The sequence below is a fragment of the Rhinolophus ferrumequinum genome, chromosome 8 (assembly GCF_004115265.2).
Source record: "Rhinolophus ferrumequinum isolate MPI-CBG mRhiFer1 chromosome 8, mRhiFer1_v1.p, whole genome shotgun sequence".
Taxonomy (NCBI): domain Eukaryota; kingdom Metazoa; phylum Chordata; class Mammalia; order Chiroptera; family Rhinolophidae; genus Rhinolophus; species Rhinolophus ferrumequinum.
The window spans coordinates 54,038,785-54,299,144 of record NC_046291.1 but is presented as its reverse complement, the minus strand read 5'-3'; the positions used below and the strand labels follow the sequence as shown (position 1 = coordinate 54,299,144).

Below are 260,360 nucleotides of genomic sequence, written 5' to 3'. Positions count from 1 at the left end.
ACCCCTGTTCTTGTCATATATGCTAGCACCTCACACACATACTATGCATTCAATAAATATTAGTTCACCAAGGTCGAACTTTACTGAGTCATTTCTACTTTTTTTTTTAAAGTTCTGGGTATGTCCTTTTTTATCTGTAGGATCTGCTTATCTATTTTTTCTGAGTACTTTATATATGGAGGATACTAATGTTGCCATATTTGTGAAAAATATTGTTTGCATTACATTGTGTTAATCTTTTCTAAATCTTACATTTGATAATTTCTAGATAATCTGGTCTTACTCTTCATTTTTAAATATAAACATCTAAATTGAATATGTGGCTTATTATGACTTTAGATTATATTTGATTTAATGAAACAAATATATTGATACATGCTAACTAGGCTTTTTAAAATGTCAGATTCTCATTCTCTAAAGTTTTCCCTTTGCAGACGAAAGAAGCCTAATGTTTCCCCAATGGTAAGCAAATTCTTTGTGGCTATTTTTCACTATGCTGAAATGTGAGCTTATAAAATTGAGACGTTAGTTAAATGTGAATTGGAAAAGACTATTAAAATCATAATAGGATTGGATAGGGAAGAAGGAACATCCTATTCTTCTCCCGAGACTCTATAGGACAGCTGTGGTAGGCAGAATTCCAAAATGGCCCCAGAGATTTTCCACCGCCTAGTGTACATGCCATGCATAATCCCCAGTACTGTGAACTTGATATATGTTACTACTGTAATTAGGTTATGTTTTATGGCACAGGGTGATTTTCTGGGTAGGCCTGACCTAAGCACATGAGTCCTATAAAAGTAGCGAGTTTTCCTGGCTGGTAGCAGTAGAGGAGCCAGTGATTTGAATCACAAGCAAAGACTCAACATGCCATTGCTGGTTTAAAGGAGGGAGGCATGCAGTAAGGAATGTGAACAGCATGTAGGAGCCAAGAGCAACCCCTAGCTGACAGCCAGCAAAGAAACAGGGATCTCAGTCCTACAGATAACTGCAAAGAAGTGAATTCTACCAACAACCACGTGAGTTTGGAAGAAGACCCTGAGCCCCAGATGCAAAAAGCACAGTGCAGGCTGACATCTTGATTTCAGCCCAGTGAGACCCCGAGCAGAGAACCCAGTCACACCACACCCAGATTTCTGAACTACAGAAACTGAGATAATATATTTGTGTTGTTTTGTGGTGCCAAATGTGTGGTAATTTGTTATGTACCAAGAGAAAACTAGTACAGTAGCTAATCCCATCTCTCAAGGAATAGGTAGTCTAATTTTCACATGCACACCTTTTTTGTAATTTTTACATGTTTGGCAATTTATATTTTAAAGTAACGAATTGTTTTTTATTCTTATGACTAGACACCAAACATGATGATGTATGAAGAGATGCTAGTTAAAATGTCTCTGCCTTTAAAAGATTTAAGGGTGATTTAATTTTTCTGCTAACTTTAAAGATATGACTGTACTTCTTTTAAAAAGGAAAAAATTTAAAGAAATAAAGCAAAACCTGCGAGATAGAGCACACCCCACTACCATCTACCAGTGAATGCTCCAGAGCTGAGCTGCCCAGGCAGGACTGACTACATAGTTTGCAAGGCCCAGAGAACAGTGAAAATACGGCATCTCTTGTTCAAAAATTACTAAGAATTTCAAACAGCAGAGTATTAAACCGAGAGTGGGGCCCTTCTGACTGCACAGGTCACACACTCATGAAACCAGCTCTGTGCCCAGACCTTCTCCAGCATCTTCCAGACAAAAGCTTTACCAAGGGCTACTTACTGTCCAAAGGCTCCACTGCTTCTTCACCGCTTGAGTGACATTTGCAAAATAATTGCCCATAATGCCACCATACAGAGCAACCAAATCCTCTCAGAATTTTCTCCAAGTGTGTATGTCTATGTGTGTATGTATGTATATGTATGTGTATATGTATCTGTTTGTGTGTATTTATACTCTTTGACACAGGTGGATTCTTATAATTGTTATATTGCTTTTGTCACTTAAAATTAGAGCGTACGTATTTACCTATATTAACAAATATATTCTCCAAGAATAAAATTTTAAATATTCACATATTTTTGCACTTTAAATGAAAGGAAGAGTTAAATAAAATTATGAAAGACTTGTAAGGAAAAAAAAAAGGAAGGCTGAGAGGGAGGGAGCACTGTCCTCCAAAGAACTCACAGTAAAATAAGAGGACAGTGCTGAGGTGTGACACGGTTACTATATTATAACTAGTATAAACATTACGACGTATACTGTGTGTAAACTCATTTTATCTTTAAAAAAAAAACGCTCAAAATAGGAATATTATTCCAACGTTTTTAAATAAGAAAACAATCTCAGTGAAGTCACAGAACTAAGTATAAAAGGATTCTTCAAAACTAGTTGAGTCAGCCTGAATTCTGGTCCCAGCTCTAACTGCTAACTTTGGTAAGTAGCTCTAACTGTGTGACTTTGGTAAATTTTTGTTTCGCTGGAGTTCATTTTGTTTTCTGTAAAGTGACTAGATTGAGTGAATTTACCATAACTGCCTTCCAGTTCTAAAATTTGGTAAATCTAATATTATGAATTTAAGTGCTTCAAGGAGCTTTTTAAATCTGTTCTTTGAATAAAACTACGTCATCCTATTTTTAAGGCCTTTTGAAGGAGGTTTTACTACAACTTAAAACCATTTTGGGGTCTGCTTTAACTGTCATTTTTAGCATATTAATAGATCACGTGTTTGAACTCTCCATGTTGGTTAGTTTTCTTTGAGCTAAACACTATAAGTTTATCTGAATCCTCAGAAATCAATTTTTATTTTCATAATTCTCTGACCTACTCATAAGTCCTCTCTGACCTTCAAGATTGTCCCTGAACTGAACACAGTGCTGTATTAAAGGATCAGGTCACTGATTCTCTCATTTTGGTCTTATAAGCATGTCTTTCTCCTCTTCCATTTCTCCTCACTGTATTGTAGAACACTGCTTGTCTGGGGACCATGTTAACATGCAAATTGTTTCAGTAGGTCTGGGGTGGGACTTGAGATTCTGCCTTTCTGACACACAGATGATGCTGATGCTGCTTCCTGAACCAGACTTTGATATATACGCCAATGAAATGTGCTTTGTTAAAGAAAAGTATGTAATGACCTCTTTCCCACAACCCTAAGTAGTAGCAATTCACAGAATTGTTGTGGTGTGCAGAAATGCTCCCAGGGCATGCCTGCATGGCCATGTTCTACATGACTACTACAAATACTTCAGAAACTAGATGCCTCTTGATTGCCAAACCTACTGGAGGTAGCACCATTTCCTATAAAAACCAGAAAGCAATCTTGACTGACTATAGGTCAAGTCTGGGTGCCATAGAAATCATCTGAAAGTGAATTCAACCTCAAAAAGTGAGTCCAAGCTGGTCCCTCTTAATAAATAGCCAAACGTGATGATGTGCAAGCTTATTTGCCACAAAATAGCCTGCCCAACTTCCTGTGCATTTAATCACCAAAGAATTACTAGACACAGAAATGAACTGCTAGAGTAGGACCTGGTATAGTAAGTGATTTAATGCAGACTTTCTCAACTTTGGCACTATAGACAGTTTGAGCTGGATAATTTGTTGTTGGGGTTCAGAGAGATGAGGGAGTGTTTCCTGTCCATCGCAGGATATTTAGCAGCATCCCTGACCTCCACTCACTAGATGCCAGTGGCACCGCCCACATTGTGACAACCAAAAATGTCTCCAGACACTGCCATATGTCTTCTGGGGAATAAAACAATTCCTGTTTGAGAAGTACTTATTAATGCTCAAAACTCCATGTCTTTTATTTGTGGATCAAGCGAAGATACAGCAATTATACATACTAAATACTACTACTCTTAAAGCCACAGAACCAGAATTATTTACCCATATAAAATTTTCCTTATCACCCAGTCCATAGCTTTGTCACAGCACAGCAATCACCATAACAAATATGTTTGATGCCTAACTCAGTCACTTCTTTCCTGTGTTAGATACATAGTAGGCTTCTTTTCCTACCCAGCTGTTATATGTATTGTGGCACACATCTTTTAGTTTAAATCTGCTTTTGTCGTGCAAGTGTAGTTTTTTGTAGTGCACGTTATAATTACATCTTTATTCTACTTTGAAAGATGTTATCTCTGATATGCCCTCACATTCATTTACTTTTAGAATACTTGAATTTTTTAGCTCTTGGTTTATACTAGCCCAGAGGGAGTGTTACAGAATCCTTTACAGTCTCATACGCTGCTTCAAGAGACCGCTGATATATCAATAGGGCAAATGCAGGCAGGCATTGGGCAGGGTAGAGTAGCTCTATTAATTCTGTGAGTGGGATTGGAATTTGTAGCTACTTCCCTGCCTGATACATTATCAGATATGCTTTTTTTCAGAGGATGAGAGGAAGCGTCTTACTGACCTAGTAACCCCACAGCACATCTTCAGATGAGACCATTTGTAGGGAATATATATTTGAATTGACTAAACTCTTACCTAATACCCTGTCATTTTGTGCATCCTGTTGGGTTTCTTTTTTAGGTGGACAGTGGATAGTTCTGTTGTAGACAGATTTTTTGATGTGCTGTATAAGAGCTTATGGAATAATATATTCTAGGAGAGAAGTATAATCCATCCTACTTATTTGTCATACAAACTGGTATCTGTGTGATGATGGCTCATGTGGAAACAAAATACTAACATAGATGTTTCCTAACACAGAAATTCTTAGAAACTACTGTTTATGGAAGATATTATTTAGTAAAAAATTACTTTGTCTTTTATATTTAATTAATAAATTTTCAGTTGTATACCTAAACAATTAGTAAAAATATTTACAATGAAACTAAATGCCATTTGCCGCATAGGATTTTTTATAATCAGTGCAAATTGGAAAACCTGCACATTCACAGTTAGTCTACCACTCTACAGTCATGTTCTGGATTTTGTTACATGTCAAAATCACAACTTTTTACAACCTGGTTCAGGCAATATTTTATTATCCTCTGTTCAATATAAAAGTATATTGTTCAGGGCTTAATTAACAACTTAGCTCTTTTCACATTTAAATCCAGAAAAATATCTGGATTTTTATTGCACAATTTTGAGGGCTAAAAGTACTTCATTCAAATTATTGCACAATTTTGAGGGCTAAAAGTACTTCATTCAACAAATGTTTTGGGGGTACTAACTATATGCAAACAAAACAGAAACCTGTGGGAGTATAAGAAGTGTAGGACTATGTCTTACAAAGAATGATGTCCTTCAAAGAACTTAACAATTTGATTGATGAGGTATTGGGACCTGTGTAATTTATAATACCAAAGTATGCTTCGTAAAGCATCTTAGTAATCAGCATAAACAAAAAGGACTTAGGTCAAGGAAGTACTAAATGACCATATAGCATTGTGTTTTCTACTCAGTCAATTGATTAATTGTGATATAAAAAGCTTTATGAAAGAGGTAGACTGATCCACATCTTAAATGATGGAAAGGATTTAGAGACATGAAAAGGACATGGGAAAGCTTTCCAGGAGAAGGGAATAGTGTGAATCAAGATGAGAGTGAGCACAGCATATTCGTGAGGTAGTGATGAGGTAGCTGGCCTGATGAAGTTAGGGTTGAAACTGGGGAGTAATAGAATAAAGCTTCATAAGTGGGATCTGGCTAATTTTTGGACAGGTTTGAAAACTAATCAATTGAGTTTGAATTTTTTCCAGGAAGGTCTTAGCAGCAAATAACGGGAAGTGCTGTGAAGAAAGTGGTGTTTAGGGAGTATATAGATGGTGTATAGTTTGGGAGGAAAGGGGAGAGACTGACATAGGAAAATCTTGCAGTAAGTCAAGTGAAAAGTGATGAAGACCTGATAAGAGTGAGGTCAGAGAGAATGAACAGGAAGGGATAGATACACCAGATGCTTTGAATTTGAAGTGAATAAAGCACTTTTAGACCATGTGCTTCAGGAGGGCAGTGTCTGCAAATTAACTAATTTATGTAATTTATTGGAGAACTGTGGGCCCTTGAACAAGTTTTTAAAGAAGATTCTGAAAGTCTTTCTTTTAACCTCTTCATGTTTTCATTTATACAGCAAATATTTATTGAGCACCTGTTATGTTGCAGACACTGTTCTGGGAATACAGGAATGAACTGGGGATATAATCATGAACAAAACAGACAAAAATTATTGCTTTCTTTCTAGTGGAAGATAACACAATAAACTGATAAATAAACAAAATATGGAATACAGATGGGAATAAGTACTATGGATTAAAATAAAGCAGGGAAGGGGGATAGTGACTAGCAGGAGGGGTAGGGAGATAATTTTAAATAGGTTAGTAAATGAAGGCCATACTGGGAAGTTAGTGTTTGAGCAAAAACCTGATGGAAGTGAGCAAACCAGTCATGTAGCAGTAGCTGGGAAAAGAGCAGTACAGGTAAAAGGAACCCTAATCGTAAGGCCCTGAGGACATTCCTGGTGAGGACAGAAGCAGGGTTGGGTGTGGGGGTCCTGGAGGCCATTTAAATACTTCAGCTTTTACTGAATGAGATAGGAAGTCGTTGGAGAGTTTTAATCTTTGACTTACGCGTATTTAAGAGTATTCTGTCTTGGTTTATTTGAGCAAAAGCTCTTTTATTCTTTTTCTAGTTGGAAGATTTGGGTTTCTATTGCTTGTAATTGAAAAATATCCTAGTTTATGATCCTCTGTCTTGTATTAATTATATCTGAAATTGAGCTTTAATCGTGGCACCCAAAAACATTCTCAATAACTGGTGTCTTTTAAATGACCCCCCTGCCCCCCGCAAAGAATAGTAGGCTAGTTCCTGTTTTGAGAATAGACCCATGGTCTTTCAATATTTTTTTGAACAAGTACCCCTAAAATAACTTTGAAAAACTATGTACTTACCTCCACATTTTCAGCTTGATATGGAAAACTTTTCATCATAAGTTTAAACATTCACCAATGTTGTAGTTTCTAGTATATTGTAAATAATGACTTTTTAATAGGTTTTTAAATAACTTTTAAATCTATTTAGTAAAAGCTAGCTATAGTAATTTGAAACCTACCATCATTCATTTAAAAATGCATAAATAAGTTGTTCTTTAACAGTGGTAAATTTTTATCTCATTCTTTTTTCTACTTGAGCTCATATTTCCATTCCACTCCTCCCAGAGAATGTTGTCCTATTGAAAATACAAGCAGTCCTCACTTTGCACAGTAGTGCAGGACCATAAAAATGACCATCCAAGATTATAATACAAAGTAATCTTGATAATCACTGGGAAAAACTATAATTATCCTGCGACCTTTAAAACTTTTTTGTCAGAACATTAAAACCTCTCTTACTGTCAGTTATAAATGTATAGGAAAATGAAAAACATAGTAAGAGCAATATTTACTTAGTATAATGTAGTTATAAACATTGGAAATCAAAGTATTTTATTTCTTTGTAAAAAGTAAGTAACAAGAGCAGTTTGAATAGTTCTTGCCTTTTTTTTGTCATCAATTACAATACGGAGTGACCATCTTTCTATACCTTGATGAATTGTCATAAGTTCTTTCTAAGTTTGGATCAGCTGCCAACATTTTATCCTTTGCACTTTCAATGTTGTGAGGTATCTCCACGAGTTCCTTTAATATGAAGTTTTTTCCCAGCATCACTTCTACTGGGACACCTTCATCCTTTTTATCAACCACAGCTTTCCTCACTTAAATCATAAATTCACCTGCACCAAGTTCCACTGCCTGCATATCCAGAGTCCGTCCAATGACAGCAGTGTCAGCATTTCCATGATCAGTTATTCCTTCTAGAACTTCATTGTGTTCCATTCAAATTTCACTTGCAGCATTATCACTTTTTAATTCTTTGCTGTCCTTTGATTTTTGTTGGCCAATGCCCTCTTCCACTGATCTATTTTTGTTAAATATTACACAGATTTATTACTAGCAGATGAGGTAAGACAACTAGAGGCTTTGCTGTCTGTATGTGAACTGAATAACAGATGCACAATGACCAGTTACCAGCAACTTTGAAAGCAGAGACATGATTGGTCATTGATCATGATGCTCATGTTATTTATGTAGTGATTTGTGGACTGAAGAGCTAGCAGATAAAATTTGTATTTTATGCAATTACTCAGTTAATATACCACAGTAATTGAAATTTGAAACCTGTTTAGGGATTGGTGTTATTTAACTAAACCATGATAAATGAAATTCATGCATACTGGCACCATTCAAAGAAAGGATTGTCTGTATATTGTATATTGTCTGTATATTTATACTTGAAAATCTTCTATTAATTGTCTCTTAAACTTCTCTACAACAAAAATGTACATAAATTAAAATTTTAACTTTTATGGCCTTGATTTTTTTCTCTTATTTTTAAAAAATATTTATTTTTCAATTACAGTTGACATACAATATTATATTAGTTTCAGGTGTATAACATAGTGATTAGATATTTATATAACTTACAAAGTAATCACTCTGATAAATCTGGTACCCAACTGACATCATATATTCTTATTACAATATTATTGTCTATATTCATCTTGCTATACTTTACATCCCCATGACTATTTTGTACTTCTTAATATCTTCCCCCAAACCCCCTCCCATCTGGCAACCATCCAAATGTTCTCTGTATCTATGAGTTTGTTTCTGTTTTGTTTCTTTGTTTTCTTTGTTCTTTAGAGTCCACATATAAATGAAATCATATGGCATTTTTCTTTCTCTGTCTGACTTACGCCACTCAGCAAATACTCTCTACTCCATCCATGTTGTTGAAGATGGCAAGATTTCATTCTTTTTCATGACTGAGTAATATGCCATTGTATATATGTATCCCGTCTTGTTTATCCATTCATCTATTGATGGACATCCAGGTTGCATCCATATCTTGGCCTATTGTAAATAATGCTGCAATGAACATATGGATGCATATGTGTTTTCGAATTAGCGTTTTGAGTTTCTTCAGATAAATATCCAGAAGTGGGATTACTGGGCCCTTCTTTTTCTCTTGTTATAGCCTTTGTTTTAAAGTCTATTTTGTCTGATATAAGTATTGGTACTCCAGCTTTTTTTTTCATGACATGTCTTTTTCCCATCCTTTTACTTTCAGCCTGTGTGTGTCTTTCAATCTGAAGTGAGTCTCTTGTAGGCAGCATATGTAACGGTTTTGTTTTCTTATCCATTCAGCCACCCTATCTTTTGATTGGAGCATTTAATCCATTTATGTTTAAAGTAATTGTTGATAGATGTGTAGTTATTGCAATTTAATTATTCATATTTTTGATATTTTATTCATTCATTTGTCTTAAAGAAGCCCCTATAACATTTCTTGTAATACTGGTTTGGTGGTGATAAACTCCTTTAGCTTTTCTTGTCTGGGAAGATCTTTTTCTGTCCTTTGATTCTAAATGATAGCTTTGCTAGGTAGAGTAATCTTGATTGTAGGTCCTTGCTTTCCATCACTGTGACTATTTTGTGCCCATCCCTTCGGCCTGAAAAGTTTCTGTTGAGAAATCAACTGACAGTCTTATGAGAGCTCCCTTGTAGGTAACTAACTGCTTTTCTCTTGCTGCTTTTAAGATTCTCTCTTTGTCTTTAACCTTTGACATTTTAATTATGATGTGTCTTAGTGTGGGCCCATTTGGGATCATCTTGTTTGGGACTCTCTGCACTTCCTGGGCTTGGATGTCTATTTCCTTCACTAGGTTAGGGAAGTTTTCTGTCATTATTTCGTCAAGTAGGTTTTCAATTCCTTTCTCCTCCATCTGGTACCCCAATGATGTGAATGTTGGTACCATTGATATTGTCTCAGAGGCCCCTTAAACTATCCTCTTTTTTTAAAAATTCTTTTTTCTTTTTGCTGTTTTAATTGGGAGTTTTCTGCTACCTCATTTGCTACCTTATCCAAATCACTGATTCAATCCTCTGCTTCATCTAATCTACTGTTGATTCCCTTTAATATATTTTTCATTTGAGTTATTGTATTCTTCATTTCTGACTGGTTCTTTATGTTTTCTATCTCCATTTTTATGTTTCCTATCTCTTTGTTGAAGTTGTCACTGAGATCATTGAGCATCCTTATAACCATTGTTCTGAACTCTGCATTTGGTGCATTGCCTGTCTCCATTTTGTTCATTTCTTTTCCTGGAGCTTTGTTCTGTTCCTTCATTAGGGACATATTTCTTTGTCTCCCCATTTTGGCTGCCTCACTGTATTTGTCTCTATGTATGTATTAGGTAAGGCTACTACCGTGTTTCCCTGAAAACATGACCTAGCTAGACAATCAGCTCTAATGTGTCTTTTGGAGCAAAAATTAATATAAAACTTGATCTTATTTTACTGTAAGACTGGGTCTATATAATATAGTATAATATAATATAATATAATATAATATAATATAATATAATATAATATAATATAATATACCACGTCTTATATTAACTTTTGCTCCAAAAGACACATTAGAACTGATTGTCTGGCTAGGTCTTATTTTGGGGGAAACACGGTATGTCTCCCAGTCTTAATAGAGTGGCCTTATGTAGTAGGTTTCCTGTGGAGCCCATTGGCGCAGTCTCCTTGGTCACTTGAGGTGGGTGCTGCAGATGTATCCTTTGTGTGGGTTGCGTGTACCCTCCTGTTGTACCTATTTCCCCGAAAATAAGACCTAGCCAGACAATCAGCTCTAATGCGTCTTTTGGAGCAAAAATTAATATAAAACCTAGTATTATATTATATTACATTATATTATGTTATATATTATATTAAGGACTGGCTCTTGGGGCCGGCCCGGTGGCTCCAGCAGTTAGAGCTCCGTGCTCCTAAAGCCGAAAGCTGCCGTTTGGATTCCCACATGGGCCAGTGGGCTCTCAACCACAAGGTTGCCGAGGTTCAACTCCTCGACTCCTGCAAGGAATGGTTGGCGCCGCCCCCAGCAACTAACAACGGCAACTGGACCTGGAGCTGAGCTGCGCCCTCCACAACTAAGATTGAAAGGACAACAACTTGACTTGGAAAAAGACCTGGAAGTACACACTGTTCCCCAATAAAGTCCTGTTCCCCTTCCCCAATAAAAATCTTTAAAAACAAAAAGACTGGGTCTTATAGTAAAATAAGAGCAGGTCTTATATTAAGTTTTGCTCTAAAAGACGAATTAGAACTGATGGTCCAGCTAGGTCTTCTTTGGGAAACATGGTAGTTGAGCCTTGGTTGCTATTTGCATGTCAGTGGGAGGCATTGACCCTTGGGCTGATTGCTTGTGAGGACTGGCTGGTGACTACAGTGGAGGAGCTGCTGTGCAGGGGCTGACCCTACAAAGCAGAATTCTCTTTAGCAGGGCTCTCGTGTCTGCTTAGTCTTTCCTTTGGGTGTGTCACCCTTGAAGGTGACCAAGTTGTGCTCCGGCTGGGTCCAAAGCTGGCCACCAGGAGTGCTGACCTTGGTATGCCCTTAATTCTTCAGTAGTAAAAAAATTCCAGGCTGATTAACGTTGCAATTATTATAATTTATCCAACAACATAAATGCGTTTAAATTAAAAGTAAATTTTATCAAAAATTATTTCAAGCTGATGAATGGGACTATTTTCTTTTCACTTAGACCATAGATCTTTGGCTGAGTATTACATACTGCTAGAACAAGAGTTTAGGATGATACTCTTGTTTTTAATTCCTATAGATATAGTCCCTAAGAAAAAGTGTTCATATAGGTAAGCAGATGGAAATGAGAGAAATTTATTACAGCAGTGCCACTCATTTTGTGGATTCTTTCCAAATTCCTTGTCAAAAATCCTCTTTAATTTTTATTGCAAACAAGAAATTGGAAACTTCGTGACTTGCAAAAGTACTTGTTATCCAGTCATTAGAATGTTCACTTTCTTATTTTCCAGGAAGCGTAACAAAAAGACTTTGACGAGAACATAGCAACTCCAAGGCAGCCACAGACATCCATGCTGGTTGTATACTGTACAACTCCTGAGGACTGTGTTCACATTGCACTCTACTTGAGTGGAATGAGCTGGAATTGTGTAGTGCATAACTTACACAGCTGTATGTGGTGGCCTTATAAATTATACCCACTATGTTTATAGTTAGTAACAACTTGTTTAATTCAGTATGTAAATGAAGTATACAAAATTTCCTGTTTATACCCACCATTTACATACCTCAATAATGATTTCACAATTAGCATATCAAACACTTAGTCGCACAGCAATACTTAGTGGAAAGATGTACTAATAAGGTAAAAACAATAAGTACGATTGTTATTTTTAGAAACCAAGAGTCTTTTGAAAAGCTTAAGTGTGATGCCAAATGGCATCCAATTCCATGCCAAGTTTAGTATGTGCCAAGAGTCAGTTATGTTTCATCTTTGTAGTAGCTCTTTATTTCCTTATGACTTGGATTCACAGATGGCACATTTGTTTTCTTGAACAGTGCCATTAATTTATTTAACTTATGAATGCTAATTATATGTTTTTGAGTACATCAAATCTATTAGCATTTGCAGTGGTCTCTTTGATAAAGCATGTGGTAAGGAGGAACTGCTGGCAATACCCTTCAGGGCATGTTCTTTTCTTGGCAAGTTGAAGCAGTCTAATATGTACTGATATACACCACTTTTTTTGGTGTTTTCTACTGACATGTAACTTAAGTTTATACACTTTTAAGCAGTAATTCACAACCAGGGAACATCAGGCAGTGGAAGCAAAAGTTTTAATTGTTCTATGCAGCAATGTGAAATAACTGTACCAATGACAGTAGTGAATTCTATTATTCAAGAATCGTTCATCTCATGCTATTATGATTCTAGAAGCCCCTACTCTGAGTTAGAGCCTATAATATTTTCTGTACATCAAACCTGTCATCATAGCCACAGCCATTTCCACACTTCAGTGACAAACATGGAAAGAATGCCCCATCTTCAGTCAGTCACAGTCATGTCCTTGAATGACAACACCAACAATATCACTACCCATTACAAAAGATGAACTGTCTGTAATTATATTAACTGAAAAATTAATAATTTGTAAAGAAATGTTAATAAGATGCTAATTTCCAAATTGAGGTTGTGATGGAAATTAAGTGTAAATATCCTTTCATTATAATAGCTGACATATGCCACATCCTAAGTGGCACAACCTTCTGCCACAACTTTGTTAGGTTTAGAAAGTATTGATATTTTTTGGTGTGTTTTACAGATCAGAAAACTAAGAATCAAAAAAGGTTAGTAACTTGTTTAAGGTTACATGTGAGATAAATGGCAGAAATGAACCTTAAGCCTGAAACTAAATTTCATTTACTTTCCTTCTTTACTAAACTGTAAACCACATGTTGGATATTAAACCTTTCTTTTTTCTTCCATCTTGGGTCCAACATACCTTCTTCTAACTGCAAAAAAATCACTTGATGCCTTTGATGAGAATGCAGATTCCCAGGTCTTCACCCCAAGAAGTCTGGGTGGGGTGGTGGTAGTGGTTGCGGGTGCTGCATAACCAGCATCCCACATAATTACATTGATGGTTTGACATGTGGAATTAAACTAAAACCACCCAAATGAGAACAGATGCTATTTATTCGGATCTTGCTATAACTGAGTCAGCCACCATTACTTGCCTTTGGTACAGGCTCAAAGGCAGGTAGGGGAGTAGAAAAGCTTTACAAAAAGTGAAAAAAAGAGGAAGGTCTTGGGACTGCTCTGACTGGCCTGGCAAAGCTGTAGACCAGCTACTAGAAGCAGGGGGTATTTTACGTGATTGGTTCAGGGAGCATATTTGGCTTTCTCTGGTTGGTCCTGAGTTGGAGGTAAGGGTAAAAATATGGAAGCTGGCAATCTTGACCAGTCCTGTTCTGGTCCAATTGCTGCAGAGGTTGTGGTTTGGCTTCCTGGGCTGCTTATGTGGTTCAGAGTTCTGTCATATACTGTCCAGCCATTGTCTATTTGTATATTCTGTCTTTCATACCACACTCTGAGAAACCCCCCTGGGCCTCTAGTGTGCCTTTCATCCTGGTCTCCTTCCTCTCTTAAAGTGGCTAGACTCTAAGCTTCATGAGAGCCATGGGCCATCTTTCACCACTCTTTTACCAGTGTCTAGCCCTATCAAGCAATAAGTAAAGTCTTGCAAATAAATGAATGAAAATATTTGATATTGGCTTTTGTTGGAACAAGAAACTGAACTTTCTGGTGTAGCACATGGACATCTTTATGTGATTGGACTAGCTGCTGTCAGGAGGAAAGACTGGAGGCTGCTCATTCCAGCTACTCTGCTCTAAATACGGTAACCTGAGTCCTTGACCCTGGCTGCTCCCAGTTTTTCTCAAAGCTTCCAGGTTAACCCATAGTGTGCAAATCAACCCCAGAGGCTCCCTCCTGAGTTTTCTGCTGTTGGCGGGATGGCGTTCGTGGGAAAGCGGCAGCTACTTCTGGCATTTTGAAGACAACCTCGACCCCCGACTTTTAGGTTTGCTGCATTTTCTCCACACTTTCCCGGGCCGGGCCTGGTTGAAGCTATTGAGGGAAGGGTAAAGGGCAGCCCCCTCTTAGCCCCCATTATGTGCTCTTAATTCAGGACTTACCGAGTTTGTCTAGAGAGAAAATGTTTGAGCTGTGCGTGTGCGTTAGACACAGACCCCAGGAGAGGGGAAAGCGAGCGGCAAGGGCAGTCTCCTCCTGCTGCGGAGTGAGAAAACCGTCCCACCTGCTGCGGGGTGAAGCGCCCCGGCGGCTCCAGCTGCCCGCCCCGCTCCTGCTCGCAGCGCGGCCCCGCCACCCCGGAATTCCCGCCAGTGGCCCCGTGTCCAGGCCGCGCGGGGGGCTGATCAGATGGAGGCGGGCTGCAGCCGAGGCACCAAAATAGGAGCCGCTTGTGGGCTGGAGCTGCACTAGGAGGCAGCCTCCGCCGCGCCTCTTCCAAAGATGGTCAGAGGGTCCGGAGGCGCTCCCGCTCCCGCTCGCCGCTAGCCCGCGGGCCAGCACCGCGTCCCGGAGCGGTCACTGGAGGTAGGTGCGGTGCGAACTTGCCGCCCAAGGCCAGCCGGCGGGAAGCGAGCAGGACCCGGCGCGGGAAAGCGAGGCCGCGCCGTCTCCCGAGCCCGCCCGCCCGCGGCAGAGGAGCAGACAATGGCCGCGCGGGCGCCGGGCTGGGCCGAGCGCGGGGCCGCCCGCGGCTCCCTCCCCACACCTGTGCGGCGTCCCGCGTCCGAGGACGCGGGCAGCTGGCCCGGCCGGCGGCGCGCGGCGCCCTCGAGTCGAGTCCCCGCGAGCGGCCCCGCAGCGGGGCGGTCTGCGGGCGGGAACGCGGGCCCCCGGCCCAGGCGCGGGGCGTGCGGAAACCCCTGCGGCACCGCGGGGGAGGGGGCGCACGGGGGAAGGGGCCGCGGCCGCGCCGCTTTCCTTTATCTCCTGCCTTCAGCAGAAAGGCACGAGATTTTCCTTTTCTGAGATTTCTGTTTGTCTCGTTGTATTTCGATCATTCCTCTCAGCATCTCGAACTGACTTGAATTGGGGCCGAACCGAGATGACCAAAGTCCGGCCTCGGGTGGGGTGACCCCCGGACACTTGGTTTGCCAAGTGTGGGATGCCTATCGGACTGTGAGCTCGGGGCCGACTGTGGAGACTGGGTAACTGGGGTAGCAAATCAGCATTTCTTCTAGAAAGGACTACTGAAAAATCCGGGGGCTTCGTTTCAGATTCCGAGCTACCCTGAGTTTAAGGTGACCATCATATAGTTCATCATATAGTCCATCCACATTTTGCATTTGTTACTTAGAATGTTGAATTTGGTCTAGTTTTGCAGTATATTTGATGCCAGTCAATCATGATAATATTGGAATATTTAGCACTGATTATTTGGGGTTACATGCAAAATTAAAAACATGTTTATTGTTTCATATTGTTTATTGCAGCTATGGCTTTAAAGGGACAAGAAGATTACATTACCTTTTCAAGGATTCAACGCATCCAGTGGATTTTCTGGATGCATTCAGAACATTTTACTTGGATGGATTATTTACTGATATTACCCTTCAGTGTTCTTCAGGCATAATCTTCCATTGTCACCGAGCTGTTCTAGCTGCTTGCAGCAATTATTTTAAGGCAATGTTCACAGCTGACATGAAAGAAAAATTTAAAAATAAAATAAAAATCTCTGGCATCCACCATGATATTTTGGAAGGCCTTGTAAATTATGCATACACTTCCCAAATTGAAATAACTAAAAGAAATGTTCAAAGCCTACTTGAAGCAGCAGATCTGCTGCAGTTCCTTTCAGTAAAGAAAGCTTGTGAGCAGTTTTTGGTAAGGCACCTGGATATTGATAATTGTATTGGAATGCACTCCTTTGCAGAATTTCACGTGTGTCCAGAATTAGAGAAGGAATCTCGAAGAATTCTGTGTTCAAGGTTTAAAGAAGTATGGCAACAAGAAGAATTTCTGGAAATCAGCCTGGAAAAGTTCCTCTTTATCTTGTCCAGAAAGAATCTCAGTGTTTGGAAAGAAGAAGCCATCATAGAGCCCAGTTATTAAGTGGACCTGCTCATGATGTAGAAAATCGAATTGAATGCCTATATAATCTACTAGCTATATCAACATAGATATAGATCCAGTATATTTAAAAACAGCGTTAGGACTTCAAAGAAGCTGCCTACTAACTGAAAATAAGATACGATCTCTAATATACAATGCTTTGAATCCCATGCACAAAGAGATTTCCCAGAGGTCCACAGCCACAATGTATATCATTGGAGGCTATTACTGGCATCCTTTATCAGAGGTTCACATATGGGATCCTTTGACAAATGTTTGGATTCAGGGAGCGGAAATACCAGATTATGCTAGGGAGAGCTATGGTGTTACATGTTTGGGACCCAACATTTATGTAACGGGGGGTTACAGGACGGATAACATAGAAGCTCTTGACACAGTGTGGATCTATAATAGTGAAAGTGATGAATGGACAGAAGGGTTGCCAATGCTCAATGCCAGGTATTACCACTGTGCAGTCACCTTGGGTGGCTGTGTCTATGCTTTAGGTGGTTACAGAAAAGGGGCTCCAGCAGAAGAGGCCGAGTTCTATGATCCATTAAAAGAGAAATGGATACCTATTGCCAACATGATTAAAGGTAAGTGCAGATTACGTTTATTCTGTATTTTTTAGGTGTTTGAGGTTGGGCCATTGGTCTTGCTTCTCTTGAAATAACTTTTAAAAGAATTTATCACTTTGGAATGCTATCTAGGAACTATAGTAGATTATACAAGTAATGCTCAGAATATTCCAAGTAAAAACATAATGTAGCAGTCCCTAACTTGTTTGAGTTATGTGCTTACAGTGCACTCTCAGGCTAGAAAAGATATATCATTTTATAGAAAGCAGTATAATTTCATTCTACTTACTCTACAGCTTGTTTTGAGCCTAGATCTTGCTTTGACTCTTAAGAATTTATGTCTAAGTCAAAGGCTAATTAGAGAAAGCTGGGTAGTTTTATTTGTGTTTATTTATTTATTTTGGCTTGCTTTTGAAACTGAACCCTTTTTTATTATGCTTTTAAATATTCTGCTTTTTCCTCTCATCATTTGATCACCTCTCTTTTAAAAGGTCTTTTATTAAATCCTTGAAAGTTCTGGTCCCTGCAGGGTGTAACAAATTACTTTCTCTCAAAAACTAAAGACAAATAGCTACTGCTTTTCTGATTCAAGTCTTGTCTCATAGAGTAAAAGAGAGGGGCAGATTCCGTATCCTCCCTTACGTGGCCCCCAGAGCCAGGCACGTTATTGTGTCTCAATATCTGTCTGATGAATACAATATTTTCTGCTGTTCGGCACTGGATTAGCCTTGCTCTCCTTCCCTCCCACTGGACAAAAAGTTAAACTGGAATCGTATTTAATTACATGTGTTCATTGGTGCCGGGGAGTTGCACAGAAACAACTGGTTGGTTGTTACCAAATTTGTGTCATTTTATCCCCAGTGTTTCTTCCCAGGCCTTTCTGTTTCTTTTTTAACACTAGTGAGGGTGTGGGAATCTGACCTGGTGTGGGAATCTGACCTGGTGTGATCCATGGATGACAAGCAGGAAGCCTGAGAAACAGAATGGTCTTGTGATCAGGCAAACTGCTTCTGAAGCCACACTGCCTGGGTCCAAATCCCGACTTCCACTTCCTTGCTTGTGAGCTCGGGCAAATTATTTAATCTCCGTGTGCCCCAGTTTTGCCATCTGAATAACGGAGGTGACAACATTATGTAACTTAGGATTTTGAGAGAATGAAATGAATTCATGCTCGGGAACCGCTTAGAACAGTGTCTAGCACAGAGTGAGCGCTCAGTAAGTGTTAGGCATTGTTGTCATGGGCATCATTATAGAACGTGTCAGCTCTGATAGGGCCGAAGTAACTCTCATATTCAATCGTGACTGCTGTCCTGCATGCCCAAAGATTCAGCAGTGGGTGGATGGGTGGGAGAAGGGGGCTTAAAGCCCACTGCTATTGTTGCTCTGGTTTTTGACTGCCGAAGCCTGACTGACCCCCCCACTTACGGATTCTAGGTCCCCTCTCCAAGGTGGTTCTAAATGTCCTGTCTGATGGCTCTTCCTCAGAAGAAACAAGGACATTGCAAATATTTTAGCAGCTGTTGCAAACCTGGATACATTTCTGCCTCTGTTTCTTAATGATAAGTTTCAATGGTTTTGTAGTTTACGGTACATTTCTTAGTGGATGGAAATGTATTACTTTACCAAAATTTTGTTAAATCATTTGAAACAATGCTTGCTGACGAGAAAATGTTGCAATGGTGTATCCACCATGAAAGAAAGCCATATGTGTACTTGACTCAGCCATGAGTGGACTGGGAGACCCTCATATGCCAAAGTCCTCCCCCTGCAGCTGGGTCTGACATTACGAATTTTTTTTGCTTTTATCTTGAAGGTTTGATTCTTAGTTATATCTAATCATCCCAAGGAAGGGTAACTGTGGGGACAGAATCCCAGAGAGCACTTTCCAGGCTCTCGACCTCACACGGAAAGGTGCTGGCTCGGGTAGTAGATGGTCATCAGCTGTGACTAGTTGGCCGTCAGCTGTTACTGGTTAGCCATTAGCCACTGATATAACTGCCGTGGCTACGTGGGTTGTTTGGTGGGTTGGCAGTGAAGGGAATAGCGGATTGCGGCTAGCACATGCGCTTAGCAAGTGGATTACATTGCGGCTCATGTTGCTCCTACTTCCTGTGTCTTGCACGGCTGTCAGGGAGACTAGGGTGCGGGAAGACCCCTCGTTGGGGTACTGACAGATGTTTGCTTGTGTGTCTCAACCAACCACCATCGAGAATATAGTGGTATGACGCCCCTATCTATGGCTCCGTTGTTGTTCCTTTTTGGCTTCACCATATCCTGTGTTTTTGTGCTGGGGGGTGGGGGGTAAGGGGGGGCGGAGCTGAGACCCAGCATTACAGTAACATTTTGTCAGTTATGTATTTTGGGCTAGTACTGGTTCTAGTGATCAGACTCATGCTGAACTTTTAGTTTCACATTTTTCTGTAGAAAGAATAACATTTTTCCTAATTTGTTTTATTTTGTATTCTTGAAGTGAACTAGCAGTTTTCTCTGGTAATGAGAATTTAAATTGGGTAGAATCAAATTTCAAATTCATTTCCTTTTTTGGTTCAGGAAGATACAGAGAAGAAATAGTTGGCTGTTTAGGAACTCCTAACACTTTTCCCCTCTCATAACTGCCTTGCTTATAAACTCACTTTTGTTTTAGAGTAGAAATGAACAAGGAGATTAAACTGCACCTCTGCATGTAGCAGTGCTAAGTAAAAGTTTATTGAAAGACTAAACCGACTTTTCAACTAAAATGAACCTCATCATTTTTCTTCCCTCTTCTTGTTCCCCTGCTGAAACTATTTTCTCCTCCTCTGTATTTTTCGATGGCATCAACACTTCCCAGTTTTACAAGCTCAGGATTTCATAATGCGTCTTGTTTGTGTCCAACTCAGTCAGTTATCAAGGCTTATCTGTTTTACCTGTGTCTCTTGTCGCCTTGCCCTTTGCTCTGTACCCAAAGCCCCTTCTAACGCAGACCCTTAACACATTGCACCTGGATCAGTTCTACCTTTCTACCTTTGTAATCCCTCCCTTGCTTTGTTTAAAAAGCTTAAAAATCCTGCTGAATTAAGTCCAGATTTCTTAGTTGGGCATCAGGATTCTTTGCCCGGTGGCTCTAACTTACCATGCCAATTTTAATTCCCACGAGACAACCCCAGGTATGCCAGAATCAAAACTGCTACTTAGATTGCCCAATAAGCATTTGCACTTGCCTTGCTCTCATTTAGAATGGCTTCCTCTAACCTCTACCTGCCAAATTCCTACCCACTAAGGCCCAGGTCAAAGTTTGCCACCTCCTACCATGATTTCCCTAGTCAAAAGCAATGTCTCCTTGCTCTAAACATCCACAGCTCTGTACCCTGTGTTCTAATTATTTTTGTAAATGTCTCACCTTTTAAGAGTGTGAGGAGCGTTTCTTTTTTATTCTTCAGTCCCTCAGAGTACATGCCTTATGTGAATAATAACAAAAACAATACGGTATTCATCATAAAACAGAATGAAAGATCAGCTGAAAATGTGATTTTAATGTGATTTTAATTACCACAGGTGTGGGAAATGCTACTGCCTGTGTCTTACATGAGGTTATCTACATCATTGGTGGACACTGTGGCTACAGAGGAAGCTACACCTATGACAAGGTCCAGAGCTACAATTCAGACATCAACGAATGGAGCCTCATCACCTCCAGTCCACATCCAGGTAACAAAATACTGTCAGTAGTACATGTTGTGATACAGCTTATCAGTATAAGAGATGGCTAAAAATGGGCTGGGAAAAAAAATGCTACATTTATAGTAGACTACACATGGTGTAATTAAAAGGCTCAAAATACTCATATTTACGTGTAACAATAATTACAATTTAGATTATTCAGATTAGATCATGTCTTTAAATACTTTCCCTCGTGTCTTTATACTACATGTATTTTAAGCCTATGTGGTTAAAAGTAGTAGTTTTTTAAAATTTTTTTTCACCTGAATTCTTTTTTGTGTGTTTCGTATTCCTTATGTGCTTTCATTTACATGTATTATATAAAACACAATTAAAAAAAAAATTTTATTGGGGAATATTGGGGGACAGTGTGTTTCTCCAGGGCCCATCAGCTCCAAGTCGTTGTCCTTCACTCTAGTTGTGGAGGGCGCAGCTCAGCTCCAAGTCCAGTCGCCGTTTTCAATCTTTAGTTGCAGGGGGCGCAGTCCACTATCCCATGCGGGAATCGAACCGGCAACCTTGTTGAGAGCTCACGCTCTAACCAACTGAGCCATCCGTCCACCCCTCTGGAAGCTCAGCGGCAGCTCCTTGTTTTCATTCTAGTTGCGGAGGGCGCAGCTCACTGTCCCAAGTGGGAATCAAACCGGCCACCCTGTTGTTCAGAGCTTGTGCTCTAACCAACTGAGCTATCCGGCCCAGATTTTTTAAGCAGTTACACACAATTTTTATAAGCCCCAAAACACAATTTTTATAAGCAGTTAAAAAGCACTAGTCTAACAAATAGTTGGGAAGGGTACCTGTAGATTCAGTTCAACAGAAGGTGGTTTCTTCGTTTAGAAGTGTGGTCTTTCTGGGTTTCAGTAGCTGTTAAGCACTCCTACGGTGTGCAGAGCCGCATGTTGGCCTCACTTTAACAATCATAAAGGGGACGTGTTGTCTGCCCACAAGGAGTGGCCTGCCTTCTGTGGTGTCTTTTGTGCTTTGTCTTGTCTCTTTGTGAAGAGCTCGGGGGAAGCATAAGCCTGTTACTTATGTTTAAGTTTTTTTCATTAGAAAAGATTCATATCAGTAAATCACTATACTACTTTGAGTCCTTTTTCTTATAGCATCACTTCTAAGTGGGTTGCTGGAGAGCATAATTGAAATTCACAAGCTTGAACTACCTGAGAATAACAGCTAAGCTTCTTGAGCACTTTTCATAAGTTAGGTATTGACTAAGCACTTTGCATGTAATATTACCTTAAATTCTAACTACAACCCTGTGAGTAGGTATTGTTTACCCCTGTTTTACATATTTGGAAATGGAGGCTTAGAAAGCAGAAGTAACTTTGCCAAGGTCACACAGTTTGGAAGTGGTGCACCAGTATTCAGTTCAGGCGGTCTGATTGCGTAAACGGTGCTATAACCACTAAGCAGCCTGCCTCTCCTTAAGGAAGCAGGCTGTCCTGCTTTTTGACCAGTGTAGCTAGCACCCGAATCTCCAAATGTCATCTCACAGTTTACGTAGAGCACAGCTGAATCTGGTGCTGTATCTCCATATGCCATGGGCTTTACACAACAAGAGACTTCAGCTGCAGGCTGTCCTGGCCCGGAAGACCCCATGGAATGGGTAGCTTCTGTGTCCTAGTAGCCCAGATGTATTATTCCAGACTCCCCACCACTTTCTGTTACGACCAATGAAGTTATAAGGAAAAGTATTAGGTTGGTGCAAAAGTAATTGCGCTTTTTGCAATTATTCTTAACCTTTTAAACCGCAATTACTTCTGCACCAACCTACTAATTAATAACAGCTCACACTGAGTAGTAGCTAACATTTATTCAGTGAGTATGTGTCAGGCACTAACTGGTCCAATAATTTTCCATGTCTTAATCTATTTAAATCTCACAGCAATCCTATGAGCGAGGTGCTACTGTTAATCGCATTTATCATTTCTATTATCTAAAGCACACAGAGAGTAAATACATTGCTCAAGGTCAGCCAGCTAGTGCTCCTTAGAGGTGAGGTTCAAATCCAGGCAGTCTGGCTGGGAGCGCCATGCCCTCAGTAACCACACTGTTACGTCATCTGCTCCTCATGTTCACCTTGCGTTAGATGTTACTCTGAGTTGTCTTTACAAAGAAAATCCAATATAGTATGAAGAGTCAAATTAACCAATTAGAGGGCAATTATTTACATTACAAATTTAATATATATTTCATAAAGGGGTTCTTTTAAAAGTAAATATATCCCACAGCATATTTAAGTTGATGTATAACTTATTCACTGCTTGCTTGAGAGTCTAAAAGACAGTGAGACTTCAAACACAGTATGAAAAGCCATGGCAAATTGAAAAATCAATCACACATAAATATTAAATTACAGTATAAATCAGTGGGAGCTTATTCTATTTGTAAAGTCTTGATTTACAGTGGACTTTTTCCTGAAGATAAAAAACAAAGGTATCAAATTAGCACCCTGCATGGTATATTCTCTTTGGCTCTGACAGTGTTTAAAATATGTTTTAACTGGCTTGTTACCACTAATATTTAAAATTCAGGAGATTTCAAATAAAAATCATGATTTCTGGATTTTAGAAAAATGAGAAGAACTGATAGCCTCAGACCATATTCCATCCTGACAGCGATCACTGGGGTCGAGTAGTGGCTGTTTCCTTTAGAAGAGGCTTGTGTGCATCTGTCACCACAGTCTGTCCCATTATCATCATGTCACAGACCTGGGGGGGCCCGTGCTGATGTTTTCTTACCCCTAGCAGCCTAATTCAGCCCTCTGTTACCTCCTGGGCCCTTAGAGGCATTTGGATCTACAGCCTCTGAATTAGCGCAAGATACGCTTCTTAGGTATTTTAGGAGCACCGCCTGAGGAACGAAAATGTCAGTCCTGAGTTTGTCAGCCTTACAGTATATATAACTTAGATTGCAAAGAAATCATTATTATTGTTAAAATGTAATATAAATGTTATCTTTTTTTTCTTAATGCCTTTAAAAGGCAGTAGCTTTGTAAAGTTGAAAAACAGGGGACTATAATTCCATTAAGTTCAAGATAACATTTATTGAGACCTTACCTTGGGAAAGATATCATTCTAGTTATTATATAAGATATAAAGATGATTAAGGGCTAGTCTCTTCTGCGACAGGAACTCAGAATCTAGTAGCAAATATACATTCATAAGTGGACTAAAAGACAATCTTATAAATAAGTGCTATTGAACTCGAGGATAGAGAGAGCTTGAGTCTGATTAAGGGGAATCTAGCAATGTTAGAAGCTTCCAGGAGCAGGTTGTTATGATTTGGGTCTTTTTAAAGAATGGCTGCAGTTAGGGAAGGTAGTTTTTGAGGGAGGGTTTTCTGGCAGAGAGTTAGCTGATGAAGGAAGGCAGAAGGGAACGTTTGAGGTTTATTCCAGTGCTGGGAGTAGGTGTGTACGAATGAGATGTAAGAGGGCAGAATGAAAGAGAGGATGCGGGCGTTCGGTTGAGTAGATCATGGAGGGTGTAGAATGGCAGGCAGGAGAATTTAGAAAATGAAGAACTGCCAAAGGTTTCAGAGCAAGAGAACGGTGCGATCAGTTCTAGTTTTAAAGAGAGCGCTCCTTTTAGAGTCGATTCGGAGAAAGACAGACAGCAGGGAGATCTGCTAAAACTATTGGTAATAAACCAGGTGAGAAATGCTGCAAGCCTGAAGTGGTAGGAGTGGAAAACGAGCAGATGTGAGGAATGTCAGAGATTCAACATGGATTGAATTGGTAGTGATTGTAACCTTGACTGGTTGGATATAGGAGATGAGGGAGAGAAAGAAGTTGACAGTTATTCCAGGCCTCCGTCTGGGTGACTGCGACAATGGGGAGCATTGAAGGAGCAGCCAGCAGGAAGGGAGAAGTGGAGAGAAGATGAGCTCAGTTTGTAGTTCAATGTGAAAAACTCGTTGGATAACCCAGAAGAGCTGTCCAGCAGTTGGTCTGCAGCTCAGGAGGACGAGTGCAGCTAAATATAGAGATGTGGGAGTTGTTTGCTTGGAGATGATGGCTGTGGGTGTGGGGATGAATGAGATGCCTTCAGAGGGTGGGACCAACAGTACAGCTATGGGCAGAATCTTGGAAAAGAGCAGGAGTGAAGGGATGAGCTGAGGAAAAAGAATGCATGAAGAACAGGGAAGAAGCAGTAAGTGATTAAGGAGAAAAACCTGTGGAGAGCTGGGTCAAGTCGGGAGAGAGCTGTCTCCTGGCTCTCCTGTTTATTTACTTACCTAATCTTGGGCAGTGGCTTACGCTCTTGGATCTTACTTTCCAGTAAAATAAAGAAGCTAGGGTAGATAAGCTGTACAGGTCTCTTCAGTGGCAAAAATCTTTAGGAAAAAAATGTAAATCATTTCAGTGGATATGGAATACCTGGTAATATTGTGGTTGTCTCTGAATTCCCTACATGGCTTTGTTCATATCACTCACGTAACACTGAATACAGACTGTCATGTATTTATCGTGAATGTTTCCTGGTAAACTCTGAGCCATGACAGATGGTGCCATTCCCATGCTTGGTTTAAAATTGTTCATTCATTCATTTGTCCAACAGTTATTTGCTCAGCGCTTCTTACGTGCTATGTACAACGTTAGGAGCTCACTGAACAAGACACAATCCCTTGACCTCAATAGCTTCGTAGCGTGACCAGCAAGAAAAAAGGCAGTTACAGCTGTGGAAGAAAAAGTTTCCATCAACAAGCAATAACATAACATTATGTTGTATTCGGGTAAGGGGAAAAACTGTCAGGAATCACTTTATTTTAAACATTTTTACTGTTATAGAAAGATTGAGATACCTCTCTTAACAAAAGAATTACAAATTGAGGATTTTTTGGTAAACTTTGAATAATTTAGGAAAAGCCTAGTAAGCTCATTGTCCATTCACATCAACTGATAAAATTTTTGAATCATTAATTTTCATAATAACCACTTGATGGAATGATTCGTATAATTTATATAAACAATGTTTCACAAGTACTGAAATCAACTAAATCCTAATAAAAATTCTACATATACATAACTGGAAAGTAGCAAATGGATTTTTCAGAGGTAGGAAGAATCTTATTTTCTTGGATATCAGAAACTTGAGAACAACAAGTGGACTCAAAGCGAAAGTGCCATCTTCTGAGACTTTTTTCAAAACCTAAATAGCAAGAGCTTTACTGATAAAAATTTGTCTTCCATTCTGAAAGGGGAAATCGCATTTCTAATTGTACATTCTCTCTTTCTAAAGAGGGGCTTACAAGCTTTTATTCCACAAAATAATGGGGGCACATATTTGGCCACAGAGGGTACATTCATTTATTGTTCCAACAAACATTTATTGAGTCCTTACAAGGTGCCAGACACTTGCCATTCTCCAGCTGGGAGTGCAGCAGTAGGCAGGGCACGGTCCTGCACTGTTGGAAGGGAGAGTGAGACGGTAAATAAGAAGCATACCAGACAATGAGAAGTGGAGAGAATTAACATCGTGTGATGTGGTAGAGATGCCTGACTGACCACGCAGGTTGGATTGTCAAGGAAGGCCCCTCAGAGGAGATAATAGTAAGATGAGACCTGAATGACACGAAGGAGGCAGCTGTACAAAGATCTGGACAAAGAAGAGATGTCCCGTCAAAGGGAACAGCTCAGTAATGGCAGAAAATGGCAAATAAAGAAAGAAATACATCTTCATTTATTTGCTATAATATTAGTGCCACTGACAAATCTTGCTCTTCCTTCAGGTCTGCAACTAGAAGTATTTACAAGATCGGATCAAAATACACGGTGAATGTTTAAATAAAAAAAATAATTTATTACAGCAAAAGACACATTGCCATTAATCCCCCTCACTTCAAACACACGTATCCCAATGTCCCTGCCACTTCCTGAAACCGTTCTGGAAGTCCTCTTTCATGAGTGTCATTAGTTGCGCTGTCGTTACTGCTTTCATGTCCTGAATTGATTCAAAACGTTTCCCTTTCATGGTCATTTTGACTTTGGGGGAGAGCCAGAGGTTGTACAGTGCCAGATGTGGTGAATAAGGTGGATGAGAACACACTAATGGTTTTACTTGACAGAAATTGTCGTACCAGACACGTACGTGTGACATGCAGCCTTTCTGTTTTGATCAAAAAATATGGTAAATGCTGCTGCCGAGTGCCATCCAACAGAAAGGCAGAGATCGTCAATACAGGAAGCAGCGCATTGAACCCTAGAACAGTGTGACGAGTTTCAGCTTGTCCCATGCAGTCAGTCAGGTGTGAGCTACGGTTGAGAGAAGATGTGTTTTAAAATGTGCTGTAAATCATCCTTCATCATGACAACGCTCCGTGTCACACATCACTTCTGGTATACGGCAATTTCTGTGAAATAAAAATATCACGGTGCATCCTCATCCATCTTATTGACCAGATCTGGCTCTATGCAACTTCTGGCTCTTCCCCAAAGTCAAAATGACCGTGAAAGGGAAACATTTTCAATCAATTCAGGACATGGAAGCAGCCATAACGGCGCAACTAATGACATAAAAGAGGTCTTCCAGAATTGCTTCAGAAAGTGGCAAGAACAATGGGATAAGTGTGTTTTGAGGGGGATTAATGGCAATGTGTCTTTTACTGTAATACTTTTTTTGTTTAATTTAAACATTCACCGTATTGTTTGATCACACCTTGTAAGTGTAATCCTATGGTTGATATTCCCAGAGAAGGAACTCACTGGCCAGTAGTGACCTTAGAAATGCAGGCGTGGAGGAAACACCGGGCTGGGACTAGGGTGAGGCACGTGAGTCGCTGGAGGCACAGAGTTAAAGGCGTCACTCAGAGTGAGAGCCTCCTTGCGTTTCGCAGTCTGTGCACCTCGCTTGCCTCACCTAGTCACAGCCCTGGCAAGAAGGAAGATGAAGTAAAGTTGCAAAAGATCTTGGTGCTTTGAAGAGCCAGCAGATTTGGATGTGCAGGGGAAGATCAATAAAACGGGAAAAATTAAAACAGCCTGCAAGGCAGACCCTGTGGAAGCAGACGCCCTTCCCCACCGCACACAGCAGTCAGTCCTCTGCCTTTGAGCACCTTTCACAGCTTCTGAAGACGATAGACTATAGTTCCCCACTAATACGGTTGTGTGTTTTTCTAACTTCCTGTGTCCTTAACTTGACCAGCAGTATAAGAGAGGCAAGCAAGGTAATGTGTGTGACACCTGTGACAACAGACAGGCCAGATTGCCTGCCACTGGTTACAGAGATAGCTGCTAAGACTTGAGGGAACCTACACCAGTTACCGGGAATGTCTTCATGTCGGAGGGACTTTACTGCTGCCATCTTTTACCCATAGCTGTAGAATAAAAGACGTCTATGCTGGGAAATCCCAGAAGGCTGGTCTGAGGATGAGTTCCTCCCTAACATCTTGCAAAGGCAGCTTAATGATGACCTGAGAGAATGGCAGGAGCAGGTCATCTGAATCAGGTGAGAGGGAATGGATCTTAAGGCGTGGTGTTTCAGGAGTGCGCTGAAATCAAAATGTCCTAACTACTCTATTTTTGTATGCTAAATTGTAAAGGATTATCACATCACCACCTTAGGGTATCTCTTTTGTTTGTTATCCTAATAAAATCTGCTTTTTTTTTTTTAATAGAATATGGATTGTGTTCAGTTCCATTTGAAAGTAAGCTCTACCTAGTTGGTGGACAAACTACAATCACGGAGTGTTATGACCCTGAACAAAATGAATGGAGAGAGATAGCTCCCATGATGGAAAGGAGGATGGAGTGTGGTGCCGTCATCATGAATGGATGTATTTATGTCACTGGGGGATATTCCTACTCAAAGGGAACTTATCTTCAGAGCATTGAAAAATATGATCCAGATCTTAATAAGTGGGAAATAGTGGGTAGTCTTCCAAGTGCCATGCGGTCCCACGGATGTGTTTGTGTGTATAATGTCTGATTGAATCCATAGAAATGACCAAGTAATCACTGCTTTTGGTGTCGTAAAAAAATGTAGGGTTTGGAACATCTTGCTTGTTCTTGTGGACTGGTACATAATGGGAAAATTCTCATTCCTAACCCCCACTCTACACCCTAACCCAATGATTAATGGTCAAGAAAACTCTTAGATATATTTACAGTTGAATCAGTGGGGTTAACACCTATAATCTCTGCTTTTGAAAGGTGATACGGAATGTTGAACACGCGGTAGGAGGTGAACTGCCTTTGTAGTGAATTTTTTCTGGTAGCATGAACACTGGGTATTTGAAATTTAAGGAGGGAATCTTCTCTACCTCTACAAAATCAACACTTTAAAAAAAAGGTTTTCTTTCCTTTGTTGTATGTATAATTTATTGTTGTTCTTTATTTACTGACTAGCAGAGATATACAAGATACTGTGCAAAAGTTCATTACTATTCAGAGTTTACAAACTAAATTTAAAAGAATGGCAAATCTGAAAAATTGCACAGAAATAGTCAAATATTTGTTGATGCTAAAAGCTATTTTTAATTTTCAGCTTTGATGTACATTACTAGGTTAGGTATCTTTAGTTTAAGCATGTTAGAAAATCCTCTTTATTCTTATGTATAGACATGTCTGCATATAAAATTGAATGTTAGAGTCAGAAAGCATGTAGAGCAAATTGTGATATAGTAGAAAATAACCTTGTTGAGAAGAAATTTGCATTGATTTCCCAGCTCTGCCACTAACTAGATTTTGTAACTTTGATTGAGTCACTTAACCTCTCCTCAATGAGTGCTTCCTAACCCACGCACACTGGCACTTTGGGTCACAGATGTGCCTCGATAAGGATCCTCATAACTCTTGGAGCAGCCAGAGGTGGCCAGAGTGGCTGGGCTTCTGGGCCAGAACACCTTTGTCCATTTTCTATAACTTTGCCCATGTGTGCAATAACTTCAGAAAAGTTGGAAAGCATTGCTTAACTCAATCTAAACGTTTAGTAATCTGTTAGATGATCTAGCCACACTCTTCAGTTTTTCTAAAGAGGCTATTTTTAACTTTAAATACAGAAGTTTAAAATTAGCTAACCCCTCTGATTGTATTTTTTTAATTTTAGAAAGAAACTGTTTTATTTCAGATGGCATTTTAAGTAGATACAACCCTTTGGGATTGTAACATGGTACTACATAAAAAGAGCCATAAAAATGACCATATCTTTCTCATAAGTTCTACTCCTAGATTTGTAACCTAAAGAATAATATAAAAACCAAAACAAAAAAGGTAAATGCACAAGGAGGTTTATGTCTGCCTTATTTATAATAGCATAAAATCGGAAATAATGTACATTGCAAAGAAGAAAGTGGGCTAATAAAAAGTGAAGTATCACGCTACCATTAAAGTAATTATTTGCAAGACTGTAGAACTATGGATGTGTCTGTGATATGTAGGTACAATAAGCACAATATAAAGTAGTATGCACACTATGGTTTTGTGACTTTGTAAAATCTTTATGCATGTGGAAGGTAATATGCAAAACTGAAATTCATTGTGTTAGTGTAGGGGAATATGGAATGATTTTTAATTTATTTGAATGGTTTTCTTTAATACTACTTTGTATTTTCAATAAAAATAAATCAATCACTGTGTATGTTGTTAAAACTGCTTGGTTTGGGCCAGTCGAGTTTTGAAGGACAGTCTGAATTAGTAAAACAATTGAATTATACACTATTTCAATCTATAATTGAATTACACACCATTTTATTGCTCTTAAGAACATTTAGCAATTAATGTCGCCCAGTAGTACTTTAGAGATCTGTTCTGTAGAATAGATTTGACCTGTTGCACTCATCTCCCCCTCCTTTTATCTTATGTAGCTCCTATAAAATTTTGACTCAAGTCCAACCTATGGGAATTCTTTCCTGACTGTTTCAGCCAATCGTAAACTCCCATCATCACGTTTAAAGAAGTAATTATTTATATGTCATAGTAAGTCTCTTGGCCAGTTTTGAGATCATGGATCACACCCTATTCTTCGTATTCTCAAGGTCTAGCATTTCGTTTGTATATCCAGTGTATTCGTATTTTTTCTGAAGGATGATAGATTATTTTTACAGACAAGCATTCTGGAGGTGCTTTAAGGATCTTGAAAATAGTATGTGATCTGAGGTGTTTAATATTTTCTGTAAAATTCTTTTTTGCTGTTTGTGCACACAAGAAAAGATTAAGGAAACTAAACATTTCTGTCAGAATTATCCCAGGTTCCAAACCACTGTAGTATAAATGAAAAATATTTTACTGTAATTGAATGCAAGCCGTTCCTTTGGAAAGAACAAACACTATTTTACGAAATAATGTAAATTGTGGAGATGATTTTAAGCATGACTTAATTAAGAGGACTCTTAAGTATCCAAATTTGATAAGCTGCTGTTTCTCACAAGTTTTATTTTTATTTTTTAGCTTCAACGGAAAAAGGATCAACATCTATGGTACTTGCTTTAAAGCACATTAGCCTTTGTTTTCACATTCTTGTAAATATATGTTGTGTTATGGACTGAATGCTTGTGTCCCCCAGAATTCATAGGTTGAAGCCTTTGCCCCCGTTGTGACTGTATTTGGAGTTAGGGCCCATATGGAAGTGATTAAGGTTAAATGAGTTCATAAGCATAAGGCCCTGAGCCTGATAGGATTAGTGTCCTCATAAGAGACTCTGGAGAGCTTCCTCTCTCTCTCCCCACCATGTGAGGACTCATCAACAAGGCAGCCATCTGCAATCCAGAAAGAGCTCTCACCAGAACCTGACCATGCTGGCGCCCTAATCTTAGACTTCCAGCCTCCAGAACTGGGAGAAAACTTTCTATAGTTTAAGCCACCCAGTCTATGGTATTTTTGTGATGGCAGCCTTAAACTAACACAGCCTGCAAAGGAGATAGCCTTTTATATGTTGCAGTTTTGGTGCCGGATCAGCTAAAAGTAGAAGTCTGTTCCCCAGGCAATCCTTTCCTCCCCCAGTTCGCTTCCCACACAAAGCAACCAAAACACCTTTTTATTAGTCTGAAAATGTCCAATTCTATAAATACAGCTTTATTTCTTAGGATTTAGTAGATGTAGCTAGGGGTTCTATCCTAGTTCTCCCAAAGACCGTGTCTGTGCAGAAGCTCTAACTCTCTATGGGACACTTACATACTTGGGCTGTTTATAGCATCTCATCTCCAGCCAGTGGTCAGTCCAGAGACACGGCTGGTCCAAGTTTCCTGCTATGGGGACTAAGCTGGTTTGAGTAAAGAGAACTGATACATAGAAGGCACAGCGACAGGGAGAGGGCATAACACTGATGTCTTGGGTCTGGGCCTTCTTGACACAGCCCCATTTCCTGCTTTTCCACAGTTTGCTTATGTGAACCAGTAGGTTTGTTTTTGTTTTGAGTTGGGTTTCTGTTTCAGTTTGGGCAATCTAAATTGCATCTGCAACCTTTGCCCTGTAACTTAACATATTCACAGATTCTGGACATTAGGACGTGGACATCTGTAGGGGCCATTATTCTACCTACCACAGATAGTAGTATATTAAGTCATACCCTAACTGTTGCACGTCCATGTGGTTGAATTTATCTTTTTTTGAGAAGAGATTCTGATAGAAGGAAAAAGAATAAAACATGATGGGTCGCTGGAACTCCTGAGAACTGAAAGGTAGACAGATAGTACAGAGAAAACGAGAGAAATTGGTGACAGTGTCATTGACCATTAGGTTATTCTGCAAAGCCTGAAAACAAATTCTACTGCAAGAAAAATCACTGTCATTATGTCAGCAATGTCGATTGCCTACCCTACAACCTTTTTTTGCTGGCAGGAAAGTGCTACAGATCTTTTTGTTTATTAGGAAGACATGTACCTTGAATCTTAATTAGTCTAAGGCAATTGTGGCTATTCCATCCTCCTTGTCAGTGTTTGGTTTAGGAATGTGGATGAAGCAATTCTAACCTTTAAGACATGAGAAGTCTGCCGGGGGTCTACCAGCAGGGGGGAAGTTTTTTTCTTTGCTCCTAGGAAAAGGACAGGAAGACTGAACATGGGAAATATTTCATCTTTCTTGAGGTTAACATACAGTCTTTTCTTACAATTTGTTGACTAGTTATTATTAAATGTCAATATACATAGGACAATCCCAAAGTACTTCCTCATATCAAGTATTTTCATAGATTCTTTTACCAATAGCAGTGACACTTGAATAGCTTAGAAATAGAGCAGTGTCAGACGAGAACATTATTTCTATAAAAATTACAAAACATCAATACTGATATTAAAGCTTAATTGATTATCACAATAATTACGAACATAACTTACCAATGTTTATTGAAAAGCTAAATATGAAATTTTGTTGTCAAGAAATTAAGAGGAATTTTAATTTTTATTGAAGGTAATAAATACAGTGTCACTGAACAACATACAGTAGCCTAGTAGAATCAGGGATACATAAATTATTAAAATTTAAGAAATGAGACAATTTATGACATGAATTTCATGTGGCAATGACGTAAAATTATTATCAGTGGAACTGTCTCCTCATAACGCAAGGGCGTTATTATCCTACAGTTCCAATGGTATTTTGCAATTGTGAGTCAAAACTGTTAACTCTTACTTTAGTCCTCCGAGTTGATAATATTCTCTTTGGGGTTTCACTGGGGTGGTATTGAGCATCTTGCTAAGATTTCAGTTTAGCTGCAATTTAGGGGTGTTCTGCAGTTTAGGGGGGTTCTGGGCTGGCTTAAGAAGAGTTACTGCAAATTGCATCTTGTACACATATACACAAGATTGCCAACATTTCAACTTTTACCTTTGAAATCTAAAGCAGACCACAAGATATTACCTCTGTATGACTGTAAGTGCTACAGAGGTTCTTGCTGGGGAGTGTGAAACACCAGCGCTGTGTACTTAATAGGGAGAGAAGAGCCAGGTGTTCTCTTTCCCCCCAGTTTTCACCGACATTTGTAAGGCTGCTGGGTGTGTGTAATCTGTGATCACTTAGGAAAGGCTGCCAAACAGTGATACTTGCTAAATATACCTTCCATGATACATCTAGAAACTTTCTGGTTCTTTCCTGTACAGATGGGTAAATAAAAGTGGCATTTGTCAATTCCCAAATGGGTATTTCTGCAGCCCTCTCCTATTCTTTAGCTTTTTCCTTCTCATACCTTCTTCATCGAGGAAATGTGACGTAATTTTCCCAGTGAAGAGATTATAGGATTTTGTGCATAGGCAGATGTTTGAGATAGGAGCTTCACTGGTACGATTTTTTTTTTTAAACTGTCAAGTACAAATACAGAAAGCCACATGAAACGAATGTATAGCGTAATGAGTTATTAAAAGGTAAGTCCTCTTATAACTGGCATCTATGTCAGGAGAGGACCTGCCAACCCCCCAAACACCCTTCACAAACAGCCTCCCACCCCTATGAATAACCTTTGTTCTCACCGTGGTGATTATTCTTTCTCCTGGGTAGTATCGCCTGTATTACTAGTTTCCTGTGGCTGCTATTAAAAACTTACCACAAATTGGGTGGCTTAAGACAACAGAAATGTATTCTCTCAAAGTTTTGGAGGTTGGAAATCCGAAATCATGGTGCCTGCAAGACTGCCTTCCCTCTGGAGTCTTTCAGGGAGGATTCGATCTTTTCCACTTTCTGATAGCTTTGGCATTCCTTAACTAGTAGCCACAACTGCTTAATCTCTGTCTCCGTGACCAGGTTGTCTCCTCATCTGTCTGTGTCAAATCTCCCTCTGCCTAACTCTTTATAAGGACACTTGTAATTTGATTTAAGGCTCAACTAACTGGATAATCAATGATGATTTCCTCATCTCAGAATCTTTCATGACATCTGCAAAGACCCTTTTTCAAATGAGGGCAACAAGACTGGTTCCCGAGAGGAGGATGTGGACATATTTTTACAGGGGCCAGCATTCCATGCACAAAATCATCCAAGTGTAAGTTCCGAAACACAGGGTTTAGCTTTCCCTTTATGTTGGCCTTTCGGTCTCTTAATCTATAAATTCTCCATCTATGTCTTTTTTTAACCCCTTGCATTTACTTGTTCTTCTACTGGATTATTGATCCTGCTTTCCCAAAGTTGGGATTGTACTGATTGTGTTCCTGTTGTATAGTTAAGTATGTTCCTCTGCCCTCTGTTTCTTATCAAGTAATGGTTACATCCAGGAGCTTAATCAGATTCAGGTTTGATTTCTTCCTTCTTTCCTTCCTTCTTTCCTTCCGTCCTTCCCTCCCTCCCTCCCTCCCTCCCTCCGTCCCTCCTTCCTTCCTTCCTTTCTTTCTGTCAAAACTGCTTCATAGGTGGTGGTATGTGGATCAAAAGACACATAATTGTCTCTTTGATATTAGCCACCATAGATGCTCAATACCATTATGAAATGCTCGTTTCCAATGTTATCATCTCGTCTTGGTGTATTTGTTGAAAACTTCTATAAAAGGAAACTTTCCTTAATTTACCAGTTGTTTACCCAGAGATATAGTTTGTATAGGAAGGGCAGGAAAAATGCTTGCTTCTTACCTCTGTGTACCAGTTTGCAAAATAAAACAGTTGTTAGCATCCTTCAAAGGTGATTTATTAGATTTTGTGATTTTTTAAATCATCATGAACTCATGGATTTAAACGTACTTGGCATTTTTCAGTCCATTGCAGCTATTCTTACTGCTGCTCAGTTTATTCTATCTTGAGCCAGTGGACACCTCTGCAGATTGCTTTTAATAGTTTCTTTGCTATCTGGTATAATAAGATGCTCCTGGATCATTCTGTAGATTTCCTGCCTCACACCTGAAATCAGCCATTTCTCCAAGCAGTTCAGGTGTCCTTTAGTGAGAAATGGTATTTCAAGACCATAGTCTGGACACGAGGGATGTTTATTGCTATTAGATTTCGAGGCCTGAAATTAAAATACATAATAATAACACAAAAGGCAGTAGAAAAGTAGTTAGAGTTAAAATTTTCTAAGGTCCTAGCATTGTCAGGGAAGTGGTAAAAACACAGGGTGTTTACCTAGCCTCTTCCATCCTAACACCTATAGTCCATTTCCCACAGAAAGTATTCTGGTTCTCAAAATCACCTGGAATAACAGAATTAAATTATCATTATAACTCATTTGCTTTATCCCACATCTCTCTCTCTCTCACACACACACATTCTCAGAATAACAATACCAACATGAAGTTTGGATACAAATTTTCAATAATTTTGGACGTCTTCAAATTCCAAACAGAAAGCAGAAGGGAAAGGAAGGTTGAAACTGGCGATCTACCGCCTGGGACTTGAGTTTTTAGTCAGATGGAAGGAAAGAATGGTAAGGAATTCCAACCAGAAACTCGAAGCTTACATAAAAAATAGGAAAGTTTTAGAGGATTTTATTCTCCATAATTTTTGAAGGTCTTTGAAACACAGTCATTGTTAGAGCTTTTTTCTGCTTTTCTATCCTATTTCTAGCATAAGGTATTTATTCTTGGAAGCTCAGCCAAGCTCTCATAGGATTCTTCTAGATAACATTTCCCCCTCGTGCACATGTTAGGAGGTGAACACAAAACACATAAAACTTTTCCAGTGTTTTAAAGTAAATAGAGAAACACAAAGTTATTGGTTTGAAAATGTATCTATTCTCTTTAAAAGAAGTTAGGAAGGCAAGATGATGGAGTCTATAACCTTTGTTCCTTTGAACAAGAAGAAACTTCTCTAAGAAGATTTGGGGCAAGAATAAGCACACTGTTAAAGAAAAAATAACCTGAAGCCATAAAACTCCTAGAAGAAAACATAAGTAGTAAACTATTTGACATCAGTCTTGGTAATATCTTTTTACATATGTCCCCTTGAGTAAGGGAAACAAAAGCAAAAGTAAACAAATGAGAGTTCATCAAACTAAAAAGCGTCTGCACAACAAAGGAACCCATCAACAAAATGAAAAGACAGACTACTGAATGGGAGAATATATTCACAAATGAATGTTATCTGATAAGGGGTTGATATACAAATATGTAACTCATACCATCAATAAATAAAAAAATAAACAATCCAGTTTATTCCAAACAACAATCCAAAAAATGGACAGAAGACATGAAGAGACATTTCTCCAAAGAAGACATATAGATGGCCAACAGACATATGAAAAGATGCTCAACATCACTAATCATCAGATAAATGAAAATCAAAACCACAATGAGATATCACTCCTGGCAGAATGGCTATTATCAAATAGTCAACAAATAAGTGTTGGCAAAATGTGGAGAAAAGGGAACCCTCAAGCACTGTTGGTGGGATTTCAAATTGGTAAAGTCACTATGGAAAACAGTATGGAGGTTCCTCAAAAAACTGAAAATACAACTACCATACAACTCAGCAATTCCATTTCTGGGTATTTATCTAAAGAAAATAAAAACACTAATTCGAAAAGATATATGTACCCCTATGCTCATTGCAGCATTACTGACAATAGCCAAGATATATATATATATATATATATATATATATATATATATATATATATATATATATAAATATTTGCAACAACATTTGCAACAACATGGATGGACCTAGAGGATATTGTACTAAGTGAAATAAATCAGAGGAAGATATATACTGCATGATTTCACTTATATGTGGAATTAAAAACAAACAAACAAAACAAAACAAAAACAGACTCATAGAAACAAAAAACAAACTGATGGTTGCCAGAAGGGAGTGAAGTGGAGCTATGCATTAAAAAGGTGAAGGGAAATCTAGTCAATAATAGTGCAATAATTTTGCACAGTGACAGATGGTTACTAGGCTTCGTGTAGTGATCACACCATAAGGTACATAAATGTTGACTCACTATGTTGTACACTTGAAACTAATATAATAGGGTATGCCAACTATACTTTAATAAAAAAATGTAAATTCAAAAATATTTTAAAAAGAACAAAAGAAACTCAAAAAAAAAAAAAAAAGAATTGCACACTGTTCAGAAGCCCTATGAGTCCAATCATTTACTCTGCCTCACCAAAATCACAGCACACATCTGGTTTATGAAATGATTGGTAAGTTTAAACCAAAATTGTGTCCAATATAAATTTTCATTATTCTCTTGGCTGGACACAACTTCATCTTCAAGTACATTTTGTGGCTTCGTATTTTCTATTTAAGTTTTTCATCTGCATACCTATAATATTTTGAAAAAGTAGTTCTAACTGGGCATCTTTCCATAGTGACATCTGTGAACCTCCATGTGTTTATTCCATAAGTTATAAATAAAGATGTTCTGGGCCATTGCAATGGATGAGCTGAAGCTTTGAAATCTTTTTTCAATGAGGAAGCTCAAAGTTTTATGAGAAAACATCTGCAAAAGTACCTCAAAACATCTGCGGAAGTAACACAGCATCCTGTTTCATAAATCCAGGATCAGAAACTTTCTCATCAGTCTCTTTCCCTTCTTTCCCATTCTTTGTCTGTAAAAACCAAACATATAGAAGAATGTAAGATGAGGAAAGGAGAACCAACCACCTAGTTCTCAGGTGTCCTAATCTCCTCAGCTTTAGTTCTGATCTTGGGGGAGAGCTCTTTGGAGAAACACCTCGCCTTGAAGCCTTGTACTTTTTTCATCAGGCTTTCCTGATGAGCAGATAAATTCCTGCTGACAATGGTAACAATCTGGTCCACAAGACACTGTGATCATATCACTCCTCTGCTCGAATCCCCGTGATAACATCCATTTCATTCAGAGTTAAAATCCCTACAATAGTGTGCATGTGTGCTATCACAGACCGACACAATGCTCAGGGAAAAGTTCAGTCTTGTTACAAGAAAGTGTTAATAGATACTAAGTCCATTGATAGTCTTTGCCAAATAGTAAAATGCTATAAAGCTTCTATAATTCAAATTCTGCTGTGTTATATTTCAAAATAAAGAGGGAATGTTAAAGAAAAACCTCTGAGGTACTGAGACATGAATAGACACACGGATAATTTATATATTACATTTTCAGATGTGTTTGGGTCTATGTTCATGCTCACCTGGAAGGAGTTTAAACTGGTATATTTCTGAGGCAACGGAGAAAACTATCAAAACTATAAATTAAAAATCCTTTGAACCAGAAGCTTCCCCTCTCCTGATTAGTCCTTCCAGAGGGAAGTAGCTCTACTAGTTTAACACCCGTGGCTTCTCTTGCTTCTCCCTAGGGAAGGAGGGATGACTTTTCTAATTTTGAACTTTTTGTTTTTTTAAGGAGGGCACAGCTCACAGTGGTCCATGTGGGGATCAAACCGGCAACCTCGGTGCTGCCAGCACCGCTCTGACCAACTGAGCTAACTGGCCAACCCTAATTTTGAAATTTGTAAAGAATAAACTGGGAAGGCTCTACTTAGCCCCTCCTCACCCTAAAACCTGAAGAGAAGGCCTATAGTTGGCTAACATTGCCCATGATTAAATGGAAAGAGATTCAGAATTAAGAAGGCCTTTTATATGCAAATATAAGTCACATTCTTCAACTTCAGCTTTTATTGGTACAAAAGTTCCTCTTTTGACATTCTATCTGCCTAATTCTTTTGTCTTATTTCCCATTTGGCTCAGAAGTTGGGTGAGGATGAGGAGTGCTATTTATTTCTCTGAGATCAAAACACGTCTGGGAATTTATCTTACAGATATATTTACATAAGTGTGAAATGACACGTGTACAAAAAGTCATTTCAGGATTGTTTGTAACAGATGAAAGACTGAAAACAATCTCAATGTCCAAGTAGAATTATTTAAATAAAGATACTGCTGCACAATGGAGTACTATACAGCCATAAAACAGGAAGCTCCAAGACAGATTACGTAAAAAAAAAAAAAACAACAAACCACAAAACAAGAACAACATACAAACTGTGAGGATAGAATACTATTAATTGTGTAAGAAAAGGGAAAGTACATAAATATTTGTTAGTATATTCATAGACTATTTCAGGAAGGATGTACAAGAAGCTGGTGACTTTATTTACTTATTTTATTTTGCCTTGGAGGAAAGAACTTGGTAATTAGGTGCATTTTATATTTGTTGCTCCCTAAAGTCACAGAAATAAGTGAATGCAAATTCAAATCAGAAATCATCCATCTTAACGTCGCATTAAATACCTGTGTCTCTTTCAAATATTAGTTAGTAATGGATTATAAAATAATCAATCATTCAATCAAAATGCATTTGTACTTATTTAGTCATGCAAATTGAGGTCACTGTTACAATTTGATTGTTAAAAACTTAATTTACACTTGAATAAATCACCATGTAATTGAGTATTTAAATGAGTTTTTCAAGTAAATGGAATAAAAATGTAACTACATGTAGAGTTTTACTATATGGCAGTTTCATCATGAAAAGTTATTTATCTGCCTATTTCCATTTGCTCAGAAACTGCTTATTGAGAGCCTGCTTTGTGCCGGGCCCTGCTCTAAACGCGGGGAAAGATGGAAGGAAGCAAGACATTAGTAGAGCCTCCCCTAATAGGGCACATAGACAGTAAACAAGGAAACCAGCAGATAATTTTAAAACATGATAGTGCTAAAACAAAAATAAAGCAGAGCTAAGAGGATAGAGTAACTAAAATGGGAGAGGAAGAGGGATTATTTTTCCCAAATTAGTTTGGGCGACGGGGATAAAATTTATTAAACACATACAGTATGCCTCTCTGTGGCAAGTGCTATGTGGGAGCACTGAGAATAAAGCAGTAAACATAGAAGACCCTGGCTGCTCTCAAAAACTTTGTGACATTCTGTTTATGCAGACTGACAATAAACAAATCAATACGTAAAATGCAGAGTCAGATTTACCAAGATGTCCTAGGGAGGGCTGGCGATTGCTGAGGGTTGCAGAATGTCCTAGGTGGCAAGTGGAAGCAAGATTGCAACCACTATACATTCTTACAGAAGCATTTCTGGTAAATTGCTTTACCAAAAAAAATCGTAGAAGAAAGAACTGCATTTCCAAGCCTCCAGCAATTTGTTGTAATTTCTTTCCATATTGTAAATAAATATTCAATTCACTTAATTTTTTAACTTTATATATTTTTAAAGGTAGTACTATATAAACTCAGGCCCCACAAAAACCTGGATGTACCTGTAGGGAGGCAAAATTTGTCATCCCAAAATATAAGTATTATCTTGGGCTGATTATTTTTAAGAAACTGCACGCATCGGAAAAGCTCTAAAAACGTATCCATTGGTAAGGGACATTTACATGTAGAAGAGAAATCCCCACTTGTAACAGTATCTCCCTTACTTTGCCAGGAAGAGGGGGTGACCTTATCTAGAGAACTTGAATCAACCAGAGAAGGCAATGACTTAAATCTGCATAACCACCTTACCTTGTTTCCTGTGCTTTTCCTGGTCGCCTCCCATAACTGACTCCCTCACCTCCAACGTCTTCTTTGTCTTTAGCTGGCAATGTTATTTTAAAGTTGTTTCTTCTGCCTTTTCAGAGAGTTACTCAGTTTTCCTGGGTCTCTCCCGCGTATACAGGAGGTATACTTGTTATGAACTTGAATATGTTTTTCTCCTGCTAATCTGTCTTATGTCAATTTGATTATTAAACCAGCCAGAAGAACCTAGAAGAGTAGAGGAAAATTTTTCCTCCTTGACATAGCCATAAAATGTCAGGTGGTCTGGCATAAAAACAGACACGTAGACAAATGGAACAGAATCAAATACCAAAAAATAAACCCAAGTGTATACGGTCAACTAATATTTGACAATGTAGCCAAGAATCCTCAATGGAGATAAGACAGTCTCCTTAATAAATGGTGCTGGGAAAATTGGCTAGTCACATGTGAAACAATGAAACTAGCCCCATACTTACTTAGACCACTCACAAAAATTCACTTGAAATGGATTGAAGACTTAAATGTAAAACCTGAAACCATAAAACTCCTAGAAGAAAACAAGAAAAAAGCTCCTTGACATGAGTCTTGGTAATAATTTTTTCAAATTAAAAAATAAACAAAGAGGGATTACATAAAACTAAAAAGCTTCTGCACAGCAAGAAAGAAAGAAGAAAAGAAAGAAGAAGAAAGAAGAAAGAAGAGAAAGAAAGAAAGAAAGAAAGAAAGAAAGAAAGAAAGAAATAACGAAAGAAAGAAATAAATAAATAAAATACAAACTACAGAATGGAAAAAAATATTTGCAACCATATGTCTGAGAAGGGGTTAATATCCAAAATATACAGGGAACTCATACAACTGAAGAGCAAAAAACTAATATCCAATTAAAAATGGCAAAGGATCTGATTAAAACATTTGTCCAAAGAAGAGTATGCATGACCAACAGGTACACAAAAAGATGCTCAGCATCACTAATCATCAGGGAAATGCAAATCAAAAACCACATGAGATATCCACTTTATACCTGTTAAAAAGGGCTAGCTTTCAAAAGGCAGCGATAACAAATGCTGGTGAGGATGTGGAAAAAATGGAACCCTCATGTACTGTTGGTGGAATAGCAATTGGAGCCACCACTATAAAAAACAGTATGGGGGTGCTTCAAAAAATAAGAAAGAAAGTTACCATATAATCCAGCAATCCCACTTCTGGGTATAAATTCAAAAGAAATGAAAGCACTATGTCAAAGAGATATCTGCACCCCCATGTTTGTAGCAGCATTATTTACAATAGTCAAGACAGAGAGACAACCTAAGTGTCCATCGAGGGATGAATGGATAAAGAAGTTATCACACACACACACACACACAGACACACACACACACACACACACACACACGGGAATATTACTCAGTGATAAAAATCAAGAAAGTCCTGCCATTTTCAACAACATGGATAGACTTTGAGGGCATTAAGCTAAGCGAAACAAGTCAGACAGAGAAAGACAAATACCATATGATCTCACTTATATGTGGAATCTAAAAAAACAAACACACAAAAAAGAGATCAAATTTGTGGTTACCAGTGGTGGGGTGGGGTGAAAATTTGAATGAAAGTGGGTCAAAAGGTACAAACTTCTAGTTATAAAATAAATATATACTAAGGGGTGTAATGTATAACATGATGACTATAGTTAACACTGCTGTGTGATATATATGTATATGTATATACAAAGGGGGACAAAAATGTATACACATTTTAAGAAAGGAAAAAACTGTTTTAAAATTGTAATACTCAATATATACCAATAACAAAAGACAAATATAAGTCACGTTTGACTTCTGCGATTACAAGAGGTGCCCAAAGTGGTTACCATCAGCGTTCAGACACTTCTGATTATGGCGAAACTACTGCTTGAGCAACGTTGACCAAAGTGCCCACTTGTATACATTTTTTTGGCACTCCCAGTATATATATACTAATATATATATGTGTATATATTATTAAGAGAGTGAATCCTGAGTTAGCACAAGGAAAAAAAATAAAGCCTGTGATAAATGTTATGAAAAATAAAACAGAATGAAGACGGAGTGGAATAATTGTGAGGGAGTCACTATTTATATAGGGTGGTCAGCAAAGGCCTCTCTGATGAAATTGTGCTGAGGCCAGAAAGAAGAAAGACTAGAATCTTGGAAACACCAAGTGCAAAGGCCATGAAGCATACATGCTGTGAGATCTTCTGTATACTTGTTGTCCAAAAGGAGTTATCCTAGGCTTAGTTCATTCTTTTAGAATACGCATACTTTAGATCTCCAAAAATCAAGGAACAATTATACTGATAAATGCATGCACTCATTAAAAAGTCAATTCGGAAGAAATGCAGGGGGTGAATTTTCATGAAAACAAGTTCCCTTTCTTCAGATGAATCCGGATTTACGAGCTGACTCACGTGTCCCTACTTGGTCTTCCAGGACAATACTCCTGTTATGGGGCAGTGGGACCTCCTCGGCGTGGTGTCCAGATTCTTGGCGTCTTGAGCAAAGTATTGAACGAGATACAGAGATAAAGTAGTGAAAAAGCAGTTATTAGAAGAGATAGTTCACGTCAAAGAAATAGGAGCGAAAGCGAGCAGTAGCGAATGGCTCAAGGGCCCAAGGTGGCATTATTAGAGAAGGGGCTCAAAGGCAAAAAGGTCCAGGGGCTCAAGGTGGAACAAAGGAAGAGGCTCAAAAGGTAAAAAGGCACAAAGGGCCAAGGGCCCAGGCTTAAAAAAAGGGCTGACTGGCAAAACCTGGAGTTTTTATCCTTTTTTCTCTAGAATGGGCTATTCTTTCTGAACGAGGGACCACTTTATTGACACCTGTGATTGACAAGAGGCTATTAGCTCATCTTTTTAAACTGAACAGGTGTGAGTGGGTCGTTCAATCTAGTTGGGTATCTTGTACCTATTTGTTTACAATGAAAAGGGAAATTTTGGACAGAGGGGAGGTTATTTGAGCGGTAATGCATAGAGCCAGTACCTATCTCTAACTGCCTGCCTTGTTTTCCCCTTGAGAGACGTGATCCCATAAAATGTCTATGGGAAGTTGAGAGGCAGGAGGTCTGTTTTCTGTATCTGCTTCCTGCTGGGCAGGGGCGTAGAGCTGTCCCTACCTACTGGGGGATTCACAGAAACTCTCGCCCTATCTGATCTTAGATGAGAGAAAGGGGTCCGGAGATCAGCCTGGAAGACCATGCTGGCTTCTTTGCTTGGGACTGGTGATCTTGCTGGTTATCCTCTACACCCCAAGGCCCCCAAATGAGGGAAAATAGATTTTAATTAATAAATCCATTAGCTCTATAGAGCCTGTGGCCATTCAACCAATCATTTAAGTGGTGTCAGTTTCCAGGAACTGGGCCCAGAATGGGTTGGAAAGAACATTAGGCTTCAGTGATTACAATCAACAAGTACACTGGCCTGGGAGGGGTCTGGAATGGCCTGGGGGATGCTGGGAAGTCACAGGCTTTTAAGTAGTTATCTGGGACACAGTCTGTGATTCAGGCTAGGAGCAATCTTTAGTCTAGGATTCAGGAACTGATTAGAATGTAATCAAAGCCAGGGGCTCAGAAACTAAGAAACTAGGAGAAAGGAGATTTGAAATTTCTATAGTGAGGGAGGCTGAAACTTTTATAGTGAGGGAGCTCTCCCCTATCACTCCGAAATCCTAAAACAATTAAGTTCTCTTTGTTTCTCTCAGTGACCCTTTCTAGTGCTCTAATTCTATGAACAAACCTCTTTGAATCTTCTGTGAGTCTCCCAAAGTTTGTTTTGTCCAGAGACAAAGGAGGAAGAATCCTTCAAGATGGTAATTCTTAGCTCTGTTTTTAGAGTAAACATATCCATTTAATGAAACAGACAGTGCGTGCACTGAGTGTTATTTAAGGGAAACAGCAGAGGAGGAAGGGATGGGGGGAAACCAAAAGATCAAAAGGTTATTAAACAACCTGGAATTAATAATGATAAGCTTTAAAAAAAAGTTTAAACAGGGTATCCTGTTTTTTTTTCCTGTCCATCTTCCATAAAGAAATGGTCACTGGAAAGAAGCATGACGAGTTTAACTAGACTCCAAGCTTTCCTGAGGCAAAAGACAGAGGCTGTTTTATTTGTTTTTGTATCTTCAGGGCCAACCACGTGGTAGACACACCACGTATATTTGTAGAATTAATAATTAATGTTAATCTGAGCAATAGCAACCATAATTCTTCTACAGTACCTGTTGATACTTGGGTTTAATTTTACATATAGGTTTCTCGTTGTTTTTCCAAAGCCTGCCCCTGAAATACCCAAGAGAATGAAATGGAGAACTCCTAGGCCCTGTCCACTAGTCACAGAGAGTGGTGGACTGTCTGACTCTGATCATCCCAGAATTTCCAGGCCCAGAACCTAGACGGTAGTTCTGAATTACATGGCTCACTGAGTTTCAGAATGATCACCTTACATGATAGTCTAAGTTGTTTCTGAGCTAATGTAGATGGGGATATAGAAAGCTGGGGGCCTGTCATTCTATGCTCCTTTGACTTGGGGGATGTCCCACTCTGCAAAATTGCCAAGAAATGGCAACTTTGGGTGCCGCTCTGAGAGACACAAGGGAGGCGATGGGAAACCATATTCACCCCTCCTGTATCTGTCTGTATCTTGTGTACAGCTTTTGCTCTGCTTGTTAGCTCATCTGGAACTAAAGTAATAGAATGGAAGCCAAGTCTTTTTTTCTCTCCATTCCCCAAACCCAGACCAAATTCCATGACAATTTGTGCGCAGTGACTATTATTTTGAGAGAAGCTAGAGGAATATGCGCCAGCTCTCAAAGAGCTGATTTTCTAGTGACAGATACAAGAAGTCGAAAAACCATTACCATCAAAAGCAGTGTTGAAGCTACAGAGTCTAAGACCTATAATGATCCACAGGATCTTCAGTCCATTTGATGTCACTGTGGAAACCTGCCTTTTCAAATAACTTACATTTTTTTTAAAATACAAATTTTAAATAAAAGATTATCTAGTAGGGAATTACTTAATCTAGCTAGACTTTCTGTATGAGGACACTACAATACACACACTTCTACCCCTGCCTCCTCCTGTTACTCATGGGCCAGAAGCCCGTTCTTTGGACCCCAAGTGGGGAATCTTTTCCTTTTGGTGTCGCAAAGCCAACACCAAGGCCAAAGTGAGCCTTAACAGCACACACTTTGATCAATGACCAGAGAATGGAGAAGCAAGCCAGTGCCTTGCTCTTAGATCAGCTCCTGGTCCCTTAGGGGTCCAGGAATTGTCTAAATAGAATAGTGGAAATAACAGCGAGATTTATGTAAATTGATGGGAGAAATATTCATGGGTTTTTCTGGGAAAGGGGTGGTGTATTCCTCAGAATCAGGGTTCCACCTTCTTTCTGTCTTTTTATGGTCTCTTCTGCCTGTTGTCATGATGATTGTCAACTGTCATGGCACCAATAGGTGTGTCATTTAGCATGGAGATTAGATTATAATAAGCCTTGAGGTCCTTTGGTGGTCACTTAGGCAACCATCTCGGTTTTGGCAAGTTCTTAACAGCTATCAGGGGGCCTTCCTGTCCTCAGAAACAAGTGGAGTTAGAGGGGTGGAAGGGTTCCACCAGGCTTTGCAGACCTGCTGCAAGGTAACACTTCTTTGGGGTCAAGTAGAAGGCCACAGCAAAAAAAACAAAAAAAAACAACAACAAAAAAAAACATAGCAACTAAACAGGGACTCTATTCTGCTAACCATCAACTCTTTTCAGTATCTTAATCAGTATTTTCTGCTTTCCCACTTGTTACAAGTGCCATCACTCTATCGAATGCCAGGCTCTTCATGCTCTGGATCCCATCTTCTCTTACTTTCTCAAGGACATCACTCTTGTAGTCATCCCTCTCATGGATCACCAATTTCTCCCTCTATTTTATGGAATTTACCATCCTTAGAATTAAACTATCATCTTAAAAAATCCCATTGTTAAAAAAAAAATCCTCACTTGATCCTAGATCTCCTTCCAGGAGCAGCCCTTTCTTTCTTCCCCTTCGTAGCAAAACTTCTAAAAGGTGTTATCAGTCCTTCTCTGTTCCACGTCCTCACCTCCCATTCCCTATTACAACCCACTGTAGGGCTTCCATCCTCATCACATCACTGAAACTACTATTATCAAGTCCCTATGATTTTCATGTTGCCAAATTCAATAGACACTTTTCTTTCCTCGTTTTACCTGAGGTATTGTGCAAACTGATCTAAGCCAGTTTGACCTTTCTCAATTATTAGGTTCTTTTGTAGAGATCAGTAACCTCCAATGAATGGAGGTAAACGGGACAATACTTTTCCTAATTCTGAACTCAGTACTTTATGGAGTGAATTCTAACAAACTTCCAATTAATCTCCCCTAGCACCATAAAATCTTGAACTTTTATTTCTTTCAATTTAAAAAATTTCCCCCAAATACATTGACTCCAATTATTCATTCTGAGATTCTGACTATTGCCACCCCAAATTACCTGATTGGCTCCCTGACTATTTCCAGTGTTGCTTTACTTCTCACTGCAAGTGTAGATTTATTACTTATACTTTGAATTTCTATTTTGGCCCCTCTAAACATTTTGGGTTTCCCAGGAGAGTTATCACTTGAAATCTGTTGTCTATTAATAATGATTCTTTTTGACTATTTTTCAAAAATCAATTAATTTTTAGGATAGTATATGAGAGATTGCTGCCCTCTCTAGTCCACTAGCTGAGAGGTCCACCTGTACTTAGTGGAATTTATCAGTTCAGTAGGTTCAGGGACCAGTTACCTTCTCAGCTGGTGTTATTTAGTGCCATTCTCAGCATTGGTGGGCTTGTTTTAGGGAACCAAATTTCAAGAGCTGCAGGCAAATTAATTGGTTACTCTTGAATATTAAGAAACCAACTCATAGTTCTGAAAATTGGTGAAGAAAAGAAAAATCAAGCAGATATCCTTCTTTTCCTTTATGCTGTACATCAAGGAAACAAATGTTGAATATGGTCAACATTTTTTTTAATAGAAGAATCCCAACTAATGAATGCAAAGAAATGATAGACTATCACCATTTTGCCACTTTAATGAAATAATGGATCTAGTCAATGGTCAACAGCTACTAAAATCTTTACATGAGAGGCCCATGGGGAACTGCATAAGGATGGATCAGACTGAGAACACCGGAACCCACTGAGTAATTTTAATATTCCAAAGAGAGAGACAAACAGACATTACATGCCTCCTGGTGTGATGCAGTAAGAACACAGCATTATCCATGAAGTGTTTTCCCTAAAATATATACCCTGAGTCTTCTCAAGCCTCTATATCTAATTTTCAGTTTATAGGAAGTACAGGGAGCAGATGAACATTTTACAATCAGCCAAATCTAGAATGTAACAAATGCTATAGGAAAAATGACTTGATTTCATTAACAAATAAATGGTAAGAAATACAAAAGAAAAGAAACTATCGATTAAAAGAAACTTAAGAGCAACATAAACAATGTAATATGTGAATGGAATTTGGCTCGTGATTTGAATAAAAAAATTGAAAAAATATTTATGAGATAATCAAGGGAATTTGAAGACTAGATATTGATGACATTAAATTGTTAAATTTTACTTTTTTAGTCTGATAATGGTAAAGACAGTTATATTTTTAAAAATAGTCCTTACTCTTAAAGATACAGACACAAAACTTTATGGATGAGATCATGATGTCTGCCATTTGCTCTAAAATAGTCTGGTGAGGGCTCTGGGGAAATGGGTGGCATGTAGACAAAACAAAACTGGTCACATGCTGATAAGAGTAGATACTGAGTGATGGACATTTGGGAAGTCATTATACTATTCTTTCTACTTTTGAAGTATGCTTGAAAATTTCCATAATAAAAATGAAAACAAACACACCCCTCTCCCCAAAAAAACTTGCAACCCTCTGACCTCTCTTCTTGAAAATTCTTTCCAAAGTCTATGAAAGGTTTATTAGTAATATCTTTACAATACCTCATCTGATTTCTTTCCTTTGGAACCCCTGATTGTCTCAAAATTCTCCATGGTTCTTTTGAGTTAATTTATTCTTTCGTTTCTGTTTCTGAATGAGTAGAATTATTTTCCCTGGCATTTTTCTATTAATAATTAGAGTTATGCTCCCCAGTGTGTGGATTAGAGCCGTCCTCCCAGTAGGAGGCGCTGCCCTCAAGTATCGTTTCAGCTTGTGTTGGAGAGAAGCTCCAGGTCTTCCTATGATGCTCTACTGTCCACAGAGCTTTTCTGGGAGACCTCTGAGTGACAGCAGATATCTTAAAGTAGCTTTGCTTCTGTAATGATTTTCCACCACTTCGCTGCTGGAGTTGTATGGGTCAGCATTTCCTCCAGAATGCAACTTACCTGTCTCAGCTGGTTTTGCCTTTTCCCCCAATCGATGCAGTCCCTAAGCTCTTTTAAACGTATGCCTGTCATCCATCTAAGGGAGTGCTTCTTGTTCTAATTTAGTTGCTGTTGCTGTTATTATTGAAGTTAGCCTAGTACCTACTTCTTTTGTGTATATTCTGAGCAGGGTCATATCAGGATGTGTGGGGCGTGGTGCTAAGTACAATTTGGGGGATTTCTTTAAAAAAAAATACCAAATTATGTCGGAAAATGAGTATCTCTTTGAATAGATACATAAATTGCAACACAGACAAATACCACAAAATTCAGAAAAAAAAACAATTTAAAATCATTTAATTGCCAGAAACATCTCTATAATACTTTTATTCCTATATTTTTTGGCTATACAGACTTTCATCACTCTTCATATAATAATTTTGTAATGTTTTCTACATGGAGGGTATTTTCTACAGAACGGGTATAAAGATAATTCAGTCTTTCCTCTAGAATAGTTAGAATTCCTCTAGAATGATTTTTATTATTGGATGCTTAGAAAACAGTCAGCTTATTTTATTGGTTATGCCTAGTACATATTTAAGAGTATTATCAAATTTGGGAAAGCATCTATCAGTCTTTATCACATGTGGGCTGTAAGATTCCAGGCTTTGTAAATGTATTTGACGGCACTTATTAAACAGTTGGTCATCAATATCATTATAATGGTGTATTTTCAAATCAGCAAAAAATTTAATTTTTTTCAATGTGTTCTTAAGATTCTCTCCTCTTCATTGATTGGATTAATAGGAGACTAAAGAATCCAAGAGGCTTCTTCATTTCTTTTTTGAAATTTATCTCTTCTTATTAATGAATCACTGCTATTGGTATGATCTAAAAACTTATTTTTTATAATTTGTTTCTTGAAGTCAGAATAATTCCCCCTGATTTTATGATTCCCTTTATTATTTTAGCTTCATACTCCATTAATTTTATCTGAATTTTTCTCAGTTCTTTAATAAATAAATCAAGAACCTATAATTTCCTCACATATTTATTGAAATGTTCTAAAATGTCTGCTCAAGTAATGAGTTATTCTCAATTCATCTTCTTTTTAAAACAGATACCAAAAATGCACGTATCACTTCAGCACCACCAGACACTAAGGCAAGCAACTAGAATGGAGGGAAATTTGAAATGGAAAGAACAGTAGTTTTAATGATTTGGGTTAAAATATCTTACTTTTGCAAATTTAACAAAAGCATATGATCTTGTGAACATTTGCTAGGGTTCCTCCCAGGGCCTTGGGAGAGGCCCATGCAATTGAGGGATCCTGAAGCTTAAACTTCATTAGCTTCACTGTAAATCCATCTCTGATCTTGAGTGATTGATAGAGATATCCTCTTCCTCCTCTTGGACAAAGTGTGTTCCTTTGTTTTGTATGTTGATCTTCTGTTTGTCCCTTCAGATCCACTCTTCACCAGCTCCTTCTCTACCTAGGAGGTTAATCTATATGAACAACATCATAGCTGCTGGTTGAGTTCAGCCAAAAGGCAGCAATGACAAGATAGTGGAGGGAGAGGGACGATAGGCTCCTATCTTTATTCCCTTGCCTCCATCCCTGCAGGGTTGGCATGAACTGGATTAGGGCCCTCTCTGTAACGTCCTCTGTCACCAGTGACCACTCCCTTCTTTCCCTGAGGCAGCCCTTCAGATGGTAATGGAGCCCTCAATATTACTAGCCCTGCACTATCCTTCAGAGTTTATTTATGCCCTGCCCAAATCCTTGTTCAAAGTGTTTAATTAAACTCTCTTCAAATTACTCAGTTTGAGTATATCACCTTTTCCTACTGGGACTCTGATATAGATTGTAACATCAGCTTTTGTGTAGGCAGCACATTCTTCACTTTACGTTTAACTTCCTCTCGTAAAAGTTAATAAACAGAAACCTCATTTAAAATGAAGTCGGGAGGCCAGAAAGGGGAACTGTCAGGCCCTACATTGATCACGGAGCCCAAGAGGAAGAACTCTTTGTTTATAATAGCGCTCCCAAGCTCCTCTTCTCCTGTACGACAGAGTTTTCTCTGGTTTGTTTCTTAGCACTTGCACGTGGTTTGCCTTTAGACCTCAGCGTCCTGGTTTGCAGTACTTTGTTGTTCCCAAATAAACCCATTTTGCTAGAGAAATATCTGGGGCCATCTATTTATTTCAGGTCAGCAATCTCTAAAATCACTCTTTATAAATGTCTTCATTTTCACGGGATCAGCATACACATATGCTCAAAGTGAGTGATCAAAGGAGAATTATCTTCCTTTTAGCTGCTTATTATCCGGGGATTTTTTTTCTTTATTTTTATTGCGGTAATACATACAACATAAAATTTACAATCTTATCCACTTTTATTTTTATTTTTCTAAATATTTTATTGGGGAAGGGGAACAGGACTTTATTGGGGAACAGTGTGTACTTCCAGGATTTTTTCCAAGTCAAGTTGTTGTCCTTTCAGTCTTAGTTGTGGAGGGTGCAGCTCAGCTCCAGGTCCAGTTGCCATTGCTAGTTGCAGGGGGCACAACCACCATCCCTTGCGGGAGTCGAACTGGCAGCCCTCGGAGTTAGGAGCATGGAGCTCCAACCGCTGAGCCACCAGGCCGGCCCAAAATCTTATCCACTTTTAAATGTACAGTTCAGTGGTATTAAATCCATACAAATTGTTGTGAAACCATCACCAACACCCATCCTTATAACTCTTTTAATCTTGTAAAACTGAAACTCTTTACCGATTAAACAGTAACTCACCATTCTCCCCTCTTCCCAGTCCCTGGCCACCACCATTACACCTCCTTTTTTTATGATTTTGATTATTCTAAGTGCCTCAGATAAATGGAATCATATAGTATTTGTATTTTTGTGACTGGCTTATTTCATTTAGCATAATGTCCTCAAGGTTCATCCAGGCTATAACATGTTGCAGAATTTCTTTTCAAGACTGAACTCTATTATACATGTTGAATTCCATTGTTTGCCTTGCATTGTATATATTGAATTCCATTCCATTGCATGTATACACATTTTGCTTATCCATTCATCAATGAACACTTCCTCATTGCTTCCTCTTTTTAGCTGTTGAGAATAATTCTGCTATGAATATGAATGTACTACTTGGGTTTTTTAAGTAACTAATTTCACTTCTTGTTTTTTTTTTAAAAGTTTTATTTATTTAAGTGTGTTTTCCAGGACCCGTCAGCTCCAAGTCAAGTAGCTGTTTCAATCTAGTTGTGGAGGGCGTAGCTCACAGTGTCCCATGTGGGGATAGAACTGCCACCCTTGTTATTAAGAGTTTGTGTTCTAACCAACTGAGCTAACTGGCAGCCCCACTTCTTGTCTTTTATAAAAACTCTTTCTAAATAAGGATAACCATTCTAGAACTAGCCATGGTAACAATCTTTTCAATAAATAGTGCTGGAACAATTAATTTTCTATCCCCATAGCAAAAAAGGAACTTTGTAGTCTACCTTATACTGTGTCCCAAAATTAATTTGAGATGAATTACAAAAGTAATTCAAATGTGAAAATGAAACAATAAAACTAAAAGAAATCAGGGAAGAATATCTTCTTGATTTGGGAGTGGGCAATTTTGTTAAACGTAATTTATAAAGCAATAATCATCTAAAGACTTCAAGAGGAGAGTGAAAAAGCAAGCCATAGACTGGGGGGAAGATATTCACAATACACGTATCTAACATAGGATTTGTGTCCAGGAAAAAAAAAAAACAGACAAAGCGCTTGGATAGCTGCTTTCCAAAGGAGGATGTCTACCACACCATCATTAAAATGACCAAACTTAAAAAGAATGAGAGTGCATTTTCCAGGATTTTTAGCAAATATGTTGCTGGTGCAAGTAAAAATGATATGATCCCTTTGGAAAGTACATATTTGAAAAGTGCATAATATTTGACCATGCATATTAAAGCTAAAAACAAGCCTGTCCTGTGACCTAGTAATTTTACTCTTAGCTATACACCTAACAGAAATGGGTGCGTACATCTACCCAAAGACATGCACAGAAATGTTGAGAGCATCTTTATTTATAATAGCCAAATGTCCATTAACGGAAGAATGGATAAATAAGTTGTGGTATATTCTCTCTCTCTCTCTCTCTCTCTCTCTCTCTCTCTCTCTCTCTCTCTCTCACACACACACACACACACACACACACACACACACTACATGAGTCCAGCTAATATATGAGAGTTACCTTTAAGGAGGATATTGACTAGAGGGGAACTTTCTGGAGTGCTGAAAATGTTCTATATTTCAATCTGGGTAGTGGTTACAAGGTAGTGTTCATTTGTGAAACTTTATTGAGCCATATATTCAAAATTCATATACTTTACTGTTTGTATAACTCAATTTTGAAAAACTTTATTCCCACCAAATAAAATTTTGAAACACTTTATTCCCTTCTTTTCCCTTTATGTGTTACAATATTTTATTTTAGACAAGGGCTTAGTAAAGAACCTGTGCTGTTTTATCAACTTCCATGTGTTTTCTCTATAGAAGAAGGTCTTATTATAATGTATGTATATACCAACTTGTTCAATGTGTCAAAAAATTTTTTTTAATATTTTATTTTTTTATTAGTTTCAGGTGTACAAAACAATGTACTAGTTAGACATTTATCATTGTGTCAAACTGACCCAACAAATTTTGGTTGTTCACAGTTATTAGATAATTGGGGGGGATATTAGAGGTCTCCAATCATCAGACGTAGAGGCAGGCTCTAGGTCTCCCCACAATAACCTCACTCTCAGGTGAACTGTTACAATGAAGGTAGGTCTCAGACAAGATTCTGCCACACATTTGAACAACAATTAGCAAGAACACAAAAAATCAATTCTACTTCCCATCCCCAAAGCTCAGGGAGGCACTAGATTGCTGCCTTTTAGGCACTCAGACATTCATTTCACACACACAAAGTGAAAAATCTAGTATAAGCCCAGCATAAGAGTGGTGTTCTTGCCCCGCAGCTTTGATTTGAGCATCTGCCACTTAGTGATATTATACACCTGTTGTCTTCCCTGACCAAAAGGCTAGAACACTGACACATCTGTGTTGAATAAGAATTTTATGCTTTTTTTTTCTCTCTCTCTCTCATTAAAGTCAAGCTGGACTGGTAAGTCCATTCCATGAGGTCATTTGGGCTGGTGTGATGCTCCAGGTTGAAAGAGACTCGGATTCCTTCTGGTGCTGCTTTGCCATGCCCATGGCGTTGCCTTTATTAGCTTGGTCCAATTTCGTTCATGACCACATCCAAACCTAGCTAGTGGGAAGAGAACAAACTCTTTCTCTTTAAGTGTGACCTGAAAGTTACATACATCACTTTCACATCTTATTGGCGAGACATGATCTTATTGAGCTGTAAGGGGAGGCTGGAAAATGTAGTGTTTTTTTTTTTTTTTCCTGGTTGGCCATGCACTTGTTTAAAAATCAGGGGCAATTTTATTATTATAGCAAAAGGGTAGAGCCAATATTGGGGGATAAGTAACAGTCTCCGCCATAATGACAAAATTGTTTAGGTCAGGCGGTAACCCTTCGCAGCTGAATTTACCCAGCTGATCATTCGTTCCTTGAAACATTCTCCTCTGTTAGCGTCTATGGCACCATATTTTCCTAGTACTTCTCAGGCTGTGCTTGTCCTGTCCAGTCCTGTCCTGTCCAGGCTTCTCTTCCTTTATCCAATATCCAAAGAGTTGGAATACTAGAGGGTTCGGTCTTGGGTCCTCTTATCTTCACTGTCTATAATCTCTCTAGAGAGCCCATCTAATGCCATGACTTTAAATGTCTTCTACATGCTAACAACTCCAAGATTTGTATCTCCAACCTTGACTTCTCCCCTTAGTTCCAAACTCATTTACCAACTTGCTTGACATTTCTACCTGGATGTCTAATACATATTTCAAACTAAATGTCCAAAATAGAATAATGCCATTATCCAAGACTAATTGTTCTCAATATTGAGGTAGGGGGAAAGGGAGGAGCAGTAGCTACCTCTTAGCATTTAGAAATGAGGGTAGGATTTTTCATTGCCACAATCACTGGGGGGAGGGGGTGCCACTTATATTTCTTCTAAACTTTTTTTTTCTGACTCAGCATTATGTTTATGAATTTAATCAATGTCAATGCAAGTAGATGTGGCTTATTTGTTTGCATCGCAATATAGTTTATTACTTCATTGTTTAATTACAACACAGTTTAGTTACCCATTCTTTTTGGGTGGATATTTAGTTGATTTCCAGTTTTTAAAATTTATACACCATGCTGCTATGAATAGTCTTAAACCTGTTTTCTTGTGCACAGATGTGAAAATTTTCCTGCAATATATTTTTAGGAGTGGACTTTGGGGACATCTGCTGCATACAACTTAAACTTTAGCACAAATTACCGAGTTGCTTTCTAAAAGTGTTGATCTTTTAGTATATCATCCTACAATGTTATGCTATGAGTGAAGTGGATATCAGTATGAAAATCTTCTTGGTGCTTTATAGGAAAAAATGAAGTTTCCTGGTCTGCAGCCAAGAATCCATTTTCCCCAAAGGTTGGTGGCTGCATGGAGCCTGGCCCCTGGAGGAGATGGATGGTGGTGGTGGTGGTGCTGAGAGAGGAGAGAGAGAGAGAGAAAGAGAGAGAGAGAGAGAGAGAGAGAGAGAGAGAGAGAGAGAGAGAGAGAGAGAGAACATATTAAGAGAGGGAAGATAAAGGACCAGGTTCTGCAGTAGACTGTATCTACAGTTTTACCCAGACATGGTGGGGCATAAATCAGCAGTTACATTTGTTTAGGTGCCACTGTCTCTAGGCAGTCTGGGTCTCCTTTTTATTCCCAGTGCCAAGCTCCATACCAGGACATTTGTAGGCATGTAATAAACACTTTGCTGAATGGATGAGTGGACGTATCCTGACATTCATATGATTTGTTCTATTAAATATCTACATTCTCACTGACTTGATCAAAAAGAGAATTAAGTTTTTAATTATGTCTGGCACAAAATAGAGACTAGACAAATATTAGTTGAGTAGATAAAAGGGAACCTGATTAGGGGTGACCAGTTAGCTCTGGTTAGAGCGTGATGCCGGTTCCATCCCCGCATGGGTCACTGTGAGCTGCACCCTCCTTAAAAAAAAAAAAAAAAGAAAGAGAACCTGATTAATTTGAATGTAAACTACCTGAGCGTAATTATATAATTTTTTTTCTCATTGGCTTGATGCAATGGTTAGACTGAATCTATACCTGCATTTTGTTTTCAAATAAATACATTTGCTGTGTTTTGGGACTGCCAAAAAGCCCTGAGATCACATAACAGGCTATTTCACCAAGTTACTTCAAATTTTCAAGAAAATTGAGGGAAAAATAAGATTGCCTCACCACAAGAAAAGACTCTTTTAAATTAAGTGACTAAAATTATTGTGTAAAACGTATATTAATGGGAAAGGCCTCTGACAGAGGCAATAGATTTCTGCACTAGATGGCATTTTGGTCATTGAAAATCATGTTTGTTGTAATTTGATATATGCTGCTCCTCTTACTATAAGCTAGGTGCAGGTCCCAACAAGGTGCATATTGTATCACGTTTAATGCTCACAACAACTGAATAAAGTAGGTGATATTTATCATTGGACCCACTTTATACATGGGAGATAAAGAAGTTTAGTAACTTGTCCAAGGTCAGTCTGTAAACCGGTGGGTGATCTGTTATATGAATGCAGGCAGTCTCATTCCAGAGTCCCAGCTCTTAAACACTAACTGTATTTTCTTAATTCTAAGATTCCATGAATCTGTGAATTAAAAAAATTTCACTTGTCATTTTTTTTGAGAACCATTACAACACGATGTAGTTTAGATACACATGAATAGTTTAAAAATATTTTTGAAATGCATAATCTGAAAAAAAGCCAAACACTTCATATGAATGGAGAGCCTAAGGAAGGGCTGGAAATACAAATGCCGTCCAAAGATACCTAAAAATAAATATTTATCTTAACATCCTCCAACACCCCGCGGATATTGTAACCCAATTTCTTCGGCGTGTGGGCGGGATTCCGTGAGCCGTGGGAGCCCGCGGCCGGAGCGCATGCTCATAGCGCGACACCAGCTTCTGCGCGCTCCAAACCCCGCCCATTCGAGCCGCAAGGACTGCCGGGACTGACCCCATCTTCTTTGCGCGCGTTAGGCCAGCCGGCTTCGCTGGGAAGTCCGTGTGTTGTTGTCGCTCTTAGTGATCCTGTGGCCCGGCTCTGCGGGTCCCGGACCTTAAAGGTGAGCAACTCGCCGGACCTGAGGAGGAGAATGTATAAAAGGGTCTGCTTTGCGTGGTGCGCGACGGCGCGTTCCCTTTCTTTGCTGCCTCATGCCGGGCGCGTTCGGTCCTCGCCTTCCTCTTGTTCGGATCGTGCGCCGCGTGGGCCGAGGCCCCAGGCACCGCGCTGAGCAGAGAGCGGAGAGGGGCCCCTGTCCCGAATGCAGGAGCCTGGGGTTCCGTGCACGTGGCTGGGACTCAGGCGAGCCAATGGTTGCTTTGGGACGGGGCTCTGGCGGCGTCTCTGGACAGAAGCTTCCCGCATCCCCACTGCGTCTTTAAAGTTCCTACCTCCACCGCCTTCCAGTGTCGCCGAAGGCGGACGTTTCGGGCCAGCTTGTAAGAAGATTCTGGGGAGATGGGTGCGGGCTAAACTCGGGAGGGTTCTTTGAATCATACCGGACAGAGTGGAGGCCCGAGAATCGGGGCTGTTTCCTAGGCATAATACCGTAACTATCTTGGATTTTTAGGGTTCTCATTCACTCATATTAAGGCTTCTGTGTGAAATGGATAAGTGTGGCTAATATTTCACATGTAGTTGTACATTGTGGGAAAGTATATGATGAAACGAAGTTGGGTAGGCCTAAGAAGTCTTGTAGGGGCTAAACAGTTCTTTTATTTCACCCTTTGCTTTATAAGGGGCCCTAGATCATGATAGTAACTTGGGAATGTAGATTGTGTTCGACAAACCAATGCATAAGATTGAGCAAACTTTGTAGTGGGATGTGCGCTATACAGATCCCTGTTGCGAGAGCTTCCAGTGTGCATCCAGCTTATTGCACAGTAATCACCATGTGTATGCTGATTACACCATGTGTAAGGGATGCTTCCAGTAAGTGCACCAATAATAATAGTTCATCACCAGGGTGAACTAATGGCAGAGATCCTTAATGAATTTTTATATACTTTTGTACAATATAGATGACTGGGTGGCTTAATAGAGCACTAGAGGCAAGTGATTTGAAGTGAGAAGATTGGGTTTTGTGATCCCTAGCAAACTAACCTCACAGCCTCATTTTTTTCTGCCCTGCTGATCAGGAAACTGGATGAAGATTAATCAATACGTTAGTGAATTAGTAGGCATATCTCCAGTTTCTCATCGTTTTAGTGTCCCCAGGCTGTATAATTGTCATTTTCATATGTTCCTTAATGTACAATTCAGCACTGACTGTAATATGTGAATTTTTTTCCACCCTAAAGTTATGATATTTAATGTTTGCTGATAACGTTTTTGGTAAGTCAGCTCTGATTAATTTTAAAAGATCCACACCAAACGAGTAGGACTGAGATGCATAATGAAGATAACCACTTGTTTTGTTATAGAAGATGGACCAGTGATTTACTGATAATCTTTCATTTTCCATCGGTTATTTCAAAGATTTCTGTTGTTTAAATTTGAGAATTGAGTAGAGAAATTGAACCTGTGAAATTAAAAATTCTTGATTTTTAAGAAAACAATGGGATATTGATAACTTTAAAACATTCTTTTTTTGGTCTTGAGTTTTATGTTAAAAAAAATAATAATGCCAATTTGGGAAAATTTACAGATAGCCACAATGGCCGAAAATGGTGATGAAAAAGTGGCTGCTCTGGAGGCCAAAATCTGTCATCAGATTGAGGTATGATCCTTGTGCTATTCAACTGCAAATCAAGCTCTTTGAAAGGAAATTTAGGGCCTCAAAACAAATAACAGCAAGAACATTTAACTTGAGTACATATGTTGATCTATTCAACATTTAGCTTGTCTTTGAGTCTTAGAATTAGATGTACATACAATAGTATAGAGTTTTATATTGTTCGAGCCAGTTTATGAAACTAAAGGACTACAAACACTTGAAAAGATAATACTGTAGACTTTTTTTCTTTAGTTTCCTAGTCTATGAAGTGAGAATAATAGAAGTACCTTCCTCATAAAGTGGTTGTGAGGATTATGTTATTTACCGTGTTTCCCTGAAAATAAGACCTAGCTGGACCATCAGCTCTAATGTGTCTTTTGGAGCAAAAATTAATATAAGACCCGGTATTATATTACATATATTATATTATATATTTATTATAAGACCCGGTCTTATAGTAAAATAAGACCGGGTCTTATATTAATTTTTGCTCCAAAAGACACATTTGAGCTGATGGTCTGGTTAGGTCTTATTTTCGTGGAAATACAGTAATAAAATATAAAACATTTAGTAGAGTAGCACTTAATAAGATAACATAAAAATCCTTTGTAAAGTATTTTCCCTATTAAATAACACTTAATATTTTTGAAGTTCCTATTTTTTCTGCCCAAAGAGTTTTTCTCAGCTATTGTAATATTTTTTTTTAATGGCTGAGGAAAGGCAGTAAGTGGTGGCCCCTCCAGACTAGCTTTCTTTTTTCTTTCTTTCTTTTTTTTTTTAATAAAGGGGGGTGCAGCTCACACTGGCCCCTGTGGGGATCGAACTGGCAACCTTGGTTTTATTAGCACCACGCTGTAACCAACTGAGCTAACCAGCCAGCGCTGTTTTAATTTTTAAGAGTATCTGTTTTCAAAGTCCTCAGCATTTTTTGAACTTAAGTATTTAAGTTGAAGATTTACAGTCACAATAATATGCTTTATATTCTTACTAAAGAACTTCAGAACTTTTAATTTGGTATGTTTTTTGGCAATTCTCAACTAGTTTTTAATTTCCACTTCTGTGCCATTTTAAATTTCCTATATTGCAACTCTTTGTAATGATTTCTTTAATTGTGAAGGAAAATTACAAATTATTCTGTGTTTAATATTTAGAACAATACAAATATGTATAAAGAAAAAGTTAGTGTCCCTTCTACAACCTGCTCCCTCTCTCAAATCCCACCCTCCTGAGGTAATCAAGGTTAAAAGCCTAATGAATATCCTTTTACACTAACATACATTTGGAGGAGTAAAGTTTTGTCATCAATAAAATACCCAATCCCCTATTTGATATGTAGGATATTTCCATTATTTTTAGTAGTACTAGTTTTATGATAAATATCTTTATCTATAAATCTTAGTAAATATGTTTACTGACATAAGATAAAATTCCTAAAAGGAGATGTACTGGGTCAAGGGTTATGCACATTTTTAGAAACTTGCAGTACTTATTGCCAGTTTATGTCTCTGGCATGACCATTTCTCTGTGTTCAGGCCTACATTAGGTATTCTTGTTTTTAGAATTTTGGCCAATTTGTTAGGTGAAAAATGCCATTTCATTGCTTTAATTTACATTTCTTTGAACTTTTTATGTTTATAGTCCATTTTCAGTTTTAGTAATTTTTAAAAATATTCTTTACTCATTCTTTTAAGGTTTTTGGTTTTTTATAAGAATTACTAACAAACTTCTGTGTTTGTCTTTTACTTTTTATGCTACTTTTGGCATTCCAAGAAGTCACACCTACGGCTTTTCATGTATAGTTTTTTCCCTTGCATTTATACTGAGAAAGGGTGATTGCTTAGATACATGCTCACCTGTTTTTTTAACTTTAAAAAATAGAGCTCTGAGCATCAGTCTGTTTACTATATGGGTTACTGATGAGTTCCTGAATAATTGAACTACAAAATCTGGAAGCTTCACAAAGGCTAATAAAAAAATAAAAAGGACAAAAAGAACAAAAAAAAATATAGTGATTAACCAGTTTATTCCAGTTTTTTTAAAACTTAACAATACATTCTTTCCACACTGATTTGAAACGAGGTTTTTCACATACTAAATCCTTAAGTAGGTATTTGTCGTAAGGCTTTCTAGTCTGTTGGCTTATCTGTTAATTACATTCTTTTAGTACTCAATTTTTAGTTTTATCTTTTTGTTAATTTGTATTATATTTCATTAGAGTGTATTTAGGAGAAAATATTTATTTTCTCTTAAGTTATGACATGTATTTTTAAAGAATAGAACTTGGTGACGTAATGGTAATAAAAATAAAATCCAGGATTGGAGTATTATACAATGCTCTGAAATATATTATAATTATTTTGCAGTATTATTTTGGTGACTTCAATTTGCCACGGGACAAATTTTTAAAGGAACAGATCAAACTGGATGAAGGTTGGGTACCTTTGGAAATAATGATAAAATTCAATAGGTAAAAAATCCTTTTAAAAGTCATCTCTAGATTTTTCTGTTCACAGGTGTTACTAACAAGTCTTATGGTACTTCTATGTATATTCTTCAGGTTAAACCGTCTAACAACAGACTTTAATGTCATAGTAGAAGCATTAAGCAAATCAAAGGCAGAACTCATGGAAATAAGTGAAGATAAAACTAAAATTAGAAGATCGCCAAACAAACCTCTCCCTGAAGTGACTGATGAGTATAAAAATGATGTAAAAAACAGATCTGTTTATATCGTAAGTGGCCCTTTAATGCATTTGATTATATCTTACATTTATTTAGAAAGAACATACTGTAGAGTGGGTAAGAAAAAGGTCTCAGGAATCATAACTTCACCACTTACTATATATATGTCTTTGGGCAGCGTTCTTAACCGCTCTGAGCCTTATCTTTATAAATGGGGATAATATTTTTCACCTTATAGAACTGTTGTGAGAATTAAACGAAAAACCCAAATACCACTGGACAAAATCTTTGGCATATTCTAAGCACCCAGTGCATATGAACTGTTCTTATTTATTAACAGCTAAACTAGTAATTTTCTTTAGCATACTAATTTTTTTATTCTTGAAAATTTCAGACATAAGAATAGATTGGATATATAATGTACATTATCGAATTTCAACAGTTATTAACATGATTAATCTTGTTCTGTCTCTGTCCTAATGATTATTTTGAAGCAAATCCCAGGTAAATGAGCCACTTTGATTGCATTGGAGAACAATGGCTCTTAACCAGAGCTGTTAAACATTTAAGAGACACAGAGCAAGAGTGAGATAGATAGAGAAGTATACCCTGCCTTCGTTTCAAGACAAAATGAATCAGAATTTGTGGCAAATTGTTGACCTGATATGTACATTTCTTCCTACTTTTTACAGAAAGGCTTCCCAACTGATGCAACCCTTGATGACATAAAAGAATGGTTAGAAGATAAAGGTCAAGTACTAAACATTCAGATGAGAAGAACATTGCACAAAGCATTTAAGGTATGGCTACTTGATGTTACAGACTTTTTCCAGTTACAGATTTTTTCTAGTTGAAAATACATGAGACATATTAAAAATATATGTATATTTTCTTCCCCTTTTAAAAGGGATCAATATTTGCTGTGTTTGATAGCATTGAATCTGCTAAGAAGTTTGTTGAGACCCCTGGCCAGAAGTACAAAGACACAGATCTACTAATACTTTTCAAGTAAGTCTTTTTGCTGATGTTTCTCTGGCCACTTAGTTATATGGAATTGACACACTGGGGTAAGGAGCATGGATTACATTTCCTGTAAGGACAGTATTTTTTGTATCCATAGGCATCCTTTGAGAAATGAAATTTGCTTAGTGGAAACTGTTAGTCCTTTGAGACTATAAGGAAGTGTTTATTAGTACCCTTTCTCTGTTAGCAATCAATAAAGAAGGTTAAATTTTAGTACTTATTTTGCATCTAAAATTTCTAATCAGGCTGGATACTAAAATTTGAGCTGTTAGTGTGGCTAGAGAGTAAATCACTACAATTTTTATCCTTGTTTCTCATAGTCTGTATATAGGCCTAAATTTTTATACAATACAAAGGATTATTTAATAAGGATTTTGGATCACATTCTTTAATACGTGTGTCTAAAATGAGGACAAACCAGAGCATTTTCATGATAAAGTTAGTTGTAGGGCCATAGTCCCCTGCTTTTGCATTCAGTCTTCTAAACGCTGTGTGTTAAATCTAGTGGACTGAGACGCACTGTGATGACGCTGTCAGTGTGAAACCCTGAAATGTATTTTTTAACGTGATTTTCACAACTGCTTATTCTTGGGTCTCGGGGATTTTTGAATTTTCTCCTTTTGTGAAATGAACACTATAGAAAACTAGGAAACATTCAAGTGTTTTACATAACTACTTTTTTTCTATACATGAATGATAAATAACCAATGAGATTATTAATGGATATGAGGTTTCTTTGGGAAAATATGAGTTGTTAAAAACATTGTACACTTTAAAATGGTGAATTTTATGGCAGGTAAATTCTTTCTTAGTAAAGCTGTTAATTTTTAAAAAGAGTAATTTCCTTGGCATCTTTTGAATTTTTAGGTAATAATTATGTTGATAGAATATGTTGTGACATTCCTTATACCATGCTTTAAATCATTGAATATAATTTAAAATCTTTGTTCTCATGAATTTAGTCTCTTTATTTTGTGTCCTTTAGGGAAGATTACTTTGCAAAAAAAAATGAAGAAAGAAAGCAAAATAAAGTAGAAGCTAAATTACGAGCTAAACAGTAAGTATACTGAGCTAATCATAACCTTTTTAATTCCTTAAAGCTTTGACAAGGGTCGATAGCGGTTCTGGGAAGTGGAGCTAATAATGAGCTCTGAAATGAATAGGAATAGGTCTTTTTTTATTAGTGAAACATGGAAATCTTAAGCTGCCTTGATAATCTGGGGGCCATATTGTATTCTAGCATTGAACAATCAGAAAACCTAAGGACTGGCTTTGGTTACTAAATATTAATAGTTTAGTGATCATGAGCAAGGTTAACTTTATCAGGATTTAATTTTCTTAACATAGTATATGGAAACATTCTAATTACATTTTCATTTGTAGAGAGCAAGAAGAAAAACAAAAGTTGGCAGAAAATGCTGAAATGGTAAGTATGTATTACTGGGATCTAAGAAATCTATGGCTCACAGTTATGAGAATAAAGCCTGAGGGCTTTTTACAGAAAATATGTAAGCAAGTCTGTAGTTGTCATTGCACTAAATAGCCAAATATTGCCTAAAATTATTCTTTATCCAGAGATAATTTAATAACTAGATTTATATAATTAATATGTACATAACTAATTAAATATTACTTGTTGGAGAAATAAGTTAAATCAGAAGCCACTGTAGAACAAAGGAAGACAAAGGAACCATTAAACTGCTTCCAAATAGCATTTTCGTTTCTAGCCTTTTAATTGTATAGGTATAGATGGTATAAGCCATTTCTGATTTGTGGTTGTTTTTGAGAAACTTGTCTTGTATATTTTCACAGAAATCTTTAGAAGAAAAGATTGGCTGCTTGCTGAAATTTTCGGGGGACTTAGATGATCAGACCTGTAGAGAAGATTTGCACATCCTTTTCTCTAATCATGGTGAAATAAAATGGATAGACTTTGTTAGAGGCGCAAAAGAGGTTTGGAAACATACACTTTCTAGCAATGTGTTAAAATCCATAGAAATTTATCTTTTAGTATAATTACTAAAATTTTATTAATGTGTTTATGAAAATGGTTTCTACTTGATCATTTGTCCATTTTATTACTGTCACTCGATGTGCGCTATCTGGTGTTTTTTCAGTTGTGCTGTGAATAATTGTTGGTATCAGTCAGTGACTGCAAGTTTTGTAGTAACTTCCTGATGTTTAGTAAAATTCATTGAAACTGGGAATGGCATGGAATATTTGCAGGGTAGGAAAAATTACTTTGAAGGAATTAACTGTGGGATTAAAAACTCAAAGGTGTGACTTTTATTTTGTCTTTGGTGTAGGGAATAATTCTATTTAAAGAAAAAGCTAAAGAAGCACTGGATAAAGCCAAAGATGCAAATAATGGTAACTTACAATTAAGGAACAAAGAAGTGACGTGGGAAGTACTAGATGGAGATACGGAAAAAGAAGCATTGAAAAAAATCATAGAAGATCAACAGGAATCTCTAAACAAATGGAAGTCAAAAGGTCAGTTCTGATTTTTCTCTGATAGTTTGGTTATTTTAATTCATTTGCTTGAGTAAAAATTGTGTTCAAAGATACTGACAAGAGATTTGAAATATTTCTTCACTGATTCCTCAAATTATGTCTCTGCAGGTCGCAGATTTAAAGGAAAAGGAAAGGGAAATAAAGCTGCCCAGCCTGGGTCTGCTAAAGGGAAAGTAGCATTTCAGGGCAAGAAAACTAAATTTGATAGTGATGATGAACGTGATGAAAATGGTGCATCTGGTAAGTTTTTCTAAGTTTTTGGTACTTTCATGACAAATTATTTGTGGGAGAGAACAGTGATGTGGTTTTTTAACTTCTGTATGAGTGACATTCTCGGATTGCTGTTTACCTTTGTTACACTGTTTTATAAGTGGAAAACAAGGATGCTTGGAAGATAAGTTTAGATAGCCGAAGGTCTGTACTAAAGGAAAACCTTTTATTCATAATTATGAATTATGCTCAATATTAGAGTAAGGCTTACAGTGAATTTAACAAAAATTCTGTTATTGTATAGGAGCAGTAAAAAGAGCAAGAGAAGAAACAGACAAAGAAGAACCTGCATCAAAACAGCAGAAAACAGAAAATGGTGCCGGAGACCAGTAGTGTAGCAAACACATTTTTTATTCATTTTAATTAGGTTTTCAGCTGCTTTTGTCTTTGGAAGCTTTTAAAAAGAAAACCGAATTAGGTCTACTTCGATGTCCACCTGTAAGAAAGGAAAATTTTTGTTGTTTACCTTGTCTTTTTTTGTTATCCAAATGAGCATTTTTTTAAAAAAATGTATAGTTCTGTATGTGTTATTTCAGATGATTCAAAATGAAAAGAAAGATTCTTGTACTAAATTGCCTTTGTAATATGAGAATGTATTAGTACAAACTAATAAAATATATACTATATAAAAAGAGCAAAAACTTAAGTTATTTTTTTTTCTGCCCAAAGTATTTGAGAAAGAATTTACCTTAAACCAGAGTATTGGCTGTTGGTTATAGGCCCGTCCCATAATCTGTCTCCTAGGCTGGCTTTCTGTATTTACTTAGGCAACTTAATAACATTAGAAATAATTACTTATTGTAAACTTCAAGAGACTTACTGATTTCTTTTTATGAAATTTGTATGATGCTGGCAGGTCATATCGCAGCTCTATAAAACAAAAGTCATCTAAGGATAACATTTCCAAGCATTTATCACCCTTAGCTAAAAAAAAAAACAAACTAAGAAAGCACTAAATGCTGGTAAACCGAACATTTTAGACCTGTCACTTTAACTTGGTATTATTCAAAGGCTGACGACATATTTCCAAGATTAGCCATGGCAAACAGATCCGCATTTCTGCTGTTTTGATCATTCATTCCAAAATTTGAGGTTATGAGGAAGAGTTTATTAGAAGGATAAAAAATAGATAAAAAAGTATATCCTATGAAAATGATAGTGATAGTACCTTCCTAGTTTTAATTTCTTAATCTACAACCAGCAATTTCATAACAACTATGCTTATTTAAAAATTACATTGTCTGGGTTTTAGTAATGGTAGTAAGTAGCTGATTACAAGCTCAAATGAAAACCCATTTTTCATATTCTAAATAATGTAGCTTCTCCAGACTTACTACTAGTCATTTTAAAGGGATGACAGACAATGAGTCTACCTACCCTTCATTTTGTACAACATAAATTCTAACTCTCTGGGTCACAGATCTCAAATTTTAATGTGCAGTCAAATCACTTCAAGGCAAATCTTGTTGAGGGGCAGATTATAATTCATTAGGCCTGGGGGGAGCCTGAAATTCTGCAAGTCTAACAAGCTCCCAAGAGATGTCAATGCTGATGACCTGAGGACCACATTTGAAGTAGCAAGGCCCTGGCTTGGTACACTACTAACCTATTCTAGGGTACGTCATGTTGCATAATATACTCCCTTAAGGAAGGAAGGACAATACTGAATATAACAGGAAGACCGATCTTTTACACATTTCTAATTATAATGAACAGTAACATCTAATTATATGGTTAACACCATAGTGCTAATCCATAATTTATTATGTAAAACACATTTCCCCCTCATTGTACTCTTATTTCAGGCTTTTCAGAATTAATTGGATTAGTTAGCTTCTAGCTGTACGCTTTCCCCATTTTGATGTGTGTGAATATCCACTTTACTAATAAAAATGTATCAAGCATGATTTACTCACAGTGTGGATGATTATATTTTATCTCCTACTAAAAAGGAAAGCTTCATGTTACTGACTTCAGGGGCAATTAGAAAATTGAAATAGGGAATCCAGGCATAATCTGGTGGTATTTTCCAGAAATGGATTTCAAACCGAGGTTTGACCAACTCCAAGCACAAGCTCTTCAGTCACTGGGAAGCGATACAGGATTCTCTTCGAGTCTGGAGTGATCAAATGCTTTGGTACTATTAGAAATTTTCAGTAAAATGCATAAATTGGGACAGTGTTAGGCAAACACTGATACCCTACCTTTACTCCATTTGCTACCCAGTACCAACCATGCCATTTTGCCACACTGAAAAACGATTTATGGTATTTTTCCTCAGTATCTGTATAAAAATGCTGGTTCGGCTAATGCATGTTAGCTTTCTTAGATAATTAGTATTTATTTTAGGAGAAAATGGTCTTACCTGCAATAATATCTATCTTGATTTTCCATTCTGCAGCTTTCTTTTGAATATGCTGAACATAAATAACATGTTAATGTGAGCTGATTTTTAAATTTTTAAAAATTGTTTTTTACTAATATTTGATACTAAGTTTTCAAGCTGTTAAAATTTCATTAGCATTTAGACCCTTACATTTTTTTCAATTGGATAGTTTTAGAAAATAAAGGAAGCCATTTCAATATACTGGTGGTTCCAAAAAAAATGTACACACATGACTTGTATTCATCTTTTGTTATTGGTATACATTGAGTATTACAATTTCAATACAGTTTTTTCCTTTCTTAAAATGTGTATACATATTTTTGGCACCCTGTATTTAACCATTTGAGCCAAATTACATAATTAAATCCAAGTAATAAAGTATGTACAACTAGTTGTATATCATCAGTATATACAACTGTCCTGGAAACCCACAGATCTGTTTCCGTGAGCAGGCAGTTCAGTGGCAGTACGGTATAGTAGTTAAGAACGTGGTCTCTGGAATCAGACAGCCTGCATTTGAACTGCAGCTCTGCTGTTTACTACCCATGTAACCATGTGCTAATTACTCATTCTGTGCTTTAGTTTCCTCATCTATTAGGATAATAATGCTATCTCATAAGATTGTTGTGGAATATGAAAAGTGCTTTGAACTGTCTCGGCACACAGTAAGTACTAAATGTTAGCTATATGTCTAAAATTCTTCAACCTCTTCATAAAGTTTTTGGTTGTTAATTTGTAAAAATCACTTTATGAATTAAAAAAAATATATATAATACTCCAACATTAACAGGAATGGAAAAACGTTACCCATACGGCCCTAAATAAGGTAGATGCATAATTTTTTTAAAAAAATTATAATAGACATTTATTTAAAGTAATACATTTGCAGCCCAGATAATTCTAAATTGTACATTTCGGAGTTATACAACATCATAAAAATACTTTGAGGATAGCTGCATCCAAACATTTCCATTACATGATTATTTCTTTGCCCATTCTCCTCTCTCTTTTCTTTCCCGAGTAACCTCTTTCAGATATGGTTCAAGGTAGAATTTATTCTCCTCATATTTTGTCAACTGCTCTTTAGGCAAGATCTGCTGCCTCATGGTCAGGTCCAAGGCTCTTAATTCGAAACACCCTGTCATTATACAAGCTCTCAGGAAGCCTTCTTATTGCTTCTTTTACATCTTCATCCACATGTATTGTGTTATTGCACATTAACCCCAGTTTATTGAACCCTGCGGCACTGTAATACCATTTTCGAATACCCTCTAGCCACCGGCTTGATGCTGCAACAGCAGGCCTGCTTGCCATTTTGGCCCTTGAACCCATGCATAATTTTTTACGAATACTGATACCAGTATTTCATATTACAAGCATTTTGTTCATGTTGGTAGCGTTCATAATACTTAAAGGCATCAACTTGATTGATAAACTACTTGCCCTAAATTTTAGGTTTAAATATTTTTGTTATAAACAATACTGACAATATGTTTATGCTTATAGTTTTTTCTTGAATTTAATAAATAATCCCAATTTGGGGCATATTATCCCCCTAGTTTGAGACCTATTTCTGTATGAGGATACAGACTTGAATGCAAATGACATTGTAATTTAATGGAATCTTAGGATCTCTGACAAATCTGTAAGAAATAAATTAATGACATTTCTTAGCTATTAAAGCCCTAAGGTTAGTGAAAGAGTTTTTAGACTTTATACAATGGAATGTGGTTCATTCTGGCAGAGATGTCAAAGAATGAATGGGGTAAGCTTGGGATAAACACTGAAAGAACAGTGGCTCACTTAACTACTTTGCTTTAACTATGAGCCAAGAACTAAATTTTCACAATGCCTAATGAAGAAAGATATGGCAACAGCGTTGAGAGTCACACAGCTAATTATTAGCGTATCTGCTAGAATACACTTACATTTTACCTAAATATTTATCAAAAAATTACTCTATACAAATGTACCTATAAGCATTTTTACTTATAGACAAGTAAGTAAAAGACCTTTTTACTAAAAGACAAGGGTCTACAGTTAAGGGGTCTGGGATAAACTTCAGTGACGATGTTACTAATTATATAGAATACTTAAGCAAAATTACCACAAACGTATAGCAGATATAGCTACAGCATAAAATAGGGACTGTATTAATGTTAGAAGGTCATCCCCCCTTCATGTATGCATGATATATACCAGATTAATTTCTTTAATTAGTCACTGTGCTAATGGAAATAATCACTGTCTAAAATGCATTTAGTGAAATAATTTGCTTAAAATCCAACTATTAAGCCAGCCAAGGCAATGCTGATAATGCTGCCTTCTAATGGTGGAATATGGTAATAAAATAACAAAGAAGGGAGTTCCTTGGTAAGTGGCTATAGGAGTTCATTCAATTAGACTTTGCTGCTTAATTGCATTTTTCATTGGCATATTTTACATGGTCTGCATGAACTGTATATGAGTAACAAAATGTATATTATGCAAGCTGTGCAGAAAAGAGTTCATAGCAGGCCTGACTGCTTATTCTTAGAAAGGCCTGCATATAAGGTTGACCAGTGGCTAGAGTATGGGAACTTAGATTTTGGGAGGGATTTTACTCCCCATCTCCTTAATTAATAACTGTGGCACACTGCTTAAACTGTTTATTCTGAATACCTGTTTTGCTCCTGGAACTCCAGAATTTGGGTGTGTGCTAGGCATGGGGTGGTGCATACATGATCAGTCCCCAATAAAAACGTTGGGCACCGAGTCTCTAACGAGCTTCCCTGATTGACAGCATTTCACATGCTTGTCACAGAAATTCGCTGCTGGGAAAATCAAGTGCATCATGTGTGACTGGAAGCTTGTACCTGGTTTCCCCTGGACTCTGACCTTTGCACCTTTCCCTTTGCTTTTGCTCTATATCCTTCAGCTGTAATAAATCATAGCCATGAGGATGAGTATATGCTGAGTCCTGTGCGAATTCCTTGAAAATCATCAAACCTGAGGATGGTCTTGGGGACCTCCTCAAGACAAGATTTTTAGATACCAATAATCACTCGTGTTTGCTTTCACATATCAAATGGAGATTTATTTACCAGTAAAGTTCTATTCTGTTCTGCTACTTATCTACATGTTAGCAGTATACATTTTTTAGCTATGTAATTTTATAGTTTTAAAGGGTTATTAGATTACCATATGTTCAGAATTGTTTCCAACTGGATTCCAGTACATTGTATTTACACAAAATGTTTTTTCCTATAAAACTTCCTTAAAATCTCTTAATACATGTATGATTTAAAGAAATAATAGTTAACAGAGCAATTACATATGCCAGATACTATTCCAAATGCTTTGTAAATACTAACTCATTTCATTCTCATAACAGTAGATGGTACTATTAGTTCCTCATACTCCCAGAGTATAGGTGAGTACAGTATAGGTGATGAACCTGAATTCAAGTACCTCAACCAAAATAACAACTGAGAAGCAGCAGATTTTGGTCTCATCCTGGCTCTATAGTTTCTGTTCTTGATCATCATGTTATACTGACACCCCAAAAATGTACCACCTCTGCCCCCAATTTTCTGGAATACATCTTATTCACACCCCCCCATGTGTTATATGTTGGCAAGAAGAATAATGGCAGAGGTGGGTTCTAAACTGAGGTCAGTTTAGGTCTAGGCTCAGTGTTCTTAAAAACCAAGACTTACTGCCCCCCCTTTGTGCACTAGGCCACACAGGGACACTGGGACTACAGGCATCAACCACGACTTACCGAGGCAAACAGGACGTATTGTAACCTTAGTTATACCATACTTCTCTACTCCTGAATTATAGTCTCTTTCCTAGTAACAATTCCTGCCTGAACAAATCTTTGATGAAAGAAATGATATGGGCTGGAAGAAAACTCATCACAAATGCTAGCTAGTTAAAGGAAACATTCAGTTTCTAGTGCCAGATGTTAAAAAAGGTCAGGAGAATCAGATATCCTGGTATTTAGTATTCACAGCAAATCCTTAAAACTGCCATGAATTTAAAAATAAATGACAGAATATCATAATTTGAACTTACCTCTCTAGTTGAGGATTTGTGTAGAGAATATACTGCTGTTCTTGCCATTTCCAAAGCAGTCTTCAGAAATGCCATATCTGTCCCTGTTAAGAGTAGAAAAAGTTCCTATGTATATAATATGCCTGTTTTCGATGAATACCAGGTATTAATAAATACCAAAATAGCCACTTTAAATTCTTTCTGCAAAAAGATGGTACACATAAGTAAAATATCCAAGTATTTCAAAGTTGACAGAATAAAACCAGAATTATACTGTTAAATAAGGCTGAAGTAAAATTTTAGTATATTCCAAATTAACGACTTTCAAAGGGGGGAGAATGGAATAGATAGAGTAGTAATCAGAATGGGGGTTTGTATGGAAGCAAGGACTTTTTAAACTGTCTTGTCTTTTCCTCCTCTTTCTGACTTCCAATCCTCCCTGTCCACAGCATACACACAAAATAAATAGCCACAGAGTCACTGTTTCTAATGGATACATGTTGAAAATCTAGGGTGTGTTAAGGCATTAAAAAGAGGTTCTAAAAGTATCAAATCCTTTATAGGATTCAATATCATTCATAAGGGTTAGGTAAGTCGTTGAAAATGGAGTATAAATAAAGGAATAAAAATACTATTCATTTAGTAAAAATTTATAAAAACAAAGACTGAAAAATTCCCTATCCACGCATTAAACAAGTTGAAATTGAAATTGTAATAACTATAAAGGTAAGAAATGGGTTTATTTACTATATAGTGATACAATTGCTTAACCTAAACAATGAGAAATTGGTTTTAAAAACTTGCTTTTCTTCTATAGCATACAGAATATAGTCAATGTTGCAACAACTATGTACAATGCCAGGTGCGTATTAGACTAATTGGGGGATCACTGCATAAGTTATATAAATGTCTAGCCACTATGCTGTACACCTGAAACTAATAACAAATAATACTGAATGTCAACTGTAACTGAAAAAGAAAATTAACAAAACTTGCTTTTCTACAAATACACCAGTACACCTTATTCTTGTTACTAACCTTTATTATTTTTGGTCCCAAAGGGAGGATTCATAATTACTGTATCAAAAGACTTGGATATTCTGTTAGATAATAAGCTCACATCACATTGAACCATGTCAACATTTGTTAACTCAAATTCTTCCACATTCCTATTAAATATTTCCAATGCATCTTCATCTATGTCAAATCCAACACATAACCTGTAAATATAAAACACACACAGTGTAACTACTTATAGCTCCCAAGTCAACACAATAAAATTAAAATCATATACCTTTTCAACCCAACAGGCAAAGAGTGAGTGCTACCTTTCAACAGCATGATTTCCCAACCTGGCAGGTGTTGGAAACTCAGGTTTGTATAAAAAGGGAGGTGGTATCTGACTGCGGCTCTTACCATTTTGTTTTTTAGTTTGTTTTGATGTTCTGCTCATTCAAAATGTACTCATTATCAGATTCTTGCTCCCCTTATCTTATACTTGTAGAATCCCATAAATATAATCAGTTGATCCTATTTACGCTTCTTATTAAAGCCAACCCATACCCAAGTAGTATATATTGGATCACTTACCCTGCTCCTAACATTGCAGTTCCGATGCTAAGCACTCCACAACCACAGCCTAGGTCTGCAACCACTTTATTTTCAATGTCATCATATGTATTATGAATTGTATAGAGCATACATGCTAAAAGATCAAAAAACAGAGAATAAGCAAGTTGATGACCAAAATCCAATTTGTGCAAATGACTCTAAAACAATTTCTTGTCTTGCATTATGTAATCCTTTTCCAAATGGTGTTCCAGATAATTAAAAAACATAAGGCATTATAACTTGGTATGTAGTAAGAGGCCCCACAAAATACAGTAACACATACCAGTGGTTCCCCAAAACTAGTCCACTGACAATGCCAAGAAAGACAAAACTTTTGAGGTAAAATGAGAACAATATGGTCAAAAGGTTTCTTTTCCTTATCCTGTTCAAAACATTGCCATACACACATATATCAATTCTTTGATACTGAAATATTACTCTTATGAAAGAATGATAAAGTAGGTTTTAAAAATATCTTTCCTTATCAATATATAAACTTGGCAACCCTACATTAGTCTCCAAAATTATTTTGAAATTTTACTGATCTGTGAATCTATAAGTCTGGGAACCACTAATATCAAACAAAGCATTAACATTAAAATGGCACTGTACTTTTTTGCAACACATTTGTCATCAGAACACAGGTACCATAAGTTTAAGCTAGAATGGGAAAAGAAAAGACCTACATCCACAATAGCCTTTAGACACATATATTTATGATCTATGAATACATATAACCTACTAATGAGGCCTGATTAGAGAACTTTTAAGGAGCAGAACAGAAGCTGCTGAGATTGGAAAGGGACCTTTCAAATGCACACTGGCCTGGGATATACTGAAGTGTTGCATGAGTAAGACCATTGATCTCTCCTTGTAGGGATATATGAACCCAGCAAGGATTACTGGCCATCACTGATGCCCCAGGATCCAGAGGTTTTTATCAAAAACACAATTACAGGGACTTCTCAGGCTGACAGCGCTGTCCTCATTGCTACAGGTGTTAGTGACTTTGAGGAGGGTATCTCAAAGAATTAGCACTCATGTGCTTGTTACACATTGGATGTGAAAGTGATTTTTTAAGAAATTGGATTCCACTAAGAGACCCTATAGCCAGAAGACATTAAAGAAGTCATTATCTAAATTGAGAAAACTTGTCTTAATCCACAGTTTTATGCCAGTTTTTGGTTGGAATTATGACAGTATTTTGGAATTAAGTGCAGGGATGCATGTATTTTCCTTGACTTTCATTGGCAGCTTAGAAACAGAACTATGTTGGAGCTGGACAGGATTCCTCCTTGCAGTTGTTGCCAACAAGTACATTTCCTAAGACTCTTCAATACTTTCATAATACGTTTATTAAACATGAATGTTTTTTCCTGTACTCTCTCCTAGTATTTCTCTCGCATAAAGCAACATTGCTGATTCTCAGGTCATTTGTTAAAATTGAAATGCATCCTTAATCTTTTATAGCACCTAATCTGGATTTGTTAAACTCAGTCCTTCAATGACCTAGTCTAGTACTCATCTCTAGGGCAGAGTACAGCATAGGACTCCTTGTGCTGACAATTCCTTGAATTGATTCTTAGTTAGCAAATATTTACTGAGCTCTTAACTAGGAATTCTTACAGGCACTTGGAATTATGTGAACACCACCAACAAATTCTTTGCCCTCAAGTTTATAGTGTTAACGATAGAAACAGATTAAGAAAACACGTCTGACAGTGTTCAGGGGTATGCAAAAACCAACAAACAGTGCAGTAAGTGCGTTGTCTGTGTGTGGGATGTCTTTAGCTGTGTAGTCAAGGAAGCCCTCCCTAACGTGATACGTAATCTTACAGCAGATTTCCTCTAGACGTTCTTCGTATCTAAATATTTTAATTTCATTATGGAGAGACAGGACTAACCCGAGGCAAAGGCATGGTCACCAGCCGACCTATCTGCAATGTGCGGCCCTACCTGCAATGTGCGGCCTGGTCGGATACTGTTCTAGAAGTAGCTTGGGCTTTTCAAATCCATCCACTTGTTGCAGGCGACTCTCTAGCTCCTTAAGCCTTAATTTCTTCATTTTTTAAAAAACTGTGGGTTCTCAGGATTTAACAGCACTGGATCTGCAGAGAAATCTATTTAATCTTCATTTCCATCCTCCCCAACCTTCCCCCCGCCCCTTTTTTAACGCCGCAAGCCAGAGGCAGGGCATCGGACGCAGGGCGCTCAGGACACACCGGCCCAGGCCGGTCCTACTCTCCTCCTTGCGCCAGGGGCGGGCGGAGCCTTCGATCAGCCCTCAACCCGCCCGTCTCCAGGGCATCCCGCGTGGATCTCGGGCTCCTCCTAGACCCGCAGAACTTCACACACCGCGTATGGGAACCACAAGAGACAGCTCGCGCCTCGGCCGGGGCCGGAAGCGCCGCTACGCACGCACGCACGCACGCACGCACGCACGCGTCAGAGTCTAGTGGTCCCGTGCCAAGCGGCAACTGTCTTCGGACTCTCGGTTTCCGCCGGCGCACAAAGAACGCCTCATCCGCTTTCGCCCCTGCCCAGTCTGCATCGTCGGTATAGCTCGCCCTTCTCGGAGCCGGGGCTTGTCCCAGCCGCCTGTTACTTGGCCATAACCCAAAAGGATGAGGGAGAAAAGGTGAAAGTGAGGGTGAAAGTTATGGTCACTTTGTTTTAATGGCCAGTGTGGCCCTTTCTGTGTTCTGCCTTCCAACTCCCCTCTCAAAGAATAGCAGTCTCCACTCACTTTCGCCTCCTTGGGCCATTAGCATGCCCTACTTTATCATAACTTTGTTTCCCTCTTTATAGGTTGTTTGTGTCACTCATATCTCACAGGTGGTGATGTGAGAGACGCCGGAAGAAGAGAATTTATATGAAAGAATAGGTAAGTAGTGGTGTCAAACGCTGGAAAGAGGTCAGGTTTTCATGGAGGAGGAGCCGAAATCAAGTAGTGGATATTGAACTGAATGGAAGCTTAGGAAATAGAGTAAATGAACAATTCTTAAGAAACGTGGCTATGAAAAGAGGAGTGAGAATAGTTGATGTAGTAAGATTGGAGGAAGCTTTTTTTTTTTTTTTTAATGATTGGAGATGTGAACATAGCTAAATTCAGACAGGTTAAAGATAATAGAAAAGTAGGGGTTCAAAATACAAGAAAGGATTTTGAATGGAGTTAGGATCCTGAGAAGTGGGATTCAGTGCCTAAGTGAAAGGATTGCCTATAATCTGGGGGAATAAACCCTTTTCATTATTAAAGGAAAAAAAAAGAGGAATGGATGAGGATGAAGTAGAGAGAGTGGTCTTTGAGGCTGCTACTTACTATGAAAAGTAGAATTCAAAGTTGTCTATTAGGAGGGTTAAATGAAATAGTACATAAAAAGTTCACAGCACATAAACTTACTACATAAAGTTATTTGTCACATAACAAATGTCCAATAAATGTTTGTTGTTGTGGTGGTTGTGGTGGTGGTGGTGGTTGTTGGTGGTGGTATCTGTTGAGACCGAAGTGGCTGTAGTAAGGAGTTTGAACCAAGTGGATGATTGAAACTAGCTGGATATATGGAAGGACAATTGACCCATCTGAGGTTGAAGGAATTTTTTTCTATTTTAAAAAATTAAATTACTCTTTCCGTGCCCAGCACAGTCATGGCTCGTGGTCCCAAGAAGCACCTGAAGCATGTAGCAGCTCCAAAGCATTGGATGTTGGATAAATTGACTGGTGTGTTTGCTCCTCATCCATCCACTGGTCCCTACAAGCTGAGGGAATGTCTCCCTCTCATCATCTTCCTAAGGAACAGACTGAAGTGTGCTCTAACAGGAGATGAAGTAAAGAAGATCTGCATGCAGCGGTTCATTAAGCTTGATGGCAAGGTCCGAACTGATGTAACCTACCCTGCTGGTTTGATGGATGTCATCAGCATCGACAAGACTGGAGAGAACTTCCGTCTGATCTACGACACCAAGGGTCGCTTTGCTGTTCATCGTATTACACCAGAGGAGGCCAAGTACAAGTTGTGCAAAGTGAGAAAGATCTTTGTGGGCACAAAAGGAATCCAACATCTGGTGACTCATGATGCTCGCACTATCCGCTACCCTGATACCCTTGTTAAGGTGAATGACACCATTCAGATTGATTTGGAGACTGGCAAAATTACTGATTTCATCAGGTTTGACACTGGTAATCTGTGCATGGTGACCGGAGGTTCTAACCTGGGAAGAATTGGTGAGATCACCAACAGAGAGAGGCATCCTGGTTCTTTTGATGTAGTTCATGTGAAAGATGCCAATGGCAACAGTTTTGCCACCCGGATTTCCAACATTTTCGTTATTGGCAGAGGCAACAAACCATGGATTTCTCTTCCCCGTGGAAAGGGTATCCGCCTCACCATTGCTGAAGAGAGAGATAAGAGCCTGGCGGCCAAAAAGAGCAATGGGTGAAATGATCTCTAGGTGACATAATTGGAAGAGTCTTTGTACTTAAGATAATATAGCATGAAAAAAATTAAAACTTTTATTTTGAGATAATTGTAGATTTATATGTAATCATAAAAAGTAGCACATAGAGACCCTGTGTATCTTTTACTTAGTTTTCCTCAATAACACTTTGCAAAACTGTAGTACAGTACCAGCCAGGATATTGATGGATACAGTAAGGACATAGCATTTCCATTACCACAAAGATCCTTTGTGTTGTATCATTTTACCATCCTACAAGCAATGTATGAGAGTTCCAGTTGCTTCATAGCCTCACCAACACTTATTTTCCATTTAAAAAATTATAGTTATCCTAGCAGGTATGAAGTAGCAATTCATTATGGTTTTGAATTGCATCTCCCTGATGGTTGGTGGTGAGCATCTATTAATATGCTTCTTGACTATTTCTATAGCTTTTTTGGATAAATGACAATCCAAATCCTCATTTGCTTATTTTAAATTTTGTTATTAATGTTTTTATTTTTGAGTTGTAAAAGTTCTTTATGTATTCTGGACACTCGATATTATCAGGTATATGATTTGCAAATAGTTTCTCCCATTCTGTTGTCTTTTTACATTCTTGATAGTGTCCTTTAACTTGCAAAAGCTTTAAATTTTTGATGGTGTCCAAATCTATTTTTTAGGTGTTTTATCTAAGAAACTGTTGCCTTGAAAATTTAAAAGTCTTGAAAATTTACACCTATGTTTTCTTCTAAGAGTTTTACAGTTCCAGCTCTTACACTTAGGTCTTTGATTGATCTTGAGTAAATTTTTGTATGTAGTATGAAGTAGAGGTACATATTTATTCTTTTTGCATGTGGATGTCCAGTAGTCTCAACATTACTAAAAAGACTATGTTTTCTAGCATTGAATGGTTCTGGCATCCTTGTAGAAATCAATTGAGCATAGATGTATGAGTTTATTTCTGGACTCCCAATTTTATTTCATGATCTATATGTCTCTCCTTATGCTAATACCACACTGTCTTGATTGTTATAGCTTTGTGGTGAGATTTGAAATGGGAAGTGTGAATCTTTCAACTTTGTTCATCCTTTTCAAGGTTGTTTTGACTCTTGGGGTCACTTGCATTTCCATGTGAATTTTAAGATCAACTGGTAAATTTTTGCAAAATAAGTATTTGGAATTTCCATCGGGGTTACAGTGAATCTATAGATCAATTTGGGAGTATTGCTATCTTAATAATATCAGGTTTTCCAGTCGATGAACATGGGATACCTTTAAATTTATTTAGATTTTCTTTAATTTTCAACAGTGTTTTATAGTTTTTAGTGTACAAGTTTCATACTTGTTCATTACATTTATTACTAAGTACTTTATTTTTGATGCTGCTATAAATTGAATTTTTTTTTATGTTTGGATTGTTCATTGCTAGTGTAAAGAAATACAATTGATTTTTGTTATTGATCTTGTATCCAGTCATTTTTCTAAACTTGATAGCTCTAATTGCATGCGTGAATTTTTTAGTATTTTCTGTATACGTATAATGTCATGTTATCTTCAAATAAAAGTAATTTACTTTTTCAGTCTGTTTGTCTTTTTTATCCCCTTGCCTAGTTGCTCTGGGTAGAACCTCCTAGTACAATATTGAATAACAGTGGTGAAAATAGGCGTTCTTGTCTTATTCTTGATCTTAGAGGGAAAGCTTTCTGTCTTTTACTGTTAAGCATGGTGTTATCTGTGGATTTTTCTTTTTTTTAATTAAATTTTATTGGGGTGACTATTGTTAATAAAGTTACATAGATTTCAGGTGTACAATTCTGTAACGTGGGTTTTTCATAGATGCCCTTTTAACAGGTTGAGGAAATTTCTTCAAAAGCAGTAATTCTAATGCACCATTCTGCAAAGTTGTATTTTTTTTTCCCTCCTGAAATATTGAGGCAGGAGCAAGGAAGGAATGACAGTTGAATAGATTCAGGATAGTAGTTTTAACAGATGGATACAATAGAAGCATGAGAGAAAAGACTACGTGTGGTATTGGCAAGAGAATGGTTATAGTGGTGGACCAGGAAGTCTGTGGGTAGGTGGAGAAAGAAGTGAAAAGAAAGGGGATGAGATTGAGGGGAACAACAGTTGAGGGGTGAGGACGTGATGATGTTAATAATAGGTTTAATGGATGAAATGGAGAGAGATCTAGAATGATACAGGTTGAATTCAAAGGAGGTTTAAAATTTGTATAAAGTACATAGGGCTGAAGGTGGGAGCAGTGACTGCAAGCAGCACAAAGAATCTATAAAGGTGATGGAAATGTTCTAAAACTGAATTTTGGTGATGTTTGCACTTCTTTTTAAATTTACTTAAAATCATTTGTATGCTTGAAAAGAGTGTCACTAAAATGTTGTAAAAATGGTTAACAAAATACATGTGTACATGGATTAGTTCTAAGATGGCAAGGCTGAGGGTGAGGCCGTGAGGATGGGTGGCTGCAGTGGAGCAGAGGGCGGAGGAGATCAATGTCTGTTGGACTACCACGTAGACACTGACGTCTCTAATGGTGAGGACTTAAGATGTAGAAGAAAGCTGCTTTCTATAGCCAACTCTTTAAAAAATGTAGGGGCAAAATTGATTTGTACAGAACATTGATAAAGAGGGTTAAAGGGTGATTTCAATGGAGACTACAAGACTTACAGACAGGTACTTTCCCCACATCACCAGGAGACATGTTTGCTTCAACTTCAGTTGATGGATTAGTAATATTTGCTATTCTATGTAACAGAATGCTAAGTGGGGACCACATAAGATATGTAATTCCTTCCAGTAGATAGTTAACAATTTACTTGGGGGAAGCCAATGATAAACACTTGAAAAGTTTAGTAAACCACTAGCATCTATTAGAGTGGCTAAAATAAAAGGGAGGGAAGGGAAATGGGGACTTAGTGTTTAATAGGTACAGCGTTTCTGTTTGGGATAATGAAAATGTTCTGGAGATGGACGATGGTGATAGTTGCACAATATTATAAATATACTTAGTACCACTGAACTGTGCACTTAAAAATGATTAAAACAGTAAATATTATGTATATTTTGCCACAGTTAAGAAAGAAAGCTGCTAGTGTAGCTTGCAACATGACACGTACTTTTTCCTGGAGACAATCAGGAGAATTTTAAGATGTGTCCTCATGGGTCAAAATGTAATAATACTTTTTGTAGTTTATTGAGGCCATTTTTATGGGAAACTGGCTTGTTTTTCTGCAGGTATTTAACAGAGAGAAATATTCATACAATGTCAACTAGATAGTGTAGTGCCATTGCCTTGATTCATATTAAGTTACAAGCAGGTTTATTCATCCTTGCTTCTGCAGCGTCAGTGCAAATGTCAATGCAGTTGTTCCAGGATATATCATGAATTCAAGAGAGGTACTCAATACTCTGGATGTTTCAACATGGAATGTGTTTATTGTCAAACTTTCACATAAAATATCATGTTTGATGATTATTTGGCACTGAATCTGGACAAATATGAGGAAAACACTTATGTTCCCCTCTAATTACTCCTCTGCCCCATTCTCCAAAAGTAATCACTATCCTGACTTTTAGCACCATAAATTTTTCTATTTGTTTTACTTTATACAAGTAGAATCATTCTCACTATGTCAGATTTATTTTGTTCCACATTATGTTTGTAAGATTCATCTAGGTTTGCTCATTTTCATTGTTGTATAGTAGTCCGTTATATGAATATAACAAAATTTCCCATTTTAACCATTTTAAGGGTACAAATCAGTGGCAATCATTATATTCATAATGTTTTTCAACCATCACCACTATCTATTTCTAAAACTTTTTCATCACCTTTAACAGAAACTCTGCAACTCTTAATAATAGTGTCTTTTAATAAATAGAAAATTTGAATTTTAAATTAACCCATTTTTGCCTGTCTTTTGTGGTTAGTATTCTGTTTTCTCACTCAGATCAGAAGTACTAATAATGGCAGCAACAGTAATAATGTATTCGTAGCTTAGGTATGACCTATAATATGCTTCCATCAGTCTGTAATCTCCACGTCAGGAACATTGTATTCTATGTGCATGGTGCCTCCTGGAGCTGTGCCACCCAGGCCAAGCCATGGGCCATATGTTTTGTTCACAGTGTTATCCTCAGTTCTTGCAGAGAGCAACTTGTAGGGACTCAAAAAACATTTGTTGAATTAATTTGCTGCATGAATAAGGCAGTGAATACAAATTTTCTGGTCTTTATGGTAGAGCTGCAGAAAAGCAAGCTTTCCTTAGGTTAAAAAAAAAAAGGAGGAAAAGAAAATTAGGACAACTTGTAAAGGTATTAAATGATAATAAAAAAGCCTCCAGAGGGTTGTTAACCTGGGAAAATTTGCTCCTGTAGAGGAGCTAATATAGGTCAAACACGTGACTCTATCATGCTTTACCCCCTCCTCCCAAATATTTCTAAAGCATGAGTTGGGAAAATTAATAAAAATGTCTTTGCTTCAATATTAAATAAATGAGAGACTGCCAGTAAGTACAGTTGCAAGGTAGTTAGTTACCAAGATAAGAAGGAAGGAAGGGAGGGAGGGAGAGAGGGGAAAAGGAAGAAGGGAGAAAGACAGGCTACGTGCAAGAACAGTGAATGATTTTTCTTCTAGGGATTGTTCTTATGTTTTGAAGGCTGTGAAATGAAGGGTATCACTGCTACTTGTGAAATGGGGATAATGATAATTACCTCTCAGGGTTCTTGGGAATCTTAAATGTGACCCCTTGGAATAATTCATTGTGCATAGTAAACACAGTACTTCTTTTGGTATGAATTTCAATAGTGGCCATGAGAACTGGTGAACTTGGGCGCAGAGAAGATGTGTATTTGGAGGCCAGGCAGAAATTAAGTTAATAATGTTGTCGGCATCTTGTATGTTTATATAGCAGGTATGGCCTCCTCTACCTTCTGGTAATAAGGGTGGTGTGGGCCACAAGTTGGGTCAGAGTTCTTCCCCAGGGTTTTAAATGACTGGCAGAAATGAGACCTTTTTTCTCTGTGATGAAGTTGTGGAGCTGTGGCTTGAGCTGGGTTGGGGGAGGCCCATGCTCAGAAGCTATTGGAGCCAGTAGAGCTGATGCTCATTGAAAACAAAACTGGAAACGCATTAAGGTTCATCTCCCCCTTCCCACCACTGTTTCTATAATTTAATACAGTCCTCTTTTTGGTTTAAGCTAGTCCAAGTCGGGGTTTTATTTCTTGGAACCAAGAAAGTCCTGATAAATACAAAAACAATTTTGAAGTTATTTACATTAATTTATAAGTTCTCTGTAAAGGGTGTCTACTTTAATTTTGGAAGCAATGATATTATCTATCAGTTATACATTTTACTTTACCTGTGTGGTTTATTTTAATTTGAAAAGCCGATTTAGAAATATCACAAGATTCTTCTTCACATTAATTAAGATGGAATATGTAAAAACACATAGCTTTTTAGATGCTATTTTGTAGTTTCCTGTAACCATAGTATGTGGCGTTATATTTATTCAATGTCTTCAGTAGAGTAACAGTACATTACATGCTTAAAATGTAACAGTACATTACATGCTTAAAATGTAATGTTATGCGGTATAACATTTAAGTGAGTGCAGAGTTTTCAGCTGAATTTCAACCTGGCTTTCCCAGGTTGTATTTCCCAGGAAATACCATTGTAGGAATTCCTATGATCCAGCACAGTGATTTGAGAAGTAATTTAGGAGAAGAGTTTTTATATTGCACTAACATATTGAAAGAAAAATGTCAGACTTCCTGGATCCAAATGATAGAAGCCCCAGACACTCTAGGAGAACCAAAGATTTGAGAGCCTGTCATATTGATTTTGAAAGCCAAAGCAGTAAAATAGTTGCCACCCAGACAGCAACTTGACTATTTCATTCATCTCAAACAAAAGTACTACTACTAATAATGATAAACTGTTTTATTGAAGTATAATTTTATATCATAAAATCCACCTGCTTTTTAGAATAGAATTAAATGATTTTCTAATAAAATTTACATAGTTGTTCAATCATCACCATTATCTATATTTAGAACATTCCTATTATCCTAAAAAGATTATTTGTGCCTAATTGCAGTCATTTCTGTTCTTACCCTCAGTAGATTAGTCAACTGCTAATGTACTTACTCTATAGATTTGCCTTTTCTGGACAGTTCATATAAATGGAATCACACAATATGCATTTTTTTGGTTTGCGACTTCTTTCATTGGTTTTTGAAGTTCATCTACATTGTAGTATGTATCCGTACCTCATTCCTTTTTATTGTTAAATAGTATACCACTATATGAATATGACACATTTTGTTTATCCATTTATGAATTGATACTTTTAGATCATTTCTAGTTTTTTTCAATATTATTTTTAACAAATAATATTGTTATGAATATTTACCTGTAAGTCTTTTGTGTAGATATATGTTACTATAAATTCTCTTGGATAGAGTCCTAGGAGTGGAATTGCAGGGCTGTATGGTAACTATGTTGAACTTTTTAAGTAACTGCCAAACTGTTTTCCCAATACGCGGTACTATATTACATTCCCATCAGTGAAGTATGAGGGTTCTTTTTCTCCATATCCTTGCCAACATTTGTTATTATCTGCCTTTTTGATTATTGCCATTCTAGTGGGTGTACATAGTGGTATATCATAGTTTTCATTTGCATTTCCTTAATGACTATGATGCTGAACATCTTTTGGCCATTTATGTATCTTTTTTGGTAAAATGTCTATTTACAATTTTTGCCCATCTTCAACTGGTTTTTTTGTATTCTTGTCATTACCAGTTATTTTAATGGTTCTCTGATTTTGAACAGGTCTGATAGATACCATCATGATCAGAATAGGTAGGAAATCTGGCAAATGTCTAGGTTTCTGTACATGTACTACAATATCTATGTAACTAAAATAGGGGGAAGTATTTAAACTATTTTGTTGTTACAGAACTAAAGAGGCACTTGTCAATGGAATTTTGTAGAAATTTGTAGAAATTTAGGAGTGTGTGGCGATGCTGAAAAAGCTGCATTTCCAGCTTTTTCATGCATCATCATGGTCAAGCAGAAGCAGGCACCCTTGTTATTGTTTGCAGGAAAGCAGCCCTGGAGAGATACTAGTACACGTCTCCAACTGCCTTAAGCCATTGACACTGATTATTGAATATACACTAATTTTACCTTAGTTTGAAATGTTCCTGGATTTTATTTGGTTTATAATTTGGTGATTTACTAAGAGAATTAATGAGCAACTTTTGAATTACTTATCACTGTTAAATGATGATTGTGAAATGCTTTATTATGGAGGATCAGGACATGTGAAATAGTATGTTTTAGTTATGTACAATTCATTTATAACACTGGGTTATGGATTAGAAATACTCTTCCTTGGATTGCTTTTCTTACATTCTTTTTCATTCTTGTTTGCCCTCTGTCTTGTGTTACTAAGTATTTGTATAATACATCCAGCTCTCTGGACGTGAACTATGGAAACTTAATAAAAGTGTAGATTTTTAATTCTGAAGATCATTATTGATAATCTCTTTCATGATTCAGGTTTTGGTAGATAGGGCAGCATAACCTCTGGTGATTGGGATTCCTTAGGTCTGAGATGGGACCTAGGGATCTGTTTTTGTGAGTAGAGCTTCAGGTGATTCTTAGGATCAGGCAAGTTCGCAAAGCATTGGTGTGGCAGAAAGAGCAGGGCTTTAGAATCAAATGCACCTGAGTTTTAGTCGCATCTCATTTAATTGCTAGCTGTGTATTTTGGGGCACATAAATCACCTCTAGTAATAGTACTTACTTTACAGGATTATTGAGACGATTAAAAGAAATATCATATATAAAGAGTAGGGTCCCCCCAAAATATGCAACGTTATTTATTGTAACTTTTCCATTTAACACAATAATCAGACAAATTTGAGCACTTCAGGGCAATGATGAAGAAGGCTCATTCTTGGAGAAATGTACCAATTAGCAGTGGGATGCAGATGAGATTTTTACAGCGAAGGCAAGTTATATCATCAAATAAATTCAGGGTCATTTTTTTTGAAGAAAGGCAATGATATGGGAAGACATTGCTAAAATAGGGTGTGCGGTGGATTAAGGTGGGAACTACGAACAGTAAGGGCCCAGAGGCAGGAAATAAAAAAGCGCCTTCAGAAAACAGTGGACATTCACTCCATTAGTCTCTTTCATACGACAAACTTGGAGCAGCGCCAGGAGATGAGGATAGAAAAGATAGGTTGAATTTTGAGAGATTTAAGTAGTTTGGCTTTTGTTTCAACTAAAGATTTTGAATGGAAGAATGATTAACCTGGTAACAGTGTGAGGGTAAGAATTGATTCAGGGGGGAAAATTAGGAGGTTGCTTCAATAATAATAGTAATTCAATAATAATTAAGGGTTTGGTAACAGTAGGAATTTATATCTTAAAACGAAATGCTGATGCCTAAAATTCATCTGAAAGGTGCTGTAATTCCTATAACCCAGGTAAATTAAAAAAACACAACACAAACCATTGTCTATATTAAATATTTTCCATACTAAAAATAATTTTTTTTAAGGTGAGTCCCTTATTTCTGTAGCTATTAACTTTGAGAGCCAAGAGGTGGGGGGAAGGACCAGAGCTGCGTCCCAGGCGAGAAGGGGCGTGTGCAGACGGAGCAGGCACAAGCAGCCGGAGGGGGCGTGTGCAGAAGCCGGGTCGCAGGCAGAGGTGCGCGGCAGTTCCGGGGCATCGCGAGAGTTGGGCGGGCCGAGCCATCGCAGCAGTCAATACCGCCACCCTCCCGGGAGGAGCCGCCAGCTCTGGGCTCTCCAAATTCTGAGCTCTCATCATGGCGGCGGCGGCCGCGGCGGCCGGCGGGGGGCCGCAGCCGCCCCAACCTGAACTGCCCGCGCCCGGGCTGGCCCTGGACAAGGCGGCCACCGCCGCGCACCTGAAGGCGGCCCTTAGCCGGCCGGACAACCGGGCAGGTGCTGAGGAGCTGCAGGCGTTGCTGGAGCGGGTGCTGAGCGCTGAGCGGCCGCTGGCTGCGGCTGCGGACAGCGAGGAGGCGGCGGCGGCCGGCGGCGGAGGCGGTCCGGGGGCGGCAGAGGAGGAGGCCCTGGAGTGGTGTAAGTGCCTTCTGGCAGGCGGCGGCGGCTACGATGAGTTCTGCGCGGCGGTGCGGGCCTACGACCCCGCGGCGCTCTGCGGCCTGGTCTGGACAGCCAACTTCGTGGCCTACCGCTGCCGGACGTGCGGCATCTCCCCCTGCATGTCGCTGTGCGCGGAGTGCTTCCACCAGGGTGATCACACTGGACACGACTTCAACATGTTCCGCAGTCAGGCCGGGGGCGCCTGTGACTGCGGGGACAGCAACGTGATGCGGGAGAGTGGGTGAGTGGAGCCTGCCCCCCGGGGCCGGGGGCATCGCGGGTGGCCCTGACCGGGGTCTGGGGAAAACAGGAATGGGGACCTGGGAGCCGATCTTGAGCTGTCAAGGGAGAGGAGTGGGGGAGGGTGCAGCCACGTGGGGTTGGAGGTGTCTGAGCTGTCAGCGGTGGAAAGGGGATGGGGAGGAGGGGAGAGCGGAGAGCATGTTTAGGGAACGCGGCTGTGAATTTGCGGGAAGCCAGGGCGAGTGAGTGATAGCGAAAAAAGAGACAAACGGAAAAGATACTTGGGGAATCTGTTGTTGAGCTGTCAAGTGTGTACTGGTTGGGAAAGGCTGTAAAGCAGCTTGGCTCTTGGGAAGAAATGGTGATATGATTTGGATTGGCTGGGAGGGGCATGGTATTCGGGACCAAATTGGGTTGCAGGATAATGAGAGTCGGGGAGGTGGTCTTGCAACTGCAGGGGAGGACAGTTTGGGGAAAAGGACTTGTGAACTGTCAGTGTGTCTCATTCAGTACGGGGGAAGGAGCTCTTGATCTTATGGAGGTTAAGGGAGGAGGGAAGGGGAGGGGCCTGCATGAAAAGTGACTGTTGAGCTGTCAGTGGAGTATTTGGTGTGCTGGAATGACATCGAGAATTGGGCTACCGACCAGTCAGTTATAGAGTACCCTCCATACAAGAACAAATAAAACACTGGGCGAATTAGGAATCAGGTGTTAGCTCCTTTCTAGTTAAAAGGGCACCTTATTCACTGACTAATATGTGACATCTTTCTAAAAGGAGACACTCAACAATTGCTTTTTCAATTGGAGCGATGTACCAGGGTATTGGGACTTGGGACAAAAGACATTTCAGAGGTTGCAGTGAGTTAAACAGTTGGTACATATAGTGTCTTGGCTTGGGACATGAAATCCAAGTTTAGGGAAATCCTGGGAAAAGAAAAAAACTTACTGCAAGAGATTTTAGCTGGGTAGTAGTTGAAAGAATGTTAGCAAATCCAGTTATTCAAGTTTTTCAAATTTTAGGTCTTACAATTATAGAATATAATCCCTTTAGAAATAGTCACTATTTCCTTCTTTGGAGTACTTGTAGGTTACTGTTACTCCAGAATGTTTGTAACTACTAGGTACAAGCAAGGTTTCTAGGATATTAAAAATGAACAAGACAATCACCTACTCCTTAAGCTGCTTACTAGAGTAGAAAATGATAAATTCCTTAAATAGTTCAGGAGTTAGAGGAGGCTTCTGAGCAGAGGGAATAAGAATAAGGCTTCAGAAAGGACGTATTTTGAGGTTGCTGTTAACTATTACTGCTACTATTACTACCACTGTGTTTCCACGAGAATAAGACTTAGCTAGACCATCAGCTCTAATGCATCTTTTGGAGCAAAAATTAATAGAAGACCCGGTCTTATTTTAATACAATATAAGACCTGGTCTTATATAATATAATATAATATAATACGCGGTCTTCTATTAATTTTTGCTCCAAAAGATGCATTAGAGCTGATGGTCTGGCTAGGTCTTATTTTTGGGGAAACATGGTACTTACTACTGGTATTATTCTCAACAACAGTAATAACAGCAGCCAATATTTGAGAGTGTAAAGTGACACTTAAAAATACTTTTCAAAATTAATATTTGAATAGGCAAAATATTTATATAGCTAAAAATAGGCAAAATATTTATATAGCTAAAAAACCAAAAAAAATAAATAAAGACATACACAGTTTGAAGTTTCCCTCCCATCTTGTCTCCCATCTTCCTAGTTCCTTTCCACCATTGTTAGTTTCTCTTAGTTTAAAAACCAACAATGATGAATATGTATTTTGATTTTTCAGTCTCTTTTATGCAAAAGGTAACATACCATATTCACTTTTCTACACACCTTGCATTTTTCACTCATCTAAGAGGTCTTTCCATGTCAGGAAATCAGTGTACTCTATTTAAGAAACCAAAACTGCTGCATAGTGTTCCATGTCATGAATTTGCCATTCTTTATGTAATCATCACTTTTGATGGACAGTTGGTTTCCAGTATGAAATAAAAAACCTGGTATACCTGTCTTTTCACACCTGTGCAAGAATATCAATGGGATAAGTTCTCAAAAGTGGGATTTCCAGATTGCCCTCCATAAGGAGAGGATGAAACTCCCTGTTTTCCAACAGCCTTGCCAACAGTGTTACTAAAACTTCGGATTTTTATCCATCTACTTGGTAAGCAGTGGTCAAATATTAACTGCTTTATGTGATTTAACTCACGTGATCTTCAACTCAGATTATGACTGTTATTATTCCCATTGTACGGAAGAGGAAAGTGGGGCACAGGGTTCTTAAAAACTTGTTCAGGATTACACATGTAGTAAGTTAGCCATGCTGGATCCAGAGCCTGACCACTCAGCACTTCTCTACTGCCACTATAAATAACATTCTTGTTGGTACTTTCGTTTAATATTGGTTTGTCTTTTTTTAAATATGCTGTTCTTATTTGGGCCTTTGTTTCTTTTTCTTTTAAAAACAAGATGTATTTCAAAACAGAGGAAGGAGTTGGAACAATCTTTTACTGATATTTAGACATTTTTACTTCTTAGAGTAGTTTAGCTTTTAGGAGATCCTCAAAAATCATGAAGGTAAATAATATTGATTCCAGAATTTTGGAACACAGTGGTCATTATCAGTTTGATGTGGATGAGAGGCAAATCTGATCTAATGGTGATGCTTCAGTGCAGGAGCGGAAAATGTCAGTGAGTTTCTTTGAAGGTACCCATACAGGTTTAGGACCTCTGGCCGGTAGAGAGTCCACATGCTAATCTCGTAGCACTTGTCTTTACTGACATCTTACAGATACTTAGTTTTTGTTTGTTTTTTTTCCCCAGCTGGCAACCCTCCATGAGTTGATAAAACGTATTTAAGTATTACTGTCTATCTGAAATGCAAAATTACTGCCTTGTATGTGCCAGCAGTTTCCATGTTCAATTTCATAAAGGGCAAGAATGAACAATAAACAGTTGTTCAATATGATTATTCTGAAATTTGTACAACCCTTTAGGTTGGATAGAATAATTCATCTGGACTACACAACTACTAATCTCCTGCCTGGAAACAGATAAGTGATATTAGCTTGCAGTGCAAGTAAAAAGGCTGCCTCTGGAACTTTTTAGAACTGGATATCATTAACAAATTACATCATGGTTTTTGGTGGGCAAAATTGGATTACCTTGGCATGGACAGAATATATTTAACTTTTCTCAGTTTTTAATATTTCTTAAAATCCCTTTAGATTGCTGAAGATTGAAGATGTATTGGTTTTGGGGTTGTTTATTATTCTAACTGCCAAAGAAGTTTGTAAATCCCATTGTTCAGTAAATTTTTAAGGAAAGATTCCACTTTTCTCTGTATCTGTGTTCTTAGTAAAAGAAGAAATTCTGCTGTGACTTAATCTTTTTCCCCAGTGACTGTTGTGGGTATGATTGGAGATGGGGAAGAATTTTGGATCCATCACAGCCTGTATTACCATTTAATTTTCAAATTTATAGGTAACAGAAATATGGGGGGGGATTCAGTTATTTTTGATTAGTAATATTGACATAATAAATGTGGTGATATTAACAGGTATAAAAAGCAAAGGAAGAAAACAACTGAGAATTCATTTGTGCGATGAGATCACAAAGGCTATGGAAACTATATATTAATAACTGTATGTATAACTTCATAGTTTTGCCACTAATGAATAAGTGCAGTCATTGTCACAAATGGTTCATAGATGGATGAGCTAAAAAAAAAGAAGTAATGGAAAATGTGAAGTAATGTCTGACTGGTTTAGGGATCTGATGGTACTAACTAGAAATTGGAATTTTAAGCATTTAGTTCTCAAGTTTTGATGCAGAAGATGACCATTTTCATGTTCTATACTGTATTAAAGATATTTTTGCCTCCTTGCTGGTTCTTCCTCACAGATTTTAAACTCCTTAAAGACTAGGAACCTCATCTTGCTATTAATCAGAGGCAAGCACAGTCTCTTACATTTAATAGGTGCTTAGTAAATGTGGAATTGGATAAAATAGTGGCTGTTATACCTGAAAATTTGCCCTAATACTACATTGCTTTAGTTATTTAAGCATGGATTATTAAATCCATAGCATGTTTTTCCAAAGTATTTCAGGGAAAATTTATTTCTTAGTTTCAAAAGTAATACATATTGGTTATAAAATAAAAATAAGTAGATAAAGTAGAAAGTAAAGGTTCCTCTTTCTTCCATCTTGCTCTTCAGTGAGAGATTTCCCTTACTTTCTTTTGAGCTTAGTTATACATTTAAGAGATGTTAGTAATAATTTACTCAACATTTGTATATATTTTGTTGTGGCAGGTTTTTAGGTTATGTGGCCTGTGGCAATGCCAGAAGTGGAAGCAGTAAGTGACTGGTTGAATAGTGTTCGGTGCCTTACTTTTTCTTCCTTAACAGATTTATCGGACACTGTGTCTTATTAATACACATAGAACAGTTTTTTCTTTTTTTAAAGTTAAATAGTATTTCATTGTATTTTCATGTTTTTGTATTTTACTGTGATTTATGAAATCCATTCCCTACTGGTAGACATTTAAATTATTTCCTGGCTTGGGCTATTATCTTGGGCTATTATAAACACTGTCATAGTCAGTATGCTTGTATACACATTTTTGTGTATATGTACCCTGTTTCCCCGAAAATAAGACTGGGTCTTTTATTAAGTTGTGCTCCAAAAGATACATTAGAGCTTATGTTCAGGGGATGTCATCCTGAAAAATCATGCTAGGGCTTATTTTCTAGTCTAATTTTTCGGGAAACATGGTATGAACATATGTGTGAAGATAAGTTCCCAGAAGTTATATCTTGGCTGCAGGAAATGTGCATTTTAAACTTTGATAGAGCCTTCGTAAGAAATTTATACTCCCACCAACAATGATTGAAAGAGCATGTTTCCCCACATTGTAGCCAGTATATGTTATTACCAGTTTTTCTGATTTTTGTTGATCTGATAAATGACAAATTATACCTTGTTTCATCTGTTATCCTTCTCCCTACTTCCCTTCTCTCCCAAATTGGAGTATTTTGAAGCAAATCTCAGATACTTATAATTTAATTTATAAATATTTGAGTATGTATCTCTGTAAAGAGATGTGAACTCTTGAAAGTAAAATGTAATTCAGATATCCATTGACAGATGAATAGATGAACAAAATGTGGTATTTGCATAAAATGGAGTATTATTCAGCCTTTAAAAGGAATGAAATTCAGTCCAGATTCAGGACTTTGGATCAAGATGGCAGAGTAGGTAAGTGCTGTACTCACCTCCTCCCATGACCACATCAGAATTACAACTAAATTACAGAACAACCACCATTAAGAACCACCTGAAGACAGAAGTCCTATAACTAAGGATATAAAGAAGCAGCCATGTCAAGACTGGTAGGGGCAGAGACACAGAACAGGCAGGCCCCAGACCTACAGTGTGGTGGTTAAAAAAAAGGAGGCAGATCTCAGCTGAGAAGGTCTCCCCTGAGGAGTGAGGGGTTGCAGCCACTCACCAGGCTGTGCCAGGAAGAGTAGTCTTCTTACTTCTAGTTGTGAAAACCAGTGAGGACTGTGGCTGAGTGAGACAAAGGGATACTGGAGTTTCAGGCATTCCTCTTAAAGGGCCCATGCATGAACTTGTGAATTTGCTCTGAGCTCCAGCACTGGCACAGCAACTTGAAAAGCACCAGAGACATATGAGGAAGAGCTGAATTGACTAGCTGCAGGGTGAGGACTAGAGGGGCAGGGGGCAGGACAGCTCACTTGGGGAGAGAGGGCTGGCAGACCCTATTGTTTCTTTGTTGAGGTATTTCCCCACCTGCTTGCAAGCACAAGTGGCACCAAATCTGAATCTCCATCAACCTGTCTAACACTGTTCCATTGTGGTGATTCCCTGAGACTCTTGCCTCACCCTATTTGAGTGCCTAGCCGGAACCTCTTCCAGAGGCTTTTCCACACAAATGGCCTTTCATCTCACGCTGTGGATGTCCCTAAAATCTCTCAAAGGTCCACAAATCCCAAACAAGTTGGCTGTGGCCTTGGTGTGCCCCATACATCTTGCTGTGTGGCCCCAAGCTGACTCTGTTGGCAACCAGCCTTGGTTGCCTCTCCCAGGTGCCTCCAAGCACAGTACAGGTGACAACCATCTGCAGATCACTTTGCAGCTCCTTCCAGGTGGCTCCAGGAAAGGCACAGGCAGTGGCTGATCTTGGTCTGCACCACAGCCCCTCCCAGGAGGCCCCAGAACCAAAACACCTGGTGGCTGGCTTCAGACCACACCAGAGCACCACCAAATGAGCTCTACAAATGACACACCCATAGGGCGGACCTGGCAGTTACCAGAGCCCCATTAAAGTGAATCCCATCCCTGCACAGCAGCTCTGTGTCATGGCCATTCCTCACATCCAGTCAGCCTGAGTATCAATCCCTCTCACTGATGTGCCAACAGCAATCAAGGCTAAACTACAACAGGAGGGCACACCAAACCCACATAAGGGACACCTCTGGAGCACTCAGCTCAGGTGAACAAGGAGATTGTGCCATGGAGCCCCACAGGACATCTATTACATAAGGCCACTCTGCCTAGAATGGGAAACATAGCAGCAGCTGTACCTAATACATAGAAATAAACAAAGGAAGGCAGCCAAAATGAGGAGACAAAGAAACATGACCCAAATGAAAGACCAGGACAAAACTCCAGAAAAAGAACTCAGTGAAATGGAGACAACAACTTACCAGATGCAGAGTTTAAAACACTGGTTATAAATATGCTCAGTGAACTTTGGAGAAGAGTCGATGAACTGAGAACTTTAATAAAGAGGTAGGAAACATAAAAATGGAGATAAAAAACAAAAAAGAACCAGGCAGAAATGAAAATTATAATAACTGAAATGAAGAATACATTAAAGGGGATCAACAGTAGGTTAGATGAAGCAGTGGATTGAACCAGCGATTTGGAGGACAAGGTAGTGGAAAACACCCAATAAGAACAGCAAAGAAAAAAAAAAAAAGAAAGAAAGTTGGGCCGGCCTGGTGGCTCAGGCGGTTGGAGCTCCATGTTCCTACTTCCGAAGGCTGCCGGTTCGATTCCCACAAGGGCCAGTGGGCTCTCAACCACAAGGTTGCCAGTTCAATTCCTCAACTTCCGCCAGGGATGGTGGGCTCCGCCCCCTGCAACTAAGATTGAACATAGCACCTTGAGCTGAGCTGCCGCTGAGCTCCCGGATGACTCGGTTGGAGCGCAGCCTCTCAACCACAGGTTGCCGGTTCAACTCCTGGACTCCCGCAAGGGATGGTGGGCTTTGCCCCCTGCATCTTACAACAGCAACTGGACCTGGAGCTGAGCTGCGCCTTCCACAACTACGATTGAAAAGACAACAACGTGACTTGGAAAAAACCCTGGAAGTACACACTGTTCCCCAGTAAAGTCCTGTTTCCCTTCCCCAATAAAATAAAAAATAAAAAACAGGATAGTTTAAGGAGCATCTGAGAGAAAACATCAAGCATACCAACATTGCATCATAGGGGTACCAGAAGGAGAAGCGAGAGTACAGGGATTAAAAACCTATTTGAAGAAATAATGATGGAAATCTTCCCTAACCTGTCAAAGGAAATAGACATACAAGTCCAGGAAGTGCAGAGTCTCAAACAAGATGAACTCAAAAAGGCTCATACCAAGACACATCATAATTAAAATGACAAAGTTAAAAACAAAGAGAGAATCTTAAAAGCAGCAAGAGAAAAGCAGTTAATTTCCTGCAAGGGAGCTCCCATAGACTGCCAGCTGATTTCTCAATAGAAACTTTGCAAGCCAGAAGGGATTGGCACAAAATATCCAAAGTGATGAAAAGTAAGGACTGACTACCAAGATTACTCTATCCGGCAGGGCTGCTATTTAGAATCAAAGGACAGATAAAGAGCTTCCCAGATAAGAAAAAGCTAAAGGAGTTCATCAGCACCAAATCAGTATTACAACAGATGTTAAGGGAACTTCTTTAAGAAAAAGAAGAAAAAAAAGATAAAAAATATGAATACTAAAATGGAAATAAATGCATACCTATCAATAATTACTTAAAATGTAAATGGAGTAAATGTTCCAATCAAAAGACATAAGGTGGCTGAATGGAGAAGAAAGCAAGACCTATACATACGCTGCCTATAAGAGACCCACTTCAGATTGAAAGACACACACACAGACTGAAAGTAAAGGGATGGGGGCGGATGGGTGGTTCAGTTGGTTAGAGCACGAGCTCTGGGCAACGGGGCTGCCAGTTCGATTCCCACATGGGCCAGCGAGCTGTGCCCTCCGCAGCTGGAATGAGGTCAGTGAGCTGCCGCTGAGCTCCCGGTGGCTGGATGGCTTAGTTGGTTGGAGCACGGGCTCTTAGCCACAAGGTTGCCGGGTGGACTCCTCAACTCCTGCAAGGGAGGGTGAGCTGCACCCCCAGCAACTAACAACGGCGACTGGACCTGGAGCTGAGCTGCACCCTACACAACTAAGAGCGAAAGGACAGCAACTTGGATTGGATGGAGCTGTTGAGTCCTGGGAAAAACACACTACTGTTCTCCAATAAAAAAAAGTCCTGGAAATACACACTGTTCCCCAATAAAGTCCTGTTTCCCTTCCCCAGTATAAAAAAAAAGATCTTAAGAAAAAAAGATGAAAAAAAAAGAAAATAAAGGGATGGAAAAAGATATTTCATGGAAATGGTAACAAAAAAAGCTGGTGTAGCAATATTTATATCAGACAAAGTAGACTTTAAAACAAAGGCTATATAATGAGACAAAGAAGGACATTTCATAATGATAAAGGGATCAGTCAAAGAAGAGGGTATGTTTATGTACCAAATGTAGGAACACCTAAGTATATAAAGCAAATATTGATGATATAAGGGAGAGATTGACAGTAATACAATCATAGTAGGGGACTTTAACACCTCATTGATATCAATGGATAGGTCATCCATTGACAGAAAATCAACACAGTATCAGTGGCATTAAATGACACATTGGAGCAGATGGAGTTAATTGATATTTTTTAGAGCATTTCACCCCAAAGCAGCAGAACATACATTCTTTTCAGGCGCACATGGAACATTTTCCAGGATGGACCATGTTAGGCCACAAAACAAGTCTCAACAAATTTAACAAGATTGAAATCATCTCAGCCATCATTTCTGATCACAATAGATGAAACTAGAAATCAATTGTAAGAAGAAAACTGAAAAATACAAATGGAGGCTAAATAACATGATACTAAACAGTAAATGGGTTAACAAAGACATCAAGGAAGAATTCAGAACATACCTTGAGAAAAATGAAAATGAAAATATAATGACCCCAAAACCTATGGGACACATCCAAAGCAGTTCTAAGAGGGAAATTCATAGCAATACAAGTCTACCTGAAGAAACAAGAACATTCTTAAATAAACAATTTATCATTACACCTAAAGGAACTAGAAAAAAGAAGAACGAATAAAGCCCAAAGGAGTAGAAGGAAGGAAATAATAAAGATCAGAGTGGAAATAAACGAAATAGAGGGTAAATAAACAATACAAAAATCAGTGAAAATAAGAGTTGGTTCTTTGAAAAGATAAACAAAATCTATAAATCTTTAACCAGACTCATTAAGAAAAAATGAGAGAGGACCCAAATAAGTATAATCAGAAAGAGAAGTGACAACTGACACCAAGAAATACAAATGATTGTAAGAAAATACTATGAACAATTATATGCCAACAAATTGGACAACCTGGAAGGAATGGATAAATTCTTGGAAGCATAAATTTTTACAAGACTGAATCAAAAAGAAACAGAAAATGTGAACAGACTGATACTAATGAAATAGAATCAGTAATCAAAAACTACCAACAAACAAAAGTCCCAGACAGATTGCTTCGCAGGTGAGCTTTACCAGACATTTGAAGAAGAATACCCTATTCTTCTCAAACTATTCCAAAACACTGAAGAGGAGGGAAGGCTCCTTAGCTCATTTTACGGGGCCAACATTACCCTGATTCCAAAACCAGGCAAAACATTAGAAAAAGAAAATTACAGGCCAGTATCCCTGATGAACATAGTTGCAAAAATTCTCAACAAAACATTAACAAATTGAATTCAGCAACACATTAAAAAAATCACACATCACGATCAAGTGGGGTCTATTCCTGGGGAACGAGGTTGGTTCAGTATTTGCAAATCACTTAATGTGATAAACCACATAAACAAAATGAAATATGAAAATCATATGATAATATCAATAGATACAGAAAAACCATTTGACAAAATCCACCATCCATATATGATAAGTATGAGCAAAGTGGAGATAGAGGGGACATACCTCTGCATAATAAAGGCCATATATGACAAACCAATCATTAATATACTCAATGGTGAAAAAGTAAAAGCATTTTCCTTAAGATCAGAAATAAAGCAAGGATGTCCACTTTCACTGAAAATGTTATTGGAAGTCCTAGCCGTAGCAATTAGAGAAGAAAAAGAAATGAAAGGCATCTAAATTGGAAAGGAAGAAAACTGTCATTATTTGCAGATGACATGATACTATATATAGAGATCCTGAAAGATTCCACCAAAAAACTATTAGGATTGATAAATGAATTCAGTAAAGTAGCAGGATATAAAACTAATATTCAGAAATCAGTTGCATTTTTATACAGTAATAACGAAGTATCAGGAGGAGAAATTAAGAAAACAGTCCCATTTACAATTGCATCAAAAAATAAAATACCCAGGAATAAATTTAACCATGGAGGTAAAAGATCTGTAGTTGGAAAACTATAAGACATTGAAGAAAGAAACTGAAGGAGATACAAATAAATGGAAGGACATACCATACTCATGGGTAGGAAGAACTAACATTGTTAAAATGTCCATGCTATTCAAAGCAATCTATAGATTCAATGTAATCCCTATCAAAATACCAATGACATTTTACATAGAACTAGAACAAATAATCCTAAAATTATATGGAATCACAAAAGATCCTGAATAGCCACCAAAGTCTTGAGAAAGAAGAACAAAATTGGAGGTATCATGCTACCTGATATCAAACTATACCACAAGGCTATAGCAATCAGAACAGCATGGTACTGGCATAAAAACAGACACATAAATCAATAGAACAGAATAGAGAACCCAGAAGTAAACCCATGCCTATCTGGTCAATTAACCTATGACAAAGCAGGCAAGAATATACATTGGGGTAAAGACAGTCACTTCAATATGTGGTGTTGGGAAAACTTGACAGATATATGCCAAAAAAAAAAAAAAAGAAGAAATGATACCACTTTCTTAACACGACGTATAAGAATAAACTCAAAATGGGTTAAAGACTTAAATGTAAGACCTGAAACTTCTATAGAAGAAAACATAGGCAGTAAGCTCTTTGACATTGCTCTTAGTAATATTTTTTTTGGATATGTCTCCTCGGGCAAGGGAAACAAAAGAAAAATAAACAAATGGGACTACATCACACTAAAGAGATTTTGTTCAGTCAAGGAAATCATCAACAGAACGAATAGACAACCTACTGAATGGGAGAAGATATTTGCCAATGATACATTAGATAAGGGGTTAATATCCAAAATGTATAAGGAACTCATACAACTTAACATGAAAAAAACCAAACAGTTCAATTAAAAAATGGGCAGAGGACCTGAAGAGACATTTCTCCAAAGAAGACAGAGGCCAAAAGATATATGAAAAATGTTCAGCATCACTAATCATTAAGCTAAATGCAAATTAAACTACAATAAGATATCACTCACACCTGTCAGAATGGTTATCATGAATAAATTAACAAACAAATATTGACAAGATAGTGGAGAAAATGGAACCCTGTGCACTGTGCACTGTGGTGGGATTGTAAATTGATGTAGCTACTATGGAAAACAGTATGGGGGTTCCTTGAAAAGTTAAAAATAGAACTACCATATGACCCAGCAATTCCACTTCTGGGTATTTATCCTAAGAAACCCCAAACACTAATTTGAAAAGACATATGCATCCCTATGTTCATTACAGCATTATTTATAATAGCTAAGATGTGGAAGCAACCTCAGTGTCCGTCGAAAGGTGAATGGATAAAGAAGTGGTACACATATACAATGGAATATTACTTAGCCATAAAAAAGAGTGAAATCTTGCCATTTGGTACAACATGGGTGGACATAGAGGGTATTATGCTCAGTGAAAAATGTCAGACAGAGAATGACAAATACCGCATAATTTTACGTATATGTGGAATCTAAAAACCAAAATAAACGAATAAAACAGAAACAAACTCAGATACAGAGAATGAATTGACATTTCCCAGATGGGAGGGAGTTGGGGGGATGAGTGATAAAGGGGAAATGATTAAGATGTACCAATTGACAGTTATAAAAATAGTCATGGGGATATAAAGTAAAGCATAAGGAATATAATTAATGTAATAACTATGGTGTTAGATGAGTACTAGACTTATCAGGGTGATCACTTTGTAAATTATATAAATGTCTAATCACTATGTTGTATACCTGAAGCGAATATAATATTGTATGTCGACTACAATTGAAAAATAAAAAAGTATTATATATGTATGTATATATATAACCAAAAGAAGTAAAAAGAACTCAAAGAACAAAGAATGAAATATTCAGGCACATGGTATATAATACAGATGAACCTTGAAGACATTATGCTAAGTGAGATAAGCCAGACATAAAAGGACAAATACTGTCAGATTCTAGTTATATGAGGAACCTACAATAGTTAATTCATAGAGACAGAAGGTAGAATGATGGTTGCTAGGGGCTGGGGAGAGGGGTGAATGGGGAGATATTGTTTAATAGGTACAGAGCAGGGTTTCCAGACAGGAATCCCGCCCATTCTCAGGAATTTTTTTCGTTTCCCGTTCCCGAATCCCGAGATATAAACAGTTTTCTGTTCTCCATGATGAATCGTTTCCACAAAGTGACGGCCGATACTACCTACCACCTGAGTTCAGGGAACCGATTTTCCGATTTCCTGACCAACTTTTCTCAGAATTCGGGAACGGGAAAGTGAAAAAAATTCCTGAGAACGGGCGGGAATTCCCGTGTGGAAACCCTAGTACAGAGTTTCAGATTGAGAGGATGAAAATATTCTTGAGACAGATGGTGGTGATGGTTGCACAAAAATGAGAATGTACTTAATGCCACTGAACTGTATACTTCAAAATGGTTAAAATGATAAATTTTATGTTATTTGTATTTTATCACAATTAAAAGAAGAACTTTTTATCACAATTAAAAGAACAACCATAGTATCATTACTACACCTAAATTATTCAGTTATTTCTTGTTATAAAACTTTTTATTGGGGAATAGTGTGTTTTTCCAGGACCCATGAACTCCATGTGGTTGTTTTCAATCTAGTTGTGAAGGGTGCAGCTCACTGGCCCATGTGGGAATCGAACCGGCAACCCTGTTGTTCAGAGTTCACGCTCTAACCAACTGAGCAATTCGGCTTTCTCCACAGTTATTTCTTAATGTCTTCAAATATTAAATGAATGTTCAGGTTTTCCCAGTTGTCTCATAAATAATTTCTCAGAGTTTACTTAGAATTAGGATCCAAACAAGGGCTTCATATTTTATTTGATTGTTATATTTCTTAGGTCTCTGAATTTATAGTCCCCCGCTTTTTTTTCTTCTCTGCAATTAGCTGAAGTAACCCACATTCTGGGTTTTAGTGATTGCATCTCTGTGATGTTTAACTTGTTCCTCTGTCTATTAGTTGCTGTAAAACAGTAGTGGATCTAGAGTAGTGATCAAATTTTAGGTCCTATTGTTTTTTTTTTTGGCAAGAAAACTTTATAATGGTGTTTTTTTAAGGAGGGCACAGCTCACAGTGGCCCATGTGGGGATTGAACTGGCAACGTTGATGGTACCAGCACCACAGTCTAACCAACTGAGCTAACTGGCTGGCCACCCCTATAATGGTGTTTTATACTTCCTGTTGTATCATAGCAGGAGCCACAGAACGAATGTCTTTTTTGTCAATCCTTTTGTTAATGTTAGGAGTTGGCCTGATCCATTTGGTATAAGGTTCCTTATCATGTTAAAGATTTTAGCAGCTATTGATTTTCATTGTCCAGATTCATTATTTTATTAGTGGTTGCAAAGTGTTGATATTCTAACTGAATTATCCTTTCAATTTTTAGTGAGAGTTCTTTCTAGAGAACTCAAAGTTTCAAGGATCAGCTATTCTCACATCTGTATCTTTAGATATGTTTTGCAGACTTTGTACTGAAGGGGTGTACTGTGGTCAGACTTGGGACACACTATACACTGTATCTTCTTGGCTATCTGCAATGCATAACATCTTAAAGAAATCCAATACTAAAGAAATCTGTAACTTTGAATAACCTGAGGTTCATTGGTTAAATCCAGGGAACTATTACTTTTGAGTCATACCAGTTTTGGAAATTTTGTCTACTTGGGTATCCTGCCATTACCTTAATATCAACATGTCTAATTGAATACATATGATCTAATTGAATCAATTATGTATTTTCCTCAAATAGTTGGATGTAGAGTTTCCTTTTCTTTCTTCCTTTTTTAAAAAAATATTTGGTGTCATTTTTACCCCCAATCAGAAATCCCAGCTAATAGTGCCTTAAACCTTGAATACATTTATTGTTTTGTGGCTTGGGACTAGTTCAACTTATTAATATCATTGGGCACCCAGGCTTCTGATGAACTTTTATTCCATCACTTAGTTTATGTACTTTTGGTATTTGTTGTCTCTTCAAAGGGATGGATTTGGGCTAGATGTCTAACAGTGTCTGCTAATGTCATTCTTAGTTTTTCCTTTTCCCTCTGCTTACATGTTTGGTACCAAGACCTGTTCTTTTTTGCCTCAGATTTGTCCTTTTCATTCGCTGCTATCACCTTAGTCCAAGTCTTCATCACATTATGACCTATTCCATGAGAATTTACTATTTTCCTGGCTATAATAATTTTACAGTCCAATCTAAGCTTCACTCATATTAAATTCTGCTTTACATATTCTGTACTATGCAATAGCTTCCCATTATTTATAGAGTAAATAGCTTCTCATTATTTATAGACTGAAGCCTAGGTTAGTGTCAAAGTTTTCCATACCATGGCTTCTACCTACATTGCCAAGCTTATCATCACATTGAAGTGAGATCCTATGTTTCATTTTTTAGCACACTGTGTGTATTCCTGTCCTCTAAGTCTCGGTATACCTTATCTACAGAGTACAGTGGCAAGTTTTACATTCACTGTTAAGCTCATCTGTAGGTACCACACTCCTATAGCATAAGTGTAGTGTAATACGATAGTGCAGGCTTTCCTGGATTTTCTGAATTAAAACAATTTTTTTCATCTCTAGTTTATATCCCTACAAGTAAATTTTCAATATAGATTGAGGATAAAGACGTGTGCCATGTCTGCCTCTTTTATTTATATCCTATTAACACACATTCAGATTTTTAGTAAATTGGATAATTGTATCATACTTTGTGTTTATTGATTTTGTATGGAGCGTGTTAGATCTAATCTCTTTAAACTATGTATGTATGTATGTATGCGTATTTCGTGAAAAGGCTGTGACTATTTTTGACCTAAAGTCTATTTTGTCTGATATAAGTATAGCCACTTCTGCTCTCTTTTGGTTACCATTTGCTTGGATTATTATTTTCCTATCCTTTTGCTTTCAGCTTACGTATATCCATAAGGCTAAAGTGAGACTCCTTTTTTTAAAATATTTGTGTTGCTATTTTTTTAAAAAATGTTTTTATTGGAGAATAGTGTGTTTCTTCAGGGCCCATCAGCTCCAAGTCATTGTCCTTCAATCTAGTTGTGCAGGGTGCAGCTCAGCTCCAAGTCCAGTTGCCATTTTCAATTTTAATTGCAGGGGGCGCAGCCCACCATCCCTTGTGGGAATTGAACCAGGCTCTAACCACCTGAGCCATCCAGCTGTCCCCTGTAGTTATTTTTAATATGTTCTTTTTTTTTTAACTTTTATATGAGCATTGAAAGTGACTTATGTACCATCTCTGCAATTTTAGAGAATGGTGTTGACTATCTATAAATTTACCTTTACTGGTGAGTTTTATACTCTTCTGTTTTTCATTGTTAATTAGCATCCTTTCATTTCAGCTTTAAGAATTTCCTGTAGTATTTCTTATAATTCATATCTAGTGGTGATGAATTCCCTTAGCTTTTTTTGTTTGAGAAAGTCTTTATGTCTCCTTTTCTGAAGGGCAGCTTTGCTGCACATAGTATTCTTGGTTGGCAGTTTTTTCTGTCAATATCTTGAGTAGATCATCCAACTCTCTCCTGGCTTGTGAGATTCCTGCTAAGAATCCACTTATAGATTTATGGGAGCTCTATTGTTTGACGATTTGCTTTTCTCGTGCTGTTTTTTTGATTTATCTCTTTGTCTTTGACTTTTGACATCTTAATTATAGTTTGTCTCAGTGTTGCCCTTTTTGGGTTTAGGGACTGTAGGGCCTCATGGATTGGATGTTAATTTCTATCCTCAAATTTGGGAAGTTTTCGGCCATTATTTTTTAAAATAAAATTTTGTTCCCTCTCTCTACTCCCTTTGTGATTCCCTCCCAGAATCTTATATTATGTTTTTGAATGATATCCCATAATTCCTGTAGGCTTTCTTCATTCTTTCTCATTCTTTTTCTTGTAGTGCAGGTTATGATGGCAGTGAATTCTTTCAGATATTGTCTGAAAAGTTTAATTCTCAGTTTTGAAAGGTATTTTTCTCTGTGAAGAATTCTGGATTCACAGATTATTTGTTTTCTTCCAATATTTTAAATATGTCTCTCCATTGTGTTTTGTCTTATACAGATGATGATAAAAAGTCTGGTATCATTTGTATCTTTGTTACTCTGTACATAATGGGTCATTTGGTTGATTTGAAGATTTTCTTGTTATCACTGATTTTCAAGAAATTGATTATGTTGTGTATTGGTATGTCTTCAAAATTTTTTTTCTGCTTGGAGGTTGATGAGTTCTTGAATCTGTGATTTTATGGTTTTCAACAAATTTGGAAAATTTTCAGCCATTCTTTACGTATTTGTTCTGTCTCCCCTCTTCTCCTTTTTGGGATTCCCATGCAATGCAAAACTGCTTGTTAATCTCACACCTCATTGAGGCTCTGTTCATTTTCTCAATCTCTGTGCTTTATTTTCAGTACCTTCTTACTGCTTTGTCAGTAAAAACTGATCTTTTCTTTCCAGTGTCTAATATGTTGATCCCTTCGGTGTATTTTTCATTCTGATAGTATTTTTCATCTGTAGAAGTTTGATGTGGGTTTTATTTATCTGTTATCATGGTGCAAGGTGTGAAGAGATTCCTCCTCCCCTAAATCTTGGCTGGTTACTCGATTATCTCAATACCATTTCTCTGACTGAGCCATGTTTTCCTTATGGATTTGAAATCTGCCTTTATCATAAATTCCACATCTATTTGATTCTATTTCTGGACCCACAATAACCAGTCTGTCCATTAATATGTCTTTTCATGCACCATTACCACATTGTTCTCTTTCTGCTTTCAGGCATTCAATTTATAATTTATTTACTAAATATTTAAATATATATACATCTCTAATTTTACTTTCAAGTCTTTTGATCTTTTATGCAGCCTGTAATTGAATTTAGAACTTTCAGTTTTCATAAATATTTTGCTTCTGCTTTCCTAGTACTTTAGGCCCGATAAATAATGTTAAACCTGTGTAGATGGGAATAAAATGTTTACTTTTATTTCTTAACTATTCATGTAATCTAGTAACAATTTTAGACATGAGATGCATCTGTACCTTAATCAAGCTATACATATTAGAGATGTATACCTGGATAAATGGCACAAGAACAGATACTGGTGAATCTGGAACTGAATTTCTGATCTTCTTCCTTTATTGTCCTGGCTTGAGAGATTTCTGCTGAGAAATCCACTAATTGAATTTTTAGGGGGTGTATTGTTTGCCAACTTTTCTCTAGCTGTGTGTTTGATTCCTCTCTTTGTCTTTCTCTTTTGATTTTTTGACATCTTAATTGTAGTGTGTCTCATTATACTCGATAGTTTATTTAATTGTATTTATCACTAGTGTCTATCTCTAACCTCTAGAATGTAAGCTTCCTAAAGGCTGGGTACACTGTTTTGATTATTTTAATTTTAAAGCAAGTTTTAATATCAGATGAAGCTATTCTCCTTTATTACTCTTATTTTTCAGAATTTTCTTAGCTATTCTTACTTTTCCATAGGAACTTCAGAACCACCTTGTTTATTCCTTATTGATATTTTTACTGAGGTCATATTAAATATGTAGATTAGTTTAGGTAGGTAACATCTGTCTTTTGTGATTTTCAGGAGTTTTTGAAAACAGTTTATCAGTTAGGTTTGTCATTTAGCGGTTCTGAGATTTCCCCATCTGTAAAATGAAGAGAACAGATTACTTAGGAAATTTTCATCTGGGATGACTCTCCAGGGAGCTCTGTGAATTAACCTTAAGTTATATGCAAAATAGTGTATATGTTTGTAATTTGTGCTAAGTTGGGAATGGGACGTGCATTTTTAGGGGAGCTTATCTCATATATTTTTCTAATTTTTGAAGCATGTGGGTGAATTATTTGAGTTGGCCTCTCCTTGCTCTCCTACTCCCTTCTAAATCTCATTAATGTACAAACGGACCTCCAGAATCCCCTGCCCCTTTTGTTTTCTTTCTTCGCCTTTATCCCGTTTCCCCCCATCCCTTTCTCTTAGAGTCAAGGAATTCTGCTTTTGGTTATTTAAGTTTTGTTTGTGATATTTTACTGAGCTGCATACTTTATCTGTTGGGCAATTTTCTGTCAGTGTACTTCACTAAAAAGTTTTAAAAACTAGAGGTAAAATAAAATTTGGAGAAGTTATTTTATCAACAGTTTATATAGTTCTATATGACCATTTTATTATTGCCATAACATCCTGCTCCACTAAGGAATGTTTAACCTTCTTAATTGTTAAAAACCATTGGGTTTCTTGAAGGAAGTATCTGTGACCTGTGAACTGCTAATGTGAACACATTACTTCCTACTTCATTTTTTCTTTGAAGCCATTCAAGTTGTCTAGAAAGCTCTCCTCCTGTTCACTTGGAGGAAGATCCTTAGTATCTGTTTCTATGCAGTTGCATTTGTCAGGCCTCTTGACAATAGTATGCTCTGTTACAGAATTTTGCCTGCCTAGTCCAGCTCTGTTTTGTCATTGGACCTGTAGCCTAAATATCACTTCTTCAGAAAGGCCTTCCCTGGCAAACCCAATTTAAAGGAGCCAAATGGATGCGTTCTATAAATCATGCTGTCAAATTATTTTTGTAGTGATTATTCAATTTATTGTTTCTCTCTCTCTCTCTCTCTCTCTCTCTCTCTCTCTCTCTCTCTCTCTCTCTCTCTCTCTCTCCTCTACCTCCTTCCTTCCCCACCCAATAGAAAGTGAGCTCCATGAGAGCAAGTCCCCTGTATTCCTAGGGTTTAACTGCCCGGCAGATAGTGGTTCTTCAAAGCATATTTGAAAAACTGGGATTATTAAATGGGATCCTGGTTATTCTTTAATTGTATACCCTTGAACCATTTTTGATATTTAGTTTTTGTTTCACGAAGCCTTTATTGAACACTTGCTATGTAAGATGCTTTAACTTAAACACTATGCTTAGCCTGAAATATAAAAACCAATATTGTTTGTCGATCTTATAGTATGTTACATTCATATTGGATAGTCCTGCATTATTTAAAATAGCTCACAGAGCGTGGTCCTTTAGTCTTTTGGCTATTAATTTGTTCAGTCCATAACCGTCTGACACACTCCTGCAAGCCCAGTCCTAGGTTGCTGAGACCATTCTTGCTGTCGTTTGGGCTTAGTTCCAGACTGAAATTTTACTCCTTGAAACCAGTTGACACTGTTCAAATTGTTCTTTACTCTCTGCCCAGTAGCTCTTTTGAATTAGTTTCTTTTCTGCACAGAGTGCCTAAGAGAGCTTTCTGTGCCTTCCTTTATCTAATCCTTTCTCTCTTCCTGCTTTTTAGCCATCAAGCCTTTCATTGTATCCTTCAGTGTTTGTGCCGAGTATGTTTTCTCATTCTTCTGTTCTGTTTCCTCTCGTTCACACTTATGTTTGTAGGCATTTTAATTAAACTATCTTAGATCATCAGTGGTTCTCTAACCTGTCACATAGGCCAGGGTCTTTTTTCGGTTTTTTATTTTTATTTTTAAAGTCTTTTAAAATAGAAATGGTAGTTTTTTGAAAGTTTCCTTGCTTTTACTTAGATTTTTGTGTGCCCCAACTGGAAGAGATTATTAAATTCATATTTTCCTTTAAATAGAAGTTTGGACCTTAAAGGGTAATAGTTACTAACCTTTTTCATAATAGGGTAGATGTAGAAATGATATTTGGATGGTACATTGAGGCAACAGAGGAGGCCATTCAGACCCTGCCCTCTGTCTGCCTTGAGGAGTGAAGAAATCCATATCTCTACTGTAACCTACTGGACCTAACAATTAGAAGTTCTGCCTTAAGGGTAAATAGTCTTCAGCCATGTGTGGATGCTCTGAATGTGTGTGTGTGTGTGTGTGTGTGTGTGTGTGTTTGTGTGTTTGTATATATTTTTCTTAGAAAGAGTTACAACTTTTATTAGATTCTCAAAGGAGTCCATGAAGCAAAAGAAGTTAAGAATTTATGCTTTAAATTATGGAACTAAAACCAAATGAATGACCTATTGCTTATTTATTTTTAGTAAAATATTTTTTCCTTTTGATCACGAAGTTATAGATATGTTTGTTATACAAAATTCAAACATTACAGGTAGAATTAATGTAAAAAGTAAAAATATGCCATATCCTACTCCCAGTTAATTTATACCAAATTTGATATACATTTCTCTAAATATTTTTCTTCTTACATATATCAACATTTTCTTGCCTATTCTTTTTCCAAAATTTTATTTATAAAAGAGATTATAATATATATACTGCTAATTCTTTTCTCACTTTTTAAATCTTAGATATGATTCTACTTCAATACTTGTTAATCTACCTCATTTTTTAAAACAAAGGCGAAGTATTTTGTGGACCTACCATAATTTGGTTAATCTTTATTCTATTACTGAAGACATGAGTTGTTTCTAACTTTTTCACATTGCAAACTGTGGTACAGTGAACATCTTTGTAGGTATATTCTTGCAAATTTCAGAATATTTTTGTATAATAAATTCCTAGAAATAAAAATTCTAATCTAGAATTATGAACACTTAAAGTTTTAATAGGTATTGTCAAAATGTTACCAAAAACTGGATCTGTTCATACTTCCATGTGTATAACAAAAGTTTCTGAACATCCTTTCCAATAATGAATTATTAAAGTGAATCGTCAATGTGCAAGATGAAAAAAGTTTTTGTATTATCGAAATTTTCAAACATACACAAAGGTAAAGACGACAGAACATTGAACTTCCTTATACCCATCAGTGGACTCAACATTTATCAAGATTTTTGCCACATTTGCTTCATTTGCCCTTTTTCTCTTTGCTGAAGTTTTTTTTTTTTCCTGTTCCCTCCATCCCCACTACCTTTTGCTGAAGTATTTTGAAGCAAATCCCAGACATTATGTTATCTCACCCTGACATGCTTCAGTATTCATCTTTTAAAATAAAATTTCTTTCTTTTTTAGTTTTAGCTTTTTAGTACATTTAAAATATATATAAAAGCAATGAGCACAATAAATCCAATTAGTATGATCTTTTATTAGGAAAAACTCCTTTTGTGGCATTCGTTCAAAGACCAATTAAAATTACATTCTTTTGATGTGGTACCTTAAAAAATCTGAAAGGAGTACTTTATTGGCTTTGATATGGCCCACATTCTGTTTATTGAGCATAACATAATGAAACGCTATCTATCCATCTCTCAGTTTTAACAATTAACAACTCATAGCTGGTCTTGGTATACACCCATGTACTTCCCTTCAACTGATTAGAGTATTTTGAAGCAAGTCCCATACACTATAGCATTTCATCTGTAAATATTTATATAGATATATCTAAAGACAAGATTTACCTTTTCTGTGATAATCACAATGGCTGCTATTGTCACACCCACAAAAATAATTCCTTACTGTCATCATATATCCATGAACATTTTCGTACATAAACACAGTGACATTATCACATGTAATAAAATTATCTATTGAACTAGTAACCGCCTCATGATCAGATTTCCCGATTGTCTGAAAAATACCTTTTGCTAGCTTTTTTTTTTAGAATAAATTAACATAATACATGTGGTTTTTGGGTCTCAGGCCTATTTTAACCTACAATGGTCCTGCCTCCTATTTCCTCCTGTCATGGACATGTTGTAGAAACTGAGTCAGTTGTCCTGTATAATGTTCTACATTCATGATTTGTCTATTTGCTTTTTCATGATGTCATTTAACCTTCTTAATTGTTAAAAACCTTCTTAATTGTTTCTTTATTGCCTATGCATTGTATAAATGAAATTTACTTCTAGAGGTTTGATGTCATTCAAGTTCAAATTGTTTGTTGAGAACACTTCATAAATGGGACTGTGTGTTTCACGAGCATCACAGAGCCTGAGTTTTTGACTTCAGGTCATACTAAGATTGGTAAAGATGCAACAGTCAGATCTCTAAGTGGAAACTTTCCCCTCAAGCCTTTCTCTAATGGCTCCATTACGTGGGTCAAATATTTCAGTAGGTATCACAAAATGGTCATTTTCTAGTTACTCGTTTCTTACTTTAATGAAATTCATTACTTTGATAATTTTTTCAAACAAAAGAACTAATATACTCTGTTATATTTACAAAAAGCATTTTATGAAACAATATATACAGATTTATCCCAATTCTGTTTTAAATCACATGAATAAAAAAAATTGTGTTTGCTGATTTGATGATTCATTGCTTTATTAGAGAACTCGAGCATCCCTTCACATGTTTATTGGCTATTCAGTACTCCTTTTGTGAATTGTTCATGACCTTTCCTGATTTTTCTGTTGACTTCTTTTCTTTCTCTTATCCATTTTTGAGAGTTAATAGATCACAGATACTAATATTTTATCTATTTTAATTATTATAAATGTTTTTTTCCAGTTTGTAATTGTCTTCTGCATAGAAGCTTTTGATCTATGTAGTCAATTTTTATCTTTTATTGCTTTTGGTTTCAAGTCTTACTTCGGCTTTCTTGAGATAATGTAGGGGAACAGTTTATTTTCTTCCTGGTAACTTTTTTCACATTTGATTTTAATCTGTACGGACTGTATTTTGCCTATGGTGTAAGAAGAATCACATTTACTTTCTGCATTTAAATTATCAGTTGTCCTAAGCAGTTTATTTAAGTCTTCTCCCCACCACATTGAATTGAGATGACACATTTATTATATTAAATTGACAAATTTACATAGTCTGTGTCTAGACTCCATTGTGGTCCACTGATGTTATCACAGTAGCATAGATTTTTAAATTATAATGGCTTTGTACTATGTTTTAAGGTCTAGGTCACTGTCATCATTTTTTTTTCCCAAGTTGTACTAATTTTTTTCACATATATGCTCTTCCATTTGAACTTCAGAATTAGTTTGTGATTAGTCCCATTGGGATTTAAATCTAATGGCATTAAGTTTGGTGGAACTGACATTTAAAAAAAATAAAATTGGTTTTTCCATGTGGGTGTGTAGTTTTCTCTCTTCAGATCTTTTATGTTTTTCAGCTAAAATAGTTTCTACACGCTTCTTAATAAGATTATTTCTACGCATTTTATATGTATAGTGTGGTTATTTTGTGTTTAGTAATAAAATACCTTGATTATTGGATTGTGAATATAGAATAGTTTACTTCATTTTTTGTTTTTATTGGGAAAGGTGTACAGGACTTTATTGGGAACAGTGTGTACTTCCAGGACTTTTTTCCAAGTCAAATTGTTGTCCTTTCAATCTTAGTTGTGGAGGGTGCCGTTCAGCTTCAAGTTTTTGTCCTTTCAGTCTTAGTTGCAGGGGATGCAGCCCACCATCCCTTGTGGGAGTTGAACCAGCAACCTTGTGGTTGAGAGGATGCGCTCCAACCAACTGAGCCATCCAGGAGCTCAGCGGCAGCTCAGCTCAAGGTGCCGTGTTCAATTTTAGTTGCAGGGGGCAGAGCCCACCATCCCTTGTGGTACTTGAGGAATTGAACTGGCAACCTTGTGGTTGAGAGTCCACTGGCCCATGTGGGAATCGAACCGGCAGCCTTCGGAGTTAGAAACATGGAGCTCTAACCGCCTGAGCCACCAGGCCGGCCCCAGTTTACTTCATTTTTGCTTAAGTATACCAATCATACTTTAAAATAAGTATAAATAAAATTGGAATGTATATATGTGTGTATAAACTTCTAAAATAAACTTCAAGTATTTATATCACATCCATTAATGCAATAAGTTAGAACTGGTTGAGTTAAGGAATGCAAATTCTTGGGAAATGATCAATTTATACTTAATGGTTTATGTAGGATAGAAGTAATAAACTAGTACTTGAAAATAATAAACTACAGTTAAAAATATAAATCCTATACTGAGATTTTCTTTTTGTATTCTAGCTGGAACAGAACTAAGTATGGTCTTTTTTCCAGAAGCAATCTTCCTCTGCCATTTTTTATTTAAAGGCCTATTAAAACTATATTTTTTAAACTTGTGCCTTAAAAATCATAAAGAAGGAATATATTGGCTTTGTTATTGGCTTGCATGCTGTTTATGAATATTGTAATTAGAAGTAGTATATTCTTGGCAGATTAGACATCACTGTTAATTTTTGTCCTTTATTTATATTACAGGTTCTGCAAAAGGCATCAAATTAAATCAAGTTCAAATATTCCCTGTGTCCCCAAAGACTTACTGATGATGTCTGAATTTGTTCTTCCAAGATTTATTTTTTGTCTCATTCAGTACTTAAGAGAAGGCTATAATGAACCAGGTATGTTTAATACACTTTTTGTTAGTATTCTTTTTAAGTTCCCAAGTAACAAAGTTTAGCATTAATAACAAGGTGAGTTTTTTCAGATATCATTTTTTGCTTAACATTTTTTGTTTATGACTATAAAATACTAAATAAAAACACTAAATATTAAAAACACTATATAAACTCATATCTGATACCTTGTAGTTGACACAGTTTGATAGTCTGTGCTCTTTGGCTCAAAGATGTTTTTGGTCAAACTTACTTGGCCTTTTGCATATGAGGAAATAATCATTTTATAGGGTTCAAAGTGACTTTATATGCAATTATGATAGAGCAGAATTAAAAAATCCTGGAAATGTTTAAATTTAACTTAGATTTTTTAAGGGGATTAAACTACTATTTCACATATCTACTTGTTTATCTTTCTGTCTATCTGTTATCTGTCTATCTGTCATCTATCTATCTACCTATCTATCTATCTATCTGTCTATCTAATCTGTCTTCCTCCTGCCCCTTTTTTGTAGAGGTCTATATATTTGTGTTCCCTTCCATTTTTAACAACTTAGGTCAAATGGCTCACTCTCATAATATTGGTACAATATATGGGTGTAAGCATCATAAGTGTTGAAAAGAGAAAAGAAACATGCAAATTACAGATATTCTTCTTACATTTTAAGATTTATTCACAATCTTGATTACTATACTTTAGTTAAATATTTGGATTTAGATATCATCTATTAAAGTTCTCAATCTGACATTGTTGATTACAGATGTCAACTAGTGGTATGAAATAAATGTATTAACTTTTTATGATTTTTTTTTTTTACCTTTCTAATGATACTTGCATTTTTATCATATAAGGGACTTGCATTTGCATTTCTTCATAATTCTTCATAAATTTAACTTAAGATGTCTTAAGATGAGCGTCATGAAGTTAGATTTACGAAGTTTTGTCTTAAGATGAGCTTCATGAAGTTAGATTTATGAGGTTTTAAATTATTTAATACTGTAAATAATCTTAAACCCAATTTGAAACTATGGCACACATTTTAATCTTCTGTCTGTCTCCTATCCTTAAAGTGTGAAGAAATATTACACAGTATCTTTATTATTCCTAAAGCTATCATGTTATCTTCATTGTAAGCAAACACTTCCTTATTTCTACATTTTTAGAAAAGTATACAATTCTTTTTTAAGTACTTCTACTCCTCTCAGAGTACATGTCTTAAAATACAGAAAGAAATATTATTTTAATTTAGTCCCAAACTATTCTCTCTTTGGAATGAAGGAACCTGAGACCAGCTGGGTTTTTGAACTTCCCTTCTATATGAATTCTCATATACTAGTTTTTGAGAATTTACATTTTGTATTACAAGTGTCCCATTTTAGAAAAGTAATAGGTAAAAATTATTTATTATTGGAACCTTAAAATTTACCATTAGTTTAAATCACAGAATAATTTGTACAAAAGTATTATATTTATTTTTTTGTATGGTGACATTTAGCAGTTATAAAAGGTAGATGACATAGATACCTATAGCTTTGATTATCTGTTAACCATTATCTGAAAACGTAAAGGAGTGAGTGGAAGGACTTTTTTGTCTTAAGAGGAACTTCATGAAGTTAGATTTATGAAGTTTTGTTCTCTAGGTACTTGTGCTCAGCATTACTTTCTTCTGTGCAAAAAAAAAAAAAAAGACTTTAAAATTAAAGAAAGGACTTGGAATTATTTAATCTGTGGTAATGCAAGTTCAGAGATCTTGTGATTTTTACAGTTGCCTTGAGTTCCATTTTTCATTTCACTCTCCAATCCTCAGACCAGTATCAGAGCTATTGTAAGAGTGCCTAGAAACCAGAACAAATGTTAATTAAATATCTACTATGTTACTGTTTAAGTCATTGGGAAAGAATATAAAGATACGTAATATACAGTATTAGTTTTCTACCGAGAAAGTAAGGTTTTGTAGTTTGGGTCCCAGGACTCAGAGTTATCTAGAATTTCATTCACAGATTATCTTTTAACTAGGTGTGAGTTCCTTAGGGATAAGAACTATGTCTTCTTTAGTTTTGCTTCCCACTGCCTATCATGGAATAGATGCTGAATAAATGTTGAATGAAATTGATGTCCCCTTTCCTGGGCACACAGGCTCATATTAGCTCCCTTACATGCATTCTTCTTTTAACCAGTTTACGACTAACTCTCTTTACTCACTTCTTTTTAGACCCCAGTTTCTCTAGGACATCTCTTTTTATTTTCCTCTTAAATATTCTTTTTCAGTTGCTATCCAGTTTTCTTTTTTTCTCCCTCTGTCTCTACCAGGCATATCTTGCCTGGTATTTTTAAATTGTTTTGCAAAAACATTCATGTTTATGAAATGGTTAGTTTTCATTTTAGTTGCTTTGATCTCCAGCTAACATGAGTTTGTATTTTTGGAATATGATAGAGGATGTGTTATTTACTACACAGGTTTAAATTTAGAGCTGACATAATTTTGTCCTAATAGTTTTACGCTACTCTCAATATATTTGATTCTGTCTTGTTTTTAGGGAATTATCTAAACTTTTTCTTAAATACTATCTAATTTTGAAATGATCTTATGATTATATATCTGGAAGTATATGGCCCTCAAATTGAATGCTTCTTACACAAATTAAATGCTTAATATCTTATTAAATCGTCTCTTTTCTGTACCAGCCTTCTCAGAGGACTGAATTCCTCAGCATGTCTACCCTAGGCTGACTGCTGGATGGATACCTGCTTTCTAAACAGAGTTCTTCTATTAACTTTTTTGATTATGAAACACAGTCATCTAAGTCACTATAATTTTAAAAAAATAAAATATTGTTATTCTTATAAAAATATTTAAAGAAAGTTAACTGTGTATATATACACACATTTATTTATACATATTTATTTATATATATTTATATATATTTATATATATTTATATATTTATTTATATATTTATTTTTATTTTTTTTTAGCAGCTGATGTACCATCAGAAAAAGACCTTAACAAAGTCCTTCAGCTTTTGGAACCTCAAATTTCCTTTTTAGAAGATCTCACTAAAATGGGAGGAGCAATGCGGTCTGTTCTTACTCAGGTTTTGACAAACCAACAAAACTACAAAGATCTGACTTCTGGTGAGTAAAATGTTAGAATAGAAGAATGTTAAAATTTACTTATATGACTATAATTATCAGAAACTGTGTATTTTAGAACTTAAAAGTAAAGAGTAGATTTTTTTTTCATAGACTGATGAAGGTGGAAATTATTAAGGATACCTCTTATTTTATATATGAAGAAAGCCCCAGAAAAATTAAATGACTGGTTCAAGACCTTACAACTAACTTTTTTGAAGTTGGGACTAGAACCCAGGTCTCCTAACTTTTGGTGCAACATATTAATAATTATATTCTACTTCCCCTTCTCCAAACAATAACAACTACTACTTCTATGTCTTCATTTTTGGTATTTTAACCTTTTGTGGTTATATGGCTGAGGATTTTAAAATAATGTAGAATTTAAGTTATAAAACTTGGAATTATTGAGTATGCTTTCACATGGTATACTGTAGTGTTATATAAAACACTGTAGTTTTTATTCTTTTAGTTTAATTTAGCTCAAATTTTTAGTACAATAAATGTATAAATTGTTTAAAAATCTTTTTAAAAATATTTTAAACAACATTCTTTTTGCTGGCTCAATGAACAGCATTTTTTGAAAATTGAAGTTTATATTGTTTCTTTGGAGTGGTGAAATTTTCATGTGTATTGTTAACCATGTGTTACTAGAGACAGTTTGATATATTTATTTCTTCAGCAAATACTTATTATGCATCCAGTGTGTTTGGCCTTGGGCTAGGTACTAGAGCTTGGGGAGGAGAATATAATTAGTAAACCAGGTATTGCTATTCCTACCTTTATAAAGCTTATGGTCTAGTGAGTGAGATAACAGTAATAAAATCCCCAGACCAAAAAATTGTGTAATTATAAACTGTAGTAAATTCTATGAAAGGATAGGACAAGTGTTTATAAGAGGGAGACCTGATTTCACTGATGGGGAAGGTGGAGAAGCTTCACAGAGATGAAGGAGTTGGGTGGTAATGGGATGGGGTTAGATTCTAGGTAGAGGATATCTTCTGCTGACTATTGGACTAGCCCTTACACCATAAGCTATAAAACTGGGAAAAAATGAGAGGTACCTGTTTCTAGGCATTGGACAATCGGCAATACAAGACTATAAACCTTTGAGAGAAAGAAAAAACATGAGATGAGCACCACACTTGCCTTGAATCTCTCTCTGAGGATAATTTCTTGCTTGTAGTGTAGCAAGCTAGCATTGAAACAGAGTATGGTGGTGCATCTGAGCTAAGGAGGCAGAGATCACAGTTCAGGGCAGCTGAAGCAGTTGGAAACTGGAATCTTTAGGGAAGAATACCAAGAGGTAGAAGGGCAGATGTATGGGGGACCCCTGAAAATGCTTGGCAGAGGACTGAGATACACATATACAGGATGAGACTACCTAAGGCTTACTAGACAGTGACTTGTATGGGTTAAAAGCAGAATAGAGATATTAGAGGTTAAGCAGTTTTGGGAGACACTGGAGTTTCAGTCCAATTAGACCAGAGAGACCTTATTAATACCCTAGGCATCTAGCTGAGACAGAAGGCCAAACCTTAGAGTAAGGTCTAATCTAGGTCAGTCTTAAGCCTAAAACCTGACAGTATCTGCAAGGGAGATAGAAGTTGGAGATTATTCCTGTCAGTTTAGAGGGCTTTCCACAAATCTTCCCTTTAGAAAATGTGAAATCAAACCTTCATGAGTTCTAGATAATCAGGCTGTTAATTGAACTGTCTTCTAAAATTAAAATTAATACTCTTTAAAAGAAGATAACAGAATCCAGAATCTTCTAGAATGTGTTATTAGAATGTCTAATATGTAATAATAAAAACCACTGGACATGCAAGAACATAAGGAATTGCGCACTATAACCAAGAAAAAGAACAGTCAATAGAAATTGACCTTGAAATAGCTTAGATGTTGGATTTAGTAGATAAAAACATTAAAGCAATTATTAGAAATATGTTTAAGAAACTAAAGGAAAATGTTCAAATAATTAAAGGGAATATGGTGTTAATGATTGAAGACATAAGGAATCTTAGCAAAGAAATATAAATAATAAAAAACTGAAGAGAAATTCTAGAATTGAAAACTATTTTAGAGTGCAATAATTGAATTGAAAAATTCACTGACTGGGCTTAGCAGCAGATTGGAGAGGGGTGAAAGACTCAGTGAATTTGAAGACAGATCAGTAGAGTAGTCAATCTAGAGAACAGAGAGAAAACACGGTGGATTCTTAGGGATGTGTTAGAGAATCAGATAATCTAGCATGAATGTAATTGGAACCCAAGGAGAACGGGAGAGTGGAAATTTTGGCAGAAAAAACATTTGTTGAAATAATGACTAAAATTCCCCAAACTGGATGAAAAACCTTGACTTATAGATCCAAGATGCTTAACGAACCCCAAACAGAATAAAGACTACCACATCAAGCACCCCCTAGATACCATGCAGTGGGACCAGCATGTGGGAATATTAATGAGTGAGGATGAACTTGCTCTTTTTGAAGGGACTGAAAAAGGCTAGTGTGGTTGAAGTGAAGTGAAATGAATGCAGGGGGATTGTGGCACAAATAAGGCTATGTACTACGTTAGGCTAGATCTAGATGAGGTAGGCCCTCATGGGCCATGTAAGGTTTTATACAGGCTTGTTGTGAGGGGTTGATGAAATATATTTTGTTAACTAAGAAGTATTATAAAAATTTCATCTATCTTAGTGAGATAAATACATGGCTTTCATTATTCAGGTGACATTTAGTTATTTCTTACATAGGACCCTACAAGTTCTTTATTCTTTGTAAACTAATTGTGCTTGTTTTTAATATTGGACTGGAATCAAAGGATGGATGTCTTTCTATCTGTGTCGTCTGTGTTGGAGTTTTTTCTTTCTTTTTTTTTTTTTAACATAACTGTTCTATTGCAATTACTAAGGCTAGCAAAGAGAGGAAATAAAAGCTCAGCAAATCCTAAAGAAACTCATTTATAGGGTTTTATGATCAGAGAGATTGAGACCGTAATTTAAGATATACAGTCAACCTAAGAGGTGACAAATGCCATGGTACTTTGGCTTTCAGACAGAGAATAATTTTTTAAAGAACTCTTAAATATCAGTGGTTTTCTTTTACTACTATTCTATCCTCTATAATATATTAAAAAACAAAAGAAAAATTAGCAATAATTAATAAGCTGAAATGCAAAAGTGAAAGTTCTAGGATTATTTAATTCTAGAACCTAATGTTTTCGATATTTTTTGGAATAAATTAGTATTAACTGATACTTTTACAGAAATTATACTTTTAATTTCTTAAATATGATAATAAAACTCCTGTTAACAACAGGAGTTAACAGTAATTTCAGTTGTAACATTTGAAAATTTCACTCAGGCATTATCTTCTCCAGAAAGCCTTTTTTAAGTACTCTGTTTTGGGTAAGTCTGGCTGCACAGTATTATGAGAGCACAGGTTGTCAAACCAAATGGTGAAGGCAGCTACATAATTGTCTTTTACCATATTATCTGCCTTTATCTACCACTAATTTTCAGCTTCCTTGAGGGCAGGAATCATGCCTTATTATTAACCTTTGCACCCTTTGTGCCTTGCATATAATCTCTGGCATATTTTAGATGCCCAATTACTTAGTAGATTTCATTATTTATTATAAACATGCTGTATGTTCTGGGGTTGTTAATGCCAAACATGAGCACAAATATGTTATTTGAAGCTATATTATACGGTTCATCTAGGGTTCCCCCTTCATACATATTTTATTTGTATGCATTAGTGACTGCATTGACTACGTTTATATTTTGAATGGAGTATATTTTTCTTTTTTTAAATTTGTTTTAAATATTAGGTCTTGGAGAAAATTCTTGTGCGAAGAAAAGTCACGAAAAGTACCTTATAGCTTTGAAGAGCTCTGGACTCACGTATCCTGAGGATAAACTTGTATATGGTATACAGGAGCCATCTGCTGGCACTAGCACTCTGGCAGTTCAAGGTTTGTCTACATATTTAATTTGGACAGTGGTATAATAACTTTCTGTATTAAGACAAAAAACACCTCAAACTTTACTCATTATTGAAAAATTTAAATAATATGTCATTCTTCGTAAGGAAAAGAATAAAAGTTACAAAAATTTAGAAGCAAGAAAGAAGAGATTAGCCAAAGAAGAGAAAGCATTTTTCTTAAATGGAATTTGGTTAGTTTATTAAGGTTCTGGTTCTAACTAGTGAAAAATGTAGCAGTTATTATATTTAAAACTAAAAAGAAAGAGATACTTTTGAAACACCACTTGCAATGATTAGATTTGGGTGTTCACTGGAGATTTCCTATTGATGTATAAAGTATTAGGTCCAAATTTATTAAAGATAAATGTTGAACTCTGCCAAGGTAACTGTTAGAATGACGTGTCTCAATATAGCAAAACTTAGCTTTTGGTATTGTTATGTATTAAATGTAGTAAAGCATTATTTAATTATTTAACAACTATAAAGGACAACTTTTCCTTTCCAAAGGTTTTGCAGGTGCAACAGGGACATTGGGACAACTAGATTCTTCAGATGAGGTGAGATTTAAAATTTAAAACTTTTTAAAAGTAGGATTTTAAAAGTTTTAAAACTATACAGATTTGTGGATATTATCTAGTTTAAATTCCTCATTTTGTAGATCAGGACATTGAAGCTCAGAGTATAATAAGTTATTCAAGACTGTACAATTACTTAGTGACAGAACAAGGACTACAACTAGATTTTTACTTATTTATAATTCAGTTCTCTTTTAACAGTTTAGAAATAGGAGATAGAAAGAGACAGATTTTTCCTAGGAGGCTATCCCCAAATGTATCTAAACTGCTCTCATGTGTACAATGAAATGGTTTTTAAAACTTTAGCTCAGTCTAGAATAATTATTAAAAGAATATGAAATATAACTGCTTTTCAAGGATTATTAAAAGAAGCCAAGTACTGGGAAATAGATGGTCAATTTGAAATTTCAATTTTTATAATATTTATTAATATATTAAATATTTCTCGTGAGTCCTTTTAAACATTACTGTATTTTCTTAGTATATAATTTATAAGAGAAAATTGCTTTTTTACATATATTTGTTTATAATCTTAATGCTTATAAAATTTAAATTTCATATTTTTAATCAGATTATAATTTAATGATTGATTTAAAGATTTTTTAAAACAAAATTGTATTATATACAAGCATAGGTATCTTTTTTCTTTAAAAACCCATTTTGATTTGATAATATCAAATTAACTCAACCAAATAACCTCCTATTGAAAGCATGATTTCTGTTATTGAAGTCTTCTTATAATTGATTTAACGCCTTATAATTTAAACTTTATAGTAGTATTTTTCCCCTCTAAAAAGGCTGCCAAGAAATCCAACATTTTGTGGAATCTCATTTTGGATAAACAATTTTAAGGAGTTTTGACAAAGCAGTTTAGTATGCTGCTTGTGAGTTTGACTCTGATTATAATGCCTGAGTTTGAATCTGGCTCCTGTACCTGTTAGTAGTGTGACTGGGCACGTGTCTTAACTTATCCATGCCTAAATTTTCTTATCTGTAAAATGGAGGTAATAATAGTACTTATTTCTTGGTCTTATTAGGTGGATTGAATGAGTTAATATATGTACGAGACACAAGCACCTTGCCTAGCATATTGTAAACACATATGTGTGTTTTTTAAATGGGATAAAATCTTATTTAAATGTAAATAGTTAGCTAAAATTTTTGCTTTATTTTAAATTTTAAAGAGTTACTTCTAAGAAGAATAATGTTGCTTTAATGACAAATGGAGAAAACTGGCTGATATTTAAGATAGACTTTCAAAAATATATAAATGCTTCAACTAAAACAGTAATAATTCCACTTTGAAGCAAGGGGAAGGGAACGATGGGGTAAAAGTGCTGGTGCTTCATGTGTCAAAGAAGGAAGTGAGTTGATATAGACGTGTGGTTTTAAACTGCATATTCTGTTTTCTTTAAAGGCATGTTGTGGTGAGGTGGAATGGCCTCTCAAAAGGCAAGATCTGGGAATACTTAGGAGTTGAATATGAGTGCACTTCCTTGGCTAAAGCAAGGCAGATAGGAAAGGAGCCTGGTAGCTATTCCCAGGAGGAACTTGAGAAAACTATTACACAGTGAAACGGTTTAGTGATGTTACAGAACACTTTTAAAAAATAATCTAAATATCTTGATGTGATCTAGAAAAATCTGTAGTTTTATGTTAGGTGGGAATTTTTTTTTTTTTTTTTAAGGAGGGCATAGCTCGCAGTGGCCCATGCGGGTGTTGAACCGGCAACTTGGTGTTATATAGCACCACACTCTAACCAACTGAGCTAACCGGCCACCCCCTGTCATTTTATGTTAGTATTTATGTGGTTGATAAAAACCTTTGTATTATTTTAGTATACTGAGCATTATGCATCCATCAGGCTTGCTAACGATTCTACTTTATTGTCATGAATTGGATTTGGTTTCTGGGCATGTGGAAAGCTGATCTTTAACATAGATACTTTCTCCTGTGTCTAGGAAAGAAGTAACATTCTTTTTTTGTCTTGGCCTAAACTCTCCAGATTAGCTTTTAAATTGCTGGTGGACACTTTCACTGTACACAGTTGCATTGCAACAACACCATGTTTTATGGTAGGGTGCTAGGAGGAGATCCTTTTGTGTGCATGGGTTGAAGGGCTTTTAGTCTTTTCTGGAAGTAATTTCTAGGGAGATATCAGAGGATTTGAAATCTGGTCTTTCTTTGTTTATTACCATTACTTCTATCTGTGATTCTTAGGTCCTTTCTTCTCTTCATTCCTCTTAGATTCTTTCAGTAACTCTGTTGTAATGTCTTTCATATTAATATAATCATTTGTCTCTTAATTATAATTATGTCTCAGAGTAAATATCCTAGTAAATATTTTTTTGATGGTGAAATTTCAAAATACTTCATTTCATTTCAGCACTTACACTCATATACTGTTTTTGTGATAGTAGCTGAGAATTACTTTTAGAGCATGTGATGTATATTTAATTTATATATTTAGAAGTAGTTTAGACTTTGATCTTTAGATCATATTTTATAATTAAACTTTTAGTCTATTTCAAAGTACTTTTTATAGTTTATATATTTATTATATTTTCTAATTGGGATAAAAATGGTGTATTTGGGCATTTGAAAACTTAAGAAATTGGAGTTGTTTACTTGGAAGTGGATTGAAAGATATCTAGTTTTTAAGACAAACTTGAGCTTTAGAGTTAGGCAGACCTGAGTTTTTTGAGTCTTGTCTCATAATATCATTATGCTTTTTGCCAGGTTATTTAACTTTTGAACATCAATTCCCTCATGAAAAAATGGTGATAATTCTAATATTAGGATTAAATGGAATAACATATATAAAGTACCTATCATGGATCAGACACAGATTAGGCTCTTGATAAATGTTTTCTGTCCTAGTGCTTTATGTGTAGAAGGGATTCAAATATTTGAATTTTTGAGTGCTCATGGGTCATATTATAGATATTTCTGTTTATCTGTCTAGAGGAAATAGTTCACTAAAGCATGGTATAAAAGTAATGAAGTTTATCTTTAAAAATTGAATTAAAAAATTAAATAATGCACAAATACATGGTAGTTGTTTTGCCAGACAATTCAGATAAAATAAAAGTCCCTTCTCTACCCTCCCTAATACCAGCCTCTTTTCTGGGCAACTACAGGTAATAGTTTGGATGTCCTTGACAGACTATTTTCTGTGTAGTTAAATAACTGTGTGCTTATAGAAATGGATAGAGTGTGTGTGAGTAAATAAAAATGTTACACTATTTTGTGTCCTTTTATTTCCTCTGCATATGTATCATGCAAATCCATCTTTGTCAGTCCTCTTTTCTTCCTATCTGCTGTATAGTATTCTGAAATATGAATAAACTACAGTTTATCTAATCATTTCCTTAATTTTTGGTTTTTTATTATAAGACACAATGCGTACATTTCTTTTGGTGCAGATGTGCAAGTAGTTCTCTAAGTTTTGGAATTGCTAGGTTACAGGGTATGCATATCTTAAATTTTAATAGATTATATTTCTTTTTGATTATAAAAGCCACACACATATATATTTAAAGTCAAAAGTATGGAAAAGTATAAAGACCATTACCCAAGGGTAAACATGGAAGAGTTTTAGTGATAACGTCAAGATATTTTCTATTTTAAAATTTTATATTTGATCATAAGTTTTTACAAAAATGTATTCATTTATGTTTTATTGATTTATGTACTATGAAGACTTTGCTTTTTGGTGCTGAACACATTTTCAAATCTTGAGTTAAAAATAGAAAAGTCATGTAATATAACAAAGCAAAAAATAAGAATTAGGAGGTGGCAATTTGAAGGTTATAAAAAATGTAAAATGCTAGAGCTAAAAGTGACTTTAAAGTTCATCTTGTCTAACTTCCTTATTTATAGATGAGGAATCTGAATTCTATAGAATGAACTGATTCACCTAGGCTAGTAAATTTCTTCTACTTAGTGGAGTTGGAAATGGATAGTTGGTCTCCTGTTTGTTCTTCTAGAGTTTTTTCTGTAAAGAGAATAAGCCACAAAGTTTTGCCCTAAACTTTGTGGCTTAAAATTACTACTTTATTTTGCTCACAATTTTGTGACTCAGGAATTTGGAAAGAGCAGCTGGGTGGTTCTCACTTGGGTTCTCTCATGTGATTCCAGTTAGTTTTTGGCTACATTTGAAGCCATCTGAAGGCATAGCTGAGATGGAGATTTAAGATGGCCCACTCACAGGGCTGGCGGTTCATGTTGATGGTCCAGGGGAGCTCAGCTGGCCGTTGACTGCAGTGCCTACTTGTGACTTATCCAGCAAGGTGATTACAAGTTGTTGGACTTCTTATATAGTAACTGGCTTCTTCCAGGGTGAGCAGCACACGAGCAGAAGCTATAGAGCCTTTTCTGAGCTAGCCTTGGAAGTGACATAGTGTCACTTCCTCTGCGTCCTATTAGTTGTGAGTTGCTAAGGTGGGCCCAGATTCAGTGGGAGGGAACATAGACCCAACCTCTCAATGGGAGGAGTGTCGAAGAATTTGTAAACATGTTTTAAAACTTCCACGAAAGGATGTGACATTTGCAATTCTTTTTCTTGGATTCTCTTGATATCCAATAATGACTAGTGATTATAATTGAATAATGTACCTACACTTGATTATAGATTGTTGCATCTATTTCAGCAGTTCTTGTCTGTTGGGAAAAACTGTAACATGATAATGAGATACTACTGTAACCAGAAATGGCTATTGTAGGGTTTTAATTAAAATTAAAGTTTTCGTTAAGAAAAATACTTACTACCGTGTTTCCCTGAAAATAAGACCGGGTCTTATATCAAGGTTTGCTCCAAAAGACTCATTAGGGCTTATGTTCAGGGGATGTCATCCTGAAAAATCATGCTAGGGCTTATTTTCGGGGAAACACAGTATTATACAAGGAGCCAATAAGTGCTTATATTAAGATTGTAAGATGTTTTTTAAAAAGTTGATCTTTACCTTTGTAAAGTGAGGGGAATATACTAAAATTTTACTAACATTTGTTGTAGTTTAAGGAACAAAATATACTTTTGAATTTAATTAATGAAATAATGAAATAATAAAATTATTATAACTCTTTTGCTAGTCTTTTCTTGGAGTCCTCTATCCTATTTTATTCTGCTTTTATTTCTTAATGGGAACATTCTATTAGGACGAGTGATCTACATGGGAAAAAAAATTCCATTTGGAGCTGAACATCATAAATAAGAAGCAAGTTAAATATTTAAAGGTGTGTCAGTTTTGGACTAATTTATTTAGAGAGAAAAATACAAGAATTTCCACCCACTTACTTAAAAACTAATGGCATTAATATTTGAAATTTGCATTGTACTTTTATTGTTTTCAAAACATTTTTTTTACAAATATTACTTCAAATGATAAAAAAAATGTAAGCAGTAATTTAATAAAGAATAGAATAAAGGGGAAAGTAGATGAAGAAATAAGATGGATGGAGTGTGATAGAAGAGTACCCAGATACAGATGTTCTTGAACAAATACCTATTTTTTGCCATTTAAAAATTTCATTAAGGCATTTAAAGTCATATTGCTTTCTTTTGGGAAACTGGTATTTGCTTTTAATATTTATATTTGAAATTTAGTGAAGAGCTGGATAAGGTTTAAGGATTGGAGTTTGTACAACCTTATCCAATAGGCTCATGGAATTACTGAGCAAACCATTTTAATGATTTCATTCTTGTATTGTAACTTAAAAATTATGTAGAAAGGAAGAAAGGATGAGAAGAGGGTAGTGACATTGCAAGTACTACTCTAGAGGTGGAATTATAGCAATTTTAAAAATGTAAGTTAGAATTTAGGATTGGAAGAGACCCTAGAGGTAATCTAATCCTACCACTTTGAAAATGAAGAAAGAGATTTGAAACTATAACAGCAAGATTTCTTTCTATTTGCAGAGTTTTATTTGAATGAACGTACATATCACAGTCTACTTTTTTATTCATACAAGTTGTGTCAGATATTTGTCCCCACTATCCCTAGAGTAACAGAACATTATGTACTCAGCAGTGCTATTTATACACATGCCATTCTTCATGCTTCTTATTTTTTTATGTAGCTCATATGAAATAACAGTAGTAAATGTCATTCGTGTTCTATGGAACCAAAAAGAAAATAAGGGCAAATTTTAACTTTGAGGTATTTTTAAATTTAAATATGTGTTCATTTTTGTTTAGGTTTATTTATAATCGTCAGATAATTCACTTCAAAAGAAAATAATCTGTAGTATTGTATGTACATGGGTCTAATTAGAGTTTCTCAGAGAAAATAAGATCTTTTAGATCAAAATAACTTTTCATGGAAAGGATTATATTCACTGTAGCCATTGCCATAAGCAGTGTCCACTTGTCTGTTGACCAGGTCATTAATCTTTGTGACTTTAATGTACTTAGCTGTTAATATAAATGAAATAATTTCAAACATTGTGAAACTATAAAAACAGGAATGTTCACTGTGGAAAAATTAAAAAATAAAAATAAAGCATACAAAAGAAAATGTTTACCTTCAGCCATACCATCCAGGGATAAGCATTGTTTATTAATTTTGCTTGTTGACCCCTCTTTTTTCTGCATACTCTTACATAATTGAGAAATAATCACTTAACAAATAAAATAAGTTATTGTGTAGATATGATCTCAATATTCTTGCCTTTATTCGAGACAGAATTTAAATAAACACTTAAAACTAATATGTCAAAACTTGTAGCTACTAAAGCAGAATTATTAAAGTTGAAAGTCACAGTTGCTTTTCATAAATGAATATGTGAAAGAAAATTATTTTTTTAGAGTTATATGGTTTAATTTTAATTTTTTATAATAATTATCATTGATGGGTGGGGAATCATGGAAACTTTTGGTAGGAGGACCTTAGAAATATCTAATCTATTTCTTTTCTAGCGTAGGGAGTGATTTTATAGCATTCCTGATAATTGGTAAGCCTCATAAACACTTCCAGAGGTAGGGAGCTTATCTAGTTTAAGAGCCAATGTGTTCCTTTGTTTGATAGCTGTAATAATTACTAGGAAGTTCTTCTCAATACTGTGTTAAGTATTGTAATTTTCACTAATTCCTTGTTTTCCTCCTAGAAAGATTTTTTGTTTTACTTCCATATGACACCCTTTAAATGTAAACTTTAGTTATTTAATATTCTTTGCTGTAGGTAGATACCTCTTTCAGTTATTCATTCTTTTTGATAATCTATGATCTGATTCAGTGTACTGGGACATTCTTTGATAAGCATACTGTGTTTTTGTTAAGGCCCAAGGTTTTTTGTTGGCCTTTTAGTAGCTATGCTAGACTGTTGGCAGGAGCTCCTGTGGTCAAATGAATGCCTAGGTTTTTTTCACCCCCCTCATACTTACAGCTGACAAGTTAGAGCTCTTTCTCTGTACTTGTACAGTTAATTTAAAGCAAACAATGTCAGATTACAGTGGTTTACATAAATCCTTGTTTCATTTTATTGTTCTAATCTCTCAAGATCTTTGGATTTTGTATTTTTAAACTGATATTTTAAATACTCCTTTTTAGCCATATGTATTCTGTATTAAATTTCTTTGAGTACTGTTTTAATCAGCTGTGAATTTACCTGACTTTTTTTTCCCCTTTTTTTTTTTTTTTTTATGGCGCTCACATTTTTCATCTGTCTAGTGACTCTGTCAAAGAAAGAAAGAAAGGCAGGTTAATTTGGGTTGAAAAACCATTTGTTGATTTTTCCAGGCTTAGGGTTAGAATCTGTTTCCCTTATCTCATTTTGGGCCTATATACATTCTTTGTACCTGAAACACATGTAACAATGTTGTCTACTTCTCTGCCCATGGACTAGTTGAGGTCTGGAAAGTGATTTTTGGGAATTGCACAATTGCTGTCTGGGTTGAGATTGTACTTGACTTAATTTCCTCTCTTGTCCATTGGACCATCATTTTCTAGACTTCTATACTGCTTCTTTATGGACAAATGGGGAAGAACTACAGCTTCCTGTAATGGCTTTGCGGTAGGGTGGGTATTGTAGTTATGATAATTGTATTTTCATCCTCCTGAATGTCTGAAATTGCCACAACTTGGAGTTGTTCTTATTCATTAAAAATAGTGTTCTTTCTCGAAATAAAAATATGGGACTTGTAATAGATAACACAGTAGTCCATTATCTTAGGCAGATTGTTGCAATTAAGAATGGTAATTAGAACTAGTATTTAAAAATATTAATCCATTACAATCCATATTCATTGTTGAATAAATAAAAAATAAAGATTAACGAAAAGATAACAAAATGACCTATTACTCTGTCACTTAGAGGTGGCTTACTATAAACGTTTGTATTCTAACAGATTTATTATACAGTATATTTTAATGGTTTCATGGTATCCATGCTATTCTGTAACCTGCTCTTCTCACTAATGATAGATTTAAACATCTATAACAAGGAGTATATTTTAACAGATTTTATTTGTGTATATTATCAATACTTAAATGGTTTTATACTCCATATGCTATTTTACATAGTATTCTTTTCTCATTTATAGTAATTTTTGAACCTCTGTCTGGTCACAATGAATCTAGAGCTCTAGCATTCTTTTTCTTAATAGGGTAGAGGTGCGCTATAGTTTGTTTACCTAATCTAATCTCCTGCTGTTGGAAGCCAAAGACTTGTTTTTTGCTGTTACAAATAACATTGTGATGACTAGTTCTGCATAGAGTTCCTGTTAACTTGTCTGATTATTTCTTTAGGTTAAATTCCTAGAACTGGAATTTCTGTTCCAGTGATAAATACACTTTAAAGACTTAAGACATGTGTACTGACAAATTGCCATTCAGGAAAGTTGTACTACTGCACACTCTTACTAGCAATGTACAAGAGTACCCATTTTCCCACTAGTTTAGCTGGAGATCATCTCCTTTCCTAGCTGTGCTTCGTATATAATACGATATCAAGCCCAACTCACTCGTCTGTGTTTCCAGTCTTGTGATGTTGTGCCTTTGCTTATGCTGTCTTCTCATTTTGGAATGACTTTCCCCACCTTTGCCTGGCTAATTTTACTTGTCTTTTAGAATATAAGGCTGAGAAATTTATAGAACTTCTTATTTCCAAGACCACTACTTGATCAAGGAGATTTGTTTCATAGGAAGGTTATATTTGAAGTTATAAAGTTATCCTAACCGGGGATATAACATAGTTTTCTCAAACTTGTCTTTTCTCTCAGGGCTAGGAGAACAGTTTCCTAAGTGGCTGTTAGCTAAAATTTCAAACTTCGGAATCCCCTGGGCCCTGTGGCATGATTTTACATTCTTGTGTCTTCTGTCTTTTAAGGCTCCAAATTTCATTCTGGTTGAGTTTCTTCAAGGGCAAGGTGAGCGTGGCAGAGGAGGAGGAGAGTGTAGTTTGATTGTCAGTCCTGCTACCAGGTTGATGTAGGGGTGAACAGGGGGTGCTCACTGAAGTCCTCAGTAAATGCTGACTGACTAAGCTAAGTGGTAGCTCTGGAAAACCCACGGTTGGCCCTGAGGACCGAGGCAGGACTTGACAGCAACCTGACGTTAAGATTATGGTGTGTCGGCCAAGGAAGCTATACCAGTAGATAGAACAGCAACACGCAGCTGAGGCTACTCTTCTGCGTCAGAGATTTGATGGGCTGTAACTGAGAAATCTGGGAATTTGTACTACAATTCTAACATGCCACCAACACTGTTGTCCGCACAACAGACTGTATGCCAAAATATTAGCACATGTCTTTATAATACCAGTTGGAAAATAGCAAAAAGATGTCAGTATAATGTGGACGTTTGGATTCATATGTAATCTTTCCCAGTTTAGGAGAGCTGGAATAATGGAGTAGAATAATAACCTGCAACTGGAGGGGAAAAACCCTGAACTCAGCTACGAAGTTAGCAAGAGCATTTCCAGCAACATTTTAAGAAAGTTAGAAAGGTGCACCTGTACCCAGGCTCCCCCCTAAGCGGCACACCCCGAGCCTCACCTCGTTTTCCCTAGTGATAGGCTGCTTCCTCGTCGTCTCTCAGCTGGCTAGCTTCCCAGTCTGTTGTTGTCGTGCAGTGTACCATGCATGCCCTGAGACTCCCTCTGTGGGGACAGAGTCCCAGAGAGCAGTTTCCAGGCTCTCGGCCTCACGTGGAAAGGTGCTGGCTTGGTTATTAGATGGCCATCAGCTGTAATCAGATGGACATCCGCTGTGGCTGAGTGGCCATCAGCTATTACTGGTTAGCCATTAGCGACTAATATAACTGCCGTGGCTATGCTGGCAAGGGGGTTGGTTGGTTGGCAGAGAAGCGGGCAGCGGACTGTAGCTAGCAAGTCGGGTTAGCAAGCGCGATGGCAGATTGCGGATCATGTGGATCCTACTTCCTGTTTCTTGCCCAGCCGCCAGTGAGACTGGGGTGCAGGAAGACCCCACATCGGGGTACTGGCGGATAGTTGCTTTTGTGTCTCGGCCAGCCGCCATCGAGAATATCAAGTGGTATGACTCCCCTGTCTGTGACTCTATTTTTGTTGCTTTTTGGCCTCACTGTATCCTGTGTCCACCCACTGAGAGCGGGACCATAGACCTGCATTACACATGGCGCAGCGAGCAGGGTACGGTACCGGCCAGACCTCTCTGAAGGGCGGTGGAGCAGTTTGTGCGTATGAGCACTGAGTCTCAGGAAGCCCGTGAGTAGCAGTGCCGGGAGCAGGAGGTGCGGTCTGCCTGGGAGAAACGTGACCCCTCTGTGAATTGGTCCTCTCGGGCCTCTGGATGGCATGCCACCCTGTTGGTCATAGCAGGTGTCTCCTGCTTTTTGTGGTCCGCTGCTGCCGTGGGCTCCTAGAGTTGTGGACGTCTTGCACCGGGGCCACCACACACTCGGATGCCTGGCACGGCGAGCAGGATTCTGGCCAGGTGGGAATGATGTCTGACTCTGGCCCCCACACAGTGTATGGTGCCTGGTGGCCACTGTTTTCAAGAGTTGGACTCCCATGGAGGGCTGGGAGGACATGAATGGTTCTCCGACCAGCATAGAAAAAACTGTGCATCTGCCGGAGAGCTGGACCCCCATGGAGGTGTGGGAGGACGTGGACGGTTCTCCGACCAGTGTAGAAAGGGCTATGTGGCTGCTGGAGTGCTGGAACCCCTTGTAGGGGTGGAAAGACATGGATGGTTCTCCAACCAGCATAGGCTGGAGAAAGTGAAGGTCGTTACAGCCATGTGGGCTGGGCAGTGCTTGCTGAGGCAGCCCAGATGCGGGACATGTCCCAGGAGGAAACGCTTGCTGAGTCCTCGGTGGAAGATGAGGGTGAGGTCGGGGTCGTCCCTCACCCCCAGGTTGGGGAAGACTTGGAGCCCTCGCCCTGTGGAGAGGGCACACATTGTAGAGCTGGCACACAGCCTGTGGGCTATGGGGAGTTGTCTTCCATCCCTGATTGATGGACCGCTTGACTGTTTGCTTGGGAACGTACCACCATGTAGTGGAACTGGCGGATGTTTGCTTCCTGGGTCTCGCCCGGCCACCAGCGAGACTGTGGTGGAGGAAGACTACTTGTTGGGGTGCAGGAAGATGTTTGCTTCCTGTGTCTAGACCGGCAGCCGTTGAGAATATGTAAGCACCTTGGCTGTGAGCCACTATTGTTCCAGCACGGTACCTTGAGAAAGCCTGGCTGTGCCCAGGAAATCTGGCTGTGCTCAGAAAGACTGGTGTTACCCCGAGAAAGCCTGGCTGTGCCCAGGAAATCTGGCTGTGCTCAGAAACACTGGCGGTACCCTGAGAAATCCTGGTTGTACCCAGGAAATCTGGCTGTGCCCAGAAAGACTGGCGGTACCCTGAGAAACCCTGGCTGTGCCCAGGAAATCTGGCTGTGCTCAGAAAGACTGGCGGTACCCCGAGAAACCCTGGCTGTGCCCAGAAAGACTGGTGGTACCCTGAGAAACCCTGGCTGTGCCCAGAGGGTGGGTGGACATCAAGGGACACCCCCTGGGACGTTGCTTGAACTGGACTGAAACTTTTTCTCGTGAGCTGGATTCCTGACACAGGGCCTCTTGTGGAAGATGCTTGTCACGTAGATTGTGAGATGAGACCCTGGAGGGATGGAGTGTGGGGACAGTCCCAGAGAGCAGTTTCCAGGCTCTTGGCCTCACATGGAAAGATGCTGGCTCGGTTGTTAGATGACCATCAGCTGTAATCAGATGGACATGCGCTGTGGCTGGGTGGCCATCAGTTGTTACCGGTTAGCCATTAGCCACTGATATAACTGCCGTGGCTACGCTAGGAGGTTGGTTGGTTGCCAGAGAAGTGGACTGTGGATTGCAGCTAGCAAGTGGGGTTAGCAAGCGCAGGTGGCGGATTGCGGATCCTGTGGATCCTACTTTCTGTGTCTTGCCCAGCCGCCAGTGAGACTGGGGTGCAGGAAGACCCTTCATTGGGGTACTGGCAGATGTTTGCTTCTTGTGTCTCGGCCAGCCGCCATCGAGAATATAGTGGTATGACTCCCCTATCTGTGGCACCGTTGTTCCTTTTTGGCCTCACCATATTCTGTATCCACCCGCTGAGAGCGGGACCAGAGACCCTGCATTACAGCATCCAAATGATCTCCCCGGGTACTGATTATGGCTTTTGTCTTAGACTCTTCAAATCCTTTCCTCTGTTCCTTATTTTACCCCACGTCCGCTTCTCTCCTTCCTTCCTTCCTATGCTAATCTGCTCCCCCTCCCACTTAGCTTCTTTATTCTCATTTGACGTTATGTTTATAAGGTTAGGAACATTTTTATTTTGGAATTTTGGGGTATTAAAGAGTCTTGCATTAGCAGCACAGATTAAGTTTAAGAACTCTTTTAATGCTAAGGATTTTCTTTATATATTTTAATCAAAATTAGCAGCATTAAAAAGATACTATAGTAAATACATAAAAGTAAAATGTGTTAATAATACATAAGCATGACTATTATATTTAATGATTTATAAGCAAATTTATGTTTATGTAAAATGTATAAATTCATGAATAGGACTATTATAATGCTAATTTTGTTTTTCCTCCAGGAGGATCAGGATGGGAGTCAAGGTCTGGGCAAGAGAAAGAGGGTCAAACTAAGCAGTAGCACCAAAGGTATTTATATTTTGTTTTTGCCTTGTATAAGAAGCTCCTAAAATGCTTAACTATTAAGAATACTTGACTGGCTAGCTGTACTGACATCAAAATTGTTTGAAAAGAGAGTTACATTGTTAGATTTGTCTAATGATGGAGAAAGTTTTGTTAGGGGGACTTCCAAATGAAGTAAAACTGGGGCGGCTGGATGGCTCAGTTGGTTAGAGCGCAAGCTCTGAACAACAGGGATGCTGGTTCGATTCCCACATGGGCCAGTGAGCTGCACCCTTCACAACTAGATGGAAGACAACAAGCTGCCGCTGAGCTTCTGGAGGAGTAGCCAAATGGCTCAGTTGGTTAGAGCGTGAGCTCTCAACAAGGTTGCCAGTTTGATTCCCACATGGGATGGTGGGCTGCGCTCCCTGCAACTAAAGATTGAAAACGGCGACTGGACTTGGAGCTGAGGTGCACCCTCCACAACTAGATTGAAGGACAACGACTTGGAGCTGATGGGCCCTGGAGAAACACACTGTCCTTCAGTATTCCCCAATAAAATTTATATAAAGAAAAAATTCAAGTAAAACCTTTACTATTGGGATTTTGTTGTTTGTTTTTTTTATAAAATGTGCATTATCGTATTTGAGCCAGAAAAAGTCTTTTCATTGATTCTTTGATTTGGATTCAGTGTTTTAGGTGTAAAGTTTTAGTTTGGTTTATGTCTTTTTATAATCTAGGGTATGCAATTTCGGCAGTGAAGAAGGACAAATAAGGAAGAGATGGTGAAAGAGTGAGAGAGAATAGGAATGAATGAATATTAGAATGAATGAGAAGAATAACAATACACATTAAGGACTCAGTAAGGATTTAATACATATTTACTCAAAGGAGGAAGTAGATATGCCTGTAGTGAGGGAATAATTATTAATAATAATAATGAGTAATATTTATTGAACCTTTTGTATCTGCTAGACATAGCGCTAAGCGCTTCACAGGCATTGTCTCATTTAATTCTCAAAGTAACCATATGAAGCAAGTTTTGTTATTATTTTTTATGAATTAGAAAATGGAGGCATGTTAGAGATCACAGCTAATGGGAAGTAGATCCCAGAGCCTAAGCTCTTACCCGCTCCTCACTGAAAAGCTTTTCTTGCCCCTCACTGAAAGCTTTTCTAGAGTACTTGTTTTTAGTTGGCAGCCTGTACTCTGGATTTTTGCCATGGATTTCAAAAGTTTAACATGGTCTGTTGTCTGGGTTGATGCAGTCTGTTAGATAGTCTCCAGTGGTTAAAAGGATATTTTGATGAAAAGATGATTCTTACTTCTGGTGCTGAATAAGTGTATCTTGTGGAATGTTTAGGACTGCTTGGAAAGGTGGAGCAAGCAGGCAATTTCAGTAGAGGCTCATTTTGTAAGTCTGGTCTTAGTTACTTAGGCTGCTGCTTTTAACTTGTGGGCTGCTAGCAAAGGGTATGAAATTGATCTGTGATCCAGGGTGCATACATACACATGTGCTCCTTTGTTTCCTGGCTCAGCAGAGAACCTGTGATGCCTGAAGAAAATTAGAAACCCATATGGCTACCTGGCTCTTTGAATTAACCAGAGTTGTTCATGTGTTTACCTGAGTCCTTGCGACATATCTGAGTTGGAGCGGATTGGTAGGCACATACTTGACTTTAAGCTTTAGGGATGCCCAGAAAATACCTGTTCTGGTGTAAGCGGTCATCGTTCTCCTTCAGCCTGATCAAACTCGGGCTGAAGGTACTTAAAATTGAAGTTAATTTTCTTTTATCCTGAGTGTTTTTTCGCATTTGGGATTGGATTGTCTTCTCTTTCTTTATCTACTGGTAAGAAGTAGTATAGATTTCAGACTTGATCAGTTAACCATTTTTAGTTTAAGTATGTACATGGAAGAAATGGCTCTTTGAATTAGTAGAACCCCTGGTGTTTTCAAAAAGTGTTGCTTTTGAAGATATCTGAAGTCCAGGGAGTGGTTTAGTTTGTATAAGAATTTGGTTCAACAGTTTGAAAGTGAACTAAAAATAAAATATGTAATAATAGGTAAGAGATGAGGCGATGTATTAAACACATCACTGCCTGTTCTCAAAATCTAAATTTTAAGGATGAAGAAACTGAGGCCTAGAAGGCTGTTGCTAACATTTTTTGAGGTGCAGAGCCTGGACTCTGCTGTCTAATTATAACCTTTACCTTACCATGCATTTATACTGCGTACTGATTCTTCAAAAATTTCTTTTAAAAATTTGGCTTAAGGTAGCTGAAGCACTGTAAAAGACATGACAATCAAGATTTTAAAGGTCATACATTTAAATAGTCATACATAACTAATGGAAGCATTTCTAACCACATTTCTATACCATAACACATAAAGCACATAATGTGTTTTAAATAGCTAGGGAAAGTGACGTCACCTCTTTTGAGAACAACAATGAAAACTATTATGGGAGTGTTTTTTTTTTTGGTCTGAAGATGAAAAAAAAAGTGATTGTACATAACTGCAACTATTTTCATTTTAGTAGAAGCCACAGCTTTTTTGGTGCATTTGGATTGTTTTATTTATTTAAAACAAAGTTAATGTAGCTTTCCTTTTAAATGCTTGACCTGTCATAATTATGGTAGCTTCAAGCTTTTCATTTGGCTGATGTGAGCTTGCAGAGTCAAAACTATGAATTCTAAGAGTAATACTATTAGTTTTGTTCAGCTTTGTACATAACATGTTAAGAAGCACTTATCTGTGAGCGTTTTACTGTATTCTTTTGGTAGTCTGTGAAATTTTCAATTATATTAGTGCCAAGTGAATTGTGAGAATTAGATTGGCTTCAGCAATGTGCTGTGGATTATATTCTAATTTTTAATTATAATCCTTACATTCCTGCCACATGATTCACCTGGGTCCTAATTTTATTACTTTTGGCTTTGAATCTGTTAGTGTATGTCTTTGAACATATTTTACCTTATTTCTTGCAAGATCATTTTGGGAATGATCTTTCAGGAGGAAGAGATTTCTGTTTAGCAAGTAGAAAATTATGAGATTTGGAAAATAGAAAAAATTTAGTTTCTAATAAAGGGATGTATAGTGTGACCATATTTATATTTTTACCCCTATTACATACTGTTTGTAGTGAAGGCACCACTGAAAGAGAGTTAGGTAGGGGATTGGTAGCTACTTTTGCCTCTCTGTAGTTAAAATTATAATCTCTCCAGAATAATGAAATTATTATTCTGAAAATAGTGTGTTATTAATTACTAATGGAAAAATTGGGTTAAAGTTATGTCTAAAAGGTCAAGTCAAGATTCAAGTCTTGTTAAACTCAATGTTTTATAGAAGAATCAAGAGAGTGATGACATACTAAGCTCTTTGTTACGCTTTTAGACTCATCACCTGAGGGAGATGTGTGAACACGTTACTCAATGATAGAAGAACTGAGAAAATGGGATAAGGTTAATTGAAAAAAAAATCTCCAAGGTTATCTTGCAAGACAACTTGAAGTGTAATGTAGTTAGGGTTATGCCTGAGTATATTGATGCATGTGATACTGGTTTTTCAAATCTTTCATCCAACTCTAGTTCCTGCTTAAGCACTGTCACTAAACCAGTCCATTCACTGTTGACACTTGCTATTTCCTTTTGATGTCCTTTTTGATTATTCAGAGAAGTAGCCCAAGATCATTTCCTCCAACAAAGATTAATAGTCAGAATTTTCTAATTCATTTTTAGAGAAAAAAATTAGAATGCAAGAGAAAGAGAAAGCTAAAGTATTAAAAATATTCAGTTCATCATATACCCGTTGCGACCTTTCTGTTGACTGAGTGTGTCAAGGATGCAGAGATTAGCAAGAGACAGCCTAACCTTCAAGGAGTGGCGCTTGGCTTAGAGATAGGCTTTCTAGTAGATGATTTTATTCCTTTTGAATACCTTTATTCAAAAGGGTCATCCATTTCCCATTTCCTCTATACATGAAGAGGGCATCTTGAGTCCAGTGCAAGTAAGCATATGTAACACTCTTTATACTTTTCCTTGTATATTTTTACTAGAAAAAAGTAGATGCTTCTGTATACTAGAGTAAGCAATGCATTAGTAACTATTTTCTCCAGTGAAGTTAGTATTTCATTTATGAGAGGTGATTTTAAAGAAATAGTTAAATTACTGAATCTATAAAGATTTCAACCTTCTTTCTAAAAATTAAAAAATTTAGATAACTTTGGACTTTATGTCCTTAGTAGTATGTTTTTAGGTTAAAATCGTTATTACTATTTTAAATTAAGTACCATGAATATTGTTCTTGTAAGATAATTATTTTGAATCTTAGTAGAAATTTTAAATAAATGGCTTATGTTTAAGGACAAGTAATGACTTATTTTTTATTGTGGTAGCTGCTTTATATTAAAATATAAAGATTAAGTATTTTGATATTTATATACTGTGGAGATTATAGAAATCTAGCTTGATGTTTCCATATTATCATCAAATTATTGAAAGGGTATCCTTAAGTTTTAGATACATTTAGGTGTTTGAGGTTGATGGGTTATTAATTGTAGTAAGGTTTAAATGAGATGAGGAACTTAGATCATTAGGTGATAACTTTTTTCTTATGCAGATCAATCCATAATGGATGTTTTGAAACATAAAAGTTTCCTAGAAGAACTATTGTTTTGGACTATAAAGTATGAATTCCCCCAGAAGATGGTAACTTTCTTACTCAACATGCTTCCAGATCAAGAGTATAAGGTATCTACATTTTTTTTCCCTTCCTTTCTGAGCTTTGCTCCCCCTTCTTTGCCTTTTCATTACTAAATCTGTTTGATGTATTTCTCAGCTGTGGCTTATTGTATTGTAGCCCTGAGGACTGGTATAATACTATAAAAGAGCATTAGCTTCCTCTGTTGCCAACACAGGGTCTGCAGAAAAAGCACACTATTGTAGATCTGTGGCAAAGCATCACTAAGCGAAATTCCTATGGGCTGCCTTTCTGCATGGAACTTGATCCAAAGGGAATGCTGGGGGACAAACATAAACACAATTGCACAAATAAATATGTAGTTACAAATTGTAGTAAGTTTTCTAAAGGAGAGGCACAAGGTGCTATGAGAGTGTATAATGGGGGCAACTGAATTTAGATTGTGGGTTTAGGAATGGGAAAACATGGGATTAGTAGCTGCTGGCCATAACTGTTAAAGATAGAACAGTTAATAACTCATGTAACACATGTAGGTAGGTGAAGTCTCTAGTCTCAGAGGGTCTGGACCCACCTGTTACCACCATATGGCTATGGCAAAGTGACACAGCCTAGTTAGTGTATTGAAAAGAAAATGCATCATGTTGTAATCCTTATGGTTTACATAATAAAGCCTCTTTAAGAGTGACACTTTAATAATGCTATTGTTTTGTGTCTTTATACCTGCTTAAGAAAACAACTGAGGAAATGTACATGTTACACAGAAAGAGAATTTAGTCAGGTTAGTGATCAGCTTTCAGATCAAATAGGAGAGGGTAATTCTTTTGGAGTAATCACACTGACTCACTTGTTAAGTTATATGAAATCCTCTGTGATAGCTTTTAGCTGCAACTTTAGATTTTGTTGTTAAAGTAGTAGCACAGAACAAAGACATATATTTGGACAATAATATTGATGTACTTTGAGCATAGTAAAAATTTGTATTTTAAACCATGGTATTTGTAATTGCTTTAAAATTTTAATAAATTAAAATGCCTATTAAAAATTTTAAAAACATCAGAATATTTTGCTAATGTTCCAAAAAAAGGGAAAATGTGATTCAAGACTACCATCATCATTGAAATTATTTTTTTAATTACCTGGACATCTTTACAAGCTAATAATAGTTTTAAAATGTTAATATACTGTATTGGAAAATGTGTTATAAAACTCAAACTAATGTGTCTTTTTCTTTCTATTTAAAAAATTTACAGGTTGCTTTTACCAAAACTTTTGTTCAGCATTATGCTTTTATTATGAAAACACTGAAGAAAAGTCATGAATCAGACACAATGTCTAACAGAATTGTGCATATTAGTGTTCAGTTGTTCAGCAATGAGGAGTTAGCCAGACAGGTGACAGAAGAATGTCAGCTGCTGGATATTATGGTCACTGTGCTATTATACATGATGGAAAGTTGCCTTATTAAAAGTGAGCTACAAGGTAAACTCAGAATTATTTTCACTAGTTTTATTATTAATATACTGTGTAAGTCTTAAAAACTCCTGATATGCTTAAAAATAGCTGTAAAAATAGTACAAAATAATACATATTTGTTAAAGAAATTTTTGAAAAAATCAGCGAAATTTAAAGAAAAACCTTAAAATTACCTATAGTTTTGTTATTCAGAAATAACTTGTTAATGTTTTGGGATATTTCTTTTTCTTTTTCTTTTTTTTAAAGAATTTTTGTAATAGTTTATTTGTGCAAACAGATGACATATGCAGGGCAGCAAGATCTCAAATGCTCCCATAGGATATTTCTTTTCTGTCTTTTTGTGTGATGTGAATATATTTATAGATATGAATACATACTTTAAAAATATGTTACCATAATGTGTGTGTCAAGAACATGTTTTTTTTTAATGATTGCAGGTGTTAATATCATATGGCTTTACCATAATTTACTTAACCGCTTACTTATTAGACATGTACCTGTTTTTATTATAAATTTGTTACTACCAGCCTTAGACATTTTTATATGCCTATACTTTTATAATTTAAATGTTGGAATAAATCTTGCCTTTTCTGTGTTCCCTTAGACAGATTTTGATTTTCTTCTTTTTTGCCAAGTGTATGGTTGATACTCCTCAAACTGCCACATATTTCTAGGACCTCCTCACATTCTCATTTCTCTGTGGTCTTTCATCTTTACCTCGCTGTAATAATTTATATTATTTGAGTATTTGCTATGTACTAGACGCTGTGTTAATACTATCCATATGTTGTTTTATTTAAGCTTCTGAACAGCTCTCTGAGATTGACATTATTACTATCCCCATTTTAAAGATGAGTAATTTGAGGCTTAGGGAAGTTAAGTCATTTGCCGTAGAGTATATAGCTAGTAAATGACAGAGTCAAGAAGGACTTCTTATCTCCTGATGTCAGAATCTTTGTTCTTAACCATGACTCAGCCAGATCAACATTGATAGGACTGTATCTTCTCTTGTTGGCACCTGGAACTAATTTTTAAAAATAACAACAAACAGTAGTCAAATTAAATCTTAGGACCTTTCCCTTTTTTGTGGAGGAGAAATCTTACAGTTGAGACTTGTTCCATTGTTGCCTCCTTGGGCATATCACCTCCTATTTTCTCTTTAAAAACTATACTGATAGTCTTTATTTTCAGATGTGATACCATAGCCTAAAAAATTGATATACGCTCAGTGCAGGGCACAATGCTTTATGTATAATAATAGCTAGCTAATAGCTATGCTAGCTGCCATCTTTTGAGCACTCACTATATGCCATGCTCTTTTCTCAGTACTTTATATATATAGTATTATCTCATTTAACCACCAGTAATTCTGTGAAATGGATATTGTTTTCTCTGTTTTATAGATGAGAATTATGGTTTAGGGAGTCGAAGTCAATGATCTGTTGTTTTATAGCTGTAAGTGGTAAGGCTTTGGTGTTTGACTTCAAAACTCATACTTTTGCCCACTATGTGACTCTATCTTCCCATTGTAGGTATAGTGGAAACATGATACACTATTTACATTAAGCAATATACATCTTTACTTTTTTTAAAGGAAAATTTAAAAGCTGCTTTGTATTACAGTTTTTCTATCTTCATGTAAGATGACCTTTTCTTTCATCTTAGAAAAGATGAAAGATGTTTATTTCTTTCATCTTTTAAAAACGATGATTTAGCTACATATATTGCTCTTTTTTGTTTTTTGAAATATTATCATCATTCAGCTGTATCAATAATATTCTTATGTATAGAATTATACATTTAGAGGACTTTTCACAAAAGTAGTATTTCATATTTATCAACTAGAAACCTTTTTAAGTTTAGAAGTATCTACTCTTTTGTAAAGGATCTGGAGTCTATTTTCTTAACTAGGTGGTTTAGCTGTTCTTATTATATATGGTTTGCATTTGGTCTTAAGGAAAAATATTTGTTTTGGTACCACTATCTAACCATCTACACAGCTGCCCAACCTAAAATCCTAGGAGTCATTTTTGACTTCTTGTTACTCCTTGTAGATATAGCGAACATCACCAACTCTCTTTTACACCTTCTAAACATCGTAAAATAGCCACTTCTCTTTATCTCTGTATCTTCATGCCTCCACCATAGTTCAGGCCATTGTTAATCTCTAATCCTCTCCACAAATTATCACCACCCTGCTTCAGTCACTCTTCACACTACACATCTGATCAGGTCCCCTCTCCTACTACCCAACACCCCTCCAGCGGCTTGCCAGTTCTTTTCTCATGAACTCCAAACTCCTGAAGCTGATTTATAAGGCCCTCTAGCCTCATTTGTGCCACCCATCTGCGTTGTGTCAGTGATTTCATCCTCCGTTTTTATATAGCTTCCTTTACCTAGAACACCATTTCCTCCCTGACCCCTAGTTTATTTGGCTAATTCTAATTCCTGCTTCATTCTGTAAATCTCAGTTTAAATATCACTTCCTCAGGAAAGTCTTTTCCTCAATTGTAGACTATCTTCATTTGTTCTTATGACTTCCTGTACTTTTCCTATTATAGCCCTTATTATCATACACCGTCTTCTTAAATATTAGTCTCAGTGGAGAGAGAGACTCTGTAAGTCTTGATTTATTTACCACTTTATTCTCAGAGCTTAATAGACTACCTGGCTCTCAGTAGGTGCTCGATAAGTATTTGTTGATCAGTGAATTTCATTTAGCACTGAATCATTGCTCTGTATTTATAGTGACAAAAATACAAGTTGGGTAAAAATAGAAATCCTAATCATTTTATTTCACTAAAGATTCTAAAGTGTTTTTCACGAGAACAGTAGTATTTAAAGCAGTGTCAAGAAACTAGTGATTTTGATTAATTCTACTTATTCATCCTCTGGGTTTAATTAAATAGAACAGTGATTCTCAATGTTTAAAAAAATGTTTTAAATCCTAGCATCCCTTCGCACTGTCCCATCAATATCAACAGCTCAGCAACTCACATTGGCAGTTGTTGTAAGTCAGGGGGCTTTTCCGAATCTCAGGTGTGGGTAATTTGGAGAAAGCTCCTTATCCCCCACTCCCTCATTTAATTATATCCTCTTTCATCCTGTTGAGAAGCACAGAAACAGAGCATACATAACTTCGTGTGTCCTGTTCTTATATATAGTTAAATTTCAGGGTGATTACAGCCCCGACTAACTGCACAGGCCTCAAGTTCAGCAGCAAAGGCAGCGTAAGTAGGTCTGAGACTCAAATTCCACATGCTCATTTAGTTCTCACTTGTTTAAGTTCATATCTTACAAAAATGAACAGATATAAACTTTGCTGAAAGAAAGCAAATATTCATATTAGAAAGCAAGAGTTGGGTAAAGTAATTTGATGGACTGAAACCCAAATTTAATGTATGGAAATTAAGAAGTTCCATGGAAGCCCTCCGCACCAATGAGTTTGACAAGTAGGTGGTTAGTTGAAAAAAAGTTGGCTAAAGTAAGGAATCATTAAAAAATTATACGTATGTATCTTAAACACTCATTTTAACTTAAGACACAGAAATGCATGTTCAGTCTCCAATCTTTTAATTTTGAACACAGCATTTTTAAGGTATGGTTTCCTTGACTGGAGTTCATCTTTTTTAGATATACTGCATCTATAAAGCATCATTTGTAATTTTTAGTTTCAGTTTCTTTAAAGAAGAGTAGGAACATTAGATCTTTGTGAAGCTATCTTAGCATAAAAATCTTTCTTGGCTTTTATGATTTTTTCTCCTCCAAGATTTTTTTTAGCATTTTCTTAGGTACTTACTTTTATTGTCTCTCTAAAGCTTATGATCTTGTTTTTGTAATAACCTCTCTTTATAGATTCATATTACATCAGTTTTTATACTTTTAATTTAAATTTTGTAATTACAATAAAAAGAACAATTAGCATGAACAGAAACAAAAACTGTTTCTAGACAAACATATACCTCACTCGTGTACTAGGGAATAGGCTCCTACCTTTGAACATTCTGTGTATTATGGGTATTAGTGTGTTTATAGCAGAAATAGGGGGGTGTTTGTCCAGGGAATCAATTGAATAAGAATAATTTAAGAGCGAATGCACATATGCTATAACTTCTAATAGTAAAGATTTTGTACAAGCATAACCACCTCTCCCAACAATGTATTTAAACTTTGAGGAATTTTTCTAAGGCTTAAGAAGAAGTTTATATGTATTTTCAATTATTTTATTTTTGAAATACTGTGTTTGCTAAAAAATTATATTTGTATATTCTTTGAATAGAAGAAAGCAATTAAATATATTATCGCTTAAATCATACAGATTTGATTGCTAAAATGGACTGAGATTAATCTAGGAATAAAAATATTTTGATTGGAATTGAAATATTGTATTATGTTACTAAAATAACAATAATTCGGTTTTATAAACAAAGCTAGGTCAATATCATGTAATATGTTGGACATATGGTAATGATTATTATAATGATGTGCTAAATGTTATAGTAACATTTCATTTAATTCCCTTAATATATGTGTCTTTTTCCATTTTACAGATGGGAAAATTAGTTCAGTATAAGTAACATGCCTAATGCCATATAGATATTAAATGGCAGGCTGGGATTCATTTTGCTATGTGGATCCCATGAAATCTAGCCTGCTAGTCTGGACCAATAAACATGCTGGACAAGATTTTATAGTGGAAATATTTTGAAACCCTGCTGTGGGCTCTGTCTCTTTCTATTTAGGTGACTTGGTCAACTAATTTAAAAGTATTTGAACTTCTCACTTTTGTCGTTTTCTTCATTTTTACAGTAAAACAAAACAAAACGGAAATGGGACAGCAAAGCCTGCCCTTCTTCATAGGGTTCTTATGAGGTCCTTGTGTGTATAGGTCCTCTAAAGTGTATAGTCTATATCATTGGTGAAGTTTTTCTTTAAAACTTACTTATTTTTGGGCTGTGTGTGTTTGTTTTAGATGAAGAAAATAGTTTACATGTGGTAGTGAACTGTGGAGAAGCATTACTGAAGAATAACACTTATTGGCCTCTTGTCAGTGATTTTATTAATATCCTTTCTCATCAAAGTGTGGCTAAGAGATTTTTGGAGGACCATGGTTTGTTAGTTACATGGATGAACTTTGTATCTTTCTTTCAAGGTATGAATTTTACTTTTTTTTTCTTTACAAAATGCCTAATGCTGAATTATCAAATACTAATTAAAAGATAATAGCACATCATTCAGGTAGTATGTGAAATGTCCCATTTTAATTAATTGATATTTGCAGGTACTTTAATAAAGTATTCATGAAAATGTATCAGAGAGTTATTAAAAATGTCACATTATTAAGAACAAGAATGTAATTTATTTTAGTATTTTAAACCATTAACCTGGAAGATTCTAATCTATTCTCCAAGAAAGATTCATAACGCTTTCATAAAAATTTCAGCTAGCATCAATTATAATAGTTTTGACTTTCTTATTTAATATATTCAATTATGTTATATAAGAAAGAGGCAATTCACAGAGTGTTTCTAAGAAAACCTAGTTTGTAAAGAATTTCAAAAGAACTAGATTGTTTTATTTTTAATAATTTACTTATTCCTGTACATATTGTGTCATTTATGTCATTTGTGTGCATGTTAGAATGTGTTTGGTAGTAGGAAGTATTTTACTTGATTTTTATATGAATACTTGCTTTCATTTAGCAAGGTTTACATCTGTTTTAATTTTTACAAGGTATGAACTTAAACAAGCGAGAACTAAATGAGCATGTGGAATTTGAGTCTCAGACCTACTATGCTGCCTTTGCTGCTGAACTTGAGGCCTGTGCACAGCCCATGTGGGGGCTCTTATCACATTGTAAAGTTAGGGTATGTTGAAAATATTTTTGTTTATTTCTGTATTTAGCTTTAAAATAATTATTTAAGAAAAAGATGTCAAAACATTGGTTGTTTACTTGTATATAATAATGTTGCAGTGTTTAATTCTGAATTCAGCTCTGTGAAAGCTGACTTGAGACAGTAATTATTATTAGGCAGGTGGGAATTCATTTATATTATCAGATCTTCCCAGCCATCCTTTATTGTGAAAAGTCTTTGCAACTTTATAAGTCTACGTTTATTGTCATTGTTTCATTTTCCCCATTAGCAGTTAGTTGAGGGATGAGGATAGTCCTCAATAAAGTTGAGACTTTTAAGATTTTAAGTACAGAATCAGTATACATTTCATACAACTTAAGTTGTTTATAAAAAGAATCTAAGGGTAGGTAGCATAGCCACAACATGAATTCTTATAATTGGATAAAAAAAATGCTCATGTATTTTTGTCTTTCTATACAAATATGTATTTTCCTTTTGCATTTTGAAGTATTTGTTTGATGGTTCTCCAGAAACCTTGAGCAATCCAGAAAAATAGAATCCTCTGACTCTACTAAACAAGGACTTGACTAAGATTTTGCTGTATTGAGCCCATGAAATCCAGCCTGCTAGCGTATGCTGGACAAGATTTTATAGTGGAAATATTTTAAAACCCTACTCTGGGCTCTGCCTCTTTCTATTTAGGTGACTTGGTCAACTCATTTAAAAGTATTTGGACTTCTTACTTTCAGTCTTTTTCCTGATTTTTTTTTACAGTAAAACAAAACAAAATGAGAATGGGACAGCAAAGCCTGTCCTTCTTCACAGGGTTCTTATGAGGCTCTCTTTCATATACCCTTTAAATGTATGTGTTCCTTTAAGCAGATTTATATTTTCTCTCATGACTTCAGCTATTCTCTAAATGCAGATGACTCACAACTTTGTTACAGTCTAACCACGTTCAAATTTCCAACAGCTCAGGTTGGGTTATTCATGTAGATCTCCTTATAGGTACATGAATTTTCTCAGGTCCCTAACTAACCTTTAAAAATCATCTGTTCAGACTGTGTCCTTTATGTCATTTAATGGCATCTTAAATGAGGCAATTATCTAATACAGAAACCTCCCCTTGCTGTACCAGCTGTGTTCAACCTATAATCAGATGCCATAAATTCTCTCTTCCATTCCAGAAATGTCTCCCTACCACTCTTTCCTCTGTCTTAATTTATTTCTTTATATTTAAAAAATCTGGGTTGTTAACGTAATTTATTAACTGGTTTGCCTGCCTCTAGATTTTTCCTACTGTAATCTGTCCCAATACATAAGTTACTCTTCTGAGTTCTGTGGATAGCTCTTCTTTGTTTAAAAATCATTCAACTTCTCATCTGTCTACAGGATAATGTCTGTATTTACTATATGGGCATTTAAGATTCCCCACAAATTGCGCTCAGCTTGTCTCTCATAATTTTTCTATAACCCCTCTACTCCATGCCTTTTATTTATCAACAAGCAGTGTCCTTTGTATACTTTTGTTCAAGCTAGTTCCCTTTTTGGCATATGCTCTCTCATTCTCTCTGCTTAGTACAGTGCTTCTTTTACACAAGAATCATCTGAGAAACTTTAAGAATATATGTGCTTAAACTTTACTGTCAGAGATTTTGATTTATTTGATGTGCAGTAGGACCTCAGCAGTGATTTCTAACTACTGTGAAGAACCTCTAGTGTTAGCTCCTCAAAAATTCTACTTATAATACTCAGCTGATATATAATCTGTTCACTGAAGTTCTTTCAGTCAGATTTATGATTTCAGTGTATGTCTCAGTGTTTTCATATTACCTTGTTTGATTTCCACTGTAGCATTTAGCAAAAAACTGTCATATGAGGTTTGTTTGTTCATTTATTAAAAAAAATATTTATTGAATGTTATTCTATGGTAGATACTAATTAGATGCTTGGGTTTTTGGTGTGGAACCAAATAGACGTGGTTCTTCCTCTCATGAAGCAGGCTGATAGGGGATATAGACATTAAGTAAGTAAAGACATAGATTTATTTTGTAAGCTTTTGTAAGGGCTCTGTAGGATAGTAATAGGTTACTGTGAGAGTAATGAATGTGGTGCCTGATTAGATTTGAGGATCAAGGGAGGCCTTTCTGAAGAAAGAATATGAAGGAGCCAACTACCGTGTTTCCCCGAAAATAAGACGTAGCCGGACAATCAGCTCTAATGCATCTTTTGGAGCAAAGATTAATATAAGACCTGGTCTTAGTTTACTATAAGACCAGGTCTTATATAACATAACATAACATAATATAACATAACATGCCAGGTCTTATATAACATAACATAACACTGGGTTTTATATTAATTTTTTCTATAAAAGATGCATTGGAGCTGATTGTCTGACTAGGTCTTATTTTTTGGGAAACACGGTATGTGAAGAATAAATCTGGGGTTAGTGAGGATAGTAGGGGAGGTAGAATGGAATAGCCTACTTTCAGTTGGAAAGTGATTGATCCTTTTAAGGAATTTGTGGCTGGAGCCATAGAGTAGAACATGGAGGTAGGCAGGGATCAGATTATTAAAACAGATTCTTATAGATCATGTTAACGAACCTTGGATTTAATTTTAAGGAGAAGCCAGTGAAATTTTTAAGCAAGGGTTTGATGTAATCAGATTTACATTTAAAAGATCATTCTGGTTGCTGGAAAGACTGATTTAGGGGGATGTGGGGAGCAACAAGACTAGAAGCAAATAGACCAATTAAGATAATAGTCTAGATAGGAAATAGTCTAGATAGGAAATAGTCTAGATAGGAAATTCAGATTTGAAATTCAAGGTGTATTCAAGATGCATTTTAGATATTGATGATGTATTTTGGAGGTACAGTGAACAGGCTTAGTGATGGATTGTATATTATTGATGAGTGAAAGGGAAAGACTTTTGGGTAACTATGTATGGAAGTAATATTTACAGAGGTGGAGAAGATCGATAGAAAAGCAGGTTTAGAGAGATCAGAGTTAGTTTTAGATGTGTCAAGTTTGTGATGCCTATGAAACATCCAAGTGGAAATGGTGAATAAGCAGGTGGAATGAGTTGGAATATATGGCTATATGAGTCTTGTTCTCAAAGAGAAGTCTGGACTAAGGTTATAAATTTTAGACCCTTGGGAATATAGATATTTATTGCCATGCAATGGGAGGAGATCAAGTAGGAAGAGAATAGCAGTGGACCCTGAAGAAAGAACTAATATTTAAATATGAAGGAGAGGAGAAAACCAGAAGAATTTATGTCATAAAAGTCAACAGAAGATAGTGATTCAGGAGGGAGGATTGATACGATGTTGATATGAAAAGACAATATTTTAGGATTATTCTGACAACTATCTTGAGGGTGAATTTGGATTATGAAGCTGGATAAATTTGGCTTTGTGATAATGAGAAATCATTGTATCTAGGCAGTAATTTATTTTTCAGCTTTAAAGGCCTGGTGTTATGGTTCCCTTAAGCTAAGAAATGAGAGAACAGAAAGAAAACAAGCTCATTGTCCTGGTAGAGTGTCTGAGAGTAGTTTCTCAGTGAAAGGAGTACCTACTTTCTAGATAAGATGTTTTCTTGATGAGCACTTACACGATGCCAGACGTTGTTCTCTACACTATTTCAGTTATGTTGTATTTTTATCTGATCCTCATAGCATCTCTTATGAAGTAAATAGTATCATCCCTTTCTTTGCCCAAGTTCACCCAGCTACAAGTGAAAGCTGAATTTGAAAACAAATCTATTTGATTTCAGAACCAGTGCTCTTTACCACTGTGCTATAATTGTCTCTGAAGCAAGAATCTCTTTAACAGCAGTGTTGTCAGGTTTTAGAAATGTAAACGAGAAGAAAGACTATCATTGAAAGAAAAGAAAAGCTATTTCTTTATGTTTATATTTTTTAATTATAAAATGTAAAACTAAAAGATAAGCAATAAAAAAGGGAACTTCACCTGATAGCTTACTTTGTATGATAGCCCTGAATGCTGTTTTCTTGAAAACGTTAAGGGCCTGTTAAACAATTTTGCTTTCTAAACAGAACAAACAAGCTGTAAAATCTCCATCTAGTGGCACCGGTGGGTTACTGCAGACTTGGCAGAAGTTGAGTCTGGCCCTGACTCTTTGGGGCACTTAACTAGTTGTCAGACATAGTGCTGGACTATGACTGAGCATTTTACATCTGTTCATTTGCTTCTTTGTAACAATACTAGGAAGTAGGTAGTATTAATTCCCATTTTTACATAGGAAGAAACTGAGACTGAAAATTTAAGTCGTTTGCTCAAAATCATAAAACTAGCGTAGAATGAATACTGATTTTTTTTTGGATGGGTGTGTTGGTGGGGAGATGGGAGAGAGGTGATCTGAACAAATGATTAAATATGCTGTGTTTAGAAATGAAATTACCTGGCCACCTTTTTTTTCCTCTTTTTTTAAAGAGGTCGCAGCTCGGCAGTGGCCCATGCCGGGATCGAACCAGCAACCTTGGTGTTATTAGCACCACGCTCTAACTAACTGAGCTAACCGGCCACCCCAATAGGCCACCTTTTTAAAGACTCTCGATATCTACTTTTCAAATTGTACTCTGGCAAGATTGAGTCAGTTTATACCTCTGTCGAGAGCGTATAATGGTTCCCTTTTGCCCAAACCCTTGATAAAAAGAGAGAACCATTTGGGTTTTCTTCCCCTTTTTTCCTTTTTTTCAACATATGGTTTTAGAAGTTTCTTTGACCATGAATAATCTGCCATTTTAGTTTGATTATGATAGATTATTTATGGTAACTTATAAGTGCCATTAAATTTTTTCACTAAGAGACGGAGAACAGAATATGTAAGATATTATTTTTATAAAGCTAAATTTCATGTGTGATAGTTTGGTGACATGTGTGACAAGGTGACTGTTGGCAAGGAAACTAGGTAAATAGTATTTGGTCAGGATGGTAGCAGAAATAGGAGTGAACATACATGATAATATCAAGGAAGAATTAACAGGACCTGGAGATTGAGCAGGATGAAAGAGAAGTCAACAATGAATGTGAGACTTTTTTTTTAAGGCCCCGAGTAATTTATATATGGAGCTGATGCATTTAACCTATTTGACTTTGATGCTGCCTGTACTTTTATTATACATTGATGCCCTCCAAATCTTTTTTAAAAAGTTTTTATTGTGATAAAATTCACATAACATAAAATTCACTGTTTTAACTATTTTAAAGTATACAATTCAGTAGTTGATAGTATATGCACAAAGTTATACAACCATTATCACTAATTTCAGAACATTTTATCAGTCCCCAAAGAAATCTCATACTTCCCAAGTCCAACGTATCTCATCCTCTGGAAACCACTGATTTCCCTTTTGTCTCTAAGAATTTACCTAATCTGGACATTTCGTATAAATGACTCATACAATATTTGGCTTTTTGTGTCTGGCTTCTTTCACTTAGCATAATGTTTTCATGGTTTGACTGGGTTGTGTCAGTCAGTACTCCATTTCTTTATCTGGCCGAATAGTATTCCATTGCATCAATAGATATACCACATTTTACTTGTCCATTCATAGGTTGATCCCATTTTTTTCGCTAACATGAATAATGCTTCTGTGAACACTTGTATACAAGTTTTTGTGTGAGTATGTTTTTAATTCTCTTGGGCACATGAAAGTAGAATTGCTTGGTAATTATGTTTAACTTCAAAGTGGCTGCACCATTTTACATTCACACTAGCAATGTATGAGAGTTTTAATTTCTCCACATCCTTGTCAATTTAAAAATTATAGCTATCCTAGTATGTGTGGATTTGTACTTTACTGTGGCTTTGATTGTATTTTCCTAATGACTGATAGTATCAAGCATCTTTTCATGAGCTTATTTGTCATTTGTAGATCTTCTCTGGAGAAATGTCTATTCAAAATCCTTTTCCATTTTTTGAAGAGAGGCTATCATGATTTATTTTTTCATTTAACTGAATACTTGCATATTTCTCTGGATCTACTTCTCCATAAAACATTACAATTTTCTATCACAAACTCTTAAGTGGCATGTACTTATTCTTTTTTTCTTCTAATTTCTGTTGCAAACAAAGATATTCACAGGCTACTTTCAGTACTCATGTATGATCAGCGCTTTTTACCTTTGTTGCTTTTTATTGTAAATATATATAACGTAAAATTTGCCTCTTTAACAATTTTAGGTACTAATTCAGTGACATTAAGTACTTTCGCAATGTTGTGCAGCCATCATCACTATCCATTTCTAGAACTTTTTCATCATCCCAAAAGGCACTCTGTACATCTTAAACAGTAACATTAGGGAACATAAAATATTTTTGGGATCTCGTGATATGGAACCTGGTCTAGACCACGTAAATCTATTGCAGTTTTGATTTAGTTTAAGGAATATGTTATATAAAAGATAGACTGTGTTCTTTAATTTTCTTAATTGTCATTGGTTGTTACTATTTGTGAAGGGATGATTTCTTGAAATGGCAAATGTGGTTATTTTGAAAAAATATATTTTACCATTATATACACAATGCATATAACATATTTTTATGTATTGTGCATAATTTGAAGTTGAAAATATACATATACATATTTATACTGAACATTTATATAACTTATTGTTTTAGGAAACTCAAGAATATACAAAAAATGTCGTTAGATACTGCATTGAAGCTCTTCAAGATTGGTTTGATGCTATTAACTTCGTAGATGAGGTATGTATATTTTTGATATATATAATAGCATTTAAGAAGTGTTAGATTTCATTTAACATTGAAAATAATGAATACCTCTTCATGGGGTAAGGGAAAGAAGTCATAACAAATACAGTTATCATTAGGCTTTAAAAAAGGTAAAGGAAGAGGAGACCAGGTCTTGGACCTTTAGGAGGTTCCACAGTGCATTAATCATGTCTGCTTATTTCCTAGAGAAGGGCATCATTTTTTTTCTTTCTGTTTTTAAATGTATTTGTCAGTATTTGTCAGGAGTAAATTAATTTTATTTGAAGAGGTAAAAGTGACAGTACAAATATGAATAGGATAGGGGAGATTAATGGGAAGGGTATCACAACTTTGTTACTTGGTTAGCGTTCTACTGTGGGCTTGAACAAAGGTGATTGTTATTAATAATGAACTGAGACAACTTGGCACAGAACATGCTCTATGAATTACACAAGGGCTTGCTTCTAATTAGTCCGCCAAGTGGTGATGGTGGGGACTTTTATTTCTTTTCTGTTCTTTTTAAAATATTGTGATACAATCACAGACTTATTGAAAAGTTGGAAATAGAGTAAAAAGCAATTTGTTTTCTTGAACCATTTGGGAGTTAAGTTGCTGACTTGATGCCCATTACTCCAGATACTTTAGTGTGTATTTCCTGTAAACAAGGGCATTCTCTTACGTAGCCATATACAAGTTAGGAACCTATAAAAATTAGGAAATTAACATTAATATATTATTACTACCTAATCTTTAGACCTCATTCATGATTTACCAATTGTCCAATGATGTCCTTTATAGGATCTTTTTCAGAATCCCATGTTGCATTTAGTTATCTTGGTTCTAGTCTCCTTCTGGAGTAGTTTCTCATTCTTTTATGCCTTTTAGGACAGTGACATTTAGAAGAGTACAGCTCAGTTATTATGTAGAACATCCCTCAATTTGGGTTTGTCTCATGATTAGATTCAGATTATGAATCTTTTGCGGAAATACTATAGAAGTGCTGTTATAGTCTTTTCATTGCACCCTATGTGATGGTTTATGATTTTTGTTTGTTTTATTACTGATGGTGTTCCCTTTGATCATTTGATTAGGGTGGTGCCAACCAGACTTCTTTTTCATAAAGTTACCCTTTTTCTCATTGTAATTAATATTTTGTGAGGATGCATTTTAAGCTATGTAACTGTATCTGTCTGTTCATCTAACTTTCAGTTCATTACTTAATTTTTATCTCTAGGGATTCATAGTTTCTATTTTATTCAATGGGTTATAATCCATTACTAGTTATTTGATGCTCAAACTGTTTCAGATTTGCCAACGAGATCCCCTTTGAGCTGGTTTCTGTGTCCTTTTGACTTGTCCCATTAATCTTTGAGCACTTGCATTCTTTGTGGCCCAACAAGATGTCTCAGGTTCACCTATGTTTACCCTGTTCCATTCCTGGAATCAGTTATTTCTGTCAGGATCCCTGATTCCTTAGTAGAGAATAGTATTTAGAAGGCAAAGTCTGGGTGCTTGTTGTGCTCATTGCTATTGGGGCATCACTGCTCTCAGGCCGTCTCAGTGAACAGAAGTTAGAAATACATGCATATATGTATATTCACATATTTGCATCTATATTTATTTCTCTATTTAGTAATATGTATTGAAAGCTTTGTGTTCAAACTGATATTTTAAATTCCAATATAGCACCACAGGACTTAGTTTAGTTTTCTCCAACAGTAAGAAACCTGGTGTCCATTATCCTTAATACATTTACTTATCTGACCAGTCCTCTTATATAAAACGAATTGCTCATCTCAGTTGCCTCCCTTCCCCCTGCATGGATACTCTCTTCTCCCCGCATTCTGTCACCCCCTCTTCCCCGCCGTGGGGACACTCTCCTTATCCTGTTAGGGGTCTGACTCACACCTTGGACTACCTTTCTGTGAAGAAGCCCTTCTCACCCTGTTTGTGCTTTGATTTCCCACACCAGACTCTGTGTCTTTTTGGATGCCCTCCTCATCCAGCTTTGGCTCTGATGCCCATATTGGCCCTTTGCACAAGTGGATAATATCCTCACCTTGCTTGTATTTTGATTCCTTATTCCAGGATAGCTCCTTTTGTTATTGCCCCCTTTACCTCTGTCTGGCTGTGACTCCTCAACCCAGGTCAGTCCCCAAATGGATGCCTCCTCACCTTGATTGTCTGACACACTACCATTGCGCAGCCCTGCTGTGTTGATGCCCTTTGGACTCTGCTCAGACCTGACTGCCTATGCCACACCACACCCTTTGTAAACCACACACCCCCTTCTCTGCAGATACTCTTTTCATCCTAAAGACCTCTGACATCTCATACCACTCCCTTCCCCCTTATTGGACATCTCATCCACCCTCCCTCTCCCCCCAAGTTGTCCTACTCACCCTTGGCTCTGACATCTCTCTTTGGGTTCCTCACTTGTAGTTGCCTGTTTTGCTCTATTTCCTACCTTACCCCCCCACCCCCCAAATTGTTTTAAGGACTGAATTGTTCACGAAGGGAAGCACCCCTGCTGTCTTTAATCCTTCCTGCCCAAACTAATTTATTTTTCCATCCTTGATTACTTCTCCAACATTTGTATCTGCTTTTAGCCTTCGACCTGGAATTTGTTCATTTGGATTCTGATTCTGCCTTCACCAAATCACCATGATTCTTGTCTAAATGTTGGTCTTTAGCTTAAACTTTGTTTATATAAGTTGTAATGAGTCAGTATTCAAAGAAAACATTTTCTAGCCTCCAGAGCTCCATCCTACTTTCAACTTGCTTTATACTCCTTCACCCCATCTAGTTTTAGTCCCTCAGATGGAGCTTCAGCTAGAGCTTCTCTCAATCCAGTTCTCATTGGTATTTGAAACTTTAGGAATTAATTGTTGAAATGGTAGCCTCATTAAGACAACAGGCAGATTGAAGTAGGGAAAATTACATTACACAAAAAGAGTTATGTAGTAAGTGTTTGACATGAAATTCATCCACGGTTGACCTCAGGGATGGATTTAAGTACAGTTAGAATCATGTATACAGAGCAGCTAAACTCAAGGAAATAGTACATTTGTTTTTCACACACAAATATTTTTTGAATGTTGTAAAGAATTTACATATATTTACAGAGAAAATAAATATAGAACTTAAGGAATCAATAGGTTATGGTGTTTAAATGTTTTGTTTCTTAAAGTGCTTTGACATATTATGTTTGTTCTTCAAAATAATCCTCTGAAATAGAGAAGATATTATTATCACCGACTCTTTTGTCTATGTGAATTGGATATGCAGAAATATTAAATGACTTGCCTATAATTATGTAGCAAATTACTGGTAGTTCTGGGACCAGAACTCACATCTCTCAACTCCTTGCCTAGTAGTATTAGACTATTGGCTGTGGAAAGAGCTTTAGAGTCAGGCAGACCTTATGGCTGTGCCACAAATTAATTAATTATATTATTTTGGACAGGTTTTTCTTTTTTTTTTTAAGCATTGCTGAGTCCATCTTCTCATCTGTTTATTGAGGATGATAATATTAGCCAATGAGGATTGACTAAGAGGCACATATTACATGTGTGATGAATATTGTTCTTCCATCCTTATGGGTGGATGTCAGAAGTTACTACGGTAATCCACAGATTAAGCAAGTAATATTTTTTGAATTGAATTAAGCCAAATCAAACAATCAAATAGAAAACAGAGATGGAATAAATTTTCCTATGAGGTAGGCCATTTAAGAATCCTCAAATACATGAATGAATATAATTTAGGGCAATAGTTATAGGATGTAGCAAGGTAGATTGACTAGAGTCCTCTGAAAAGAGGGAAGTAGAACATGTATTCATCCAGCAAATATTTATTGAATGCTTGCTATGTTATAAACTTTGGGGGTACAGTGATGTGACAGTTCCCAATTTAAGGAAATGGAATACAAGTAAATTATTAATTTGATTTTGGTGCTTCTGTAAAGTTGTGACCAGGTGCTTTGCGGGAGAGTAGAGTGGAGCATCTGAGTTAGCCTTAGGGACTCGGGAAAAGCTTCCTAGTTGAAATGTCCTTTGAGCAAAGTCTTAACTATATGTTAATCGAGTGGGTAAGGGATGTATATCATTTGAGGCAGAGGGATACATATACAAAGATGCAGAAGCTTGGTGGGTACATGAGTTTATGAGATAGGAGATGAGGCTGGAGAGGTAAGCCCTGTCTTCTCGAGAGGTAGAAGGTTGTCAGGAGGTTAAAAACTACCGGGAACCATTAAAAGATTGTGAATGGACTAAATACAGATTAAATTAATGTCTTGGTAAGACTACTCCTGGCAGCAAATGGAGTTTTAAATAGAGAAATGTGTTAATTAAGGTTTTTTTGAATATAAAACTGAAACTCTATACCCACTAAACTCCCCATTTTCTCTCACCTCTCCAACTTGTACAACCACCTTTATACTTTCTGTCTTTATGATTTTGACTAAGTACCTCATATAAGTGGAGTCATACAGTAGGTGTCTTTTTGTGACTGGCTTAGCATAATGTCCTTAAGATTCATCCATGTTGTAGCATGTGTCACAAATTTCTTTTTATAGAAGGCACACTTTATTAGAATAATTTTCTATATAGCCATTAATCCATATATTGAGGAGGATGTTATTCTCATACTGATTTTGGAAAAAACTTTCAGGGATGGTGACACATTGCAGCTCTTTATAACTCTATACTGATATTACATTAGCATAATTATCTGAATGTAGTGGATAAAATTTTTTAACGTGAAGAAATTTTTTAATATGAAGAAAACTTTTAACATGAAGAAAAATTTGTAAAAGCATTAAAAGCAAATAATACCTTTTTAATTTTTCTTGTTTGTTTAAGAAGGACAACTGTTGTGTACTTTTGTCCTGTAATGATAGTGTGACCCATGGGAGTCACAGATTTAAAATGCAAATTCTATAATATTCACAAGGATGCCAAACGCCCATGACATGTATTGTACGAAGAATTCTTATGGAGGTTGTGTGTGCAGCATTGATATGGGGAGCATATATCATCCCCTTGTCCAGGCAAGCCTTTCACCTATAGGACTGTGGTAAGAGCCTCTTACCACTCTAAATAGAACAGTGGAGTCCAAGCTAGCCCCTCAGTTCACTGCTTGTTAACGTTAGGAAGTAATACTTAAGTTTTCTAAGCTTGAATTTCCCTGTTTATAAAAACAAGACTATTAATAGTTCCTACCCCATAGGGTTCTTGTGAGGATTAAATGAGGTAATGTAAATAAAGTGCCTATCATGGGGACTGGCACATATAAGTGCTCAATGATTGTTAGCAGCAATTACTGTGTTTCCCCAAAAATAAGACCTTGCCGGACCATCGCTCTAATCCGTCTTGTGGAGCAAAAATTAATATAAGATCCGGTATTATATTATACCTTATATTATATTATATTACATTATATTAATTTTTGCTCCAAAAGACGCATTAGAGCTGATGGTCCGGCGAGGTCTTATTTTCAGGGAAACACGGTATTGTCTTATTACCATCATTATGTTTGGTAGGCGTGCATTTGAAGATTCCCAAATGGCCTACTGTAAAGGGAAATTTCTCTCATCCCTTGTTTTGTGCTAGATGTTTCAGAAGATTCAAAGTTGTATACAATTTCTGCCTTCAAGGAACTTGCATTTAGGTATCTAAAAATGGACTAATTTTATCTATGGTGGTTTTTAAGCTATATCTTCTAAAATTTTGAATTTTGATTGAAAAGTATAGGAATAAATCAAGGTAAAAGTATGGTTTTAGCATTTTAAAACCTTCTTGGAACTTCTGTTAAACATTCTTTGTTTGACTTGTGGATTTTGTTTGTTTATTCCAGCCAGCACCTAACCAAGTCACTTTTCATTTGCCACTACATCGTTACTATGCTATGTTTTTGAGTAAGGTAAGACTGTCATTAAACCATTCTTTTAAAAAAATATATAGAAAATAAATATTAAATTAGTAACTTTTTTAATCATAATTTTTAGGCTGTGAAATGTCAAGAACTAGATCTGGATTCTGTTTTACCGGATCAGGAAATGTTAATGAAACTAATGATTCACCCACTCCAAATTCAAGTATGTATTCATGTTTTTACAGTGTTTTGAATTGAACCTTTGGTTAAGTGATTCTTCCTTTACTTTATTTTTATGCCTTTATCATTGCTTTTATAGCCAAAATATTTGAAAAAAAATTTTAATTTAGTATTGGTGTTTTTGCCAGATTATTTAGTTCTAAATAATTTAAATTTAGTTACAATTTCCCCAGGAATTCTTTTCATTATCTTTACTTATAGGGGAGTTTTACAGCACTGTTTTGGTAGTCAGGAGACCTAATAGACTTTAGCATTGGTGTCACCACTGTTTCCTCATCCATGTTGTTTGGGAGTAATTCACCTACTTGATTCTTCATTTCCCTATCTATAAAGTGAGAGGAGAGAAAAGAGAGAAGAATTAGCTTACATAAGCCCTGTGCTTTCTTTAAGTTCTAACATTAATTTTGTGGGCCAACCTTTTATGTACATTAGAGGGACTTGCTCTTCAATTTGTTTTTCTGGCAATTTTAGATTTGTTAATCATTACTGAACTTTAACTATGGGGGTTAGGAAGAAGTAGGAGATGAAGTTATGACTGTGCTTAGTTTTAATTGATACAGAACATGAATCAGGAAGAATTAAATATTAACATAGTAAAATTTATTCTGATGTGACCCTCTCTTACCTCTCTTATTTGGAAAGTGACTAGTTTGCATTGAAGGTTGAGTTATGGGTGAATTAAAGATGTAGATTTTATTCATTGACTTTGAACACTTAACTTGGTTTTATGCTTATTCCTGTGTTTGTTTAAGCAGTATGTATGCCTTTTTTTGAGGAGGAGAGTTAAACATAAGTGTCACTGATTCCTCATGAAAGATTTCAGTGAAAATTGTTATAACTGTATCCAGGAGTTATCATGGAAAACTAATTCACATATAAACTCCAAAAGAAGGGACTATATAAAGCACTTAAAAATTTTAAAGTGTATATTTGAATTGAATATCTTTAACATTGGACAGAATGTCAGGCTCATACTGTAATTAAGTTATAAAGTATTTTGAAATGATTGTTCAATATAGCATGATTTTATAAAGATTGAATTCAGGTGACTTCTTTGTCTAGTTTACATAATTTTTATTTTACTAGGCAAGTCTTGCTGAAATCCACAGCAATATGTGGGTAAGAAATGGTCTGCAAATCAAAGGACAAGCCATGACTTATGTTCAGTCTCATTTCTGTAATTCCATGATTGATCCTGACATTTACCTATTACAGGTAAGTCAGCTTTATAATGCAGATGTACTTTTAGAGGTGTCTCATTTGTACCCACAGGGTTTTAATTTATAGAGGTGACTAAATGATGACACAGAGAGGTCATTGCTATTGAAAGAAGAATTTATTACACCCGTTTCCAAAGAGAAGGTGGCATGCCACATCACGCAGGACCACAGAGGAAACATTAGATTTTGGACAGGACGCAGAAGCAAGAGTAGGGGGACATATTAGAGCAGAACCTTTATTGGGGTTTCCACTTGCTAGGAAAGGCAAGGCAGGGCGGGATAAACACTTTAGGATTGGCTAGTTTGAATAATTCTAGTTGGCTTTGGGGCATAGGGGCTGTCCCCAGCTCTCTGGTACCTGGTCCTCGATTGATTTAGGGCAGGGGGAATATTGGCTTGGTGTGTGGGAGTTGGATAAAGGGGTAATTGACTTGCATATAAGAGGCTTGTTCCCAAATAAGTTGTTTACTATCTTTAGGAGTTAGCCCTGAGAGGAGTAGTCTCTCCTGGGTCTGTAAGACCTCCCAAGATGTCAAAACATCATAAGATTCAGAAAATGAAAAAAACATGATTAATGTAAGAAATAAAACTGAATACTGAGAAATAAAGTTTGTGGTGTTTTGTTTTTTTTTTTTTCATTTTTTTGTCTTTTAAAGGTTTGTGCTTCTAGACTTGACCCAGATTATTTTATTTCATCTGTCTTTGAAAGGTAAGCATAATTTTTTTAAAGACAGGTATTAGGAAGTATTTGGAATTTAAGTTAATTTTGTTTTAACTTAAAAAAAAATCTGTCTCAAATATTTCTTACAGATTTAAGGTAGTAGATTTGTTGACAATGGCTTCGCAACATCAAAACACGGTACTTGATGCAGAGCATGAGAGATCGATGTTAGAAGGCGCTCTTACATTTCTTGTGATTCTTTTGAGTCTGCGTTTACATTTAGGTAAAAGCACTAATGGTAATGCTTGGGTATTAACTATTGTCTTCCCTTTCCTCCCCTTTCCCAGTGTTAGTAACTGGCTAAGGAGAAAAGGAAATGATGTGGATATATTTAAACAGTATTTCAAACTCTTTGTATGTTGTACAATTGATACTCCTTTTAGAATATCCTTTAAAATACCCTTGACTTAAGGGAACTGCAAACTACTTCAGAGTAGTGAAACTGCAGTTATATTTGGGGCATTGTATTCTTTAATTTTTGAAACATCTCATTTTTGGTAAAACAGCTTAAAATGTGTGGTAAGTTGTTTCTTTATAACTTATATAAAGATTTGGTATTAATTCTGTTTTTAATTATTTTAGGCATGTCTGATGATGAGATTCTCAGGGCCGAGATGGTAGCCCAGCTGTGTATGAATGACAGAACACATAGTTCATTGCTGGACCTCATATCCTTTTAAAAGTTTAATTTTCTATTAGTTGCAGGATCTAAAAAATAAGTAATTTTTACAAATTAAAGATATATCACTTTCTTGATTAAAAAATTCTTTGAAGTTGAAAGATGGTATGGAAAAAAACTCCAATTGTACGTTCCACTGTGTGTTCAGGGCTTGTGGCAGATGTTTTTGCCTCTAATTGTCTCCTCTTAGGGAGCTCTTGTTAGACCTCAGAACCGATGGCTCTGGGCACCCAGGATCTGACCTTCCAGGTCAGCGTTAGTGAAAGGAAGCTGGACACCTTGTAAAAGGCTGCTAGGTCTGCTTCGTATAGCCTTCCTGGAATTCATAGTTAAAGTTTAGTGATATACCTTATAATTATCATTACCTGTGTTTTAAAGGTTCGAGGACTTTTTTAGAATCCAGTAAAAAATCAAGAGGTTTTTCAGTGCAAAGACTATTGTCTACAAACTTTGAAAACTTATAGTTTCTTTATATAGTCCGTGGACACTTTATTATTTGTTATTGTTAATAAAATTTTAGACAAAGCTAATCATGTTACTTTGTGATAAAAATTTATTTTGCAAATTTTTGGCAAAATATATAAATTTACTTTGTATATTGTGAATATGTTTGGAATAATTTCCTAAAATTTTGTGAAATCACTCCTATTAGAATGCCTATTTGATAGTCTTGGATTTTCATAAGCAGCAATTTGATATTGTTTGATGATTTCTTTCAACAATTATGTAATATGTGTCAGTGCTGTAACACAGCAAAAGCATTCTCTGTAACTTTGAATTTTAAGGAGTTACATACTTGAACGTGAAGTCAATAGGAAAGAACCTGTGGCTTTCTGGTTTCTTTATTTTTAAAAATTTGCTTAGCATCTTTTTCTTTGAGTATGATATTTTGTGTTTTTGGAAAAACAATCTTTGCTTATAAAAATCTTGGTTAATTTTTAGCATACTCTGATTTTTTTTTTATTTAAATTTATTGGGGTGACAATTGTTATTAAAATTACATAGATTTCAGGTGTGCAATTCTATATCACATCATCTATAAATTACATTGTGTGTTCACCACCCAGAGTCAGTTCTCCTTCCATCATACTCTGATTTTTTAAGGGAGTTTGTTGTTTGCAAAATGCTGACAATGGAAATTAATTATTTTTTAATTTATTTTTTTATTTCCTGAAATTTGATTAGTTTGTTTTGGGGAAAATATACTTAGGGACTACTTCAGCATATAATTTGTTAGTAGGCTTGTAGATTAAAGGTATTAAAAAATTTACAATTAATAAAAAGTTATTATTGAACTGTTGTATTACATAGCCCTCTTGTGGCCAACTTTATATATTACAGCCAATTACTCTACCTCTTTTTAGCAAAAGTAGTTAGAAACTAGAGTACCTTGGTAAAATTATAAAGCTGGCTTTTCGTCATTAATTATTTTTTTCTTGACACATACATCATATTCCAGAAAATCCAAATCCCAAAAGTGGCATTATTCCGGGCAGTTACAGCTTTGAATCAGTTTTATCAGCTGTAGCTGATTTTAAGGCTCCTGTTTTTGAACCTGGAGGTTCTATGCAACAAGGCATGTATACTCCTAAAGGTACGTTTGCATACATAGACATTCTTTCAAATATCAGTTTTTGAAGGTGAGTTATGTATACTGAAAGAAAATGTTTTGTCTTTTATTTATTCTTAGCTTCGGTTTTTTTTCCTTCCAACTTTCTTATAGATTATGTTTGTCCTTTATGTTATACAGTGATATTCTATTTATTTATAAATCTACGGTTTTATGTTATAATAATTTCTTAGATAACTCTAGATTATAAAAGCAACTTTATATATGAACTCGTGTTTATTTTTATATGTGAATGAACTATAAATGAACGACAAATTATAAAACAAAACATATACTTAAAAACATTTTGAATATATTTGCTCTCAGTTTGATTTGAAATCATTCTCATTACCCAAATTTTAATTTTGAAACAGTTAAGATTAAAATCTATATAGAATGCTGAAACATTTTCTTACATTTTGAACCTATGTAAATATATAGAAGCTTTTTCCTTACGTGGTTGGTTTTCTAAGGTTTTCCCCTTTCTATGACATGTTTGACAAGAGCCAGAAGTAGGTGAATTCTTGGTTCGTAGTCTGTTCTTTTCAACTCTCACATTTTCACTAAGTTAAAATTTTAAAGGGAGTAACAGTTGCATCCTTCTTGACCTCCTCAACACTCACTGTCTAAATGGAAAACTGATGCCCACTTTGAAGTTGTAAATAACATGTACAGTATTCGGTAAAACACAGCAGAATAAGCCTTACCACGTGGGATTTTTCAGGGAGTTCACAAAAGTAGCAAGAAGAGTCCAGACAGAGTTTCTTTTTGGAATATATTCCATTAAAGGAAAAGCACATTATTTCTTTATTATAGAGAGCACTTTGTATCTAAAATTTAGATGAGCTTCCAAGTGGAGTGGTGTTTGTGTATGGTGCAGTGCTTATAGAAGTATGAGGCGAGGATTTGAGGATTACCTCTGTCAGACTCACTCGTGGTCCTTATTAAAAACTCAGGCACCTGTGCCTCAGCCCCAGTCTGCTCTCTTTAGGATCTCTGGGGATGGGTTCTGCAAATACGCTTTTTGTTCTTTAACACGCTCTGTAAGGTGATTGTCATGCACAATAAAGTTTGAGGCTCTGAGATGGGGCACTAGGGCATTTGAAGATTAGAGTCAAGAAATTGAGTGTCATATTCAAATACAGTCTGAATTGTATTCGCTAGTTGTGTGATGTTGAGAAAAATCAGTTTTTTATCTTTGGATTTGACTTATTTGTGAATCTGTTACACAAAACTGATAAAAGCAGCCCTAATCTAGTTGAAGTAAGTGTAGGGAGTGGACATAGCTTTTCATCTGTTTGGCCATCTCCTTGCTCCTAATGTGGGCCCTGTTAAACCTCTGTGAAAATCCAGCTCCAGTGGAGCGCTGTTTGATGCCTGTTGGACTAGCACTAAAGTTTTCTTCCATTGCTATGGTTTTATAATTCTGATAAAAGCGTTGGCATTTTAATTGTATAAATTAATAGATTTAAAAGTGAAGGACAGTAAAGGATAATAGAAATAATTACAAAACTTTGTCTTTGCGAAGGCCTATCTTAAGAATCTTAAGTCATACTTTGACAATTTAAGGTGAATAGCATGTTACATAAACATAGGGACAATTATTAATAGTTACTTGTGCTAGAAAGTTGAAAGTATAGTAGATGTATAAGCTTCTTCCCATGTTTTCAAATGTTAAGAATTCTGCTAGAGAGAATGAGAGCGGGGAAGGAACTTTAGGAAAGAGGTAGCAGTTTCTAAAATTATTATTCTGAGGTCACATTGTAGATTTTTACCACATCTAAATACCATCTCTACTGTTACATACTTAGTATGTTGATTTCTTAAATGGATTCACTTTATTAAACTTTGCCTCATCTTAAACATGATTATTAGTGAGATCACTAGCTTTATTTGCAATGTACAGTTTTCTAATGCATGTTGATATAACTATTAAAATAATTAGCTTTGTATAGTTAATACTTAAAATCATCTTGTATACCATCAGTTGTACATACAACCATACATGGGATAGTGGTTCCTAGTTATGGAGAAGGTAAGGAGATCAATTATCAATTTCAAAATGTCAGTACCATAACAACTTTGAAAAGTGTTAATGCATTCATTGTCTTTCTTACTTTCTAGTTGGCACTTTGCAAAAAACAAACAAAAAAAAACATCAATGAACTAAACTTTTATGGCGAGGCATTATCATATTAAAGTTTATTGGGGTGACAATGGTTAGTAAAGTTACATAGATTTCAGGTGTACAATTCTGTATTACATCATCTATCAATCCCATTGTGTGTTCACTACCCAGACTCAGTTCTCCTTCTATCACCATATATTTGATCCCTTTTACCCTCATCTACCACCTCCCTCCTGCATTATCATATTATAAAACTTTTTGCTCACTAGTTCTTTCTGAACTTAAGAGAACATTCATAATGATGAAATTATGATTTTTAACTTAGAAAACTATTCACTACATCAGGCTTATTAAGGCAAATATATAATCAATTAAACTATCCCATATATTAAATTTAAAATATACTTAAATGTAATTAGTCATTAGAGATTGACTTTATTCCTAAGAAGTCAGTGTTTTGTTTCTACTTTCTTTTGAATACTAGCTGAAGTCTGGGATCAGGAGTTTGACCCCGTCATGGTCATTCTTCGCACAGTTTACCGTAGAGACGTGCAGTCTGCAATGGACAGATATACAGCATTGTAAGTCCGTTATATTGATTAGTATAATAATGGATACCTTGTATTTATATAGAAAAAATTCAATTATAACAAATGTGATATGCTCTCATTAAAGTATACTCTCAATCTTTAGAGGAGAAAATAATATTTTAAGATTTAAGAAAATCAGGCTGAGATTTATAATCTCAAGATCTTGATCCAAAGTCTGATGTTAATCTGATGAAAATAAATTTTATAAACTATCACAAATAAACATAAATAAAAAAATAACAAGCTTATGTAGTTGCTATTTGACCAGTGGAATTGAAAGCTTAGTTTTGTGTTGTTCTACTTTGAAACCAGTAGAGGAGGCACAAGTTAAGAGAATGAAATTGTCTGAAATCAGAGCTGATGGGTATCTACAAAAAGTGTGGTAATATTACTGTGTTCTTGATAAGTGGGAAAATAGCCAAAGCAAAATGAATTTTACTTGTAAATATTTAACAAAGTAGTTTAAAATGTTGATGACTGCAGAAAATAAACGTTATGAACGATATATTTTTAATGAAGAATTCTATTTTGTATGTTGTTGTAGACTATTTTTAATGTATTATTTCCAATATTTTTACACCTTAGTAGCTAACATTATATTGCTAAATATCATAGGTTATCATCTTTTATTTGTGCTTTTCTATGGCTTAATTTAAACATTTAAAAAACAGTATTAAAATGATATAAATGTCTTTAATTTTGAGAAAACATTTTGTCCCGATAACTGTAAATGTAGATATTAGATATAATTGAAACTTCTCTTCTGCCAGGACTTTGCAGTAATAGATATATGTTGAATTTAAGATCTATCAGAGATATACCTGAAGAAAGTTTGTAGTACCGAATTTTAGCATACTCCCCTCCACAACAAAATAAAAACAAAAAACAAAACCCAGTTCAGCCATCAGCAGCATCTCGCTCTCCCTTTCTCTAAAACCCTTAGGGAGATAGTCTGCTTTCTTAGCATTTGTTTCTATATTTATCGAATGGTTTTGTATCTATTTGTTTGCTTGTAGGCTTTTAGTTCCTTGAGGCAAGATACTATTGTCTGTTTATCTTTTACATTTTCAGTACCTATCTCAGGGCTGGCACATAGTAGGTGTTTAGAATATATTTGTTGAATAAATACATTTGAGAGAGTCACACTGAAAAATGAAAAAATGGGCGGGAGAAAGCATTTGCATGGAAAACCTAATGTGGTTTTCATAAACTGTGCTGTCCTAAGTGGCTTTGCCTTTTTTCTGGGGGCAGTGGTGACGGCTGATCATTTGAGTATATAAATTAAGTAAGTGTATAGTAAATTTTATTCTCTTCTACTTTGTAATAAGTAGAAATTTAGACTGGGACTGGGCTGAAACTTTCAAAGCTTTGAAAGTCATTAAATACTTAATCTAATCCATTTAAAGGGAAAATTTTATTTAACGATACACGTTTATTGAGTGCTTGTTATATACTAGGCACTATATAAAATTGTATCTGTTATTTTTCACATAGGAGACTTTTAATTGATCTCTGAGCAGTTGGTTTCCATCATTTAGACCTGTGGTTCTCAGCCAGAGGTGATTTTTGTCCTCTAGGGACGTTTGCCATTGTCTGAAGACTGGGAGGGTTGTTACTGACCTCCAGTAGAGACTAGGTTTGCATCCTACAACAAAGAATTATCTGGTCCCAAATGTCATTAGTGTCAGGTTGAGAAACCTGGTTTAGACCTATACTGACACACAGGTAATCTTTTACGTTTGCAGGTTATCTTGTGTTTTAAAATCTATTTTGTGTTATTAGTTGTTTAGAACTACATTATGTTTTGACTTATTAGCTATTTCACATAGAAAATGTCCTCAGAGCTATCATAGCTCATGTCCTCAGAGCTATTTTTATTAATTTTCCTTTTTTGCTCTCCATTTTTTTCTAATTCTCTCATTCCCTTCATTTGGCTTTTGAGTTCCTGTACAATATCTTTATAGTTTCTTAGAAATATTTCTGAAGTGCTATGATATTTCTTGGCGGTTTGAAAATCTTTGTTTTAAAAGAAATATGTATTTAAGAAAACAATAACAGATGACAAATAAATATATCCTCTAGTTTCAAACTAAAATCTTTTAATCATTTTCTTGGAAATTAATCTTTGAAATTTTATGTATAAATTATTATATTCATCTAATACATTTTGTATACTTAAAGTAAATATCATACCCAGGAATAAATGTGTTTGTTTCTGTGTAAAACTTAATTTTTTTTTGAAATTTATTTTATATGTGAAATACAATATCTGCTCCCTTGATGCGATATCTTTTATTTGCTGTATATTTGGCTGTATAATTGACTGTTTCATTTTTTTTTTTTTTTAAGATGTAGCCGATGTTTTTATTTACAAACAATTGTCATTCGAGTATATGATAAAGGTATATTTTATAAAGATTCTTTTTTTTTTAAATTTATTTATTTTTTAAATTTATTGGGGTGACAATTGTTAGTAAAATTACATAGATTTCAGGTGTGCAATTCTGTATCACATCATCTATAAATTACATTATGTGTTCACCATCCAGAGTCAGTTCTCCTTCCATCACCACATATTTGATGACTGTTTCATTTCTTATTTAGGCACAACTGGGAAATAACCCCAAACTGGGAAATAACCCCAAATTGTTATTACTTGGTTACTGGTCATTTTCATTTTCTTTTCGTTTTAAGGGACAAAAAGTAATTAAACTGATTTTACTGAGGGTGATTTTTTTCTTTGTTTTGCAAGAAGGCAATAGAAAGGCCTTTTGAAGAATCACAGTGAAAAATGATTGTATAAATTAAAACTACTATGTTCTCAGAATCTAGCTTGGTGGTAGGTACTTTGTAGGCAATCAGTAATTACTAAATGAATGAAAAATAAATTTCTTTAAATTTTTGTGCTGAGAGTTTTAGTGAAAATAAGCCATTTGCTTTATGGGATGTTTAGATATTTCAAATCTTAGGCTCTTATTTCTGGAAAAGGCCTTCAAGATCTATCTAGGTTTTATAAAAGTCTCTCAGGGCCCATCACTGGAGGAGTGGGTTGGGCAACAGCAGGAGGAGGCCTGAGAGAGTGGAGGGGGCTCATCCTGCTTCCCTTCTTCTTTCCCAATATCCCTTAATGGGCAGGTCAGCTTTGAAAAGAAAAACAAAAACAAGACAACAACAACAAAACAAACCAAGAGTTGGAAAACCATCCATTCAGTTTAGTGTTATATTTTACATAAGAGGACACTGGCCAGAAAAGTTCGGTGAAATGTGATTGTTAATGGCAGTGTTGGAACCATTGTCTGGTCATTTCCAAAAGACAAATGTAATTTTTATACAGTGGCTGTTTTAATTTCAGCCAGTAATAAATTTTTTTTAAACGATAATTTCTGATATTTTTGTTGCTTCCCATCTCCCATCTAAAAGGTTAATGGATGCTGGCCCATGTTTGAAAGTATGATGTATGAGTTTATATATATTTGTTTCAAACTAGTCAATAATTAGGTGTTGGGTTGAGTCACTTAAAATTTTTTTTCCTGTCATGTAGCTTTTCATTTGCATTATTCCATTAATGCTTGTGAAAAGAGCAGTCAAAATGATGTATTACCTGCTGCATTGTATAAATGTATAACCTTTATTTTGGAACACTTTATTAATGTTGGTGCTGCACTTTTAGGGGCTACTGCTTAAAGCAAACAAAAAGAAACAAAATAAAAACTAAAAATTGCTTTTCTATGCTGAAAGAAATAGAATAGTTGAAATATTTTATCATAAACTATTGGGATTGTTTTGAAAATTATGCTTCTCTGTAGCTACTATAGTGCTATATAGAAACCTTTTATTAACGTGAACAATTTTAGGGCATCCTCTTCTTGAGTTACAGATGCAAGTCATTTCTCTGGTATGTTGATGATAGTTTTTTAATTTATTTTTAAGATTTTTTTTCTTGCCCCACCTACATAATCTCTGCTTTCTCTGAGTTGAGTATTTTGTTGTCTGGTCTCTAACTATTCCATGCGAGAGGCATTCATTGGATGTCTGATATTTCTGGCTGCTTGTGATGAAGAGCTCTCAGTGCCTTGGAGCTTGTGGAGTCTGAACTGTACTGTGGGGTGATTTGTGTAGGCAGGTTTGTTGAGGTTGAACAAAGCAAAGCTCTGCCCTCTTGTTTCAGCTCTTATGCTGTAAACAAGTGTCCTTCTCACAGTCTGTTCAATACCATGGTTTTGCATTTTTGTGTGGTGATTTTGCTGTTTAAAATGGCCTTTGGTGGTGATTTTGCTGTTTAAAATGGCCCTCAAATGTAGTGCAGGAGTGCTCTCTAGTGTTCCTAACGGCAAGAAAGCCTTGGTGTGCCATACACAGAAACTTCGTTGTTAGATACGCTTCATTCAGGCATGAGTTATAGTGCTGTTGGCTGTGCATTCGGTGGTAACGAATCAGTAATATAGTATATCCAGAAAAAGGTAGAGGAAATTCACTGATCTGTACATGAAGCCATTCCAAAAAGTGCTACAGTAACAGGCATAGCATGTGATGAAGCTATGGAAAAGCTGAAAAGCTAAATTTGTGGTCTCATGGGATGATGACTGATAAAAAAGTGCAGTGGACATTGTTGTGAGGTTGAAAGCCAAAGAAATTTACTGTCACATTTACCCAGGGTAAGGAAAATGTTAAACCCTTCTTGCCTGGTGCTGGCTGACTTGCACGTTTCAAAAGGTAATATGGTGTGGAAAATGTTAAACTTGCAGGGAAGATAAGTTCTGCAGATCAGGAGATAGCAGAAGAATTTAAAACAAAAAATACTTGCTAAGAGTTACTCAGGAAAAAGGTTGTGTAGAAGAGAAGATTTTCAATTCAGTGCGGATGGAGCTGGCTTGTTTTACAGACACATTGGCAAATGAATCTATATAAATGCAAATGGCATTTCAGTTGACAAAAATTCTGTGACTTCCAGACTTGCAGGAACCTAACCCTGTATTTCCCTTTGGGACGATAATTTAGTGTTTGTGGTGACTTTATAGAACATAGCTATTGTGAATAAAGGTAATTGACTGTGTTAGGTATCTGTATGTATGTATATAGGTCTATTTCTCTTTTGTTCATTCTATAAACTAATAACACGCTGTCTTAAATACTATAAGTCCTCCTTTCTCCTCCTCCTCTACTTCTTCTTCTTCCTTTTCCTACTCCTTCTCTCTTCTATTTATAATATTTATTCTTGGCCCTTTAACTTTATGATGACCATACCAAATTTAATGATAAAACATCTTGGATTTTGATTGAAAGTGTACTGAATTCATAAATTAATTTGGTAGAAATGCCATCTTAACAGTAATGCATTTTCCTATCCACGAACATGGCATATATCCAATTATTTAGGTTATCTTAATTTCTTTCAATAGTTTTATTATTTTTTCCATAAAGGGTTTGGACATCTTTTGTCAGATTTATTCAGTTACCTTATAATTTTTATAGATATTATATGTGGTATATTTCCTGAGATCATAGTTTCTCATTGTTTTAGTGAATAAGAATGCAGTTGATTTTTGTTGTTCATTTTATGTTCAGCTTGATTCTTATTAGTTCCAATAATTCGTAGATTTCGTAAGATTTTCCTTGGGGATATTTAAATTATCTGGGAATAATGATGATTTTGTTTCTTTTCTTTTTGTATACACACACACACACATACACAGAATCACAAACATTCTTATCTGTCTTTGCTGGCTAGAGTCTCTAGAATAGTATTGAACAATAGCAGTGAAGAAAAGCATCTTGTCTTGTTCCTAATGCTTTTCATGGGTCACTATTAGATAAAATGTTTGCTTTAGTAGTTTTGTAGTTACCCTTTATGAGGTGAGTAAATTCTTTTCTATTGCATGCTTAACCAGGAATTTTTATTAGTAGTTTATAATTTTATGAAGTGCTTTTCCTGCACCTGTGTAGGTCATGGTATACAATACAAATATCCTTTTGTTATTGGGAAAAACCCAATCTTGTCATGAGGCACTCCATCTTTAAAAAGTAAAACATTGCTTGATGTGGTTTACTTTTTTAAAAGTATCTTTTTTCCACTGTACTTATAAGAGGAATAGTCTTATAATTTTTAAAAATCATTCTGTTTGTATATTGGTAACAAGGTTATATTAACATCATAGGATTGCCTGTGTATTTTCACCCTTTTACTAGTCTCCAAAATTTATGCCACGAGATGGAGATTATCTTGAATGTATTTTTTCTTACAGCTTTATTTAGATATAATTCACCCATTTAAAGTATACAGTTCAATCAGTGGTTTTAAGTATATGTACAGAGTTGTGCCACTATCACCATAAGAAATTTTAGAACATACTCATCACTCTAAAAAGAAACCTGTGTATTCATTGACAGCCACTACCTATTCCCCCAACCCCCCAGTCCTAGGTAACCACTAATCTACATTCTGTTTCTGTAGATTTGCCTATTTGTGACATTTCATATAAATGTAATCAAATTGTAACTGGCTTCTTTCACTTAGCATGTCTTCAAGGCATGTATCAGTACTTCATTTCTTTTTATTGAAAAATAATATTCCATTGTAAGGATATCCCTCTTTTATGTATCCATTTATCATATTTGGGTTCTTTTCACCTTGTGGGGCTGTTATGAATAATACTACTATGAATGTTCGTCTGTAAACGTTTGTGTGGACATATGTTTTCATTGCTCTTGAGTATATATGCCTAAGAGTGGACTTGCTGGGTCAGTGGTAAGTAACTGTTTAATTGTTTGAGGAAATACCAGACCCTTTACTAAAGAAGCTTCAGCATTTTGCATTCCTAGTACAAGCAGTATGTGAGAGTTCCAATTTCTCTACTGCCTTTTTAGCAGTTGTTATGTCTTTTTGATCATAGCTATCCTTGTTGGTATGAAGTGGCATCTCACTGTAGTTTTGATTTGTCTTTTCCTGATGATTAATGATGTTGAGCATTTTTTCATGTGCTTATTGGCCTTTTATATGTCTTCTTTGGAGGACTCTCCAGATCCTTTGTCTATTTTTTAAATTGCATTGCCTTTTTATTATTGAATTTTAAGAGCTCTTTATATATTGTGAATACTAGACTCATCAGCTATATCATTTGCAAATATTTTCTACCATTCTGTGGGTTGTGGGTTATTTTTTTCTTTTTTTTACTTTTTTAAAAGTGTTCTTTGAAACAAAAGTTTTTAATTTTGATGTAGTCCAGTTTATCAATTTTTTTCTTTTGGTGCTTGTGCTTTTGGTGTCAGATCTATTGCTTAACCAAAGTCACAAAGACGTATGCCTATGTTTTCTTCTAAGGGTTTTATAGTTTTAGCTCTGTTATTAAAGTCTTTGATACATTTTGAGTTAACTTTTACATACGGTGTGAGGTAGTGGTCCAACTTTATTGTTAGTCATGTGAATGTTTCTTGAAGTTTTTATAGAACTTGCCTAGTCAACCATCTGGGCTCATTTTTTATTTTTTGGTCTGTAATTTAAAACTCCTGATTCACTTTCTTTAAAGTGAATTTTTATTTCTTTTTGAGAGGGATTGTCAAGTTATATTTCTTGACAAAATCTTCTATTTTGTCTTAAGTATATAACCAATAATTTAAAAATTCTATCTGCCTTTCTGATTCCTATTATTTATTTGTATTTGCAGTTTCTTATTCTTGATTAGTCTTATCAGGGGACTGCCAGATTTACTATTTTTTGAACAACAAACTTTTGATTTTGTTGTTTCTTTTTTCCACTGTTTTCTATTTCATTCTTTTTTCCTTTATTATTTGTTATGATCTTTCAACTTAGAATTTTTGCTCTTTTCTTAAATGCTTAGTTTTTGATTTTTTTTTTAAACATGCAGTTAAGGCTATGAATTTCCTTCCAAGTACTGCTTTAGTTGTATCCCACAATTTTTTATATAGTTCAGGTTCTAAATATTTAAAAATTCCTATTTTGATTATAGTGACCTATGAATTTCTAAGAACATAGTGTTTTAAAATGTCTGCATATCTGGAGTTTGTGTTATTTTTTTAGTTGATTTCTAGTTTTATTTGCTTTGTGACAAGTGCTTGTGGTCCCGTATATTATCATGTTTCCCCAAAAATAAGACCTAGCCGGACAATCAGCTCTAATGTTTCTTTTGGAACAAAAATTAATATGACCTGGTATTATATTATATTATATGTGGTATTATATTGTATATATTATATGTATTATATTTTATTATATTATGTTATGTTATATACCCAGTCTTATAGTAGAATAAGACTGGGTCTTATATTAATTTTTGCTCCAAAAGACGCAGAAGAACCAATTGCCTGGCTAGGTCTTATTTTCAGGTAAACACAGTAGTTCTTTTGATATTTGTTGTGATTTGCTTAGCAGCGTATTATTTTGTTAATTTTTATAAATGTTCTAAATGTACTTAAAATTATGTGTGTTCTCTAATTATAGGATGCTCTTTATTTGTTTGTGGTTCAAGCTTCAAAATCCTTACCAATTTTTTTTTCCTGGGCTTTCTGTTAGACAGAAGTATGTTAATATCTTCTATTATTGTTATAGATTTGTCAGTTTTTCTATGTAATCTCTTCAATTTTGCTTTTTTTGTGTTGAGTCTGCTGTTACTGCATACAAGTTCGTACTTATTATCTTCTTGGGGGAGCCTGTTGTTTTTCCATCATAGAAGACTCAGGCAAACTTTCTTATTTCTCCGTGTGAGTCATCCTTTCATTGAGAGTAAAGCTCTTTAAAGATCTCAGCTTTATGTGGGATCTCAGTTCCATCTCTAAGCCTTGTGTGAGCCCAAGACCTTGAGATCTGCCTGCTCAAGGACATTAAAACCATTGGAAAACACAGTGTTAGTGCTTGTTGTTAATTCCTTTTTTTTTTTTTTTTTTGGTGGTACCTGGGAGAAATCCACTTTCTTTTTTTGTGACTTCAAATATGCATTTAAAATACTATATTTTATATTTTGTCCAGCTTTCCCATCTGTAGTGGGAGAATTTTTAGGTTATCGATTTTGTTCAAATTGTTGCAACTGGAAATTTCTTTACTTTGTATTCTTTCTGTTTGTTTTCCTTTAACATTTTCCTATTCATATTTCTTTCTAGTTTTCAACTCTACTTATTTTTATCCACTATGAAAGGAAATAGAAATATTCATTGTGGAGAGGATAGATCCATTTGTCATTTTTGAGCACTGTGATTAAAAATAATACTGCATAGAAAAATGTGACAAAAATTAATGTCTATAAATCACTATTTAAACTACAATTTAATCTTGAGTCTATCATCTGATTTTAGTTTTGTTTTATTTTTCCAGTTTAAAACAGAGTGGAAAATTCCCTGGAAATCCCTGGCCTCCCTATAAGAAAAGGACACCACTCCATCCCAGCTATAAAGGTCTCATGAGACTTTTGCACTGTAAAACTTTACACATTGTGCTATTCACTCTGCTTTACAAGGTACAGTAGTAATTTGAATAGAAGGACTCAGAATTTATTTCCGTAATTTTCAAATAATAATGCTAAAGGATAGTATTTACATAAAAGTACCATTTATAACGCAAACTGTATTTATATATTTAAGATGTATGAGGATACGTCATAATCACATATATGTGAATTCTAAGTTGAAAATAATGGAATAGCTATGCCACTCTTTGTGGGAAACTATTCATGTTATCCAGTTTCAGATAGGAGTATTTATTTATGGCTTCTGTAGAATACAAAGTGAAATACTGTGGGATTACAGGAGGAATGGGATGAACAACAGGGACCAAAGAACCACCAGAATCCACTAAAAGGATAAAACTAGTGGCAATCACGGGGGCCAGTGACGCTGTGTTTAGGATTGTTCTCTTGGTTTTTTAACTTTTATCAGGAATGTGACATGGAGGGATTTGAGTGGGTTCCCATGCGATAGCATTAAGAATTTGCTTTGCTTGAATACCTTAGAAACTCAAAACATGATGCTTTTATTTTCTTGTTACCTGGAATTTGTTTTATCTTGGGTCTTTTCATACAGAACTGACTTATTATTTGGCTAATGTTAATTGTGTACTCAAAAATTGTATACATAGTATTGTAGAGTGTGTGTGTATATATATATATATATATACACATATATATATAGCAAGCATATTTGTGATCTGGTCTAGATAAGAGATTAACAGACAAAAGACCTATACTCATGTTATATAGATAAAATAGCTATAGACATCTATAAAGTAATTATAGACATGATAAACATACAGTTTAATACAAAGAAAAACTAATGTTTCTTCTTCCTAATTATTATTTGAAATATTAAAAGACATAAAAAGAAAAGTAAGCATATTTGTTAAGCAAATTTCCAATTACTACATGTATATTTTTAATTACTTAAGAAAATATACACTAAACTTAGTTAAGTAGACACTTTAGGTTTTTTCTTAATGTTTGCTATGTAAATTAAATAATGCTTTTAGATTTCTGTACTCCCCAATTCTTTTCAACTCTTGCCTTATGATCAATTTTTCATTTTATTCGTAAAAGTTACTCCTGTTAATATTTCAGACATGTGTCTCAAAAACTATCTTGAATGGTTTATTTTCATTAATTCCCAAGAGGATTATTCAGTAAAATGATTTTTTCTTCATTAAAAAAAGTGGAATATTTTTCTTACTGAAAAGATTATTTGTACTTATTTATAAATAACAGACATTTTTTTGAATGTTTATTTAGTCCCGGATTTTCTTTCAAATGCTTTAATTAGACTTATATACATTACTTTGTTTAATTCTAGCAAAAATTGGAGTGAAAGTTCTGTTATTATTCCCATTTTTCAGATGATTATTGAGTTTTAGAGGTTAAATAACTAGTTCAGATGGTAAAGCTGAGTACTGTTATAATTAATAAGTCAATAATTCATGATTTAAAAATTAAGAAAAGACTTACTGCAAACAATTTATGTTCCGCTTATAGTTTCCAATGTAAAATTAGTATTTTGTCAAAAACAGAAAGGCAATCTTTTAGTTGTTACAACATTATTATGAACAAATTTTTAAAAGTCTGAACTTTATAATAGCTTTCCTTACTTTAATAATAATAGGAAAAATCTTCTCTAATTGACATTGCAGTGGCAAATCAACTTTCAAAAAATCAATGTCAGTAAACCATTTGATCTTCTGCCATGTTGAATGTTATAAACATTAAGATAGAATGTGTTAATAAAACTTTCCAGAAAACTCTTTCTTTTGCAGTACCTAATAAAACAATTCCTTCCCTTGGCTTTTAAGTTACTCATTTGAACCTGTAAAATATAATGTCACAGGATTTTAAGCCAAAATTATTTTAATGTCGCTGGTAATGTTCTATTTATCAAAAGGAGGCAGTATAGTAATGATAGGCAATAGTTAGGGGTCTGAAAACTGTTTTCCAGTGTTGCTTACACTAGTTGGGTGTGTGGCTGGCTGAGCCTTGGTTTACTCTCTGTAAATAGTGGATCTGAAGGGATGACCTCGGTTGCCCAGCTTCAGCCCCTTCCTGCTGTTCTCTTGCTCCTTCCAGCGTCCTCACCACCTACCTACTGTTTGTTGAACACCATTGCTAGGTACTATACCAAGCAAATCACAGATATTCACTCATGTAATTTTCACAATTCTGGACTATAATTCCAGTCTTAAAGATGAGAAAACTAAGGCCAGTGTGTGTTGCTCAAGATCAAATAGCTAGATATATACAGAGTTTATATAAAAATAAGATTTTAAAAAAGGTTTTGAAAGGCTACAGGCTCCTCACCACTGTGCCACAAAAAGATGAATGAAAAAAGCCTTCTCAGTAGTCAAAATAATCATTAGAAAGTCAGTGAATTGAAAGTCTTTATTCTTTAGTCACAGTAGATTAGCTTTTAAGTGACTAAGTCCTTTTGAGTCCCCTCAGCCATTTCGGCAGTTTCTATTAGGTTCAGCCTAGACTGTCCTCGTTTTCCTTCTCTGCAATCTCACCCACAGCTGACCATGCTACTCCCTGTAGAACCTCTTCCTCTTATCCCTTCCATTGTTTGGCCAGATGGCTTTTTTATAACGAGGACAAAATGATACCTGCCAGTCCATTCCGGTTAGTGGTGTGTTGTATCATACTGAATGGGTGATTGGTATAGGTTAGTCCTGAAATCCTGCATAAGATGTATAAGGCTTATATTGTGTAGAAGGTCAGATTTATTGGTTTCCTGTAGAAGGTCAGATTTATTGGTTTCCTCAGAGAAACTTCTCTCCTAACTATTTGCTTTTGTTTTTCCTTTCTCACCCATACAAACCACACACTAACATACACATTTACATAACTGCACAAAATACTCAGGCTCAGAACTTTAATTTTAGAGACAGATTTCAAGAACATCAATGCTCCATAAACATTTATTGTGCTCCCAGTTATATGCCAGGTGCTATACTAAACACATTTGCATGAATTGTCCTATTTAAAAAACTTATTTATCTGGTATCCTTATCATCAGGAGAAGAGTGTCAACAAATTAGGATATAAAATATTCTTGTTAAATTATTTTCTTAGATATTAGTATATTTATAATGATTTTAGTGGTCCATTTAATGTATTAACCTTTAGGAAATCAGCATACCCTTATTTTTGGATATTAACGTAAATTACTATATAATTTTGCAAGGGACCCTGTATTTTTGGTTTTAGTTTGTCTTTTCACCAAGATGTAGCTTTATTTACATATCTGATCATGTTATATATTTACACACACACGCACATGCACACATGTTTATTTTCATAACATTAAAATGTTTTTGGATATTTAAATAAAATATTTTTTATGGAAAAAGTAGTTATAAGGCATTTCCCCCCCTTTTTAAAGATATTGATGGATCATCAAAATCTGTCAGAACATGTACTCTGCATGGTTTTATATCTGATTGAACTGGGACTTGAAAATTCAGCTGATGAGGAATCAGATGAAGAGGTAAGTAGTTGCTTGTATTTTTAAATATTAAAGTTTAAAACATGCCTCAATAAATGTAGTATATCATCTCAAAATGTATTTATGGACTCATCATACTCATATGAGATCTTCTTAAGAACTACTGAAACAGGCTTTTTTTAAATCTTTAAATCCGTATGTTCTTTTAGAGGTTTCACTGATACATTAAATTCTACTTATGGAATTATTGAGTTTGAAATTTATAAATCCATAATATATAGATCTAAGAAAACTAGTTAATGTATTTTGGTGTTATGCTAATAGCATTCATTACTGATAATTGTTAGGAGTTCAGTCTAGAAATTTTAATAATTTGATTAGGGATTGCTTTTTTTTTTTTTAAGGTCCCTTTTTTGCCTTTTTATTACAGATTTTTAAAAACTTTTTTTTTGTAATTACAGAAACAATGTACATTGCTGTTTAAGAAGCCAAGTTATACAGAAAATATGAAAAGTCACTCATAATTAGGGATTGTTTTTGAGTAGCAAATTTTTTTATATAAGATTTAAAATTAGTGGAGTAAATACTGTTTTATGGGAGCATATTTAAAGTACTTATGTATACAAGTTAATATGTTTCAGGACTTCAGAAATATCATTTCGTAATAGCAATTGTTACTACAAATTGATTTTCGGAGCATAAGATCTTTTTAACCCGTCTCTCCAAAAAGACAAAATACTACCAAACATAATAGCAAAAAACAAACAAAAAAGAGTTGGCAGTCCTTTGTAGTCAAAGTTGAATTAACATTTTTTCATAGATAGCAAAGGATCATTAAGATTCCTCTAAAACTAGCTCAGACTTTTTGTTGTTTTTTTACATGTTCTTCCACAATTAGTCCAAATTAGTATTATTTGGCTATATTATGAATTATTACTAATGTGTGATGACAAATTTTCTGTACTGTTCAGTATTTCCAGATTAAAAAATGTCTCTTTTTTTCAGGAGAAATTTAGCTGAGTTCCATTGAACTTACTCATTTTAGTATTGAGAAATTTATCTTGTATTTTGTGTTTGAATTTGGTTTTATTAGCACTTTATAATTTGTGGTTGAGGCTGTAGGGATTCAAGAATTATAGGAAGTGGATGATTTTGGGGGGCTTGTTACATCTTTATTGTACCATAGACCTGGCTTGACAAGGTTTGATATTTATTATGTTTATGTTTTAGGCATCAGTGTGTGGACCAGAACGTTGTCATGACAGTTGGTTTCCTGGCAGTAATTTAGTATCCAACATGAGACACTTTATAAACTATGTTAGAGTGAGAGTTCCAGAGACTGCTCCTGAAGTGAAGAGAGATTCATCTGCAAGTACCAGCTCTGATAGCTTGGGTTCTTTACATGTAAGTGTAGAAGAGAGAAAGAAAAAAGGAAAGACTTTATGTTATGTTGGAATATATTGTTTAGATCATCCCGTGATACCCAAAAGAAAAATAAATGTGGTTGTAGATAACTTTAAATTGTCTTTGATTTCCTCTGATATATTTAAGCAATTTCTGCCTCACCTGTCTTTTTCCTTTAATCTGCCAGAGTTCACGACGGCCTAAAGTTCTTCAAAGAGAGGTAGATGTATATGATATTTGCATTAACTGGCAATATGGCTTTAACTGGAAATGGGGAAAAACACTGAAGTATTTGTATGTGTATGTTTAATTAATGTGGTTAAATTTAGAAAAGTGTTTCTCTAATGTATGTGTGTGTGATTTTATATAGTGATTTAGGCTTAGTTTTAAAGAAAATTCAAATTATTGAACCTAAAAAATAATACTGAGTATTTAATAGTGGGTTTTTCTTAGTAGTGTTAGAAGTATTTTAGAGCAATTATAAGCAGCACATTTGGGTCTGTTTGCATTTAGCATTGTTACTAACATCTTAAAAATAAATGTTTTCTAAATCAAAATAAATTTTAATCTGTAATTGCTGGCAGCATGCCCATTTACATTTTTTTATTGTTTGCTCCTATGGCAATTAATTAACTTTGATGAAATAAGCCCAGAAATCTTAAACTTCATATATTGTGTATTTGGAGTCATTTTGAAAATCAGCTCTCTCATTGCATGTAGCTTAATTAATTTTTAAAAAGCAGAAATGAAATGTCTTGAAATGACATGCCAAATAACCAAACTTAAGCATCTCTTATCCCTGCAATCTATATTTTTGTGAGTAGAGAACATTGAATCAGACATTTCTCATCATAGAGTCCATTTTTAGGAGCTTTCTTTGCCTTTGACAGTATGTTTTTGCTGTAAACATCATAAAGAATTTTGATTAAAATATTGGAATCTCTATAAGAATCAGCTTTTGCCTCTAATGCTGGTAGAGAGAGTACTTTGAAAAACAGCTTGGATGTTGAAAAATAGTGTAACTGTAATTTACCTCATAAAAGCTCAGCTGATATTGGAGCATCCTTTTTATATTCTTGCTTTAAAAAATTAATGAAATCCATTAAGCTAACTTGTATTTTAATTAAAAGATGATTTCTAAGAGTCCTAATGCAATATGACTGCTTTAGCATAAAGGCTATTTAGAAAATAAATTATTGAGAAAAATAGTTTAAAAATATTCAAATAAATTACAGTGATATTCAAATATGAAACAGATCAATTTGATTTTTCATCTTTATATTTCATCTTAGTAACTTTGAGCACATATGTTAGAAGTAATTTTCAAACTTTTGAAGTTCCTTAAAAATGAAATTAATTAGTTCAGATTCATTAAATTGAAAATAATTATAATTTTAATTGTAAATTATAATTATAATTTCTTAACTAGAAAATGTAGCGAGCAGTCTTCTAAAAGTAAAGAGTATAGTATTCTTGAATGTTGGATAGAATAGCTTTTCTTCCTTTAAATTGATGAGGAACTTAGTTTATGATTTGTCTTCATTATGATTATAGATACTACTCAAGTTTTGTCTATTTTCTCTGGTAGATAGGCCTAGGAGGTTATAAAAGAGGTGTTACCATGGATAATCTCTTTCTCCTCATTGTTTTCAGATTGAGTGGGACTAACTAAGTATATTTGCGAAAGAGGTGAAGGGACAGGTTTCCTTAAAGAGAGGATCTACTGAATAAGTACTTGGTTGAAACTTGGAACATTCCCTTTGGAAAATGTGGTACTAGTACGTGTTTAAGCTTGACACTGGATAACTTCTCTTGATTTCTTTCTCTTTTTTTAATGGTAGAATTCTGGTACTGCTCAAGTTTTCAGCTTAGTAGCAGAGCGTAGAAAGAAGTTTCAGGAGATCATCAATCGCAGTAACAGTGAAGCAAATCAGGTGGTTCGTCCCAAAACTTCAAGTAAATGGTCTGCTCCTGGTTCAGCTCTACAGTTAACTACAGCCATTTTGGAAATTAAAGAAAGCATATTGTCTTTGCTAATTAAACTTCACCACAAACTCTCAGGAAAACAAAACTCGTACTATCCTCCTTGGCTTGATGACATAGAAATTTTAATCCAACCAGAAATTCCTAAATATAGTCATGGAGATGGTATAACTGCAGTAGAAAGAATTTTACTGAAAGCTGCATTGCAAAGCAGAATGAACAAACGCATCATTGAAGAGATATGTAGAAAAGTGACCCCTCCTGTCCCGCCCAAAAAAATCACTGCAGCAGAGAAGAAAACATTGGACAAAGAAGAAAGGTAATTTTTTATTTTTAATCTTTCAAACATGTATGGTACAGTTGAAGATTTGATATATCTTCCTTTTTGGCCATCTGACGTGAATCACCTGGATGCTTAGCATCTATAATTATAGCTGATTCGTTTGTAAGATAATTAGAAGCAAACATGGGCAGTGCTTGTGTGTGTAGTATCTTGAGTTAGTTGGGGGTGAGAAGGTGAGAGTTTCTGACCCCAGCTTTGATGCTGTCCTAAACTTGTAGGCCTCTTTGGAAAAATTACTACTTCTGTTACTATTGTGGGGATCGAATAATTTTCCTGCTGTTTTCAAAAACCGTTATCAATTCAGCTTTAAATGAGAACAGAAAATTTAAAAAAATATTTTAAATGTTTCTCAAAAATCTGTTTTAGTTCCTTTTGGTCCTTTTCAATGTTTCCAATATATGATCACTAATTGTTAAATAATTTATTAAAGCATACTTATGGTTCTAGCTTTTGGAACTTTAGATTTTTTTTATTTGTTGTTAAATCATAGTATAGTATTAATAAGTTGTTAAAAAATCTTTCTTGGATGGTGTTCCTGTTTATCAAGATTAGGGAGGATAAGAGGAGGCTTAGCAGTAAAATTGATATGCTCAATTTTGTGCATTACTGAGTTTAAGGGGAAGACATCCAGCTGAAGATGTCCAGTGAAGTACAGATCAAAAAATACGGTGAATGTTTAAATTAAAAATTTTATTTCAGTAAAAGACACATTGCCATTAATTCCCTTCAAAATACTCTCCCTTGCTTCAAACACACTTATTCCATTGTTCTTGCCACTTTCTGAAGCAGTTCTGGAAGTCCTCTTTCATGAGTGTCTTTAGTTGTGCTGTTGTGGCTGCCTTGATGTCCTGAATCATTTTGACTTTGGGGAAGAGCCAGAAGTTGCATGGTGCCAGATCCGGTGAATAAGGTGGATGAGGACACACTGTAATGTTTTTATTTGACAGAAATTGCCGTATGCCAGAAACAATGTGTGACACAGAGTGTTGCCATGATGGAGGATGATTTACAGCACACTTTAAAACACACCTTCTCTCAACCGTAGCTCATACACGACTGACTGCGCTGAACAAATTGAAATTTGTGACACACTAAGGTTTGACGTGCCCCTTTGCTGCTTCCTGTATCGAGAATCCCTGTCTTTCTGTTGGATGGCACTCAGCAGCAGTCTTCACTGTATTTTTTGATCACAACAGAAAGGTTCCCCTGGGATGGCAAATTCTGTCAAAAGAGGACTTCCAGAACTGCTTCAGAAAGTGGCAAGAATGATGGGATAAGTGTGTTCAAAGTGAGGGGTATTAATGGCAATGTGTCTTTTACTGAAATACATATTTTTTTATTGAAACGTTCACCATATTGTTTGATCACACCTCATATAAGTCACCTTTTAATCTTTTTCTTCTCCCTCTTCTCTTGCTTTAAATTAATATTTTAACCTTCCCTTAACTGGAGGTAAGATTTTATGCTCACTAGTGTTGTTAGCATCCTCAAATCTAGGGAAGCCTATCTTATTACTTTATTAGTTTACTTTTTCTATTCTTATGTTATAGTCTTGTTGTATTTTGTGTGTGTGTGTGTGTGTGTGTGTGTGTGTGTGTGTGTGTGTTAACCAGCTTCAAATTAAAATACTCTGTGGAAGTAGATAACGAATAAGTAATAGAATATAATTAATACAGAGGAATATTCATGCTTAGGTTCGGAATATAGTTTTATTCTTTATATTTGAGACTCTTTCAAATTCTTCTACTTCAAAAACACTAAACTAAACTTGGAATATTTCTGAGTAGAAACTGGGACAGTTCCTGGCTTCTGTTCATTCTCTATTAGGAGAGACCTATTCTAAAGGTAAGAGTAAATCAGACTATTCTTATCTTTTAGAGTCTGTTCATATGTAAACATCATAGCTTCTTTTAGCAACTAGTTTGCTATTATTTGTGCCTCAGGTTAAATTGTGAGCTCTTTGCTAAAAAAAACTCTTCTTGCTCTTGCTACCAGTTTACATATGCTTAGGAAATTGTATTGTTGGAAATCCAAATTTTCTATCTAATTATTATTTCACATTTTAAAATAAATCATGGATTTTATTTTTATTTAAGCCAGTGATTTTCAAACCATTTTAAAGCAGTGGAATCCTTTTACGGACAATTTTATATGAAATTTAATACATAGTTCAGAAAATTCGTTCTCAACTGTGTGCCAAGGCCTTTTTATACATTATGTACTCCTGAAAGATAGTAGGTAAGTCTTTAGCACGCCTGGTACTTATCACTTTATTTCTGTTTAATCTAGGCGACAAAAGGCTAGAGAGAGGCAGCAGAAATTGCTTGCAGAGTTTGCTTCACGACAGAAAAGCTTCATGGAAACTGCAATGGATGTTGGTAAGTCAAAATTTATTAATTTAGAACTCTCATAAATATAGTTACTACGTTAGGGGTTAGCTAATCTAATCTTCTACCAGTTTTAAACATTACAGATAGGTGATTTCTGATTTATTTATTAAAACAATAATGTAATAGAGGATCAGACCTTTATTATAGGCAGTCCATTCTATTGTTGAGTAGCTGCAGTTGTTAGAAAGTTCTTCCTGATGATAGCAATGAAGTATCCTCCCACTGTTCTCTTCTGTTAAACTATCCTTTTAGGTTTGTGAGATTCATCAGTATGCATTTATTTATTTTGATTTTTTTCCTGTGAAGATATCCGAAGATCCTTAAAATAGTTTTCAGATACTTTTAGTGCCTTCTCCTTCTGCCACCTCTTCAGTATTTCTTAAGTCAGGTGTACTTCTCACTTCATTAGGATTAGCATTGGCATTTATACAATGAGAGGCAATGCCATTTTCCTGTGTCATGGTAGATTTCTATGAATAATCTTTTACAAACATTGGAGAAATAAATTAAATCTTAATAAATCTTAGTCTTTAGTTAACCAGGATACTCCCTTCCCTAATTCTTGCATTCCAGCGATTTTTTTTTAAACAAAAATGCTGAAAGAAAATAAAGTCATGCATTTAGTTGAAATATATACACATATGTGTATTTAAACAAGCACATACATTCTCATGCACTTCTTTGCACGTAAGCATTGTATATAACCAATGTCCGGAGAGGTGTGTAGAGGAGGTCAGTCCAGATTTAGCATAGTGTCTCCTAAACCATCAACAGTGGATTTTATGTTCAGGATCTATCTTGGATATAAAGAATACTTAAATTCTGTTTATTGAATTAGCTTTGTATCAGTTGACTTATATGAAAGATGAAGGTTTAGTTGATTGACATTACTTTCCTTGTCTCCATCTCTTCTTCTTTTACTTCTTCTTTCCAAATATTGACAATTATATTTTTTGTTTTTTACATATTAAATATAAGTATCTATCAATTGTTGTATCTATAAGCAGTTTCTTCATACCCCTTTATATAAAATGTACTAATAAGCACCTCTATCTTTCCTTTTATTTTTCCTTATCTCTACCTTCACCCATTTGTAAGTTACTTGTTTACTTTTAAATTTTCGAGGTTGCTAACATTTTGTTTTGCAGTTACAATCAAGTGTTTCATCCAAAGGTTGACTAAAAATTGAAAAATTAATATGACTTTTTGAATGTTGTTGAGTACAGGGCTTAGTAGTGTGTTAGAATTCATTTACTTTTTTTGAGTCCAGTGGTCTGACTCCTAGACACTGTAAGGAGACTGTATTTAGTATAGAGCCTCTTTTTTTTCTTTTAAGGTTTGTATTAAAATATAGCTAACATACAACATTATATTGGTTTCAGGTGTACACCATAGTTTTTCAACATTTATCTACCTAAAGAAGTGATCACCATGGTAACTAGCAACCATCTGACACTGTATCGCACTATGACAATGTCATTGGCTGTATTCCCCGTGCTGCATGTTATAGCCGCGTGACTTACGTTGACCTCTTATTCCCGTTCACCTCCCCCCTTTTTAAAAACTTTCAATTGCAGTTGACATTCAATATTATATTAATTCCAAGGGTACAGCATAGTGGTTAGACATTTGTATAATTTAAGAAGTGACCCCCCTGATTAGTCTAGTACCCACCTGGCACTGTACATAGTTATTACCATATTACTTACTATATTCCCTATGTTTTATTTACATCCCTATAATTGTTTTGTAACTACCAATTTGTACTTCTTAATCTCTTCACTTTTTTCACCCTGCCCCCCAACCCACCTCCCATCTGGCAACCATCAAAATGTTCTCTGTATCTATGAGTTTGTTTCTGTTTTGTTTGTTTGTTTATTTTCTTTAGATTCCACGTGTAAGTGAAATCACATTGCATCTGTCTTTCTCTGTCTGACATACTCCACTCAGTAGAATACCTTCCAGGTCCATCCATGCTGCTACAGATGACAAGAACGCATTCCCTTCCATGGACGAGCAATATTCCACAGTATATATTACCACCTCCTCTTTATCCATTCTTCCATTGACAGACACCCAGGCTGCCTCCGCATCTTGGCCATTGTAAACACTGCTGCAATGAACATATGGATGCACATGTTCCCTTGAAGTAGCGTTTGGGTTTCTTCGGATAAATACCCAGAAGTGGGATTACTGGGTCCTTCTTTGTCTCTTATTATAGTCTTTGTTTTAAAGTCCACTTTGTGTGGTATAGGTATTGCTACCCAGCCTTTTTTTTCTCTCTTTCTTTTTCATTTTCGTGAAATATCTTTTTCCCATTTCTTTACTTTGAGTCTGTGTGTGTCTTTCTGTCTGAAGTGAGTCTCTTGTGGGCAGCATATGTAAAGGTATTGTTTTCTTACCTATTCAGTCATGCTTTCTTTTGATCGGAACATTTAATCCACTGACATTGAAAGAAATTGTTGCTAGAGATGTAGTTATTGCCATTTTATTATTCATTTTTTAAATCTTTTTTTTTTTTTTGTCTTAAGTCCCTCTAAGATTCCTTGTAATACTGGTTTGGTGGTGAGGAACTCCTTTAGCTTTTTCTTGTCTGGGAAGTTCCTTATCTGTCCTTCGATTCTAAATGATAGCTTTGCTGGGTAGAGTAGTCGTGGTTGTGGGTCCTTGCGTTTTATCACTTTGGATATTTCATGCCACTCCCTTTTGGCCTGCAATATTTCTGTTAAGAAATCAGCAGAGAGTCTTGTGGAAGCTCCTTTGTAGGTAACTGCTTTTCTCTTGTTCTTTTTTTTTTAAGGTTCTTTCTTAGTCTTTATCCTTTGGCATTTTAATTATGATGTGTCTTGTTGTGGGCCTCTTTGGGTTCATCTTGTTTGGGACTCTCTGCACTTCCTGGGCCTGTATGTCTATTTCACCAAGTTAGGGAAGTTTTCAGTCATTACTCATATAGTTTTAATACCTATTAACTAATAATTTATAATAATAATAATAATCCAGTTACAGTGATGTAAATCTGACACTCAGATTTTTTCCCCATGTGTTGCCATTTAAAAGTACAAAAAATTCTTTCTCTTGAAATTTTCTGGTTTAGGAGTTTGACATTTTTCTATAAAGCTAAACTTAGTCTTAACTATGATCTAGCCATCATGCTGTTATGCATTTACCCAATTAATGTAAAAACTTATATCCACACAAAAATCTACACATGAGTGTTTATAGCAGCTTTATTCATAATTGCTCAAAACTGGAAATAGCCAAGATATATTTCAATAGATGAATAAACTGTGGTACATCCATGCAATGGAATACTATTCAGTAATAAAAAGGAATGAACTATAAAAACCATGCAAGGACATAGATAAATCTTAAATACATATTGCTTAGTGAAAGTAGACAGTCTGCAAAGGGTATGTACTGTATATTTCTAATTATACTGTATGATATTTTGGAAAAGGCAAAAATATAGAAAGAGTAAACAAACTAGTGGTTACCAGCACGGGGGAGCAGTGGTGGGCTCAATAGGTGAAACACAGGATTCTTTAAAGCAGCTAAATTACTCTGTGTGATACTGTAAGGTTGGATACATACATAACACTATGCATTTGTCAAAACCCACAGAACTTTACAGCAGAGTGAATCTTAATGTATGCAAACTGAAAAAGTCATTTAGGAGGTTGGAGGTCCCAGGATGGAATACAGAATGTGAGAAGAGAATAACTGTATTACAAATATACCAAAATGATAGAATCAATCATAAATTACCAACAATATATTTTAACTCATTATAGAATATACACAAGCAGTAATTTTCTTCTTTTTTTTAAACAAATTAACCAGGATCTTTTTAGTTTCTTGAAGGAAAAAAGGGACATTAGTATCTGTAATTATTAAACCCTGAATTCAAATAAAAATAACTATGCATGAAAAGAGGTCATCTATTTTATTTTCATCCCTTCAGCACTGTATCACTGTAGAAGACTGTCAAGCCTTATTTAAAAACTAGAAAAGCTGACTTAGCAGCTTCTTTGATGTTGCATGTTGGTATTAGGATTTCCTTGAAGTTTTCATGTGGATGGTGCCAAGACATAAAAAAAAAGGAAAACTATCTTTTCCTTGTATGTGAAGTAGAGTTAATGAAATTCTAGTTCTTTGGCACTTAACATGGGACTGAATTATTTCATGTCAATTTAAGTCAGGTATTTCTCTATTCTCCTTTGAACTTGAGAGCAATCAGACACATATCCTCTTCTCTGTACTAAAATTTTCTTCCTAAAAAAACAGTAATCACATATCAAATCTTACTGGCCTTTGGTACTTTCTTTTGAAATCTTTTCATTTTGACCCATTAATCTTATTTTCAGAGATATTGAACTTTCTGGTTCTGATTCTATTTATGTATTGTTGATTGTTTTTTCTCTGATTTCTTTATTGGCTTCTTTTTTGTTTCCATCAATGCTAGGCATTATCCAAAGTTGTATTTTAGGTTTCTGCCACTTTTCCTCTCAGTTACTCTTAATAACTATCAGATATATGTTTATCTGCATGAATTCTTATTAAAACATATCTAAACTTGATATCTTTTTCTGTTTCCGTCATGTATTTTTACATATTTATTTAGATATGCCTCCATTTTTTTTTTTTTTTTTTTTTTTTTTTTTTTTTTTTTTTAGAGATAATACTTTATTGTTGCACAGGGTTTCATAGTTTTTTCCAGGACCCATCAGCTCTAAGTCAAGTAGTTGTTTCAATGTAGTTGTGAAGGGCACAGCTCACAGTGGCCCATGTGGGAATTGAACAGGCAACCTTGGTGTTATGAGCGCCACACTCTAACCAACTGAGCTAACCAGCTGCCCCTACCTCCATCTTTTAAATAACTCATAAATCGCTCCGGTTTCCCTGGTCTTCTCAATCCCCTCTACCCATATCTTTGCCACTGTGGACAATATCACCTATCTTCATGAATTTAAGAATCTTTATCTTAAATTCAATATTTTATTTCTTGTTATTGATGGTATCATATTACCAGAGGGTTACTGTTATTTTCTGTAGTAGTTCTGCTTTAATATACTCGTATATGGTCATCATATCTAAAGGAATTCACTTCATAAATAAATATATTGATAATTACGGTTAAGATATAATCACTAGAATTGAAAGCAAAAGAGAAATAGTTTGTTCCTCTTTCATCTCCTAGTATTTATTGCCATTTATTTACAAGAACTGTGATGTTATTATAAATTTCCCTTCTGAGATACCTCAAAGAAAATGAAAACAAACAATTTCCACCTAATTTCCTTAAATTATAATACTTTAAAGGTTTTTTTGGTACAAATGTCTTTGCCTTCATGTTTTTTTGTTTCAATTTTATATGGGAATGATACAATAGCAGAAGTGTGTTTGACCATGTATTATTTAAAGTCTTGAATTATATCAACTCTGCATTTTTTTTGTCTTTTGCTGAGTAAACATTTTATTTTAGCAAGGTATTTTTTTCCATAATTTTACTACTATTTTAATGTTATTGGTATTGAAGCTCAAAATTATTTGGACTTGATTTTTTTTCACATTTTGATTGAAGAGAGATTTTTCTCCTCAGATTCTCCTGAGAACGATATTCCTATGGAGATTGCTACAGCAGAACCACAAGTTTCTGAGGCAGTATATGATTGTGTTATCTGTGGACAGAGTGGCCCCTCGTCTGAAGACCGACCTACAGGATTGGTTGTACTGTTACAAGCATCCTCAGGTAAAATCAGTTTTTCAGTGGGAACATTTTAGAGACAAAGTATATACAACAAATTAATAAGTACTTGTATTGAATGAAAGTTATATCTTTGTTCAGATATAACTATAGGTCTATATAGGAAGAATCGATTTAGATCTGTATAGCAAAGTTTCTTAGTCAGGTTTTATCTCACTTTTTTGGACATGAGTGTTGGAAGAAGTCCTTAACAGAGAGATCTGTCTATATGTTACACATTGTTTTTCCTTAAAATGTGATGGTATATCACCAATGTTAGGTGGTCAATAACTGAGTTCAGTGTTCTTGGCCATTTAATTGTTCTAAAATCTGGAAGCATTTTAAGCCCAGAAATAGTCTCAGCTTAAATATTTTAACTATATAAGGCATATTCAGGTAGCTTTGCCCTTCTATCTTGAGTTACTAGAAGCAGTCATTCTTGAAACAGCCTGCTAATTGATATGTTAGCCAATCTATAGTTAACAGATTTTTTTTTCTTTTTTTTTAGTTTGAAGGATTTGTCTGAATGCCCTTCATCCTGTCCCATACTGAAGTATTTTGAGGTGGGATTAGGGTTATAAGATACAACAGTTATAAACATATACACACCAAACAGCAGAGACCCAAAATATATGAAGCAAACATTGACAGAACTGAGGGGAGAAATAGTTTTATAATAACAGTTGGAGACTTCAGTGCTCCACTTTCAATAATGGATAGAACAGCTAGACAGAAGATCAAAAAAATAAATAAAATACTTGAGCAGCACTCTAAAACAGTTAAATCTGGAATATCAGTATAGTGTGAGATGGGTATCAGACTGAATGGGGGGAATCACTTCACAAATCATATAAATGTCTAACCGCTATGCTGTACACCTGAAACTAACATAAAATAATATTGAATGTCAGCTATAATATTACAAAAATAGGGGGATGTAAAGTACAGCAGAGGGAATATAGTCAATAATATTCTAATCACTATGTACAGTGTCAGATGGGTAATAGACTTGTTGGGGTTATCACTTTGTGAGGCTTGTAAATGTCTAATCACTATGTTGTTTTCTACATCTGAAACCATTAAAAAGTATTGACATATGTGAAGCTTTTTTTACTCTGTAGAAGGAAACTAGAATACCACTTTTTTAGGTCTTTAAAAATATTCTAATAGTGAAAATATTAGTGTAGCTGGTGGTAAATAACTCAGCTTTTCTTGGTGAAGCAGGTATATATATTGGTTATTTAATAAGTTCTTATCTCTGTTGTTAATATAGTTTTGGGGCAGTGTCGTGACAATGTTGAGCCAAAAAAGTTGCCTATCTCTGAAGAGGAGCAGATTTACCCTTGGGACACATGTGCGGCAGTTCATGATGTGAGGCTATCATTGTTACAGCGATATTTTAAGGATGTAAGTACGCTTTTTATCAAATAGTGTTTTTGTCTGCATAATTGTATTTCCCTCCAGAGTTTTATAGTTTTTCTTCTACCAAATGTCGTTCTAATTTGGAATCTGGAAGTTTGTTAGGAAAAAAATTAATATGTGGATAGTAAAGAAATGGAATTCTGTTACAATTAAAAATTTCAGGATATAAATGTACTTTTATTTTAAATGTTCTTTGTCGTGAGGTATACGAATTCAATTCAATAAAGTAAGTATTAATTCTATGAAAACTTTTAGATATGGTATGAATACTTTATGAAGATTTTTGCCTCATTCTTTTACTTTCATTTAAAGATATACAATAAAATCTCATTATGATCCTTTTTAAATGTAAAGTAGGGGTAGGTTTAATTCATGGACTCTGTGGTTTCTTGTGAACTTGGTAGGTTTTTTTTCCAGCTCTTTGCACCTGGAGATCTAACACTCAGGTGTCATAAGTCTTGGAAGATCAGATTTATTTATTTATTTGTTTGTTTGTTTAGCAGCGATGTTCATTTATGTATAAATTTTTTGTACCATTTTTAATGTTTCCTGACTGGCTTATCAAATGGGGTTTCCTTTCACCTGTTGTTTCTTGGATGTGTCTTGAATTAAGTAAACATGATAATAATTTAAGTTAAAATGTAAAGTGAAGCATTTTTTGAAGTTAACTTGTATGAGATGATTATCTTGATAGATTTCCAAATACAATTTTTTTCTTGCCCATAATGCATTGGATTAAATGGAAGAAACTAGTAGGATAGGTAGAAGACAGAATACTTAATTTGAATACACAGTGACTGACGTAGTGATAAGAGAGTAGAGTGTGTTCAGTGGTCTGGACAGAGAAGATTTTTGGTGGATTATGGAAGAGATGATGGCTCTAATTAAGGAGGTGTTATGTAGCGTAGAAAGAGTCCCAGGTCAGAGAAACTGGGGTTTGGTATTGAATGTGCCATTTCTTAATAATTTGAGCTTGGCCATGTAAACACTCTAGGACTCAATTTCCTCATCTGTAAAATAGGGCTCATAATGATCTTTCATTTCTATAGATCACTTTACACATAATAAAAGTAAGTATAAATGTAAAGTGGTGTTTTTAGTATTCAAGCTAGCCCATTTAGGAGGGCTCAGGTGTTAGGCTTTATAAGGTAGCTTGTTTGAGTAGGTGATGAGGACGATGCTTCCATATATTTTCAGAGGCTTTACAATGAAATTGTTATTTGGAAAAAGAAACCTGTGTGTGCGTGTGTGCACATACATATATGTATGCATGTATACACACACACATTCGCAGTTTTTTCTTTACTTTTTATAGTTTCTTTGAATTTTTTGCAGTGCGTGTATATTTATTCATCAGAGACTGATAAATATCTTCATTTTGAAGAAAATGATGAAATTATGCTAAGTTATGCTTTTGCAGAAATTTACTACCACCTTTATTTAGATTTTATTTTCTTGCCATAATCCTGGTTTTAACTTTATCATTTTGAATCACTTTAGAGTAAATGAATAACAATGGATCCTAAAGCCAAATGGCAAAGAAAAATGACTTGATTCAATCAAAATGTAGTCCAGATTTAAGAGCAATTTTGAGGGAAGGGGAGATCTAATAAAGGAGAGAAAAAGTGGGGTATCTCTTTCAGCCAGAATACTTACTCATTTCTAGAAACAATCCATTTTTTTAAATAAAAAGGCTCTGAACTGAAATCTGAACTGGACTGAATCTGTGTTGTGTTTTTGTTAGTGATTGTGAGATTTTATTCCTATATTACAACTTTTGTGTACTTTGATAATGGTTGTTTTATGTATATATGGTGTGCTTCTTGGACTGTGCCTCTGGAAGTCTAGGGGCATTTTGTATATTCATTTTATAGCCCCCTATAAAAGGGGCTAGTATGTGCTGTATATGTTGTAGATGCTTGTTGGATTTCTTATTGAAATTACTCTAGCAAAGAGTACCAGAGCTTGGTAGCCAGACAGATGTATAGAGGACAAGAGTCACTATCAGTAGGCGCTGATACCGAGTAGAGAATTAAACTGTGTGTATTTGCTTTCTTCAGATCTAATGAATACATTTTAGAGTTGACATGTAGAATTTTAGCCATGTAAGACAGCACAGTTACTGTTGAAACTGGAAGTGTTATATATGAAAGAATAAGACAAAGTAAGGGAGGAACCTGAGCTTTGGAGTCAGATAGAGTTGGGTTTGAACTTAGGCTCTACCACTTATAACAGAGTGATCTTGGTAAACTTTTCATACCACTTACTGTGTGAGATTTTAATAAATGTTGAGGCTGTGAAGATTCAATGTTAAACACTTAGCACAGCAGTGGAAACATCATTGAAGTCTTCCTAAGTTATTAGTCTCATATTGGTAAATGTTTTCCTGCTTTTTTTCCCTCTAGCAGATTCAAATAAGACAACTAATAGTTACATTAACAAATGACTTACTATTTCAGTTTTAAAAGCTATCTGCTTTTTTTAAAAAAGAAAGATTAATTGCATTTTTATAATACATTGCCAAAGTGAGCAGCTTGTTTATTAGCTTACTACTAACCGTTCTACAATGATCTAATACCGAAATCTGCATCTACTTCAAGTGGCTCCAAATCATAAAACAGAGATGAGCAGGTCTCCTGTTGTTTTTCTGATTTGTAACAGTAGAAGCTAGCTCACATGCTGTGAGTATTTGATTTGTGCTGCTGCACATGTTTAAATCTTCTGCGAAGGCATTTTGCACTGTAATATTGCCAACTTTTAGATGCTCATGAAGAGTCTTGATTTAATATTGGAACTTTGTTTACTATTGTTTAAAGATGATTTGGTCATTTTACGTTGCATTGTATAAATTTCTTTCTAACGTAAAAACAAAATTTAAAGGTTTACTCAGTTTTTATGGCTCTCAAATCTTCCATCATATGCTTTCATTCATGTTACACCTTATGCCTACTAATACTGCTCTGGCTTGGCCATCTATTTAGAGGGTAAACTCAAATTCAGGCCCCAGTACTGTTTGACAGAGGGCAAATGAAAACTCAAGAAAATTATTTTAGGAGGAAATGTCTAAGCCTGTTTATAGGTTAAAGGGAAGGAATTAGCAGAGAAAAAGAAGTTGAAGATGTAAGAGAAAGAGGATAGAAGCAACTAACTTTTAAAACAAATTTCAAATGAGTATGTAGTTGGCTTATATAATTTGTTTCCCTTCTTTATTGCATATTAAATTAAACCCTTGTAAATGTTAAGGCACTTTTTTTGGTTATTCTTTTCTTCTTTTTTTAATTAAAAAAAATTAGTTTCAGGTGTACAAAGCAACGCAGTAGTTAGACATTTAAACCCCTCATAAAGTGATAACCCAACCCACCCCCCGGGCTACTACCCCTGTGACATCTTATATAGCTGTTACAATACCATCGACTATCTTCCCTATGTGGTACTCCACATCCCGTGACTATATATACGTATATATTTAGTTATAGTTGACATTCAATATTATTCTACTTCAGCTCTTCAGGTGTACAGCGCATTGGTCAGGCCTCCACACAGTCTATGACGTGATCCCTCTGATAAGTCCAGTGCCATCTGGCACCTTACATGATCTTTACAACATTGTTGATTATATTCCCCATACTATATTAACTATCAATTTGTATTTCTTAATTCCTTCACCTTTTTACCCTGACCCCAACCCCATTCCCATCTATCACCCTGATAGATCTGGTACCTATCTGGTACCATCCCTAGTTATTACAATATTGTTGACTATATTCCTTATGCTATAACTTACATCCCCATGACTATTGTGTAACAACCAGTTTGTTCTTCTTAATCCATTCCCCTTTCACCCGTCCTTATTCCCACTCCCATCTTAAAGTAGTCCCTCTAAGAGTCCTTGTAATACTGGTTTGGTGGTGATGAACTCCTTCAGCTTTTTCTTGTCTGGGAAGCTCCTTATCTGTTCTTCAATTATAAATGACAGCCTTGATGGGTAATCTTGGTTGTATGTCAATGCTTTTCATCACTTGGAATATTTCCTGCCACTCTTCTTGCCTGCAAAATTTCTGTTAAGAAATCAACTGACAGTCATATGGGGGCTCCCTTGTAGGTAACTAACTGCTTTTCTCCTGCTGCTTTTAAGATTCTTTGTATTTAACCTTTGGCATTTTAATTACGATGTGTCGCGGTGTTGGCCTCTTTGGATTCATCTTGTCTGGGGCTCTATGTGCTTCCTGGGCTTGTATGTCTATTTCCTTCACCAGGGTAGAGAAGTTTTCTGTTATTATTTCTTCAGTAGGTTTTCAATTTCTTGCTTTCTCTCTTCTCTTTCTGGTACCCCTATAATGTGAATGTTGGTATGCTTGGTATTGTCCCAGAGGCCCCTTAAACTCTCCTCAATTTTTTTGGATTCTTTTTTTTTTTTTTTTTGCTGTCCTGGTTGGGTGTTTTATACTACCTTATCTTCTACATCACTGGTTGGATCCTCTGCTTCATCTAATCTACTGTTGATTCCCTGTAACATATTCTTCATTTCCGTTATTGTATCTTTTATTTCTGACTCATTTTTATGGTTTTCATCTCCATTGTTATGTTTCCTATCTCTCTGTTGAAGTTCTCCCTGAGATCACTGAACATTCTTATAACCAGTGTTTGGAATTCTGCATCTGATAGATTGCTGATCTCCATTTTGCTCAGTTCTCTTTCTGGAGCTTTGTTCTGTTCTTTTATTTGGGACATTTCTTTGTCTCCCAATTTGGGCTGCTTCCCTGTGTTTGTTTCTATGTATTAGGTAGGGCTGCTATGTCTTCTGGTCTTAGTAGAATGGCTTTATGTAGTAGGTGTGCTCTTGGGTTCAGTGGTGCAGTCTTTCTGGTCACCTGAGCCATGCACTCCAGGTGTGTCCCCTGTGTGGGTTGTGTGTACCCTCCTCTTGTAGTTGAGCCTTGGTTGATAATTACACATCAATGTGAGGGACTGATCCTGGGCTCACTGGTGGCAAGGACTGGCCTTGACTACAGGGGAAGGGTTGTTGTGCAGGGGCTGACCCTACAGAGCAGGAAGAAGTACCTCAGCAGGATTCTAGTACCTACCCAGTCCGCCCCTTTGGTGTGTCGTACTTGGAGATCGCTAGGTGATGCTCCAGCTCATCTTGAAGATGGCCACTGGGGAGGCCAGCCCCAGGACCACCTTGGAGGGGATCTGCTGTAGGTTTACTTCAACCACAGCCTGTGCCCCACCTGGGGCCACCCATTGGGAGCCAGAAAGAAATCTGCAGATGTCTACCACCCATGCTGTGCTTGGAAGCGCCTGTGAGAGGCCAAGCCACGAACCAAGGCCAGCTGCCACGCTTGAGCCAGATGCTGCTTGTCTGGGTTTTGCCAACCTTTGAGAGTTCCTAGGAAAGTGCAGCTTGAGCCAATGCAGGCGGTCTGCGTGAGAAAGACACTGAAAGCAGCCTGGGTGTGCCCAAAAGTGGGGCGGGGCCAGGTCTCAAATCGCGAGGGTAGGGCGAAGTCCCCCCCACTTCCAAGAGAAAGCTGCCTCTCCAGCCCTGGTCCCAAGCCAGACAATTCAATTTCCCACCATTTGTCCCTGCTGCCTTTCCAGCTGCTGCCCCAGCACTGGAGCTCAGAGTGAGGTGAGTGATTCCACTGGTGGGTAAGTCCTCGCGGGGTCCCTTTAAGAGGAGTGCCTGTGAGTGAGTGCAGCCGCACTGTCTCTCAGTCACAGTCTCCACTGTTTTTTACAACCAAAAATTATGGGGACTTCTCTCCCCAGCAGTGGAACCCTGGGCTGGGGTGGGGCTAGTATCTCTCGCTCTTTTAGGGGATTAGAAGGGACCCCCACAGCCAAAATATCCCTCCTGATTTTTAATGGTCACACACGAGTGTGGGACCTGCTTGTTCCCATCTCTGACCTTCCTACCAGTCTGGAGGCGGCTTCTTCTGCACATCCTTAGTTGAAAGGGCTAAGGACTTCAGCTTGATTTTAGGCGATTCTCAATAATGGTTGTTTTGTACATTAATTGTAATTTTGATGTGGTTGTGAGAGAAGGTAAACACAACGTTTACCTACCGTGCCATCTTGGTCATCTTTGGTTATTCTTATAACCATATTTGTACTTTGGAGAGATAGTTAGAGGATGCATCATGGAGAGAAGAAATCAGAGTTAAGGGGATCAGTTAAGAAACTTTATATAAGAAACCCCTTCCCACAACAAATGATACTTGAATTTTATAGTGGTAATAAAGAGGAGAGGCCAAAAATCATGTTATTTATTAGATAGAATTTGTGTGATTTAGGAATTAAAACTGGTATGTGAAGGAATGGGTGTGATGTAGAATAACTCTTAACTTTCTGATTTGGGGACTAAATAGATTGTGGAGTTTTCAAACCAAGAGGAAAAGGAAGCTTCATGGAGAAAATTTCAAGTTTTTGATACATTGATTTTTTGTTATCTGAGAGATGTCAAACTGGAGATTTCTGGCAGCTAAATATTTGTAACTGTCAGGCAAGAGATCCAGACTTGGAGGTAGTTGAATTTACCGATTAAATCACTCAGGGAGAATAGTTTTAATGAGAAGAGAGTAGCACTAAGAATAGAATCTTGAGGAATATAAACATTGGAGGGGCAGGCGAAGAAAGAAATCTTAAAAGGAGACCTAAACCAAATGGTTAAAGAGGTGGGACAAAAAAAAGAGTTGTATTATGGAAGCCCGAGGGAAATAGACACTTTAAGAAGGAAGTTGTTAATGTCAGATGTCACAAAGAAACTAAGTTCCATATAAAACAGGTAAAATAATCAACAGCAGTATAGTTTACACTGAATTACAGTATAATACCGATAGCTTGCATTTTACGAGGTGGAGAAATGCTGCTTCATGATTATTCTCCTTCATTATGAGCATAGATATTTGGAAGCTAAAACTTTATGGTGTTTCTAGTTTAAAGATATTGCCTTAGGGCTGTCAAGTCAGGAGTCAGGTGTTACTTTATGTCACAAAAATACAAAGTTCACATTAGTATTACAATATGAAAGGTTTTATGTGGATATATTTAGATATATTTATGCTTCTTTAAAATTAATTGTATTTTGTCTTTTTTTTTTAAGAGTTCTTGTCTCTTGGCAGTATCAATTGGCTGGGAAGGAGGTGTTTATGTACAAACCTGTGGTCACACATTACATATAGATTGTCATAAATCTTACATGGAATCATTACGGGTAAGTTAATTGGTTCATTTATTTCTTGAAAAATGCAATGGTGTAACTTTTGTTTTTTGTAAAGGTGTGCATTATACATCTGTATGTTTATTTCATCTTTTAGAATGACCAGGTTCTTCAGGGGTTCTCAGTGGATAAAGGAGAGTTCACGTGTCCTCTCTGCAGGCAGTTTGCGAACAGTGTTCTTCCGTGTTATCCTGGAAACAATGTGGAAAATAACCTTTGGCAACGTCCTAGTAACAAAAGCATACAAGATCTCATAAAGGAAGTGGAGGAGCTGCAGGGACGGCCGGGAGCTTTCCCAGTAAGCATCAGTGTAAGGCCGACATATCCTGGTTAACTCAATTCTACTTTCCAGCTTTTGTTTTCATTCTGTTTCTAAATTACTCTGGACCTTTATACATTTAGTAGAATTTGTTTTTCGAGGTTTTTCTCTAGTTCATGGTTATTAAAACAAAAACGAGCATAAGAGAACAAATTATTACCAAAGGCTATACTTTTCCTTAGTCTAAATTTTTATAGTTTTAATATATTATTTTCCAGATAATGAAATTCAGATCATTAGATATGATTAGACTTCTTTTCAAGATGTTGAAATATTAAAAACAAAGCCAAACAAATAAATTATGTACAGAAGGTGCTAAAAAAAATGTATACATATTTTAAGAAAGGAAAAACTGTATTAAAATTGTAATAATATGTGCTGATAACAAAAGATGAATACAAGTCACGTTTGACTTCTGCAATTATAAGAGGTGCTCAAAGTGGTTACCATCAGCATCCAGACACTTCTGATTATGGTGAACTACTGCTTTGAGAAGCATTGACCAAAGTGTCCACTTGTATCGCTGCGCATGACATTTCAATTTCTTCACACAGCACCATGTGCCTCAAACTTATCAGGAATGTGTGTAATTGTTAGGTATGTTGGAGGTTCTGTTGCGTACTCATGTCTCCATTGTTGTACTTCCACAACGTTCTCGAATTTCAAATACCACTTCAAAATGGTCTTGCGCTCCTCGAACGATAACCATGCTTCCACCATTTTCTTTGACTGTCTTGCCTGTCGCATGGTGATACTAGCATTCATTTGATTAATGCCATCTTTTGAGCGAACGTCATACTACACAAATTGAATTCAACTTCGAAAAGTAATACATAGGTAACATCTCTTAAAATGTGTATACATTTTTTTGGCACCCCTGGTATATATGTATTTTGCAATGTAAAACCGTCTCATCATTTAAAAATATGCTTATTAGGTATATTAGGATTAAGATGATATATTTAGACAGAGACACACACACACACACACACACACACACTAGGTATGTGTAATTATAGATTTACACACACACTTGTGTATGTGTGTGTATTAGAGAGATAAAATATTGTATACTTAATTGAACCATTCACCTTAAATGAGTCTATTTTATTGTGGGATTTGATGTGAACCCATCTTTTATCCCATCCAGTAGGATTTATTTATTTGATTCAAATTCTTAAACATTTCACCTTAATTATGGATTATGACATGATCCTTGAGAGAAGTGGCAGCAGTGCTTGGTTTATGCAGTAAATTTATGAAAACTTCAGATTTGACTTTTGAAACGGAAATTCATAGTTTAAAGCTACTCAGAAAGAATCATCTCCTGACAGTTCCTTTTTACAGTTGAAGGCTAATTTTAGAGTCTGTGTGATTTTTTTTTTCTTCTTTTGGAAATCCAAGTTTTTATATGTTTAAAATAGGCTTAAAGTAAGGGACATCAATATTCATCTTTGAAATATGAACATAAATGAAAGTCAGGTTTTTATAAACATAATAACTGTTCTAAATATTATTTAAAAATTATTTTAATGACATCTGTTCATTTGTTTAGAATATAGTTTGTGTGGTTAATTCAGGGTTGGGTTATTAGTGGTACCATCACAATACAGAATTAGGATAAAAGATCCCTAAAATAAGAGAAAATATTTCTTGATCTGTTTTATCTTTGTGCACTGAATATATTTGTAGTAGATAACTAATGTACATCTATTTTGACTTTTTAACTTTAATTTTCTAATATGTTCATATGATAAAATAAACATTGTAGTGTTAGACTATTAGAGAAAATGAGTATAAATAAACTTTATATTTTTGTTTGTATTTTTTACAGTCAGAAACCAACTTAAGTAAAGAAATGGAATCTGTAATGAAAGATATAAAAAATACTACTCAGAAGAAATACAGAGACTATAGCAAGACCCCAGGTTCACCAGACAATGATTTTCTCTTTATGTATTCTGTTGCTAGGTATGTATATCTAGTGTATACTTTTATATTTACTTATCATTATTCTTAGTTTTTTTGTTTTATTTATTGTCATTCATATTTATTTGAAGAAAGGATATTTTAATGTTGGTTGAAATTATGACTAGTTTTAGAACCTCCTAGAAGGACTATAAAAGTATAGTTTTCCTTCATTTTCTGAGAAGTTTATTTGAATGAAATACTGGATAAAGTGTTATTAAGCTTTATAGCGTATGTGGGAAAAAGTATATTATTAACATTTTGAGACAGATACCTACGCCAAAGCATGTGAGTATTATACGGAGGTCAGACACTTAAGTTCACAAACTTTCTACCATGTGCTTTCCACTGTAAACACATGGTGGAAAGTTCTGAACTTAATTGTCTGACAGTATATGAAGGGTGGTATTATGAAATCACTATTCAAGTTCTATCAAAAAGTGATAATACTGAGAATTAAAACATTGTAATATGTTAAACACTATTTATTAAAAAAATAAGAACAGTCAGAAGAACTTATTTTGTTTGTTTTAAGCTAGTGAAAGATATAATATCCTGGAAGACTACAGGTGGTTCAGAAAAACAGGTAAGGGAGAGGACACATGAGATCAGGCCGTTCTGAGGCTCTAGTAGTAGCTAGCTAGGGGCTCAAGAAAGCAGAGGTAAGTATTTCTCATCTTTCAGATTAGGTAGGATTAGTCTATTCAACTGAGTAGGTGTTCAATACCTAAGAAATAGTCCCAAATAGGAATTTTAGCAAACTTAATTGAATAAAAATGGGGAACCATAAAAGAAGTAAATAGGGGAGAAATGGGCACAATTAGGAACTCATAAACACAGTCTGCCAGAACTGATAACTATACACCCCTGGATATCTCTAGGAGCATACTTCGTATTTTGTCCAAGTACTGTTGAAGTAGGCAAGATTTAAAGAGATAATGTAAGTGGAAATCATGCAGCAAATCAGTGGCAGAGTAGGACTCAAACTCAGTCACATCTCTTGAGTTGAGGTCTAGTGTTTTTTCAATTCCCATTTTCCTTTTTCCTCTCTTGCGTTCAGCTTTTATAGGTCATATATGCATGCAGTTCATCATGGCTATTCTCTTTGCCCCATTCCTGGAGCAGAGGATGACAAAAGGGTAAATGAAGTATATGTAGTCTTTAGAACCCAGAAAAAATTGTACCAGATTTAAGAAGATTGCAGCAAGCATGGTAGAGCTCAAGATAAGGAAACATGAGTCTTTGGTCTAAGAATGAAAATGCTGGGCATGGATTGATGTAAAAGGATAAAATGGACTGGGAAGTAACTTTCTAGTCTTCAGTTCCTAGATTATTGTTATTATTTATCCAGAACGCTTTGGGGGAAGATAAAACAGTCAACATTTTGTCTCTGGAGAGTTACCAATTGCATACGTTGAATAAAATATACTTTATATGAAAACTAAATAGAACATAATTTAATTTTCTGAGGTTTCGGGGTTTTACAAAACTGTGTACAATATTGTGGTAATAATGCCATAGAAGATTTGGATGAATATAGAGCAACTCAGTTATGGGGGTGTGTGTGTGTGTGTGTGTGTGTGTGTGTGTGTGTGTGTGTGTGTGTGTGTGTGTGTGTGTGTGTGTGCACGCATACACAGCCATGCACTACTTAACAATGAGGATACGTTCCGAGAAATGCTTTGATAGGCGGTGTTTTCATTGTGTGGACATTATAGGATGTACTTATGCAAACCTAGATGGTATAGCCTACAACACACCTAGGCTATATGGTATAGCCTATTGTTCCTAGGCTACAAGCCTATGTAGCATGTACAAACATGAGATTGAATCAAGCACAAGAGAAATGATGCCATCAGTGGATGTGGCAAACATGAGATGTATGAGGGGGTTGCCAGTGTAACGTAGCATCCTGTTTTACACAAAACTTTTATAAGTAAAAAGAATATACTCTAAAATAAGGATAAAAAGTGTAGTATGGTAAATACATAAACCAGTAACATAGTTATTTATTATCATTATCAAGTATTATAGACTGTCCATAATTGTATGTGCTCTACTTTTATACGACTGGCAGTGCTAGGTTTGTTCACACCAACATCACTACAAATATGTGAGTAATGCGTTGTACTATGATTTTAGGACAGCTATGATGTTATTAAGCAATAGGAATTTTTCAGCCCCATTGTCTTATGGGACCACTGTCATATATGCAGTCTGTCGTTGACTGAAATGTCGTTATGTAGCCCATGATATCTCTCTCTCTCTCTCTCTCTCTCTCTCTCTCTCTCTCTCATTTTGATTATGTATTTATGTCTTTGATTTTCTTAGGATTGACCTTATAAGAAAATCCTTGTTGAATGGGAATGATCTATATATGGAATTAGGCTATGGTATAATAAATCCAGTAATTTGATTTAAATTTAGTTTAGTGGAAGTTTTAGATTCCTATTTCTTTGTTTATATATATGTATATATGTGTACATATATACATGTATATATACATATATACATGTATATATGTATGTATAACTTATAGAATAATACTTGCTGTGATAATGGGAGACTTTTTGGATCAACGTATTTCGGGTTTTCTCTTTCATAGATAGGGACAGATGTCAAATGTTATTTACTAAGGGTGTATGTAGAGAAACAGAAAATATGCTCTCTCCTCCTCCCATCCATCTCTGATCTGTAATGATAAACTCTAAAGTAGCAAGATAATGATTCTGAGCGTGAAAATATATAACCCTTAAAAACCTCATTATTCTTTGGTTAAAATTACTAGGCCATTGCAAATTTCTCACAGTGAGAGTGCATGCCTTCTCTAATTTTTACTCAGTCATTAAAAAGAATACAAAAATCCAAATTGACTGAAAAAACAAAAACATGAATTGAAGGGAAAAAGTATGTTGTATCCTATTTGAGTAGGATATAATTTTCTCAAGATAGGAAACCAGATCTTTATAATTATCTTATGCCTAGCATACAACCTTATTTTATAAGTATTTATGATTACAGCTTATTATTTTTATGCCTAAAATGTAGGCTTTAAAATTTTCATCAATATTTAAAATGCTTAAATATGTAACTAAAATATTTAGAAATAAATTTAATTTTGAACCACTTTTAAATGAAATGTTTTGATTCTTAAATAAATGTATAGTTTATCAGAATGTTCCAATTTATTTATTTGACATTAGTAATTTGAATGGAATACAACCCTAGTTTCCCAGAGCTGAATTTATCTCTGCTGAATGAGTAATTTTGTTTGCTCTGTGGGGAGCTTAAATTTTTTGATGTTCAGAAGTAAAATATTTCTAGTGGGTAACTAGCCTGTTTCCTTTAATAATTGTTTTAGAGCTTTTTTTTTCTTTTTGGTAGTGCACTGCTTATCTCTTTGTTTTTAATTTTATTTGTATGGTGAAAGCTTGGAAGATATTCTTAGGGCAGCAGAGAAGAAATTGTTAGAATGATATCTTTTTGCTGTATTAAAATTAATCAAAATCACTATATTCAAGTTTTAATGTATTTCCAAAAAACCATTCTATTGCATATATCATTCAAATGGGTTAGGGAAGGTTAATTTTGGGAAAGAGCTTTCTTCATGTCAGTGCCAATTCATTATTTCATTATTGAAGCAATGAATGACAAGAATTTCAGTAATTGATTTTTCCAAGGATGTGGGACTCAGGTCACATACAGCCTAGAGGTATGGTGAGCAGCACTTGTCCTGTTTATAGTGCGAAACATGGGAATGGAAAGAAGATGAAACATGAGTAACGAGATGTAGGTTGAGAGACATCTGTAAATCACAAATGGGTGAACTACTCAGTAGATTGAATGCACCTTGCTTCATGCATTAGTTGCTTTATAAGTTTAAACTTTATAAACTAATTTTGTTAGAAATAAAAGGGATGCTTACTAAAATACCAAATTATGAATCCTTTCAAAACTAAAAAATTCTTTTGGAAAACAAATAATCTAGCCCCCCTCCCTTTTTTTTGTTTTTGCATTCACTACTGGGTTTAAGGGACTAGAAGGAAGGGTCAACAGAAGAAAGAGAATAAACTTCAGGGACTAGAGATAATTTTATCATTGGTTACATATCAAAAACAAAGAGATTTTCAATTCCTAAGAATTTTTGGAGTACTTTGTTAGGTACCATCAGGGATTTAAAAGCTGTATCTGAAATGGTTCCTGCTGTCCAGGAATTCAATATAGTGGGAGAGACAAAACTAATATACATTAATCTGTATAAAACAGTATAGTTTTTTAAAAATATGCATCCCTGAGAAAGTGCTATAGAACTTCGAAAGGGAAGATAAGCAAATTGAAATATGAAGTATGTGGAAGTGCTGCTTTTCTGTCTCAAGGAAAGGTAGTGCTCCCCAACTCCTGGAGGGGTTAGAGCTTGAGCTGTGTGTTTTGTAATATAGGCTATTGTATGGATAAAGATACTTCTCTGAGAAATTGAGTAACTTGCTTAACCAGCAAATGGTAGGCTCAGTTCTTGATCCCACACTATGCCATTGTGTGTTTGAGTGTGTGTGTGTGTGTGTGTGTGTGTGTGTGTGTGTGTGTATAAATTATACAAATTTGTTTTTCAAATTATAGCTCTGAAAATAGATGTGAGTGCCAAAGGGAGGGCGGGGAGAAGGGAAAACAGACCTTGATCATGCAAAAAGAAGCTGGAGCGTAGTTGGAGAAATTTTTATACAGATATATCTAGGTGGCCACCATGATAGTTTTTACGCAACCTTTCTCTTTCTTTCAAATATAGAGATTTTCTCTTTTTTTTCTTCCAAACTAATTTGAATATATTTTTGTTAGAAAATATAGAAAGTAGAGTCTACTTTTCTCTACGAACAAAAAGGCTAAGAAAACTGCTCCCAGCACATACTTATTTTTACATCATCCCAAATTTAGGAGGGCAGAAATCGAATATTGTGTTGTGATTTTCAACAGTGAGGGAAGATAGGATGTGGGTTTTGAGATGCATTTCTGTCTCCTATTTTCTAGCAAATCTCAAATTAAAGGGCCAATTTTGTTGTAAATGAAATAAGAACAAGCTGATGGTTAGGACCTCTGACATTGATTTTTAAAGCCCTAAATATTACATGATACTAACTAACCCTTTGGATAGGTAGTTTTTATTTTTTTAAATCAGAAAGAAGGTTGTGCAGGTGATCTTCCAACCATAACGTGAAATAATTACATTTAGTAGTTTTCCTTCAAATATTCTTTAAAATCAAATTCCTGCTAACTTATTTGTCATCCTTTAATGTATCTTATTTGATGATTGAATAAACAGAATTGTTCTTGTATTCATAGTTTAATGAATAGTTTTACAAATTATACTGAAATAAAAGTTGACGTTCTGGTTCTAATATTCGACTGTAAGAATTGATCATGTTTCTCATTAGCTCTTTTAAAAGTACTAGCTAACAATCTTAGTTTTTATTAGAGAATATAGCCAACAATTTCCCCCTGCAGATTAGGCGACAGAACATTTATGAAAGCAAAATGTATTGATTTCATTTATATTCTCTTGATGAAGGCACACATGCTGGTCTCCCCTGTTTTCTGTCCACTAATGAGAAATCCTTGTCCCTGCTTCCTTGCTGGTAGGTTTTTAGAAGTTCAGTGAGCAATGCAAATCGCCTGAAGGGTGGAAAATTCCCTTGTCACAGAGATGCCCTTATCAGCAGCAACCAGATGGAGCTCTGGGCCAGGAATATTATCAATGTGAAATTGCTTCTTTTTCCCCTCCCCACCCAGTAGAGAGGATTAAAGCATTCCTTTAGAAACGAGTAGTTGCAAAGGCACAGACTTAGGAATATTAATGATTTTAACAGTTTTCATTTATAAGTAAATATATAAAATAAATATATAAAAATAACATCTTAAAACATTGTTTTTAAAATACAACCAAAACCAGTTCAAACGTTTTGTTTTAAATAAAATAGGAAAATGTTCTTTTTGAAATCACTTGCAAAGCGTCAGCTTCAAACTTGCTGCCTTTTTTTTTAAGATGGGGTATGGCTCACTATTATTGTCAAATGCATATCTTCAATATAAACAAGTTTATTCAGTTTTAGTTGTGGCAAATGAAGATGTATTTATTGTTTACTAGTACTGTTGAAGTAAAAATACACATAATTTATCACAGAATTTTTATTATTTTGGCAAAATTAGCTATGTTACTATTAATGTTTTAAAGTAAAACTTTAGATTTCGTATCAATTTGATTTTTGAAATGTCAATTTAATAGTTATTGCTATTCTGTAAGCTAATAACTGCTAAATATAATTTTGGATCTATATGAACAATACTGATGTTTAGCAGTGTCACTAGTTACAGAATTATTGACACTTATACAAATTACACAAATATTTTAATAAAACTAATTTTAGAAGTCCATAAAAGAGACTGCTATTTATTATGTGTTGTTCATAGTCACTTTGATGTTAGTGAGTTTGTTTCTTAATGTTGATTTCTAGATACCAACTAAGCTCCAATGAATAACCATTTCTCTGATAGAAAAATTGGTATGACCTTAGGTAACGGTAACCACCTACTCAGTGGCTAACAGTTGGAGTACATAGTCTTTCTTCAGATTCTAATGCAGGTTTATGAAATGTGTTGCAGTTATTTTCTTCATGGCCTAGTTTTTAGTATTTGGCAATAGTTGGAATTTTGCAACAATTACATTGGATGTATGCCATTTTGCAGGTGTAAATATGAACGTATAAGTAAGGACAGGTCAACTGTTCCCTTTTTATTTCTAAATATCAGATAAAATATGATTATTACTGATACTGCATAAGCTATAGTTTTGCAAATAATAAAGTTCAAGAACTTTATTATTTAGGTTGATTCAGACATCAATAAAACAAAAAATATTGTTTCAGCCTAATGACTGAGATATATATATATATATGTATATTTTAATGCTTTACTTACAGAACTAATTTGGAACTTGAATTAATTCATCGAGGAGGCAATTTGTGTTCAGGTGGTGCAAGCACAGCTGGCAAAAGGTCTTGTTTAAGTAAGTATTAAACAGTGCTAAATTTAAAAAAATTTCTAGTTATGTTATTTTTGAAAGCATATACAAAGTGATATTATTTCGGTATGTTTTCAAACTTTTTTATGTTATACATAATTTTAATAGTGATTATATGCTTTAAATGGTAATCTTGTACTTAGAAGAATCTTGAATATTTAGCTCTTTCCACACTATGATTACTCAGTAAATAAATGTCATACTAATTGATCAGCTATCAATTGGTTCAAAATTAAAACAATGTATTTTTCTCAGCTATAAATAATTGTCCTCAAACTGGAATACTTTTTTAAAGAATTTTTACATTGTCTGCATTTAAGAAAATCTTTTTATAAAGATAATTTGTATTGCCTACAGATTCCTATATACCTATATAGCTGCTGTTAATGAAGGAGGGCATTTGTACTGTATTTTGATGTGCACATTAAAACGTATTAAAATTGTGTATGATTGCTTGTATTTATGAATATACCTCATATTGTAAAAATGGCATGATTCTTCAATACTTTTTGTAAGGGTATTGTTGAGAGAAGTGTCATTTGGAACTGAAAGTAGCATGGTTTTGATGTTATAAATATTTTGTTATTGTTAGAGAATTAATGTGAATACTAGGAATAATATTATTTAATGTCATGTATAGCTAATTATTGGTCCTAGATCACTGGGGTTAAAATACTCCCTTAAGTAATTGGTATGGGAAATTAAATTCTTGAAAACATGTAAAGTATGCTTTTGGAAAGAATATATTTTCTTAAGTGCTAAAAATGTTAGTAACTATTAAAAACTATAGTACATATTTGTTTTAAAAAATATATGTGTATTATTTTTAAAAGATTTATATGTGATTTTGGAATGATTTCAGAGCAAAGGACTGGTCAAAAATACCTTGAAATTTCTAACATCAAGATACAAACTTAGGTGAAATTTCAACTGAGTTATTTTTAAAATTCTTAATAGTTATATTAGATTTTGGTATTTTATTTTGGGTTATCATTGATTCCTAGAAGTTTAAGATTTTAGAAGTAATTTTTTGCTGAGTACTTAATATTTATTGTCTCCTTGATATATACCCCTAAATCCTACTTATACCCAATGATTTAGTATTATGTTTTAAACAGGAGGTTGTTGATACTTGGGAGTTTTATCTTCTAGTCTGTTTGAATTAGCAGAAACTATAATTTCACTTATATAAATTATTTTTTGTTAATTTATTTTTGTTTGGCATTGGTTTATAATATTCCAAAAACTGTTAAATTAAAACGTGTTTAGTAAAGGAATTTCAGTTTTATGTTCAAGCTCGACTTCATTTTTTTCCTCTTAGGAACTTATCCAGAGGCTTGTAAATGGTGAATTTATTCAGAATCCTAAAAATAGTAGTAAAATTCTAGCAGAAACCACTTCAATTATCACTGTCAATTTAAATTATTAAATTGATAGTTACTTGCAAACTTTCGTTTCTATTAATTTCCCCCTTTAGGAAATAAGAGATTACAATATGCCTAGTGTAGAAGGTCATGATGAAACTTATCCTAAATATAAGTTAATACTGTTTTTCGTTTTCTTGTTTTATCAATTATGTGCTTACCCCCCCACCCCAACTTTATTGAGGTATGATTGACAACTAAAAATTATATATATTTAGGTGATACAACATAGTGTTTTTTGTTTTTAATTTTCATACAATTTATTATTGTTCAATTGCTAATGCATTATTTATCCTAATATTTATAAGAGCAGCTCTGTAAGTCATAGAATATTTTGTATGTTATATGAAATCCAGAAGGTAAGTTAATTTTTAGCTCAGGTTTTTTTTTTTAAGCACTTAACATTCTTTTGACCTGTTAAGAGATGAGGTTAGACGGGATTTATACCCAAAGAATGGTAGTAGTTTACCTATTGGGAGCAAAATACATTGTTAATTTGGGGAGACCTGGGTTAGAGGGGTAAGAATGTGTCTTGAAAATTCGAGCTAAGAGGAGTAGCTTTAATTATTCTTTAAAGTCTGTCTGAAGGTTGTATGCTTTGTGGCCCAGATAGCCAGGCCTTCCTGCATTTGTGATTTGCCTCTTCCAGGAGCTAAGTACTATAGATAATAATTTCCACTATTGGGGACTCTGAGATCTTGCTTGGCTTAGGACAGGGGCAGCTTCTTTCTTCTGCAGTTTGATTAAAAGCCTCTTCCCTGCCCTCAGTTTTAAAGATGGTCCTCAAATTAGATCTGGATTCATGAAGTGTGTCCTCTTTGGTAAGGAGGAAATTAGGAGTCCTAAGAACTGACTTTTTTCTTTACCCTTCCCAGGACTACTGATGTGTAGAAGCAGAATTGTGCTTCTCCACCCCGTATTGCACCATGCTATATTGTAAAGGTGAAGGGGGAAGCCGCTAGTCATGTAAACCTTAAAATTGGAAGGAGAAAAATTCCATGAAACTAATACTAATACTATGATACTTGAGGTAACCAGAGAACGATGGCATAGTGTGCGTGGGAGTAGAGACATAGGGACTCCAGGAAGCAGGAAAGGAACACAACATGGAAAGTAGAAAAATACTAAAGACAGCCCTTTCTTTCGGTATTTTCCCATTCGTACATGAAGGAATAAAACCTCTCCTTAGTAAGCAAAGCTCTGCTACCTTACCCCTGAACTTGTATATGTCCATATTGATTAGAAGCAACATAGAATACAGTGCTGGAAGAAGCATTGGGTTAGAGTTAGAAGATCTGGATTCTCGTCGTATTTGTTATCTGTTGGACTTTAGGGAAGTCACCTAACTTGTGACCTTATTGTGGAAATGGGGATGATGACTAACATATATCGTGGTTAATATAAGGCTCAAATGGTAGTAGAGCTATTGATCTTCCTTTCCTAGGGTTGTTCCCAGGCCTCATTTGAAGAGCTCCCTCCCATCCACAGCTAATTTCTCAGGGGTGTGTAGAGGAAGCAGGGGAAGCTGACTCTTGTGCGAGGAGTATACCCACAACTATTACATTCACCCTGGGATGAATGAGAGCCATTTCCTCACTTTAATTATTCAGATACAGAGAAATTGAGATCCCCTCCCCAGCCCTGACCCCACTGCCAATTTAATTCAGTCATTTGGCCAGTTGAGATTTTTTTCATTGACAGTTATTTAACCAGCAATAACTATACTTACAGGACTAAAATCTTAAATGATCTAGAAATGCAGACCCAGTTAAGTTTACCTTAGGTCAATTTTAACAGCGATACAATTTAAGATAAAACAAATTTGTAGAAGTCTTTGTGATAACTCTTCTCTTTCATGTGTATCTCCGTCTTAATGACCAACATGAATTATACTAAGAAATAATCAACCAGTTTTTGATTTCTTAATGTTTTAAAATAACAGAATTCCCAAGCTCAATGAACATCTGTTTCAAACGCATTTTTAAAAGATTTTAACATGTAACAACTTTGGGTTCAGTTTCCTTAAGTCATAAAAATTGGCATACTGATGTCTCATGTGTGCAAGGTATTCATAGTTATACATGTAAATATATTAATTTTACAATAAAGTTGGAGTTATGTTCTTTATAGGTTTTTTGTGTGTAAAATAGTCTTACTTTAAAAATTGACAAAGATAGTGATTGTTAAATATTACCTTTTTGTTCCAACTGAAAGTTCTTAAAATTAAATCTTAGGTTTTTTTAAGGACAAACCAGTCATTCAGTGGTGCTTTCCGTTTTAGTAAAGAGGTGTCTGTGTTGTGCTTAAGTATATTATGATCCTTAGATTTGTCACAATTGTAAAGAATTTGATTAGGTATTTAATAAATAGAATTCTTCATCCCAGGTAAGTGTCACAGCAACCAGCACAGTGAAGAAGACGGTGGGAGCAAGTAGGTCCAGCATTGCTTTAGTAGTTAGAGTTGAGAGGTCAGTCTCTTTAGGGACAGTAAAGTTAGGGCTGATTAATTGGCCGACTTCTTGATTTGGTTACTGAGTCAGTGTGTTATTATGGCAGAAAAGGAAGAGTATAAATTCATCATGAATTTTATGCTTGTATGATTTTTTTTACTGGATTGTTGATTTATTCATACAGTATTCAGCGTACTATAAAAAAATCCTGCCATGTGTCAAGCACCATGCTAACCTAGGGAGCACAAATAGGAAAGACACAATTGTCTTCTTCAGGGAGATCTCACCATCTAATAGGAGAGGAAAACATGTAAAAAATAATTACCGGGCTGTATAAAAAGTGCTAAAATAGAGTTAACTCAAGGTATAAGAATGTATAAAGCAAGGGGTGATGACATTATCTCAGGGATGGTATTAGAGAAAACTTGACAGAGAAACACTTGAGCTGGCTCTTGAAAGATGAATCAAGTTTGCCTTGAAAACAAGAAGGTACTACTATGCTAGGCTGAGAGAACAGTTTGCAAAGACAGAGTAGACAACATGACATGCTGGGGAACACTTGGGAAGGGAAAGGGAGGAAAGAAGGTTAGTAAATGAACCTGAAAAAGAAGATAGGGGTTGGCTCATGAAGGGCTTTTTGTGCCTATTCCTTTAGTGGTTCACAACCAATTATGTGATAATGTGAATGGCTTTATTGTTTCCCGGGATTGGAAGGGGGTGAAACAACAGACATAAAGCTGAATGAGCACTCTATCGAGTGATCCAGTTGGGAGAAGATGTATTGGTGGAGTGGAGCAGAAGAGGATGGATGTTAGGAGGCAGAACCAATAGGGTTGGTAATTGGCCTTGAAGGGCAAGGATGTTGGAGATGACTCCCAAGTTTTTCCTTGTATGTTTGCATGGGCGGTTGTGTCATTCACTCAAATAGGAATTATAAGAGGAAATGAATATTGGAGCTGGGCTGGGCTATATAATCAGTTTAATTTTGAATACAAGTTTATTGATTTTGTAGTGCCTGTTGAACATCTGAAGTGCTAGAGAAATTTGTGAATGGTAAATTTATAGGTAGAGGTGTGAGTTGATCTTAGGTGAAGAAGTGTGTACAGCGTGAGAGGGAAAGAGGACTAAGAAGGGATCCCTTTTCCTTTCTTATGGAGAATACCACCGGTTAGGGTCCAGTAGAGGAAGAAGAGCATGTACAAGTAACTGAGAAGGAACTGGGGGAGAACCAGGGCAGAGTGGTACCGAAAGTTCAGGAGAGGAAAGAGAAGAGATTCAAATCCATGACTTCCTGGCTCCTACTAGACAGTGATGCCTCCTATAGATATGTTGAAATCACAGCACACCTGTAAGTTAATTTAATGATGTTTCTCATTTCCAAACCCTTTGGTGAATGTAGGTCTAACTTTAGAACTTTAAAATGTATCGTTCCAGAAAAGGAGTTATTTATTCTTTTTAATAATATGCTTTCTTGATATAATTATTTTTCAACTTTTAAAATATCATGCACACAGTTGGTGTTTAATAACATTTTCCCATTATTTTTAGTTTTAAACTTTGATTATGATTGTAGGTTTTCCTTGTCCTATGTCTATTATTGTCAATATTTGTTTAGTATAAGAGAAATTTTTACTGCAAAATGAATGTTAGAGTTCATTTTTACTGATAGGTCTCAGACTAAATTTGAAAACACACAGTGAATTGTATAAACATAATTCAAAGTATTGATTGTTATATGGCCAATTCTCTGTTTGCTGCTGAAGTTATCGGCAATTTCCAGTATTGTTTTTGAAAGGTAGAGATACCTCATTAGATAGGTTATTATTCTTTACTTCTCGTTAAAGCCAATACCAAAGACTCCTGTTATATATTGAATTAATAGCTTCAGAAGATACCTCAGGGTTGCAATCTCAATTTTTCATAGGAATGAAAAGGGGTGTGTGTGTATTAAAAAAGGAATTTTGTACTTTTTTAAAAATCATAAAAATCGTAAGGAGATGTGGAGTGGTAGAAATAACTAGGAAGTAGCAAATCTTGAATTCTATTAGTAGTTTTTTCAATAAAAGGGTGACCTGGCAAGGTAATTCCTTCCTCTGGGCCTATTTCCTCATTTGTAGAATGAGGGAATATAAGATGAATAAGTTTCCTTCTAACATTTGTATTTCTTTAATTATCATAGAGGGTAAGAAAATAGGCAGATTGCAACATTATTTCTATGCTAGCCATTGTTTTAATGCAAAACAGTTTAGTAAAATCGAAACTTCATGTTTTTTATTAAATCAGATAAAATTTAAGATGATTGACTTTCATTTGAAAGGATATATTAAAAAGAGCTCTAGATTCAGTTAACACCCATATGAAAAGAATGAATTAAGTTCCTACTTTGCAACTTGAGTTAATCTTAATATTTTTATGCTAGAGGAATTTAGTTTATTAACACTTTTACTTTTATACACTTTAAAGTTATAAATTACATACTAGGTAAAAACAATCTTACGTATAATTGAATTGAAATGAAAATGACCAATATATCTTTCATCATGTTATTTCTCTGCTAAAAATGTCCCTTGTTCTTAGAGTTATCAATGGAACCAGGTTACTGGAAAAACTGGAAATTTGGGAAACTTACATGTCTCAAAATTGGGGATAACAGTATTACCTAACTGGTATAATTTTTGTGAAAATAAATCAAGATAATCTATATAAAGTGATTAAGTAGTGCTTGGCACATAATAAATAATAAATACTCACCCAGTGTTAGCCATTAATAGAATGAAGATATTTTAAGAGAGGATTTAGATTATATAGTGGTTTATAGATAGGAGGTGAAGGAGGGTGAGACATTTAGAGTGTTCTGTTTGCTATAGAGATCAGATTGAAATTTAAATGTATGTACAGTGTTAGGTTTTAGCCCTCCCCACCACCTCCCATTTCCTCTCCCCTGCTCCACAAAATGGAACATTTATTTTGTTCATCTTATAGCTCTCATATGTCTTACAATAGGTTCCCAAAGCTGCAACCACCCCCCCACCACCACCACCCCACCTCCTTCTCTTTCTTCTTCTCCTTCTCCTCCTGCACCCCATATAAGAATCATATTGATGGATCGTAAATTTATCTAAAATATCATTGATTTCTAAGGCAGTTGCTCAGAGAAACAAAATCTTTATTTTTGATTATTTTAATTTAGAGAATAAATGACAACAATATTTGTCATTGGCTAACTTTTTCTTGTTTTAAGAATTAATTTCGATCATATGTCAAGTATTGCCTAACTTTCTGGAAAATGACTTTTGATTCACAAATATTTTTGAGTATTTGTTGCAGAATGGTTTAATGCTGTCCTTGTTATTTATACCGAAAAAGGACATGTGATACAAAAGCAAAATTTAGGATTTTTTTCCTGGATAATTAAAAATTTTTAAATAAATAATTTTTTTATAAATGTCATGAGCAGAAGACTGGTAGATTATTATTATGGTTTAGGTAGCAGAAATGAAAACAGCCGGATTAGTCCTAAATAATGTTCCTATTTCGGTTATTTTTTTTCTTCATGATGAATCAAAAGATGATGAAGGCACAATTCAATTTAAAGAGGACTTAAGGGAAAATATTAGGTAAAGAAAGAGCTTTACCTAGCAGTGATTTATATGGATGTTCTTGTCCATATTACTCAGGGTAGGATATTGAAAATAATAGTAGATTTTGATTAGGAGGAGACTACAATTCCTTGGCAAAAGGCCAAGGAAAATTTGGTCTGTGATAGATGAGGAAAACGAATCGTTCCTGTATTAAGATTAAGCATGAAGGACAATGAACAAGCAATTATTTAAATGTATTTCAGAGTTTACCTTAAAAGAGAGCGTGAAGTAGTTGACACTTAAACTTAGTGAATTATAAGGATAGAAAACATTTCCTTATGAAGCTAGAAATTTTGTCGGAATTTTGTTCTGGAAGAATTTTGTAAACTTTCTAATTCCTTTTTCTTCAATTTATTTAGATCAGCTGTTCCTTGTATTAGCCTTGCACATGCGGCTTTACAGCATTGATTCTGAGTATAATCCCTGGAGCAAGCTTACGCAGTTAGTAGAAGAGATGAATTCACAGTAAGTATTAGTGAAAGATTGAAGTCAGTTAAAACTGTTTTTGAGAAATGATTAAGTGTAAAAATAAAATTGAAATTCTTTATGATTATGTGAATTTTCCTTATGAAATGCAGAAATATATACTAAAAGTGGAAAACAACTTACCATTATACTTTCTGTAAAAATTGCATAAGAATTCCTACCAAGTGAGAAAATATTTTAAAGCATCCCATTGGTTTTTATGCAGATAAAACATTCAAATGGAGCCACATGATGACTGGTTGTCCCTCCTTTTATGTTAGAATTGATCAGTGGGTTCAGGTAGCCTAAGTCTGATCCCTCCATTGTTAAGTTCCCCACCAGCCTTTCTCCTAATGATTTTTGCAGTCCCTGATGATTGATGCCTAAATCCAGTATTTCATTAGGTGCCGCAAAATAGTAATTAAAAAAACCCAAACCTTCTGATGGACTAGATACTGGATTTGTAGCGTAGATTGCACTGAGAAGCAGTGGAGGAAGCATAGTCTTTCTAGTAAGTGCTGCTGTTAATTGGCTATTTATACAAGAAACAATTAATATTGACTGCTACCTCATACAGAACCTATTCAGATTTAGCCAGCTGTTTCAGTAACATCTGGGAAATGTAAAGAAAATTCAAGGTCATGCTTTTGTTTAGTTATCATGTCTCTTTAATTTTCTTTAATCTGAAGTCATTTCTGATCATTTTTTGTATTTCATGACACTGACTTTTTTTAAGAACTCAGGCCAGTTATTTTGTAGAATTCCCTCAATTTATTTTTGCTTGATACTTCCCTGTGTTTAGATTCAGGTTATAAACTTCTGGCAGAAATACCAGTGTTCTTTTTAGTGCATTATACCAGGAAGCATATGGTATTGATTTGCCTTGTTATTGATAATAACACATCATTTGGCTAATGTGGTAGCTGCTGGGTTTTTCCACTGTAAAGTTATTATTTTATCCTTTGTAATGAGTAAATATCTTGTGGGGAGATACTTTGAGGCTATGAATATATCTTGCTACTTCTCAAAAAATTTTTTATGTGTTCTTTTGTATTTGTTACAAAAATGAGCAAGCTATGAGTATTTTGCATGGTATGGCTCAGGAAAATCCCTTTTGTTGATATTAGCTAGTAATTTTTTTCCCAGCTAGACTTACATACTGAAGGACAAGAATGATATGCAAATAAAGTATTAGAATGCCTAACTCTCTGAGTCTAAAGATGTTCAGCAAATAAAGGTTTTTTTCTTTTTTAAATTCTTTTTTTTTTTTAACTTTTATTTATTTTAAGTGTGTTTTTCCAGGATCCATCAGCTCCAAGTCAAGTAGTTGTTTCAATCTAGTTGTGGGGGGGGCGCAGCTCACACTGGTCCATGTGGGGATCGAACCAGCAACCTTGTTGTTAAGAGCACTTGGCTCTAACCAACTGAGCTAACAGGCCATCCCCAAAAGGTTTCTTAAGTGTAGTATTGGTGAATTAACACTTTAAAGAGCAGGCGTAAGTACCATGATTTCCATAATACTGATTGCTGCGTTGTGTTCTTTTCAAGCTCTAAGATTTAATACCCATTAGAATATTAGTAAATGCTGTGAGCTCTTATCCAGTGCTTGCTTCATGCTAGGTATTTTTGTGCTTTGCATATATAATTTCATTTAATCATCACCGTAATTGTATATACTAGGTATCATTTTATCCCAATTTTTACATATGAGAAACCTGAGGCTTAGAAAAATTAACATGTTCTATGGGGGCACACTGATGTTAAGGAATAGAACTGTCATTGGAATCCATATCTTTCAGATTTCAGCATCTAAGTTCTTAACTATTTATTATCTATGCTTCCTTTCCTAGTACTAAGAGATCTGAGGAATTTCCAGAAAATCTGGTTGATTATTTTCCCCCCAGAATTTACACTCATTTGTATGGCTCATTAGTTCACTAGCTTATAGTACTACAATTGGTTATGATGTTATCTGTGTTTCATATCTGTATAATAGATTTTTAAAAATTAAAGAATCTTTTTTTACTTTCTTTTAATACTTTCCAACATAAAATTCTATATCTAATGACATAGATTTCTCATATATGCTTTTTCCTATAATTCTCATGGAAATTATTTCCTGATTTCCTTTTAATTTCATTGTGTTGATAATTATATGGTTTAAAAATATAATTGGAAAATTAGGCCAATTAACTCTAACTCGCCCATTTCCTCTTATTATTCATAGAGATAATACACAGTTTTTATAATGTAGATTTTAGACTTATCTAAAAACTTAAGGAGCTAGAAACAATTATGTATTTTAAATATTAAGCATTTAAAGGATAGGTATCACAATGATGGTATTAAACACTACTGTCGAAATCTGTGGTTCTCTTTTCTACAGTGGGATGTATCCATTCATTCATTCATTCATTCTGATTATGTGCCTACTTTGTGGCACGAAAGATCTAGTTCTATGTCCTTAGGATGATTGTTTTTATCTAAGTAGCCAACAAACTCCAGGTTACTGTTTTTGTAATTTTTTCTGATTATAAAAAGTCATATTTATTGTACAATATTTAGAATATACAAAAATGTTGAAGAAGAAAATGAAATAATCTGAAATCTAATAATCTATTTGTTATATATAGTTTATTATAATAATGGACTTATGAACCATAAAAATGAGAGCAAATATGAGAGGAAAAATTAATCATATTTTCCAGGGATTCCTGCACTACTGTTAACATTCTGAGATATATTTTTAAGTCTCTTTTTTCTATATATAGATATTATGAGTTTTTAAATACTGTTTTATTCGTACTGTATCAGTTTTAGAATCTGCATTTAAAATGAACACATAACAACCAAATTTCCACATCATTAAAAATTCTTAAATGATGTCCCTAATTTATTCATTTCTGTTATTAATCATTTAAATTTTCTCCTTTTCTACCAAAATATCAGATGATGTGTTAAGCAGTTCTTGACATGTGAGATATAATCTTAGAACTATGAATACCATGAAAGCATATAAATATTTTAGATTTTCAGTTATTTATTTGATAAATATTCCCTAAGTGTCAGGCACTGTCTTACACAGTGTGACACTAGTTTTCAGAAAGATTGTACCTATATAAACTTTCACTGGCAATGTGAGAATGTCCTCATTTCTGTCAGTCTTGAGTATTATCACTCAGAAAACATTTTTGAGGCCTAATTTAATAGACATAAGTTGGGATTCCAAAATAATAGAAATTAATTTCTGGTGAAAACTTCATATAAATATATTTATTAGTTATTTGTGTACACTTTTTGCAAATTATATATTCAGGGCATCTTGTCTATTTTTCTTTATGGCTTAAAATATTAAACCTTATTTCGTTGAAACTTATTCCAAAATATGTTTGCCTTTTAATTTTATAGTTACTTTTCTTGACATAGTAAAGTTTTAAATTTTCAAGTAGCCAAACCCATGAGACCATATATTTCTTATTTTTTCCATTGACTTTCAAACTTAGAGTGCCTATCCCACTAGATATGATGTTTACCTTATAATCGTTATTACATGTGTTTCCTGTCTTAGATTTGTAATATCTACCTATAATCTTTGTAGAGTTTTCTTTTAGTTATCTAGATTTTAAAATATATATGTAATCTACTTGGAATTTATTTTCATCAGTAGTATTGGGTGAAGATTTAAACTTTATTTTCAAGTAACTATATTTTTTCACCAATTTTATATATATATATATGTGTGTATATATATATATATATATAATAAGTGTTTGTATATTATGGTCCTGATTAGGGACTTTCCCCTTTGTTCTATTGACTACAAGCCTATTTCTGTGACAGTACCATGCTGGTTTACTTATTGAGGATATATATATCTGGTTGAATTAGGTTCCACTCATTTCTCCCCTCCACCTCACAATTTTTCTTTACTGTTCTCATCTGTTTATACTTTCAGATTATCTTTAGAATCATTTCTAAACCCTTCCCTTATTATTTCATTGGAGTTATTTTAAACTCATAAATTAATCTGGGAAAAAGAGTTATCTTTATAATACACAATTTCCTCAACTAGGAACATTTCTCATTCTTTTAATTCATTTCTTTGTATCATTCTAGTTTTGTAACATTTTGTTAATTATACATTCTTAATTGTATTTAATGGTTACTAAATTTTTTTTTAAAGATTTTTTTATTGGGGTACAGGACTTTATTGGGGAACAGTGTGTACTTTCAGGACTTTTTTCCAAGTCAAGTTGTTGTCCTTTCAGTCTTAGTTGTGGAGGGCGCAGCTCAGCTCCAGGTCCAGTTGCTGTTGACAGTTGCAGGGGGCGCAGCCCACCATCCCTTGTGAGAATCGAACTGGCAACCTTGTGGTTGAGAGGATGCGCTCCAACCAACTGAGCCATCCGGGAGCTCAGCTGCAGCTCAGCTCAAGGTGCCATGTTCAATCTTAGTTGCAGGGGGCACTGCCCACCGTCCCTTGGAGGGACTTGAGGAATTGAACTGGCAACCTTGTGGTTGAGAGCCCACTGGCCCATGTGGGAATCGAACAGGCAGCCTTCGGAGTCAGGAGCACGGAGCTCTAACCGCCTGAGCCACCGGGCCGGCTCTGGTTGCTAAATTTTTAACGATATATGTATGAATAATCATAATGGAGACTATAATCTTAAGTATAGAGCTTTTCATGCCTGTGGAGATTTAGACTGATTTTAAATAATATTTGAAGGTCACTGCAGTAATAGCAATAAGCAACCAAGTAATAGTAGCAAAAAGTAATCCACTTCTAATTTTGAGAAAGATTACTTCTATTACAAAAATATATGTTGACATATAATGTAATAAAGTAAATGAGAATCTAAAATTCTGTTAGCTCTTTAAGCTTTGCAGTTGCTTATATATCCCTATTTAACAAACTATATTTAATTTATATGGTTGGGGATGCTTTTCCATACCTAAAAGCTCTATATTTTGTTGGTCTTTAGGTTATGATGCAAGAAGTTCTTAAGCCTTTTCGATTTTTGTACAGTAAAGTGGATCGTTGCTTAGGGGTGAGATTGGGCTAGTTTAAATGGATCCATACATTTCCTTTTAATTAAGTATGAGTCTTTTAATCAGCTGTTAGATTTAATGCAGCAATTTGATAATTAAAAATCATCTTTTTTCTAAGGAGTTATTTATTTGTTTATTTATTTATTTTTATTGGGGAATATTGGGGAACAGTGTGTTTCCAGGGCCCATCAGCTCCAAGTCACTGTCCTTCAATCTGGTTGTGGAGGGTGCAGCTCAGCTTCAAGTCCAGTCGCCGTTTTCAGTCTTTAGTTACAGGGGGTGCAGCCCACCATCCCATGTGGGAATTGAACCAGCAACCTTGTTGTTGAGAGTTCGTGCTCTAACCAACTGAGCCATCCAGCAGCCCGTCTGGAACCTCAGCAGCAACTTCTTGTCTTCAATCTAGTTGTGGAGGGCGCAGCTCAGTTCCAAGTCCAGTCGCTGTTTTCAATCTTTAGTTGCAGGGGACACAGCCCACCATCCCATGTGGGAATTGAACTGGCAACCTTGTCGTTGAGAGCTCGCACACTAACCAACTGAACCATCTGGCCTCCCCTCCAGAAACTCAGTGGCAGCTCCTAGTCTTCAATCTAGTTGTGGAGGGCGCAGCTCCCTGGCCCACTTGGGAATCGAACCAGCAACCCTGTTGTTCAGAGCTCGCGCTCTAACCACCTGAGCCATCCAGCTGCCCCATATCTGTTCTTTTTTATAATGTGAACATTTACTCTTGAGTCCTAAGTTTGTGAATGCAAGTATCACCCCATTTGTAGTAAAATTAATTCCCTTAAATTCCATTTAATGCTTCATTTGATTTCTGTTATGTAAGAGATCAGAAAGACTCATAATCAAGTTAATGTATGCCAGTTGTTCACTTTAGTAAGACTTAATGCAATTTCTAAATAATTTTTTCATGTAAGGAAAAGTCAAAGAAATATATGAGTCTAAAAGATTATATGTTTAGGTTAAAAATATGGCCTCTGGCTTTTTCTTTTGAGATTTCTCAGTTGCTTATGAAAGTTTGATTTCTGTTCCATAGACATATATGTGAAATATAAAATGAATTAGAAAGAAAGGATGTATAATACCTGTTTAAAGTGATTATGCATTTTTCTTTCAGGCTGGGAAATGAAGAACAGCCTGAGGTTCCAATTCTTTATCATGATGTCACATCCCTTCTGCTCATCCAGATCTTAATGATGCCACAACCCCTACGCAAAGGTAAGGCACATCTTAGATTATGTAGCATAGATAATGAATTTTCTAAAATCCGTTGGGACAAATACAGTATTCAGTCTGATGGAATTGTTTAGAAGTAAATAACATTTTTTTTCTACTATTAGTATATAGCAATCATATCTATATGTATGTATTTGTACGTATATCTACAGCTACACGTAGGGGTGTGTGTGTGTGTGTGTGTGTGTGTGTGTGTGTGTGTGTGTGAGACAATGAAATAATTTCTTTTACCTTATGGGTCTATTCTTTTTAGCTTTTTAGTCCATAATGAGATGAAGACATGGGAAAATCACTCTGAAAACCTTTGTTTTAAAAAATTAAAGTGAAAATACGAAAATGTGAAAAATAGAGCAAACTGTCAGCCTTAATGCCTCCACAATATCTACATGCATACATATTTTGATCATAGAGTTATTCAAATATGATGTCCCATCATGTTAAATTAGTGTTAATGTCATGGTACTCTGATATTAACAGCATTAATACTATATTAGCAACATTTTAATTATTGCTCCATAATCTATAGTTTTCATTTGAAAACATTTAAAATATTTTTTCAAAGAATTAACTCTTCTCCTTTGGTGGAAAACAATATTTCTACTTTGTTTTGTTTTTGTGTGCTATTGTAAGTTACACTAGAAAGAATATCTGTGGTTGTATAAAGGCCTCGTTACTAGGGAGGATATTCTCTGTGTGTACTTCAACTTGATCTTTTGATAAAACTTTTTATCTAAGGATATGAAATGATTATTTTAAATATAGGTAAATTCATATTTCATTGAAATTATGATACTCTGTAAAGAATTAAGTAATGTCATTAATAAATAGGCATAATATTTATACTAGCACTGCAAATTTTGTATTAATGTTTTTAATTATAAAATTTACAGAACGTAAAATTCACCATTTTAACAATTTGAAAATGTACAGTACATTTACCGTGTTGTACAACCATCACACTTATCTAAATCCAGATGTTTTCATCAGCCCAAAAGAAGCGTTGTACCCATTAAACAGTCACTGCCCATTTCCTTCTTCCCCTAACCCTTGGTAACCACTAATCTACTTTCTGTCTCTATGGATTTGCCTATACTGAATAATACGTATTAATAAAATTATACAACATGTGGCCTTTCGTATCTGGCTCCTTTTGCTTAGCATAACATTTTCAAAGTTCATCCCTATTATAGTATATGTCATAATTCATTCCTCTTTATGGCTGAGTAATATTCCGTTATAGGAATATACCACATTTTGTTTATCTGTTCTTCAGTTGATGGACATTTGGATTGTTTCCACCTTTTGGCTGCTGGGAGTAGTGCTGCTGTGAACATTTCGTGTATAGGTTCTTGTGTGAACACCTGTTTTCAATTTTTTTGGGTACACATCTAAAAGTGGAATTACGGGATCATGGTAATTCAGTGTTTAACTTCTTAAGGAACTGCCAAACTTCAGATATTGTTGAATGTACTTTTGGGGGGTTTGGCTATGTGCATGAATTTCATCATTTATTTTGAAGACTTTAAAATATGAACCTGTCAAATGGCCTATTGAAGTTAATCTCTTTGCAAAATTAGTTATAAATTCTTCAGTTTTTTTTGTGTTAGTTTGGTTAGTTTTCCTTAGTTTAGGAAAATGGTTGCTTTGGAGTTATGCTGGTTTACCCTGACTGTGCTTTTCTAATTATATTAGTAGTATTACATTTTGAAATATTAAAAAAATTACTTTGTTTTATAATGTCTTAAAAATAGTTAAGTATTTTATTAAACTATACATTTACTTATAAGCATAATTATTACATAAACCTGAAAAGCTAAAAGTAAAGGAAACTTGATATATACAAGTAGTTTTATTTCTATAATCAATATTTATCTTAAAAGAAAAATATTTCAGTTAATATTAAAGGACCTATTGTTTATTTGTCTGAGAGCTATAGCTGGTACATCTTCCTCCTTATCAGATAACTGTTGGTGCTAGGTTTCAACAGAGAGTGAAGCTAATGCTGAAAGGGCATGTAATACATTGAATTAACTGAACCTAGTAAATTTAATTCAGTAGAAACATAACATAAAATTGTTTACTAAAATATGAGTCAAGAAAATTGATCTACTTAATTTAATAATGATTAAATGCATAGAATTGATTCAAGAAAATATCTTATGTAAAAATTTATAATACTGTTAGTAACTATACCTTAAAATAATATTTAAAAAGTGTTTGGTGGACAGGTTTAATCAGCAAATGTTTATTTGGTACTTAGTTGTAAAAGTCATTAAAGATGAATAAAACATGAAGTTTGCCCTTGGGAAACCAGAGGGCTAAGTATTTAGCAGTGATTAACTTTAGTTAGAATTACTTTTAAAAATCTGTGACTTATATTATTTCTTAAAACTTCATGATACTTCAAGATTGGGTTATCTGTATTGTTTTTGTAAAACAGCTTCAAGCACATTGTATAATATGTTGCTCGCTGTCATTATATTAATGAATTCCTTTTGCAATTTAGGACCAGAAAAATAATTGGCACTTATTAAAATTTTTTAGTCTGTTACACATTGAGAACTGGGTAGATAGCTTGGAGCTTTGTATTTAACTAGATGGAGAGGTTTATTTAATTGCTAGGAAGTTCAAAACTCAATTATATTAATTTAATTTCCCGCAGACAGCTTTCTTTGGAAGGTTGGGAAGTTACAGATAGGGAGATAGAGTTGTTAATAAAAATTTCCTTTTCTAACCCCCTATTAATGTAAGGGTTAACAATTGGTGATCTTTGTTGTATCTGTGTTTTTATTGTAAGCTGTTTTTAGTGTCAGACTATGTATTTGTGTACCTACTAGTTGTTGTTTATTATTAGAAGAGGAAAGAAAAGTGAAAGAAATATTGGGGGTGCCAAAAAATGTATACACATTTTAAGAGATGTTATCTATGCTTAAGCAGTAGTTCAGCATAATCGGAAGTGTGTGGACACTTTGAGTACCCCTTGTAATTGCAGAAGTCAAACGTGACTTGTATTCATCTTTTGGTATTGATATATGTTGAGTATTACAGTTTAATACAGTTTTTTTCCTTTCTTAAAATGTGTATGCTTTTTTTTGGCACCCTCTGTATTACTTATTTGTATGTGCTAGAATGTTAAATGCTTCCTATGATTTTATCTGAAGGTGATGCAGAAACCTACTGTGTTTCCCTGAAAATAAGACCCGATCTTATATAAGACCTGGTATTGTATTATGCTATGTTATGTCATGTCATGTCATGTATCATATATGACCAGGTGCTATATTAATTTTTGCTCCAAAAGACGCATTAGAGCTGATGGTCCGGCTAGGTCTTATTTTCGGGGAAACACGGTACCTTAAGCTTTTTAACGTTTAGCACTTTTTTATACCAATTTTCTCATCAGAAGATTGAGTTAATATAGTAAAGACGAGTGTTTATTTTCTTTGATCTCTTTTCAGGTCCTGTGTCTTATGTATCATAATATCTATCACATCACTGCCTCCAAGAATAAGCTTGAAAGTAACTTTTGATACATCACTATTTTCAGGTGTTCATGTTTAGTGCTTTTGTAACTTAGGATCAGGTTTGGCTGTATATGACAGAGAAGAAACCCCAAATAAAACAGTAACTTAAGTAAGACAGAAGTTTATTTTTCTTTCGTGTAGAATGAAGACTGAAGGTAGTAGGTAGGTTGGTTAGGTCCTGCTTTACAGCATCACATTCCTGCTCGCGTTCCAAGCCGGTTGCTGGAGTTCAGTCATCACAGTCTGTTTAAGGCAACAGGATCTTGAGTTGAGGAAGAAACTTCACCCTCTCTTTTAAGAAGCCCTCTTGGAAGTTCCACACAAAACGTTTCCTTGGCTAAAATTCTTTTTTTTTGAAATTCCAGGATTTAAAACATAAAATCGTCATATTTTTTAGGAAGGTTTAATTACTCAGGTTTGGATCATGCTGATGTTTTTTCCCACCCCTCTGTCATTGAGGAGCTTCTTGATTCTGTTGAATCGTGCTTTACAGGATAGAGATTCCAGGGTTCTCCAGAACATCTGGTACTGGTGATTATAGACTAGCTTATGTTTCCAGGATCCCATAAACAGTGCTGATCTATGAAAGAGAGGTAGAAGGGTGCTTATTATTTCTCATTCTATGTATGTATGTATTCATGTATTTGTTTAATTTATTGAGTTGTCATTAGTAAGTAAAATTATACAGGTTTCAAGTGTACATTTCTATAATACATCATCTATATATTGCATTGTGTGTACAACACCCAGACTCAGTTCTCCTTCCATCACCATATGTTTGAACCCCTTTACCCTCTTCTACCACCACCACTTCTTTCCTTACACTGTGGTAGCCATTAAACTGTTGTCTTTGTCTATGAGTTTTTGTTTCTTTGTTGCTTTCAGTTTTGTAGCCCACATATGTGTGAAATCATGGTTTTCAACTTTTTCTGCCTGACTTATTTCACTTAGCATGATAATCTCAGGATCCATCCATGTTGTCGCAAATAGCAGTATTGCATCTTTTTTTATGGCTGAGTAATATTCCATTGTGTATATGTACCAAATCTTATTTATCCAGTTATCTGTCGAAGGACACTGGTTGTTTCCATGTCTTGGCCACCGAGAGTAATGTTGCAATGAAAATAGGGGTACATATATCTTTACAGATAAATGTTTTTAGATTTTTTTGGGTAGATACCCAGAAGAGGGATTGTTATGTCATATGGTAATTCTATTCTTAATTTTTTGAGAAACCTCCACATTGCCTTCCATAGCAGCTGCACCAATCTGCGTTCCCACCAACAGTATACGAAGCTTCCTCTTTCTCCACAGCCTCTCCAAAACTTGTTATTATTTATGTTGTTGATGATAGCCATTCTAACAGTTGTGAGGTAGTATCTCTTTGTGGTTTTGATTTGCATTTCCCTAATAGCTAGTGAAGTTGAGCATTTTTTCGTGTATCTGTTGCCCATTTGTATGTCATCTTGGGAAAAGTGTCTGTTCAGGTCCTCTGCCCATTTTTAATTGAGTTATTTGTTTTTTGTTTTTTTTTTTCACTTTAAGAAAGGCAGCATTTCAGTTTTGCTTTCTTACAAGCGAAGGCTTTAAAAATAAGCTGTTTATTTTAGAGTATCTCAAGCATTTATAACAGTAAAGAGCAGAGGTTAATGAACCTCATGTACCCACCAATTATCAACTCATGGCCAGTCTTGTTTATTGATACCCTCATCTATTCCATCTTCCCCCCACCCCCACCCCTATGTTATTTTGAAGCAAATCCCAGACATCGTATCATTTTGTCCATGTAGTCGTTAGGATGTATCTCTAAAAAATAAAGATTATTTCAACAACCATAACCATAATACTATTAACCCATGTAAAAATGGACTATTTTGCCTTAATATTATTAAATGTCCAGTCAGTTTTCAGTTTGTGTAGTTGCTTCTTGCACATGATTTGTTACAGTTGGTTTGTTTGATTTAGGATCCAAAAAAGGTGCACACATTGGATTTTGTTATTTCTCTTTTAAATCTATGTTTCCTCCCTCCACTCTCCCCATTTACATTTTATTTGTTGAAGAATCTGGGCCTTTTGTCTGTTTTTCACTGATTGTATCCCCACTGTGTCATTTAATAACATGTTCTTCTGTTCCTGTGTGTTTCCTACAAATGGGTCTAGACAACTGGATTCAGTTTTTTAATTTTTTTTTCTTTTTGGAAAAATACTTTCATCAGGAGACAATTTCCAATTGTCTCTCTTTTTGTGACTATAGAGGCTATGATGATTCCCTATACTTATTTTTTAATTATTTCACTTGTTAGTCAGAATTCTTATAAAGCAATTTTTTCTCATTAACTGTTTACCCAGTGGCAGAGTTGCTATAGGAAAGGCAGTTTAAATGCTTGATATTTTTATTAACCAGTTTTCAGAAGAGTGAGTGTTTTATAAGCATCCTCCAAAGATGCTTATTTTCGTATTATGAATTCATGGATTTTTAACAAATTTGATGTCTTTTAGTTGCAGTGTAGAATAACTCTTTAGACACTTGTGTTTGGTTCTTGTTGTCTTGTGTGTGTCCTGTTGATAAGACCCCAGTAGTCTTTGACAGCTTCTTCAGACCAAGGCTTTTTAATTTGTGGTTTAAGAGTTCATTAGTTGCCTTCAAGGAATCCATGAATCTCTTAAAATGATATTTTGTATTTATATGTACATTTTTTTTTCTGGAAGTTCTATATCTCTTAGTAGATTTTGTAAAGAATCTTGGCCCCAAACAATGAGTTATTTATAAATTCTCCTGAGGACTCCTGGCCACAGACAAATAAATAGTTATATAATAAGGAATATCGGTAAGGAAATGCTTTTGAGTAGTTGTAGAGTCAGAAGCAGATTATAGTGGGATAAGAAAGAGAGGGAGATGAGAGAACAGAGATAATGAGCAGAGAGAATTATCAAGAATTAATGTGGGGAGAGAGCAGAAGCTACATGTGGACATACATCTAGGGGTTATTTTTTTGTTTTCTTTTTAAGATAGAGTTTTGAACATGTTTAAATATTTACCATTTCTCCATTATTCACTTAATAACTCCTGGTGGTCCTTTGCTTTGAATGTACTCATTCCTGGAAGCCTTTCTCTTGGATGTCCTTTGTCTCTTTCTCATAATAACTTGTCTATAGTTCTATTTTGACACTTGTCTCATTGTCATAATAGTGGATTTTCTTCAATATCTCCCTCTTTAGACTATCAGTTCCTCCAAGACTAGCAGTATCTCGTGTTTCTTCAGTGCCTACTGGTACATAATATGATGGTCAGTAAATATTTGTGGAGTGGATGTGTCAAATGTCCAAATTGCTGGTAAATTGCTTTCTATTTTGAAATTCAGGAAAGCTATTGTTTTTGTTTGAACCTTTATATCTTATATTATCACTTCTATATAATGTTCGTTGAAAATGTTTGCAGTTTATTAGACCCAAACCTCAATTGTTCTGAAGTGTACCCAAGGAAACAGCCTTAACTACCTTATTAGTTGTTAGATGGATTGGGATCTTTTCTCAGTTCTGTGTTAAGTCAAAGAAAGTGTTACTAAACTGAGTTCTTCACTCATCAAAGAGAAAGTAGACTTGAGCTTATCACACGAAAAAGGACATCACAAATTGGATGTGATGTGTACAAAGTGCTTTATGGAAGCAGTGGAATAGTTTATTTTTTTTTTTACAAAAATTTTTCTTGGTAATTTTAGAAAAAGAATAAAATATCTGATACTATCTTCAGATGATGTCTTGTTTGCTTGCATGATTTTCCTCTTTAGAGTTTTGTTATTTTACATATGCTCTACCATGTCCTAAAAGAAACTTGAAGCATTCTAAAACAGTTTATGGGAAAAGAACTCATGTAAGCATCTGACTCTTGGATTACTCTTGTGAAACCTGGCACACATGCCATTACATAGAGTGGTTACTCATTAAATATTGTCTGATTTTTGAAAATTTCCCATTGTGTTTTCATGCTTTACTAACTGAAGAAAATATGGTTTACTCGGATTTTGTTGGTATCATTCCAGAATCAAGCTGTTGTTTCAGTTAATGTCAATATCTTTGAACTATTCCTGTTTTAGGATTTTATCTTGTGAAGAAAAATCATAAATATAGACAAAAATTTGCATATGATATCTATTTAAAAAGTTAAATTCATGAGTTATGTTTCAAATTCTTAAAAATGATGAATTACTATAAAAATCATGACTTCATCTTCTGAAATAGTGTAATGGAGATGTGGCATTTATTTAGTAGTTTAATCTCAGAGCAATTTAGAATAGGAATTAAAGAATGTAGTTTTCACTTGTGATTCTAAGGAAAAATTCACTTTTTAAAGAGCTCAGGCTAATATTTCTACCTCACCAAACACTTGTATCTTATTAGGTCAATAGGAGCAAGCTTTTATTTTGAGCAGAATTGAAAGTACCATGTCTCCCTGCCCCCCCTTTTCCTATCATGCTATACCACTATAAAACTTAAAATCTGTGTTGTTCAAAGTCTCTTTGCGTCTAAGGCATTTCAAATAAGTATTGATATCTTTGTTTACCCTCAGGTATTTTGATAGTGGATTTTTTTTTTTTTAAAGCACATTGAGAGTAGATATTCAATCCTTTTTCTCCTTTTTAAATTTTGATAATTGTGTTTGAAGGGCTTTGCTCTCTATTGCAACCTTGGACGATAACAACCTGTTGATCTAATATACCCTTCATCTGAGTGCTTTCTTGTTTTTTTTTTTCTAAGTCGATTTTACACATGGTAAGCATTCAATAAATAAATATTTGTTAAATGAATGAGAGAAAGCGAGAACTTAAGCTTAAGCTGTGATTTAAACTGCCAGTTTAAATATTTTAAAAATGGTGATAAGGCAAATTGACTGAAAATAGAAATTAGTTTGTACTTTGCTACAAAAAGCTAAAATTGTTTACAGTAGCTGTCATTCTTCAAATGCATTATTTCTTTTTAATTAAAAATAATTTATGTAGTTTACAAGAAGAAGCTATATGTGAATGATGTTTCTAGGCCGCATAAATGACTTCCTGGTTAAGATTATTTTGTTTGTGCTTAGTAGACAAATTGTATAATTTTCATCATTGTGTTAAAACATTTTATTAAGTCATGAAGTACTTTTCTTGACTTTGGTGATACCGTTCTTTTCTGGTTTTCCTCGTCTATTTTTCTACTAATTTTCAAGGCTCTTTTACATTCACCTTCGCCTGTCACCACTCTTTAGGTTGTTCCTTAGTTCCTGTCCCCTTCTCAATTTTATCTTCTTCTCCATAGCTTCATCTGTACCTATTCTTAATGAGTCTCAAATCTCTAGCTCCACTCCTTCATGAGCTGCAGGCCCAAATTCCTACACATGCTTCAGACTCAACGTATATAATATTCATTTTTTTTCCATCCAAACTTGCTCTCTTCTTGTTTTCCATCTTAACGTTTTCCATTTTAGTCAGTGTTACTACTATGTACTCTTTGTACAGTGAGAGATTGCCATCATCCTCTACCTCCACCAAATCTTACAATTTCTATTATCTAAATATTTCTCTGATTTGACCCATTCTCTCCTTCATCATTACTTTTCCTTAGTTCAGGCCATCTAATTTCTCAATATAGTACTTCTGCTATCTGCTGATCGGTGTTCTTGCCTCTAGTCTTGTCTTGTTTCAGTCCCTTCCTCCTAATAAGCAGCAGTGAATATTTTAGAATGCAAATCTAATATCACCGTCCTGCTTAAAATACTTTGGTGGCTTTTCGTTGCCTAGTCTAGGTGCTATAAATCAAATACCTATAGATATCAAACAGGTAATATAAATAGTAATATTAATAAAAACAGGTATTTACTAATTGCTGTTGCCAATCAGTATTTTAAGCATTTAAGTGTTTAAAACTTATTTCACTTAATCTCTTTAAGGTAGGCGATATCCCCATTTAACAGATGAAGAATATAGGAAGCACAGAGTGTTTAACTAACTTGCCTAAGATCAGAAGGGTCAGAATTCAAATCTAGACAATTTGGCTTCATAGCCTAAATTCATAACAATAATTTATATACTGACTCCTTGTGAAATAGTCTTTGGTTTGATATAATTGGGAGTGGGAGACTGTGACAAACTAGAGAATGTATACTTCGCCAAGAGTCCAGTTACTACTCAGCTCCAGGTAATTCTTGGCATGTAAAAATGTGGGCCCAGTATTGCCATATCTTCCTGTTTTCCAAAAGTAAGTGGGATTCTGGACTTTTACAAGAAATATCCTGTTTTTAAATGTCAGTAACAAAAAGTAAAACAGGGTAAAGGCAAACCAAACATCTCTGCAGGCTGCATTCAGACAGGTAGACGACAGTTTGCAACCGTTGGTCTTAACATAGAGTACTTTTCTATTTAAGCTCTTTTTTTTTTTTTTTTTAAGATTTTATTGGGGAAGGGGAACAGGATTTTACTTGGGAACAGTGTGTACTTTCAGGACTTTTTCCCAAGTCAAGTTGTCCTTTCAATCTACATTGTGGAGGGTGCCGTTCAGCTTCAAGTTTTTTTGTCCTTTCAGTCTTAGTTGTGGAGGGTGCAGCTCAGCTCCAGGTCCAGTTGCCCTAGTTGTAGGGGGCGCTGCCCACCATCCCTTGCAGGAGTTGAACCGGCAACCTTGTGGTTGAGAGGATGTGCCCCAACCAACTGAGCCATCTGGGAGCTCAGTGGCAGCTCAGCTCAAGGTGCCGTGTTCAATCTTAGTTGCAGGGGGTGGAGCCCACCATCCCTTGCTGGGACTCGAGGAATTGAACTGGCAACCTTGTGGTTGAGAGCCCACTGGCCCATGTGGGAATCGAACCGGCAGCCTTTGGAGTTAGGAGCACGGAGCTCCAACCTCCTGAGCTAACGGGCCGGACTGAGAGTACTTTTCTAGCTTCATCTCTCAAAAATCACTATTTGTAGTCTACTTAAACACTGGACAATTTACAGTGCTTGTGAGTTTTAGGCTTTTTTTGTGATCCTTGTACAAATGGCTTCGCTTCCTCTGTCTGGAATCCCCCTTCCCTTACCTCATCTCATCCCTACCTTCCTTTCTATGGCTTATTTCTCCTCTTCATTCAAGACTGACTCTCCTGGTGGGGACGGTAGATTTTCCCCCCATGCCCTGCCCTTCGTCTATATTAGTTCCTCCTCATGTTTGTTCCCATTACACCCTGTACATGCTTGTAGACATTTCCCGCCCTTCCTCCCCCACTCCTTATTGTGTGTTTCCTAGCATGCGTTAAGTACTAAGGTGTTAGGCTGTTTAGAAATCCATTTATAAGCACTGATGGACTCACATAACCAAACTGTGGGAGTCATAGGAATGACCAGAAGCAGGACTTCAGATGCTGGCAGGTTTTTTGCCATCTTGGGTCTCTCCTTCTCTCTGTGGATCTGCTTCATTCACTCTTGCTGTAGACAGTCTCTGCCATAGACCAGGAACATGACCTCTGGTACTTCCAGACTCATCTTTTTACTTTTCCTTTACCTCCAGTTAGACAAATCCCGGATAGGTACTCTGTTTGGCTCAGCTTAGGTTCCCACCCCAACCCATCAACATTGGTAAGAGTCAGGGTATACACCACACACACACACACACACACACACACACACACACTCTCTCTCTCTCTCTCTCTCTCTCTCTCTCTCTCTCTCTCTCTCTCTCTCTCTCTCTCTCTCTCTCTCTCTCTCTCTCTCAAAGCAGAGAAGATAATCCTTAGGAAATGACTTGAAGGTGTCATCTGATTCATTTAAGAGTTAGCCAGGCTGTAAGGAAGGAAAGAGTGTTTCAGCTTATAGTGAGACCCAGTGAAAGGATGCCAAATACTTCTTTTAAAAAGATCAGTCTGTCTGTGTATATGTATATGTATATGTATATGTATGCATATATGTATTTTGCAGGGGTCTAAGAGGTGATGTGGATAAACCACTGCAAGGAAAAGAGGGACTTCTATCCTTTGAAAGGCCTGCTGACAAGGTTGAACCTTGATTGGCATCTGGAAACTTTGATTTGGGGAGGATTTCCATCATCCCCAGAACTGTTAAGAGTGGCTCACTATGTCTAAACTGTACAAACATTGTGGTTTATACTGAACACACCTGTTTTCCTCCTGGGAGTCTAGAACGTTAGTATGTAACAGCAGAGGCTGCCTGTCTGACCTGCTCCCAATAAAAACATTGGGCACTGAGTCTCTTCGTGAACTTTCTTGGTATATATTTCACATATGCTGTCATAATTCATTGCTGGGATTTAAGCATATCCTGTGTGCCACTACTGGAAGAGCAGTCTGAATGTTTCCTCTGGACTTCACCCAATATGTCTTTTTCCTTTGCTGATTTTCCTTTGTATCCTTTTGCTGTAATAAGTCATAGGACTATATGCTAAGTCTTGTGAGTCCTCCAAGTAAATCATCAAACCTGGAGGTGGTCTTGGGGACCCCAACACAGCCATTTAATCTGAGATTATAGATTTAGGAAAGAAAGGATTGAAGCCTGATCCAGGGTCTTGGAACTTACTTGTGAGATATTTTAAAAGTAGAATTGACAGGATTTGGTGATTTGTTTTAATGTGGGGAGAAAGAGACAGGAAAGTAGCAAGAATGTCTGCAAGTTTCTGTATTTAGCAGCTGATTAAATGGTAATACCCATTTACTAGGCGAGCAGCATAATCTAATAGAAGGAATACTGACTGATCGATCTGTATAGATTCCAGTGCAGACCTGGGTGCTTAGTAGCTTTGTTATTACAGGCACATCCTTTTGAAGCTCACTTGTCCAACTGACACTGTTTTGAGGATTCAGTGAGACATTTGTGGAAATTTTCTAAGTTATTAGGTCAATATAAATGTTAATAATGATTATTAAGCTACCACTTATTAAGTACTTAATATGTGCCAGGTGTTACGAGGCATTTTACATTATTGTTACTGTTGTTTTTGCATTGTTATAGTTTTCACTGAGTTTTCAAACTCAGAGTACCTAAAATATTGGGGTTTCTTTTTTTTAACTTGAGAAGTTTTATATTGTATTATATTACATACTATATTATAAGATCTGTATCATATTAAAAGTGGGTGAAGTATTGGTTGTAAGCATTCAAACTTCCAGATGTTGTTAATAAGCACCTGATGTCCAGTAAGGGGCTTTGCCACAGTTACACAGTTATTCCAAGGTTGAGTGGCATTAGCACTCTGGTCTTCTAAAGTAGCACACTTTCCCTTATGCTAAATGTCGCTCATTTACGCCTTCTGTGGATGAATAAAAGAACTTTACTTTCATAATTTCAGATCTTCTGGGTAGAAAATATATCATCACATTATAATCTCATTTTATTAGCTACTTAAGTGTTGGGCAAAAACCAATTGCACATGCAAAGGAAGGTATATATTTGTGAAATTTTCTTGAGTACAAACTGTCTAGATTCCAAAGAAACAATGATCTTCTCTTTCTCTTATAGACCACTTCACCTGCATAGTGAAGGTGCTTTTTACCCTACTATACACACAAGCTCTTGCGGCACTTTCAGTTAAATGCAGTGAGGAAGATAGGTCAGCCTGGAAACATACAGGAGCTCTCAAAAAGGTGAGTGTCTTGTCTGAATTTGTCATTCAGTAGTGCGGCAAACTCATTTAAGTTGGAGATATGAATGAATGAGATTAGGTCTTTAAAAGGCAAAATGAGTTAGTAACGATATTTTAATTGGAAATGGAATACCTTCAGGCTAAAAAAAGTTTAAAGTGTTTTCCTTGAACATTGAGGTCTTCTGCATCTATCTCTAAACCTTGGCCTTTACCTCTTTATATTTGGGCAGTTTTGTTTTGCTTTTGCTGCAAGCCTTAAACTTAGAGAAGTTATAACAACTGTGCTAACATAGGGAGGACGTAATAAATTGTCTGCAGACTTACCTATTTTAATTATCTGTCAGTTTTTCCTTGTGTCCATCCCCAGTCACAATCCAAAGATGGTTTTTCACTCATCACTTCTAAATATAAAAATCTGAACCTTTTCTTTTTTTATTATTGGGGAAGGGGGACAGGACTTTATTGGGGAACAGTGTGTACTTCCAGGACTTTTTTTTTTTTTTCCCAACTCAAATTGTTGTCCTTTCAATCTTAGTTGTGGAGGGTGCCGTTCTGCTTCAAGTTGTTGTCCTTTTAGTCTTAGTTGTGGAGGGCGCAGCTCAGCTCCAGGTCCAGTTGCCATTGCTAGTTGCAGGGGGCGCAGCCCACCATCCCTTGCTGGACTTGAGTTGAACCAGCAGCCTGGTGGTTGAGAGCCCACTGGCCCATGTGGGAATCGAACCAGCAGCCTTCGGAGTTAGGAACACAGAACTCCAACCGCCTGAGCCACCGGGCCGGCCCCCAACCTTTTCTTAATTATGCCTCTTTACTGCTTTTTTTCTCATGTTAGAATACATATAAATTCTTATCAAATTTAAAGGAGTTCTCTTTAAGTTAAAATTATGTGACCAATTTAGAAAAATTATGCAAGTTTAGTTAAACATTAGGTATTTTCAATGGCTTGAGAACAAATGGAATAGTATAGAACCAAAGAACTGACTGAGTGGTTTAGCTTAGAGATGGTTAAAATAAGAAGTTACTTCAGGGTTTATTTGGGGAAATTGGTAGGAAAAAATAATAGGTGTGGTGTAAATTGAACCTTTTGATTAGCTTATAAAACTCTTAAAGAGGTTTTGCACATCATTAAAAAGTTTGTTACCATAGCTACTTGTATCAAAGGAGAGAGAATTAATTATAAATACATGAAATATATTCAAGATAACCTTCACTTTTATCACTAATTTGCTCTCAAATCATGATTATATGCACAAAATTTAGTATAGTATCATCACAACGTTCGTTATATCTTAATTAGGGACATGGGTGGTTGACCATTGAACTTGAATACTAGGCCAAACTCCTACCACTCAGTAGAAATATTACTTTTGTGGTCAAGATATAAAAACTCTTAGCTTTCTCAAAGTAAATGAGAATTTGGAATATATGATTTCTAAAATTTTGTTACTCTAAGTTCTTAAAGTGGATTTCAGTCTTTTCCTTCAATGATTTTTTTCCTCCTTGTTCTTAGTCGATTCTTAGATAATTCTGCCTTCTGAAATTATCTTTCTTTTTTTTCTATATATTTTTTCAATTCTCTGAATGCACTAAATCTGTTATTTGGATTGTTAGTATTCAAATCGAGTGTATTATGTTTCTATGCGGTCATTGTTTAACTGTTTTCTTAGTAAACTATCTAATGAAAAACTGTACATTTGAAATATTTTCTGATGTGATTTGGGTCTCCATCTGTTTATCTGACTGCTAAAATGAGACCTTAGTGACAGAAAATTAGACAATTATAAATCTGTGATGGCAGGAACATGAACTAATTTAGATAACTGTTCTGTCAATTTTCTTTCTCAATTTGATAATTGTTAGCTATTTTTAAAAATACTTAAAACAATATGAGTCAGATTCTTATCAGAACTTAAATTAGAAGTTTATAGCCACATTAAATTGCTTTAGTGAATGAAAACAAAAATTATGATATTCCGTATGTTGGTTTGTCATGTTATTAGCTTTTTCTGCAGATCTAAACATTTAGATATATAGCATATTATAAGTAATAGCAACAACTATATTTATGAGTAATGAAATAATATCACTATGACTTCTATAACTACTTCAATTTCTGCATCATCATTCCTCATTTTATTTTTCATTTCTTCTTTTTGTTCTTTTCTTCTCTCATTCCTTTTCTTCCTTCTTCTCTTTCTTCATTGAGTCTCATTCACTCCATCCCTATAATTCCTTATCCTCAGATATGGTAATCCCAGTAAAAACAGATTTTTGCCAGTTCTAATCTGACCTAGGGCCATAAAAATATAGGCACTATGTATTTTTGAAAGGGATATTGGAGTTAATTTGATAATGACGTTTAGTTGTGTTGGAAAAATGATCATTACATTTAGTATATATAAATTGAGTTCTTTTGGTTCATTGGGATATATGTTAAAGGAGAGTTTATACCAGGATTTCTTAATCTGGAGTCCGTTGCTTGGTTTAATTTTGTCGGGAGTAGGACCATAGTATCCATCATATACTCAAAGGATCTGTCACCCCCCAAAAGTTGAAGAAGCACTACAATTTAGAAAAAGCACTTACCCAACACAGCATTTATTGTATCTCTCAACACTTGATCCCTTTCTTTACCTTTGCCATCTCTCCCATAGGATTCTTCTGATCATGATTCTAGGTCTGTCATCCATGGTCTCAAAAATTCTCTTCTTAAGCTTTATGATCCTACTCTTTGATTTATTCAAATATTGCCTATATAAAATATGTTTTACTAATAAGACTTTCTTAAACATGAAATTATTGTCTTATCTAATATTCTTTTTTTTTAATTTGACAGGAGTTGAGTAAAAGGACTTGATTTGTTATTAAAGTATAGTTGACATACAATATTGCGATATTTTTATAGTTAAAAAAAACAGGACACGATAATACTACATGGCTGAGTGAATATGGCAGAAAGGAAAGAGGAATGATTTAAATATAATGCAAAGGACTGATTATCAAAAGAGGCACACTCAGGGGAGTTCTAAGATTGAAAACACCAACATTACTGAAATAAATTTCATGAGTTAGCCAGCAGATAATTTATTGCTCAGATTTTTGTTATGCAAAGAGATACATGCAAAATACAAAACAATAATTCCTGACTTTTCGGAATTTACAGTTGAGGAGAGCATAGTAACATGTGAAACTATGAGGAACTATACAGCAGACTGAATATCATCAGATAACAAACTCTGTTGTCCAGATTATCAATGCCTTAAAAATTCAGGATAAAGTTATATTCCGTAGCATTTACTCAATTTTTATATTTTATTATTTAAAAAGTATAGTTAATGAATAGAATATATGACATTATAGCAAAGTTATCACGTCATCCCAATTTATACTTCACTGTAATTTGTAACAACCTCTAATATCTCAGTGAATATAAAAAAGGTGCATTTCTTTATGTGTAAAAATCTTATTGAAAGAAATTTGAATTTATAAATAGCCATTATTGTTTCTTTCTTACAAAAAGTAGATTAAGCTTAATAATTTGTAGACTTATTTAATGTAATAGCTGTACATTCTGTAATAAATATATTGTCCTATTTCATTTCTACATGAAATAGTTTGTAGAAATCCTGTTTGAGGAATTTGAGGGAAGTTGTAAAAGAAAAAAATTTGCAGTCCATATTTTCTTCAATTTCATGCACATATGATTTGTTCCACTATAATGATTGTACATATAAACTTCTGGCTTTTTTCATATCACATTATGAACATTTTTCATACACCTTGATTTGCCAATTCACTACCTATTAAATATTCTGTTGAGTTGATACATCATAATTTAGGTAACTGCCTCACTTTTGTTTGTCATTTCTAATTTTTCACTGTCATAGTGCTTCATTGAATATCTTGGGTATATAGTTATTTTTTTCTTTTGGATTATTTTCTTAGGGAGAATTTCCAGTATTGGGAATTACTGGGTCAACATCTATCATTTACATATGTTTGTTTACATATACGTTATATAATTTATATGTTGTCTTTTGAAGATGTATTTAATCATCTACCCAATTTCATTGTGAATCCAGAAGTATACTGTTGTATACAGGTTTTGAAGAACTGAAGCTTAAATGCTTGAAAAATAATGTAATCACAATTATACTGTACTCATTAAAAAGTATTCTTTCCAATGTGAAGTTTTTTTATACTTTTCAATGACTGATGGAATATTTTAATTTTTTCCAGAATACGTGCGATGCAGAAAAATCTTATGAAGTGTTATTGAGCTTTGTAATAAGTGAACTATCTAAAGGAAAGTTATACCATGAAGAAGGAACTCAGGAATGTGCAATGGTATGCTCTCTCTAAGACCAGATGTAGTGGTCATTTAGTTAAAATTTTAGATTTTGTTGTCTAAATTATGAATATAATTTTTTAAGCTATATCTGTTACATTCAGATTGCTCAGATTTTTTGTTTTTCAACTTTAGGTTAGCCCTATTGCTTGGTCTCCTGAATCCATGGAAAAATACTTGCAGGACTTCTGCTTACCTTTCCTCAGAATCACCAGCCTTCTTCAGCACCACCTTTTTGGGGAAGATTTACCTAGCTGCCAGGTACAATTTATGGTAGAGAGTAGGCAGCCTTATTTTTTGAATTAGCCAATTTTTTGGAATATGCTGGTGTATAGTGTAATATTTATATCTGTATACAGACCGTTATACAAGTTTATGTTAGTCTAACTCAAAGGAATAAATATTTAGAATATTTACAATTGTTATTTTTGCATTTGTTAGCACCCACCTATTTTTATGATAATCAAATATTAGATAGTTGATAATCAAATAATCAAATAATCAAGTAATAATCAAATATTACTGATATTTGATATTTGAACAGCTTGACATTAAATCAGTGATAATAAATGCCCAATACTTGAACAGTATCGTGTTCATATTGATGTATTTATTACTGTTTTTGTCATATTGATATATTTATCACTCTACTGATATATTTATCACTAATTATTTGCCTTTACTATCCTTTTAAAAATTATATTGGTCAGAAAGCTGGTTGTTTAAAGATATGATGGTATTTGTATAATTTTAGAATGCAAAATATTTGATTTGCAGCCAATTGTATTAAAACTTGGATGAATGAATTATCACTGATTTAATCTATTTCATAAAACTGAGTAGGCAAGAAAATGACAGGATAGGAAACCAGAAGGTAAGTAAACCAAACTATGCTTATAGGATTATGTTCTTAGCATTATCTGCCATTCATTTTCAGTGAATTAGATGTGGGAATTAAGACATTCATCATATTTATGGCCTTTGAAGCCTGAAGTATATTGAAATTAAGCAGTTGATTTTTCCTTCTTTCTTAAGTAATTGAGCATTGCATTAAATAGTTTGGATTCTTTGGTTTTTATCCAGTGATTTGAGATAAACTGTACATTTGTCCTCAATATTGAACAAATTCAAAAATTCAAAAATTCTTCACATTTCTGTACTGCACCAATATTCTAGCAGAATCTTCTTAAACAAAAAGTAGGGATTACATAGTGCACACCTGAAACTAATATAATATTGTATGTCAATTGTAATTGAAAAATTTAAAAAAATTTTAACATAGGGATTAAATTAAGCAGTGGGGTTTTTCTTTTTAAATTATAATCCAAGTACAGGAAAGCCAAAATGAACTTAAAAATATAAATATTTCTAAAATAAATGATGATGATTTATCAGCCAAACATTAGGGTTGTCTGAGAGCTATTTTGTAGTCACTGGAAGAATGGATGGGGTGAGAAACCTGTGGCATCTTGGTCTTGTCAAATCAAGTAACTCACTTGAAGACCATAGTTTTAACCAAAGCACCTTTAACTTAAGAAACCATCCCTAGTATCAGTGAGTATGGGCAAGAGGAGGGGGCTGCCCAACCAGGATACTTATCTGCATCCTTCCTTTCTCTTCTTATTTGTGGTCTGTAATTACTGTCTGCATTTATTTTCCACTCACTCATCACTCACTCACTCCTTAACCCCACAAAATCTGGTTTTTCTCCCTACCAATACTATCCTGCAGCCTCAAATGTCACTAAGGAACCCTGATTGCAGCACAATCCCAAACGCCTCATTTCCTTCAATCTCTCCCCTCCCCTAGCTCCCATGACACTGCAGCAGGAGTTTTTAAACGTAGATTTAGCAGTGAACCCTTCTTCGAATGTGATCTTGCCTAGAACTCCAAGGGATTAACCATAGCTTTATAGTAAGAATTAAACTCACTCAGTGTAAGTCCTTAAAATTTGTTCTTCTTTTTCAAGGTAGTTTTCAAGGTAGCCTTTTTCAAGGCTATTCATTTCATTTCCGTATAGTTTTTTAATCAGCCTGGAAATTTCTACCGAAAAACAAAACCTATTGGGATTTTGTTTGAAATTACATTGATTCTAGATATTAATTTAGAACTGACATCTTAACTGGAAAAACTGACGTTGTAACATTATAGTGTTAACATTTTAACATTATTCAGACCTCCAGTAATGGATCTTATGTTTCCTCTGATTTGGATTCATTAAGCTTCTTAGATCTGTGGGTTTGTGGTTTTCATCAAATTTGGAAAAAATTGGCCATTATGTCATTAAATATTTTTTATCTCTCTTATCTAAGTCCTCTTCAAAAAAATTCATCCATTAGATATTTTCTTTCATAGTTACTTAAATTTTAACTTAGAAGTATATTTCACATGTGTGAGTCAAGGGACAAGAGTCTACTGTACTTGGGTCTGAGCCTGGGAGACTTGAACCTCTGTGGTCCAGTTAATAGAGGAAATATGGAGCAGGTTTCTGGGGGCCCGAATGAAAGTATTTTGCACATATTCAAGGTGAGGGGTTGGTTGGACCATTGAAGTGGATATATTCAACTGTAGTGAGAAAAGAAAGTTACATTAGATAGAACTTTCCTGTGTTTTTGTTAAGATTTCTGTCATCTGGATAATCTTTTTTTGTTTTTACATATGTTTGTAATATGTATATATAAATATATATGTAATACAAAATATATAAATACATGTACTGTATAAATATGTATATATACTTGCTTTCTCTTACACTGTATTCACTTTGACTTTTTGTTAATCGTGGTGTGGTATAGATAGGTGTAATGTTATGCATACTTTAACTTCTGTGGATTTGACATTTTTTTCTTGGTTTCAGCTATCCATATTTCATACTTTTATCCAAAAAATGTTTCATTAAAATCTATTCGTTTGCTCCCTTTTATTCTAATTGCAAATCTATAAATTCAGCAGTTTTCCCTTAATGTTTTCTTCGGTAGTTCTCAAAGTTAAGAATCATTCATTCATAGCCCTTTGTTTTATTTGGGAGAGAAAGGACTAAACATTTATTTGCTCAAAGGTATTTACAAAGCAGTTTATAATGACCCGCTATTTATTAACCAGCTTATAAAACAGATTCTCATTTTACAGTGATGAAATTGAAGGATGAAAACATGTCTAAACTAACAATCAGTTAGAGTTAGAATTTATCGTATTCATTGGATAGTATTTATATTGGCCCCCTTGTTCATTTCTTGACCTGAAATTATCTTTTCGTTTTTGAGAGGAAGATTGGAGGAGCATAGGCATGAGTTCATTGATCACACTGGTCAGCTCATGGCCCCGCGCATAGTGCCTCTGGTATTAATACGCCCCCTTTTCCACATGGTGCCATATCCACATCTCCTCAGAAGTAATGTGTATGTCAGTATAAACTGCAGGGAGTGTTTTGTGTCTGTTTAATTTGTGTAACTGGTATTGTGCTATAAATCTTATATCTTTGTTATGTTTTTTCTACTAAATATTAGACCATTTAGACCTAATCATGTAGCTCTAAATGATCCTTTTTTATTGCTGCATAGTGGTATTCCAGTGTACCTATATTTCATTTATTATTTATTCCTGACTGATGGACGTCTAGGCTGTCTCCAAATCTTTGCTACAATGGAAAAAATAATCTGTTGCGATGAACCTAATGTCTTGTGTTCTTTAAAGTTTCTCTGGGTTCTCTACCTACTTATGGCATTGCTGGGTCCATAGTATGCATTCTGCCTGGTTGCTTTCTGAAATGGCTGCTCAAGGTCCACATCCCACTGGCAGTACATAAGGGTTCTTGTTTTCCACCCTGTACTTGTCAGCACTTCTTATTATCCAATGTTCTAATATTTGCCAGTCATAGGGGTACAAAGTATATGCTTATAGTTAAGTTAATTTGCATTTTTAATTATAAATCCAATTGATTATCTGTTTACATACTTATTAGACATTTAAATTTTCCTCTGTATATTTCCCATTCCTATTCTTTGACCATTTTTTTAAAATGGGTTTTTTTGTCTTTATCTTGCTGCTGTTTTGCCAGTTTTACTCATGGCAGATATCTTTTCACAGACATTTGTTTGACTGTATTGCCCTTTGTGGAACAGGAATATTTAATATTAATGCTGTTAGACCTAACACTTTTTTCCTTTATGATTTATATTTTTGGAATTTTATTTTAGAAATCCTTCTCCAATTTGAGATTATAAAGTTATTTTTTATTTTCTTCTATTATTTTTAGTTTTATCTTTACATTTAGATTTTTTATTTAATCTGGAATTTATTTTGTAGTAAGGTATGAAGTGAAAAATCTCATTTTTTTCTCCATTTGATGAGACAGTTTTCCTGACTGACACTATTTACAAAATAATCTATTTATAAAGTAATCTAACTTTTTCTTACTGATTTTTGATGCTAACAGGTTTCTATGTTTCTGGATTCTTTATTGTATATACTATTGAGCTATTTGCTCCTGTGCTAGTAACAGACTTCTAAATACTATGATTTTATTATAGACATTATATCTGGTGAGTGTCCTTTTATTCTTTTAACTTCTTGTTGTTGTTGTTAAATTCTTCTCTAATTTTTTTCAGTTAGTTATATATGGACCTTTATTCTTATATATAAATTTTATAATCAATTTGTAAATTTTCTTCCTAAATCCTACAAAATGTTTGATGAAATTGCTTTGAATTTATAGTTTTAAAGGATTGAACATAGTTTATATGTCCATTTATTTAGGTCTTCTTTTAATGCTTTTCATACAGTTTTTTAATTATCATCTTAAAGTCTGGAGCATTCTTTTTTTTTTTTTAATTGGGGAACATTGGGGAACAGTGTGTTTCTCCAGGGCCCATCAGCTTCAAGTCATTGTCCTCCAATCTAGTTTTCGAGGGTGCAGCTCAGCTCCAAGTCCAGTCACCATTTCATTTTTTCAATCTTAGTTGCAGGGGGCACAGCCCACCGTCCCACGCAGAAATTGGACCAGCAACCTTGTTGTTGAGAGCTCACACTCTAACCAACTGAGTCATCTGGCTGCCCGTAGAGCATTCTTTATAAAGCTAATCCTATAGGCTTTGTAATTTTAGTTTCTCTTTAAATTATCTTATTTTCTGTAACATTCTCTGATTACTTCTTGCTGGTATAGAATAATACTACTGACTTTTGTTAATTCTTGTGACTGGCCACTTGCAGAACTCTCTTATTCTAATAGTTTGCCCTTTGATTCTTTTAGGTATTCTATGTAATTTTGATTATATCATCTGAAAAGGACAATATTGTTTCTTCCCTTCAAATCTTTATTACTCTGTTGTTGTCTTAATGCATACTCAGTATTATTTTGAGCAGTGAAGAATCAACATCCTTATTCCCTATCCCAAAGAGAATGCTTCTAAGTTTCCTGTACATGTTTTTTGTTTGTTTTTATTGTAAATGGAATCATTTAAAAATTATACTTTTAGTATATTGCTGAAATGTAGAAATCCAATTGGAATTTTGCATATTAATCTTCTACATTTAGCCACATCGTTAATGAATACATTTTTCAATCAAACATTTTAAGCTTGGAAAATCGTCAAGAATAGTACTTAATATATGTTCTGACAACAGCAAGCCTACTCTCACAGTAATTTATTAGACCTTCCTAATTTAGTTAAATGTCTTAGTCTAACAGTATTTCTACTACCACATTAGGGCTAATTAAAGTAACCTACATAGTTCTCTTTTCTCCTACTTAAATCCCTTCTCTCTTATTTATCCTCTAACTCTGGAATTCTTAACAGAGAGACTTCAGGTAATTTTTGAATTCTATAGCATTGTTTATAAAATGTTTGTGTATGTGTATTTTTCTTAGAAGCAAACAGTTATTATATACTTACAGGGGACTATGCTATCCACCCACAGTCTCCAAAGTTGAAAAAAACACTGCTCTAATATACCTCCTTTAATTATTTTTTTCATTCTTCTATCTGTCAAAAGTAAATTCTCTATGGATACTAATAATTATAGCTAGTGTTTATTATATATATTTATGACTATATGCTAAGCACTGTTTTATGTGCTTCTCATGTAAATTCATTGAAGCTTCCCAACAACTGTGAGCTAGCTATTATAAGCCTCACTTTACAGACAAGAAAAGAGGCACAGAGACATGAATAATTTGCTCAAGATTCACAGCTAGTAAGTAAAGCAGCCAGGGTTTGAACACATTTAGTCTGCATGCCAAGTCTGCACTATTAATATCTGAGCTATGTGGCTGCTCGCTACCCAAAACGTTTTTGGAAGAGTGCAGGTTAATTTTCTTCAGTGTTAAGTCTGTAAAAACCACTATAATATTGCATATTATACTCTCTTTGATCTCAGTATAACTATGAATACTCCACCTATAGATGTTTCTTGTGGTATAATAATATGGAGATTGATTTATTGATACCTGCATAAACATAAAAAAATAGCAAAAAATTGAAAACATCTGAAGTTATCCATCAATGGGGAACTGGATAAATAAATGGTAGTTTATTCATACAATGGAATATTCTGCAGTAAAGAACAGAATAGAAAGTTCTGATAAAAGGCATTTTTGAAAAACCTATAGCTAACATCATACTTAATAGTGAAAGAAAGCTTGCCCCCTTATATCAGAGACAAGACAAGGCGGTTCGCCCTCATCACTTGTTTTCAGCATTGTATTGGAGGTTCAAGAAAGAGCAGTTAGGTAAAAAAGAGAAATAGAAGCCATCTGGATTGAAAAGGAAAAGGTAAAACAACCTCTGTTTGCAAATTAGATGATTTTGTATGTGGAAAATTGTAAGGATTCTCCAAAAAAACTATTAATAAAGCAGTTCAGCAAGATTGTAGACATGCACAGAAAAATCAGTTGTATTTTTGTGCATTGGCAATGAGCAATCTGAAAATGAAATTAAGAAAATAATTCCATTTACAATAGGTGATGAAAATATTCTGGATTTAGATAGTGGTGACAGTTGTACAATTTTGTAAGTATACCAAACCCCACTGAATTACATACTTTAAAAGTGAATTTTATGATATATGAATTCTCTCAATTAAAAAATATCCATTGAGAAAGGACTTGTCTCTAGAATATATCAATAACTCTTACAACTGAATAGTAAGAAAACAAAAAAACAAAGGCAAAAAATTTGAACAAGCACTTTTCATAAGAAATATGTATGAATGACAAAAAAGTACATGAAAAGGTGTTCAACATCATTGTTCATTACAGGAATACAAATTTATGTCACAAGTGTTGGTGAGGAGTTGGAGTAGCGGACTCTCGTTCATTGACTGTGGGAATGCGTTATGGTTTAGTCAAATTTGGACAAAGTTTGGCAGTTTCTTAAAAAAATTAAGCACACACTTACTGCACAACACAGTAATCCCACTCCTAGGTATCTACCGAAAGCAATGAAAGATTATGTCCACATAAAGGCTTACAAATGAGTGTTCATTAAAGCCTAATTTGTAGTAGTCAAAAACTGGAAACAACCCAGAAGTCCGTCAAGAAGTGGGTGCATGAACAAAACGTGGTATTGCCGTATAGCAATGCTCGTAATGCTGTGCAGTAATAACAGGAACGGGCTGCGGATACAGCCCGTGACGTGAATGAACCTCTAAACATTAGGCCAAGGAAAGAGGCCAGGAATAAAAGACTGCATGCTGTCTGGTTCCGTTTATATAAAATTAAAAAAAAAAAATTAAAAACTATAATGGCAGAAAGCACACCAGCGGTTGCTTGGGGCCAGGATAAGGGGCTGGAATTGATTGCATAGGGACACAAAGGAATTTTGGGGTGGAATGGAATTATTCTGAAATTTTATTGTAGCAGTGGTTGTTGCATGACTATCCCAGAATTCATGAAACTACACTTAAGGTTGGTGCATTTTATGGTTCTGTAAATTATACCAGAAAAAATATTTTGTAATGCTTTCTTTACATAGCTATATAAATGGGGGACTTGTGGCCTCATTTCTAGAGATTTTCAAAATTAACATCTTTTTCAGCCTGCATATCAATTTGTTTTTCATCTCTTTTAGCATATTTCAGAATTTTGTACTTAATCTACATAATTAGTTGAGTTTTGCAAACAGATGTTTGTTGAATTTCTACTAAGTGCCAAGCCCTGGGAGGACAGAGCTCCTATTTCCAGGGACACTCCCACTGTCTTATAGGAAAGGCTTATTTACGTTTAAAGTAACTAATAGAAAATATCCAAGAACAGAAGTGTTTACAAGCTGTGGAAGGATTCATTTTATCTGAACGGAGCTGGGTAGTCTAAGGTCCCATAAGTGGGGTGAGGGAGGCTTCCCTGGGGAGCTGGAGTTTGAAGGATGATAGGAATTGATCCAGTGGACGGGGAAGTAGACACACTACTCTCCTAAATGGTTTTTCAGTTAAATAAAAAAGGATTGGGAAATATATTTTGGTGTTTGTAAGACTGAAAAAGCACCTTAAAAATCACTGTTCAGGATGAGAGTCCGTGGATGACTGACTGATTCCCTCGTTCTGTTGTTACTGAGTAGAGCTTCAGATTGCCTGGCGCTTAGATCTCCAGTTTTTTTTTTTTCAAACACCCGCCTTTTAATACTGACTTTGTTTCACATTCATTCAGGATCCAAGCAAATTATTTAGCATTGCCTCTTGTGAATTCCATGCTTCTACTATTGTTCTTCTTGATCCTTACTGACAGCCTATGTCTTTATAACCAAAAGTCGCTTTCCCTTGGTCCCAAATTAACATTTGCTTTCCTAGAGTAGCTAGGTTCTGTAGACTTTATTCATCGGATATGTGGCAACACAATTTTAAAAACAAATGTGTATAAGAAGCAGCTGCTATGGCACTTATGAGTTACATTTCAAAGAGACATATCAGGGGGCTACTATTTACAGCTTGGAAGCTTTGTCTCTCTTTTTTGCTCCTACTTCCTTTTCTTTAGTTGACTTAGTTAAGTTTTCTTACTATTCAAAAGCTATTAATGAGGATGACACATAAAATATCTATAATGGGAAATGTTCTTGATACAATGTCTTGAGAATTTTCTGTTTCATGTCTAAAAGGAAGAAGAAGAATTTTCAGTTCTTTCCAGCTGCCTGGGACTTCTGCCAACATTTTACCAAACAGAACATCCATTCATCAGTGCCTCCTGTCTGGATTGGCCAGTTCCAGCATTTGATATTATATCTCAGTGGTGTTCTGAGATAAATTCATTTACTGAAAGACATGCAGAACAAGGAAAGGTATGTGAAAAGAATATATTCACTTACCATAGTGGTGATATATTAATAGGTAAGATAATGAAGAATTTAAAATTTCAGGTCATTTGTTCTTGGCAGCATTTATTAAAGTAATTATATTTAAAAGTGGTTTACTTATATAATACTCGTTTATGAGTGTGAAAGCAGAAATATTTCAGTTAACAAAACTAAGGTCTTAGTATGTCACTTTTAGTTTGTTTTCGATTGTCAGGTTTTTTACTGAATACCTAAAATCATCATAGCATTAGACTTGGAAGAGAAAAAGGAATTTTAAGAGAGACAAAGAATTTGTAAGTCTATTTATTAGAAAGAGAGCTGTTAAATAAAAGTCAAAGATTTGGATTAGCAGATCTAAAAGGTCATGTCTTTAACTTTAAAATTTGCTGGGCCATTGCTACCAACTTGGCTCATAAAAGGTTTTGTGTTAGCGATGAGTAAATTGGAAAAGTTAGCATGGCAACAGCAGTGGTAGTAGCTCTGAATGCCGTGGTTTGGTGCTCAGACTTTCTTCTATAGCTAGAACTACAGTTTTTGAAAAATGGATAATATGAAGAAACTAGTGTTTTATAGAGGCAGTCTGGTGGCTTTTTAGTAGGTAAATTGAAGTAAGGAGAGAAGGAAGCCAGAGATTGTTATTTATTTGGCGAAGAAAATCTGGACGTTTGTTTTATAGTAGAAATTAGAAGGTAACCAGTGCAAGAGACATTGGAGAAAAACATATAGGACTTGGTGACTAGATATACATGACTTTAAGATCTTGAACTCAGATCATTAGAAGAATAGAACCATAGTTCTGTTAGGAACCTGCTCCTGTTTAAACACCATGATGATGCCCATTGCCTATGGAGGAAGACAGGGAGTCCTTGCAGGGTATTCACGGATTTTCACCATCTTTCTTGCCTTTCTAACTCATTCTGTACCATTCCCCTGCCCACCATCTTGCTCAAACCACAGAAGAATATTTCTTAGATGTGCAATATGTTTTCAAACATCTGTGCTCTTGCGTATATTGCTGGTACTTTCATCTAAAGCAACCTTCCTACCCTTCTCCTGTTGAATTAATCACTCATCAAGCTTTGCAAAGGTAAATGTTACCTCTTCTCTAAAGCTTTGTCTGATAGTCCATCTTCCTTTACAGTCCTAACCCCCTCCCTCTGTTGTGCTGTACACAGTTCTATTTCCATTGTCTCTTACAGTCTCCATATTTATCACTTTGTTTATTGTGTCTGAATTGTGGCTCCACAAATAAAAATTATTTTTTATTTATCCTTGAATCCCTAGTTCCTATAAAGTGACTGATATAGATTAGTTACCTAACAAATATTTGTGGAACACTTAGGTGGTAGGATGATGTCATTGGCAGAAATAGAATTGATGAAAGGGGAGCCAAGTTTCAGGGAAAATGAGAATTTTAATTTTAACATCAAAGGTACAATAAAACTTGGTATTTCCAATGGAGGAATCAGGCTAGACTTAATTTTTAAAGCATTGAAGTAAATAGTAAAGGCAAGGTAAGCATAAATAATAAATGTCTCTGCTTTTGTTCATTTCTCCTTTTTGTTGAAATCCTTAAAGAGATAATACCTCATCTGATACCTTTTTTTTTAAAGGAAAGGGAAATTCAAGAAGTTAATTGAATCTTGTGTATTATGTATACAAAATCTTTTTCCTGTCTAGTAATTTTTGTATTCACAAATTATAGCTAGAATCTGAAATTATATTTTGATGTCCGAAAACCTCTGAGGAATGATTTGGAGTAAGAGATGTGTATAATTGTGGAACCAGGATAGGAGAAAAAGTGATGAGCATACTTAAATTTTTTTGCCTTCATATGCGCCATGGGTTAAACGATAGATAAAAATTAACTAATTTGATAGTACAAGAGCAAGCCTACATTTTAGATGAATAATTATTGGTTTAGATATTGATGGAAAATATGAATTTATCTTTTAAAAATATTTCATCTTTTTGTAAGATTGAGTGATAATTATTTGTTTTAGAGTGAGAACAGTAGATATTTATTTATGTATTTCTACATACGCAGCATTTTTACCAGTTGTTTGATGCATCATCACCTGACCTGCATCCCTACTCCTGTCCCCGTCCATTCTTTTCCATCTCTAACCCTGTCTCAGATCCTAAGGCAACCAGATTTTCTTTACTAGGGATTTTAAGTTTGAGTGTAGAGACTTAGCAAGATAAACAGTGAATGGAGCCAAATAGTCCTACAGCAGTGAACTTGAAAGAGTCTTAATTAGTACTTCACAAGTTTTGTATCAGCTAAGATTCTTTGGTTGCATACCTCTGGTCTGTTTTCTCTGAAGTGCTACCACTGGATGACTCTGCCTCATCCACTTTCCTTCCCTCCATGTGTGCACCGAAAATTCAGGTCCCTGGGAGAGAGAATCGGGCCTAATTTGCATCATGTATACACCCCTGTGATGGGGCAACCCCATCAGACCTGTATGGAGCAGGAAAAGAGGCTATTTTTCAAAAGAACTTGTAATGCCACTAATACAAGAAGACAGATAAGGATGCTAGACAAATGGAAAAGAAAAAACACTGGTGGCCTACTACCTGCACATCTTACTCGCCTGGCACATAGACATCCGTCTTCTCATTCACACAGTTTCACTTCTTCCTCTGTTCAAAATGATGTAACCATCCCTCTTACAACCACGGATGCACCCATCCCTTTCCCAGATACACAGCCTGCAGTCACGTCCAACAGTGACATCACTGAGTCTCTCTGAATCCAGAGGCTCTGGGAGATGTCCATTCCTTCTGTGATTTGCTGTACTAATACCCCAATGGTCTAGACAATTTTAATTAGTACCTACTTACCCTGAATTCAATAGTAAGAAAAGGCAAAGAGAATGAAAAATGTTGCAAAAACGTATACCAGAGCAAGCAAGAAAATTTACAACCTAAGCATAAAGCTGTAGGTAATATATAGTCAAATTATAACTTTCTTCTGTCACCTTCATTAACTAGCACCTCAACTGGTTGGATTTGTTTGACCAAGGATGTAACCCAAACTTTATTCTGAAAAGTCTGAGCTTCTGGTGACTGATCCTGTCTTGCTTATATAAGACTGTAATAGTGCGTGTTACATTTTTACTGTTCAAGCTGGGGACCTGGCTACAGGTGGGCGTGGGGGGGGTCTCTAAGTTCCAAACACACTGCTACCAATTGATAGCACTATTTCTATTACTCTTGATAGCCAGGGTCAGTCCCTCCAGACAGTGTTGTGTGTCATCCCCTTTCTTTCCCTAGTGAGGTGTGGAGAACCTAGAACGGTTAAATGACAAGTTTAGTTTCTAATTCCACAGAACTATTACTGTGTTTCCCTGAAAATGAGACCTAATCGGAAAATAAGCCTAACATGATTTTTCAGGATGACATCCCCTGAACATAAGCCCTAATGTGTCTTTTGGAGCAAAACTTAATATAAGACCTGGTCTTATTTTCGGGGAATCTCGGTGTTTATCTCCTGATGGAGAATACTACATAGCTTCCTTAGGATGGTACTAAAACCATAAAAGAATCAAAAATACCAGGGAAACAGAAATTAAAGACTGAATTCATAGGTGTAATCATGAGAGATGCCACAACCACTTTTCACCCCTAGTTCCTGAACCTGTGTATTCCAACTACGATAAAATGATCACCTGTATTTGATGGTTGCTTGTTTAGACCGTATACTTCATTCTGTAGGAGCATATACCTCATTCTGTAGGTGTTTTCCAGCTGGTGCCATATAAAAATTCATCAGCAAAGTAGTTTATCATTTAAAAGACCAGTGTTTACCTCAGATGATTGAGTGTATGTTAAGATTAGTTCATTCAGTAGTCATCCACCTGCTGCCTTACATCTCTCTTTCTGAACAAAATTCCTGATTAGAGGCCATGGGGTGTGGGCTACTCGGCAATTTTACAACCTAATCTAGATAGGTATCAAGTTCAGTGAGGACAAATTGCCCTTTCTTCCACGGATGGAAGGGTTCCAATATAATCAACCATTACAAAATACTCAATCTTTGGAGTCCAGGGTTGGGCACTGACTTCTGGCAAGTAGCACGTTGTAAGCCCATATGTTGTCCTTATTCTTGCCTCCACGGCCACTTTATCCATTAACTTATTGATGAACACCAAGCTAGCTATTTAGTTAGTGCATCGATTAGGTGGATTATGGTTGTAGATAATGTGAGATTATGGTTGTAGATGATGTGAGATTATGGTTGTAGATAATGTGAGATGAATTGCCTGCCATCTATACAGTTCCTGAAGATAATAGATACGTTTTTTTTTACTTTAAGTGTTAATGGAGTAGCACCTAGAAAAAATGATTCATGCTGTTACCAATATTTTTATATACCTGAAAATAATCAATAAAATACATCCTACAGGGAAATTGAACTAATTTGGCATTTTGTTTTTATACGTAAGCATAAAATGTATGAAGAATTGTAGCCCTAGCTCTTGTGGATACAAAAGATCTTAGCTTGAGGTATAAGAGGATTTTCCATCTCAGGAGGAGACTCCAGTTTATAAAGTACTGAAATAGAAATGAGTTAAAACTATGACCTTCCCTAAAGAAAAAGCCAATGAATTGTTTATCTGAGAAAGGTAAAAACTTGGTTTTTAAAAATGTGTAACTGTTTCAAATTTTGCATTAAACAAATAAGCCACATTTTTGGAGATAAGTTTTCCATTCTTTATAAAAAAGTCCTTTTAAAAAAGATGTGTTTTGTCTTAGTGACTTGCATACATAGGACTAATGAATGTTTTTGGGTAATGTTTTAGGCCTTGCTTATTCAAGAGTCAAGATGGAAATTACCACACCTACTCCAGTTGCCTGAGAATTATAACACCATTTTTCAGTACTACCACAGAAAAACCTGCAGTGTCTGTACCAAGGTTCCTAAAGATCCTGCCGTTTGCCTTGTTTGTGGTACTTTTGTATGCCTGAAAGGACTTTGTTGCAAGCAACAAAGCTACTGTGAATGTGTGTTGGTAAGCATTAGTACATAATACAAAATTTATGAAAACTCAGATCTCATATCACATGGAAATCTCACACACACACACACACACACACACACACAGAGTCAAGCCAGCTCTTTAGGTTTAATTACTCTTTAAATAAAATAAACAATACATATAAGCATTTTGTTCTTTTATTCTAGTTTTTTGTTATGTTTGTTCTTTTTAATCCAGTAGAAGGGTAAAAAATAAAACAACAACAAACACCTGAGACTGAGTAAAACCTTTCTCAAGTACAATTTATTTCCTTTCCCTACTCCTATTGCTTTTTAATGATACATACTTTTTAAAATGTTGTGCTATGAAACAACAGTCATATATTCTATAGTAGATGCTAGCCTCTGAATTAGGTTTACGTTGGCTTTTAATTGCTTCTCCAGATAATCCTTACTCAAATTCCCCCTAATGTATTATTGATAAAGTGTTAAAAATGAGATTGTAAATTTTACTTAGATGAAATCTTATTAAAATTTTAAAAAATAGTTCTGTTTTATGTAGAAGAAATTTACTTAAGGGATTCTTGATATTCTTATAAAGTCCATTTGATTATGAAGTTAATTGATATATTTTTAATTTTTTAGCATTCTCAGAACTGTGGAGCTGGAACAGGGATTTTCCTATTGATCAATGCGTCAGTGATTATCATCATTCGAGGCCACCGGTTCTGCCTCTGGGGTTCTGTGTATTTGGACGCTCATGGAGAGGAAGACCGGGATCTCAGGTTAGATGTGCATGGATGTATCCGGGTATTTTATTGAAGTTTTGTCAGTAAGAACAATGTGCCATTTCTGGCTTCATAATGATAATAATTTTTTATATTAAGAAATTCTGTCATTAATTTATAGCTATTTCTAGTTTTTGAGATATTTTCCTCATCAACATACTAAGGGAACGTGAAATAAATGAAATTACTATGTGACATTTTTGCCCTGAAGAATCTAGTTAAAAAACGTGTGTGAAATCTTCATTGTATTTTATTACTTTTAATACTTTTTTCCCTTCTTTTTATTCTAGGCGAGGCAAGCCTCTCTACATTTGTAAAGAAAGATACAAAGTTCTTGAACAACAGTGGATTTCTCATACTTTTGATCACATCAATAAAAGATGGGGTCCACATTACAATGGGCTGTGACGCACCACCTCAGCATTGTATTATATCATCATTGTCATTAAGAATTTATCAACAATAAGCTTTAACTTAATTTGAGGGATTAATGCTTTTGCTGAGGGAAGAAAAGAAGACATACGTTATAAAGCCTTTCCAAAATTAGGTGCTTGGTAATCACATTAATGGTATAATATTTTTTTTTTAAATATCTGGAGAAAACATAACAAATAACAAATTATATCATTCTTTAGTGGTCATTTTTTTAAAAATCTATAATTAATAAGCACAACTTGACAAAATTATTTAAAACTGATTCTCCCAGCAATGCTTATCAGCTATTCATTGATACTTAGAGTGGGTGTGATTTATTTAAAGTTTTACTGCTTCTTTATATCTGTGTGTTTTAATTTGCATCTGCTAAACATAATGCATCTTTTCCCTCTGCCATTCTTGTGTTGATTTGAGATTTTTGCTGTATGTAATTAGAAAAAAATGTAAAACATGATTTATGTGAAATATTGTATAGTAAAAGTTGGTCTAATAGTAGAACTTTAAAATTTTTTCTTGTGAGGAATCTGTTAAAAGTTTAAAGCTTTGCTGAAAACTTAATTCATTCTCAGGAATTTCATAAATATTCTCCCCAGGTAAATAATTGAAATAGTTGTAAAATAAGTAGATAGCTGCTGTTAATATAATACAGTACATTTTGGGAGGCTTGTGGTTGGGGGGGAGTCCTTAAAAATCAAAATTTGCCATTTCAGTTGGATGAAGTACTCGAAATAGTAACAAATAGATTTTACTATAAAATCAAAAGTTTTAAGAGCCTACACATGGCAGATTTCGATTCTGCTCATGCCCACCATTTATTACCAACCAAGTTTTTGTTTAAACGGTTGGGTTAGAAATGCTCAGACTTCCCCACAAAGGAAGTATCGTTTTGGAACTTTCCTATCAGTTCAAGAGGTTCAGCTATATTGTATTTGTGCAATGTAATCACTGCTATTTCTCCTTGGTTTCCTAAAAGAGAAAAAAAAAAAGGCTAAATAGTGATGACCCTCATTAATGAGCCGTGCATCTGCATTCTTAGAAGCTGCTGTGAAAAGCAATTTATGTTTGTAGGGTTTTTGAATTAGTAAGAATGGGAGTGATTGAGCTAAAACCCACTCTGTTAGTAGAGAAGGAAGATTACAGAAAAGCATGTTATATATTGCTACCAAGATTTTTCTTCCAAATAATTAATTTGATGATGATTTCATACATAATGCTATCAAGCAATTCCTGGTACTTTGGACTGACATGGCTTGTTATGTAAAATTACATTTTTACATGGAAAAATGAACTAAAAAAATCTAATGGTAAAATGTAAAAATAAAGTCAGATCTACATTCTAAAAATTATTGAATGACATGACATTACACAATATGCAAATGGACATTAAATGATGGCCTTGCATTAAAATAGAGAGAGCAGAACAGTACATACTCAAATGTGTTGAAAACGGCAAAAAATTACCTGTAACTCTACAATAAAATATGTGGAAATAGCTTGCTATTTTTATATACATTTCCAAAATGTTCAGATAACTTTCTGAAAGATTAGAATGATTTCTGTTTAACTAAATAGCTGTCCTTTCCAACACATTGCAACTTTTTAAAATAATGTATCATAAGTTCAGCCTGTCATATTTTTTGCATCAGTCATTATGAATACCAGACCATTTGTAAGTGTGGTTGAAGAGCAAAATGCTAATTTACATCTCTAGTAAATACTGTTTCAGGATTCATGAACTTGAATAATTCTACAGTTTGAAACTCTTATGCTATATATACATGGTATAATGTATTCAGACTTTGATTACTACATATTTAAAATGGAATGTTTTATGGTTGTGCATATGGATGTGAAGTGAAAATATTAGCCTTAACATTAAAATTTGGGTTTGATAGTGTTTATTTTGATATTGGTGAATTAGTCACCAGTAAGTTTTAAAAAAGCACTTGGTTGAAAATCGTACTTGAATACATACATGCATGCTGCTAAACTAGAACTTTAATTTTTCCCCTATAACTTTTATAAGTCCCATTTATAAACCCACTTTTAAAAATAACAGGTCCAAGTTAGAGTGATGTGTGTATATTATTCAAAAAAAATGTACTGGTGTGATATCTTGTATGAGTGATCATTTAAATACAGTACATTACTGTAGAAGCTAAATCAATCTTTATAATTAAGCAGAAATTATAAAACTAGGAATAATCAACACTGTAAGATATGTTAATAAAAACCTACTGTCATTTGGTTTGTGAAAGATCCTTAAAATGTTTAATGCTTACATTGTTTTTCTTTTTTTCAAAGATATTGACAATAATATATGTAAGTGAGCATAGCTGGAAAGATGAAAGCATAACGTAACTAATCGTTGCTTTAAGATGGAGTTACCGATAAAGGGTTTGCTTTTCTTTTTCCTTTTTATTTTCAAAGGTAGTTCTTATTTCTTCTATCGCTGTCTCGTAATTAACGCAAAGGTTTTACTAACTATGTGGTTTTGGAGGGGGTGGGGAGAAGAGAACGAGTGTGCAGTTCTGAGGACCACGCTGTGGTCCTTGCCGCTTGCTGAAAATTCCCAGCTAAACTGGAGAAATCGAAAGCGCTTTATGATCATGTTTCTTTTGAATGGTCTGTGGTCTTGTTTGAATTGACAGTCCGTGTCCTTACCCCTCCATCCTGTAGTTCACCAGCCAGTTTCAGTTAGGAATCCATTTGTATTCACAGACCTTTCTTTCTGCTTTATGTATTGTGATACTTACTGATTTCTGTGACTTAGAAAAGATGCTGACTAAAAGGGCTGAAGGCTAGGAGGTAACAGCAGTGGGAGGAGATGTGGCCCAAGAGTCTCTATACCATCTCCAAAATTATAATTGCTAACCCTCAAGTTCCTGATGCTGGCTTATATTTGAGGTCATGATGAACAACAGCAACTACCAAACCCTAAATAATGTAGCGTGGTTTTAACCACTACAATCCAATCACCAAGACAAGATACAGTCACTGCTGGTTATGCCTAACACTTGATAGTCAGTGGGAGAGCAGAAGACTTGTTACTTCCTCAGTCCCATTCACAGCGCACAGTTCTTGTCTTGGACTTTATGGTCTGGCTGGGTGATACCAAGCACCGCTTACTTCATCTGGGGTGAGCTGGAGGGGCAGGAGGGTGGCAACATGATCACTTCTCTACTGAAGCATATCAAGTATGGAAGAGCTATACCATCCTGGGGTACAGTAATCGATTAGCCCTGGAGTGAATGTAACTCCAGCTGATGCAACACAATGAAAAGGCATAATGAGACCTTATGTAAAGCTGTCTTTACCGTGTTTCCCCAAAAATAAGACCTAGCTGGACCATCAGCTCTAATGCGTCTTTTGGAGCAAAAATTAATATAAGACCCAGTATCATATTATATTACGGTATATTATACCCGGTCTTATATTAAAATAAGACCCGGTCTTTGTTAATTTTTTGCTCCAAAAGATGCATTAGAGCTGATGGTCCGGATAGGTCTTATTTTCGGGGAAACACGGTATGTGAGTTAAATTAATATAAGATGTGGCAATACCAAAATTGATGCAACAGATCCCAAGAGCAGGCCAGAAGAAGTGGGTTCAGGAGCACAGATAAATAGTGCAGCTTGAGGGGAAGGAAAAAGGACAAGAGAAAGGGAAGAAAGTTTAGAGCAGGGGTGTCCAAACTTTTTTCAACGTTTTTCACCAAGGGCCATATGCGGTAAAATACACAAACAGCCGGGCCGCTCACTCGAGGTGAAGTACGTATTGCCTCACCTGGTTTATTTAAGTAAAGTAAATATATTTTTGGAATGTGCTGCGGGCCAATTAAAAATGGATTGCAGGGCGCAGTTGGCCCATGGACCACAGTATGGACACCCCTGGTTTAGAGCAAAGAAAGGATTTGTATCTGATTCCCTCTTACGTCTGTGACAGAGGAGCAGGGTCATCTGTTGAGAGCAGTCCTAGTATATTCTGCGGGCTTGAGCTTAGTGGTAAAGGTTTAGACATATGCTAGGAGAGCATAGGCTAGAAATAAGGAGAAGCACCACAGAAATCATATGGAGAGCCCAATATGGTTAGAAGCCACAACATTTTAATAAAGCCAATTAGAAAGGTTCTGTGACTTTGTGAAGCCCCTGAGATCAGCAGTTGAGCACCTGAGGGATAGAAATAGACTGCTGAATTAAGTCATGACTTGTAGACTTGAGAGATGTGTAGAAAGTCACACAGTAAGATTTAGGGGTGCTGGTTGAAATGAGTGTGGGTCCATGTTGGATAAATTGAGGGGTCTAGGATTGGAAGTCATGATAAGATTTAATGTGAGCTTTCAAAGTTTTTTTGGAAATTAATGAAAATTTGCTTTAGTGTTGAAGCATTTAAATTCATTTATTCAGTAAGTATTTATTAGGCTCCAATGCACCAGGCACTGTGCTAAATACTGGAAATACAATGGAAAAGAAGCCAGATAGTCCCTTCTCTCATATAACTTGTGTGCTACAAATGCTACAAATGGTGTGTGGTGGGGTGGGGGTGGAAGGAATGGAGTACAGGGTACTTAGTACTCTAAACCAGACTTAGGGAGTATGAGGAAGCTTCCAGGAGGTAGAAACGTCTAGGATGATCCCCAAGTGCTGTGTAGGAGGTAACCTGTGTGAGATGACGTGTGGGGGATAGTGTTCCAGGTAGGTGAAGGGAATACCATTTGCAAAGACTCAGAGTTGAAGACTTGAAAGGGAATCATTCTGTTTGTAACACAGGTACTTTTGCGAGAAGTGAAATCTAAATAACAAAGGGTTTTAGACTTTGTTCAGAGAGCAATAGGAAGCCATCAGATTTGTA

General features: G+C 35.5%; 5 protein-coding genes and 1 pseudogene across 19 annotated transcripts; 4 read left to right on the top strand and 2 right to left on the bottom strand.

Moving 5' to 3' along the window:
- Nucleotides 1–15,903: 15,903 nt before the first annotated feature.
- Nucleotides 15,904–30,388, top strand: KLHL23 (kelch like family member 23). Its single transcript, XM_033112920.1, is given in 6 exon segments — nt 15,904–15,928; nt 15,931–16,511; nt 16,514–16,568; nt 16,571–17,116; nt 20,633–20,785; nt 28,418–30,388. Coding segments are annotated over 6 exon segments (1,671 nt in total). The 3' UTR covers nt 28,729–30,388.
- Nucleotides 30,389–57,683: 27,295 nt separating this feature from the next.
- SSB (small RNA binding exonuclease protection factor La) lies at nt 57,684–66,598 on the top strand. The gene is made up of 12 exons (XM_033112100.1): nt 57,684–57,811; nt 59,399–59,470; nt 61,831–61,934; nt 62,025–62,199; nt 62,842–62,949; nt 63,057–63,157; nt 64,158–64,229; nt 64,556–64,598; nt 64,985–65,125; nt 65,479–65,665; nt 65,795–65,926; nt 66,201–66,598. Exons 2-12 carry the CDS (start codon nt 59,408–59,410, stop codon nt 66,287–66,289), a joined length of 1,215 nt encoding a protein of 404 aa, XP_032967991.1. The 5' UTR covers nt 57,684–57,811; nt 59,399–59,407; the 3' UTR covers nt 66,290–66,598.
- METTL5 (methyltransferase 5, N6-adenosine) lies at nt 66,275–76,401 on the bottom strand. Of its 3 annotated transcripts, none has more exons than XM_033112109.1 (7): nt 75,948–76,401; nt 73,971–74,085; nt 73,419–73,600; nt 72,402–72,484; nt 68,322–68,373; nt 66,777–66,880; nt 66,275–66,392 (listed from the first exon to the last, which is right to left on the bottom strand). In XM_033112109.1, the coding sequence occupies exons 1-7, from the start codon at nt 76,054–76,056 to the stop codon at nt 66,354–66,356; spliced, it is 684 nt and encodes a 227-aa protein (XP_032968000.1). In that variant the 5' UTR covers nt 76,057–76,401; the 3' UTR covers nt 66,275–66,353. The 3 variants fall into 3 exon arrangements, with proteins under 3 accessions (XP_032968000.1, XP_032968002.1, XP_032968001.1); XM_033112111.1 differs by having other exon boundaries at nt 66,292–66,392; nt 66,777–66,826; nt 75,948–76,399; XM_033112110.1 differs by lacking the exon at nt 66,275–66,392 and having other exon boundaries at nt 66,704–66,880; nt 75,948–76,099; nt 76,214–76,401.
- Nucleotides 68,663–71,671, bottom strand: LOC117025841 (cytochrome b-c1 complex subunit 7-like; annotated as a pseudogene).
- A 47-nt stretch (nt 76,402–76,448) lies between the features above and the next one.
- On the top strand, nt 76,449–79,947 carry LOC117025839 (40S ribosomal protein S4, X isoform-like). 8 transcript variants are annotated; one of them, XM_033112107.1, is made up of 3 exons: nt 76,449–76,547; nt 76,800–76,875; nt 77,635–79,947. In XM_033112107.1, exon 3 carries the CDS (start codon nt 77,637–77,639, stop codon nt 78,426–78,428), a length of 792 nt encoding a protein of 263 aa, XP_032967998.1. In that variant the 5' UTR covers nt 76,449–76,547; nt 76,800–76,875; nt 77,635–77,636; the 3' UTR covers nt 78,429–79,947. The 8 variants fall into 8 exon arrangements, with proteins under 8 accessions (XP_032967998.1, XP_032967992.1, XP_032967995.1 ...); XM_033112101.1 differs by having other exon boundaries at nt 77,630–79,947; XM_033112104.1 differs by having other exon boundaries at nt 76,463–76,547; nt 76,827–76,875; nt 77,630–79,947.
- A 7,312-nt stretch (nt 79,948–87,259) lies between these two features.
- UBR3 (ubiquitin protein ligase E3 component n-recognin 3) lies at nt 87,260–257,770 on the top strand. Of its 6 annotated transcripts, none has more exons than XM_033111956.1 (40): nt 87,260–87,837; nt 112,756–112,895; nt 115,869–116,024; nt 119,855–119,998; nt 120,517–120,566; nt 133,624–133,690; nt 138,282–138,412; nt 139,613–139,841; nt 144,808–144,987; nt 145,569–145,702; nt 152,347–152,433; nt 158,296–158,361; nt 158,447–158,536; nt 159,640–159,768; nt 160,430–160,482; nt 160,584–160,717; nt 161,077–161,162; nt 162,626–162,767; nt 165,395–165,491; nt 174,823–174,964; nt 178,362–178,466; nt 179,655–179,828; nt 180,016–180,048; nt 181,670–182,130; nt 184,444–184,532; nt 190,144–190,293; nt 191,561–191,694; nt 198,815–198,925; nt 199,029–199,241; nt 201,085–201,221; nt 208,187–208,272; nt 216,162–216,267; nt 222,434–222,534; nt 235,553–235,677; nt 239,913–240,020; nt 240,157–240,282; nt 249,108–249,287; nt 254,111–254,320; nt 254,932–255,071; nt 255,365–257,770. In XM_033111956.1, the coding sequence occupies exons 1-40, from the start codon at nt 87,293–87,295 to the stop codon at nt 255,480–255,482; spliced, it is 5,709 nt and encodes a 1,902-aa protein (XP_032967847.1). In that variant the 5' UTR covers nt 87,260–87,292; the 3' UTR covers nt 255,483–257,770. The 6 variants fall into 6 exon arrangements, with proteins under 6 accessions (XP_032967847.1, XP_032967846.1, XP_032967851.1 ...); XM_033111955.1 differs by having other exon boundaries at nt 115,866–116,024; XM_033111957.1 differs by having other exon boundaries at nt 87,293–87,837; nt 115,866–116,024; nt 199,029–199,229.
- Nucleotides 257,771–260,360: the final 2,590 nt, after the last annotated feature.

Coding starts and splice junctions, on each gene's coding strand:
- SSB (XM_033112100.1), top strand. CDS start 59,408: ATGGCCGAAAATGGTGATGAAAAAGTGGCTGCTCTGGAGGCCAAAATC. Junction 61,935..62,024: donor ATAATGATAAAATTCAATAG/GTAAAAAATCCT, acceptor TATATTCTTCAG/GTTAAACCGTCTAACAACAG. Junction 62,950..63,056: donor CATTGCACAAAGCATTTAAG/GTATGGCTACTT, acceptor CCCTTTTAAAAG/GGATCAATATTTGCTGTGTT.
- METTL5 (XM_033112109.1), bottom strand. CDS start 76,056: ATGAAGAAATTAAGGCTTAAGGAGCTAGAGAGTCGCCTGCAACAAGTG. Junction 74,086..75,947: donor GACCAGGCCGCACATTGCAG/GTAGGGCCGCAC, acceptor TTGATCTTTTAG/CATGTATGCTCTATACAATT. Junction 66,881..68,321: donor CAAGATAGATATTATTGCAG/GTAAGACCATTT, acceptor TTTTTTTTTTAG/CTAAGGGTGATAAATGCTTG.
- LOC117025839 (XM_033112107.1), top strand. CDS start 77,637: ATGGCTCGTGGTCCCAAGAAGCACCTGAAGCATGTAGCAGCTCCAAAG.
- UBR3 (XM_033111955.1), top strand. CDS start 87,293: ATGGCGGCGGCGGCCGCGGCGGCCGGCGGGGGGCCGCAGCCGCCCCAA. Junction 87,838..112,755: donor AACGTGATGCGGGAGAGTGG/GTGAGTGGAGCC, acceptor TTTATATTACAG/GTTCTGCAAAAGGCATCAAA. Junction 216,268..222,433: donor GTAGAAGAGATGAATTCACA/GTAAGTATTAGT, acceptor TTTTTCTTTCAG/GCTGGGAAATGAAGAACAGC.